Source organism: Balearica regulorum, chromosome 7, assembly GCF_011004875.1.
Source record: "Balearica regulorum gibbericeps isolate bBalReg1 chromosome 7, bBalReg1.pri, whole genome shotgun sequence".
Taxonomy (NCBI): domain Eukaryota; kingdom Metazoa; phylum Chordata; class Aves; order Gruiformes; family Gruidae; genus Balearica; species Balearica regulorum.
In genome coordinates, this window is record NC_046190.1 from 11,302,554 (window position 1) to 11,541,640 (window position 239,087).

General features: G+C 41.1%; 4 protein-coding genes and 1 long non-coding RNA gene across 24 annotated transcripts; 2 read left to right on the forward strand and 3 right to left on the reverse strand.

The window, feature by feature from the left end:
- Nucleotides 1-1,049: 1,049 nt before the first annotated feature.
- SHOC2 (SHOC2 leucine rich repeat scaffold protein) lies at nucleotides 1,050-68,314 on the reverse strand. Of its 3 annotated transcripts, none has more exons than XM_075757924.1 (9): nucleotides 68,185-68,314; nucleotides 40,786-41,723; nucleotides 25,981-26,118; nucleotides 13,141-13,271; nucleotides 9,363-9,551; nucleotides 7,651-7,773; nucleotides 5,410-5,547; nucleotides 5,128-5,245; nucleotides 1,050-3,665 (listed from the first exon to the last, which is right to left on the reverse strand). In XM_075757924.1, exons 2-9 carry the CDS (start codon nucleotides 41,486-41,488, stop codon nucleotides 3,457-3,459), a joined length of 1,749 nt encoding a protein of 582 aa, XP_075614039.1. In that variant the 5' UTR covers nucleotides 41,489-41,723; nucleotides 68,185-68,314; the 3' UTR covers nucleotides 1,050-3,456. The 3 variants fall into 3 exon arrangements, with proteins under 3 accessions (XP_075614039.1, XP_075614038.1, XP_075614040.1); XM_075757923.1 differs by having other exon boundaries at nucleotides 68,103-68,283; XM_075757925.1 differs by lacking the exon at nucleotides 68,185-68,314 and adding an exon at nucleotides 46,258-46,410.
- LOC142602568 (uncharacterized) lies at nucleotides 33,524-51,292 on the forward strand. Its single transcript, XR_012836318.1, has 3 exons — nucleotides 33,524-33,680; nucleotides 37,594-37,728; nucleotides 50,842-51,292. It is a non-coding gene; the product is annotated as an uncharacterized LOC142602568 (long non-coding RNA).
- Nucleotides 68,315-80,750: 12,436 nt separating the features above from the next.
- On the forward strand, nucleotides 80,751-90,906 carry BBIP1 (BBSome interacting protein 1). 2 transcript variants are annotated; one of them, XR_012836316.1, is made up of 3 exons: nucleotides 80,751-80,908; nucleotides 80,987-81,198; nucleotides 89,922-90,906. XR_012836316.1 is itself a non-coding variant. In XM_075757928.1 (2 exons), the coding sequence occupies exons 1-2, from the start codon at nucleotides 80,863-80,865 to the stop codon at nucleotides 81,139-81,141; spliced, it is 201 nt and encodes a 66-aa protein (XP_075614043.1). In that variant the 5' UTR covers nucleotides 80,751-80,862; the 3' UTR covers nucleotides 81,142-81,248. The 2 variants fall into 2 exon arrangements, 1 of the variants encoding a protein (XP_075614043.1); XM_075757928.1 differs by lacking the exon at nucleotides 89,922-90,906 and having other exon boundaries at nucleotides 80,987-81,248.
- PDCD4 (programmed cell death 4) lies at nucleotides 81,816-101,548 on the reverse strand. Of its 2 annotated transcripts, none has more exons than XM_075757926.1 (13): nucleotides 101,380-101,548; nucleotides 96,941-97,090; nucleotides 95,671-95,763; nucleotides 92,022-92,318; nucleotides 91,368-91,462; nucleotides 89,519-89,632; nucleotides 89,025-89,246; nucleotides 88,664-88,761; nucleotides 87,061-87,175; nucleotides 86,159-86,266; nucleotides 84,975-85,085; nucleotides 83,856-83,995; nucleotides 81,816-82,538 (listed from the first exon to the last, which is right to left on the reverse strand). In XM_075757926.1, the coding sequence occupies exons 3-13, from the start codon at nucleotides 95,708-95,710 to the stop codon at nucleotides 82,478-82,480; spliced, it is 1,401 nt and encodes a 466-aa protein (XP_075614041.1). In that variant the 5' UTR covers nucleotides 95,711-95,763; nucleotides 96,941-97,090; nucleotides 101,380-101,548; the 3' UTR covers nucleotides 81,816-82,477. The 2 variants fall into 2 exon arrangements, with proteins under 2 accessions (XP_075614041.1, XP_075614042.1); XM_075757927.1 differs by lacking the exon at nucleotides 101,380-101,548 and adding an exon at nucleotides 98,533-98,690.
- A 10,695-nt stretch (nucleotides 101,549-112,243) lies between these two features.
- Nucleotides 112,244-220,085, reverse strand: RBM20 (RNA binding motif protein 20). Of its 16 annotated transcripts, XM_075757933.1 has the most exons (15): nucleotides 219,685-220,071; nucleotides 139,491-140,679; nucleotides 137,843-137,904; nucleotides 137,595-137,686; nucleotides 137,160-137,257; nucleotides 132,700-132,843; nucleotides 131,209-131,340; nucleotides 129,291-129,370; nucleotides 127,779-128,469; nucleotides 125,810-125,908; nucleotides 123,681-124,350; nucleotides 121,092-121,211; nucleotides 120,220-120,341; nucleotides 116,152-116,290; nucleotides 112,244-115,577 (listed from the first exon to the last, which is right to left on the reverse strand). In XM_075757933.1, exons 1-14 carry the CDS (start codon nucleotides 219,831-219,833, stop codon nucleotides 116,180-116,182), a joined length of 3,759 nt encoding a protein of 1,252 aa, XP_075614048.1. In that variant the 5' UTR covers nucleotides 219,834-220,071; the 3' UTR covers nucleotides 112,244-115,577; nucleotides 116,152-116,179. The 16 variants fall into 16 exon arrangements, with proteins under 16 accessions (XP_075614048.1, XP_075614051.1, XP_075614050.1 ...); XM_075757936.1 differs by having other exon boundaries at nucleotides 112,244-116,290; nucleotides 127,779-128,466; nucleotides 137,166-137,257; nucleotides 219,685-220,085; XM_075757935.1 differs by having other exon boundaries at nucleotides 112,244-116,290; nucleotides 137,166-137,257; nucleotides 219,685-220,072.
- Nucleotides 220,086-239,087: the final 19,002 nt, after the last annotated feature.

The following is a 239,087-nucleotide window of genomic DNA, read 5'->3' on the forward strand; positions in this document are numbered from 1 at the left end:
CCAAAAGAAATAATTTTTGCAAAGAATTACCAAACAACTTTCTGTTTAGTAAATTTAAATGCAATGTGACCAACATAAGTCACAACAGCAATTATTCCTTCTTTTCACTATTTAACAAATCCCTAATCTGCTTTACACCTTACCAGACTTCCATAATACTATATAGTCTATAGTACAGTAATTTAGCTTGTTAAATCAAGGCATGATTCAGGATAGTGTCTTTATGGGGCATGTACATATATATGTACATCTTCTTATGTACATAGGCACAAGACACATACAAAATTGATATTTTGTCTATGGGCAAGCAATCAAGGTCATGATTTTCACCCCAAGTAAAGATTGTCACACTTTTCAATAACCCTTCTAAATTATTTCCCCCAGTATGGCAAGGGGGATAAAGATTTAATCCAAGTATCTGGGAATCACCTGTTTCTCCATCTCGTTTTCAAAGATGCCGTAAAGAATTTCTCCACCTTGTCTATGCTTTCACACATATATAGATACACATATACATATATGTATGGATGTCTACGTACACTTGTTAGGATGAAGTTCTTTGCATTCATACTTTAACTGATAGGCCAAAAAAAGTTCTTTAACATGTATAAGGCCAGCACGTGTGTCCAACTGAATGTCATCAGGATTAAATACAAATTAGAAACTGCAATCCAGCAACCTTGGAAACACAAAAGTCTGTTATGTCAGGAGGTAAGACTGTTTTGAATCATCAAAAGAGCTGGATTTATATGGATCTGTGCATAGACTTGGATATAAATCCATGTATGTACTTATATGGATTTATATGTATCTATTCCCAAGCCATGCCACACATTTAATACTTAAACTTTCGGATAATTTTAAATAACTTTTCAAATTCTTCTGAGTTAATTTCTCCTGTACCAGAACTTCTCTCACATTGCTTTTATTCAAATGTCTCCTGAGACACTGAAAAAATAAGCGTGCACCTCAGAATGTATAAAATTAAACTCCTAGAACAGGGCTCAGGATTATCTAGCGTTGCAACAACCATACTAGTACAAAGATAGTTTGAAAAAATATCCTGTTTTTAATATAGTAATGAATTAAAACATAGCTTTATTTATTCCTGTAAGTGTAATGAAAAGAATAGTTTGTTTTTAAGCGAGTGTAACAAGCACTATTTTTGTAGCCAACTTCTCCACAAAAATTTATGGGAGAGAGGGTCAGCTCCAATCATACAGTCATTAACCATGTACCTTAACAAGGTGAATAATCAACATATTTACAAACTAAACAAATTCAATCCCATCAACGCTTATAAAAGTGGGATCGAGGAGCAGACAGGGAATGAGACCAAGATGCTTGATAACACAAGGGGTCACCACATTTGTTTTAAGGAACCATATTAATCAAACCAGTTTCCCCTATTGACCTGAGGGCACAAATATGGATTTAGCAATATATTCAGAAGTTAGATTACAGTCTTGATACTAAGCATTTCAGCATCTTCATATTTTAACAGCTTAATGCCAAGAAAGATTAACTTCAGGCAGAACTGTAAGGAACTAGCCTTTCACAAACTAAAGTATAAACTGAAAAGCTACAGTAGATTTAAAAAAAAAAAGGGGGGGGGGGGAACAGAGTGTGTGAGAAAGAACAGAACATTACTTAGTAAAATCCAGTGACATCTACAATAGTTTTACAGCATGTTTAAGCCCTCTAAGGTTTTATATCTCCACCTGCCTTCCATTTAAACTTACTCCTTGTTAACGAAAAGACGTACGAGAAAACAGAATGCAAAAAGACCAAGGCAATACATCTAAGTAAGCATGCCTGAAAGCCAGAAATAATATTCCCCAAAGTTCTGCATGTGAAATAGGTTGATTTGATTTGGTTCAAAAGGTACAGTCCTCTAAGTCATACTACCCCAGCAGCAATTCCAATGAGTATAAACTGGACAGTTCTTGAGTAACCGTGGAATGCAACCGCCTTGAGTTCCTACCCTCCTGAAAAAGGACAACTGGCCCTGCAAGTGCAGCAATAGCGTAAATCTCCCTGAAGCATCTTCTGATCTTCTGCCTTTTAAACAACCAGGAAAGTCATGATAAAACTCAACGTCCACTACTTACAGTGTTTCTCCTTGAGCTACCAACATCTATGCACAAATGAAAAAGGTGCCTCTTTTTTAATCGATCGGTTTAATACTGAAACAGATAGGATGAAGTTAAAAAAGAATAATCAAGATACTGAACTGAATTTTTTGAAGCAAGTGCCCCAGCTGTGGGGAAAAGTGCATTTAGTTCAGCAGCAAAACAGCACAGTGTGAAGATATTGTGCTTGGACACAGAAGTTCCATAATGGAAGGAGGTACAAGGCAAGTCAAGATATAAAACCATAGTACATTGTTAACCAACCTTAAAACTTACATATATTGCAGTGTTTAAAAGTAAGACACATTCATTTATTGTACAAGGACTATAAGGAATCCTTAAAATTGCCTGTTGTAGTTTATGACTCAACATTGTAATAAAAATGTACATATATATTATTTCCTTGCCACTTAACTGTACTGTTAGACCTCATGGACTTGTTACTTCACAAAATGAAAACCGCTCTTCACTGAGTATACTCAACGTTTTACCAATCTGAAAAGGTTTACTTGTGCTAGAAAAGACCAACCGCAAAAGGCTCAGTTCAGATATGTTATGCCTGCAACTGATAACTCAGGGAAGCAAGACTTAAAGGAATTCAAGCTTTTTTTTTTTTCTCTTTTCTTTTTCTTTTGTTTTGACTGCATCCTTTTCACCTGCCAGTTGTTCTGATGAGTATAAGTTTTTAGTATACAAACCGGTTGATAAAAATTCATCAGCAGAGGCATATAAACTCTAGATATGATTGATTAAAACAGAGCAAATCAGAATAAAACAAAATCCAGTGATTTACTCTGACTGTAAACAATATAAAAACACCATTTGCTTCAAATCTCAAAATAAGTTAAAAGAAAATCCCAACCTCAGGACACATGACCCTTTCAGGTTTTGACACAAAAAAAAATAAAAAGGAGGGAGGAAAACAGAAAAGTTCATTATATAAAGGTTATACATTTCTCTTAACTGAAAGTAAATCTAAGCAAAACTATTTTTGTCCCTTAAATTTAAACTTTGAGTTCATTGGCAATTGCTTTAAATGAACTGGCATTTCCAGATTATTCAGACAACGTCCATCAAATTCAGCAAAGAAAACTTAGACAAGCATTTTTACAGAATAAAAAAAAATTCTAAATGGCTATGATTCCTCTATTAGCAGAAACACATAATGCAGTCTTAAATTTGCCTTTTTATATTATTTATATATTTTATATATATATATAATATAATATAAACCACATATATTATATTATATATACATATACAGACAATTACAACATTAATGCAGTTTGTATTTTGTACAGTGTATTGGACAATCCGATTAGCATCAGACCATGGCACGATATGGTCCCTGCATTTTTAGGAACTGAATGATGAAGGAGGGTCCTCCTGCAACAATCTGAGGTGGAAGGTGGCTGAGCGGGCAGTTCTCAATACTCATTATTGACAGTTTGCTGCAAAGAGCCAGCTCAAAGGGAAGGCTGTGTAGATTGGGGTTGTCATTCAAATACAGTTCTTCCAGGTTCTCCAGTGTACCTGATTAAAATAAAATAACACAAAGTAGTATTTTTTGATTCATGCAGTTTATAACTTTTAGACAGAAGCTCTAACTCCACTTCAAGATTCTTTCCACTGTAGAATCTAGAGTCAGTGACTCATTTTATCTATTCTCAAGCACCGGAACCTGAGCAAGAACCAATTTGCTTTAGTTTCCCTGTAAAAATATCCACTACTACATCTCCTTTCGATAACAACTGAATTGAGAATACACAGAATAAGAGAACTGAGAGGGACTTCACCATAACTGTTCAGGCAAGGGCTTTGCAATTGCAGGCAACATTGAATAGCTATCTAGTTAGAAGGGCCTAGAAAATATTTATACCATACAGTATGTATTATCTCTATAAAAATATCTATGCCATACCTTTTATTTAATTAGAACCCATACATTAAAGACCTGAAGCTGTAACTGTAATGCACCACAGGAGGAAAGACGGAGAGACCTCTGCACAGCAGTGAATTTATTAAATGGAACAAACCTGTGTGAAAAATTCCTCCTGAATTCAAATTTTACAACCTGCCTCTACTACAGATACTGCAGTATAGATTAACCAGAAGATGGAAAACAGGTTATTTTTTCTTTCTTAAGACTTCCACTTCTCCACAGCAATCAAACATCAAAATTAATCCATTAAACCTAAAAGACTATTTCATCTTTCACAAGAAAGAGCAGTAGCCAGGACTCAAGGGATGGAAAACCAGCAAAAAAGGAAAGGCTAAGTAATAATGGGAAATAGCTGTTAACTTTAGATGAAGCAGTCACATCTAAAAATAGTTAGCTATTCTCTCATCTGTTAAGACAACCAGCTTAACCAAATTGTACTCCTACAATAGTATTTCAAGTTTACTTACTTACTTCCAATTCCACAGCTCATTTCCATAGCATCCAAACTCTCTCCACTAACATATGAACTAAATTACAAAGCTCCAGATTTAGAGTGTTTTAGGCCCTTCTCACACTGAGGCACATACAAGATGAGCAGAAGCTGCAACAGCTCTTCACTAAAGATGCTGGGAGAGACAGACCATGTCCCAGCCTTCTCCATCTGCACATCATTGTTTCTAACCACCAGTGAATTTCCTTTCTGACACAGACCTCTCTCCAAGAATAGGTTTATGAATTTGAGTGACTGATAACACACAACTTGCAGAAGAATTTGGAGAGAACAGGAATCTCACTATTCCAGGTTAGTGTGCACTGGGCAGCTTTCTTCAGAAGAACTGAAAAGCTCTAGACCACTTGTTTCACTTCAGCAAGATAAAGATCATACCCTATAGTGCTGTTCCTGTGGCGCATGCTCACATCAGGTTGCATATATCTCGAAGTTTCACATGAATATTGTGGCCTCTACTTATAAGCACAGTAGATGCTTATCTTCTGTGTCAGTGACTGCTTTGGCTCAGGCAAACTGCATAAATCCAGAAAAAGGGATCTTACCAATTTCCTCAGGAAGGTGTGTGAGAAGATTCTCTCCAAGCCCAAGGTGCGTCAAATTGGTAAGGTGACCGATACCTCTGGGAAGGGTGGTCAACTGATTATTAGTCAGAACCAATTTCTAAGGGAAAAAAAACGTATTTTTTAAAATTAATGATATCTGCTTTGAATGACAGCAAGTAACAAGATATATAGATGATAAATTGATGGATTCTACTCTCCAACATTTGAACAAAAAAATTTCTACCCTTCAACAACATTTCAGATCTCTCATTATTGTTTCACCTGCAGATCCTTGAGGTAAGCTATTTCATTTGGCAAGGATTCCAGTTTGTTTTCCTCTAGATCTAGCTCTCGGAGTTTCCGTAGATTTCCAATTCCATGGGGAAGTTTCTTTAGTAGATTGTTTGACAATATAAGAACCTAAAAAAAACCCAAAACCAAATACACAGAATTTCAGCTACACAATTAGTAAATAACAATTAAGACAGGATCTTCTTATATTTCCAAATAATGAAGTCCAAGATTAGCCTACATTCAAATTATGGAAGCAAACTGAAAAGATTTAAAAAAAAAAAAAAAAATCAGTGATTAACACCACTTCTTTAAAGTCTTTAATGATGCAAATACATAGATTTATGACAGAATTTTTTTCAAATATTATTTTACATAATAATAAATGCAGAACAAACACAAAGAACACCTCATTTCTTCAAATGACCAAAGAAAAACAATTTCTTCCTGGACTTCCTTATCATTTTGTTATCCTTCCTTACAGCTACCTCATAACCATGTTTTACATTATTTGCTGTGCTTGCCAAGTCCTCTTTAAAGAGCTTAATCCTTTCTTTTCTCCCTGTGTCCCTTTGGTTACGAGCAGCACAAAGTAAACATGCAGATCAGAACACCTAAGCAGAACCCTGCAGAGATATACACTGGCTTTTCAACATGGTCTCTTGTCACACACCCACCCCTACTAGAGTCTTATCCTCTTGTTTTTCTCCTCCTTTCTAAGTTGAATTATAAATATCCAAGCTTCAAGAAAAGTATTCTTATTTGCAGCATCATTTAACAGATATTAATACCACAAGCAAGTTAACAGGCATTACACTAGTATACTATTTTTCCTGCGGAGAAGTCTGACAGTCCTTAGAAGTAATCAAGCCTCATAACAACACAGTGAGCAGTAAGGTAATTAATTACGGATTAAACAATTCTATTATCTAGTTATTTAACAAGGCACGTTGAAACACAAAGGATGTGAAAGAGCACGCACAGTGCCCCGCTAAGCCAGCCAAGGCTGCAAATGCCTGGCTTCTACCACTGCCAGCTCTCACCAGCTTCACGTACGTGGAGACAGTGAAGGCAGGAATAGAATAGAAAATAAAGCTAAAAATCAAAGTGAAAATCAAAATGAATAAAAGTCAACATCTGAGCATTAGCACAAGCAGTATTTTGGTGATCTTCCTTTATGCGCTACGATATACACAGAACAACGAGAATAGTAATGTTTTAATCACATATCAAGAAATAAAGGCAGGAACAGAAAATATTACCTACATGCAACACAGCTGACTTAGCACTGCTGTGGGAACCTTCACTTTTGTGTAAACACCACCCAAATAGTTCTTTGTATTTGATTCTTTAATTATAGAGAAAAATAGTGCTAATGGGTCTGCCGACCATGCAGCTGAGACCATGCAGCTCTTCAGCTTCGGCTGCAAGTCCAGTTGTTAGAGGTTACTAACTTCCCAATCACATCGTTCACAGCCTTAACTTAAAGGGGACAGGGCCACTAAATAGCTATTACTCTGCCATATCATTTTTGCCCCAAACTACAGGTATTATTAATTACTGAGAGCAGCGGTCACACTGGAAATCTGCAATTTCAAATATGCAATTTGCTGCTGTACTTTAACAGATTTTTCCCAGCAACTCACAAAGGCTACGAAGTCCCCTCAACTGCCAGAACAAGCACCTCTATCTTTATGTCCCTCCAGGGCAATTACATTTATCTCTGCTGATGGTACCTTCCTGGGAAACAGGGCTAGGGGACACAAAGGTTTAGTTCATGGTTTCAACCTGTAAGTTCTTCCCCCTCAAAGGCTGAGAACTCCCACCAGGCTGCCTGCGACATTTACAGTGCTACATTCATTCAATTCATCTCTGGCTGTAGACCATTCTCATTACATTTTTCTGATCCTTGCTGTTTCCATGCTGGTCTCTCCAGGAATTGAACTGAGTTTGGTGCCATTTCATTTACAACTGTAACTTTCTGTTGAGAAAAATTTTCTTTCTACACAGTTAAAAATATATATGTAGTTAACAGACACTCATCTGGAGCCTAAAGAACAACATTTAAAAAGCTGTTGAAAACAAGCATGAACAGATGCAACACATCTATTTAAATAGCATACACACACATATTTATTTGGCTTTATTCAACCCAAAAGTAATATTACTTAAACCTGAAGTAGAGAATGCCTGTTTGTAGGGATTCACTTAGTTCATTTATACTCTTCTCACCTCAAGAGAAACAAGGCCAGATACATCCTCAGGGATTTTTGTGAGCTGATTAGTCGCTAAGTTCAGTTCTACCATACTAGTCCAAGTCCCGAAGTCCAAGGGAAGAGAGGTCAGCTGATTGTCCTGTGATTTAACATATCAAACATTTAGGGTCTGCACTTGCAAGAAGTTGGCAAGGCATCTGAGAGATTAAACAAACTGCTTACAAAATACTTCATAACAAAATAGTAGATAATTAAATCAGAAGAATAAAATGTTGATAACTGGCCAAATTTTTTTTTTTTTTTTTAAATTCCCCAAAGCATAATAAGCAGCCCCAACCTAGAGTTACAGAATTGACTCTGTGTTACTAATATGAACTGAAGTGGAAAAATTAGAAGTCCTTAATTCTTAAGATTTCATACGTCGCCGTAGTTAAAACATTTTTTGTCCTTTCTTCACTTAATACAATGGAGGAGGGCAGGAAGAACAAAAAAAAAAAACAAAACAAAAAAAAAAAATCACCATAGCTTACAAAGGTGCAATCAGCCACACTGGAATTCTAAAAATATATGGAGTTTGCTACAAAAAAGAAAATACAAAACAAAAAGCTCCAACCTCTCCTCTCCCAACCAGTAAAAAAGGTGACGTAGTTATAAAACAACATAAGCAAAGCCATTACTCAAGATTCTGGCTTCTTGGCTTAGCTGGGACACAGGGAACAGACAGAAATGCTTCATAGCTCAAAGTCTGAAAACAACAGGTACACATGGTTTAGGGGAGGAGAAAACAAACCAAAAAAAAAACCCCCAAAACCAAACACAAACCAGAAAAAGGGGGGAAAAAAACCAAACCACCAAACATACCACAAAGTAAATATACCTTAATGGCTCAGAGTAACAGCAGCTGAAATTAATCTGAACATTTTACTGCTCAAAATGTTGCTACAAAATTTGATCTAGCCCAGACACTGCAAAAATGTAAAAAAGCCTAAAAAACCCAAAAACAAACAAACCAACCAACCCACAAAAAAAAAAAAATAATCCCCACAAGTCATACAAAGTCCTGGTAAACATGCAAAGTTACAAATGGGTACGTGATAAAAAATGGTCTTAATGCAAATTGAGAAACCATTTGTGCCAAAAGATATTCTAAAACAGTGGCTGAGCATAGCTATTGCCTAAACATTTTTTTTAAATAATTTAAGAACTTGAAACAAACCCAGTCATAGAAAAATGTCACCTCTCTTCCCTAGTTCTCTTCATGCTAAGTGTACATAGCACAGACATAAAGGCTCTTTTTCTGTGTGCTCTAGAACTACTGCCAAAAGTCTCCAAACTTAAATTTTGAAAGAATATATTAAAAAAAAGATTTTCTACATAATTTTGTTTTTAATCTAAAGTGTAACAGTAGAGGGGGGAAGAAATAAGGTACTCTACCTGCTCATGTCTCATTTGAAAACTCGAGAACTTTGCAACCAACTTTCTTGTTTTCATTGTTCAAACTCGAGCAAATGTGATAAAAGTTTAACTAACAAAAATAAAGACAACCCAATAACATCTTGATAGTACATTTTTAAACTAATACAGAATTGTTTCTGTATGTAAGAGCAGCAGCATCCGCTTCAGCGTGATAAATTCATGCCTTATATCATTAAGTTTGCCAGAATTCATGGAGCAGCAAACAGTGCTCCTCATTGATTTTACACACAGTAGCATGTTTCTGTGCCTCACCTTCATGTTCAGCTTACTTAATACTTTAGCTCTAGAGAAAATTCCAAAGGGGATTTTATTGATGCGGTTGTGCTCCATATTGAGAGAGTAGATTGTGGAGAACTGGGACGGGCCACCCACGGGATAGGACTGGAAGCAGTTCCTGGCCAGTGTTAAACTAGTCAGTTTGACAAGGCTGGATAAAAGACCCTGTAGAGAGAAGAAAACCACCCAGGAACTTAGGACAGATTTATTTGAATACATCTCCTTTCCCTCATGGGTCTAATTAGAAATGTTTTACACCCCTCAAGTCCATCCCCTGAATAAGTGTTGCAACACACAAACCAGTGTTAAATTTGATAAAACTTCCATCGGCAACAATCTCTGCTCACAGGCGTCAGCCTTTACCTTATTTCCCCCTTTCTCCTTACATCCTACCAGATACAAAACACCCCAAACATATCATACTTAAAAGCAGAAATTTACGAAGTTTTGTCACACTTTTCTCCTCCAAAAGGTATTTTTTTAACAACACATTGCTATGGCTTGGGCAACTCTGAAGAGCGCAGGGGCAGCGGCTGGCAGGCGCAGTCAGCAGCATGTCCATCCTGCAGAGCGGTCCCGGCTTTGGCCAACGCCACCCAACTGCAGCTCAACCAATTTGGACGCCTGCTCACATTTGAGAGTGGAGCCCAAAGAACTATCAACTGCATGCACCATTTTTTCAAACTGGGGTTTGATACTTCCAATACAAAGTTTTGTTAATATAATAAAAATCCATAAGGTGAAGCTTCCTTTTAGGCTGTAACAATTTCAGATAACCAGGCAGGACAGAGAAAAAGAGTGGGAAGGCAAGGTTTTGGAAGTCCCATTTTTTGTCCTCTTTTCAAAATATTCCGAAATAGTTAATATTCCACTTCCCCCCCCCCCCCCTTAAGAAATAAAAATCAAGAAGCCTGGAGTTAAACTGGATAGCAATGGTTGCCCATTGAATCCAAAGTCTCATTTCACTTTGCAATCTAATTAGGTTCTACAATCTCAGCAGCACGGATCTCGGTGTTTATCTGTTAGTTACGTGCCCAGCACGTTGCTGGAACTGTGGGGATGAATAATGAGATCTAAATTACTGCTGAAGTGTCACCTTTGCTTATTACTATGCCAACTTGAATTCAGCCCTATTTGCTTAAGTATTACAGAAATTGGAGATTTATGCGTGGCATTACATACCATAAATAATGCAACATCTCCAATCAGGAATGAGCGGTAAGAAGATAATGATTCCAACTATATTCCTAATGTCAGTACTTCTGGATTGCAATTTCAGTGCTGCACTCACTGTAAAAGCTTTAAGAACATTACTCTGCTCTTTCACCAGGAAAGCTTTGGCTACTTTTCTAAATAGTTTATTACCATTATTGTAAATAAAACAGGATTAAAAAGGAACTTTTCTACATGTCATGGCTAAAACTTTAAGCACTGAAATACAGTTCTGGGGACATCTTGGCAAATATCAGTGAAGCAATTTTCCCCCTGAAAATAAAATAATGGATCTTCAAATCGGTATTAATCTAACCTAATTATTAACTAGTATAATCTTTGCTTAGGAAATACTGCTTCTAGCTATACTTTAATTAACGGATATTCTTTGTCCTAAGGTTAGGCAGTCCCTGAGCTCTGTTACAAACACACTTTTATTGCTTCAAATGGATCTTGGCATTTCAAAAAGCCATTTTTGAAGTCTGCTTCCATACAAAAAAAATATTAAAAATATGTTAGCTAACACACTCTAATAGCCTAGAGTAATTAAACACATTTGAAGGGAAGCAAGAGAGCTTTGGCAGTACAAAGAGAACAATGCTCTTATATCTATGAGAGCTGTGACAGTGCTGCCTTCTCCCAGCCCATCCTTTTAAGATAAAATATTTATTAGGCATTGTGTCAGCAGCTTCAGCTATGCTTTGAAATTCAGAAGTTTCTTCTACAAATACTGTTCTTTGTTTTATAGCACAGAATGTTTTACTTTAAACAGATTACAGTATAAACTATAAATTTCTGCAAGGTAGCAGCTTAAGTGTTAACATACTGTTGGCAAATATACGTGAAGAAGGCAGCACAGTTGCAAAGAGTTTTGTTTTATGACTGAACATATTTTAAAGCAAGTAATAATCCCTCACATTAGCTTTTTGTAATTATACCGTAGTTGCTTTTATAATATGTTTGGGTGGGGTGGGCTAGCTTAGCTCTCATCTTAAAAGCAGCCTGGTGGCTTTCAGTCAGCAGCATTTTCTTAAATGATAGTTTTACCCAAACATTTATTAATTTCTCTGTTTTCAGTCTATCATTGCCAAGTTTAGAAATTTATCTGAAGGACAGTAGTTACTTACTGCACTTTGTTACTATGAATGCTTTGCCTAACTCCAAATGCATTGTGGTTTTTTCTTCTTTTTTTTCTTCTATGTTTAGTTTCCTATATAACTCTTTGGATACATTTGGAATTCTTTTATACTAATATATTTTAAATTATTCTTTTTTTAACAACTTAGGAAAGCGGTTTGGACCGTCATTAAAACAGAACAGAATAAAACTCTATGTTGTGTCCTGAAGCCTTCTTCTCCAAACAGTTCTAAAGCGATAGAAGAAATGTCCAAAATAAGAATCAGTAACATCAGATATTTTTCTGTCATCTGAGCAATTCTGCCCAGGCACTAATGCTTCAAATCAAACATTTTCTCTAGCTGTTTACTAGCACCAGAAGTATGCAGTACGCACCCGAGCATCTCACACTCTGCTACCTTGATAAATCAGTCTCAAGAAACTAAGAAAAGGAAAATCAGGATGAAAGGTATAGCCAACAGTTGAAATAATTTCAAAGTCTGCAGACATCAAAGCTGTATTTAAAAAGTAATTAACTACTGCAGCTATCCAGGATGGTGAAACTGGGCTCCACAGAGGCACCTTTCAGAGAACTCCAGGGAAGAAGTACAGAAGAACATACAGATGCGTGAGTTACTAGGACTTTCTGCTTCTCCACCCCAGAGGTAGCAAAGCATTCTGTTCAGGGAACGCGTTACTTGATGAGACTGACAAGGTGGCTCCAGAACTTCTAACTATGGACATTTTACGTGGTCCTGCACTAAGCTTTAAGCAAGAGAGATCAAGGTAAGGCAATCAAGTGCAGCAACTCTGAAAAGCAAGAAAAGGGATTTCTCTTCCTCCTTCTCTCAGGATCCTCAGTCAGTCACTGGATATTGGAAAATTATGCAAATTTTTATTTTCCATAACTGACAGAAGGTGTGTCAAGGAGTTACCAGATGACAACTCATTGGTGTCAACAGCACACTTTTCCACGTTAAAACAAGAATGTGGAGGCCAAGTAGCTGTGACAAGCTTTACCCACTCACTTAAAGGTCATTCTTGCGTCAATTAGATGGGTAAGAGATATCCCATTTTTCATTTTTCTACTTCTTCCCTACCTCCATGAAACAGAAACACTGAGAAGCTCTTATGTAGCTTGAATGGTGGGAACCTGGACTCCTTATTTAAGATTTTCTAAAGAGACAGGACAACAAACACAATCACATGAATTGGTCCCGCTTTTGACTGAAGTTGTATGACATCAGTTCTTTTATACTAGTTAGACACACCTGATATGTACAGAATTGCAATATTTCACACACATGTAGATTAAAACAAAGGGTGTTCCTCAGAGCTGTGATGCAAGATGAAGTAATTTCATATGTTCCAATCGCTCTACAAAACAACAACATTCCCTCCCAAATCCACTCCCTCTAATTCTCACCTCTGGTAAAGTAGAAATGTTGTTGTTCTCCAGGTTCAGTTCATCAAGTTCACTGCATTTTGCTAAAGACTTCGGAATTGCTGACAGCCTATTGTACCTCAGGCCAAGACGACTTAGACTGGACAGATTTCCTACAGGTAAGAAACAGTTATTAATATATCGTTAGATTAATGCAAAGGCATAGAACAAGGTTTGACTTCTGATTCTTCTGTTGTCTCACACTCTACACTTCAAACTTTTCATGCCAGGAAATGGAGCTATCATCCCAAAACAGGAGATTCACCAATTACAGTGCTTTCCAATGCTGACGTCGACCATTCAGTAGAAGTACACTGTCCATTTTACATATTCTTCTAAAGTTCTGCATGATACCGTAAGCAAGCAAGGCCTATGTCCTATTGTAGCAGTCCTTCTATCCTGACCTTTCTACCAACAAACAACTCTATCATTTACCAGATGTCCCCAAAATGACTTTTTTAAAATTGCAGATAGCATCATTAACGCCATGACACATGTTACCAGAACTTGGGCATACATCACACAGCTCAAGTCCTGGCGAAACAATTTCCTCTACAGGGAAAAAAAGCCACCATCCGTTACCACACTCCAAAAGCAACAAAGTCCTTAAACAGTGATAGGGGAAAAAAAGCAAGCTTCCAACTTTTCTGGATGATATTGAAGGAAAAGTCTGGAGGAAGTCCACAAAAATGTGGACAACAGTGCATGTAAAAATCTTACTGAATATTGCCAAGCCAACAGTCCTGGTTGATATGTATTTCTATCAGGAAAGAAATTCTTGAGAAGCTTGCAACTTGAAAATTTCCCATCTGAAGCTCCCTTTAGCTCCAACCTTCACCATCTAACAAGTACTCAAGACCAAAATCAACTGCTTAAGGATGTCTTTGAACTATACAGTGCTGGGGCTCTCCGACATGTAGTAAGACCTTGAACTTCACTGAAAAGTCAACTGGCAAATAGTACGAAGAAAAGCGTCTGACTCATCCCTATGATCAGCAAACGCGTCTGTGCACATGCGTACATTGCACCAGTGGAGCTTGTGAACAGATTCACACAATCAATCAGTTCCTTGCAAAACATCTGCTATTTTACACTCATTTTTACAGCCACTCATGGCACAAGACATTTGTTCTGCAAATTGAACTACCAGAAAGACATATTAGAAAAGAAATGTCAGATTTAACAAACGGCAGCAAGAATAACCAGAAATAATTTAAAAAGATGAAGGGAGCGTAATACGTATAACTACTCATTAAATGAAGGTTATATTAATGTCTATGCATACCTACTTATACAAAGGTTACTGGAACACAGCAAAGGAAGAAACAAATGTAGTGTATGAAACATGCTTGGAAGCAAAGGATGAAACAAAATAAAAAGAAACGGAGAATGAAAATTAATACAAATGCTACAACAGGATCTGCTAGCCAGAGGAATAGTCTCAACAAAGCAAGTGGCAAAATACCTCTTTCTTGAACTTGGTCAAAATAAATTGTAAGAACTTGGTCAAAATATACTGTAAGAATGATCCTACATCACCGAGTAGCTGGGAATGTAGCTAATAAAAACTAGAAATTGGGAATGCTGTATGATTCACTGTAGTTACTAAAATGGAGATACACGAGAGCAGTGAAAGTAAAAAAAAAAACCCAACACACACACACACATCCCCCCAAAAAAACCAAACCAAACCACCTCACAGAGAAACTTACATAGAAAAAAATTATCCAGGTCTTTAAAATCAAGAAAGAAAAGAGGATGAATTTTCAGTGCATATCTGATATTTAGCTAACAAGCTTAGCAACAAATTTCACTTAGTATTGTCAAAAACGAAACAAAAGTTAAAACAAGAGGTAGTCACTCGGAGCTGCTTAACTAGTAGCATCTCCCATTGGGATTTTTATTTATACTTTTTAAATGCTTTCTTTCTGAGCAAGTATACATTTAGCATTTGCAGAAGCAGCAAAGAAAGCATTTAAAATCGAGGGCTATCAATATTCCTCGCCAGTGCACAAACTTTCATCTTTTGAGGTTAATTATTGTCTTTAGTGCATATGTGCACTATAGGATTTAAGACCTCTTTTGAACCTACAATCCACTAGTGTAAAGATGCACATTGGTACATCATGTAGCTATTTCAAGTTATATTTGGCAAGATGTGGCATTGCTGGCCGTATAGGAAACTGGCCTCACTTCACACGATAGCCATCCTATTGCAAGGCACCAAGATTGTTAGGATTTGCCATTCTAGGGATGAACAAAGCATATCCCAATTGTGTTTCTCTGAATTGTTATTTAATGCTTTACAAACAAAACGAATGACACACTTTACACAAAATAAGGTATCAATCTCCTGTTCTTTTTCACTACTTAAACCTTGAGCTAGATGCTGATCTGGATTTTTCAGGCAAAGAGGACAAACGGGGAACGGCTCTAGCAGACAGCATGATGCCAACTGTTGCTTAGCAATACAACGCTACTATGCCAATTCCCAGATTGTGAGCACAGGTTGTATGTATATGGCTCTCTTCCTACCAGCAACATGGCATTTCAGAAAAACGAAACAAGGCAGCCATTAGAGAGAGTCAAACTGTACCATAATTTTCCAGGAGCGAATGACACACGTTGGCTATCCTCATGGCATTATCAGAAAGGAGGCATAAATAGCAGCTCCCAGTAATTTTTTCTTATCATAAGCAGCATTTTTCAATAGAACTTTATCACTGTTTCTCTACTAGTTATCTTTCTCCTCCATGGGGAAGGCATGCAAAGGCATAATAGAAGACACATCCTGCATATACCACATTCCCTGAGAGTGCTTTTACATACCACAGCACTAAATAGAGTTATTCCTGAGAACTGCCGTAAAAGCAGCATCATTTCAGCTGGAGCTTCACCAGCAGCACCTCTCCCACTGCTCCTGGAAAGGCTGTCCTGCACCCAGCTGATGCAGGCGTATGGGCCACCTTCTCATTTCAAGCCAGTATTTATTTATAGCCAATTTATTGCCATTTAGTCTCGTGTCAACAAGACTCATATCTTTTCATCCTCATCACAGTTCATATTCACACTTCATTGTGAATGTATCACAGTGAAAAAGCCTTATTAGGTTTTATCTTCACATGCTGGAGAAGCCAGATCTTGGTCTCCTCTTCACAAAATAGGGTGATCCTTATAGCTCTTCCCGCTGCTTACTGGGTTTGTCTTTTAAAACTCTGGGCATTGCTTTAAAATTAGGAGGGTCGGATTTAGTGGCCAGTACAATGATGTTAATATTTTCTTCCATGGTCCATGGGGCCAGCCGCTGGGCAGCTGGCTAACATTCTCAGGCCACCTCACTGGCTCTGACCACCAAGTGACCAACTCTGGTTTATAACAGGAATTGTTAACAGTTGCTAAACAGCAGAACTTGTGCATTGCACAAACAAAAATGATCCCACTTACAACTCCCTGAGTTCAGGTTTGCCCAGCTGATACTCATATTCTGAGTCACTTTACAGTGTGTGCACCCATCTCCATCTTCTCCAGTTCAGTTACTGGTTTCTGAGATGGTACCATAATAGGTACACCGCTGATGTGGTTAAGTCTAAGAAATAAGGCGAGGAAGGTAACAACTGGTCACGATCAACTCAGTCATCAGGATCATTTGCGGTTGTACTTTTCTGTACTGAAACCATACCTCAGCGGTTCTTCTAAAACAGCCCCTCGCAGGTAGAGTTACTTAGAAAATACAGCACTAGATGCTCATGAACATGACAGTTTGATAACCACAACTGACGAGCAGATACTAGCAGGCAAAACAACAAGCAAAACCCCTTCCAACTTGTTTTCTTGGGAGCCCATTACAAAAACCCTTGTAAACTCAACTGCCCTGTGTGTTAGTACTTCTAAAACAATACTGAAGCCTGACTAAACCCTAAACTTAAGCCAGACCTAAGAAAGTCAATGCAAAATTGATTCAGTTCAACTTCTGGCATGAACAGTCGCTCTTGGGAATCAGACTTCACACAGTCACCTTGTTTCAGGTTCATTTTCTCACCAGCAAATCATACTAACGCCCACCAGTGTGCTCTACGTTGCCCAGCTCTCAGGTTTGAAGCAATGTACATGCAGAATTCGTAACATCATCACTGGAGTGACTGCATGTCTCTCTCAGGGTTAGATGTTTAATTTACACAGAAAATAATTAAAAATTACTTGGAAGCATGCAAATCCAGAAACATTAAATTAAACTCTGTTACAATAAAAGGGACTCAAAATAGATGGTTTAAATTAAATTCTTTATTAAAGGTACCTCAAAAATATTAGTCAAAGAAAAAATAGGTACTTGCTACTCCCAAAATGAAGCGAAGACTGGAAATAAAGCAGAAAACCATGCTTACAAAAATCACACTTTTTAGAAAGACCATCTGAAGTGGTTCTCCAAGTAGGAAGGAACAATACATCTCTTTCTTGAGTAATTCAAAATCAGGAGAAACAGGATTTGATATGTTGAATAATAGAAAGACATCCAAATTCCTAATTCAAAGTCCTATCAGTGCTTTCTAAAAGGAGTGACAAATGTTCACTTCTTCTGAGACTTATCACACTTCTTGCTTTCCCTCCCTTACTTTAAATAATCCTTTAAATTCCCTGTCCTTAGATGAAGGGTCATTACTTAGTGAGAAATATTACTGCATCATTACTAAAAGATGGAATAATTAGTCTGTTTCATATAACTTAGTTCATGAAGCTAGTTTGCTATCAGGATCAGTTGCTTTCTCCTAAATAAAGCAGAAGCATCAGATCAATTTAAAATTTCTTCACTAGAGAAACTCTTCCGCAGATAATGTTTAACACACAAATTGGACTTACAAGAGCTGTGCACATCAAAAACCCATGAGATTGTAATCAAAAGTATACATGAACCTCAACACACAATAGATAATTGCAACAACTTGCTACAAACATCATGGCACTATGAAGTATTTCTGACGGTCTGACCTCTACAAATATTTTTAGATTTTGATTTGACTGAACTTTGCACACAATGAGTAGCCACCTATTAAAGAACACATTTTATATTACCACACATTTCATAGAGTACAGTTCTCTTGATTTACTAAGGGATCTTCTTCTAAGAAAGATAAATTGCTGGTTTGCATACAAAAAGTACCAGATGTCATTTTTAACAAATAGAAATCAAGAGGTACATCCAAAATGAATAAAAAAGTTTAAAAAAAAAAATTCAAACTTGATGTGACTTAAAAAAACCATAGATGAATTAAGCTTAATACACCACATTGCATTAACCTTGTAGTGAGAATAACAAAGGTGACAAGATGGAAGAAAAAGCCAAAAGAGGTTCAATGTGTATGTTACAAAGCAGGTGGGACCTAAGGGCCTTAGAGTTGAAAACTGTATAGGAGAGACTAGACAAGCTAGAGATGGCCAGCTATGGCTAGAGATTAAACACTGCATTCAAATGTTTCAAGAGTGCTCCTAGCCTAAAAGAGTCAGAAGATGCCTGTATCACACTTTGTACTTAGGATGCATTAGTTTTTCCAGATGTCAGCCATTCTCCATGACAATTGTTGAACAGTTTCACAGATTTTTAGGTGAAAGGAGCTGTTAATATGTTTAATCTAATCTTTTGTCAGGAGGCAAACCATTTCCCCTGATAGCTGTAGAGTAAAACGAAAGGCTTCAGATAAACCCTTTTAACCTTCAGTTGCATTCCACAAGCAAAGACGATGTCCGCCAGCGTCCAGCACTGCAACAGCGTGAAGTGACTGGTCCAGCAAGACATCCTGAAAGTGATCTCAGCGAGCATGTTGCAGAGGAAAGCAGAACTAAATCCCATAGTCATTACTCATGTGATCTGGGAGCAACTCCTTCCTAAACCAAAGCCTATAGATTTGTATGAATGTAAACTAACGTCATCAATCATCTGAGAGAGGTCAAATCCTTTCTACAACCTGCAGGGCTGGAACATCCCTAATGTTTAACATGCTCCAGCTAAAAGCTGATGTTTTAGGAAAATTGGGAACAGGGACAGAAAGGTGATGGGAGTGGGAGAGCAACCACTCAGGAAAACTGTACAAGAGAAGAGAATCCCTCCTGATCATTGCTACCAACTACCAAAAGCAAAGCATGAAATGTAATTTTATTCTTCCAAACACAAAGGTATAGTTGAACACCACACAAAGCTTGTCTTATGAAATCCAGATTTTATTGGCTTAACAGTTAAGTGATTTTTAGTGTATTTTATTTTTTCTTTCCAGCCAGAAATATCTGCTGATATATCAGGCCAGTGTAGGAGGCAGAATCAGACTCACAAACTACAAGGTCAGCAGGATCCATCTTTTCTTGTCCTGGTCAAACCAAAGTGCATTATCCTCCTTCCACAAAGTCTAGGAATTCTTCTAAAATATGTTATCTACTAGAAAACTATTTAACATAAATTTAAAATTAATCTCTACCACCCTTATTACTGGTTTAAATGCCATTTGAAGAGAGCAAAGAGATTCCTATCTATTTTCAGTCTAACAGTATCAACCAAAGGCAGGTTTTCCCTCATTATTTCAAAACTAAGGCTAAGGTGTGACCATGTCAGCAGTTATTTGTTTTTCAACTCTGATTCAAGACCATAATCATTGCCGACTGCATGTGTGTGAAAGATGCATGCAAAATGCTGGCAAAAATTGAGTGACAGAGGCTCGAGTATCTGACGTGCACCACGCACAACATATGCATAAGGCTGGGGAGCACAAACTCTTAGCGACGTGTTTCTGAAACTAAGCTATGAAAAGTCAACTTCATTTAACATGCATTCATCAAAATGCATGTAACTAATAGACCTGCTTGAGTCAATTCTGATGTGTTCCTCTGTATCACTCTTCCCTCGTGCCTGCTTCTTACATAAATAAGATTATGGGCTTTTCCTTTCTGCAGTATACAAATCATTCTGAAAATGCTGAGCTGCAGTTATAATATAGCTGTACTTATTGGTCTCTGCATTTAATTACTGTATAATGGTATGTACATTCACTAAAATAAACTGTCCCTATCCTAGTCTTACCAGGAAGAATATCCAACCAAGATACAAATTTAAAAATATTTTCATAAATACACATCAAATCAATAAACTCAGAATTAATACACCAACAGAAGCTAGCCTAACTTTTACAGAAAAACAGTACATATGTATTTAACTATATCAGGCTTGCACTGGAGATTTATTTATTTAAACAAAAAAAAAAAAGGAAGTTACAATTAGCTGAAAATGATACAAACATACAAAACCACATTGCAGAGTCAAAAGCAACAGTTGGGACTTATTTGGGGCTATCAAAGAAAGTGTTGCATTTTACTCAATTTATACTTCATACAATAACAAAAAGCTCCTGAAATTTATTTAATTTCATTTTTCATTGGTAGTCTTATTTTCCTTTTCAATTGGCTATTTAAAATCTTTCTGTGAAATTAAAGACTTATGTAAATGTAAATCAAATTGTAAGAACAGTTTATACCTAACTGGCAATGCAGAAAAAGCATTAACCTTTCCTAAATGGTAGATGTGTGTAATTTTTTAAGTCTGCCCTACTTCATAGAATAATCATAAAGTGTATAACACATGAATATGCATTTATAATTTTAGCTAATTAAGAAATGTGAGAATTACTGCATTTAGACTAGAGATCCACCTAGTATTTTTTCTCCAGAAAAAAAAATATGCTCAACAGCAGATACCAAGAGAAGAACCCAAGAAAAGAGAAAGCACACCCTGAAACTTCCCCAAGAGCCGGGGGAGATTCAACAGCGTGTAGCTCAACAACTTCCCGAATTTAGCAGCAACTGATAGATTTTTCTTCTGCATAATTGTCACGTTGCTCTGTGAGCTTTCAGCATCTACAGCAACCTGTGCGAACACTGACACCCAAGTGTTCCCTACCCATCGCACGCAGCACAGTCTGTTTTTTACTGGTTTGAGGTTGACACCTCACAGCTTTTTGCTTCATCCCTCCCGCTCTGCCGTTGGAGGAGGCAGTGAGCAGTCACTTCCCACTTACCCTCCCCTGCCACTATTTTCTAGCCAATTTCACTGCTTTATATTTACTAAGTCTAGAATTGAAGCCAACAAGAACCAGAAGCTTCATTCCCTTTATGAGACCACCATGAGAAACAGCGAAGGCTTATGTAAGACCGAAAATGAGAAGAGTGGGAGCCACCGCTTTCCCCCAGATAAAGAAAAGACCGAGCTTATTGCAATTGCCCAATACTAGCAAAAACTAATTTAAAAATGTTTCATAAACCGCGCAGACCAAGAACAAAACCTTAGATAAAGCACCAAACGCTGATCAGATCTCTTAGTGTGAGACTATGGAAATGGGCTTCATCCTGCAAAGTACTGAATGCCCACAGAGCAAAGCACCAGGTCACGTCCTTCAATTTTAAGGATATGAATACTGCCATCAAAGCTGGAGCAGGAGCCTATGCAACTGTGCTCCATCAGAGTGGCGAGTAATTAGTAACATCAAACCCATCGGTCGCCTACGAACATCACCCCTGAGCATCGAGGGAGCTGCAGGTGCTGTGCTGGGTTTCATCAGGACCAGCGCATTTGTCAGATGTTTCAGAATAAGACTTTTCTAGTTTTTGCTAATCCTGCTAAACTGAAAATATCATTTTAAAGTAGTTCCACTTTTCTGCAGAAATATCTTTGGTAGGACATCTAGGGACTTAAAGCTCTCAACCACAGTTTCTATAACCTGAGCTGTACCAATTACATATGCCTGGTTCTGGTCACGATGCTTCATGTTTTATCAACTATATGTTTTAAAAGCACAATATCCTCTCAGATGGACACTGGGGCTAAAGAGGTTAGAAGCCTAGTTGTAGCACAATTTCAACCAGCAAAAATGGCAAAGCTACCCCACATAATATTTGCTTTCACGAGAGTCGCGATTTCAGCTTCTGAGCTAACGCGTCACAGCGAAGGACAGGAGTATAGCGCAGGGCTTTGAATATGCCTCTCATTTTCTTAACCGTCTCTTAGGAACACTGCCATGTCAGACACTGGAAAGTGTGTCCAGTGACAGAATTTTTTGTGCTTTTAAAGCATCCTTTTGGAACATTTACAACTGACTATTCTTTTTCTTATTAAAATGCCTGTTGCCTTAAATGTCCATGAATATGGCACATTTGACTATACTCAAACTGCACACGTAAACACACAAAACTAGAAAATTACAAAACAGATGAAGAATCTGATTTTTTTTTAAAAAAGGCTGTAATTCTGTTTCTGTTAAATTTCCTTCTCAAATAAGTGTTTCTATGCTTTTAAATAAGAAATTGTGAACACATTTGTACAGAATGCTAAAATTAAAAGTTCAAAGAGGGAACACTCACAATGTGGCATTTGCAGCACAAAATTTTCTAAACTAGCTTGTAATCCAAAGAAACACTTTACTCCACCCAGAATTTGCTTTGTCTCAGAAACCCAATTATTATTTTTAATATACATGGTATGTTCTTCATCTTCTTTTATATATCTTTTGGATATATTAGTGTGCCAGCTAAGTATATAGAGATAAGACACTGTGTAAATAGATCATAATTCCCCCACCCCTCACCCCCCCACAAAAAAATCCACAACATGGGGGTTGGGGGAAAAATCTGCAATTAAAATATTAAGTTAAGATCCCACTATGATTTTGATTTTAGACTTCAGACTCTTGGAATGTGCTAAGCCGTTCCACAAAGCTCATTTTTCTTACAGGAAGTGATCTAATGTACAAAGTACTTTACAATTTTCAATCAACAGAAATACAGATATGAATGTATTAAGCCAATATCTATAAAGCAAGACATTAGGTCACTTCCTGACAACTAATATCTAAAATCGACATTTGTTACTGCACGAAAGCATGCTTATACAGCGGTAGTTGAAACAAGAGCTTTGTATTTTTATAGAGCGGGTATATTGGCTCTGCTACCTCTGTAATCATTGCTGATGCATAATCCCTGGCCTGCCACTCCCCTGCATGTCACCCTCCAACATCCCTTCCTCACAGCTCCGGCGCGTTTCAATACGGTACTGTTAGTTAGAAACCAAGACTTTTTTCCCCTCTTTTTTTTTTTAATTAATTAGCAGATTCAGAAATCTTTCTGTGGTAAAACCAAGACTTGGTTAGATAGTCCAGCAGTGAATTTAAGAAGCATTTTGCAAGGTTATTTTTTGGTTTGGGTTTTTTTTAATTTTTGTTTTTGTTTTTTTGGGGGAGGGGAAAGAGGGAAGGGATCCTTTTTGAGAGGAGGGAGAAATAGAAAAGGAAAGGGACTTTTTCTTTTTCAAAGCATCCCTCTCAAGAAAAAATAAACAGGCCTCCATCAAAAGGGTGTTGGTGGGGGAGGAGGGGACAGACCTGGCAGTAATGGAAAGTCTGTTCCGTAACAGGAGGCTCATAGTACATTAAATATTTAAAATGAGCACATGTGCTTGGTCGGTTTTGTACCCAGTCTGCGACCCCCAGCCCAGTTTGACCGAACTGGGGAAACGTTACCAGCACTTACACATTAAGCATACTGAAACCCGGCAGCGTGTAAATGCTGCCAGAAAAGCCCATTGTGCCAAACACCAGGTAGATATCAGCGAGTAGAGAAGAGACAGGAACCGGAGCGAGAGACGGAGAGGCTGGAAAGCCCATCCTGCAGCCACGCCGAGCGAGGCATGCCAGGCGGCCACGCGCCATTTACTCGCTGGGTTTTTTTTCTCTGTACTCAGAGTCTCTCGCTGAACAATCCTAACCACAAAGCAAGCTGTAATCTAAAAATCAAGCCGCAACTTGCTTTAATGTTGAACCAAAACTGCGATGACTAAGAAATAAAGCCAATGTTGCTGAACTGGCTACGGCTGCCTTTTCTGTAACATGCATAAATGTAGGTTGATCATTATCATTTAAGTTGGAGTTTTAAATTTTTCCCTTCGGTATTCAATTCTGTCTGTTTATGAACTGTATGTGGCACAAATACCAATTTCTGATATTAAGTTTTTACTCTAAACAGAAAATCTCAGTTGCTACACCTTGGTCAATACAAACAACAGGTATTTTCCAGTGGAGCAAAAACTGAGCCAGTGTCAGGTTAAAGACACGACAGTGCACTGCTCTCTCTTACCATTATTCATCTGTCTTTAGTGGTTTGTTGAGCTATATAGCATTGATATTCATCTCAGATAAGCATATAGAGACATGCCTTTATACATTTAAAAATAAGTAACTTCAAAAATCTACAAAGACAATACAATGGAAAAACAGAACAAAGAAAAAGGCAGCAATCCAGTCCAACCAGGTCTGAATCTGACTCAATACAAACCACCTAACAATAACTTTCTGAAGAAATAGGTACGTCCAAACTATCTTGATTGCATAGTCAGCAATTTCCTATCACAAATTACTTAACTGCCTAAGTCACTTTGTGCCTCTCCTACCCAAAGACCTTTCCCTGTAAGCACAGTCTTGCACCATATTATAAATAAGATTTTTGTCTGCCAGTCACTAAACAACTCAGTAAATCGTACCGCTATTCTGCACAAGAAATCAAAATAGTGGTCTGTAAGCCCTGACAATGGAAATCTCACGCTTGCTTAGAGAATTTTTCCCATAATTAGCTGCTTACCCAGAGAACTCACTTCCTAAATATGACATGTACATTACACATAAATTTTATTTAAAAGAACTTTCAAGAAGATTTACAAAATAGCTACAACAATAAAGGCTGTGCTTATGAATTGTGTAAGTTAGATGCAAATTCCAGATGGAATGGGATCTCCAGAGTTTAAAAATATCATCAATCCAGGAAGGAAGTTTAGTTCCACTGGATACTTAATCAATGCAAACTCTGTCCAGGTCAAACTTTCTAAACAAAAAGCCACAGTAGCTCCACACTCAACAATTTACTGCTAGAAGAAAAGCTGAAGTGTTGTTAAGTGGTTCCTCACTCTTCTGCTCATTCACTTTACTACGTGTTAAAGTACATTAACAAAATGTTCAATATAAATATTGTTTAAGTGATAGCTTTCATTCTTCCGAGTACGTTCTGGTTACAAATAAGAGCTTAAAATCATGATGGCCTTGTTTTTTGTCTTTTTCAATCACAGCATGCATCTTTCTCTGCCATCTGTTTAAAATTGATTTAATTAACTAGGAAAAGTCATATTTTGTTGTTTCATGCTAGATAAGATTCTAAAACCAATGAAAATCATGTTTATTTCAGTCTTATTCCCAATCTAAGTTGCAAATCCTCTGTATTTTATTGCATTAGAACATGGACTTTGTGGACTTGGAAGGTTTTAGTTGTTCTACGGAAGAGCATAAAATATACAGAAGTTATTAAAAACATTTATCTTTAGTTCTGTATTTCTTCAGCCAAGGACATTAGTTAAAACTGCCTGCTAAAGACTAAGAGTCTTTTAGCCTTTTATTTCTTTATATGCTCAGTTTCATTACAGTATGTACAGATAAGCTGTAGATATTTATTCATAACCACAGAACACCTTAAATCAGAGTTAGAAGTGATGGATTTTTTTCCATATAACTCTCATTCTTAGACGACGCTGCACTCTGCAGCGCAGCTAGATTTAATAATGTAATTCAGCAAGCTAGAAACTACATGTAAGGTAATGCACACACCCTTTGCTTTTGATCTCAAGCGTGAAGCTGTCTTGAGCTGAATACCAGTCACTCTACAGTCACCAACCAAATACTCATTCTTAAATTTGTTCCTCTTACTGAACATTTTGAAAGAGTGATTTATTTTGTCTTCTCCAGCCTCTTCACATACCTATGGTTTCTGGCAGGTCCAAGAGCTCATTGTGCTGCAAGTCAAGGTTGGTGATCTGCGTGCAGCTTCCAATCTCTTCTGGAAGATGTTCAAGCTGATTGTGCGCTACATCCAGCGTTATGAGGTTACACAACTCACCTAAAAGCACACAAGAAAACCAAAACATCAACTTCTTTAATATACAGCTCTAGATAACGAGGTCCACACAGAGGTTAATAGAATCAAACAGATTTTGTGATAATCTGAAAAAAAGCTATTGCTACCATAACATTATACATATAAAATAAGGCATTACAGGATCGTAATTTCATCAGTCAGATCTAAAACCTGATCAACAATTTTGAAAAACTCAGATAAAGCTTTTACAGATTCCCTGAAGAAATCTTATTTATTGGTTGATTTTCTTCTAACAGTTCAAGCTGTGGAATATGAGTACAAAACCTACAACCCATACTTGTTTCAGGCTGACCAGAAGTTTAAGACATCATGGAGTAAGTGGATTGTATTGAATTTTAAGAACTTGAGGTCTGTTTTTATACCATTACTTACTTTCAGGCACAAAATCAACAATTAAGTGACATCAAAATTATTTGGCTGACAACCTAGATAACACTCAAGACTTTGGGTGGATTATTTTTAATCATTTTTAGTCATCACCAAAAAGGCAACATGTAAGTAAACTATAAACCTATTTACACAGAGTATTGTATTTTATATATGCAAGCAGAGCCATAACAAATAAGTTTGAAATAAAAGGCTTATCTGTTAAGCCTTAAAAAAGATTGAACTTCCTTAGAATTTAGAGCTACTTTACACTGAACCGCTTCATTCCTTACACTTACACATTAATTTAACAGTACAGCTACGCACAACTCTCTACATACAGTAGTTTGACCTATTTAAATGGCAAACATACTGTGTTCTGAGCAACAGCTTCTTGGATTTAAAAAAAAACAGGTGTGTGCATGAATACAGGTTTATGCATTCACATTTTTTGCATCTGATGCAGGTGAAATTAATGCAAATAAGCTGAACGGCTTCAGCTCTATCCAGTAAAGATGAGGTCACTGTATTTGTGTTTAAGAGCATGACTCAGTGAGTAACAAATTTGGAAGAGTAGCAAATTCCTTTTGAGCAACAAATGTCTATTTTTAAGCTTCAGTGTTGTATCTTTGACACAATTCTTTAAGGATTTTCCCACAGGCCTGCAGGACTAGCTTGGGCAAGTTCTGACGCGTGGACTGACTACCCATTAGATCAGCAGATAATCACAAATGGTGATGTAAATAATTGTAAAATATTTATGAATTCAGACTCAATATTGAGTTCCAGGTGTCATATAGCCACACTATTTACTACATATCACAAAACAGTTGTGAAAGACCAGAAGGAAAAAAAAAAGATAACCCCAACAGCTTCATTATTCTGTTGTTCTTAGATTGTTAACATAGAACTGATCTTATTTCCTCCATTTATTAACCCAAATTGGGATGATTTTCTAGAAACTAGGCAGACGGACCATCACTGTGCATGTGCCCCCTCTCTTAAGTCAGCATTCAAGTGTATTCCAGGCAACTAGAGTCAACAGTCAAACATGCTGTATTCAGCCCTGCATAAACCACGTTTCAATGCCATTAATATGCAGAAGAATGCAAATTTAAGAAAAAATTGAACAAGAGTTAATGTTCTGTGGTAGGAACGTCTTTCTGTTATTCATGAAAACAAGTGGGCAAAGTGCAGAAGGCAACAGAATGAGGAAGAAAAGCTTGAGGAAGACTTCAAAATCTCTCCCTTTAAACAAACAAATAAAAAAAGAACCCTATAAATCTTTACTAAGGTAACTCAAGAACCTTCACCCACTTTGGGGCAGTAGTTTTCACTTCATGATTGCTGTTTTCATTTGTTTTCACTTCAGACCTAAACCAATGATGTCAAATTTGAAATGTGGCATAAATTTCATTTCATCACACTGATTTCTCATTTACTTGACTCTTCCCACTCTACATATGCTGAAGTCGAAGAAAGACTTGGGGTTTTGCAGCAACATTTGATGCACTTCATTTTTGCACCTGCTGAAAACTTTGACAACAGCAAGCTACACATTTGAAACAAACATCTCACTAGCTAATTCTGGGGAGGGAAAAAAAAGAAAAGAGATGTCCATGTTTATTTAGCCAGGTAACTGTAAACTAACACTGGTTTAATTTGGATAGTCATATTTAATATTGTTATATTAAAGATGCAGGCATTATTTTTAAAAGTGACACTCGTAAACATTTAATAAAAAATTTGAATGTTAAAATAGATTGAGGACTGCCCAACAAATTTTAGACTTTAGAGCTGAAATCAAGCCAAAGTTAAAGCCCTATCATGAAGACAGTGACTTAAGGAAAGCAATTTCAAGAGATATTATAATATTCATCTTTTAGTTCACATCGCTCCGCAAGGAATCTTGCTCTTGGACACAATAATACTTATAGTTTGACAGCATCTCACCAAAATGTTATTTTTTTCCCCTAAGGGCAGGAGGAGAGGGGAGGTGAAGGGCTGTTGGCACTGAAATTCTTTCAATACTTTAATGTGGATTGCTGAGACACAACATAAGAGAGCGTGCAAGTCAACAAAAAGCACTCAAGGTACATTTCTCCTGTTGTTCTCCATGGCATATGGAAAAAATTCTTACATCCAATGGGCTTAACAAGGTGAAAAATGTTTAGGTGATATGGTAGAGGCTCATCTCCACATGCAAAGGCACATGGAGGACCAGCAGTGGACGGGAGAATCCAAATACTTGTTGGACTGTCCCAGGAGAGCCATCAGCCCCACGGCCAGTGTGAGACCCATCATGGGGACTATACGGAAAGGCTCTCCAGAGCACCTCGCAGAATGAAGACTCTTACTGCATACAGGGCTTGAGCAACTACTATGGGGTGCAAGGGAGAGCAACTTGGGATGGTAAGAGTTGCTATGGGATCTTTAGGGAAGGAGAAAGGGAGGAATCCATGTGGTTTGGGAAGGATATAGTATGGGAAAATAGAGAGATAAGGAAATAAAAGGGTCCAGTCCTTTACAAACCAATGCTGGTCATGCCCTGTGGCCAATCAGCACCATCTACCCTGTCTTTTCCTTAAACTCTATTTCTAACTATTTTCCTGGGTGAAAGGCTCTCTGTTCTGCGTGCATGGAGGTCCAAGTACCAGCAACACTGCAGTTAACGTGACCAACACTACTGAAAACATCCCAGTATGTGAGACCAGAACCACTTTGGGCACGGAGAACGTGCCTCTCCCAGGCCAGCACCTAAAGAACAGGGGCAGCTCTTTCACCGGCCGACTGACGGCAGTGATTTACCCAGTGAATGGATGCACTGTCCACTGCACTGCTGCACAACAGCAGCTCTTTCAAAAATGACGCCAGGATAAACACATGGCATAAACAATCGATACAACAAATAATGATCTGCAAGAACAAAGAGTCCAAACTGAAGGCCATCTGCACAATGCTGTTTCTAGGAGTTGATGTAAAGCCAGCTTGTTTCAGTGACTGACAGTGCCCTTCTTATTGTCTGAACAGTGGCAACTGTACTGAAGGAAACGCTTCTCAAAAAAAGGTGAAAATAAGCTTCATCAAGATAGAACTGAAATCTGGCATTTTTGCTTGGCCAGGGTAAGAAGCATATGTCAAAAATCAAAAAAAGTTTTCCTAAAAGAAAGATTCGCTCAGGTACAAAAAGGAAAATGGCTAATGAGTGAGCAGCTCAGGATCTTACTCATATTAAAAGAATCAACGTTTATTCTTTTCTGGTGTACTACATAAACTTTGCTGAAACATGTTTGTATCTTAATCAATTGAACAGAAATACGCCTGCTAGAAATGTGCTGCAGCTCGAAATCAGCCTTACCCAGAAAGCAGTTTACTACAGAAAAACCCATTCCTGTTCACCACATGGGCAACTCCAGCATCACTTCACCAAAGGACTGTTCGAACACCCAGAAACACTGGAGTAAGGCAAACACTACTTTAGGGAAATACTAATCACAGGTAAAATTAATTAACTCTCTTCACCACAAGTAACGTCCAAAATAGACAAATCTTAAGCTCACAGTAATGAATAAAGGATCCGCTATGGACTACGTGCAACTGCATTGAAGGAGAAGGTGCTGAGGTTTGGGGTTGGGTTTTTCTTTTTTTTTTTTTTTTCCTTAAATAATATATTGCACTGTAATTGCAAATGAAAAAAAAAAAGGCAATTAAAGCTCAAGGTCTGCCAAGAAAGCAGACAAAAATTGCATGTACTAGATGGCTTGACAATAAAAGATTTTGAAGTAGAAGTAATGTCCATATGAAATACATAAAGCAGTTTATAAATAACCTTCACAAAAGTTTTTAAAAATTTGTATTTTAAAAGGTTCTACAAGATAAAAATTTCAGACGATTCACACATGTTTTCCAGATAAAATGGTTTGTGAAGACTCCCAATCACTTTCCAGTTCAAAGTATTGTTAAAAATACAGCTAAGTATACATCTCAATATTCCTTAAAAAAGGTGGGGTGAGCAATCACCTCCCTGTTGTTCTCATATGCATGAAGACTAAATGCTATAGTATGACAAAGCTAAATATACCTGCTGAAAAACCCCGGCATTACAAAATGACTAATATTTTCTGCATAATAAGGTAGAATTATAGTCCCATTACACGGCCAACCTTGAAAGCCTGTTATGACAAGAGGACCAAGTTGCATGCCCTGACTTACATAACTCTGAAAATTCTTCTTGGCCATTTAAAAAACAAAATACAGCTTCGTTAAAAAAAAATATATATATATATATATGTAAAAGTACACACAAATTAACAGTCACATACGGAGACAGTATAGGTCAATAGCAAAGAGGCTTCAGTGTCTCCTACTACTAATTCGCTCAGTGGGTAACACTCTTGAACAGCAAGCACAATTTGTAATATAGCCTGTTTTCCACTGGATTAACTCCGTGCCTGCCCATGCTTAAGCAGATTGAAAATTATGAAATGCTTCACAACATGATAAATCCTGGGCCAGATGACACAGCAAGAGGATCAAGACTCTTATGGAAAGTACAAGGAAGAGAAGAATGCAAATATTAGTGGGGCTTCAGGCTGGTGTCAGAACATTGGTTGTAAGCTAATTTGTAAAGAACAATTATCCGAAATCGGCAACGCTAGGAACAAGTTACAAACAGTTCCCATAACTTTAGTAATTATTCTTCTCTCACTAGGTTCTCTGCTGACATAAAAAACACCCTTTTTTAGTTTGTCTATTAAACTCTGTGATGTATCCTGATTTTAGAAAAAAATTAAAAACAATTTCACAGTTTCAGAATCTTTTCCCCTCTGTCTGAGATTTGAGTACATCACTGTAACAGACAGCCTGAACTGTTTGCTGTGCATTACCAACTGCCCAAAAGAACAGTTAAAGTCAGAGCTACTTTGAGTTATTACTGTACAACTATAACTTACACAGAAGACTTACTGAGTAGAAAGAATGCAATTTTAATATGGTCACAAGTGACTTATGTACCAAAGTTAAAATATTCATATAAGTAATAAGCACAGGAAAATACTTAGAAATTGCAGAACACACAACAGAATCTAGTTATGGGAACCACTCAAAAACATAGAAGCTAAGCTCAACTGAAAAGACAGACTCAAAATCTGTCTAAAACAAGCTTCAACAAGACACAACAGCAAAACACTTTTTTTTTTATTGTTTGTAACTGAAAGGAACAAATATAAATAAAATTAAAAACATGTTCAAACAGCATTTTAAACATGGGAAACATGTAGAAGAAACAATCTTAGCAAGGACTCAAGGCAGGATTTGAGATAGGCAGGTAGGATAAACCAACAGGAACCTCACGAAGTGCCAAGAAAAAGGCGAATTCTTGCACCTAGAATGGAGCAACCTTGTAAAGCAGTACAGCCTCGCTCCAGGTGAGGAAACAGCTCTGCAGGGAAGGACCAGGGGGTCCTGGTGAAGCTGAACCTGGGGTCACATCTTGGATCCTGTCCATTGTGAGTGTAGAACAAGTGTGCTTGCTCTCAAATGCTAAAGGCTAACAACCTAACGAGCTGCATTAGCAAGGGCAGCTTGAGGGATGTGGTTATTTCCCACTGTTCAGCACTTATAAAAGTATTAAGCAGTTAAAATAATTGCAGCATTGATATATGTAATAAAAAAAATAAAAAAAAAAAAAAAAGCTGGATTCTAACAAGCTGTCCGAATTACTCTTGGGGCATCATGCCAATACACTCTGCAAGGAGATCAAAAAGACAGGACTACTTAATCACTATCCTAAAAACAGCCTGCAGAAAACATAATCAGGAGGAATTTGACTAGCTGACAAGACAAAACTGCGTCCCCACAAGAGCTTCCACAGGAATCAGAACCAGATACCAAAGCTGAAGCTGGACAAAATCAAGTTCCTCACCATTCCTGCAGCTCAAGAAAGCAACGAGAACTGGATCAAATAAGCAATCATTTTCTGACTTCTAGGGAGCAGCACACACATATCGATGCCTATACTTATTCCACTTCTGTTCACAACTTCATGCATTCATCACATTAGAATACAAAATATAAAAATATTCTCAGCTGCTGTGTTTACAGGAATTAACATGCCAACTAAGCCCAGGAACACAACTTGGTTTCCTTCAAACTGCTGAAACAGAAGAAGGGGCTTTTAGATACAAATAACATGAAGAAATATTTCTGTATATTGTCAGGTCTGTTATAAAAAAGGGGAAATGAAATTCAGAGCATCACTGAAAAGCTTTGCACCTAACAAGTCATTTAGTAAGGAGGCACTATATGCAGCATGGAGTGAGTAGACATGAACTAATGCAGCTGCACACATCTGGGTTGCTGTCTATGCTACTGAAAACCAAACAGGTGCAAGTGTTATGAAAAAGAGTTTCAAAGTAGTGAAGAAACCACACATGATCTAAATATTGGGTAGATGGGGGAAGGGAGGAACATAAGAGAGTCTCAGAGACATTCCAAGTCTGGTGTAGGCAGATTCCTTGAATTACAATCTAAAAATATTTCCCTTGCAGAACAGCCCTGACCAGATTCTCCATAGAATAAGAGTTGCATTCACAGACAGTAAACACAATATTTGGAGTCTTAAGAAACTTGCAGAAGCTATGCAAATGTAATTTCAACCGTGTTAACAGTATTATTTCTATTTGAGCTGTGTGCGCTACGAAGATAAAAATATCCAAAAGTGGTATAAGATGCAACCTTGTCTTTGCAAAGAAAATATCATGAACTTGATTGTGCAAAACAATTCCTTCAACACAACATGGAGGAATGCAATAAAACTCTCAATACAAGAAATGCAAAAGGCTTGCTTAAGTAACAGCCTGCAAATTGAAGCATTTGCTTGGCCTTATCCCAAGACAGTTCCTCTGGTTTTCATCCTTCCCATGCTGACTGTCTGACTCACCAAAGCATTCACATTCTTCCATTCTAATCTTCAATTTTTTGATCTCAGTGGAATGGACAATTTACCAGATATGGCGATGAAGCTGGAGTCCACCTTGTGAACTCATTTCCACAATTATCCCTTCAGATTGTGTTTTGGAAAAGCTTCTACATGGAAACTCTTCCGCTAAGGTTTTATTCCGTGGATGCCACCAGAGATTCAACAGACAAGCAGACAGGTAAGTTCTGCTTTTGCACTCAGTGTGTGTATATATATATGGTCAACATCTGCATAACAGTAACCTTTTAGTCTAGGGCTGAGCAGCAGTAGAAGTTTGCTGATTGATACTAAAATATTCATGACAGTACGGACAAGAGATATCAGAGAAAAACTTCACAAGACTAAGTGCCTGGGCAACAAAACGACAGATAAAATTAAGTATACAAAATGTAAAGCAATACAGGGGACCAGGGAACCATATCTAGCTTCACGTATGAAGTGATGGACTTCAAACAATCCATTAGCACTCAGAAGCAAAAACTGGAGGAATGGTATACAAATCGTGAATGGCAGGGAGATAAGGATAACTGCTGACCACCCCTGTATGTGAGAACTTGAGTTCATCTGTCAAGAACAACATTCAAAGCAAACTTGTGGACCTTGTTAAGGTTGCGAAGTCCAGGATTTTAAAGGAAAGAAAATGGTCGAGCCCTTGGAAGAGGAGCCTACTGAGAATTACTAAAGAGACAAGCTGCACCAGACTCAGGAAATCCCTGATATGAAAACAGCTGGATCTGGGAAAGGAGTCAGGTTAAGCCCCATATGCACACTTACCCTGGTTTTATGCAGATGTTTGCTTAGGGCTACAGTCAGAAGTAGGATTCTGGGCAAGATGCACTCTGAAAATTTATCATCGTTATCAGGTAGGATGCAATTTATAAGACAGACTAGGTTCACAAAGAGCAACATGGTGTAGCTTTGCCATCAAGAAACTTGCATCAATGACTTCTCACCACTACAAAAAAAAAATAACAAAAATTGCTTCAGGAAGGTGGGGCTGAGCTGATGCTACCAGGACTCCACAGGGTTTTGTAGAATAAGACATGGGAAGCAGTGGAAAAAGGAATAAAGAGCGATTCTGAACATATAATCTGATGCATTTTCAAAGACTTTCTAGACAGTAATCCATCCTTCTCTAAACATCTTGCAGTGCATTTCACATACTTCATACACATGTGCAATCCTACCTGTGAGGTTTCACAAGTAAGCTGCAGTGACCCAAGCTGATTTAACAGCTCAGTGCTGGCAAAAGTGGTGGTCCAGCTCTCCCTGCTCCCAGTTCATGCTCTCCCACTCCTCCTTCTACTCCTGTTCCAGTCTTATCTAAAAAAACTTCACTGATTTCAACTAACTAAAGTAACAAGATAACAAAAGTAGTAAAACCATTAATATTTTTCTGTTAGTTTAGTGAGACAAATCAGCTCACCAAGGAACAGCTCACAGGAAGGAGGCAGAAGGACCGAGCAGCTGGGAAGTTGTGAGGAGTAGATACTGCCCCTTTCAGTGTCATGAAGCTGTTACACATCAGCCCAGCTGTTTCATGAAAACTCCTCCTAATTCAGCTACTCTTGAACAGAGTTTCTGGCTAAACATACAAAAAAAATGGATTTTAAAAAAAAAAATCAAGACTTCAGCTTACTATGCAATCCATTAAAATCATTTCAATCACATTAAAAATGTAGAAGCAATATATATGTTGCTGGAAAAGTGTTAAGAGAAGTCCAATAAATGACTAGTAGCAATGATATGCTAGGTACCTAGAGCCGGAATTTGCCAAGGTACTAAAAGACTATCTTCTTCAAAAGTACAGATAACATTTGCTCATTTTTTTGGTTTACAGAGTGAATTCAGTTGTGTAAACTGCTATGTAAAATTAAGAAGCCGCCTGAATATTGAAAAGACGGGAAACATTATTCCCATCATCGTACCTATAATAAAGCAACTAGATGCAAGGAAATGAGAGGTTTTGCATTCTGAGGGGAAAAAAAGACCAGAAACACATCTGGTTAGTAAACACATCTGTTTACTAACGATAGATAATAACACTTCCTCTTTCTCACCAAAACATTTGTTTTAAATGCAAAGCAGCTTTTCCCCCAATGTAGTCAGGTCACTCAAGTTTGTGTTGTTTAACTACTAAAGACAGTTTAAAGCTCAAAATAGAAGCAAACTTTAGATTACTTCCCAGCAGCTCAGTGCTGGTAGCTTCACCTCTTCTAGGTTTTCCTCAAGACAATACACACCGTAACAGGTCAGTTGTTCTCAAGCAGTTTCCAGGACCACTTAAAATCTGATCAATTATGTGTTTTGCAAACACCATTGTCAAGTGTTTTATCTTCACTCAGGCTTTTAAGAAATGTTTCAGGTTTCCCTAAAAGGATTCTATTTCTAGTAAGTATTAATACTGTATGCTTGCACAGCAAGCAGTAGATGTTCTAAATAAGCATTTCTAGAAACTTATTTTGAAATCACATATAGTTTCTACATGTCATCTATCAAACAAGGGACACTACCACAGGATTGGAGGCTATCAATTCAAGATTTAAGATACAAGAAATAAAAAAGGGAGATTCTGATGACCTCACTGCCACGTAAACACTATGCAGACCAACAGAATTTCCAGGAAACATTAACAAAAGGCATGAAAGTAAAACACATGAAGAGAGACAAATAAAAAGTGATTTGAAAAATATTAGTAAAATATTAAATTATTTGGCATAAAGAGTTAACAGTTTTCTACAAAAATATGGAAGACCTAGTCAACCTACAATCCATGAAGATGTCTGATGTAGCATCATGCAGAAAATAACTAAAAGACTCAGGTGACTAGTAGAAGGTGTCAAGATATCTGAGGAATTGGCTACAACTTGCTATGGATATAACAGGACTGAAAATAACATATCAGCTTGGATGGAGGTTACCTCTCCAGGACTCTTAAGAATCCGCCTCAAGACCAGTCTTGTACAGTGTCCTCAGCAATGACTTAAAAAGTCAGGGTTTTCTAGCCAGCTAGAGGCATTAGAAGAAACAGGTAACTAAAAGCAATGGGAACTGGATGAAATTTAGTGGTGTTAAAAAGAGTATGTTTCTGCTAGGATCTCAGGGTTGACCTCTGGCAGACAGCAAGAACAGAGAAGGCAAAGAGTGGAGGTGTCTTAGGTGGTCACGAGCATTTGAGTGGTAAGTCTAACACAGTGACAGTATGATCCAGATGCACAGACAGAACTACCTTGCCCAGAGAGGTTGTGGATGCCCCATCCCTGGAAGTGTTCAAGGCCAGGTTGGATGGGGCTGTGGGCAACCTGGTCTAGTAGAGAATGTCCCTGCCCATGGCAGCGGGGTTGGAACTAGATGGGTTTTAAGGTCCCTTCCAACCCAAACCACGTTATGATTCTATGATTCTCCGATCTTCAGCCCAAAAAGGGAAACTCTCATCTGGAACAGTATATCCAAACTAATCAAGCATGCTCAGGATTCAAAACATAAGACAACACAGAAAATAGATAGTGGGGTGACAGAAGGAATGGAGACTTTATGCAAGACTAAAAACTGTGGTCTAAGTAATGGGTTGGGAGAAGATATGACTGCTCTGTGCACATACAGTGGGAGAGTAGACATAAGCAACAGAGGGAAACTGCTGCATCTAAGAACAGTGAAACATCACTGGCACAAAAATCAATTAGTCCAACATATTAGGTGTTGGAAGAAAGGTCTCAAATATCAGAGCACTTAAGACTACAGGATCTACTTTCAATTTCTTTCAGTAAGAGTAGAAGGAAAATCAACTTTCTTTTATAAGGCTGTAGACGAAAGATTTCTAAAAAAGTAATTAAATGCGATGATTGCTTACAAACCAGGTGACCCTTTATTTTAAAGCAGTAAGGTCCTAAAGTTGGAAAGTCTTTTATAATTATACAAAACAGATATTTTGTGTTCAGTGATAGTGAAAGCCATCATGAGTCTCTAGCACCAGGGTAAGACTTTAATTCCATCGAACTCAAGACTGGCTCTTTGAGGGAATAGTAGCAACATCCCATCTTTCAAGCTGAAGTCTGGAGTTTTAATTTTTATTTTTTTTTTTTTTTGTCCAGGGCAACCTTTTATAGCACATCTACCTCCAAAAGACCACACAAATAAAACCCAGGATTCTTCACACAGTTGTGAACCAGATTAGCAACATGAACGCATCGCAGTCAACTGCTGCAAGACTTTTCCTTGCTGGACAAGTCAGTGGGTTACATAAGCTTTGAATTTTTAAAAATATGAATAAGGACGCTAGCTTACCATCAGATATGTGAGCCTTAGGCCTTAGAACAATGGGGTATTTTTAAAAAGAATTTTAAATGCTCCGCATGATATTGCTTTATAAGAGATAATGACCTCATTTTACTTCCTGCTTTGTGGCAACAAAAATTTCTGTGTTATTTACAAGCTGATAATAAAAGATTGTTTGCTAGTATATAGTATTTAGGAACTATATTATAAACATACACGGGATTAAAATCATTGGGACTTAAAAGGCAATTTTTTTTAAAAGTGCACATGTAAAATGTAGAGAAATAACAAATGCTTAAAGAAACAGAGACATTCCAGTGGAAAGTAAGAAATTTCTCAGCAGTTTCATTTTTCAGCTGTGTTTCCAACTCAAACATTTCATCTTTGTACTAGAACAAAGATACATGAAAGTGAAGGATTAGAAATCAATTACAGAAGTGAAACTATCTTGTCTGGTTTTACTACTTGAGGAAAAAACGGTTTTCAAATGCCTGTTCTGTATGTCTTGGCAGTTAAAATTATTTGTGCTACTCACTTAGAAATCCTTTAATTAATTTATTTTTCAACTATTTCAATTGAACACAACCTAGTCAGAGAAATTTAGTTTGAATAAAAAAAGGCTGTTGTTGAACATAGCAATTTCCCTTCGAAGTTCTTCATAAGGGTGACAATCGTGTTGCATTTGTGCTTCTGAAATGCCTTGCACAATGAGGTGCTGACCCGTAACAAGGAACATGGGCTTTATCACAATACAAATAAAGGCACGACTAACTGCTGGATACAAAGGCAGAAGTAAAGTAGTTAATGTTCTCAAGCTAGGGTTTGATAAAGAACTGAGAACACTACCTGTATGCGTATCAAGACAAGCGTTAAAAAAAATACACAAGAAAGAAGCAAGTCACATATATTCCTTCATGATACATGTATCTACTAAATTTCTCCATGAAACTGTTACACACAACCTCTTCCAAGGCTACTGTGAACAAACACATGCAGAAATTGTATACTTTAATGTAAACTTAACCATAAGAATTCAACAAACAAAATAGTTAAACAAAGAGGTTCCACAGCAGCAACAAAGCCTACAGTATCAAACACACCTACAAAAAATTTCTAAAGGACAACATCAAACACTGGAATGCAACATCTCACAAAAGTTTTTTTCTTCACACACTAGTATTAATTTAAATTTATGCAGTACTATCCCCAGTTGAACCTCAGAAGCTGACTCTTTGCTAGATTACATTTAATAACTGAGCCACAGAGAGACCCAGGTAAAGTACCAACAACTGTGTAATACAGCTCCGTCAGCTAAATCGGCCACAATTTCTTCAACGTATGTAGAAACACGCAGTACGTTGAGGTTTTTTTGCAAACATCAGCCCCATGGTTTCCAGTATGACTCTTTGATTAGTGAAAGATTCAAAGAGGCTGTTGGGACTTAAACTGAAGTGTCAAAATAGGCCAAAACTGTAATTCCTTAGTTCTCCCAGGGGAAATTCCCAGGATTGCAGAGATGCTCATGCCAACTCAAAAATCACATTGATCAGAAAACATACCACATTAACCATTTAATTTTTGCCTAGCAAAAAAAGTGTTTCTGTGGCTTATAGTAGAATCTATTCCAATAGCAGCTACAGGGACCCAAAGGTTGAGACCAACAGCTGACAGCCTCACTACATTTCTTCAGTCCTGTTATCACGTACAGAAGCTGTGTGTACCGGACATTGCTGGTAACATGATTAGCAGTTTCAGACATGCCCAGGAGTTCCTGCCATCAAGAACACGTTATCTTGTGTATCTTACATATCAAGGTGCAGGAGAAAGACGCAAACATGGCTGATTTGAAAAAGATCTACCAGGAATGCAAAACAAGAGTACTTCCCAAGCTTTGCAAAATTAGTGAGCACAGTGGCCACCTGCAGTAACACTTAACATACTCGTAGCACTGGCTTGGTTAACAGGAAAGAGTCCCACACCAGCTTTTAAGAACTGGGCACAGGAATTATTACTCGCAGTGTTACAAGGGCTTCTGCAAGTTTTTTTCCCCACACTTTAAGTCAAAGTGGTTTCTTAACTGCGTGAAGTTTACATTTCCCCTCCCCCTAAAGGGACTAAGCTCTGCTTGCATTTTAAAAACTGGTGATACATAGAAAAAAACACCGATGATAGAATCTCCCTTTTATGAGGTACATACATTGTTCAAATATTGGTTGAGAACAGTGTGATAAAGAGATGTTTTCCATGAATCAGAACCCATTCAGAACAACTTAGGAGTTCTTAATATACAGCTATTCCAGCACATTTTTTTTGTAATAAACTATTTAAATTAATAAGTCACTTTCATACTATTTCACCATCTTTCAAAATTTTGCAACAGTGTTTGGAAAAACAAATATTATTCATTAAAAAGTCATAAGAATCATCAGGCATGCATACAACACTTGGTCACTTTATATTAAGAGTCCACATATTAATATATTCATGACTTATAAGAGGTAGAGGCTTTCACAAATCATTAACCTACATTATTAACTGTTATGGCATCCAACAGCTTGCTCATGGTAATAGCTACCTATTCCACTTTGTATTACCGTCGTCACACCCCTCTAACATGCCCATATTGTGTTTATAACTTGCAACAGTTCATAAATGATTTATAAAGAAATCTTAAAATGAGATTTGCCCCTGTATCTTTTTTTTTTTTTAAACCATCTGGGCTCTGAAGATACGATATGTGAAAGCACAAGGCAACGATGAAAACAAGATACGTCTGATTTTAAGATGATAGATGAAGAAAAAGGGCTTTTGCTACTTAAAAAAAAAAATCCAAGGTATTGATTACTCTTAATGTAAGCTAACATTGCAAGAGCATGATCATGAGCATAATTTTATGAAGTTTTAAATGGAGAAGTGCACCTGGAGAAGTGGCAGTTTATGTATACTTAACTGAATTGCAAAATGAACATAAGCATAGAATTAAACTTTCAATCAGTGTAATCGCTTACCAATTTCAGCAGGTAGTTGCTTGATTTTGTTCTCTCGTATGCTAAGCATGGTGAGTTTTGACAAGTTTTTGATATCCTTTTCCACAGTAGTTATACGATTAAAGCGTAGGTAAAGAGTGGCGAGAGAGCTTAGCCTATACACCACCGAAGGGATTTCTCTAAGTTTGTTATGCCGCAGGTCAAGCATGCGCAGTTTCTTCAAGTTATCAAGAGAGTCAGGCAAACTGGTGAGTGAGTTTTCACTCAGGGCCAGTGTCATCAGGTTCACAAGACAGCCCACCTCTGCCGGTAGGGATTGCAGTTTGTTACTGTATAAATAAAGTTCTGTTAACTGCGTTAGCTCTTTGATAGCTGATGGAAGCATGTGTATAGACCTCTTGGACAAGTCCAAGCGCATTGAATTCTCTTCCCGGCATTTATTTAGCTCTTTGATCACTTCAGCATTGCTGGATTTTTTGCGGGTACCTGTGGCTGGATTGGGTCTTTTTATTGTATTGTCCACTGAAAAAGCTACCCCAGGCTGCGTGCTACTGGAGTCCTTCTTTCCGTCTTTGGCATCTTTCCCTTTGGTCTTAGGCTCCTTTTCTTTGCTCTCCTTCCCAAATCCTCCAGAGGCTTTGGCCTCCTTCTCCCTTTCTTTTGACGACGGGACTTTTGGATCCTTCTCTTTACAGTCCTTTTCTTTTCCTAGATTACTACTCATGGTGACACAACGTTTAGCAAGCACCACATGAAATCCGTTTCTGAAGTTCACAAGAACAATTCACTGCTGAGGCGACAAGGATCCTTAAAACATGCAAGCATTGAACCAAGGGAGGAGCTTCGGAGGTGTAATACCCATTTGCTACATATTGGTTCTGAAGGCACTCTTTCCTAATCCTGATATCAGGAGATTCAGCTGTAGAGATTAGAAGGTCAAATGTTCCGTATTAGTATTTCTGTAACACAGAGAGAAGAGAAGTCAAAGTTAGTGTAAGCATAAAACTTAACTTCCAATTAAATCTTGAATGTTTCTACGTCAAGCCTGTGCTCTCTAACTCAAGTTAATGATTTGTCCTTCTCTTCAAATGTCAATGAAAAACCCAATGCTAAAACAAAAATACTACACATGTTGTTCAGAAGACTCATTGTGGTAGAAGAGCTATACTAATTAGTATACATAAGGAAAGAAAAATTGCAATTCTTAAACATAACACTGCCTTCAGTACTACATTTGAGTCACTGTCTTAAGTCTTAGCTAGCTCTTAGCATAACACCCTGGTCATCAACACGAACATTCTCTCTCCCCTCCATGCTCAATCAATCAATAAAGATCTGCTATAATTTTAAATGCCTGCCTCTTCAAACAAACCTGTGCAGGCTTATTCTTTCAGCACAAAAGAGCATCAATTCGATATACAGTGAAATCTAATATGCTACTGTAACCAAAACACTTCGCCTCGAGATCTCCCTTCCGACCGGCTCTGAACCCCAGGTCTCTGCTTTTAATGTGGAGCAGAATGTTGTCACCAGCTTCACGTGAAGACGCGAACAGGAGGATTTTTAAAATAAACCTATCAAAAAGTCAACTGAAAGCTCAGAAGAAATAATATATTATGCTTCAGGACAAGCAATGTTATGAAGGAATTTCTCATGAGAGTAGGATATAACATATCTTTAAACAATATTCTGAATTTGCCCCCCGTCAATGACTATAATGCAGCCTACTAAGTGAACAGATGTCCGAAACCTGTGGAGCTCCATTTACATTTTTACAAAATCATCGTGCATCAACAGAAAGTAGCTTTGCTTCATGTTTCAATTCGAAACACAAGGCATGCCTGAGAACTGCACCATCTGAATACTCTGGAGAGGCTTTTGAATGTATCTTTGTGGAAGAAAATAAATGGCCAATCGATGACAACAATAATTTCATGTCCCCATGTTAGTCCACCTTTCAGCCTAGAATCAACTTTCCTTTGCTATGCAGCATTCGCTGATGAAGAAAGTTTGTTTGTATTTCAGAAGAGTACCTTGCTTCCTCAGCCGCATGAGCTATGTTAAAACACCCTTACAACCTCCGCAGCAGCTGTGTCGCTGTCCTGGCATTCCATCTTCTGCACAAGTTCATAAAGCTCGTAATCAAAATCAATTAAATAATATTTTGCGTACTTAAGCAATCAGCAAGTACTAGAAATACAAACTTTTTTAGCAAAGCTCAAGTAACGATTTTTAATTGCACAGTTATGCTATGCATGCTTACCTTCAAGTACAAACACGTGCTTGGAGAACACACAGGAGCACACTTTGCTCAATATATTCGTTCATATTAAAAACAAAAAGTAAAGAAAATCTATTTAAGGACAGTAAGAAGGGCAAGCACTTTACCTCAGCTGCAAATCAAGCTGTTTATTAGCAAAGCTCAAAAGAGAACCTCCCGCAGGAGGTGGCTTCCAGTCCTCCACCCTGATTCATTACCACTGCAGTATCACAAAGTGTGTGCCACAAATCCCATAATACCAAAAAACTCTGCTGCCTCCAGTTACTGTGTTCTGGACAGCTCTGTTGTAAAGGACCATGGCCATTTGCTAGCTGCAGCAACAGTTTTTTACTTGGAAACTTTCTCCAACGCAGAGTTCTCTAAAGCAGCACAAGCTGGTTCCTTACTACATCCTTAAGATTTCCACCCAGCTTTTACACCATCCATTAACCTGACCTATTCCCCAAGAATGCCAACCTTACTACATTATATTTTAAAACTTGTTCTCAGCCCTGTATAATCTACGTGCTTGTAAAACTCCGTCAATAGGAAACGTAATGGCTCCAAATGCAAAAATCCAGCTGACTAAAGGGTGGGAGCCTGAAATGCCTGACAACTTGGTTTCAGTATGAAAGGTAACGCAAAGAATTGAGAACTAACATATTCGGTTTCTAAATTCTGAGCTTTTCTGAGAAAAGTCAGCCATGTGGCAGTGCCAGACAGCTACTGCTCCACACCCAGCTCCTACAGTACAAAATACTCAAGGGCTGCTGCTCTGCTAAGCTTGCAATTTAATCAAATTTAGGACCCACCAAGAGATTTGGTTCATGTCTTACATGCAGTGCAGCTGAAGGAGGTTTTGAAGGAGCCTCAGAAAGGAAAGATGGCTGGAGGTTAGTGCTGCTGAAAGCAGCTCAGTAGTGCAAATGCTCCACATAATCTGCATACATTTCACTGCCTTTGTTAGCAATTGTACCTAAAAAAAGGGGGTTGGGGGGGGGATGTCCCTGTTTTAATATGCCAGTTTAACATTTCATTTTCTGGTAAGGAACAAAAATCTTTTGCCTATACAAAAATATAAAAATTGAAAAGTCATTAAAATTATCATCTGAAACATATAAAGAAAATTCAGAGCAATACAAAGGGTCATGACCGGAGACTTCAACCTCTCCACAGTTAAAGCTGTTAGGAGGCAGGCAGCACGCAGGCAAGCCGCAGGCAGCCGTGGTTTTCTAACACATGGAAACCGGAGCCAAGCTCGCAGTGCAGCAGGCCTTCAAAATATACTCCCTGTTCAGAGTGACAAAAGGCTAACAGTTAAACGTACTGCACCTCTCATTTTTATCTCTTTACTGAGGATTGTAATTACTGCCCGAGACTGCAAAATGTATTTAAAATAGCTGGACATGGTTTAGCCTCTATTTCCAAATAAAGTAATTCTCTAATACCTCGAATAACTACAACCAGCACTTCTAACAAGAAAAAGCTCACGATGAGAACTTCTCCAGACAATACACAATAAAAGCCAACGCTGGGGAAGGCGCATTGAAGAAAATGCCTCAACTGGAACAACCTCACCCCTCCAGTGTCTGAGACACCCCTAGGACACCGGTGTCTCCCCCTGTCCGCTCACCGGGGCTGGGATTCCCAGCAGCAGAAGGCTCCTAGAACGACTTCCTAGGCTATCCTTTAAGTACACCGTGATGATCCTGTATCATAAAGCAGAAGCAGCACAGGCCCTAAACAACTATATGAAACTCATCTTATTTCTAGTATTTTATAACTAATACTTGCCATTGCAACTTATCGAAAATTATTTTTAACTTATATGCATGCAATACAAATGAGAATACATATTTGATGCTGTATGCTTTTGGTCAGTAGGACTAAAATCTTGCCATCTTATACATGAATGACTGAGTTTTGACACAAAACTCAACTGCGCGTAGTTGCCCTGAATTCCTTAATCCTGCCAACACATATACAAATGAAATGCTCAACTTCACATAAGCAGCTCTACAGAACTTTTCTATTACAGATCATTCAAGCTGATAGGGTTACTCAAAGTTAAGCACGTATGTAAACTTTCAGAGGACGTGAACGTAATTACATATACTACAGAGGAAGCTGAATATGTTTCAAAAGGTTATTCATATTTTTCAAGCCCTTTTGGTTAAAGGACAAGAGTCACCATCAATTCTAAACTACAGTCAACAAGCATTCATTGTATCTCAAAAGGAGAGCTTCTTTTAGAGATATTTTTAGCAAAAGGAAATTCAGTGAAATTAGCCAGTTCTGCCAACTATTTCCATTTTCCAATGCTGTTCAAACTGTCTTCCTGTCAATATTAATTGACATAAAAACATTTAACTATTATGTGCTGAAGAACTTGGAAAACTGAGTAAGACTTTCACTTGACACAGCATATGAAGGAAAATAAAACTTTTAGAGAAGTTAAGGAAACTAATCTCTTCCCTGTTCCGAATATTATTTTTTTAAAAGTAAAATATTTGCAAAAAGCTATGAATAACCAGCATCAGAGTTTTGATTCATTCCTCCTGATGTCTGGTGAACATAATCCAGATGTATTTATTTTTTATCTGTCAACCATAACTGACGAAACTTCAGAAACACAAACAACTTCAGCCTAAACTGTATCACCTTCCTAGCTGCCTGAAAAAGAATAACACATTGATCGTGTATATTTTACTGATGTTTTTTCATATGTGCGAGTAACTGAAAAGAGATTTCAGTTACTCTGAACAACAGAGCCTAAAACATTTATGCAACAAATGTTTTATAAAAAACATGGTAACTCAGAAGTGCGATTCTAGGAATAACACTACACTAATCACCTGCAACTTGGTACTATAAATACTGATGCTTTCTGGTCCTTATCTAATACAATATGAGACTTGAGATAAAGGATTTCACCCACCTGCTATTCAAAGGCAGCTGTAAAACACTTAACTGTCTCCTATCCACTACTGAAGAGCAATTCTACCGCTCCAGAAGAAAATCCACTGCCAGTATTACTTCACAGCTTTGTAATGACCTCCCCCCAATTACATCTTTTAATTTTGATTTTATATGAACAAGCTTTCGAGTCATTTGCACGCAGCTCCCTAATCCAATGCCGCATCAGGCAACAGGCACCAGGGCTGCACTGGTGCCAGGGTGACCAAACCCCAGGTGCCGGAGGAAGCCAGCCAGCAAGAATGGCCAAAGCTCACCTCGCTGACGCACCAAGGTCCCACCACAAGTCTCGCTGCTCCTGCCCCAGGGCAGTGGGACCGCTCCAGAAGAGGCCATCCCTGCGTGAGTTACTCTCAGCAGTCCCTCAGTTCTCAGAGGATGCACTACATGTCTTGTGACTTGCAAGTATATCAAAGTTTCCTGTATGTTCACAGAGATGGCTTGAAGAAGAAATCGTTAATTGAAATAAAATACTCTCCTGCTGCTGAAATGTTTCTCTCTCAAGTGAGGAGGCTAACCAGCCGCAGTCCTTTCTGCCAAAGGAACATCATCGTGGCACATCATCTTACAAAATGGTCGCTTTACAGCTCCCCTTAAACACTTACTGGTTCCTGTTCTGTGTTTCAGTAGACAAAACAGACACTTTAAATCATAAACATTTCTAATATTCTGAGCGTGTGCTAAGGCCTCATTTTCACTGAAGCATTTCACACATTACACTCAAATGAAACAGAATTTTACTTCTGTAACGTAGCAAGAAATCCACAGGCCTACATTTAAAAGGAAAATTCCTTACTATATGTATAACTTTATATCATGGAATAGGAATGATTTTTCTCTTCGTTCTGTGTAACCCAAACAACACACATCATGGCTTGGGCTTTTCGACCCAAATAACAGAAAAGGATCATTCCAAATATTAAACACATCGAAGAAATAAGGAATCAGCTCATACCTGACACTCCAGAGTAAGCAGATAATGATTCCACTACATAATAAAAAATAAAATGTTTTGAGATCACAGTTCTGATCTAGGAAATTCTGATTAGTCAGACCTAAGTGGCTTTTAACAACAAGGCAGAGTTAAAATGCTATCTAGTAATTGCAGCAACACCTATTCACAAACAAACAAACAGAAAAAAAAATCTACCTTCTTAAAAGCATTTACCTTTTACTTAGAATAGCATGGGATATATCAAAAACATTTCATATCCCACTACACCACAAACATGAATACATCAAAAAGCAATGGATGAAATTTAAAGTTTAGTCCAAGCAGCTACAACAACTTTCCATTCTCAATACCACATACGAAGGAAAAAAAAAAAAAAAAAAAAAGACGATCACTACTTTCATTTCTAAACCTAAATAGCTTAAGCCAACAAGTCACTTGCAAACAAAGCACATTCTCTCCTACAATTTACTAGCTTCAAACATCTGACCTACAGAGTTTTCATCTGCGTAAGTGCATTTCAGCTTCTGCCACCGCAGCCACCACAGACCAGCTGGGAGCAAACTGCTGAATCAGTCACCAGGCAGTTGCACGGCTCCTCTGAACACAAAACCTCATTCAGAGGTATGGAGAAAGCACGGGAATATTCAGAGGTATGGAGACAGCCATTGCACCGCCATAGATCAAAAACTTCGCCTAATCTATCTTGACAAAAGTAGTGTTCCTATGCCAGCTAGACACTTTCTCTTCTTTGGGAAGAAAACTTTCAGAGTACAGGACGGTCAATGGCAGCAGCGTAATACTGTCATGGTTCTTCGTGCCAGCTGCAATGACTGGCTTGTTCAACAGAGAAGGCTGACCATTAAATTCATCTTGGTCCTGTAAGGGAACGGCCAGCAGATTGTAGTTTACAGACTACCAACGTAGCCTGATTTCACTATATCTGGATGCGACCCCGCTTTCCTCCCTAATCCCATCTCACACTGAGGGAGCAGCTTGTTGCCTCCCTGCACATGCAGCCCGAGCCTGGGTCAGCGAGGGGGCCTGGACCCTGAGAGCCCCCTAAGCCCTTTCGGATATATCTTCATCTGCCACAGGACTGCAGCCAAGACCCTTCCCTCCCCGCTTGCTGTTTCCACGGCTGCAAAACAGCTGAGCATAACCCAATCTTGCATTCAAGCAAATCCTGGAGGTCAAGGAAATGAGTGAACAAACATCAGACCAAGGGGGCAACAACTAGACCGTTTCTGAAGGCTTGCTTATGCTTTGCTTGTGGTTTCTTAAATCTGCAGACACATCTGCAACTGTAGGCACCTAATTACAAACCTATGCGCAATTAAAGCTGAAGTTACTATAAATAAGTGAATCAGTTTCAAGAAGTGTTTGGAGGTTGATCGCTCTGTACTTGCAGAAGCGGACATCTCTCCCAGGACATCCCATCCCGGCTTCCGACACAGCCGTGCCCTTCCACAGCAAACACACAGGCACACGGACGTTACTGCCTGTTTCGAGGCTTTCAAATCCATCTTTTCATTCACTGGCCACTAGATTTGCTGCTCTCTGGAAGTACTTCATCGCACTAAATGCCAGGTCACATTCCAAAGTCCAGATCTATCATGACAAAAAGGCTCCACGCTAGCAGACAGAAAGTCACCTACGCCTTTAGTTCCTGGGGGTAGAAATAATCTTTTGTGCCCTGCCTTTGAACTCATCTAGCAAGGACAAAAATATACATACTGTGATTCATTCTATGTACTCCAACATTACTTTTATGAAGAATTTGCTCTTTTTCTCCTCTACAGGAAAAAAAATCCTTTTTTTGGCCCAGTTCTAAAATACCATTTCATGTTTTTGTAGAAATAGACTCCAAGAGCAAGTACAAAGAATTCTACTAACTCCATGTGGCAGCTTATTTTAATATGTAAAAAGGTACTTTCTGCATGTGTGGTCCCCCAGCATGTACCTTTTGGGCCGCATGTCTCAGTTTCCATGGTAACTTGTCATATCAGCAGGCTGTGTAATCCTGCATAATACATGAAATTTAAAAATCGTAACTTGCTAGATGAAACAAATTTCCCGGTCTTAGTACAGGTCCTAATAACTAGATGTGCCTAAAAAAAAAGGTTATTCTAAATGAATATATTAGTTTAGGAAAATCCAGTTATCTCATTTTTGTGACTATACAAATTTTGCATCTATAGTAGTATACAACCTTGCACAAGTGCTCCAATCTACCCAATACCTTCCTTTGAACAAAGATCATCGTGCTGTAGGAAAAACTTACTTTCCACTATAAAAAAAACCCTTCACTATTACCACCACACAACATCCAGGCACTACCATTCAGATCCCTCAACAATTCCAATAAACCAAGGAAGCAGTCTGCCACACACAGTTTTTTTACAAATTTGAAAGAAAGTGACATTGGTCTCACCAAAGGTGATGATGCAAACTATAAGCCAGCATCAAATATTTTTCTTTTATTCATCATTTCCTCTAAGCAATAAAAACAACATATCAAAACAAAACCAACCAAACAGGAGACAAAACAAGAATGATGGGCAGGAGAGAAAGTAAACACACAAGACAACAATAGAGTAATATAGATAATTAGTAGATAATATATTATCAACAACTTAGGTTATGTTTATCCTACAGAAACTGGGACAAACCACATGCTACATCCCATCTCAGGTAAATAAAACATGGCCCTATTACTTCTAGGGTAGCATCCTACACTAGCTTCTACCAGCAACACAATTATCTAGCAACAAAGCAAAAATACTGTTTATTGTAGCATTTCTCTTTGTTTCTTTGTCTCTGAATTTGAAACAGTAAGTTTGCTTGTCTTCAACATGCTTTTATGTAGTAATTATGACCATTTTGCAAAGTTCAGTGCTGGATGACTCTCAGTCCCTTGAATTTTCTGACCATAATTAGTGACTGTGTAAGTCACAAGATCTCCTTGCTAGGAAAAAAGCCTGTCTGAAAATCAACTTAAAATGTGCTTTTAATGCAATTCTGAACATGAAAAGGAGCGATGGCTCTTTACCTTCTATGTTCTAGCAGACAAAGCCACAATAACTGCATATGGCAGCTCATCACTGCACAATACCTGGCCCTGGTTCAATTTTTTTTCTAGCTAAGATCTGAAGTTCTTGATCTTCAGCTAAGATGAGAAAGGCTTGGATATATTTGCTTTATTGAACACCTAGTTGAAATATAACTAATGTATAGAAAAGGACATATGCAAGAACATTTACTTTCCAACTAAAATACATGAGTTTGGAAGATATAAGAGTGTCTGGTAAAGTCCAAAAAAATACATATTTACCCACAAGTTTCCAATTATAAATCTCCTCACTTTTAGATGTCATTAACATATTTTGCATTTAACCTGCTCTCAGAAAATAAATATCACCTTGAACAGATCAGCATTCTTTACAGAGAAAAGATAACAACCATAATCAGAATCAAATTTGTTCCAATTTAAGTGTACGTTTCCATTTCATTACAACTAAATTAAATTAAACAAAATTATTTGAAAACTGCATAATGATCAGCTGGAGTGGTTTTCTTTGGGGTGGCATACTTTTCCAAAATTTTACATTACATGTTTAAAAAATACAGAAACCAAAACAAATGTAGAATACTCTGAATGAAAAATAAAGATCTACACATCTTCCCCCACTACTGCTTAACCAACGTTTTTCCAGGGGCGTGTTTGGTTGGTTTTGTAATCTCACCCTTTCAGATAAATGCATTTTACCTGACGAAAGCAACTGATTCAGGCCAAGTTAGAATATAGATAGAACAAGACTACAAAGAAACCACTAAGTTTCAGATAACTGGATGCAAGTTACAATACTCTCATGTCTTCTTTTTCCAGCAAACATGGTGTGACAGACCACTTCTGCCTTCCGAGTACTCTTATTCAGATGCGAGAGCTACAAACTGCCAAAGAGAAATGATACTTTTCCTGTAGCACGTGTCCACTCCAGCTAGATTCTCCTTATTAACCACTACTTGTATTTCTAAGGTTAATTGCATTCTGCCTACCCAGATTTTCCCTGCAGTTTCGACTGGATTTTGCATTACTCCCTCCATGTCCTTACCCTCCTGTGCCGCAGAGGGTTAAACCTATGCTGCACATGGTTAAAGAGCTTCCATGTTCCACCAGCCAGACCACTGTCCTGCACCGCTGCTTGAAACAATGCTCAACCACAGCCGGAGAACCCAAAGTAACTCAGAAATACCTTGGAGAACTTTGTAAATTAATGGCACCATAGAAATGTAGGCTCATTATACACCCTGATAAGGTGATGAAGAATAAAATTGCTTCCAAGCCTTTTTCAAAGCTTTCAACTCTTTTCCCCCAAGAGCAAAACCGAATTAAACATAATGACATAGAGCAGTGAAATATTATTTAAGCAAATAGGTGCATACTATAGGTGATCCAGTTAGCACTGTATACAGCTATACACAACCAATGCCCTGTGGAAAAAGGCTTCTTCAATCATGTTGAACTTTTTTAGCCCTCACTCCTCAAAGGTGATGTTTACCAGCAGCTGCCTGCCAGCCCTTGGGGGTTTTTGGGGTTGTTTTGGGGTTGGGGAGAGGAGCCTTGAGGGGACATGAGAATAGATGGAAAAGGTAAGATAATTTATTTGGTTTGGCTGAGGGCTGGTAAAAGCACGTTGCTTTGTTCATGTCGAAGGTAATCTTAACACTGATTTCATAACAAATATGGCATTTTTGGTTTAGACTACGGACTTGAAATCTATTCAGATGTTGTCTGATGCCACAGTGAATTTCACCACATACTCACTCCTGGCCACTCTGAAACCTCGAATAAGAAAACTGTGAGGAATTCCTCTGGCAGCAAAGAGCTGAGTATTTCATAAACCCTGAGCCCGTTTCACCTCCGACTCCTACACACCAACTTCTTTCGATATAAGGCATTCCCACAGAGCAAGTCACAGGCACAGTGGCTGAACGGGACTTTCCTATCCGGCTGAGACACCCTCCCACCGTCCTCACCACCTTCCGAGGGGTCACAGCAGCCATGCAGAGGAGAAAAGCTCCTGCCTGGAGCACGGGCAAGCTGAGCAATACGGGGAAGGGAGAAATGGGCAGGAGCTGGAACAAGAACGGGGATAGGAGGCTGGCAAACATGGATGGTGGGCAAGAAACAGCCGGTAAGAAACTCCATGTAAGAAAGTATCACAGATATAAAAATACTGAGACATTAATCAGTCAACAAACACCACTCCTGCTCCTACACACTACATGGAGAAGGCAAAGTATGTAGCAACTGAAGATTTATTAAACACATTCTGACAAGCATGGCCACGAAAGCGCTAGAAGCCATCTCATTCACACCTAATTTTGACTGCTTTATATTGCAAAATTAAATTTTCATAACTTCTTACAGTATTTTTATTTGGTTTTTATGTTTTTTTCCCCAATCAACATTTAATGCATTAGCATTACAAAAAAAAAAAAGTATCAATCCCAGAGATTTCTTTCCCAAGACAGAAGATAAAACTGAAGCGTGGAAGAGAAAGCAAGCTCTGTTCACCTTCCTATGAAGGACCACCTAAAGCCCAGACCTACCACAAATACCCCTCACGCTCATTCCTGCTGTTGAGGAGCCTTAACCACACAACATCTTAAGCTCCAGCCTGACACCCAAGACTCCAAATGGCACTGAATACTATTCAGCTTGTAACTAGAAGCCTGATTAAAAGATTATTTCACATATACTAACAATTCTGGAAAACACATGATAAATTGGGTATCTTCACAGGAACAAGATGTTTTCCTTGAAAAGAAAAAAAAAAAAGAAAAAAGAAAACCACTGTTATCCCTCCCAAGCAGATTCTTCAAAATCTGATCAGATGAGGCATCCTTTTTTTTTTCCTTCTAAAAAAACAAAAGGTCTTCAATGACATTTTTACTAGAAATAGTGAAAAACATGATTTCTGCTTGCCAAAAACCAACTCTTTAGCACACTTGAAAGGCTTGTGTATTGCAAAAGTGGAAAGTAGCAGCAACGTTAATCATCAGAAAAAATTATGGAAAAAAATTTAGACACACAAACTGAATTAAACAACACTGTACAAATATCAGGCAATAATAAGCTTTTTACCTCATCCCTTCCTAATAAATAAGATAACAGGAATCTGAAAAAAATATGAAAACGGAGGCTAGCTTAAAGCTACATCAAAGTTCATACCACCACCCTAGCAAAATTTTTAAAAATTGTACTGTATGCCTATTTATGATGAATTACATTCTTGTACCTTATTGCCCTTCATTTGACACAAAAACCAGACATCATCTACAAATGTCTGAGCAAGGAATCATTCAATCTGTTTGTGAACATTTAAAAGAACAGACCAGAGGACTGCACTAGACGGTGCAAGCTGAGAACAGGCGATTCACAGCACTCAGACTGCCCGTATCAGCTCCTCTGACTTACACAGAGCCTTTTTCAAAACAAGCGTAATCCAAAAAGTATTAGACATATGCAGAAAGCACTCAAAAAAGGTATACAGACTCACGAACCAACTAGAAGAACTGAACAAATCTTAGTATGACAATATGCTCCAGAACAATACGTTCAAAATCAAGGTACTATATTTATACACGAACACTATGCGGATACAAGGAGAATATCTGAGGAAGTGAGAAAAGAGCTCCTGAACAGAAAAGAAGAAACTGAAACACTGGAGAGGTACCTGAGCCTCCAAAAATAAATAAATAAAAATTAGTTTGACAAGGAAGTTGATTAACTAATATTAACAAATTTTTAACAAGGAACATATTTGTTCCTTTTATACTCAATCATTCCCAAAATAGTGGAGGGAAAAAGAAAAAAACCCACAGAATGCCACTTCCAAGGAAAACAGAAAAGACCGGAAAGGGAGCATAAGCACAGGTACAGGTAGAAGACAGAAGACAACCACTAGCATCTCTTTGAAGTGACAGCAGGAGCACTGGGTACAGACTGCAAGGAACTACAAGTATGACAACATATAGGAATAATCACCAGAGAGCAGAAGACGACAGACAGGTAGGACAACAGAACTAGAAAAGACATGGGGAGTAGGACCTAAATTGGTCTGTCCCCTGCAACGGGCCATGGCCAACACCACCACCTCTGCATACACTCCCTTTGCAGCAAGGCACAACATGCCAGTGCTGTATTCCTCCATCCTGTTCCAAGCCTTGCTCCATCCCTCCCTTTGCTGCAAGGCAAGAAACAGACAAATTACATCAAGTCTTTTATTCCTATGCGAGGCTGAAGGATTAGAATGTGTCTGATGAAACCTTCTCCTCCCTACCAGCCTCCAGCTCCTGTGATTCTTGGACATAAGGTTGTACAAATGGGGGCAGCTTCTCTCCCCCGCGATTCCTCCTTCCTCTCGTTCTTCCATTCTCTGACAATAATTCTTCAAACAGAAGGTGGAGAAGAAACTGCAATCTGAAGAGCTGAATATCACTTGTCTGTATCACACAAATTCCTAGCAAACCAAAAGCTTCTCTAATTCTTACATGGACAGTAACATAACTGGTCAGACGACTGTCAGTATTGGCTTAGTATTAAAGTATAATTAAATGCTATAGAGTGCATTTTAAATTTCTTTTTTTTTAAAATGAAGATACACATGAAAACACTTTATTTTAAATCAGTGTGCTATGGGGATCAAATTCAGACATGATGCAAACAAGAAAATTTTAATTTTAAATTATTCTTGCTTGCTAAGGCTAAGCTTGACCTGTGGTTGTGAGGACTACCAGTTGGAAGTGTGACTGAAAGGTTTTAATCACGGCCTCTGCTGTTTGACACACTGTGCGCTGTCTCTAACTCCTAAATTCCTCATGTCAAATCTGTGCAGATGATACTATTTCACTGCTCCCTTCTCTCACAACCAACTTCTAGCTTATTTTACAGAGCAAACAACTTTACCACTAAATCCAGGCCAGATGATCCCTGCCATAGTCGGGCTCATTACTGCAGGCTGCATTCGGCATACTTGATCTTAGGCTGTACCATCTCTTCCCTACTTCTAGCATTTATTAATAAAACTATAATTTTAATTCAAGAGCTCTTCATCTCTCCCCAGAAGAATGTGGTATTTTCAAGGGATGCTTTTGTGTGTCCACTTCCTCTCTCATATTTACAGTAATACCATAATTCTGCAGGAATCTGCTAGAAAATTGCCTATCCCCTCCATCCTTTGGCCATGGTACTAGTATGTCCAGCAAGCTGGATGAGGCTACAAAGCGGGATCTAAGAAAAAGTTCAGTGCTTGAAGTATTTGTGGCCCAAAGAGCCCTTCCACCCCTCCTTCAGAAAAAGGAAGCAAATCATTGCCCTGCAAGGCAATTCTGGCCTGCAGACTGCTACCAAGCTATGCTGCCCTACCTGCTCCAACATAACATTCATGCCTGCAGATATAATATATGAAGCTGCTAATAGTGATACAAAAGCTTGAACATTAAATATAAACAAAAAAATCTATAGAATGCAACAGATATTACCAGCATTCACCAATTAGTAGGTGAATTTTTTCCATGTGAATGAGAACAAGACAAAGAAATGCAAGATATCCATAAAAATAACTTCAGCAGAAATGAAACCGAAAAACTATCAGTTTTAAAACAACTAAGCTTCAAAGGCTTGAGGTTTTGTTTAAAAACAAGCCTCACAGAGTTCATGTGACCATAAATCAGGCTTCGGCTATCTGCACATGGCACCACAAATGCAGTATTTCCAATGTCTGGGAGGGACCAGAAAAAGCCAGAAGGAAATAGCTGTTTCTCTCTCCACACTACATTAGATCAGCAAAACAAAAACCTAGCATCTATAAAACAGAAAAGCATCAGTTAATTAAGAGTTTGATCTGAATTTGGAATTCAGTTATCAACTATCAGCAACTAATTTAAATTCTACCACAAATCCAGTATACTGTAAAATTGGAACTGTTACAGACCCCCAGGGCAAAGGAAGATTCCTACAGGCTGCACCTATTTGGGTTTCCCTCTGGGATCAGAAATAATTGTAAATAGTAATTGCATTTGATATTTGTTATTTTGGGGATCTGTATTCGTATATCAATAAACAGTTCCCAAACACAGGCACAGAACTAGGGAACAACTCACAAAAAACCCCAAACCACCACCAAACAAACAGTAACTCAATCAGCAATGAAATTAGATTATTTTTCAACAAAATCATTATCTAGTGTGGTGTGATAATGTAAAATTTTACTATTTCGGCTGACAGTGCTTTTATCTTTTACAAGAAGATTCAAAAACTTGCATATGACCTTGCACTCAAAAAACAAGCATGAAGCCAACAGAGGACACCTGAATCTTTCCACTAAAGAAACTATGGTAGGAAGACCAGCTGTTCACTGTAGGTATCTCAAGAAAAACAATAAAGTTTGAGACTACCACAAGAAAATATGATCATGGTTGGTTAAGTGGTTTTTCTGAGCCGTTAAAATCTGTGCTTTTACTTAAATTTAACTATTAAGAACCTAGTTCTCCTAAGAAGACATTTTAGTTGCTAACACAAACACTTCAACAAGAACAGCTGTACACCAACATCAATCCAGCATCTCCTTTTAAATAGTTTTTCAAGCACTGAATCAACAGAATACTGCTTAGCTTAAGGGATACATCAAGCCCAAGGAAAATAATTTCCCTAAACACAAGGGGGGGATAAATCAGGTATTTCTAGAGAGCAAGACCATAACAATGAGCACACTTAAGTCTTGAAGTCTTATTTAAAATAAATAAAAAATGAGAGAGATAAAAAAGCAAATCTAAATTGAGCTGAAAAAAATACCATCTGTTCCAGTTAAAATTTCTTCCTCACCTATATTATTATCAGGAGTTCTCAATTTGTTATTTATTATTTCAAATATCAAAAGACTTGCATAAAAGCCACATTACCCACTACATGCCATCAGAAGTACCAAAATAAAGCTGGAAGTGATCCACAAGTGAATTCGGTGAACTTCAAACAGTGCAATGTAATCCTCCTTTTTTTTTATATATATATAATATCACTTATAATGGTACAATTACAATGGTGTCAGCACATCAGAACACCTCATACTGAAAAGTGAACCTTACAGGCAAATGAAAAGCTTGACTTAAAAGAACCAAATTCCTTGCACTGGCTAATTAGTCTGCTCAGTGATCACAGGTTTAAACTTTCATATCAGAAAAACTCGTTTCACTTTGTCACTGTTTTTCAAGCTGGGATATTTTATTTACATTAGGCTGCAAGCACCAGGCAGTGCTAAAAGCTGCATATTAATAATAATCAAAACCAAACAGTACTCTCAGATGTAAAGTGCCCATGGTCACGTTAGATGAAGAAAAAGGACCATACAACCAGTGCCACCCATCTGATTGATAACACAACTCCCAGTGCTCACTAGCTGGTAATTAAGAGTTTTGGCAGCAAGGAAAATCAGAATCCAAATGAATCCCAAATGTTGGAGTTCTGGAATTATCATATCTGTAATAGATATATTAAAGCAGCCACCTGAAAAGTGGTCAAAAGCTGGGTGAAAAGTAACATATCCAGCATTAATTCTATTAATCAAGTTCTGCCCTTTACTTTTGATAGCTGAAAAGCAGCACGTGACTGTACTGGATGAATATATATCTGCAGTACGTACGGAAGAGCCATCGAAGCACAACCCCAAAGATGTAAACTTGTTAACTAGTTCCTTAATCTCTCATTTCGTTCATAAACCAAGTTATACAACACTGAATTTATATAAAAATCATAATTAAAATAGATAGCCAAGGCTGTCACCCATCTCAGCCTCCACTGCTTGAGAAAGTTCCTTAGAGAGGAAAGAAAACTTACTCTTGATAGGGAGACAAGGGTCTGAGCAGTCATTTTGCACTCCACGCTTCAAGAGAACCTGAAATTCAGTCCATGAGCTTTTACAGCCACACACACCCCATGCAGAACTCTTTCTGCAGCTCATCATCCCTTGCTTATCATCTCCAAACATGACAAGTCATGGCTTTGTCATTGGAAAAGTGGAAGAGAAAGGTTCAAACCATTACTAGATCCCTATTTAGAAAAAGCATTAGATAACAATTAGCATTTTTGAAAGTAGCACTCACATGCAAACCTTCCACGCTCCCTCTCTCTACTTTGATTCGAGAACATTGTATCTCTAGATAGATTCACAAACAAAACAACTCTATAGCAAACCAGTTATTTGGCAGTATAACTCACATTACCCTGGGACAAGGGAACACAGACAAGCAGTTGCAATGGGTAGCTTTCATGCTCTACATACCATTTTACTTTGCGCTAACTTGTTTCTGCGTCACAAACCAAGAAATTTACTGCAAAGATTACAGAAACTTATTCTGGAGCATTTCCTTTTGTTGGAAGTCTGTGTGGTGTACTTCCACTGTTAATCAAGGGGCTTCATAGACAAAGGAGGACTAAAAGTGACATTGTAATAATACAAAACAACGGGAAAAATCAGTAGCTGCAGCTCTAGAGCATACTTTTAGATTACCGTGGTATACAACTGATCAGTTTATCTTAAATATTTTTGAAAGACAGCCAACAAGCAGACTCAAAGAATCAACGGTGTGCAAACTGTGAAAGTGTTCCTGCTAACATGAAGCAGGTTTAAGTAGTTTCAGTAGACACTGGAAGTCACAGGAGTGAAAGCTGTGACAAACACAGATTTCTCGTTCCAAGACTTTACACGTTGAGAATAACGCATAAACACTTGCCCGAAGAAAGTTGTATGTCCATGGTTTATATACACCATTAGCTTTGAAACCAAGATGAGAGCAGCCTTCTTTTAGTATTAATAGAGAGCATCATTAAAGCAACAAGAGGTCACATACAGACTACAACCACTTCAGGATCCTTTCAGGCAACATGACTACTTGTTATCACACCGCACGTTCAAAGATCTAACGCGCTGCTCTGCGGGGCTTTCACTGCTGACAAAAAATTCACGGCAGTAACAGTTTCGCATCCATTTGCTTTGCTCTGCCTTTCGCTTGTCTGGAAGGAGTTTGGCGTTGGGATCCACCTTCGCTCCTTACTCGTGGTGAGCTTGGTGTGGGTCACCCAGCCAGGTGGGCTTGCCAAGGCACGTGCTGGAACTGGGTCTCAGCTCCCACCGACTCACAGCAGGGAAGGCAGAGCAATCCCATTGCCATTCACTGCTGTTAAAAACCTTCCCTGTAATTTCTGTGCTTTAGTTTCTCTACACTAATGCAACAGGGATAGCGCATATCATGTAAAAAGGTTAATTCAAAGCTATAACAGGCTACAAGGTCTTTTTGATACTGTAACAGCAAGTTTAGAAATTACTATGATTTTCTCAGGGCTTTTGAAGCAGAACGCGTCACCAAAAGCAAACGTACATCAAGAGGTGCAAGCAGCTGCTCCAGAAGAGGAAAAACTAGTTCCTTATTCTCCTCTCTTTCTCTTTTATTTTTACACAACCTGATTTTGAGAAAAACATTTAGGTTTTCATTACCACAGGAGGGCAGGAGCATGTAATGCTAGTGCCGATTTCTTCTTAGAGAGAGCAGAACAAACAGTGGGAGCTGGAATGCAGAAAGAGCCAAGTCAGAGACCCGGAGCGTGATGAAAATTTAGTCATACCAGCGGAGTTAACTGCTTGTTAATGAAGGCGTATGCATCCCATCTGCTGGCTACAGAAGAGCTGGAATGGTTTCAAAAACATTCCAAGACAGACATACCATCAAATATACGATGCGGACGTGTGATCCATACTCAAAAGTTTACCCCGCTGATTTCAGCAGGACCAAGCACAGACAGACACACACGGGCACCGAGGTTGCAGGATACGAACCGCGTCGTCGTCACACATTAACTGTCGCTGCCCATTGAGAATAAAAATCTTTCCAGTGTTAATTTGTTTATTCATTAATTCTCATTTCGGGAGAAAGTTCTGGCTTGCACCCAACAGCTAATTGGTTCAATAAACAGCATCTCAGTTTAGAAGAAGAAAACATGATACTACAGTGAGAGCATGCAACTGAAACCTCGATATGTGTTTGGGTATGACTTAGGGCTTCTCAAAAGAGCTGGATTGCAAAGAGCCGGTTTTACAAGACAAGTCAGTATGCAGTTTAAATGCAAGAAATAACTACCAACATTTCTCCGAAGACTTCTTTCGGGGAAGGGAGAAGAGAAATTACTACTGTAAAAACGTGCCTCACGATGACCTAACACACAGAAAACATATTTATGGATGAAGTCACGGGGTGGGGGGGGAAATCCAGGTTGCTGTATTTATTATGTAAATTACAACTCATGGCTATAATGTTTAAACTTTTGTTTCCTTCCTAACTAGGCCTGCCACACACAATATGCTATCAAGAAAGCTGCCAAACAATTGTTTGAATATTCCAAAAAGCAAATATGTAGCCCACTATGAAAAATAAGTACGATAGCCTGAAATCTGCCGTCATCTGCACACTGTCCAGGAGTTCAAAAGACACAGAGGGACTTATCAGAACAAAATTTGCTGCACAAATACAAGTTCCCAGGTATCTTAATTCATGTTATTTGCCAGCATAAATTTCCCTTTTCATGAAAAGAAATAATCTAAAAATCTTAAATTCAATATAACTCATATAACTGCCAGTGTTATAAAATTGCCTTTAATAAGAAATGTTTTAGGCTTTACAAGTACTATACAATAGTCATTAGATTTTAAAATCTATTAGAAAAGTAATTGTCACTGATCTAGTGTGCTAACCAGAACGTTTGAACTGAGGCTTCGTTTAACCCATCCATCCCTTCAATAAGAAAATTGTGCAAATCGCTCCAAATTATGCATATTTTATGGGATTTTTCTTGGCTTTAAACCCTTTGATTGTACAATCATTTCTCTACAAGAAACATTTTAAAATAAGTCATGTACTCTAAGTGCTGCATCAGAAGCAACAGCAAAATGGGTTTTCATGATAAGTCCTTCATATTCTGCTATGATCAGCATTTTGCAGGACTACATAGATGGATTCTCTGGTAGCCCTTCACTTCCTTGTTTAGGAGGTCACTTTTTTTGCACTATTTCTTTTTATAAAGATCTATTTTTGACTGCTGTGGACTTTTGTTTACATATTAAGCCACCTGACGCCTTCAGAAGCCATATAGTTTGCTAGTGAAGTCATTTTCTCTCTGCTACACATAGTGACTCCATGTAACTAAATGCTTCTAAACAGGACTTGGCATTTACAGAAATCTGAAGACGACTCCTCTCTGCGCGGTTATCCCTTAGAATTAAAAGAAATGCACAGTTCTGCTTTTCTGCAGTGGCTGACTCAAGGAGGAGGGGGAAGGGGAATATAAAAGAGCACAAAAAACTCTACCATCACAATTTCAGAAATACAACAGATCATCTAATGTAGAGAATAAGGATTACTCAATTATTTCCTTGCCTTGGACAGCTGAGCTTTGATGTGGTTTGTTTTGTTGGTTGTTGGTTTTTTTTTGGGGGGGGGGGTGGTGTTGAGTTGAGGGGGAGACACTAAAAGAGATTATAGGAATTTTTTTTTAATTATATTTCTTTTTTACTGAGGATGGAATAAACTCCAGTATTTTGCTGGATTAGGTACAACATGAAGGAAAAATAAGACTGAAGCTAAGAACCCAAACCCTTCCACAGCACAAAGCACTTTACTCGGCACCTGCAGTTGCACTGTATGTACAGCTTTGGCCAATTATCTACACATTTACTATGACCTTCACTGCTGTGCTACACAAGCTTTAAGTTACAGTGACATACTGAATTGCCTTCTTTTGTTTAAACAAAAAAAAAAAATCTATGCAATAGTTAAAACAGTAAAAAAGAGGGTTTTTTGCTTTAAGTATTGTGACACAACATGAGTATTTCCTCCAAGGACAACTATCAATAAATACGATTAATTCTGTGTATTACAAAACAGATTATAACCCAACTTTCAGCATCAAAAAAATACAGCAGTGAGAAATCTTATTACACAGAAGACTGGATAGTTCACGTGCTACAATGACACAGGTTACCACTACTGCCAGTCACAGGAGAGAAGCCTCAGCCCAAAGAGAGAGCAAAATCCCCTGTTTGCCAAGATTTAGATGACTGGGACACAGGCGAGAGAAAAGGAAAGGGAAAGAGACAAGTCTGACTCCCCACGATCATTGCTGCACCTCGGCTACAAATAAGTATCAGGCCCTGGTCTTTTTGGCTGCCAGTCAGGTATTTCTTCATAAAAGTAATAAATATGTTTATTTTTCTTCCCAGTCAACACAACATGCCAGACCAATGGATCGTTCTGACCATTCAGGCTGTCGTGAAACACTTCTTCAGTTTCTGATTTAATACTAACTCCTATTGAGATGGAAACACCGAAAACATAGATCTAAATACAATAGCAAATCCTAAAGTGGTTTTGCCATATTCTTTGAGGTACTAAACCAACATTATCTGTAATATCTACTGGATAATTAAAATCCAAGTACACATGAAGTATAAATATACTACAGCTTAAGGTTCTCAGGTGTCAGGGTTTCAAGATTATTTTTATTCTTCACTTAACATTATTTAACCTTGTATTTTTATGCCCATCACTAGAAATACTTACGCTAAACTTCTAGTAGACACAAGTTTTTGACAGGATGGGTGTTACAAATACTGTATTACAGTAATATGTATGTTGTTTGCAGCACTATGTAGAATACATATATAAGTGAATTTTCAATCATCATCTAAAGTTCTGAGTAAATTTATTGGTTTCTTGCAATATTATCACTTACACTTTCAGAAAACTGTTTTCATAACTTTAGTTCCAACAACAGGGTCCTTCATATCATTAACCTGAACAACTACTGCTGTTTTAATATGTGCAAACAAGTGAAAGAGTGACAGGCTGCTAACATCAGGTATATAAAACAAAAATGAACATTTGATTTAAACATACCTTTCTTACTGCAGTTTTCACAAACTAAACCATGTAAGACAGAGTGAACCCTACCATTACCATTGATTAGCCAAAAAATATAAATAATAATTTAATATATTACCCTTCCCGAAATTTGACACAGTACATAACAAGGCTGTAGCTACAAGAAATTAATTCAAACCTTTAAAAGATGGTATTCTGTGAAGATTTTTAAAAGTCTCTACACATCTACTAATCCCTGAGAGTAAGCGATACTAATTGCTGTTCTGTTTAACAACTTTGTAAAGCAAACTTTTGACAGATAGGTGATGGCAATCTGCCACCAGTTCCCAAAAAGTGTCTGCTTTCAGTCACATCACTGTATTGACACTTCCAAAGGAAATTCGAGGTGCTTCTGGTAAAGCTAGTCAAAAGTCACCAAAAGTTTCAGCACCAAAACAATGGTGGCACAATATTTCGCACTCCTTATGCATAAAATATTCCCACAGACATCTACAGTATTTCTGGAAATAAATGCAAAACCAAGCCTCAAGCAAACATGTTTTGCAACCCCAAATATAGTGAGTTTAGAAATAGTTGGTGAAAAACTGCTTAAGCTTTAATTTTTTTTTCCTCCAAGTGCCTGTATCAACCTGTGGGCTGAAAGGAGTGGGAGACTAGAACATGGATAAGTTAAAATTGCACCTCATCACAAACAGGCTTCACTATTTAATAAAGATGTGCTTCAGAACCCCACTCCAAAGCAATACCAACCACAAACAAGATCTGTGCTACAGAAAGAACCTATTTTAAACCCCAGCAGTCAAAGCAGTGAGAGAGTGAACTGAGATGTGCTGTAATATTTATGCAGCCATTATAATGCAAATGTGTAAGGTATTAGAAAGGCTATTTGCATTGGTGCACAGGCCCTTCAGTCTATGTACAATGCCAACAGAAAGAACAATTAGGATGCATGCATAACAAAAAGCCTCTGACCACAGGGTAGGCAGGTCCACTGAACCGGATACAATATCTATGGGATCATGAGGGCTCCATTGGAAATACTGTCCGCTGGATCACTCCATACGTCGTGCTCATATGCAGAATACGAAGCATTTTAAGGCACAGAAGCCCACAGAGGATTAGCATGGTGAAAGTAAGAGCAAGCTACAAACAATTTACTGTGAGGACCAGTCGCATGTTTCTCAAGATGAACAACTGGGCTGAGGCACAGCTCACCTCCCCGGGGCTGCTCCTCTCTGCAAAACCCCAACACCACTAACAGACAAGTAGCAAACTTTCAACTATGCTAAAAAAATGAAAAATAAAAATAAAGAAATACCTATATACTTTCCTGTGGCAAAAAATACTCTCCAGCACATTTCTGTAACCAAAAGGGAGGCAGGTGTGCAAATTAACATCTAACGTACATCCACTCTGAGAATACAGACTACGCTTTGGTGGCAAAACCAAAAAGCAAACAAATATGTTCAAGTCTTTCCTTAATTTTTTTTTTTTTAAACATGTCCACCTTTACAGCAAAACAACGCTAAAGGAAACAAGTACATAGGCATGCCAGATTGTTTTAAGGAGTTCTCTGACCAGGCACCCTAGTATTTATCTACACCAATTCACAGCCTCTTAACATATTCTCAGGCTAATCAGCATGTCTACAGTTAGAGGATAGGCTCTGTTCTCATATGTATTTCTCTTGTAGAGCAATACAGATAAAGTACTACTTAAACTGCAACGATCTTAAAACAGTCTAAAATTAACTATGTGGTATAAAATCACTTTTTTTAAAAAGAAATTATAAACATTGCATAATTTCTGGTCAAAATACCACCATTACCTAGAGGTTAATGACAGAAAAAATCTTAGTCATTAAAATTCCCTTTTAATCCAGAGATCATTGTTTTGCTATACTGAAAATGCCTTTATTGAACTAAATTTGGTGTCGGAGAATGCCCAGATTTAATAGTACGTTATGTGCATTTCACAACACAGTCAAGCCCAAGCAATGCAGTAAAAAACAAGCAAATTAAGGTCAACGGCCAATACCGCAAACATTACCTGATTATTATACAACATGTTACATTTTATCCCGGTATGTTTTGTAACATAGCAAGACTACTGTATCAAACAGACTAGACTATGTCAGCCGGTACAATTTTAATGTAAACAAGGGTTCTTTTTATCTCTACAATCTAGTTACAACTGGCTGCTTAATCTTCACTACTTCACTATCTTCACCAGCCCTCTCTCACACACGCAGAGACAGAAATACCTCCTTTGAGATGCAGTTGCATGCAGTATAAATAAATACAAGGTATTACAACGACAGACAGGAAAGCGAGCCGCACTTCAATTAAAAGAGCACCCACAAAGAGGCCGCACAAAAAAAAAAATAAAGTAAAAAGCAACGAGCCTCAAACCATTTTGGGTGGGAAACGCCACTAGAGGAGCGGAGCGAGAGGGTACGGCGGGCTGGATGCGGGTGCACATCACCTGCTGCTACCCTGCACCCAGGCAAAGATCGCAGATTGTGATCCTTCTCCTTCATAACAAGCAGAAGATGCTTTTATAGCCTTAATTCAATTAACATGCACGAGCAGCACGCACACATGCAAGCACATACATCCACCTATTTCACGGTGCTGTATACAGGTCGGCAGCAGCCGGCTCGTGGGGTGACAAGCCAGGACCGCCACACACACCCCGCTTCAGCAGAAACACTCTTTTCTAGAAAGCCACAGCCAAGTAACAATCAATCCCAGGGTTTCCTAAAAGGCAAACGCACAGCAATCTTCGGAGCACTTAATTTCTCTACATAGGCTAAGCGTGCAGCAAGACAGCTGGAAAAAATACTCGTTGTCTAAGGGAATCCCTTCAATCACACAAAATCCTGGAAGAGAATACACCCGTCAGTGCGATTTAAGTGTCAACATAACAAAGGAACGCCCCTCCCAGCACCTCCTGCCTTACAGATATGTCACTCTGGAAAGGAAAAACTAGACCGGGAACAGCAGCTATTCGCAATCAGCACTGTTCATCAACCCTACCCTTGCCATCACCCCTAGGAAAAAATGTTGGGGATTGTTTAATATTTCTAGAAAGAACAGAATAGAGGGATGTGGCAGAAGACAGCCTCCTCTTTGAGGATTCCTTGGTATTCCTCAAAGGAAGGCTGTGGACACAGGGAGTGCTTTGTCTGGAATCATCATTCTGTATTACAAGATTATATATAAAATTAGTTTTGCCTGATGTACAGAAATCCTGATGGCTGACAAACATTAGCCTAAATTAAAAGGAATCCAGCTTCAAAGTACTAAAATAATCTCCCATTTTACTCATCCAGAGCAAAGAATAATTACATAGAAAACCAAAATAGTCAAACTCAAATCATTCAACAGGAATTAAGAGGATAAGAATGTTGCTAAAATTAAAATGCATGCATAACAGTGTAATAACAAATTTATAGGATACAGTAAATCTTTCCCAAAACCAGGCTAGGATTATATCAAGATCACCATACAGCATATGCCTGAAATATGGTTGTAAATAACTGTGACTTAATTTGACCACCACCTCCTTTAAGCCCTTGATTTTATAAATAGAAGCATCCAATAATGACTAGTGATTTAAAACAACACAGTATAGAAGGTAAAAAGAAGAAACAATAAATAGGAAGTCAAACATGCAAACAAGAAACAGTAGAAAATTACGACCCTGAAGGTAATTACTAAAACCATCTTAATTTCTATTTTGATAGTCAGAAAAATCCAGACCAAGTACTGCAGCAATGACAATACACACAATTACAACTCCTTGATGATGAATATCCTGCCTTGAAAGTGTCTGCACATGTGCAGAACTGAATAAAACATATGCTTCCATAATCCCATCTCAAACACATGAGTTAAAAATTACTGGTACTATTTCAGTACTTTGTAATTGTTTTCTCACACATTGTGACTTTCTAGTCCATGTCCATACCTGCTCTTAAACAAGCCGGTAAGGTCAAGCAGCAACACAGTTTCACTGAACCTGAGTTGTGCTGAATTTCTGTGTAGCTCACGCCCAGTCGCAATTTTAGTCAACACACCTTAGGAGGTGTTGGGAGGTTACTACAGTTTTTTAACCGTTTCCTAGAGAAAAATACGTGCAACTCGCAGAAAACACTTTCTACAGCCACAAATACACGCGGGAAGCTGTCACACCGCTTTCTCTCCGACACCTCTCCGTTTTAAACACCGGGAAAAACACCGGGCTAGGCAGGAAGGCGACGACTTTTGAAAGGAGATTCTGCCTCTCCTGCTCCATCAGAACTGGCACAATAAATACGTGGGGTGAAACAGGAAAAGAGCCTCACGCCTGTACGAGAGGGAGGGTGGGGGACAGCACTCACACAGACCGGGGCAGATGTAATCATTACCCTGAACGCCGGTAATCATTACCCTGAGCGTCAGAGCCACTACACACACGCGAAGTGTCTTAAATTTCTCTTCGCCAGCTCTCGGTACCGGGAGCTGGAGGGGAGGAGGAGAGGTGAGGCTGTAAAACGGAGCTTCCTCCTTTCTTTCTTTTTTGTTGTTGTTGTTGTTGTGGCGGTGGCTGCTCGATGCCATCGCCCGGCAGCACGGAGGAGCGGGGCAGCCCTGCCGCCGAGCCCAGCGGGGCGATCGGCCACCCCCGCCCCGCCGCTCGCAGCGGGCGGCCCCCGGCCCGGCCGGCCCCACCTGCCCCGGGCCCCGCGGCTGCCGGGCGGGGCTGCCCCCCGCCGGGGTACGCTCACTCACTCACTCACTCGCTCACACGCACACGCACACACACACACACTCGCACACACACACTCACTCACTCACTCACTCACACACACTCGCCGGGTGCCGGTGCGCAGAGCCCGGGCGGGCTGCCCCGCCGCCTCCCGCCGCCGACCCCCCGCGCTGGGGCGGTACGAGGGGCGCCCCCCGCGCGGTTACCTGCCACCCAGGCCCTCCCCGCCTTTGTGCCCGCGGCCTCCCGCCTCCCCCGCCGCCGCTGCCGCCCCCGGCCGCCGCCAGGCCCACCCCGCCCGCTGTCAGCCGCCGCCTCAGCGTGCCCCGACGCCCCCGGCGGCGGCGAAACCCCGCCGACGCCCCCCCCGGCCCGCCGCGGCCCCGAGCACCGGCCGCCCCGTACCGTGCGGCTCCGCCATCCTCCCGAGGCGCTGCTCGGCCCCCCCCCTCCCCGCCCGCCCCTGCCGGCCACCGTCTCTGCGCACCGAGCCGTCACGGGACTACCCCGCCCACAGACCTCCCGCGGCACCACGGGGGCGGGCGCGCCGAGGCGCGGGGCGACCGACCGCTTCCAGGTTACGGCGCCGCCGCCATCTTGGCGGCGGGCGGAAGTGGCCCGGTTGCCCCTGGCGACGGCGAGGCGGCGGTGGCGGTGGCGGGGCGGGGGGGCGCCTGGGGTGGCTGTACGGGCTCCGCACCGGCGGTGCGGGCTGCACGCCGGCCTCCCGCCGTCTGCATCGGCTTCCCGGGGCGGGAGCGGTAGCAAGGCGCGCTCAGGGCTCGCCGCTGTCTCTGCCGCTTGTCTTGGGGTCCCGTAAGCCCCGCGGGGCCTGGCCGCGGCCCGGGCCGCCCCGCCGCCGCCCCTCAGCGCCCACCGCTGCGGCTGTCGGGCAGCCTGAACAGGTAACCAGCCCTGCGCTGCCTCACACCGGGGCACCCGTGGCCGCACATCCCGGTGAAACCTTCCGTTGCGTCACCGCTGCGACACCGGGGAGAAACTTCTGTCAAGATTTCCTTGAGTGAGGAGGACGGCCCACCGCTCCGTGGATTACTGACCGCAGCTCATTACAGTGTTACAAGAAATAGGAACTATTTTCCCACCAGTCCAACTGTTTAACTGGAAAGTTTGTCCCCCGGGACAGACAGGGTCAGAAACTCTAGCATAATGAGTTCGTACAAAGTAGCTCTTCTCGCTGTTGTACGTGCGTGGCGCAGCTACCGCACTTCTGCTGCGGGTCACCTTTAGCTACTGAGGCGTTACAAAAGAGATGGACCAGGAGACTATGATGTTTCCATGTTTCTTCTACAAAATCGGGACCACCCCCATTTGGCACCTACTATAGCCTCCCACCGACGTGCTGACTACTCTTTCTGTAGGAGAGATCACAAGCTAAGCACAATCAAGCTGCCCTTGCAAGGAATAAGTGGGAGCCACAAGAAATGGCAGTAGCCATTCAGAAGGTGGCAACCGTACCTCTGCGTAGACAAATGCGCAGAAGCGTGACAGAGCACCTGTGATCAGTCAGCATTTGATTTCGGATGGAATTTAAAAGCAAGTTCTTTCACAGCTTGTTATAACAGATCTTTTGGTATTTTGCTGAGAAATGTTTAGCTTCTTTTTAATGCTAAATTCTCAGGCGGTTGCAATCAGTTTCCCTTTCAAGCCTAGATGGATGCTGCACTGCAGTAGTAGCTCAACTTTCTAAAACACATTAAAGCTAGTGGGAGTCTACTATTTGATCTCAGTAGTTGCTGATCTGGACTGGTCCCACTGGCTCACATTCGAAAGGAACAGCAGCCACCTTAGCAGTGTCAAAACCATGAGTAAATTTGGGAGCCATTTCCTACATCAGTTAGATCTAAGTATCTGGTGTTTCCATAATTATTTTTTTTTTTTAAACAACTTTTGACAACCATGGAGGCTAGTTTCAGTGAAACAAGACTATTCATATTCGATTATCTGGGTTCTGCTGGTTTCCTTCGTGTGATTCTGTGGCAAACCAGACAGTTCAATGTGGCTACACACTTTTTTTACTAATAAATGCTGGACAGCGTTAAAAGCAGAATTGGCTTTTCAGCATAATGGCTCACAGGGCAGAAACCAGGTGAAATTTCCTAGTGACAATATTTCTTACAATGACTTGATGTTTATTTGTTGCTATTACTCAGTAAAATGTTCAGTGCGGACAGTGCACCAATCCCCTACAAGACATGGAAATACATTTTGCCTTGAAAAGCTTGGAGTCTGAAAGAATTTTTTCTTATTTGAACACACACAAGTCTACATATAACTACCTCTTCTGTTTTAAAGACTATAGCATCTATTCACCACACATAGGGAGGATCTGAATGTTTTGTTGACTGTGTACTGTACCTTTACATTTCTCAGGCTCTTTGTGTGCAAAGTGCCACTGCCCAGTTGTTTTAGCATTGAAGAAGTATGTACAAAGGATACATGCCACGTGTACTCTGGTCTGTTAGAGATTTTACTTCTGATACTACTCATTTTGCTTTAAAAAATATGATCTGAAATCAAAAAAAAAAAAGTTACTTTATACTAAAAAAAAAATGCTTTGCTCTTTTCATGATGGAACATAACATTGGAAAGCTGATAGAAACCAGAGCAGGACAATTGTCACTAGACAAAGAATCCGCCAAGAAATTTGCACTGATAACTCCACCCTTCTGCTGCAATTCCTTAAATATGTCCTATGAGATTAGAGTGATACTACAGTAATACTTGTGTCAACAATCACAACTAACAGACATTTTTGCAAAGGCAGAATTCATACAAGATTTGGTTTTAATCTGCACAAATGGAGTAGTTAATTGTACACCCTCCTACTAGAGGATGGAGAGCTCAGTTCCAACCTACTCTCAGCCTCCATCAGCACTGTTTGTCCCCAAGTCTTTTTCAACACAGACCTGGCCCACTAGAAGGTGAGTATAAGAGTCACAATCCTTAGGAGTTCAGGGCCTCCGCATCAGGAAACTACACCGACAGGCCCATATTTATAACCTTGTTGTACCTCTCCTTCAGATAGACCCACAGACAGTGAGTTAGAGGTTCATCAGTCTCCATTGCCCCAGAAAACCCGTAGAACTGTGCAAGGATCTTGAATTACTGCCATTCATGCTGAAATGAACAGGAAGGGAAATATAATTAATGACCATTTCATAACCTACATGCGTACAGGTTCTGAATTAAGGTTTCACTGGCAATTTCATTTGGACATCGCCTAACATTTAAACGCTTGGCTTTGCAACCTTCATAATGTTCCTTTAACACCTGTAGCATCTCCTGTGTTCCTGAAAAGGGCAACTGTCAGTCCAGGACCACTGCACCTCCATGGGTCATCAATGGTGCTGGTACCTTTGTAAGCCCAATACACACCTCTGCCCCTTTTACTTAAAGAGAAACAGATAGCAACAGCAGACTGTTACCCTCCATCTAGACCAGCAGCAGAGGGGGGATGAGTGTTGGAATTTGGATTATTCAGTGGATTCGTAAGACCATTCCTAAGGCTATTTAGTATTTACACAGTTGTTTCAAGCATGTTTCTACAATGCAATGTGATTTATTAGGAGCTACCTCTTACACAATGAACTAAAATAAAGCAATTAATTAGTTAAGCTTGCTTAAGCTGACCACAAGATCAATCCAGCAACTTCAGAATCATCTTTGACTGAATTCAGATACCTCTGATATAATAGCCCCACTTGCCTTTTCTTAATTTAGTGGCTGCCAGACTAATGAATTGGCCCTTTCTCTCTTGGTCATGTGGCCTTTTCACTACCTCCTCCCAACTGTAAAATTTTTGTCATCTAACTACAAGAAAGCTCACTCTCCTCCCTCAGGCAGGCAGGCAGCTGCCGCCGCCTCATCCAAGGACACTCAATTCTAGTCATTTCTGTACTGCAGGCTGGGGCAGACAGCACAACAGGCAAATTCTTTGCTGGCTGAGCCAACGTGAAGGCCAGCCTCAGGGAAGCTCTGTTCCACTTCCAGCTCTGGGAGTCAGGATGTTCCAGCGAGCACATCCCGCTGTGCCCCTTTCCACCCGCCTGCCCCCCTGCTCTGCCCTGCGTGGGGCTGCCTCCTGCATCTCTCCCGTGGTACTCCCTTCCCTTCCCCTCTGCCTGTGCCTGACCTCCACTTTCAAGCATGGGGCACCTGTTCCTTCCCCAGGCTGTCTCTCCTTTCTTAACATCCAACAGGGCCTCCAACTTTGGTTCCCCAAGCCAGGTCCTAGTTCAGCCTCTTGACTGGTTCTTCTTCTCACTGCCTATCCCCCTGACATTCCTGTCTCTTTGTACTCATCTCCTTGTACTAGCAAACTGAATTCTGCTGTCTTCTGTCCCTCTCCTGCTGCCAGTTCCTTGCCAGCCAGTCGCAGCATAAAACTCCTCTAACTCCCAGTTTCACTTTCTTTGTGAATCTCAAATCTCCCTCTATCACATCTCAAACCTCCAAATTCCCCATCCTAGGTTTTATCTTCCTCTCATCTACACCTCAGTCTACCCAGACCTTCCTGCCTGTCGTATTCCTTTCCCTTCTCTTGAATCAGTGGTTTACCAGAAGTTTGGCTTCACTCTTAGCCAAGGGTTGCAATAGGCTTAGTTGTTCTGAGGAAGAGAAGCATGCTTAGAAGGCTGATCGCACGACAAAGCCCATTTCATTTTGTGAGCATCATACCGATCACAAAAATAGTGTATGCCTTTGCCATTGCTTTTCTGTCTTCCCCTTGAATGTCACCTTGGCTCCACTGCCTTTATTATGAGTGGCTGACAACAGATCCATCACATTGAAAACAGAGACTGCCCTACCAGAGCGAAAGCTTCTGCTCGGTGCGAGATGCTGTTGCAATACAAAGAAGGATGCAAAGAAGGGGAACCTCAAAATGTGGTTCTCTGTTGAAGGACTACAGTACACTAAGATGTTGCTATTTTTACTGTCTGTTCCTTTTATGTGTTCAGAGTCAGGCCTCCTTACTTGAGTCACAAGAAATTATTTTTGCTTTTTCCTCCAATTGGTTCTACAAAGCAAATGTATGATAAAAGGACAGAGTTTGATTAAAGTATACCTATGTTCTCAAAACCAAGTAGCATGATTTAGGATTGTAAAACTATCATGTAAAAAACAATTCTGGTCCTGCCAGCTTCAACTTTCAATCATTAGGCACCCATCTATGTCTGTCAGGCTGTTACCAATTTTTGGAACAGAATTCCTAGGTCTTCCAGGAGCTCTTCCAGCTGGTAAGGCAGGACATGACAGTGCTGAAACAGCACATCCAGAATGCTGTGCATGAAATTATTTTCTCTTACTTATTTGTATGCACATAAACTTTTTCAAGTATGTGCGGTGTCCTAACTGCCCCAGGGCCAGCAGTTCTTCACTTTAGTGCAAGGGAAAACTGAAAATCTGGCAGGCTACGGAGTAAGCTAATCTTCAGTTATACAAACAGAGAGTCAAACCAGTTCAAACAATTTATCTTTCAAAGTCAACACTACAAACAACAGAAACAAGCAAGAGCTTTTCCATTCACAACAGACAATAAACTGTATGTTTTTAGTGTAGATATTCTAGACAGGATAGTATCAGCTGTTAGAAACTCCTACTTTTCTCTACAGTGAAAGACAGGGCAAATTAAAGGCTTCAGTTGTCTGTATTTTGAAAGGGGAGAAAGGCTGGAATGAAAAACTCAGTTAAACTGAAACACATGCTGATTATTCCAGCTCCAGTCAGGCCATCCCTAAAGAAACCAACCTTTCTTGACTTCATTTCATTCTTCTGGTACTTGCAAATCCATTTCTGACATCCCAGGGTAACTCAGAAGGACAAAGCAGGATCTAACAGGACATCCCGTGCTCTGGTGGACAAGCTTCTCTTAGCTTGGGTCTGCAACACCCGAATTTTGGTAGACTGTGTGCCTACCAAGGACTAACCATGTCCAGAACTAACATAACTCCCACAACTAAGGGGCAAGAGAGGATGGGTATTCACAAAAGTTAGTTTGAATCTACAGAGGTTAAGCTTCCTCTGTAGTCAATAAGATAAGCCTGTGCTTAGGCACTCTGAATCATATTCTGAAGAAATCACTTTTTCCATTGACCTCATGCAGACCCTGGGGAGTTGAGCTTTCCAAGGGAAAAGCCACTTCCTCCCCAGGAAAGTGCATTCAAGCCTAAGTGGCCGTGGATTCACCAGCTTTTTGCAAGCCTCACATTGCTGCTGGACTGATGCTGCATAGATCTGCATGCCTGCCGGTGGTATAAGACATCTCCTACCATTGTACCTGTTTCACTTGGCTTTTGTGTCAGCCTTCTAAAACTAGCTGGCACCAACAATCTAGTATGGTGTGGCTTAGATTTCATTTACACTGCATGTCGTTTCATGCCTTCAAAGGTCCACAAAGATTAGTACAAGGCTGACTGGTATGGCACGGTATGTAGGAATGCAAGTGTGAAAGCAGCCCAAGTTTTTCTCTGCTGAACTTCATACAAGGGCATATCCTGCCTCCATTCTGCATAAAAGAAGGAGCAGGCTTCCACTTCCCCATTGTCCTCTCTGATCTTCCAGTCCTCAACAGCCACAACAGGGTAGCAGTGTAGCCTGTCCTTCAAAGAGAGAGCCTGAAGACAACCAGTTCTGTACTGTTATCACTTTTAGCTGATAAAGGTGTGAAGCCTCTCCCACAGTAGCTAAGAAAGGGGAAAGGTCTCTGGGAGTGGTGGCCCCAGGGAGGCAGAACAATTTTATTACATGTTTTTCTTAAGATTACTGTAAACAACTCAACTGTGTCCTAAAAGTGACTGGGAATGGCAGCACATCCGTAGTGAGTTGTGTAAAAAAGCCAGCTGCCCCATGCCCAGGCAAGTATCATTGCCAGCAGGTTAATCAAGGCCACAGGCAGAAGCAGTTTTACTCAGGATTATACCTTGTCACTGCTGCAAACTCCGCTGTCTGACATGTGGGAGAAGAAGAAGATCAGCTGAACAGGAGAGTCCCCAGGAAAACAAACAGCCAGCCCTCATTCACATTCTCACAAACAGGAAAAAAAATACTTAAAATATTTTAAAATTATTTAAAAGTAATTTGGAAAGGGAAAATTGAGTTGGAATAAAATATTTGCCTGTTGGTCTTAATAGCTGCAGCTCTGCTATCCATTTTCTCTCCCTCTTCCAGACTGTCAGCAAGGATTGAGTGTTCTCCTGGAGCCAGGGATGGATTTCCTGAATAGTGACAAATAGCAGTAAAGCCTGAAGTCAATTCCACAGTGAAATCATTATCTAAATTGCTCTTTCCTGCAGGAAAGAGATGGATGAAAAATAAAATAAATCAGAAAAAAGTATGAAATGAGTAATCTTACAGTTCAGTTACAGGAAGTGAAAAGAACAACCCCAACAATGATGCTGGCTCAGTCAGGGAGCCAGGCGTTATAGGGAGTACACCTGTAAAGAAAAAGTTCAGTTGAGGATTCCGGGGGGGGAGGGGGAAATAAACAACAGCCCCCCAAACCCCCTGAAAACTAGATCAATTCAGGTGTAGAATGATCTTCCAAAAGGACATCATGAAACTTGTGCCCGGAGACATGAAAACTAGAGCAGAGTCAGTGCGAGCAACCCTAATATTTATTATTATTATTGTTGTAGTGCACAGGAGCCTTGATCTTAAACTAGTGTGCGGCACGTTGTACAAAAAGAGTGTTCTGATTCAGAGACTGAAAGCTAAGTGTAAGACTAGAAAAATGACACTCATTTGTCACAGACGCAGGGAGCATGAGGAAAGAAAAGCAGTCAGTGTGCTGCCAAGTTTTTTTACAGGCCATACAGACAAGGAGAGAGCTCTGAAAGATTTTTCAACACACATTAATAAGGGGATGGTTGCAAGCCTGGGAGAATGTGTAGAGGTTTGAAACGGTAACAAGTAGGCAGTGGAACTGGTCATCACAAGCTGATCTCAGGAAAGAGCTGACATCCCAGTAATACTTCAAAACAGATGAACAGGGATGGGCTAGGGAAAGACGCATCTTGAAAAGGAAGGCGTGTGAGACATAAGAAAAAAGAGTGTTGGTGAAAAGAAAGAAGTGACACAGACAGAGCGACTGGCTAAGAACAGTCCTGCATTGTGAGGACAAGGGCTTGGTTATTCAAGAGTTTTCTTTCCCCCTCTTGTTTCTCAGGGGGAGGAGCGCTGTTTCAAGGGATAATAATACAATCATTTGACTGTGTTAAAAGATTTATGGCCTGATTTTACAATGTGTTAAAATATTGATTCTCTTTCTAACATATGCTTTAGATATTGACATTATTTTTTCTATACAGAAGACTGACTTCTGCATACAAAAGCTGGGACTTCATAATAGGATCCAGCGATGCTGGGTAAATACAAAGTGACGTAAGTGAAGCACAAGTCTCAGATTTTTTCCACTCAATTAAATAAAGATAGCAAGAGAGACACTGAGCAGTGCATGGCGGTGAGAAGCTGGAATAATTAAACAATAATTTGACAGACAGTGCATTTACGGGCAATTACAGCATGCCTCTGCTGGCACTTTAAGGCACAAGGCCAAAGACTTAAGCGATTCAAACCACACAAGTAGAGCAGTAACCTTCTAGAAATGCCAGTTTAGAGCATCTGGCTTGGGAGCCCAGAATGGGGCCTATACGTAGCAGTAGGACAGGCAGTCAGGTCTCTGCATTTACCGGACGCTACTACTAGAGATAGAACAGGAAAAGCAGATTGTCAAAAAGCTGTTTCTGCATCCCTTGGATAATATATCTCCAGGCACTTTTACATACGTAGCAGCGAAAGACAAATCTTCGCACTGAATAATGATGTCTCCTTCTTGCCTTGTGCGTGCAGCTTGAGGATACCACTGCATCAGACAACGACAGATTTAAAATAAGTATATTCAGAAAGAATCACTCATCTGTCAACTCCCTTCCAAAAACAAGGACTGGGTTAAACACCAAGCTATCAAGCTTCAGGCTCTGAAGGCATTTCTGATTTCCTCAGGGAGTCACACCAGGCTTTCTGTTCCCCGCCTTACCCCACCCAGTAAACCCAAACCACCTTCCTCCTCCTGTCTCTGAAGAAGATGGGCTCTGTATCCCAATGTACCACTCAGCAGCTCAGGGGGACAATTGCATGAAATCTGCACATGGATTTTTTGAAAGCATCGGTATGCATTATTCAACGCGCCTCACAGTCATGCTGGTACACTACATTTCTGACCTCGTCAGCATATACAGAGGTGAAACAAGCTCTAGAATTTTAGAAAAGAAGAAAAGAGAGAGAGAGAGATCAGCCTGGAAAACAAACACAGATCAGGTGGTGTTAAAAGCTTCTTAAACTGTCAACGAAGTATTTACTTAACCTCAGAACAGAAAATCACTTTCAAGATGGGTAAATCTCATGAAAGTGGCTTTATTTTTAAACACCCCATGTCTGGAGCTACATGATTATACAGGACTCTGAACCAGATTTTTGTTTTTAAAGTAAGGACTTGATTCCAGACTTTCTTGTCATATGAAAAAAATGGAAAACATAAACTTGAAAGGCTCAAAAAGCAGAAGGAAAATAAAAAGCATTTAAAATGTATAAAGACAAAAACCAAGCCTCATAAACAAATGGGACTGGCAACATTGCTTCACCTAAATGCTTATTCTTCTACTTAGGAGATGCTTCTCAAGATTTAAAGTAAATGTTGTTTTGTATCTGCTGGGCTTTCAGCAAGCGGCTGCCACGTTACAAAAGTCTCTGGATTCCAGCAATGCACATCTCCGCTGTCTGCTGCATTTGGAGTATCTGGGAAGAGGAGGAGGAAAACAAGCTTATCATTTATAAAATTATTGCTGGTTTTGTGGTTATGAGGCTTTCTGCAGTGTACGAGAATAACTTGTTTGCGACATCCGTAAAACAAGGATACGCAACCTAGAGCACGTTGTCCTCTCCGTGGATACCACCTTCACACTTTGACAAATAACATTGGGATTTATCCAAAGGTCACATCTCAGGACTTTAGGAAGCTGCATGCCATGGGGACACAACTTGAGACCTGGGCATCATTATGCTGTGCACAGGGACAGTCTTGTTCAGCCGCATGGAGTGGCACCAAGATGATGCACTGACTCAGCACAGTCTCACTGCAAGAGCATGGTGCTTTTCCCAGATTGAAGGGTTTTGGGAAAGTATTTCAGCTTTCTAGCTATTTCTGGCAATTGGAAAGGCCTATGAGAGAAATGAGTGTATGTTTGAGCACATGACCCCAGAGGCAGAAAATGGCAAAAACCAGTATAACTACACTTTCTTTAGTGGAAGAAAAGATACTGCTGCTCATCTGTAATTGGAAAAGTTACATCTTCTCTTGTTGTTCCTCTTCCAACAACACAAGGGAAACTAGGTCCTCTATGCCATGTTTTCCCTTCCTCTCAATTATGACTACCACCACCCTAGTGAATAAATACCAGCCTTACTCAAAGCTAAACCCATTCCTGTTTTTAAGGCGCTTTGAAAAGTATAATATTAAGCTGCAGACAATGCCTGTGCCTCTCTCCTCTCTCTCATCCAGTCCTGAAAGTGGTAACTGTGTTTTTTCCCCAAAGGTAAGAGGTGTCTTTAAAGCAGACTTACTAGAGACTGTCAAAAACAATCTCCACAATCACGCCTGTCCCAGTGCTATCAGCTTTCTAGACAGGCTGCCAAGCTGGCATTTGACTAGCTAAGAAAATGGATTTAGCACACGATGCCAGATTCCACTTCTCAGTGACTAAAATGCTTGAGTAACAAACTGAGTTGACCATTGTTTCTTATCACCAAGCAAACAAACCCCGTTGGCAGGAAAACCGTGTTTGGAAAGTGATTCCCTACATGACTGAGATGGGCTCTTGTTGCTACAAATGCCAATCCTCACATAATGCTGGACTCCAGGTGGTCATTGGCACTGTGAAGGACACTGTCAAAAAACCCAGCCTGCAATTTGATTTCAATGTCTTGCTTTCAGTTCACCTCCTGTTGCTCTGCAGGCCATGTTCATTACCACAGGAATAACTTTTGGTTTCACAGTGCAAGATTTTCAGTCATAACTGACTGTCTTTTGCATTCATCTTTAGTCATAGCCATAGCTGAGATGCTGGATCAGTTTTTAAAATCCAACAACCAACCAACTACCAAATTACTGATCGGCAAATTGCATGTACTATTCAAAATGCCCTGGTCTACAAACATCCACAGTCTTCATAAATCAGTCCCTAGTCCTTTGCCTTCCAATCAGTGCAAAATACTAATTGACACAAGGTGTAGGCACACCAGACAAAAGAGCTTTTCCCATTGAAATCAGTGGGAATGCTTCTGTGCACTTCAAAGGGTAGAGAAGGATGTCCCAAGGGAGCACGTCCATTTTATACCCTCATCAATGCCAACCTTCTGACCTGAAAGTGGAAGATGTGAATCACAACAGAAACAGGCCCACTTCTGTGCTGCCCTGGACCAAACCAGAAGTGTTATCTTTGGCTGACTCCACAACAGGCAGGAAGGACGAGACCAACTCTCACCCTCTGCAGGTTCTCTGCTGGCCTCCAACCCAACAAGCAGGCAAGACTTCAACCGAGGTGGAAGCGGGCTACCTGAGGGACCGTTGGTTTCCTACTCTAGGTTGTCTTAGAGGAAAAAGGAAATAGATCTGGAACAATGCAGAGGCTTTAAATAACTATCAGAGAGGTGCCATTTACTAGAAGTTAAACGTTTTATCACGAGTCTCCCAGCAAACCCAAGAGCACCCTGGATCCCACAGCCGACAGGTTCACAGCGCGATGCCTGAGCTCGCAGAGGGAAGCACGTGGCCAGCTGCATCAAGACAGAATGGAAAAGAATGATTAGCAAAAAATCATTTTCTCCCTCATTTTAGTCATCCACGGCCATTCATCCATCCTGTGCGGCAGAAAAAAGCAAGCCCCCAGTCTTGGAACAACTAGAGGAACTATCACCTGCTAGGTTAGCCCGATTATGACCAACTGTCAATCCCCGCGCCAAAGCCGAGGCAGACAATGTGTGTGGGGCACACAGGCAAGCTTATTAACGAAATATAAAATTACAACACATCCCAGAACTGGGGTGGTGCTGGGGCATCGCACAGACACAGACACGACGAGGTGAGCTCTCTCAGCTCTCCACCGACCCTGAGCACATCACGGCTGGGGATTTCTAAGTGGAGCTGCTACTGAGCAGCAAAGGATCCTCAAGACGCGAACCCAGCGGTGATGGGGATCTCAGGTGCGCTGGCTGGTCAGGTTTGGCGACACTTCAGCCCTCAGCCTTTAGAAAGATACCGGCTTTTACTGCTGTTTACGTTTCAAACAGTAGCACGATTCACATGGCAAATCTTGAGGCACTGCTCGAAAAGCAAAACAAGGAACACGTACACCCTGCCCAAGCCCGTCTGCTGCACGGTATCTGCTGCGGGTTTGATTTAAAAAAAAAAAAAAAAGCCCCAAACCCCGAATTTCCGGGCCAGGAGGAGCGCAGACCCGGCGGGGCGGGGCGGCCCGGCGAGCCCCGGCAGCCAGGGCGGGCGGGCGAGCAGGCAGCGGCACGCCGCAGGGCCGACAGGCCCGCGCAGGTTTAACGGCACCGCCCCGCCGAAGAGCCGCGGCGCGGCGGGCAGCTGGGAGCTGCCGCGGGGGCCCGGGCCCGGCCCGGTCTGCCTCGGCTCGGCTCTGCGCGCTCCCACCGGACCGAGCCAGGCCGCGGCCTCCCCACCGAGCCCCCCCCACCCCCCCACCCCGGAGCAGCCGGGCTCCGCATCCTGCTGCCCGTTGCCCACACAGGACGCCGCCCCGCCCGGCCCCGCGGCGGCTGGCGGGGATCCAGCAGCCCAGCCCCGCTGCCGGGGCGCAGCCACAGGGCTGCCCAGACACAGCAACTACAGTTCCCGGCGTGCAATGCGCCACGGAAAGGACTACACTTCCCACCGCGGAGTTGGCCGTCCATCTCCTGTCGCACCCCAAGGACTACAGTTCCCAGCATGCACCGGGGTACCGGGGACGGCCGCAACGCCGGATGTGCGGGCGCCGCGCCGCGCAGGCAGGGACTTGTAGTTTCTTGGCGGAAGGCGTGCGTTCCTCTCAGCACCGCGCCTGCGCGCCGCCGTGCGGGAGCAGCCATGCCGGAGGGGCAGGCCGCGTTTCGGGAGGTGCTGCCCAAGCAAGGTACCGGCGGCGGGCGCGCCCCCCGGGCAGCCGGCCCGGCCCTGTCGCTGACGCACGGCCTTTTTTCTCCCTTCGCAGGGCAGCTGTCGGTGGAGGACGCGGCCGCCATGGTGCTGTGCAAGCCCAAGGTGCTGCCCCTCAAGTCGGTGTCGCTGGAGAAGCTGGAGAAGCTGCAGCGGGCGGCGCTGGAGGCGGCGCGGCCAGCCGAGGGGACCCCGCCGCCCCGGCCCTAGCCCCGGGGAGGGGCGGAGAGCACCGTGCCCTGCGGTGGCCGCACCCGCGACTCGGAGGTACCCGCTTTGTAAGGGAGCTTGCGGATTAAAGGCTGGCTGAGAACGCAGGACCTGCTGCTGGACTGGGGAGGCGGGAGGCTCCTTTTCTGGCGTTTTCCCGTAAAATTGCCACGAAAGCGGCTTTAGGCGTGGCAAGGCCGGCAGGTAGCAGGGCCCCGGTAGGCGCCGCTCCAGGGCCGGGCAGGAGGCCAGCTACACAACCCCGCCGCTCGAACGGCGGCTCAGCGGGCTGGCGCACCACGTTCCCGGCCCTGTCACAGCTACTACCGGCATTTCTGAACACGCACAACTGAAAAACGCAAGGGAGCAGGAGGGTCTCCACCGTGCTGCTGTGAGGGTCTTCCCCAGACCCGCCTGGGTTCTAGAGAAAGGCCTTGGCAAAGCTGCTGTGCATAGACGCATGCCGAGTATCTCTGAGCCAGCCTGGACCCTCCTACGCAAGTCACTGGTTTTCAAAAACGTGTGGTAAATACTTACCCTGAGTTGAATTACTCAGTGCTCTTCTGCAGATCATAATACAAAAGGGCAGTGTTAGATATACAGCTTAATTGTGCACATTTCAAAGATTTGAACACAAATTTGTTCTGTTAAAAAAAAAAGCCAGAAAGGGGAGCTTCACAAAAAAATATTTTTAATATGGTTTACCAGAACTTTTCCAGTTACATAGAAAAAAAAAAAAAAAAAAGACAAGTTTGGTACATGGGGCTAAAACCAACCAGTGTTCTCCCCGAAACAGATGAATTAATCTTATGACCCAACTCCATTTTCTTGGGCTCTTTAAAACAAAGAAACAGCTGTTTTTCCTCCCAAAGCACAGTATTTCTTCAGCAGCAATGAAAATAGGATCATAGCAGCTTAACTTGACCCTTCTATAAAGCTTTGTATAAACCAGTGATTTTATGATGACAACACTGTCCTTGAAAGAGCGAGCGGCAGTCAGACATCGATGCAAACATGGAATGATTAGGTCATAAACATATGGCACTTAAGATAGCTTATTTGAAGGCACCACCACAGCAGAGTGGCCACTTGTTCTACTATATGCCCAAAGAAAGAAGTTTTCTTTCTGAAATTTATAAAACTATTTAAAAAAAACGATTTGTACCCAAAACATGTGCTTTTAAAAAAATATGAACTGTGCTAAGCAACTCTTAAAATTTTGGTATATGTGTATACATATATACATACACACACCAAAAAAGCATGCGTGTTTGTATATATATAGATCTCTATTTTCCCTTTAAACTTCTAAGGCTTCAGGAGTTGGCTCTCACATTCAGTAGCTTTCTAGCTTAAGACGACCTCCATCTCCTTCGCTCACAAAACGCTTTCTGCCCCTGTAAGAAAGGAGAAAGTATCTTTTCAGTAAGTTCAAAGTAGCATCTATTGTGTTTTATTACCTGTCGCTGAAAAGAATCTTCTCTTGGCCTCAGGAGTCAAATATAAGGTGTGCAAGTTCAGCAAGATTAGCTGACGTTGTTGATCACTGGTAAATTGCTTAAAATGCAGCTGAATCTTACAGCTAGCTTTATTTGCAAAAAGCTTTTAAAAAACTGCATTGTCAAGTGCTTTCTGCTTTGCTCACCTTATAATGTTCACACTTGCAAAAGATGCCGTTTGAAAGCCTAGGAATGGTGGTTTTCTACCCAAAAGTGAAGTACAGAAGCCAAAAATGCCTCTCAGTGTATTAATACTTGATGACTTTCAACCCTCCCATACCCCAAACCTGCAAAACATTTGACACCAAGATACACAAACTCAATTTTACATCTAAAGTCCACAAATAGAGGCTGCTTTTGATAGAGGCACGCACATTTCAAAACCTGAATTTATCGCAAGCTGTCAAGATGGTTTAAGAAGCCTAACAGAACACCCAAACTGGAAAAGATCTAATCTAATAGGATTACCTATATGTAAATTGTGATCAATAGTTTTAACATAATACTTAAAAAATTACACATATTCCCCACAGGAAATAGAACTTAAAATTGTACTGTGACCAGTAAGGACACAACAGAATACTGAATAGCTACAGTTCAAACAGCATTTTTCATGCTATGAGTAAGTAAACAGTAACAAAACAAGAAGCAGTATACAAACCACACAACAGACAGATACGAAGGGATCAGGCATGTAGAATTTATTCCACATAAATGTCCTATTCCCTTTGACACAAACATTAGCATTGGTTGTCTCATCTTAGAACTCTATTCCTGCCATTTGGTATGTTTAAACCATTGCTTAAAAACATTATTTTTTTTTTTTCAGTTCTTTTTCCACTGTAGTTGACAGTTTTCCACTGTCGCTGCATGGATCATTGTGACACCTCAACCTTCCATCTCGGCACTGCACTGATCTCTGCCAAGCAGATCAGCAAAACAGAGGAGAGGCAGGCCTTCATCCTCTGGAGAGCACAGCAGCATGCTGCCTGGGACCCACCAGAGGCTTACTTTCCTCAAGTATTTATCCCAGCCTCCAGGTTTCACATCAGTGCAGCTTCTTAATAAACTTTTTACCACTCCAACCCTCTGTTTCTCCATCCTCCCTAGTTTCCAGTTCCAATCTGTAATACTTTGGTCATGAGATCCTGCTTTCTGTTACCTACAGTGGGGACAAAAAGCAGTGCCTTCAGCTGTCTACAATAAAACAAGTACCTTGAAGGACAGAGGTCTCTCAGTGGTTTGGAGATAATTCCAGCCTGAAAGCATTCCTCTACAAACCGCTCAAGCACAGAATAGGAGTGTGGCACGTCCAGGTTAATATCTGGGATTTCACGGTAAACTCGTTCATAGCCCTGCAGTGTAAGAATTCAATCATGATCTGGTTATTCTATGATTACAAAATTTTAAATTACCCTTTTGCACTCAGAGGATTTATTTCAATATAGCTTCATGTATACTATGGACAGTTTCAACAAACCTAAAGCAAAGAAGCTGTAAGTCAGTGGAAAAGCAAGGTATAGTACCAGCAAATACCATGGTATTGCACAACTACCTATCTACATAAAAACACCAGCTGGGTTTTTAACTTCTTTAGAAGCCAGAAACCCAGACAGTACAGAATGCGTATGTCAGCCTGGCTGCTATTGCATGGGTAGTAACACAAGGAAGAGAAGTTTCTTCCATGTAAATGAATGAAATGGGGCCACAAATCTCGACCACAACAGTTTATGCAGTAAGGGAAACACTGGTGACACACAGAGATGACTTCATCGCTTCCCGCCAGCAGTATGGCTGGGTGAATTTTCACACAGGTCTGTGTGGTACCTAGTTTGCCGTGGGACAGAACAGCTGTCCTATATTCATATCTAGAAGCAAAGCCATGGATGATTCCAAATGTGTAAAATATTAGCTGCTCTAACTGACATTTGTAATTAGGTGGGTCCTTATCGTACTTCAGTTATGAAGCACTACTAGATAAAAAGAAAAAATTATATTTAAGACAAATTAAGCTATATTGCAGCATTTTATATTATTATTTTAATCACTCAATTGCATAAAAGCAGTTGGAAATCTCTGACTGAAGATTCAAATATTCTGAACCTTGCAGTCCTACAGAGACCTACTGCTTGGAATTCATCTGTACTTCTTCCAGTACATGATAAGTATTGTACGTATATCAGTGACAGATTATTTGCATGGCATACAGAATGAACACAGAGAATTTAAAAAAAGTAGCAGTCAGCAATAGACTACAAATAGTACTTAAAAGAAGGTAAAAACCATACAAATTTTGGAAGACCTTACCCAAAATTCTCTAAATGCCACACTTACTCTTTTCATTTGGTCCACAGTAATGACAGAAGACCTCCACAGAGATTTCAACAGATCCAGTATCATTTTAAAGGTCTTTTCTCCAGTTGACTCCAAAACCATCACAATAGCCTAGAACAAATCATGCAGGTGTTTTAACTAAAAAGAAAACAGTGGTCCAAGTACATGTTGTGTAAGCATATGAGGTGTGAAAAGGAGTGAATGCATTATTAGGCATTTTCTGGGGAGACAAGTTACATGCACTCACAATTTCAGTATATTATTATTTGAAAAGAAAAATTGATGAAAAGTTATTAGGATAAAGTTAAAAGGTATGGAAAACCAGAAAAGACTGGAGAGTGAAAAGTATTGCCTTTCTGGCTCAGGTTTGAGAGCTACATGACTATATCCATATGGTTGCTACAGTACAGATGGCAATTAATTTTGTGGAATTAATTTTGGTTCTATGATTATTTTGTATCTGTGATTTTAGAAGAATGTAGAATTTTAAAAATCTACAAATCTCCACACTCCCCATCAACTAAAAGGATTCTGTGTTTATGTCGTGAAGGAATTTTCTAAAAGGAGTCCATTTACTGAAAAGAAAATTTATGGAATTTTGGGTGTTCGCCTTTATTGGTAAACAACCATTTCCCAATTTGGCAGATAAAAGAGAACAAATGGGAACAGCCTCCCAGATACAACAAAGATCCTTCTCTTATATGGTCTGGTTCTGAAATATCTCAGAACTTTTGTAAATGTGCTAGACAGAACAATTCCACCCTGAAAAGGAAGCTCTAGAATTTAACAAAAACAGGTCACATCCATTAGAATACCCAGATATCTGAAACTAAAAGGAAATAAACACCAAAACAAAGTACGACTTTTTGCTGCAATTCCTCAGCAGAAAATAAACTGATCTCTTCTTTTTCAGAAATAATCTGAATTCAAATATTTACCCAACAAACAAAAATTATTTCTGGATCTTTCCAGAGTTAGCAGCAGCTTACTTGTTGAACAATGTGCACGTTAACGAGCACACAAACCATTAACTTTACATGAAATGATTTAGTTATTCAAATAATATCGGAACTTACAACTTGAGCTTCAGATTCCAGTTATATTATTTGCATGCCCACATCAAAATAAAACCAAACCTGTTGGTATTACTGACAATTATTAAAGGGACTTTGATTTCTCCTTACTTCATACACAAGTTCATGGTGAAAATGGGGTACTTCCAGTTCCTGAAGGCTACGTTCAACTTCCAGTACATCTCCAGAAAGTAAATACTCTTTCAGCAACATATCAATCTATTGATTTTTGAAACAAACAAAAAGTCCAAGACTAATTAGATACAAAATTTAAAAGCTGTCAAATGTTTTGATAATCTGCGATCAACCCAGCAGCAAGTTCCTGAAACTTGCTGCTAAAGTTTTTTATAAATGTAATTAAACTGAGACATTATCAGCAACCTGAAACACAGTGTAAGCCAAATACCTATCCACAGCGTTAACAGACACACAAGCACCAAAAACACTGCTTTAAGACGCACCATAAAAGGTTAATATGAGTACGATTAAGTTTTATCTTCTCCCCTGAACTACTCCTTCTCCTATCTTGTTACTCCCACGACTTAGAAATTATAACATGACCTTTTCCTTTAAACCTGCCTACTTCATAGCATGGATCTCCAACCATTCCTGTTTCTTCCTCTCTTTTTGAGTTATTACAGTGCTTTTAATCAGTGATGCCAAAAAAATAGTAATAGTTTATCTAGCTTAGCCAGTTTCATCTTGGCTCTTCTAATTACTTCACCACTTTATATTGTAAGCTTTTAAAAAACTAAGCGCTTAAAATTTTGCTTAAAGCAAAAATAAATGTATACTTGCAGTACAGAATATGTACTAGCATGTTCCCACCACTGACAAATACTACAAAATCAACAAAATTACCTATATCAGTTTTTAAAATACACTTTGTAAAAATAAATTTAAGAAAGAAGCCAAAACACTCAAGACATCATTTTGCTACAGGATGTAGGTATCCCTTTGCTCCATACCAAACAAGATAAGCTCTAAAGAAGAGTTTTGTAGAAATCAGCTACCTCTTTAACAAGGTGTTTCACAGACTGCTGGCCACCTCCTGACCCCCACACGTTGTCTATACGCTTTCCACCCTTTGTCATACTCAGCAACACAGTAGCTCGGTCCAGTGCAGCTCTAGAAAGCAAAGTTGGTGGTTTTTAAAAAGTTTTCTAATAACTACATTAAAAGGCATCTGTAACTTCCCCCAGTGCCATTCCTTTTTGGGGAAAAGGACCAGATCCCTGGGAAGAAGTCAAGGTCAGCAATTCCATGGGGACATCTGGATCAAGAAGCCAACAAGCTAGCTCCCCACATTCTCTTTCTGCCACCTTTACACTGCTGGTTACACCATGCTAAGGACAGGTAACAATCCTGTGATGGTAGCAGATCTGAAACATCTTCACAAGAACGAACTTCGTATTTTCTTACGCAGAGATGGATTGTATCTGGGCTCCTCCAAGAATGCAGCTTGGCATGTATAACTCAAACAAAAGAGGCCTGAGTTGCTTCTGCGCTGAAGAACAGCTTTTCTACTGAAATACTATTTTCTGTTTGGGTCTAAAGAATTATGAAATCTTGAGATTTAAGCCAAAACAGCACTTCAGAAGGCAAACACATAGTTGCAAAAAGATGGCATGAACTAGGGAGGTTTGCCAGTTCATTGAGAGAAGAATGAAAAAGGAAGGTGAAAAAAAGGAATCTCAGATCCATTTAAGCACCATCCAGCTAAAGGAGGAACAGTTATCCCAATCCTCATACTGGGCACTAGCCAATAATAACTCTATTCACTAAGATTTAATGAGCAGAAAAGACTGGCCAAGAAACAGCAAAGGCAGCAAAGCATCCCAGATGTGCAGTATGCAGGCTACAATCCTTCAAATCACAGGACACGTTTGTTTAACTGACAGACAATTTTCACAATTTTAACCATCAAGTTAGGCAGCTCAGCATTTCCCTTCCTGCTAAAAGTACCCAACTATAAAGATTACAAATGGAGCTTTTAGAAGCTTCAAGATTTCAGCACCTCCGTATCAAGCCTGAAATACACTTATGGGGGAAAAATAATAAAACCTGGCTAGTTATTAAAATGTCTCCCTTTGTCAGAGATCGCACCTTCAAACTTCTCACCCTGTCATGGAGAACAATTACATTTCTTAATGAATAAAGCATTACAGAGAAGGTCTGGGAAAGCACTGCACAAGCTTCAAACCTTTATAAGGCAAAATGGTTAATCCCTTGTGTATTTCACAGCATATTTACAGCAGCTGTCCTGATGCTATATTTACTCATTAATCACATTAAAGCTTTTTCTAAAGACAAAACCTTCTATAATCACTTCTTGTTTCAGCTCATTTTTTTTCACCCTCAAACATAAGCTGGAAAACAAACCTGACAAACTGAACTCAAACGTATTAATACATTTTCAGGCATTTTCAGTATTTCTCCTGTGACCTGAGTCATTTTGGATTTTGTTGCTGCTGTTTTTACAGACTTTGTGGGTTTCTTTTTCATTATTTTAAATTAAAAGTTACAGAGAACCATGATTTATCCCGATGCCCTGAATTCCTGATCATCTTCAGCATTTGGAATAGAAAACTGTAGCTAAATAAAACAGAAAGTTACCGAGCTTGGATACAATCCACAGTGCCTTTGTAGCCATCTATGTAGGTATTGCTTAGAACCCCATCTCCAACAGCTCTAGCAATAAACTGGCCCACCAGCTGCAACAAAACAGAAGCATTTTTAATTAAATACTGAATTTCTAAGTAGCTCTAAGTAGACAATTATAATGTGCTTGGTTTTCAGATTTTATTTAAATGAGCCATCTCAATGTAAAAAACCAGCCTGGGAAAGTGGTAGGGGATCAAGACGATCCATAGATATTTTTCAAAATAGAGAGTCTATTTCAGTTTACTTGACCTATTTAAGCCACAATTTAAAAGAAAAAGCTTTTGATTACCAGCATAAAACTTGACAAATATACCTGTGGTGCCCTGGGAGAATCCAACACCAATTCAGGTAGTTCTTTAAGCAGTCTATCAAAGGATTTTTCCACATCATTTTTGCTTACTACTGTCCCACAAAGGTCAGAGATAAGCTTAGATGTCATTTCCCTGTGGCTAGCCTTCCCCTCTAATGCCAAGGAAACAGCCAGCACTGGCACACTGTATTTCATTTCACCAAGGTTTAAATCCTTCAGCATCTCCTAAATAAGATTTGAAAAACAAAACAGATTAAGATTTCGTAATTTTTATTATATCATATAAACACATTACAAATATATAAATATTTATATGCTTATAGTCATATATTTACATATATGCTTCTGCTCATGTAATTTCTATAACTGCTTAGGTATTCTTACTGCACATTTCTTACCAACATCTCTATACACTCATTTATAGCTTGCACCTGGATTCCCTTGTATGCTACAGGTTTGCTCTCTAAAATAAAGAAGTAAAAAGGCATGCGACATACCGAAACTTCATTAGTATCTCCATGTTCAAAATACTCCTGTATGATTGGTGTTAAAGTTTTTTCAAATGCTCTTTCATCCAGAGGTAAAACTACTGTTTCATAGACACAGTTCTCCTATTTTAAAAGACAAACAAAAGCATATACCCTTTTGTAAACAATACTGTCTCTTCTTATATTTTATGCAGTGCTAATTGCATCAAAATATATCTTCTAAATCCTTAATGTTTTAGTCTTGGTAGTCAGTATTCTCCCAGAAAACACCAGATTACATCTCTACCGTTAAAGTGTGGACAATGCTGGCTAAATGTCATACTTCATATACTTGGAATTTACTGTTAGCTGAGTTTCACTGAAAGGCTGAATTTACTGTTAAACAATGGTAAACACTCCAAACTGTTCCTAGGGTTCTGCTGACACCACGTGAACACAGAGATGAAGCGCCCATGTACTGAGGGGATAGCGACAGAAACTCCGGTCCCAGCCCGGCAGTTAGCTGTGCCACAGCACAAGGTTTAACTTTCAGCACCTTTCCCTGCAAGTGGCACTCCAGTCCCTGACAGCAAGCCTGCCTCTTTTCTCTCTTCCTTAGTGACTGCGTGACCAGACAGGTGATAGCACATACGAATCAGAGAAAAGGCATTTTCAGAATATTTGTGAGTGAAGACGTTCCCCAAGGGGGAAGAAGAATCACACAGCAACCGTCTCCTGTATAACCCAGTCTCCAGAGTTCTAGTATGACCAGATCTCCCTGCCATAATTCAGTTCCATACTCCTCACAGACTACAGAAGTAACATTCAGAGCAATACTACAGATCACAGCAATCTGAGCAAAGAAGTTTTCCAACTTATGTGTATTGGAAAGAAGCTTTCCATGATCAAGAAGTGTAGCAGCAGTCCAAAAGCCTATCCTTCCATCACATCAGTCTCCATTACAGTCATAGAAAAGCTAAGCATACAGAAGTTCCACGGAATATTCATTCTTCATTAAACTTTCTTTTATGCACTCATCAGCTATTTAAAATTAAGCTATCTCTCTTAATGTGAAGTGTTGAATTGCAGGGAAAAAATTGATACTGGAAGAAGGTTTTCATACTCCCATATACCATCCTCTCAGCAGCTATGGCTACAGCAAACAGCCTCTGCTCAAAGAACACCACCATTACTCTGCTTATGTTATACAGAATTTACTTGTGGTTTCATGATTGTGTTGATCTCAGAGACTTTAGTAATTTTGTTTGTAATCAGTATTTCCTTTCCTCAGTGATTCAATGTCATAAAGCACCCTCTGCCCAACAAATTTTACTTTTTTCTCCCGATAATATGGCTGTAAGGTACAGTCTTCCACAACATTTTCTAAATAAATACATGTAAACAAAATATCCAGGCTATCAATGTTGCACTAGTTTGAAGTGTTTATACCAAGTAGATACAAGACATTGGGAATACAGGGAAGAGAAAAAAACCATAAAGGATACTGTCCCAGACTAAACTCCCAACCTGAGAAAGCCTGTGTTGCGTTTTTAACATGGTGCCTGTTTGCAATGTAGAGCAGCACTGCAACATTCACCTCCGTGGGAACCAGCAGTGAACACCACCCTGAGAAAAGGGTGCTGTCTAGTCAGGCACAGAAAGAGGGCTCATGGGGTAAGATTTGTGAGTGTTACGCTGTGACACTTCTACACCAGTTGTCTTTAGCTGTTCTTGAACATAAAAATGAGCATTTAGTACAGCTAGGCTGACGTTCGCATAACTCACAAGGTCAAACTTCTATTAATGTAATAAGCATCAAAGCAATTGAAATCAATAAAGGAAGTAAAAAAACAATATTGCAAAGAAATTATTTGCCTACCTGGTCATCATCATAATTAGGATCCTTAATATCTACTTCTTCCACATCATACACTTGACCTGGTGTTCCCCAAACTCCTTTACCACCTGCTCCACCTGGAAAAACATTGGACAGTAAGCAAGGACCACCAGTTTACAAAGAATACTTCTGAGTTCAACCCAACAGTCTTTCACTTGAGAGTGATGTATCACTGCTTGTGCCCGCCTCCTGACTAACAGTATATGCTAAAAGAGTGTGTTTGTATGACATGTTCCCACTTTATCAACCAGTCTTTTCACCACTTTCCAGTAAGATACTAGAAGCAGTTTGAAACTGCACAAGAATTACTGAAGGTTGAAACTGTACTTTCAAATATAGCCATGCTTTAAGTTTGCAATAGTAACAGTCCTGGGAACCACCAACAGTTCAAATTTCTGTATTAAATTTGCTAAGAAAAGGTACTTGCCTTAAAGACAGAATTGACAATATACATATAAAATTTTCTTATAAGAATGCCACCTACTATTAGCTCCTATTGCCACCTACTATCTAACACAAAGAACCAAATGCCTGCACAGAGACTGTGCTTTATGAAAATGATTCCCAGTGGGGAAAAAATACTATGTTTTGGACAGAATCTTTATCATGCTACTCTCTTCACTAAGCTACACCAACCTTTCTTTGGTAGACCTCTTCCCTTTCCAGACCGGGATCGCCTGTCCAGGAGTTTCCCCTTTGGGCTCGTCGGTACAACCCCAATCTTCAGTGTATCTCCATTGTCGCTGACAGAGTCTCCTCTCCCAGAATCTCTAGAAGAATTTTTCCTCAACCGTCTCTTTGCTTTAGCATTTATTTTGGCTTCAGTAATTGAAGTTGCAGGAATCCAATTTCCATTGATTTCAGTCTTCCGTTCCCCAGAGCCACCATTTTCTTCATCACCGGAAAATGGAGCATCACTTAGATTCTCAAGTTCTTAAAAAGGAGACAAACCAAAAAATCTGTTATAGTTTTAAACAGTTTTATGTTAGAATACCAAAACATGTTGCATTTTAAAAGGATTACAACATTAAATAGAACTCTTATTTCCAACACTGTTAGGGCAAATGATGTTGTTTTTAAAATATGCCTACACATCACAGTAATAAGGAGTTCCTTATTCCCCTGCACAAACTATCCACAATCAAAACAGAGCCTATGTCAAGAGTTGGAAAGCAAATGAATAAACCATTTATAAATAGGTAAACCACAGAAAACCCCACCCTTGTTAAACAAAAACTATCAGAACTCCTCAGTGCGTAAGATCTAAGTGCCTAGTTCTCACTCCACCCACTCATCTCTTGACTTAGAAACAAACAAAACTGCCAATACAGTAAATTCTGTAAGAACCCACTAATGTTAACAGACTAGTCACCAAACTGAAATTAATTTCCTAAATCATCAACCAACATTCCCCTCATTCAAGAAATTTCAAACACAGCTCACCAGCTAGAAAAAACAATGATTTAGACTTGCAAGAATAAAAAATAAAAGTAGTGATGTTTTTCTAAGTTGTGGGGGGAAAAAAATGCTGTTTAATACAAAGCCTAGAGAGTTTGGTAACGAAGACTCATAGAATAAATAAAGTCTTTTGAAACAGTGTGATCTCTCATCTTCTCTGTGGATTGCCCCTCACTGTAGCTTCTGGCAAGACTGTTTCTAAAATGGCCATGGCTTATTCCCCAGCACAATCATATGTAACAGGTAACTAGCTTTGTTTCATACCCAGCAAAAAACACTCTCAACTTAAGGATCTGTAAATGCCTCAGAGCACTGAGAAGTGCAGTAATTCCACTCTTCCAGGAAGTTAACGCACATTTAAGATTTGGATCTAAAGTCTTACTTCACAAAGTTAGGATGTCCCCCACCTGAGCTGTATGGTTCAGCAGAATGTCTTATTGAGAGCATTAGGAGCAAAAGCCTTCCTAAGTTCTTCTTCCCATTCTAAACCATCAAGATAAAAAAAAGCACATAGGGACCCATTTACTTTCCATTTAGTACCCTGGGAGTCCTGGCAATTTGGAAAACACACGCACAAAGGGAACAGCCTCAGCTCTCAGTTACACAGCCCCAGCTCTCAGTTACACAGCCCTTCTTAAGGATTCAGTAGAGTCTCAAAGATAGAGCCCATAGTCCCAACCCTAGGAAACGCACACAGAAGCAGCTGCTTTTCCAGCTGTGCCAAGCTTCCCTCACAGAAAAGTTCACTGCCATAAACCCAGATTATGAGGAGTATTTTAATTTGTATTTGAACTTAGCTGAATGCATTACTTCACCATTCCAACACATTCTAATTAGCAATATTCATTTGGCAATACTTCTCAGAACTACATTTATTCAATTCAAAACAGGTTCATGAAAAATTGTTTTGAAAGCAAAGTGCACTAATAAAACATTTCCAACCTCAAAATATTTACCCGTATCAAAGAGGATACTACAGTATAAAATGTAGAAAGTTTGATGCAACTGCCTTCTTTGTGATCAAAGAAATAACATTTAGATAGCTGAACAATAATGCAGCCATTCCCGTCTAAGCTTCATCTTTCCACTCATTACTCCCGCAAAAGCATTCATTTTATGCTTGCAGCAAGCTAAAAAAGAAAAGCATGCATCACATCCAGGAAAAGATTCTCCACAACAAGCTTTCTCAGTTTGTCTAACATTTTAATAAAACAATGAGAGATTTGCATAAAGCTTGCAGAGGGGGAAAAAAATCAAAACCAAACAGAACAGGTTTCCTTCCTCTCATTCCCCAGGGAGACCCCATCAACACAAGCAGCTCATCTCAGACAAATGAATTTAAATTCCTCATTGTCCACTCTCCCATGATTTTCTCCAGTTTAGACCTGCAATCTGGCTGCCCAGGAACTACACTCTTCAAAGACCACTTACTACTTTCTCAGTTTCCAAAGAAAATGGCCAACAGTTAATGCAAGTCGGTCCTGAATCTGATGACTAAGGACAAAAGGGGAGGCTGCGGTCCAACCTCCTCACACAATCCTGATCTCAGGTTCGAGACTAAAGGACATCTTCCACAGGAAACATCCAACCCATAAGACTTGGTATTTCTCACTGCATTACAAAACTTTTTTTTTTTTTTTTTATATAACACTATCGTTTCCAGCTGCAACCTCTGTCTCTATACTATAACCAAATGGCCCTCCACTATTAGTTACCTAGTTAGGCTGAAAAAATAGGTTAAGTAGATGTACTAGTCTTCAACAATTTTCTAAAGTAATTTTATAAAAGTACATACCAAATAATACAGATCTTCCTTTCAGTTTCTCATTTTTACATCATATACATACAGATATATAAGGAATAACAGTGCTCTATAAACTTTAAGACTTTTTAATATATAGGAAGCAAAGTTATCCAAATTTATCTTACTGCCCTGCTATTAAGCCTAGCTGGCACACTTAAAATCTGCGCTTTTATGGTGCTACCTTAATTAACAAAGCATTCAGCAAGTACTTACCTACACACAAATTCATTTGACCAAATTAGGTCAATTTACATATGTAGCAGTTTCCCACCTATTATCCAAATATAATTCTAAAATGCTGAGAAGTAACGTATCTTCTACATTGACCTAATTCTGGTTTAAAATAAGAGGTCATATGGAGCATACTGCCACTAACTGCATTACATACCATCTTAACATATACACAGTTTTTTTTCTGAAAAACGTTTAAAACCTACAAAAGCTCTTTGGTATAAAAAGGTCAGTGCAGATCATCACAACCTTTGGAAGACACAGAAAATAACATGAAATTGTGTCAACTTGACTAAGCATCATAAAACACATTTGTGATACGGACAAAACAGTCAATTTCAGGGCAGTCTCTAACACATGTTCAGTAAATTTTTCCCATGCCAATTCGCTTCCAGTCAAGCCTTTCATCATTTATTTCCTCTAATTTTAAGGTAAACAGCTACATAAAAGCAGAATCTGTACCTTGCAAATGAACCTACACATTTTATTTTTGAGCTTATTCTTTTCTTCACACCAGCACTACTGGAAGTCAGATGATAAGGAGCTCAGAGTCATTATTATTTAATAAGTTAAGATCATGATGTTAACATTTCTTTAACAAATTTTGAAATAAATGTCATCAAGCAGGATACTAAGGTATATAATTGGAAGAACTATTCTGTGAAATTTATTTTTTTTTTTAAAAAACCAGTACTGTTAAAAAATTAACATGTAATACAATTTTTCTACAGAGAACACTTCAGGTCAGCTAAGCAATTTTAATTGAAAAAAAATACTGAATATATTACTTACCTGTTGGGGTAATATAAATGTGCTCCTTTTCTATTTCCATAGTTGCTTAACAGAACTGTGAAATGTAAAGTCTTAATGTTTTCCTTCCAAGGCCTAAACAGAAACAGAGAAGCTTAGGAAATAAAAAGCACTAGACCAGATCTTAAAGAAAAGCTGCAAAGGCTTCACTCACAAAATACAATGCAAAAATAGGGGGTTTTTTAAGTTATAATTAACTATCAGTAACCACTGAAAAGTTCCTGGGAAGGTAAACGGTGTAATGTGAGACAGCACCACCCTCACACACATCTATATAAGCCTTGATGTCTTAGCAGCTGTCATGTCTGTTGCTTATAAAGGAGGCACCAGGATAAAAGCCGTTATTTTAAGGGTAAAAGCCCTCTGTATGAAGCTTTTTTTAGTTGATAAAAGCCACCTCTATCAACTTAGTCTGTCCTGTTTTGCGAAGTGTTTATCTATATGGGCATACAATATCAATGTTATAATTACACCCACAAGAGAAACGTTCTTCAGGTGAACTATACTGATAAAATGGTACCAATTTATCAAGTTCAGACCAGCCCTTAGGAGACAAGCTATTTTTTGTTCCTCCCCTCAAGGACATAGTCTTTATATTTTATTGTGTGTGTACATACAGCTGTCAAGCTTTCACATCTGTGCTTCTGCACCCTTCAAACACTCCTTGTAACCACTATTCAATCTGCAAGGGATAATGTTGAACACTTCTCTTTTTCTGTTTCTCTCTCTCCCTCTTCCCAGCAGCTGCTATTCTACAAACCACCCCATGTCACCACATCTTTCCTTTATGTAGACAAAAAATTAACAAGCTCCAGAATTCCCCATACACTTTTTCACCTGCAAGATTTTCACAAACCACTTCACACAATATCACTGGTATTTGTGTCTGCCCCTTAAGAATTCAGTGGCTCTTTCCTTCCCACCCCCCCCCCCCCCCCATCCTTTGGTGCCCTGAAAACAGCTTACCGTTGAGTGGCAAGATTGTGACACGAAACAACAGCACTCCCTTCCCCTTTTCTTCTCTTTCCTTGTTTTCCCCTCTTATGCCCTCTTGCCTACCACAGGCCTATTAACTGCAAATGATTCATCACCAACCGTTGGCAATAAAGAAACTCTGGGTTAGGGCACAGTATCAAGCTGTCATGATCTTGCATTTCCTAATGTCAACCCAAACAGTTAACAGCTTTGTGTAATAAGAAGTCCTCCCTGCCCCACACCATTTTTTTTTAAATAAACGTTTTTTCTGAGTTACCTCAATCAATCATTCAGGAGTTCTCAAGTGTTCCCAGTCACTGTTGGTTGAGGGTTTTTTTTTTGTACGGATCTCAGTCTAATCTGAGCAAACTACTTTGTAAGAACAGTTTGAATCTTCCTAGTGGAATGTTCCATCAGTTGTCCACCTCTTTGAAAAAAAAACAAGACAAAGGACAAAATCTGTAATAAATAATAATCACGACTTTGTAATCAAGTCCTAAGTTTCAAGTGGAGAAATATTTTTTCCATATAGGACCCCAGTTGAAATTCTCCACCTATGGCAACATAATAAATAACAACACATTTTTCATACACTGTCTTTTTGAGATTCAGCACCCTGCTTTGTTTACAAAAAGGATGATGGAATGACTGAGCTTTACAATTCACACTGTCATACTGATCAGGACACATACTTCCAATTTATCAATGCACCCTCTCATTAACTCAAGCCAACAAGCCTGCTGGAGCTTCAGGATGCTGGTGTTTATCACTGTAGGAAAAAAAATCACTTTATATTTTGCAGACTTATACCACCAGTACTATCAATCAACTACACAACAGAATTTGAAGACCTGCATTAAAAACATCAGAATATATAACCCCAAAATTTTATGTTAGAATAATATAGGAACAAAATGGATAGAAGTAAATTTAAGCATTCTGCAAAACAAGAATGTGAGAGATCTTAAGATTAATCAGTGTTTCAAACAGTACTTTGAAAGTAGTTCAGCAGACAAGGGTATTTCCTAAGTCGCTGAAAACCACCAATAAAGTATTTTCAGGTCTCTGCACTCACTACCACTGCATGTACTCTATCTAAGCAAGCAATTCTATCTCAGCAGGTAAATAGCGGCAAATTAACGTTTAGGAACAACACACACTGTAGAAGAAAGCTTCCAAAACTTATCAAGACCTTACGTCTATGCAAAACATCCCTGAGGAACCTCCACACAGCTTATGCGATTTTTCTTTTCTCCCTTACTTGAAGCAAACACTCCTCATCACCAAGGCTTTGGAGATCTGCAAACACCAGTTGTTGTTCTACAGCCCCACGCAAGAATAACCTGGTAAGATTTAGCCACCCCTATAAAACCCGTGCCGCTGGCAGGAATCAATGGCTGAGCAACTCCGGCCCTTAAGGAAAGGCGTGACCGAGAGCTGACGGCCGGTGGGAGCACGGCTGGCGCAGGGCCCTTGCCGCCACACGCCCGCACGGCGGCACAGGCCTGGCAGCCGTTGACCCGGCCCGGCTGCGCCCGAGAAGCAACCGCACCTCACGGGAGGTGCCCTCAGCAACGCTGCCACCGCCGCAGGCGGCGAAGCGGGGCGCAGCCAAGCCCGCTTGCCACGATCGAGAGACCGGTCGCGCCAGGGCAGCGACAGCGGGGCGAGCTGGCCAGCGGCCCGGGGGTCAGTCAGGGGGACCAGGTCCTCGCGGCGCCAACCGCCCCTCAAGACCGCCCCGCGGCCTGGCCCCCCCCCCCGCACCCAGCAGGGCCGCCTCGCCCCGCCGCGTCGCGTCGCGCCCGCAGGGAGGAGGCAGGGCCGCCCGCGCCGTCTCCCCTCACACGCCGCCCCCAGGACTGTTACCGGCGGCGGCGGTCCCCGGGCCCGACCGCTCCGCTCCCCGCTGCGCTGCCACCGCCGCCGCTCGGCTCGGCTCGGCCCCGCCCCCCTCAGCCGCGCGAGCGCCCCTGCCTGCTTGTTTTTGTTTTCTTCCCCCCAGCGACACGGCCGCCAGCGGCGCCGCGGATTGGCTGGTTCCCGCCTGCCAGCGCAGCCAATCGGCAGGCGGAGATGCCGGTGGGTGGGGTCGGTGAGGTGTGCAGCCCTCAGGAAAAGGAGGGGGGAGAGAGCGGGGTGGGCGAAACCATGTCGGGGGCGTCGGCGGGGGCGGGTGGGAGCGGAAAGGAGCCATTCGTGCGGGGGGGGGGTCGGTTGGGACCGTGAGGAGATGTCCCGTTGTGCGGCGGCTGCGGGCCGCGGCCCGGCCCGCAGCGTTCACGGGGAGAGGTGAAGGAAATGCCACGGTGCGTGAGGGAGTCGGAGAGACCGCTCCGTGCGGCGCTGCCTGCTGCCCCCGCCGGCAGCCGCTCGCCGCCCTCCTGCTCAAGCCCTGTCCTGCAGGCCCTCTGGCGTGTACCGGCCTACCTGGGATAGCTGGCCCGGTGCTACACTACAGCTGGCTCACGCTCTCTGTGTGGGTACGCGAAGAGGAGCCCTGCGGGGCTGTCGCACACACACCAGGCCAGCAACCTCCGTTTCCCAGTCTGCTCACAGAAGTGCACCATGCCGTCATCTCCTGACTTCCTAACGTTCAGGAGGATCATTTAGCGTTAATTAGCAACACCTTTGACCGGTTTGAGGTTCGATTTGAAATGGCAAACCCCGGGACGTGGGAGAACGGTTGTACCCAGAGACCATGGAGGGGCTGGAGGGGTGCTGGCAGGGCCGGTGACAGAACCTGACTGGGGAGACCAGAGCCCTACAAACCTTGACAGCTGTGCCTGGGTGCTCCTCAACATTGTGTCCTATAATTAGAAACCTTTTTTTTTTTTTTTCCTGAAGCAAAACCACCAGGAAAATAATGTATTACCTCTTCTTTGGGTTGCTCTCATGGGATTAAAGACCTTTTGCCCCTGCTCCACACAAGACCCCTCTACCTTCTCTGCAGCATTGGGTGTTGCAGGACAGGGGTTTAGGCAGGGGGACTGGGACACACCACAACTGCCTCACAGCTGGCAGGCAAGAGCCCTACTTGGCAGGCAATCCGACCGGTAAAAGGTGCTGCGGCCACCTTCCACTGCTGAAACTCCTAACACAGTGCACTTTTAGGATTGACAGCTAAACCATGCATATCTATCCACAACCTTCCAAGCTTTCTACCTTATTTTAGTTTACATTTACCCTGTTTATTCTGTACCCACTGCCTGAGGCCAGACACCTAAGTAGGGATGATGGTCCCCTGTCATTGTCATGTATTTCGCCTCCATTCACAGTCTCTCCTAAAAACTCGGCTAGCCCTTTGTTTTCTCTCTCTGACTTGTCCTCCGGAGAGCCTAAGCGACAGCAGACCCGTGCTATGAAGGAAGAAAATACAAATCCTTTCTGCTTCAGTACTTATGCATTGCAGGATTTTTCAGCTCCCAGCAAGAGAATCCTCCTCAATTAATAGATTATGACTTGACTTTTGTAGTATTTTTACATATTTTTCCAGTATAAATCTACTCTGAATCAGTGTACTGAAGTAAGAGCCAAATTTTCCCTCTATAAGAGCCTCTGAATTCATTTACTGGCCCAGCTTTGCATGAATCATCAAAACTAGGTTTAAGAATTAAAACAACAGTGATCTGTTAAAAGACTGTGCAGCACAATTGCTGCATTTTTAATGATAAATACTTTCCCCATCAGACAAATGACAGAAAGAAAATCTCTGGTGTTCACAAAGACACTAAGTTGCAGGCATTTTCAAGTCAGGACAGTTCAACGTGCTCACACAAGACTTTTTTTCACATGCAACCTAGCGGCAGCCTCAAAAGATGATGTTTCCCCATCAATCAAAAAATAATTTCTAGTTTGCTCTTTGCATCTCCACTGACTAGCACGCACCAAGCAAACCACTACAGTGTCATCGAGATTCGGAAAACAAATCCTAGCTATTAACATAGATCGTGGAATTTGGCTTCCCCCTGAAAGAGAGGAGAGGGGCTTTAAAGAGATTTGGCAGTGAGGAGGAAAGAGGTGGCAGCGAAACTGAAACAGTAACCAGAACCTGCATGAGAGAAGATGCCACAAAATCAGTGCATCATGCCAATTACACATTTTAAAGCACCGTGGAAAACTGCTGGAGGATTTTCTGGTAAAATTTAGGACTGGATCACTTCTAAGAGCCCCAAAAGTAATCAAAAGAAGATTAAAACCCCTGAACCATCCCGCACACCTCCAGACAAGAAAATGGTGTGTTCTTTCTTTCTCCTGCTGAATGTCTCTATTACCAGCTGGGTTATCAATCACTGAAAAATCTCATCTAGATTTGACTGCACATACTTTCTGATTTCTAAAACACTGTGACTTGAAAAAGGACTGATGTGCATGAAAGTTTATTTGTATTTTTCCGTTGTATCAACCAGTCTGCTAAAATATAGCACTTCTTGCCTTTCTAACCTCAAAACCGCCTGTAATATTTAAAAGACAGCTGATCACATGCTAATGTCTGAGCTGTAGAGACCTGCTTGCTCCCTCCTGGTCTCCCTCCCCCAGCTATAGTAATAGCAAACATACCACCATAAAAACGAAAGAGCAGAACTCCTCCCGCCATAGAAAAAAAAAAAAAAACAACCCTCTTTAGACCGTTTCTGGCCAGTTTGCAGCTCTAGGCAAGCTGTGCGGGCTGCGCAGCTCAACGCCCGCTCCCCGACACCAGCCTCCCGGGGTTACCTGTGCGCAGGACCTCCGCCGCCCCGACCTGCGCCAAGCAGGGACCAGCCGGCAGCTACCAGGGCCCTCCTGCTCTTCCACCCCTAACACCGCCGATCACCTTGAGCAAAATGTTTGCACGGCGGCGAGCAGGTCACTTTCTAGCTGCCTTCCTTCCTTAGAGCCTGCTGGGTTGTTTTCAAACTCTGCCCTCCCTTTCTCACATGCTGGCCAAGCCCTCCCGTAACACCCAGGGGAGGAATCCATTGGCTGAAGTTCCCCAAAATGCGAGGAGCAGCCCTTCCCCCTGTCCGATGTCTAGTGCACAATAGACACTGCGCGTCTCCAGGCTGCTCTGGCCAGTTTGCTGCCGGTCTTTGCTTTTTCATCATGGTTTATCTGAGCTGTAACTGAGGTGACTCACGTAGGTCGTCAGACCTCCAGCACCAGAGAGAGCAGTGAAAAGCAGAGAGAAGTTGTGTTGGGTTAGAAACATCGCAGAGCATTTTCGTTGCGGTCCCCACTGCAGATTTTTCAAAGTTTTACTTTCTGTTTTAAATATTTTTGAAAGACAGCATCTGTGCTCCTGACACCTCAGCAGTGCTGTTTGATTACAATCGAGTCTGTTACTGTGTCACTTGGAATATAAATTTCCACACATAATGCAGACAGCAAAACTGTATCATATCTGTGAAATCAATCTGCTCTGTTCAGTTGCCTGTCTCTTGGCCTTCTGCTTTCTTTTCCTTTAGCCTGCTTTTATTTTTGCATCTTCTGCAGAGGTGCCTTCATAAAATGAACTGCAAGCACAGCAATCCCGTTCTCCATCAGGCAGCGTCAGCCCCAGGTTGAAAGAATACTAAAACACGCCCTCCCTTTTTTTTAATGCTCAGTAATTACAGTTGCTTTAGAACATCCTCCTGCAGCTCCATCCGTGAGCTGGGAATGGAGCTGTGCTGCAGAGCTGTGTGTGCAGCGCTTGTCAAGGCTGGGAGGTGGAGGGGGATCGGCTCGAGTTTGCCTGAGCGTGGAAACAGAAGCGTCACCCGCTGCGATGGCTTTGGATAAACACCTTCCCGAACCACAGCTTGTCTGTCTCTACCATGGCTTTCCAGGGCTTGCCCTTCACATTGCACAAAAAGCCTTCCCTCTTCACGTTTCTGAGTACGCCCTCCTGGCAGAAGGGGTAGAATTGGGTTTGCTTTGTAAAACTGTTCCAGGCATGTCTCCTCTGTGCTGCAGTTGTCATCTGTTCCTTCTTGCCTTAATAAAAGGCAATCACACATCTGAAAAGACACTTTACTGGAAAGGGCTGAACTTGTGAAATCTGCAGAAAAATGAGGGTACTTGATTTAAGGGTTCCAGACAGTGTGTTCATTTAAAAGCTAACAACCAGAAACACCAAATACCACCTTTACCTCGGAATAATTGTCCTTTTTTTTCTGGTTTACTGTGGGAGAAAATCTTAGGGAGCCATTTATTAAAACAAGGTGTGTTATTGCCTTGTAATTATTATTTGACAAGCTGAGGTCCCGTGATTAATAAATCATGTGCCTGCTTTTTGTGTGTATATAATCACATGCTCCATATTTATATTGACAGAAGGTTACAGAATATTTACCTTTGTACATAGGACTGGCAGGAAATTCTGTGCTACCAGGTCTCCAGGCACAGGCACCATGTGATATAATCCTTTTCACAAACTTATCAAGTTCCGTCCTCAGAGTGAATGAATATTTTGCATGCATGACTGCATTGGGTAGGCTGTTCCTGAACCACATTGTCAAATGGTTAATAACAATCTTCTACCCAAAATGTCTGAAGCCTCTTTTTGATCATTTATTCTGTACCAGCATTGGCCCTTAGCACCATCAGCTCTTCCCTCTCCCTTCCTGGGAGTTTTTATGCAGAGAAAGCCTCCTGCTCTCAGCATCTACTTTGCAAAATTGAAGCGAGATGAAGCCCATCCTCCAGCACACCCCAGCCTTTGCTGCAGCCTGGGCTGCACCTTTCCTCCTGCTTTCCAGGACTGCATTTCTCGCTTCATGTTTCCACCCTGTTGGCGAGTCAGTTATTCGGGGATCAAAGGGAGCTGCCAGCTAGCTTGTAGGAAAGGGCTATGACCGCCACTTTCTGTTGCTGACTACTTTTTTCTGTGTAATATCTCAAGCCTCCTTTGTCCTGAGGTTGCTTCATGTTTTCTGTCATCAGCAATTTCACCAGTTCTCCACTAACATTAGTGCCAAGCTCATTTACAAAAGCACTTTGCCAGATCTCCAGGAGTGATGTTTAACACTCCCCTGGTAACTGCCCTCCAGCCTGACAGCCGTGCAGAGGCTGTCACAGCAGGTCTTTACAGGGTTTATACCTTGTGCTAAATCACTTCTCCCTTTTCTTAAGAACTTTCCACATGGCACCATATGAAATGTGCAATTTAAGTCCAGAGAGGTGAGATCCACCCTATTTCCTTCACTAAGCAAACGGCTTGCAGCTTACCTTGCCCAAGAAAGATAAATGGGTTTGATAAACTCATTTAATCTCATGCCATTTACCTCCCTCTCTTTTGCTAGCCTTTCCTTCACCATTTGTTCTGAAGCTTTCCATGTACTATTAAGCTGAAACCATCATGCCCATTCTTGTTCCAGATCAGTTCACTTCTGTACGGGCTCTCTGTGCTCCTGCCCCTGACTGAGGGACCTGTTAAAGACAACGGACCAGTTCTTCTGGAGCTCTGGCATCTGGATTAGCCCGTTCCTCTGCCTCCAGCGCAGGAAGGAGCCCTGAGATTCACTCCTATTCTGGCCGTGAACATTTCCATACCCCCATCCCATTACCCTTCTCATCTGCAGCTACATGATTAACATCCTCATCCTCAGAGAAGGTTAAGGCAAAGTATGAGTTTGGGTTTTGCACATACCTACTATACATTAACCTCAGTCCCATGTAAGATCTCTTTTTCCTTCGCTGTTTTCTTCAGCTGTATGCAACTGGGGAAAATATATTCCCATTTTTATTAGTATCCTGTAAAAGACAAAATTCCAACTCACTTTTGAGACATAGCTTTTATAACCAATCAGTTCTTTTGCTTTTTAAAATGATTCCTTGTAATGACTGCTCATTCTCAGTATCATTCCTGAGGTTGAAATTCAATTAATTCAAAATTCATTCAAAACCCTTGCCAGGGTTTTATCCCCACTGAAGTTATGCTTAATTAACTGGAGTTTTATCCCCAGTCCTGGAGTCTCATCCCAGTAAAGTTTAGACATGTAAATCCCCGAGCTCCCAAGGAAAGCTGACTATATGGATTAGTTCCTGTGATTTATTTAAATATGCCCCTTGGAAGTCTGAAGCTGTATCAGTCACGCCTGATTTGATCGAAGGGATGTGATATTTTAAGCGGGGTACTGTTTATCATTAAAAAACCTGAAGTATCTCAAGTCTTGAAAAAAAAACTTGATCAAAGTGGATTTTCATCATATTTCTAGGATAAAAATAACCACAAGAGAATGGAAAAGGAGAAGTAGATTAGTGTCTTTTTAGAAATAAATTTTTCACCTTAAAAGTATAACTGAGCAAGTCACCTTTTGTGTTAAACACCAAAAAGGTGTTTTACCTCAGTGGGACCAGGAGACTCAGCCAAGGCCTTCTCCTGGCCAGTGAGGTCTAGAGGTCTACCTGCCTCTCTTCACCGTTTCACGCCTGCTTTTCTTCTCTCTCTCTCTCTCTCTTTTCCTCTTCAGTCCCTCCTTCTAGCTTTCATCCCTGCTGCCACACTGTCCCAAAGTCCCAGCACCAGCCTGAAATCAGAGAAGTGACGGTGCACAAGGGCTTGACGTTTTCATCTCTTGCTGCAAGGCACGGAGGTTTGGCACCCAGTGCATCCTACAGCACAGCCGGCTGAGCCAGCCAAAGAGCGTAACATCTTAGAAATGTATTTCTGATCTCCTGGCAGGTGTCTGCACGTACATTAGGCTCCTTGGCAGGCTTGGACCACCTGGTCTGGAGGGAGTCAGAGCTGCCGCACCTTCGTTGTAGCCAGGGCTCGGCTAGCAGGAGAGTAGCAGCCTGGCTGCAGTGCTGAGAGAAGCAAAACCACTTCTGTCCTCACCAGTTTCTGCATAGCGTGTTCTGGGGTAGCAAGGTTGAAGCGTTTCTTCTGTCAAGGAAGGGCCTCACAGTCTCCCCGTGTGCGTACAGCCAGCAGGCTAGAGGGAGCATGCTGGGGATGGGGGCCGCAGCGGCGATGCTCAGCCCAGGGACACAGCACACCGCACCTTGCCCTCCAGGTCCCGGCTGCCGTGGACTCGGCCACACTGTGCAGTGGCAAGCTGGACTGCAGCCTCAGGCACAAGAGATCCCACGACAGCCCCTCGGCGGTGTGCCTGGGGGAGGGAGCAGGGCTTGGGAAGGGTGGGGGCTGCTCCCAGCCAGGCACCTCCTGAGCACTGCCAGGCTGTGCTGACCCTCCGGGGGGGGGGGGGGGGCGAGCGCTTCCCCCCATCTCCACGCTCCCCAGGGAGCAGCCTGGCACAGGAGAAGGCGAGGTGTGCCCTTGTGTTGGGGCATGAGCCGTAGAGTCAGCACTTCAGGGCCGAGTTCCCACCTCTGACGCCGACTTTCTGCATGACCTAAGGCGAGTCACTTAGCTGCTTTCCTTCGTTTCCTGACGCTGCTAAACGCCAGGGATAATAAGTAACTTTGTGTGAGTGCTACGAAGCTTTGAAATCTTTAGATGAAAAGATGCTGTATAATTGCAAAGCATTTTTAATAATGCTAATCATTCGCTTCACTCTGCATTGCCCGTCAGTCTTGGGCCAGAGCGCCGCAGCAGCCACCGGCATGCAGTCAGGGAGCATCAGGCTCTGCTGAAGTGGAGAGTTTTCCTGAGTTTGTCTCCATTTTGACTTCACGCTGGTCCAAACAGGATTCTGAGCTCAGCCCAGGACCTGACAAAAAGCCGCAAACTCAGACTAGCACCTGGCCCTCGCAGGCAGGAGCTTTCTGGAAAGCAGGGGTATTTGGGGGAAGGGATTTAAGCAGCTGTGTTGACAACACAGACAATGGGGATCTGATTCAAGCTGAGGGGGGCTACGTGAAAGGCAGCACGGAGCTGGAATAAAGCAACAGTGAAGAGGATCGAGGGGAAAGAAAGGAAGATCACTTGGGCTGAAATGCTGCTGGTTTGGAAGCAGCCGCAGCCACGTGTCCCAGGAGGTGCCTGGCTGGCACCAGCCTCCCCTGCATCCCAGGGAGGGCTTTATACTTTTAAATCAACTCTGCCAGGGGTGCAGGGGCCTTCTGAGGCAGAGAGCTTGAGTGTGAACATTAATCCGGAGGATTACAAAGGCAGAGCTTTTGTGAAGCTCTGCAGCCAGAAAGAGATGAGGTTATCTTCTTTAGTTAGGCCTGCAGAGCTGATGTTTAACCACAATGTTATTTTTATTTGACTCACTAACGCAAGAGTAGCTAGTGATGCCTGCAGCTTGCTGCAGTCCAATGCCTCCTCTTCCAAACAGAGGAGACTCTGTGCACTGCTGGCAACTCCTGCGATTTTATCACAACTTTTATGCTTTGGGGAATATATCCTAAAATCCCAGCTCCTTGAAACAAGGGAATTGTAGCTTTGATTTACAAACAAAGTAAGTCCCTAGCCCTCAAGGTTGTGGATGAAAGATTTGAAAACAAGAAACTAGTGCAACCTAAATGCTCAAAAACTGGGAGGTGAATAAAGAGATCCTAAAGTTTGCTGGCTAATAATAAAAAAAGTTGGGAAAATAAATAGTTGGCACACAACTTCTTCTTGGGAAATGGGGCAGGGTTTGGGCTGACTCCTGGCTTTTTGGTACTTGGGGTTGCCAATATGCCTTTGAACTTTGCAGCCATTCATAAATCCTTACATCACAACAGCAGCCGCAACGCACTGGAGCTCTAGAAATGCTGACATGAGGAAAGCAGTGAGAAAAGATGATTTTAGCAACCTATGACAACTCACCTCGAAGCATTAATCTTTAAAGATGGAAGACTTGGAGCCTCAACAACCCATACCCCCTTAGAAAGGAACGTCTTTTTGCTCCAGGAGCTCATTTTGCACTGTAGTAAACCTCTTAGGTAAAGAGGAATTCAAAGGCTCCACAAGATCATAGAAAGGCATTGAATGAGGTTGAATACATGTCTTGGTCCCTGGCATTTCAGGAAAATGATTCTTCTTCCTTTCAGTGGGTGGTCTTTGCAGAAAGCCTCCAGGACCAAATAAGAGCAGATGTGAGCTTCAAAAACCTCATAAGCACCGCTCCGCCTTATACCGTCTGCGTCTTCAGGCGTGTTCACACAATCACAAGCAGTCACGATACCACAGCGGCGCTAGTTATTGTGTATCAGCTGTCCCACACTGACTCCCAGTGCGCACACCTCCCCTGCTCCTCATGAGCTAACATCTACTCGCTTAGACCACCTGCATGGTGGTTTAAGCAAACACAATTTACTTCCCACTTTGCTTGGCTGACAAGAAGTAATTCGTGGAAGTGAGTTCATGGCATTCCTTGCCACGTGAACAAGCCCTGAGTGCACAAAGATGGAGCGGCTCCTAGGGGGAACGTACCCAAACCGTATTTCTGACGGGTTTCTTTCACGTCAGGTTTTCTTTCCTCATTTTACTGGGCTGGCAGAGCCCAGCACTTTCTCACACTGCTAGGCACTGCTTGCATTTGATGCTGTTTTAAACAGGTACTTAACTAACCTTAACGCTCAAGCAGCCCTCGATTCAACCAGACTCTCACCGCTGGTTTTGGGATCAGACGCCACAGAGCGGGTTTGGGAGGTGACGTGCCGATGGCAGAATAGCAGCAGCTCATGAACCAGCATCTGCCTTTGCAGGAAGAGAAAAGCAAAAGAGCAGGTAACACACAGCCTACAAACATGCAGTCACAGGGACATCAGCTTGCTAGTGAGAAATACCAGTGAACACAGTCCTACCAATTTATTTCAGACCTCTTGGGTCCATTTCATACGCAGCCTGGCATCAGTCACACAAGGCACTGCTGGGTCTCCACGTACCCCAGCAGCAGCTGGGCTTCCTTCTGTGCCTGGTGCAGGAAGGGAACATCCAATGGCAAATCCTTACCCTGCCTCACTAAAATACCCTTGTCCCCCACCCTCACCCCCCAACCAGGCTAATTTGTGAGACAAAAAGAAGGAAAAGACTTCTGGGGTCATTTACAGCATCCTGGCTGCCTTGCTGATCTGTTGGCAGACTAATATCTAGCATATCCTGCCTAATTGAGTTAATCTTTCCCAATTGCAATCAGATGGCAACAGGCACGGGAATAGCCCAGTCATAGCAGTGCTGACCCCCATTAGCATCAGGACAGACCTGGGCTGCTCTTCCCGTTGGTCTCAGTAGACTTTCTTTCTACGAAGCCGAATCTGCTATGATCACGCCTGTTTAAGGTCTGCCTTGTTTCCAGAGACCCTGCACTTTGTGGCAAGAACACTGATACCAGTCCCTGTGTGTGTCTCTCCACACCCAGGGGCTCAGCAGGCTCACCACCGCTGCTCGTACCTACAGCGAGAGTGTTATGGGAAGTAACAGTGACCAGGGCGAATAAGGAGGGTAGAGACTCAACTTGGGCACACCCCAAAACGCTATTACTTGTGATTGTAACGACAAAGTATGTCTGACTGCCAGCTGCTTAATGCTAAAGTCCATGCAAGGCAGCACAAGTCTTGCTCATGCACACACACGCACACGCTGCCCTCCAATGTGCCCATGTCTTGGGAGCTGGGACCTCTGCAAAGCACTAATACCACAGCTGTGAAACTGGTTTTAACATCATTTTTCCTAGTTCCCCACCACAGGTGTGCAAAACACAGTGTGGCTACGCCCCCTGAGCTCAAGGTGAAAGTTTGCTGCCAAGAGCACATTGCTATCTGCCAAAGATAAACTAGCTGCAATGAAAACACAGCCCAGCCAGAGAAGAAACCCACAAACAAAACGGGCTTCCTGTGTCCTCTAAAGACACCGAGACTGTGTTTAAGGAAGGTGGAACTAATATGCATGTCCTCAAACAAGGCTCAGGAATAAGGGAAGGACAGCTTATAAACAGGAACCTTCGTTTCTAAGGTACCAGGAAGAAATCAGGCTGGAAGCACTGCCTCTCAGCCCAGGGCTGTGCTGCTGATACTTACTGTCTTACCTTGAGGAATATTGGCCAAGACTCTGCCTGGCAATTATTTAAACGTTTAGTAGGCTCGATTCAGCCTGCCCTGCACAGCTCTCTAGTTCACAAAAAGCTTTTGGACATGCCCACTCATTCAGATCTGACCCAGTTAATTAAAAATTGATGTATGCTCCTATTTCAGTTTAAATGAAGCTACTTCAGGTAGCTAAACACTGCTTCCAACAGACAGCTGTTTAACCAGAATAAGCCTGATGTGAACTGAAAGGAAAGAGCTCACTGGCTTTAATCACCTCAGGTATCTGATTAGAAATCTCACCCTGCAGTAGGCTGATGCAATTGTGTGCTGAGGAGCCCTAGGAAAACTACCTTCACAGCATGGACGATGGTCCTGGTGGCCCCACCACTCCCCTGCCCACTCCCCAGCCCCCAGGATACCCGTCAGGGCTGTCCTGTGCTTCACGTTGGCACTAAAAGGGGACAGCTGGGAACGAAGAGATGGAAACTACCTCTGGTTCTTTCACTTCAGCATCTGGGGAGTCGCGTTTCCATGGTGCTGTAAATGTATTAGGTTAGTACAGGACATTGTGTTTCATAAAGATTGGGGCCAGATTGCCAGTGCTGTACGTACCACACCATAGCTCCACTGAAGGTGAGCAAAGGGGAGGTGTGACATGCCAGGGGAGGTGGAGGGCGTTGCTGGCCACGGGGTCAGTAAGGCTAGCTCGGGCCCTGCGATGAGGTGGCTGATCCTTATGGATATTGCTTTTGTGCAAGGGAAAAGGCTATTTTTTGTTTCACTGCTGCATTACTCAGTTCCACTAAGCTGTTGTAGGAAGAATGCCTGGTCCTTGTCCAGTTCCCCTCTTGTCCACAACAGGGGCAACTTTTTCTCCAGGAATACGTACCACATACTTCCACAGCTTCACTTCGCGGAATTGCATCAGGCAAGCCAAGCACACGAGGAGAGCTCAACATATTGACATAGATAAGTGGAGATTGGCAGAGTCGGATACAGAAAAGTAAGCAAAGGTGAACCTGTTCTCTCGGGCTGCCCTCGCTGCCACCTGCACAAACACAGCAGAGTCCCAGGCTGCATCAGGTGGATGGAAAAGCAGGCGAAGGGAGGCCGCTCTGCGCGACGCCGACACGTGCTGCAGCAAGCTGCCCATCAGCTCGGCCCCGCTTGCGTCAGGGTGGTGCGTCCACTGGCCGAGCCCCACAGCAGCCTGACCCAGAGCAGGCAGCACCGGCCCCGGCTCCCCACACACCCCTGCCCTCCCTCCCGGTCAGCTTCCCGGGGAGGGCTCCTGGTTTTGGACAGCCTTGACCTGGTCTGCTCTGCCGGTCAGGCAGGACGCTGGGTTACAGCCCGGCTGTCCAAGGGAGGTCGGTCACAGCCTTGCGTGAAAAGGCCAAGGTATTTGGGTGCGGGCTGGTGTTCACTTGTGAAGTCTTTCACACCTGAGTTCCCCTTTCCACCAAGAAAATTGAGTGTGACAAAATCTGGACTGGAAACTCATTATGTTTTGAACACCACAGTTTGGATTTTATTTTGTTATGAATATATGATGCCAAGTTAACACAAGATTGATTTGCTTGACTTCTAGAGCGAGAGATTCATAGCTGCGATGAGAGGGTATCAAAATCACACGTATGAAGGTTTCAGTACATCTAGGACAGAAGAACTGAAACCATTTGTGCTTAAAATACATTACACGTGTGCCTCAGCTGCAAAACAGTTACTTAAAAGACGCTAAAGCACTGATTTAACAAACTGGGGATTCAGAAAACCCGAGTGCCAGTCTTTTTGCCCATGACCCGTTTCCCTGGGCATTCGGTGGGGCAGACAGCCCCATTTCCCTCCCTCAGCTCCTGCTGTGACAGTGCTGCGTGCCTTGCCTTGCACAGGGACTGGACATTGCCTTGTCTCAGTTTTCCTCCTAGTGTTTTCTGCCGAGTTAATTCATCAAAGCTGGTGGTGAAGTTTCCCCTCAGCTTTCGTCCTCACTGCATTCTTTAAATATTTAGTACAAGCATGTCTTTACATCACGCTGACTGAAGTTGAGTATTTCCTCCCAGGAGCTCCGGTTGCTGGCAGTGGAGGTGAGGCAGGGAGAAGGCCAGGGAGTGGGAAAGGTCCCCGTGGAGCTGGGAGGGCACCAGGGAGGACAGTCTGCTGAAAAGAAGAAAAATCAGCAAAGGCAGAGGGAGAGCGCAAGAGAAACAGGATAAACAGGCAAAGAGGGGGACTTAGGTTGAGATGAGGTGGAGAAGGTGCTTGGCTGGGGATGGTTTTATACAGTGCTTTCAGAAGGATGAGAAGACAACCTGGATGGAGACAGAAAAGCCAGGGGAGAGACAGCTGGCCCAGTTCATTCGGAAATAAAGAGAAAAAGGGAAGCGAGGACATATCTAGAGGGACAGGAGTAGGTAATAACAATTAATAATAATTACAGAGTGAACTACTGAGATGTGTTCACTTCAACTTCAGCACCAGGCGACAGCAATCACTCACATTCTGTACAGCAGGAGCTACATGGTAAGAATCACAGCTTCTAGAAATTATATTTAAAAGCAAACATTTTGGCCTCCTGCTTCCTTCTTGCCCCTCCCCCCCCCAATTATCTTTTATTCATTTTGATTTTTAATAGATCCCCTGGGAAGCTAGAAATATGTTGTTGCTGGGACAAATTGCCCACCAATGTATATGCTTTATAATTCTCTTTATTAAAATCTTTCTTTTTAAGAAACACAAATTGAAACACTTTGCAATCAGTTACACAGATCAGTTAATATTGGTGACAGTTCCTACATAATTAAATAAGTACTAACAAATTCCAACTGTTTACAAGCCAAAACTTAAATTAACAAGATTATATAAGCTCAATAAATAGTACATCTGGTCCAGTTCAAGTATAATTCAACAAATCACAGCCTGAATCCTTAGAGAATAGAAAAACCCTGAATATAACCAGCCTAACACTAATTTAGTGTTAAAGCCAATATGAAACTTTGTCTAATCTTATGGGGCAAATGTTTAATTCTTTTATTTTTTACTTCAAAGAAAGTAAATCGCAGATTGACATTAAAGACTATTTGAGATCAATACAGATTTCACAAAGATGGAAATCACAGTCCCTATTAAAAAAGTGCAATCTTTGGTTGAGATGTGTTGAAATGGTTTGTATATATTAAGGAAGCTCCTTTTTAAATATCAATATTTGTTTGGCTAGACCTGAGTCTGCTTTGTGCTATATATATATATATGTATTAATAAACAGCGTGGATGATAGTGATGATGAATTATGCCAACTAAAAAAAGTCAAGATTTTCAATATAATAAACCAAACGGAACAACACATTTTTTACACAAGCTGAGAAAGGTAAGCAGCTGCCTACAGTGGCCTTCTTCCTCAGCAGAATAGGTAGTAGAGAGAAGTTGAGTGCCTGTCAGCATTGCATGATGGCCTGTTGGAGAGGGAAGGAGATTATCTCTGAGTTCTCAAAGTGCATCAGGCCGAAAAGTGATCATAGGGATCATTAGGAGCTAGTTGAGACTTGGGATTGCTTTTAACTGCTTTCAAATGTTGAGTTTTAGAGGGAGAAAGGACCTTCTCAGAAGGGGAATCGCCCATTTGGCCGTACCCAGGATTTTGCGGATTGCTGTTGCATCAAGACAGAGCCCAAAGGGATGGGGTGTCCAAACCACCTCTACAAATGTCTGGGTCTGATCACGTCTGCGGGGCTGGGCACTGCACCTGCATCACTCACCTGAGTCATCTACCGCCAGAACAGGAAACTACAGGGCAGAGATGCCATCTGTAGCCTCCTCCTTCCTCATGGCAAGCAAGGGCCTGTCCCCATGACCCAAACAAGGTATCTGGAGCCAGGACAGTTCCTGGTGAGACTTGGTCAAGACTCCAGGTTTTGGAGCCTGGGATGGAGACCGAGACTTAAGCGCTGGGGGACTGAAGGATACACTGAGGCCCACTCTCTCAGGAAGGGATTTTGTGTGTCTGATGCAACTGGCCAGGAAATAAAAAGGAGGTTAAACATGCAGGCTGTGAATAATGGGAGTGAACCTGGTTCAGAATCAGAGGAGGGGGAAAGTAGTTTGAATCATCTCCCGTAAATCCAAAAATAAGCCCCTGGGTAAACACTCACTTTAATTATTCCTCTGCTGCCAGTCAAAATCTCATGGTTACCTACTGCCTTCCCTGCCTGCCTGTATCCACCTGTTGTCTGTTTTCAGAAAGTCTGATTTAAAGCTCTTTGGCCTGGGAAAGTCTTTGTTGTGGATTTGTGCCGTGCCTATAATAAAGGCAGTGGACCTGTAGCTTCTACTGCAATCCAAATAAAGAATAATAACAGTGATACTTTTCTCATTTGAGGTTACCTGGGGATAAAGTTGCTGGAGGCATATGACTTTGATATACAGTCAGCTATGTCTCACATCCAATTAAGCTTAACCACATGGTCTAACAAGCTCCCATTAGGCCGGTGAGAGCCCCAGTTTGATAGCAGGGTTAGCTTCAAAGATTTGATGCTTGCATTTGTAGCGATTTCCTTCCCTTGTGCTGAAGGGCATGAAGGGAGCTTCATATGCAGATGATACATGACCAGCTTGAGAGCTGTGCTTTAGAAGACAATTGCACAATCTTTACTGCCATTTTCGTAATCTTAGAGCTTGCAATAAAAGCTCTTGCCCTAACAGCCCTGTGCTCAAATTTCACTGCAATGTGAAAAACAAACAGTCAAAATAAAACCCAGCCCTTGAAGGAAAAATACCTGGTCTGCAATATTATTATTTTTTTCCATAGGGGAAAAAAAAAAAAAAAAGCGCGCTATTTTAAATGACAGATGGACCCAAGTCTTAATATACTTCAAGTCTGGACAAAGGAGGGTTTAGGCTGTAATGTTTTTCATTTCCCCTTGTCTTTTGGCTAGGCCACGTCTGAATCTGGGATGCAAAGAATCCCTCAACTTGCGAGAAGCAGGAATTCCAAATATGAAATCTGAACCCAGCTCTGGTAGAACTGAGTGGAAAGCACAGGCCATGAAATGGAACAGGGCTTCAGGCAACACCACCAGTCACCTCAGAGACACACTGCCTGGCTACAGGGTACTTCAGAGAACGACCATGGCTGCTGGCACAAGACATAATGGAACAAATACTTTGGTGGAAGCAGTTTTGGCAATTTAGCCACTTTTGTGACATCCGTGTCATTCTTGGGGATGGCTAGAACCTTCTGGGAAACAATTTCCTCTGCACAACATCTAAGCAGGACATGAAGCACCAGCAACTTTTACAGAACATACTGTGATGAATATTAGAGTCAGGCAAAGAATGGAAATACATCTGCAAATCCCCATCTGTCTAGATTGTGTGAGGCATTTTATAAAAGTGTAACTCTGGGATCAATTCTGGCAATGGTTTGCATACGTATTCACTTTACTACACAAAGCCTATTGAAATGAACCAGAAACTTGTACGGTGCGTTTCAAAGGGACTTTGCAAAATACTAAGCAACAACTGTGCAGAAACAATAGCTCGTAATAATGCCAGAGCTGCTGGTGCATCCTGTGTTCTCAGTGCAGCACTCTGTGAGCCATCGGTTTTTGTATTCGCCTTAAAAAATTCAGGGAAATAAAATACAAAAACAATATTAAAAGTCTGGCATCTTTCCATGAAAACCAGGAAAATTCAACATTGCCAAGCTGAGGAAAAGCAAGCTTGAAAGAAAACAAAAAGACCCCAAAAGCAAGGATCTTGAATAAAATGTCTAAAAGAGACATGGTCCGAACATGTGGTGCTTTAAAAAGCCTCTCGTGAGAGTTTCAAGTCTGTAAGACTCAAAGTTGGCACCCTTTAGAATTATCAAAAAGAAGAGTTTTGAACACAACGGTACCTGGAGAGCATCCTGATCACCCCATGGAAGAGGCTGAAAACCAGAGCAGGTTAGCTGTCAGCACGTGCATTCGAATGGCTCTCGCTGTGCTGGGTTCAGGCTATAAGGTCCCTGGGACAGACTGTGGCTCCCTCTGCATTCGTACAACACAATCAGCGTACAGTCAGTGCTTAACAACACAAACATCATTTCACCAAGCTCTAAGACACGTGGAGGTGGATGCTGATGGGGTTTATATTATGCCATCTACTGACTAGTTTTAGCACAATGGCTTTAGATGTCCTATGCAAATCCTACCTTTCACTGGGGCAATGAGTGAAAGGGCTGAAGATATTTTAAGTGACATTAAAGCCTATTTTTAGTCACATCTCCTTTCCTTCCAGAGTCCACTGGAGGATGCTGAGTGCTTCTAAATACTCTGCCTGACCTGATGTGTCACATCAGAATTAAAACTTTAAGAATCCCTGAGAATTCTGATTTAATCTAGGAAACCACTCCCAGCACGCAGAGTGTGAGAAAGAATTGCTCCACTTCTTACAGATATGCCAGCATTGCTTCACCGTGGGAAACAGTTTCAGGCATTTTGGTTTTTAATGGCACTCTGGGCATAGATGCATGGAACATGCTCTTTATTTCCCCTCCTCTGTACAGTGCAAATTGACAGTTATATCATAGAAATAATAATAAAAAAAATTATCAGCATTCACTCATTATAGCTCTTCCAGTTCATCCACATCATAGTTTTTTCTTCGCAAAGTGAGGAACAATGCCAGTGTCATCCTGAGGCAGATGGCTGCCTTCTTCCTTCATTTTCAGACTCTCTTCTGCAAGCTGGGATAGATACTTCTGCAATCACATCAAAAAAACAAAGCATTGTTACCAAACCTGAAAATATTCAACATGGGATGCTTTATGCCTTTTCAGAGCTCTCACACTCTCCCAGCATCTCAAAAGGGAAGGAAACACATAGAAGCCCCATTTTTGTGAACATTCAAGCCAGGAAATATAGTTGTGTCAGGCAAACTACCTTAATACAGGAGTTCAGTGATTTCCTCTGTGCCCTAAGGGGAACTGGTGACAGAACCAGGAGGATTGTGACTCCCATCAGTCTGGGTAACTAGACCTCATCTTTTCTCCTTGAAAACTCTTTACTCCCATGTGCTATAGGGCAGGAACTAACTCCATTGAGTCAACTGAATTACACTGGTGTAAGACTGGTGTGTCAGAAAATAGACGCAGTTTCTGAGTCACAATTTAAAGCATATATGTTACATTTTCAGCATGTCCAGTTCAGAGATGTACCTTGTGGACAAGAACATTTGTTTTTAAGGGAACAATCAAACTTGGTAGTAATTAACACAATTTAGCAGTCTGGCTAGAGTATTGACATTATAGTGTTTCTCTAAGATAAAGTCTTTCAGTGCTTCAAGTAGTCAGTGTGATTTAAAAAAAATATACACGGCCAGTGAGGTTTTCAGCCTTCTGGCAGTGCTTTTAGTTGGCAGAGCTGCACACGAAGTGGACAATGAACTGCTGTGCATCTGAAAATGGTGCTCAAAGTATTTATTCAAGGTCAACAGACCTCGAAATGGATGAAAAGAAGCTTCTTCAGCAGCAGCTCATCTAGAGAGATGCATGGGAAATTCCCACATAATAATGTAGAGATGTTCTTATTAATGACTTAAACCACATGCAAGAATAGCTGACCTACACATTATTAGGACCATAAGACTCTTTGCTAGCTGATTATTCATTCTGATTTGTTTTGAAAAGAGCATCTTACATCACTGCAAAATTTTATCTACTTGCAGGATTCCACCAGAGTACAGTTTACTCTTTGGCATCCATAGGGAGAGGTGAAATGAGAAATGGATGGAAAAAAACTAAAAGGGCTGTGTTGTCTCAAACTGCCAGGTTGTCTCACATAAATACAAGTTTTGGATGTAAGAGGTCCGTCTGAAGGGGACTCAGTAATGGTAATGAACGGGCATACCTGTGACAAAATGACGACTGCACCCTTGTTACTCTGGGTATAGAGATTTGGCTGTGGAAATTACACAACTCTCAGTCTTGATCTCTGGGTACAAAATTCCATTTGGCAGAAAGCCAGAGTAAATGTTACAGTAGTATACAGAGATATAGGGTCCATAAAGACTGGGAGAAGCGATCCATACACCATGAAGTATAATAATTCACTAACGCTTGTCATTGGATCAGCTAACCCGTGCATTTTTGTTTTTTAATGATTACCCACCAAAATAAGACTGAGGTTTACCCACCACCTTTAGCTGCCGTTGTCAGCTATCATGAGTACCACAAACACCAGTTTTAAAGTTCACAGACCAGGCATTCAGATTAATTTATAGCAAAATGTCAGTTAAGGAAAAAACATTTTCTCATTTAAATACAAGTTTTGATGAATACTGCATAAAGCCACTGGAAAACAGGACAAAATGCTGCACTGAGTTGCCAAGGTAGCTTACACCAGATGAATCCGACAGTTTTTTGTGGTAGCAGTGGGAGGGATGGCAAAATGATGGATTTTTTGGACATGGAAAATGCAGTGGATCTGTAAATATAAATACCACCTGGGAAAATCATTTATTAAGCTGAACAGAATGGAAAATTACACAAAGTCTGCAAGGCTGAAAAGAAACAATTGATTTTTTTCCAGTGATTGCTGTTCTTCAAGGGGCACCATACTCAGATGAAGCTGACTATTTTACTTCAAGACAAAATTGTTGTCATCTAAGCAAGGCTTTTGGAAGAAAACTGATGAACAAGCTGTTTAGTTTTGCATGCAAATCCAAACACTGAACATATATTTTGGATGTGACTCCAAGGAGATCACATGAAAGATGACAAGTAGCAAATCAACTATAATGAGAGCATTTGTCATTGTTATTGGACAATGGTATTTGTCATGTAAGCAAGACAACAGAAAATCTGCAGCAGCAGTCCCATAGCTTCCCATACGGTAAACGTTAGAGTCCATAGTTCTTATGTTGGTGGATACGCTCATTAAATTGCATCATCATAAGAGAAGTCTGCCATTTCTTGCAGAGTGCATAAATAAGCATTACTGCAACTAAAAGGGTTCTAATAATACAGAACAAGTATTTAAAATTTGCTGAGTCCCCACTTCAGTGGGCAAAAGTTGGATGAGACATTTACTTCCTCCATTTAGTAAGATAAGAGGTACAGCTTGACAGAACATTTTGTTTTCATTACCATATTGGACAGATTTAATTTTAACAGCTTTTGTGGTCTTTGTTCTTTTATCTCAAGTCAGTGTTAGATATCTACTACAGTGCTCATGGGAAATGTCTTAATGGGGAGACAAAGAGGGTTTTTTTCACTGACTCAGTTTTTCTATGGAAAACTGAGGACCTTTTTTCTATGATTTTAACAAAATAACTTAGAAAATGAAAAATCCTTCTTCTTCCCATGGACCAGTTGCCAGGGGCAGGACTTGCAATCTCTGCTTTAAGCAAGAGTTTCTTTGGGACAGACTTGCGTGGGATACACAGCCTGCACTGAGTGGTGCCACCTTTGGTGAATCCCTCTGGATTTTTTTTTGTATGAAGCAAAAAAAGGCATGCAAACTGGGCACCTGTTTTTCAAGCTTACACTTGGAGGATCCATTATTAGCAAACATTGCAGCTCTGCAGGCACAGCCTTTGAAGGCCAGAGGCCCTGGTATGATTACAGCTATGTAACTTAGGAAAGTCAAGAAGAAAATTCTCCCAGAGAAATTATTTGACTCTGAATGTCACTAGAAAAACCAATGCCTGCTAGCCAGTTAAGGAGAGAGAGCTATTACTTGAAGAGAAGCAGAGCTCCAGCATTTTCTATGGGCAGAGGGAAGGAACAGAGAAAGAAGGAGCAGCCTTGCTCTTTCACACCTTTTGCAAAGGGTAGGCAAACGCCAAGAACTGCTGAGAAAAGTGTCTTCTGCAGTGTAGACACCCTGCACACAGGCAGGGACTCCAGATGAGAGGTAAGGCCACCTCCTCTGAGGATTCCTGAGCACAGGGCAGTTAATGCTTATGCTGTCATGACCGTTACTATCAACTGCATCTGAGAAGTAATAAAGGTAGGGTCTTTTGATTGAACTGCAAGCACCCAGGGTCTCTGTGTGCTCTTATTAAGTGTTGATATGCTTATAGTATATGCTTGTGGAAACCATACAAGTAATTACATGCTTCTGCATATCCTTATAGAAATTATTCAATAGTGGTGTTTTGCGTGGCTGAACTGCCGTGCTGTTCTGTAGCACAGGGAGGTGATTTCAGCGGGTCACAGGAAATACCTCGGAGAGCCTGTGCGTCACAAAGTACTGCGTGCTGAAACACGCTGCAGAAGTTCACGCTAGTGCAAAAATAAGTCTGGCAACATTATCAAGCAAGTGGCATGTTTAATGGTCCTGAAATTAAGAAATAAGAAAGGCTCCTGCTGGGCTGACTCCAGTGATACAAATGTCTGGGACCCTCAAGATCAGGGTTGCAAGCTGTGCTAGTGACAAGGACAAAACAGAGATGAGAAAATAAAATTATCACCTGGCCCCATTTTATTTATGATCCAGAAGTTGATTCCAAGGATCTAGCAGTGAGAAATTAGTGTGCTAACATTTGGAACTACTGAAATGTTTTGCTTATCTAAATTTCACTTTGAATTCTGTCCACAACATAAAACCTATTCTTTATAGCATCATCTATCTTACGCATAGTCCCCCCCATAAACTAGTTGTTAGCTAGCTTCACGTTTGTTTTTACCTGAAGATTTTTGTAGTGAACAGTACTTCTGCAGTGACTTGTCTTTGCTGTCTCTTCATTTGTGTAGAAGAGTCCACAGAGCTTACAGTAAAACCCGGTTCTAGGCACCACAAATTCCACACCTATTGAGAAATTCTGAATTACATTAAAATGTCAGTTGAAACCGTTCCCCTCCACAGTAAACTTGTTTTCAAAGAAAAAAGGTGCTGCAGATATAAAGGCTGAATCCTAGATCCACTTCTCTGATTTCCCTGATTTTGCAATACTGAGCTGCAGTTTAAAATCCTATGCATTGCAAATACACCTTCCACTTCTCTCTTAGATATTATACATATTTAAAAATGTACCTTCCCGTGCATAATATTGACTGGAACCTTCACTGTGTAACCTCAAGGGCTAGAATAGCAATAGTACTTATTAGCAGTAAATTCATGCTGAAGTTGCACAGATTGCTCTTTAGGATGTACTTCTTCCAGGTGTTTTACTCATGATCAGTGTTTACACAATAAAACCAATGCTTCTGCTTGTACTGAAAGTATAATCCATACTTTTATGATAAATACTCTTAAATCACTAAGTATTTTTCATATATATTTCATATATAGTCCAAGGGAACTTCTTTCATCTCATCAGCAACATTAACAGCTATCTTTTGCCATTCATCTGGAGTGAAATTAGCAATGATCTATAATCAAAAGCCTGTTTCTTTCAACAGCTACCCCTCTGTCGTATACCCTGTTCCTTCACTCTCCTCACATCTGTTCTGAAAAATAAATATAGCAAGTAGCCTTAAAGTGACATCTTGTTGTAAGCTCTAGGTATTGCAGTGGGCGGCATCACAGGCTGAGGGCAGCCTGGGCGTCCGAACGTACCCAGGGGAATGCTGAGTTCGGTGAAGACATCCTCTTGTTCCCAGCCTGGTGGAGAGTGCCTTCTTTTAGCCTCTACCTCTGGGTATTCCAGAGATCTCATTTCCAGGTACCTAGAATTTGCTTAACAAATGAATAAATGTATTGAATGAAAACAGTTTATTAGTTTAAAGAGACATTTGTAATCTTCTTGGGAACGCTTTCTGGGTGGATCCATAAATGAAGTAAAATCTGGAAAAAATGCTTTTCCATTCAAATCAGAGGTTTACTCAATGCAACTCCAAAAGCTATACTACACTGTGGAGTCAACTCTAGTTCTCCCAGTAGACCATTTTTCTGTTTCCTATTTCATGTTCATTATGGTTTTTGGTGGGGTTTTTTTTTCATATTTTAATCTCTAAATAGATCTATAACATTATACATGCCTCCGGCACAAGCATGGTCCAACTGCAGCTCTGTAACCACGTATGGCATTGCACGACCAGTGATGGAGCTGGGCTAACACAGGGGCTGCTGAGGAAGGGGCGGGGGGGGGGTGGTGGCAGCAGGACCTGCTGAGAGCAAATCCCCAAACTGCCTAAGGAGCTGTATGGGCAGAGCAAACCTTCCTCTCTTGCACCCCTCCAGCACCACTGTCATCTTCTCCTTGGAGCCACTCTTCTCCCATCCTCAGCTCTCCAAGGGATAGTTTCTGCTTTATGGCTGTTGGCCACTTGAAGATTTTGGTTCCTGGCCGGTAGGGATGGGATGATTGGTCCCTGCTGACCGACATTAATGGACACAGCCAGGAGATTCAGGGTGTGGAAAACAGTGGATTGATTTGCTGAGGCAGATAAAGCCAGTCAAAAGAACAGATGCTCACCCTTCCAAACATATGAATTGCTTTTATTTAAAAAAAAGATAATATGTTATCACAGAGCACCTGAATTACAGACAAACTGGTCTGATTCCTATTCTCCAGTTCTTACATCAAACAAATAGTTCTCTTACCCTGACAAAATTTCTATTGTATTGCAAATTTCACCTAGATAAGGGATATATTTTCTCATAAATTTGTTTTTGCCCAAACCAAACCCTTCCTGACTTTCAAGTCTGTAGAGTTCAAAGATCCGCAATTTCTAGCTATGAGAAAGAATTTTTCTTCATTGTTTTAAATATGTCTATTACATGACTTAAAATGAGATAATACAAAATCCTGACTGGTTGACTTTCAGGTTAACTTTAAGCCCATCCCAGGTTTCCAAATCTGCAGCAGAGATCCTGGAAAACCTGCAAGCTTCAGTTACCTCTTCTTAAGACACAGGGCCTTTGTGGCAACTTATGTCCCCCTTAAGTTGCTTTCTGGGCTTTTGAGCTGGCAGCTGCATTTGCAGAGAGCCTAGAGCCTTGCGCTGCAGATTCCAGATACCAAGTCCATGGCGGAAACCTGGGAAGCACAAGCTCCTCCGGAGCTTCCAGGCTCCCTGCTGGCAAGTTGGAAGCTGAGACGCTGAAAACACCGAAGTAACTATGCTCCTGGGATACCCAACTCTTTCGTCAGCTGGCTGCCCATGAAGTGGGCAGCCCAGGGGAGCCAAGCTTGCTGTTCCCCATCCCAGGGAGTTTGCACGGCAGTGTTATCTCCAAATATGCAAAGCCTGGCAAGGTGTCTTCAGGCCAAACAGGTAAGTACTGAAAAATGAGCGAGTTTCAAATCTGTCCTAGAGGAAGAACTTAGTTCAAAATCAGACATTCACTTTAAATGTTCCAGCATTTCCTGGTGGATAATTGCACCCTCAAAAATCTTCCACCAGCTTCTGCTCACAAACCTTTCTCCATCACACAGACTCCAATAGCAACAAAAAGAACATTCCTGGCCAACATGCTCTATGTTGTTTTCCACTTTCCCTCATTAAACACAGCCCATTTGCTCAAGTTTCATTAGAAAGTGTGACAAGGAACTGAACTCGCTTTCAGACACTCAAGATCTTTTTCTTCCCTGACAGCTAAAATATTAATAGGCAGCTATGATTACATTTATTGGCATTATCTCACAGCATGTCCTATCAGATATATTAAAGGCAGCATGCGGTAGATAACAGGAGATGATAATGCAAGTCCTGACAAAAGGCACGTATTTGCGTGAACAGGAACTGAGAAGTAACAATCTACAGATGATTTCCATGTTACTAACGCTTCAGTACAGTATGTAAGAATACCCACCTTGTCCAGGAGCCAGCCAGACATTACAGATACTTTTCTGTTGACCTTCAGAAACTGTCACTCATTTCATTGACAATTCAAAATAGTTAGCAGAGCACTGAAAGACTTCAGCTAAACTCATGTGAACCTTGACATGACAATTATAGCAGCTTATGCCTTTCAGAAAGCTTGCAAGCTGCTTATCATATTTCCTTTACACTATTCAGCTAAGAGCCTCTAATGGTTTACCTTGGCGAAAGGCACTGGGGTTCTTTTACTGAGCTGCTCCAAGGACAAGTCTTGATACTATTAGCAACATTTATTCTTGTTAGCAATAAATTTCAGTCTACTGTCAGAGAAAACATGCAAGACTCTCAGTGGGCTGGAAAGAAGAAAAAAAACAGTAGTTACCCTTGGCCTCTGGACACTCTTGGCTTCCACGTCGTGTTTCTTCACTAGCATTTTTAACAAGCATTTCCATAACTTCTCTGCTCTCAGCTCCTTGTGATCCCATCTGTTTGTAATCATCTATAAATGTATCAGGGAGCTGGAGAGTCTCTTCTTTCAGATGAACAGAAGGTATATGGTGATCTTCAGGCTCTAAGCAAGTGTCAGAGCTCTTATCAATTTTTCCTTCCTTCTGCTGGGGATCAGACTCCTTAGATGATTGGTCTTCTTGCAATTCCTCTGGTTTCTGCTCAGGGTCCAGATTTAGGCTTGATGCTTCAGTTACAGCATCATCATTATCATCATCCTCATCATCATCCTGACAGCCACTAGAAGCTACACTGACCTTTGCTGATCTGAAGTTTGTTTCTAAAGCTTTATGGGCAAATTTGTCTTCACTCCTAGGTAAGTGGCTGTGATCGTTTTTCAGTTCTAACATGGTTGACATACAGGGACACATTTCTGAAGCAGTTTTATTTTTTTTATCAACTGGTACTATTTCTTCAAGCTCAGTTATATCTGGCTCCATAATTAAATCATCTTCTCCCACTTCATCTACTGTCACTAATTCCTCCATGTTAGCAGGATACCAGGTCTCACCTTCTATCTCACTTCCACTCTCCCACTCTCGGTCCTGTCACAAAAATGTAAAACATTTGAGAGATTAGCAATTATAGATCACCAGTGTTAAAAAGTGGGCTTTGAACATCAGTAACCAGGAAGAACTTTGATCTGGCCATGCCTAACCCCTCTTGTATTTTAGTTTCAAAGAACAATATGCTTTGGTATTGTGATTTTAAACCTTATGCACAAGGACAAGCAATCTCTTTTTAATTATAACATAAACTTCACTTTGTGGAGATCCTGTAACTGCCTTGGGGATTACAGTCTCTCCAGTCTCCTGCTCCTTACTTTTCTGTAAGAACAAGGCACAACCTCTTATACTTTGTTACACAACTGACTCTACTATGTGATCCCCAAGGAAACGAACATCTGCCCTTCCTCAACCTGCATCCCAGTGTGACAGGAAATAGGCAGCACAATGAGAATACACTGACCACCAGTCTAGCCACTGTGGCTTTCCACCTTAGACCTAGTCTAAGGTCCTTTAAATTCCTATGGTGACTGAGAAAACCTGGCTACCTTTTGTAGTCATTTCCTTCCACCAGCAAAAGCCCTTTGCCAGAGACTGTGTTGGCAGACATTGGCCTAGACCTTAAGAAAAATCAGTTTTACAGTTATACTCCAAGGTACATAATCTGAAATACCTCATACGTGCAGGTATAGACTTACAGGGCTCAGACACTAATATTGGACTTCAGAAGTATTAGAATCATAAGATATGTTACTTTTAAGACACACTTGCAGCTTAGATTTCATCTCTCAGACTGATTATGTACACATAATCTATTAATAATCTGTATTCTTCTCCTGTTTGGCCATTCCCACACTTCCCCTCCTAGAATCCTAAAACAGCATGAAAACTCTGGGAGTTGACACTGTTCTTGCCAGGAGATCAGTTTTCTACAGCAACAGATATCAATAGCTTCCATATCTGACCATCAACCCATGACCCTACAGATATGAAGCTGGAGAAATTCCAAGGACATTGCTGTTCCCGACTGCGATGCTGCAGTAGGGGTGCTGTAAAGACATTATTTAATTAAAACCAGAAACAATCAGAAGAGGCTACTATCCATAGTCCATCTAAGGCCAATGTTCTGAAAAGTTTTCATCATTAGTCCCCTCCTTCTCCACCAACTGACCACATCTGCTATTTTTGGGCACGGTTCACAAAGTTACGCAGTTCACTTGGGCATATGTTCCTTACAGTTGCCAGTGCCAAGGGCTACGCATGTGAAGCAATGTACATGGGCAAAGAGCAACTAAAAAAAGAGTTCTGGAGACTTCAGGAAAAGCTATCCTTTAAAGCAGAGGTCAAGATAAGGCAAGTTAATTTAGGCTACTCCCTTCTACAACCCCTTTACATATCTTTCTGTGGGGGTTTAATATTTCAGCTGGGAAAATGTGCTACCAAACTTGAGTTTTCACTCATTTTGTTGTGGAAGCTGTACCAACAACGTGTCACCAACCTTGTCTTTTCTGGTGTTTTCCAGAATCTCTCCAGATTCTTTTCCTTGTTTATTAGCTGAGGGTGAGCTCTTCTCTGGAACTTGCTCCTCTTTTCCAAGCTAAAATAAATACAACATATACATGTATAGCAACACACAGTGGTGCTCTATTATGTTTCTATTCTGGGTTTAGGGAAACAAAGTCACCACAAGGTCACATTCTTTATTTCTAAAGTTTATGCAAGTCAACTGGGCTGTGGGAAAAGACCCAAGAATTGGATACTATTAGCAAAGCCACACAAATAAGAATTAAGAAAAAGAAATTTAAACAAAATTAGAGACATGTAATTTACATCATAGAATTGGCTAGAAGACAGGTGGGGGAGAATGCGAATTCGTTAAAATTTCCAGCCTCCACTCCTCTGTTCTCTACCCACATCTGTTATGTTGGCTCAAACATGGTAAGGAGAGCAGCAGTGTTAAAACTGCAAAAGACCTCAACTGTTTTGTTTATTGCTGTAGGATCAGTTGAGAATGCAACTGCTTGCATAGTTCATACTTTGGGAGAACAAAACCGTAGTACTAGCTGGCATTTGGTAAAAGAGTGAAGTGAAAGTGTGAGTTCAAAATATTCAAACTTATTTCTTCCTTTTTAAATAAATTATTAGCAGTAGTCCCTGGAGAGGTATGCCTTTAATGAAGCAACTTTAAAATAATTTGAAAAACATGCAGAGGCATGTGCAACACCGGTGATTTAGGATGCTGTCTGATATTTCTCTCTGACATCTCCTCCCAAGGAACCATCCATCACAGTGAAATATCAGCCAAAGAAGAAAGATGACAAAAGGTGGTACGGACACACATATCTATGGCATGAGGTAGCGCTGCTACAGAGACTTGCTGAGTTACAAGATCTAGAGATTTCCACCAACTTTGCTCCCACGTGAGAGTAACGAACGCAAGGTCAACTAAAAACAACCAAAGATGGCCCTGGCAGCAAAGTCACAAGCTAGAGATGGACCCCTGGTCAGCAAAGCAGCTCTGCAGTCTCCTGTGCCAGCATCCCCAGGGGTGCACGGTGGCAGTGTATCACTGGGGGAGATTCAGGGAGGCAAGGTGGCCAAGAACCAATAACAAGGTCCCCATAGTGTAGGAATATGAGCGTGGGTTGTACTGGGACTGAGCGAATGAGGCGTCTTCATCTGTTCCCTCTCTGCTTTTTCCCAGTAGAGAATCAAAACTCACAAATGCTGCCACTTTACCAACTGGGAATATTTCTCCAGATCCCACAATTTTACAGGTCAGCTGATGCAGTGGCTGTGTCATGGGAAGAGATTCCTGTTAGCACATTGAAGGGAATGGTGTGAATTATCCCTGCCACAGCTGAGGGTAGGGACATACGATTAATAGAAACCAATTGCTCTGCTGAGGTGACCAAAAAGAAAATGTTCCTCATTAAAAGTTCATTGCCCATTTTAGCAGTATAAAAATCAGTTCCCTGTACTTTCCTACAAATATTGTGCATCCTTGTAAAATACTACTTATTTTCCAAATAATCCACATCAGACAGGGAGGATGTGATGGATGCAGAGAGAGCAGCTGTGGAGTATCCTGCACAGACTTAGAAAAGAGAGCAGTTGGGCACTTGCCCCTGCACACATAACCTGCATGCAAACAGCAGATTGTCACCTGGTTTTGTTGCGAGTTGTCTGTCCCCTTCCCCTCACTGGTTACCCAGAGGTTTTGTGCTTGACACAGAAAGACAATGTCCATGTACCCAACACCTCAACAGTGTAATGGATCTGCATGATCTAGGCAAAGACATGGATAAGATGACCTCCCAAGATCTCTTCTAGGACTGCATTCCCTGATTTTATCATGGCAAAACATTGCATGTCACCAGCACCACACCTACAACAATTATATTTCAGAAAATATATTACTTCAGCATTTACCACGTTTTTACATACAGTTTGAGATCTCTATTTACCTCATTCTCAGAAGGTTTGGTTTCCTTCACATCACTGCCTTCAGCAGCATCAGCATCTTCCTCTTGGTCTTTTTCAGCTTTCTTCACCTTATTCTTATCACTTTGTTTTTGCCTGGAGCTCTCAGATGCTTTGCTATGCTTCTGTTCAGCCGCCTCCTCCCTGGTGGCGTCCTCGCTGTAAGAATGCCTGCGTTCCCTTAACTTTGCCTCTTCCTTTCTCTTAGATCTCCCAGGTAAATCCTGCAGCTGCCTTTGAAACTTGTCAGATTTTGACTTAGAGGTTTTCCGGTAATAGTCATCTTCCCTGCTCTTGTAGCCAGATAAAGGGTGAAGGGAGCCAGGGGAACCACTCCTTAAATATTTTTCTCTGTGCCCTCTGCCTCCTTCAATCCGTTCATCCAAATCAAACTTGTCCAGCTGTCGGGAATAATGTTTCCTCTCGTGTACCCACATGTCAGTCCTGTCCCTTTTCTCGTCCCCGTTCTCTCGCCATTCTCTGCTGTCTCTTTCCTCTTCCCGTCGAGAATACGGGGACTGATCCCATGACTCTCTCCCATTTCCCCAGTCGGTCCTGCCGGTCCCCATCGGGCTGTGGGGTGAACTGCAGGAAGTAAAGCTGGGAGTGTGGGATCGGGGCGACAGGGAGCGGCTTATGGGGCTGCGAGAGCGGGGCCTCTCCGTGCCATACCTGCTGCAGAGGGAAAAGGCAGCTGTAACTGGCTGACCCACTGTGGTCTACCAAGTTCTTGTACACTGGAAACACATGGGGACTGTCCTGGTGCCTGCGAACCTGAGACCCCAGGCCTTTCACAGACATGCACTGCACAGCTGCAAACACAGTGAACAGGAGAAAAGGCAGTGTCATACCCACAGAGCTTAACTAAATCCCCACAGATATGTCAAGAATATATTCATTCATTCTTACAAGTGTCTCACAGGGGTTTAGCATTAAAAGCTTATAATAGGTTAATACCTTTACAATGACCCTAATGTCTGTACCCTTAATACTCACACATCTAGGGCACCTCTGAGACAAAAGTGACAAAGGTCATCTGCTTAACAGAGATGTTTTAGGACTGTGATTCCTCTCCATTTTTCCTGGAAGGTCCAGAAGTCAAGCAGATCAGAAATATACCCAAATACATTTTAACCCGAACTGGCTCCTTCCTACTAGGTCTCGCAGCACCCCCAGCCTTTATGCTTTTCACTCAAGGGGAGGAGAGGGAAACAGCTTCATTTGTGTGTTCTTCACATGCTAGGGGTAGTTTCTGAGCCATTGTCATCAGTAGGAAAGAGTTCTATTTTCATAACATGCACCGTTTCAATCTGATCTCATTGTATAGGCCCTGTACTTACTATTGTACCCACTTGGATTTTTACAGTGATTGGAAGTGAAATCCAAATTAAGAAAGCAAATGAGATAAGAGTGGGAAGCACACAGATAAAGCTTTTTCTACCTGCAGGTTTACAGACTTATCCAGGTCCCAATTCCAAACTATGGAGAAACTTTACCTGTCCACTTCACGCAGCAGGTCCCTCTCCCTCTGCGAGTGGATGTCCTGGATGATAGCAGCCACGTTCTTACCTGGTTTCTAAATAAGACAAAGGCATTATTTAGCATGCTGCACTACTCTTCAAGCTAATATAGGTGATTTGTCCTTCAAGAAACAGCACCCATGCATCATTCCATTACATTACTACTGAGAAATATTTGGTTTCAGTGTTGTGGTTACAGTCTTTTCTGCAGCTGGTATCTCAATAACACGATCAAAGCAGTAAAATGATACAAATGGAAAATTTGCTCCATTACGTTGTAGCACTGTCTCCTCATACTTGGCTGCTGTAACAGGCTTTGAAAACTAGCTTGTCCTTTCCTGTTACACATTCACTACAGAGTATTTTCTAGGAATTGGATGTAAGAGGAAACAAACCAGACAATTTTTCTAATATCTGAATTAAATATGCATGGCAGCCTCTCTCTGGCCCTCTAGGAATGAACTGCCTTCTCTTCATCTCAGAGTTTAGCTCATTCTGGAGTATAGCTCTAAAAGACTACGTTTAGACACAAGAGTTTCAGAAAAGCTAAGTGCAAGAAAGATGCGTACAGGAAGTGTCAATTACTCGAGATTCAAGATCATTTACAAAAGAAGCACTACTCCAGGCTGGAGTGCATGCAATTCGTCAAACACTTGGAGCATGCACAGCTGAGCAACATAATCATGCAGGAACTCAGAGCAGTTTGTAGTGGTAAATAGCTCATGCACATGCCCCCTTCCATGTTGCACTTTTGATTATTTGTTTGCTTTTAACAAAGAGAAAGGGCTTTTGCTCGTGCAGAGAAAAATAATTCCATGACCTGAAAAACTACCATAGGAAATGCTGAAAATCTTCCTGAAATCTAGGCAAACTCCCACACTCTCCTGGGTAATTCCTGTTCCACCTCTGTGTTAAGATGCACAGTCTCCACCACCTTACATCTGAACACCTCACCGTACCACACTAAGAAAGACTGCTCCGGTTTATGGACTTTTGGCAACCCCTTATAAGTCTCCTTAAACTATTATACACGTACAGGAGAGAAAGAGACCTTTCCGAAGGTCAGAGCAAACCATCTGAGTTACTTGTTCTTCCTCAAGGCTCATAAAAGGTCCCTTAACCTCTTAACTTGGAACATTACAGAGTTATTTTATAAAATAGCTTTGTGCTGTGTTCAGCTTTTCAGCTCTGCATTGCCAGTTCCAGTCCAAGTCTCCATGAAAAAAAAATACTCTCTTAGCATTACACATGGCAGTACATAAGCTTCCATAAATATGCTCTCAAGAGCACTGATTTTTGGAATCACATCAAAAGTGTCACACACTCAACAGAAAGTCCAAATGCTATTGCTCTGTTCTGACTCTGTGTAAAAAAACCCAAACAATCTAGCTTTTTAATTTAGTTCATTCACAAGAAAGAAAGAAAGAAAAAAAGAAATCAGTATGATGTTTAGCCCTGCCATCACTGCTTGGTATAGAGATTGTACTATGGCTCAAGCATGCAAGCAGTGAAAAACATTGCTTCAGGCTTAATGCCTGACTAAAAGGATAGGACCATCTTGTTTTTGCTGACATGTTGTATTTTATACATGGTTGTGTTTAACCACTTTGTTAGACCAAGCAATGTGGGGAGCCCACTCAGAAGGAAGCTCAGAAAGGATTTTTGAGATAATGGTATGAGAGGAGTAGAGAAAATAGGATCTCTTCCAAGAGTAAAGGTTTAGAACAAGAGCAAGCAGCTCTTAACATACATTCATTAATTTATCCTTCCTAATTTCTTTTTCCTTAATATTAAAGCATTAATTAGAAACCAGTAATCAGCAAAGATTTTTAGATGTATTCTCCAGGACATGCCATGGAAACTCAGGAAATTTGATCAGGAATAACTATCTTACCTTCAGCTGCAATTCCTTGTATCTTTTAGACATCCTAATAAGTAACTTATCATCATTTATCATAGCAGGTTTTTCTTTGTAGTACTGCACCATGGCTTGTGCTGCTTCGCTGTAAGCCATTTCCAGAAAGGCCTAGCACAAATGGGGAGAGCTTTAAAATCTACTACATAATTAAAAATACAAAGTATAAGAGAGAAAAGGCAGCACAATAATTTTTGTTTGGATTCTTCCCATGCAAAATGTTTTGATAGTACAGACCTTGGTAGCTTTCCAGCCCTGGAGCTGAAATAGTAACATTCAGACTCCTTTTAACTGCAAATAACAGTTTCAACCCAGCTATTAAAGCCGATATGCAACTTTAGAAGCCAGTTTAGTTAAAAACTGAATGACTGGAATCTAATCTTTCTCGATATATGAAAACATCACCTTTCCCTTGCTTCCTCACTGGTGCTTCTACACCATGGTCAGCTGCTGACAGGATGCAGAACTGCAATACTGCACCATGCACTGCTCCCAAGATTGTCAGCTGTGTCTGGCAGAATTGCAAGGGATCCAGATAAAATCAGAACATCAGAGCATGAGCAGCCAGAACAAATCCAAAAAAGGAGTTTTAAAAACCTGAACGATGTTAACTAGCACTTTTATTTACATGAAAATTGCATTTGATGTGAGTGCAGTTTACCTGGTCAAGGAATATACTCACAGCTGTGTAACGACTGCATTTTAAAACATTACAAATCTCAAACATTGCCCAGTGGTGTGGATTCTACATCCATCTGTCCTGTCTGCTGCAGGGATGTGACAGAAGATTTTTCTAGTCTCCCCAGCCTACCACCACTGGTAGACTTAAGCTACCTTGAAGAAGAGCTCTACTGCAATGCGGCACACATGAAAAGGGAGTGAGGTGTCAGTGTCCCCTGCAAGGGCATCGCCTTCCTTGAGCATGTGTGTGCCAGATCCCCCAGCGCAGCCATGGCCTTGGGGCTCTGCCACCAGCCTGTAACTGTAATTACACCATTGCCGGGACCTGTCTCTGCTGTAACAACAGTTCAACGAACAGTGTAGGACAGCCAAACCAGAGTAGAGTGCAAGTCATCTGTCAATGCTCAGTTCAGTTCTATGAGTATGGGTAAGAAAGCAATAAAAACCTCCCAACAGAACCAGAGAAGTCTGAAAGTAACCCTAACAAATGGCTGGGAGAAGGCGACCAAGTTATTAACTTTTTAAAAAATTATTATTAAAGTACAGTTTTATAACCCTTCATTGAGATTTCTGAGGTTTTTTTAACAAGAACTATGAGGCAGTGGTCATGTTTATGCCATCATCTTATTTTGCAAACACCAATTTTATTCTTTTGTACTTTAAAAGCAGGCTTCATATATTTAAGTTTCTATTATTAAAAAAAGAGATTTCCCCCAAAGACTCTGTCTTTATGTCAGTATGTCTTTACGTCAATAGATGTCAATACCGGTGACCCCAAATGCACAGTACCTGATTAGTGGATTTCATGAGGATATAGTTGGTGACCTTCCCAAACGGGAGGCCCAGGTTAATGACATCATTCTCTGTGCAGCTTCCTTCGGGGAGGTTGCAGATGTGAACAACTCGACCAAGCGTGGATTTCCTCTGGGGAAACTGGGGAAAAAAAACAGCTCAAAACGATGTTTTTATCTTAGATATTCCAGCCACTAGATAAGATCTTATATTTCTGCAAAAAATGAAACATTCTTTTCTGTGTACCTGTTATTAAGGACAAACATCCTTCTTTAAAACCTTGTATTTTAACATCCTGGTTTAGAAATACAAATGGGAAGGGAAACATTTAACTGCGGTGCAGCTTGCAATGGAGTTTCCATCCCTGGCCATTACAAAGTCCAGAAAGGATTTCTAGAAGAGATGCTCTCGTTCAAGCAGGTTTAATGACATTGCTGCAAAAGCTAACCTCAAACCCTATGGACTCCAGAGCTTCACATCCCTGGCATGTCACAGCAGAGGAGATGGCTGGGCTGCTATGGGCCCAGGCCACTGGACTGCACCCAGCACCAGTGAGAGTTTGGAGGCCCCTCAATGTTTGGAGATGGAGGGTGCCTCTGCCATGGGGAGGTCTCAGCCCCTCCTGACGAGCTCCCTGTGGGGTTGGTACCCATCTGGTTTGGCAGCACAACACCTACAGCTACCTGCCAAGTCAGACAGCCTTCCCCAGCCCGTCTGCATGTCTGTCCCGCTGGGGGCTCTGTGCCTTCCCTGCACACAAAGGCACCATGCGCTGTTGCTGAGTAAAAAGCCCTTAGTAGATAATTTGCAGGCAATGCACAAAAAATTAGTATTTTCAAGTATTCCATAAACGCCCATTTATGTGGTGCTGGTAGTGCCTGGAAATTGAAACTGATGTTCACTGCAGTTCCTCTGAATTTATGGACATTAGAAATCAGTTTAGGTGACTACAGAGGTGTTAACGATAGCAGGGGCTGAATTTAAATTCTCCTTCTGCCCTGGTGGAACAGACTGGGCCGGGGCTAAAAGCGACCCCATTTAACTTGTGAGAGGACCCCCAGCTGTACCTCAGGTTGGAAAACATACTACTTTCCCCTCCTATTGCAACAACACGCAGTAGGAAGGACGTTTCCCCTGGGGGCATAAGTGACCACTGGCCATGCAGAGAGGCTGAGGTTCCAAACTGGGCTGGCACAGGCACACAGTTGCCAGTGCGGTAATCGCTTCCCAAGGGTGGAAGTCTATTTTGGAGTGCTGGGGCAGTTCCCAAAGGGCCGCCCATCTCCCTGACGTGGAAAGCAGGCTCTACACTCCTTGTGCAAAAAGGCACCAGGGTACATTCAGAGAAGAACATAATTTACCTCAGCTAGTGACACGCAAAACATCACTTACACAGGATTAAGTCTTCCCAGACTACTTCCCTGTTTACGACCTTTGCTGTTAGGATTTTACTGAAGAAGTAACTCTACCTTCAGTTAAAATTGTGCCATTCAAGGAAAGATGCAAATCATGTAATCTTGTGGGATCAAGTTCACCAGAGCCATCACAAATGTTTGGCTTGTCAGCAAGTTCACAAGTTACAGAGCTAATGTTATCTTATTTACACCTTCATCCCATTACCTCCCCTCCAGGCTTCACCACTTAACCATTTGTGTATTTTTGCTGCAGCAAGACCCTGTATTATACAGCAGTCTGCTATTTAGTATGCATCTTTCAGAGCCTGCCCATATGCATAAGATAAGTCAAAGAAGTGCCAATGTCCAGAATTTAAGATATTTTCTCTAGCAGAAAAATAACAAAGACCTGATCCTGAAAAAGATGAAGCAACTCAACTCCACTTGAATAGAAAAGGAGGTGATGGCTACATGCATCTGGCAAGGCAGCATGTAGCATACAACAGAAGAATATCTACATGCTGAATTCCTGTACAGCAAGCAGAGGAAAAGGAAACTTCTCTGACAGCAAACGCAGTCCCAGTATATGAACACCCCAGGACACCTGGCACCTTCTGTTCGTTTTGTTAGATCTGTTAAGAGATAGTATGTTAAGAGTTTATGGGACTAGAAAGACTGAGCTGTTCCCTACGTAGGCTCCAGAGCCTGTGTTCTGACACACATTCAGCAGTACATTAAATCAAATGCCTGTAAGATGTTACCACCTCCCTACAATTGGCAATGGCTTAAATTAAAATGCTACGCCATAAATCTGCTGTAATTCATGATTAAGAAGTGGTCACATACTCATACCAGAAGTCGATGGGCTGTACCAAGCAATAATCTTGTCAGCTGATTGAAGTTAAATTGGATCCATTCATTAAACAGAGCTGTAAATCACGGCCAGAAAAGGAATATACACTTTCCGTACCCACAGTCAGAAAGTTAGAGGAGCTGTTGTGTGTAATTTTCATTAAGACTCTAAGTTAACTTTCTTTGCAACCAATGTCTACAGGGGTTTACCAATGCAGTTGCACAACTACTACAGAAGTAATTTGATGCACAGCAATGAAATGCACCTCATACCATTTGCCATATTATTTCACCAATCCAATTTGGTTATTTTTAATGACAGCTTTTTTTCCCAATTTTTTTTGTTTCTTGCTTTTCAAATTCTTTATCCCTTTCTTGAGCTTCACATGAATCTTTTCTAAAGATAATAAGAAACTGACAGTCCCATCCCTCCAGTACTAATGGCTCTGCATGCCCGAGTGAAAACTTCTCGCACTGCATTTGCCTTTTGAAGAGGGATAGAGTTATTTGCAGATGGATAGCACAGAGCAAGCTCTTCCAGAAATCCGAACACTTTGTTTATGATTACATGCAGGGTCAAGTGTAATCTCCCACTGCTCAGTTAAATGGCAGCAGCTTAGCTGAAAGTGAATACTACCGCGCAAAGGTGTAATAAATTATAAGCCACCTGGGTTGTGGGGTGAATGACAGCTGGAAAACTAAATCTTAACACCTCTAATATAGCTCCCTGTCCACCCAATGAGCTTCTGAAGAAAAAGAGGATTTACTGCATCCAGGAAAATCAAAGTTTTTGTTTCTTTTCTCTCTCATAGTATTTCAGGTCATTCAGAAGGAGGACTTCTGCAGGCTGCTTAAATGATAAATAGTGACAGATTCTAAGGAGAAATGATACTGGCATTAGCAGTAATTTCATTTGTTGCGAGGTTGACAGACATGATGAAAAGGAACATTCCTCCACGCCTGCTGCTACTCCACCTCTGACCTTGGAGGCAGCCATCATGAGCAGCTCTGCTCTTTGCTCCCCTGCACACACAGTGTCTGTGGCACACAAAAGCTAAAACCCCTTCAAATAACCCCTGGCACAGCAAAACTGCACAGTAGAAAATTGGTTGGATTAAACAAATCTGGGTGACATTTCTATAAGCAATGCCTAAACTGGAGAGGCATGGGGATGCAACTCAGCCTGGCTTTCCAGAGTCTGAGACCACATCGGGATATATACACAAAAGCTAACAAGGTGAAAACATGAACCCCTGGATTACTGCTGCTATTCCATGAACACCCTAACATGAGTCTTTGACGTCTCTGGCTTTCATTGTAGCTTTCCAATATATGTTGAGCTTAAGTTTAACCCTAACAACTTTGTATTTCCATTATGTATATGATTTGCTTTTATTTGCCTTTTTTTCTTTTTCTCCCCCCCCCCCCGCCCCCCCCGCCCCATCTTTCTGTTTTGTCAGTGTAAAAGCACCACTTTTAATGTTATCCTTTTTTTCTGGCATTTTTTGATTATTGGGCTAGGAATTCAAGTGTGCAATTAGAGCAATATAAGTGAGGACTTGTGTTGAATGGGGTGGGGGGGAGCACTAATAAACCAAAACCATGGAAGGCTGTACACCAAAGCAAACTTGCTGAAAGGCCACCAGTGGCAGCAGATGGTATAAATAGTACACTAAAACTAAGAAAAAGCTAGTCTAATATAATGAATTGATCTGGGACCCTCAGGTGAGCAACGGTTAGTGAAGCTGCAGCCACTGTCTTTGCCATTATTGCTACCTGGGAGAGGGACCCCAGCATGGGAGAGGCAGAGAGCAATCGCAAATAAATAACTGGAGAGATGGCAGGCTGTTTGCTGAGATCGATACTCAGAGTCAGTAAAAACTAATCCAAATCTTTGTTCCAAGCTGAAGCTGACCTTCCTGGGTCAAAAAGACTCAGAAAATGGGGGAAAAATGTCAATGAGATACACACAAAACCATCCTCCCCAAATCTCTCTAACAAGCAAACAACATTTAGCACTGGAAAAAAAACTACAATCAAGTTCTGATTTGGCCAAAATCAAAAGCATAAAAGAGCTGCAGGGAAGTTGAAATAACAGACTGAATATTCAGATTATTGTCTAACAGGAAGCCTTCATGGTTTTAATACCAGTAAGTAGAAGTGGCTACTACAAGAATCTCTACACAGAGATCAGTTTGCTTAGGTACTCACTCTTACCCCTGATGGAGGAGAAGAAAATGTAGGACCTGGCTGGCCAAAGGATCTTGCTGACGTAGTGATAAAAGATGAGCCGACATTTGGTGGATAATCTAAATAATGGATTACACACATTTAATGAAAATCTTGACTCATATTAATCGCATTAGTGTGCCCAGTAAGCAGTACCACATTTACATAATAATTAATTTCACAGTCTCTACACCAAGTTATACACTGTTTCGTTGACAAGTCATTGTCTGAAAGAAAAATAAATTCATACTTTGAAGGCACTGTATTGGCTTTTAGCCTTTCTGTGCACAACCTCTAAAAAGTTTTCCTTGAAACTTGTATCACAGTTCATTTAAAATGTCCACTTTTCCCCAGAGATTGACTTCCCTTTCAGTTCAAAAGAAAGTGGTTTTAACTATTGCACATACAACAATTCACCTTCAATACTAGACGGATTGAAAACTGCTGCATTATTTGGCGATAAATGCAATGTTCCATCTGCTGAGCTTAACACACATCGGATACCAGTGCTGGAAAAGAAAGAAAAGAACTTTAGGAGCACGCATAATGTGCCATAAACATTGAAGCATAATTATTAGACAGTAAATTCCCGGTCTAAACGCACTGAAGTAAGGGATGGTCTGCTAGAAATTCAGTTGGGAGAGTGTCTCTAAAATAATACTTACTTATCTGAAAAAGCCATACATTTTTGGATGTGAAGACTTCCCTTAACGTGCTGATCCCAGTCCTACATTGAAACAAAGAGATGATGAGCATAGGAAAAATCCCGAGACAAATTTACAAAAGATTGCTTCTCCACTCAATTTACTTTGTTGAAAAACAATACTGAGATGCTGAAGATCAAACTGTGTGATGCTGGAGCCAAGCACACCTTCAACCAATGCATTTACTGACCTGTAATTTGTAGCTTAAATTATTGGTTACTTTACAAAAGGAGAGCTTGTCTGTATTAGCTTTTAAATCCAGTATATTTCTATTAATTCAGCTGAGCACCCTCAACTCCTGTGATGTCCATAACGAAGGTGCTGAGCACACAGGGCAGCCAGGACACTGCTTATTCTTTTCAACAGATTTGCAAAATTGGTCAGAGTACACGTAGCTATTTACACTTCTATGATGCAAATGAGGCAGCGTATTAAACACCAACAAACAGATCAACTGAAACTCACCATAATGACATTTTCCCTGCCCTTTTAAAATGTTTAATGAAAAAAAGAAATGCTCAGCATGCCCTAGACGGAGGATACCTCACACCAGTCCTGTAGCTGCAGTAACCACAGCAAACTCTTTTGCAAGTGGCTGCTCAAAGAGTAAAACGAAAACATGAAAGAGTAAATATATTCAAATATCTCAAAACCCCGGGGTGCGTAAGTATCAGGTACTGTTTCATTTGCCGGCCATCTTCCTTGCTATATACGTGCTGTTGTAACATTTTTGTCAGACTATCATCTGTGTGAAAACAGATGCTTTTGCCATTAGCTGCTGGTCCTGCGATGTGATGGAAAAGGCCATGAGGACTTGTTGAGCTGGGCTCACCAGGGGGCCAGAACAACGCCAGCCAGCACCCACGTACGGCTTGGGGCACAGAGGCTTCACCAGACCCGACCTATATAACACGCCCTAGCACACAGGCTTTCTGGGCAAGCAGGAAGCTTCTTCTCAAGGGTGAGGTTGGATTTGGAGCTCCCTTGGCAGTATGAGCAGAGAAGTGGGAGCGTGGTCTGCACTACACATGCTGAGCAGCTTCTTGCTTCCAGGCGAAAGTCGCTGGGGACTACGAGTCCTAAATTTTCCTTAGAGATACTAGAAGGAGGAAGAGATCCCAACAGAGGAATTATTAAAATCATTTTATCAAAATGCACTGGTTTGTTTAAGCAAGCTGCTTCCACAAGACTGTTAGGGGGAAGCCTTTGGGATCAGAAACGCAAAGAGAAAGGGAGAGGCAGATGAAACCGCAGACGTGTGGTTACCATACTGGCTTGAGAAGCAGGAGATTGGCTTCAAGCTTCTCCTCCCCTCGCTTTGGGCCCGTGACCCCAGCCCAGACCTCATGTTTCGTGCACCAGTGCTGTAATCTCACTGCCTTTCACAGTGAGATGTGAAACAAAACCAGATCTTGAAACCCCAGTAATAGCCATGAAATGGATGTACGACACCCTACGTGAAATTATGGCCCTTTGTTTCCGCTTCTCTCAAGAGGGCACGTCCGTGGTGATGGACACTGGCGGCAAGGGCTGGCAGGAGCTGGTGGCCAGATCAATCATCAGGCAGCGCGTTCAAGGGTCTGGACCATGGCACATTAAAAACACTCACCTTCAGATCGAAGATCTTCTTGTCGCACAGGGCGCAGATGTGGGGGAAGTGAAGGGGGGCCGCGCCGCGGAGGTCGCCCAGCTGGTGTGGCGGCAGGGAGCGGGCAGGCAGGTCAGGCGCGCCGCCGCTCCGCTCCTCCTTCTGCCTCATGCGAGGGCTGCCGAAGCTCTGCTTGCTGTGGTTGGGGCGGCTGAAGGTGGGGGGGGCGGCTGCGCCGAACTTTGTGTCAGGTGTCGGCTCTTCAGGGTTGTAGAGCTCGTTTCTTATTTCATACTGCTGCTGACTTGCTGACGGCCACATGCTGTCGCTGGGCACAAGGTCAGGCTTGTTTTGGCTGGGGAAATTAGGGATGTTTTCCCACTGGTTGCTTGTACCGCTGCCATGCAAGACGGGGCCGGGATCTCCTTTCGGATGGGAGCCGGTGTGGGGGTCGCTGGGGAAGGCCCGCACTGCCCCATGCTGTGCCACTGCCCCATAGGCCTCCTTGGGAAAGGCTGCTGCCGCCTCGTGCTGCAGCTGGCTGGGAGCCCCGAAGTGACTCTCATAACGTGGCCCTGCCGCCGAGGAGGCTGCGTGGGTCCCGCCGGCGAGGAAGCCATGCTGGCTGGGCTGGTCCCCCTCCGAGGCGTACGCCTGAGGGGTGGCAGTGGTGGCGTTTTGCTTGTTGTACTCGTAAAAGCCTCCCATGGCAGCAGCGGCGGTGGAGGTGGAGGCACCCGCCTTGTTGAGACCCACCACCACAGGTTGCTGGCTGGAGGTGGGAGCCATGACGCCTCCGAAGGGACTCATGACGATGGCGTTGGGGGTCTGGCCCTGGACAGGCCCCAGGCCACCCCCTGGCGTGGCTAAGGCCGGGCTCTGGGTGGGAAAGGCAATGCCGCTGGAGGGGAACCTCGCGCCGGTGATGCCAGGCCCCTGCGGCTGCCCTGCAGCGTGGCCCTGCGGGGCGTTCATCACGCTCGGGTGCCTCAGTTGGTTGAAGAGCGGCTGAGACATGGCCACTTTGGAGAGCACCTGGTTGAGAACGGTGGCAGCAGCTGGGTTGTTGGTGACGGTGGTCTGAGCCAACTTCAGCCTGTGGAGCGTGAGCTGTGCCTGGAGTTGAGCCAGCTGCAGACTCGCCGGCGAGGGGAGCAGGGGGGTCGGGGCACCGACGGAGAATGGACTCTTCTCCAGGAGCTTGGCAGCGCTGCAAAGGATCAGGATCTGGGTTAGCCAAATTCACACGACATCTACCTGTGCTTGTTTCCCGCTAAAGCTTGGCATGGGATACACAGCCGCTTCTGGAGATTTAGCTTATCTAAACCCAGGGAAAGCAAGGTGGTGATTGATGATGTCACCATAACCTGTCATCTTCCCTTCAACATCTGCTGCTGCATCCCTTTCAATCAAAAAGTTACTAGGAAGACAACTATGCCAAAGATCTCTCTTTAAAACCCCCAATGCATCCCTCTGGATCAGGCCATCAACTCATTTTAAGCACCCCTAGGACTCATACCTCTAATGCAGACCAGGAACAGTGGCAACACAAGCCCCAAATCTACGATTTTTCTCTCTTTTCTGCATTTTATGCAACCTCCTGCTTCCCTGCTGAGACATCGCTGCTCCTGACTGATTTTGTGATGCTACCATTACTCCCTTTTCCCAGAGCAGGGGATATGAGGAAAAGGACATCAAATGGGACTGTAAAGCCAGCCCTGTAGGCATTTTGCACCTAGCACATCTGGCTGCATAAAGCAAGATGAAATACACCACATGTCTTTATTTTAATTGTTTACAGTTCTCATTTAATTAATCTGCATGGCAGCCTGTTCTGTAACAAAGTGTATAATTTCCCTGTTGTGCAGTTGCAAATATAGAGGGGAAAAAAGTGAATGATTTGCCAGAAGCTGGAGCAACTACGAACAAACTGTCCTGAAGAGTTTTCCCAGTTCAGCTGGAATGTAAGGCAAAATTTCTGCAGTGCCAGCTGGTAAAAATCAAGGTCTTTATACTTTCTAGAAATTAGAGGTGCATTGAGTGTTCTCCTTCAAATCTCGTACATGGGATGAATAAATGATGACTAAACTGCCTGCTTGAATTCCAGAGCTGGGAAAATAGGAGATGATATTTTCAGGCATATGGTGGTTCCTGGCTTTGGGAAGCACCTCTGGGACATCTCACCAGTTCACAGCACCACCACCAACCCTTCCTCCCCCTGCCCCATCAAACCCTGCAAACATAAACCAGGAAAAAAATAAATGAAAATGGGTAAAGTCTAGCAAAGTTAAAAGCAAGAGAAATGTTATAATGGAAAATATTAGGTAGCACAAGCTTCCAGGCAGCTGCACCCACCCCGCTTTTACTGCCTTGCCCGCACCCTTCCAGGATCCCTCCCTGCATCATCCATGGCAGAGTCAGCCTGGTCCACATGAACGTACATCGTGCCGCAGCCACGCTCCCTCCGTATGTCATGCTGCCTACGCTTGGATACCATCAGCCATTTTCATGCCCCTACCAGAAAAATGTTAGCCATCACTTTTTCCACCACCAGGAGCCTCTGCTCCCAGACAGCACAGCCACTCAACACATTACAAATGGCTGTTCATTCTGAAAATCAGAGCAGAGAGCACTGGAATAACAGGGATGTGGTCCAAAGCTCAATTAATTTATATTGTAAAAATATATTGAGTTTCAATTTAGGCCTTTCAAAGCAGCAGGAGCTATGCATCAACTGCTACACAACCCTCACTGTTAATAACTGGCCAATTTGTTAAACTGCATGGATGAAGTTGTAGTTAATGATAAATGTCTTGTCAGCATGCTACATTTGAAAACCACAAATTAAGAAAACATCTGCTTAAATCCAAAGTATGACTAAGAGAAAATGAATGGGTTTCATATTTAATGTTTAACTTCCACTAGCAACTGCAAGGCACATCTGTCTCCCAAAATACAAAACGCCGTTTGGATAAGTGCATCCTTATGTAATGATGAGAGTCCCTGCCAGCACAAGCTGACACCAGTGCGCTTCAGAGCCGAGGTGCCTTTTGTTTTCCCCTGTGGTTTTTGTCACTTACTCTCTGACTTGCACTTACAGCGCAGTTTGCTGTAAATTTGATGATGGATGAGAGTCAGGGTGCAAGTACAGTCAAAACAACATGGAGGCTCTCAGAAACACCAGCCTGGGAGATCCTGAGGACCCATAAAAGCTACCAAGGACCCCTGTGGGGTGTGAGGGGTTCAGCGAGCAGAGGATCCCACACTGGCATGCACACCATTGTCACTGCTGGGGGACGTGGCATGACCCTGTGCCAGGCTGTATTGTGTGACCAGCATCTGGAGTGTTCTGGCTTATGATGTGCTGTGTGGGACTGGCCACAGTCCTGATAATTTTTCATTTTATAGCTGGTTATATCTTTTGTATGCTAAGGAAGCTGTAAAACTCTTTTGAAAAGTTTTATAGAGCATGCAAATAAGAACTGCCTGGAGGTCTTAAAGTAAAAAGAAAAGCCAGCAGCCAGTATATGATGTTTTCAGGCTCAGGAGCCTCAGATGACTTCTGTTCCCAGCAATCTAATTCCACCGTGCTGCAAGCCTGCGCAGCAGCATGCATATCCCAACAGCTGCAGCCGCTTCCCAACTCAGGTGGCTACCTGCTGGATGTGGGCACAGGCTCCCTTTCTCCAGTGAAACCATCTCACTTGATCCTGCTGCAAGCCCTGGAGTTCCCTCAGCCTCCTCCTATTTTGACCAACTTTGGAGCACTGTCTGTCAGAAGCCCCCCAGAACACAAGCAGTGCCCTGCCCGAGCACCCCCCAGCTGGGCATGCCCGAGGCGCTTGCTGCTCCTCAGCTCTGCAATCATTTCTGAGCTCTGCAGCGGGGCATGGGGAAGGCAAAGGCAGGAGGACCCTGCACAGCTGCACAGCGGCTGCCTCCGGCCAGCTCAGGCCAACGGCTTTCGGGCCCTGCTGCGGAGCTGGGCAGCACTCTGCTCCCTCTGCCTGCCGGCTTCGTCCCTGGACTGCAAGCCAGCAGTGGGGCACACTGGGGAGCTGCTGGGAGCCATCTTACCTGCAGAAAAATGAATGCTGTAAGGAGAAGCTGCAGCCTCCAAGCCACTCGCGAGGGGACAGAATTAGTGAGGAGGGTCGCTCCATGCACCAATAGGTTTGGGAATGGCCACAGCTTCAAAATCCAGCTGTCTGTTATAAATTTCCAGATTTCAGGCTGTTTCAGGTTGCATGCTTTATCCTCCCACAGCAGAAACAGAATATTTTATCATCTAATCAAGGCAAAGAAGGAAGGGCATGTTCATGTGTCAGTGGGAAAAGCAGATATGCAGATGGGAGGTTGGGAGAAGAGCTGTGTATAAAGCATCTTTAAAAGCGACACCCAAATTTCTGTTCTGTTATGAAATGCAGGACATAAGAGACACAGAGAGCGTGCACAGCTTTGAAAATTTCTTTCCCTGTGCTCTACAATCATAATATTTACATATTTGATAACATCATTTTGTAAATAATCCTGCTCAGATTTACTAAACTACTGGAAACTGCAAACACAAAGTGAAGATAGCGCTCTGCTAAGGCATTTTGTGGGGGCCATTCACCACTTGTACACACAAACCTCCCACCCCAGCTCGTCCTCAGGTTACCAAACCGCAGCCCCCACCTGCTCGTGGGGGGTCTGTGCTGCAAGATGATTCAAAGCAGCTGAATAAAGCTCTCATTCTCCATTGAGCGCCCAGGGAATTAGCCTGCATCAGCCAAAGTTAGCTCTATGCTGCACAAAACATTCCCGATTATAAAGCCAGCGATGTAAAAAGTAAACAGAAGTTGTCCTCTTCGTTTATTTATTTAACACTAGTTGTACAGCTGGGCTACACCAGCAGTCTCTTTGCAAACTAGGAAAGCCAGAAATGGTCTGTCTTTACCAAAATACCGCCAGGCAGGACCACTGCCATACAGTCTCCATGAAGAAAGCCATAAACCAGAGAAGTCTTTGCACAGCTCTGAAAGATAGGAGTTGAAGATACGCATTGACTATTGCAATACCCACAAAGAGATTGCAAACCCTGGCAAGGCTATATTGCTATAAATCAATTCAGCCCATCTGCTACCCTTGTAATCCTTATTATGCTTTTAGCATCCAAGAACATCGAGCAACACACAGTGTTGGAGGTAAAGTATCTAGATGGCTGGATTATTTGAGTAATCCTGTCTACAACAGTGATGAAAAGGCTGAACACAAAACGTCTTTTAGAACAGGCAGATAACCTGGAGCTTGATTTTTCAAATGACAAAATTAAAGATTTTAAAGTGCTGCCCAGCACCTTTCAAAATTAAGAAATAAATAAAAAAATCTGAACTCATAAAGTTATGATCTTAGCTGCAACTGTTTATTTAGGAAGTATTTATACTCAGAAATATTTGAAATGCTGCATAGGCTCTGAATTTGAATCCGTAAAAGAAAAAAAAGACTAATTCATAGTGGTGCAGAATTTATTTTCTTGCATTTTCCATGAATCTTGCACATCATCTAAGATTTTTGCATTCCCTCTCCCATGACACATTTGCCTTTATACATATTTACTTCTACCTGTCAAAATATTTGAAAGATATTTTTTTAATATTTTTTGTTCCAAAATGTGCACTTTTTTCCAAGCTGTATTACTATGTTTATTTCAGAATTAAAATGGCCAAGGATATTAAGATACCCCAGTATCCTAGATGTACGGCTACTCTGCATTAGCACAGGATTAGATGTGAGACCACATTTGCAATAGCATGCTGTTTTTTTAATCCATTAAAACTGTTTCTGAATCAGTTTTTCTAACAGTTAGTAAACATTAAATTTTTAATTCAGGACTCTTGAACACATCAAAGAGAACCATTTCCTAATTATCGAAGCACAAAATCAATTAAATTCTGTTATGCAGAAGTGTGAACATCCCTTCCCTGTAATGTATCATTTATTCAAAATGCATGGGGCTACCTTCTCTAAACTCATCCAAAACAACTGTCGCGGTACTAAAAGAGAAAAAAAAAATTAAACAAATAAAATTGTTACATAGATGAGGTTGACAAGCTATTAGGGGTAAACCTAGATTTCAAATAAAAATGCACCATTTGACAGTACTTCAGTGAGATTACACGCCTGTATGTGAGGACAGAATTCGTCCTCTTGAGTACAAGGGAACTACAAAGCCGTATTTCAAACACCGGTAGAAGTAAAGACAAAGTTCAGCAAGCTCACCAACATATATTAACTGTTATAATAATTAATTATTTAACAATATTTCATGTTATGCTGTTTTGCTGATCCCATTAAGAGTACAGGGTTTACATTCATTTTTGCTTGTTGAATAAACCCAGCACTTATGTCAATAAAGACTGGTGCATTGATTAAAAAATGAACACAGGAGCTTTTTCCTACACTCTAGACTGCATCTGGCCGATACTAAATGATGGGTTTCTTTCTCTTCAGCTCCACAAGAAGTATTTTCCTAGGGTTTTAATGAAATTACTTTCTTGATCAGAAAAGCTTGGAAAGTCTTCTGAAAGGAGAAAACCCCTCCACCTTTATAATTTAAGCTCTGAAATCATCTGCTGCTGAGCTTTTTTTTTTTTTCTTTTTTGGCTGAGTTCTGGTTAGAATTGGTAAAAAAAAAAAAAAAAGAGATCATGTTTCACAGTAAGTTCAGCTAATGATGGGGAGCACTAAAAACCCTAAGCTACTTTAATACGTTTATAAGCTGCAAGTAAAACCCTTCTTATCCCAAATAACGATTTCTAAAGCCCTCCATTATACTATTGAGGGAGTAAAATAAAAGATCAGCCAATGTACACTTGTGCTTTGCCAAGTGAGTTTTGCATATGTTTGGCAATGGTAAACTCTATTATCTGGACAATCATCCAACCTAACAGTTAGCTGGAAGATGAAATGTAAAATGTCATCACAGAGCTGCTAAACTCAAGGTTTACAAAGCTGATAGGAGTTAAGTGTCTTTCTCCTACCGAGAGTCCTTTTTGCTCATTTGAAACTTTCAGCCAAAATGTTTTCTGCCTTTGTTTATATGCAGAGAAATCAGATAATTTCCACTTGGAAAGGGACAAGATAAAGGGGCAAACACAGTGACTATGTCTTGGATAATGGTTGTGATCACAGAAATAAAATTGGAAGTGATGTTAGGAGGATGGTTAGACCAGCTCCTGAGGTGGGATCAAGCTGAACTCAACCATTCTTGACATATTTATTTAATCTGCTCTTAGGAACCTTCTTTGATGGAGATTGTGCGACCTTCAGGGACAATTAATTGCTTGACTCGCCTTAGTCTTACAAAGCTCCTCCTAAAGCCTATGGTGGCTCTCTGCTAATAGCATAAAACAGTCTTCCCGTGCACAGCGAGAAGGCTTTCTCTTATCTTCCTGCACTTGCTATCAAATCTTCTCTCCAACCATCCCAGCTCCTTTGTCTGCACATTTCGTGTGTTACATTTCTTTGTAACGCCCAGTATGATTGCTTTTCTTCATAAGAGCACAGCCCCATGGTTCCCTGTTAACCCAGCCCCTTTCCTGAAGGGCTATTGCCCAGAGACGCTGGTTGGGAGGGATCTCTGGAGCTCAGCTGGTCTGACTTCCCACACAGGAAAGGCTAGCTCAGTCCTCTCTCCTTTTGACTGTCCAATGGATTTCTCATATCACCATTTCATATTGTCCTCATCAATATTGCAGCCAGGTTGTGTCAGATCCGGTTTGTCAGGATTACTCTGGATTCCCATGCTGCCTCCAGAGCACTTGTAAATCCTCTCCTCTTGGCACTAGCTACAGATTTAATGGATGCTTTGTTCACCCAAGTCATCAATGAAAATGTCAAATAGACAAAAGACTGTTCCCAAGAAGGAAACCATGATGCACCTCTCCATTTTCTGTCCAAACACCAGTAATTCAAGGACATCTTATCCACCTCGCAGCTCTGCTTTGCGTGCTGAAGAGACCACGCTCTTTCCTCCTTGACAGTCACTGCTGCTAAAAAAAAAAAGCAACTGTTCTATTTGCAGTTGCAAGAATAAAAGGGTGGATCATCTCTGGTGAGACTGATTTCTTATTAACAACTCTTGCTCAATAGCTCTTGGAGAGGTGTTTTGGACTGGTGTTTAAAATCAACTATATGTTCTGGTTTCTTTACAGCAACATTTGCTTCTATTTGATGTAGCTGCTTTGAAATGCTGAATGCAGTGCCATAAACAACAATCCTCGCTTACAGCGCGAGAACAACAAAACCAGGTACTACCAAAGTCTGCACTGGCCTTCACACTTCCTCTCCTTGTTATTCAATATATATTTTACCCTGGAAATATGTTTCTTATATTGTGTGGAACTCCAGATTGTATACTGGGCTTTTTTCTGCTTTCCCTCATGCAATGCATTTCTCCATAAATATTTAATTAGGTGAACTTCAACTCCTTTCAAGTAAGGGACGTAGTCTAGTGAATGTACCACCTAAAACCAAGGTTATAGGTAATGATTTTCAGAAGTTGGGAAAGTTATTGTTTTGTTCTGTGACATTTAAATGTTTGGTTTTGATGATGTGCCACAGTATGTCAAGGATATCTCTGATGACTAGTGTACACACGGGAACATTAGTCTACACTTTAAATTTCAATAGGCAGCCATACAAATTCCTTTAGCTATACTGCAACCGTCTATCTGCAACTGCTTCCCAAGGAAACCTAATTCGTTACTTACTGAAGTTAAAAGAAATATATTTTTAAAACTGTATTTTAAATGTATGCTAAAACCTGTCAGAAATAGCTATAGCACCAGACCAGTGCCCTCTGTAACATGTTGCAAAGATCTAAATTAGCACAGGAATCATGTCACAGTTTTACGGAGCTTTCAGGGCATGCCGCGACGGTCTGGCAGTGCCACGCTGCCCGCGCCCGCCTCCCCAGCACCCTTCCTGCAACAGCTCTTCTCACCTAGGCTTCAAATACCCTTTATGGTGCAAAGCCCCCAGGCCAGACTATCTCTGCCAACCAGCATCCCAGCAGGGCTGTAAGAAGCGGTGTTGGGGATCCCCAATAACCTCGTTACCCCGACGGCTGCAGACCCCATGCAGATGGCAGTGCCACCGTGCCCGGAGCCCCCTCCTGCCTCTGCCCCAGGCGGTGAAGGGCACAGCCCCGGGGACTTGCCCGGAGGCAGAGGGGCACAGGAAGCCTTTTGGGAGGGAAACACCAGGGAAAAATGTGGTGTAAATCCATAGGGTGAGGGAAAAGGCCAGGACAGGGATTAGCAGTGGCAGAGCTGGGTAACCGCGGCGGGAACAGAACGAGGGGCTGCAGCAAATGCACCCCTGCTTCGGGGATCGTGTCTGCTGCTCTGCCGCACAGCTCGGTGCTCGCAGCACTGCTGCCAGCACCCCCTCAAAAATAAAAGAAATCAGCAGAGAAATGGTCTGGAAAGCTTATTATAACTTAGGGGGAAAAAAAAGAAAATGCAGCCTTTAAAAAAACCAACAAAACAAAACCAAAAACCAAAACCAAAACTCAAACAAGTCAGAAACGCTTCAAAGGCTTTTTACACAAGCACATAGAGAAATGCCCAACCAAAAAATAATATCTGGCATATAGTACTTACTAGAAAAGATATTACAGTAATATCTCACCGCACCTTCTGTTAATGTGTTTTCCACATGGTATTGTTAACCACTACAAAAATAATAAGTTTGAGTGTATCAATATCTTGCACCGCCTGGAGGCACGGCCGTTTTCATTTATGTGTTGAAAGTAGGAAGCATAATGTGGTAGGCAGATAATTCCTCATTTGAATAAACCATTTCTATTTCACAGTAATATAAGACAATATAAAAGCCCTTTTACAAAGGTAATATCTTCAGTTTGTAGACAGGAAAATGACATATAACTGTGCAAAGGGTAAAGTACAAAGAAGGATTTTTATTTCTAAGTAGCTTCATTTGTGCTCAAAGAAAGGATTGCAATTTGTGGAAAAACCCCAAAATATTAAACTCATCTTTTTTATCCTTTTATTTTTAAATATTAGTCCCAATGATATATTTGAAAAGTTTAATGAAAAAGCATATTAGTAAATTAAGTCTCCAGGAGAGCATTAGTCAGCATTCGTAATGCTAATGGCACAGGCCACAGAAATCGAGCACAAACCTGAGCTCTTCTGTTTGTACCCTAGGTCAGCCGAAAAGCTACGGGTTGAGGCTGAAAGTCACCCAGGTGCATCACAATCATTTCATAATTAAGGCAGTATCCCCACCTCCTCTAAAAGCTGTTTAAATGCTATGTGTTACCAACCACCGTAGCACAAGAGTGCATGAGGAGAAACGCTGGAATAGCTCCAAGTGGCCAACATGATTTGCTTTCTCTTTATTGCTAATAGTTAATAGAAGGCAATTTAAAGTAATAAATTAAAAAAAAAAAAAAGCAAGCTTCACTTTTTTAAAATCAGATTTCTGATGAGAAAACCAGAACCTCTGTGGATTTCCTGATATATATTACATAACTATATACTTAGGCCTATTTTTCAGTTTTCCTTTTATGTATATTTTAAAAGCACATAAATGTTATAAATTCCTATTGTTTACATACCCACACGCATTACTGGTATACATAAATTATACATGAATCTTACAAAGCCCAGGCATAATTCAGCTGTTACTGAAGCATACGGCAAAGCCTTTCCTGATTTCACTATAGCAAGAGCAATGCTCCTGTATCCCTTTTCAGTTATATTTAATTTAAACATAAAACATCAAAGAAGATTGCTCTCTTTTCATGATCTCTTTGAAATCAGCCTTTAATACTAGGCCATAATATTCGTACTGTTAGATGGAAGTAATACACAGTATATTTTGGCCTGGAAGCTTTCATTATCTATTTTGCAACGAATGTTGCTCACTTTTTTCTTTAATGCATCCTAATTTCTATGCTAAAGAAATTTTAATGTGAATCTTGCACAGATACATACCAGGTTTTATTTATTTTTCTTATGTTAAAGGGCAGCAGTTGGTATGAATCAGACCTGACCATGTTCCTTCTGGCAGAAAACAGCCTGTGCCAGAACTGCTAGAACTCTTGGGCTTTGAGAAGTTTAATTTATTGTCTTGAATAATAAACTGCTATTCAATCAACCTTATGAAACAAAACATAAAACAGGTCGGTGCTTAAATCTTGAACAGGGACCAAAAGAGTTTTCCACAAAGGAAACAAAACTGGGAGAGGCATTTTATATTAAATAACATCAATTATTTTATTCTCCCTTTTTGTCTGCCTTCAGTATTAATTAGGAGTAACTGACAGTTAATATGCTCCAAGCTCTGCACGGTAAAATTGATTAGTATACTAAGATGGAAAAGAAGAACCAGTTTTTGATGAAAAATATCAGGTTTCAGAGCACTGCTATGTGGCAGCTGTAAGGAAGGAAAAAGTGTGAAGACATTAACCCATCCAGGACACTCAGCTGGGCATTTGCTGACAAAACTGTCAATGCCACTGCTTTTTGGTTCAGCAGGGCATTACTGCCTCTTCATTTTTGCTTGATGGTTTTTGTCCATTTTTACTATACTGCGGATGCTCCGCTCAGTAGCTGCAGTCTATACATCTAAGTAGCTTACAGGACTAAGGAAAAACAGGTTGCAATTCTTTCTGCTGGCCTGCATGGTAGATGTAACATCTTGTGTTACTGATGTATCTTTTTATCTCAAAACACTCTGGGACTCAGATTCAGTTTTTTGTGTGAAAAGATGTCTAAAAAAGTTGTGACTGCTATTGTTTTTTTTAAAAAATATATATTTTCTTTAAAATTATCTTATTTATTTCCCAGGCTTTACTTCTGAAAATAAAAACCTGTCTTGAAGTATAAAGTTTCAGTTATTAAAAAACCAACCAACCAAACAGGACAAAAAAAAATAATTTAACAGTGTTGCTCTGATTGTTTCTCTTTTTTTATTCCAAGGAACTCTATTCATGGTCTAATGAAAGGATTTCCAAATTCAACCATCTTTGAAATATTTTGGTATTTTGACTTTCTTTCACGTTTTGCAAATAATTCTGTGCCCGCTGGTTGTAAATGACATTAATATAATTCTGCTTTGTGTCTACTCACGCAGACTATGAGGCTTATTACAGGGTGGTTAACCATGGCAAATCAATAGGATACAATTCAGTATGGAATGTCTTTTAAAGTGTAAAATCCCTAGTATTACAAAAAAGCTAAGCGCTATCAGAAGCTACTGCACAAACCAGATCGTATCGTTAATTTGAAATCCCAGTTAGCTGATACCACCAGAGCTGCGCACGCCTGCCTTTTCCCTTCGCTACGGAAAGAGCTGTACTTCAAAATTAAATTTTAACGATCACTAAGATACTGTGCTTGGCAGATTAGTGTCCCTCCTTGCTGGAGACAGGCAAGACAGGTGTTTCAGCGTGACGGTGGGAGGACGCGGGTGGCACGACGCGATCCTACCTTCTTGCAACACATAGGGCTGCCAGGAGCAGCGAGCTGGTGCGGAGGAAGCGCGGCCAGGAGCCGATGTCAGTGTTGCGCACATGCCTCCCGGTAACATCCCGCTGACATTCTACCTGCTCTCCGTGCCCCGACTATTTACAAGCTGCCTTCCAGAAAGTTACAACTTTAGGAATGAAAAAAACCCCCCAAACAGCCCACCCGAAATGGAGGACTGGACGGCGGATCACGTGGCTGCTGGGAGCCAGTCTTGTTGCATTACACGCAGCAAGTGTGGATGGCAAAGAATATCGGTTGATGTTTATGCCATATGTTCTCAGTCTCTTCATGTATCAGCACCAAAATCCTGCTTCTGCACAGTGTAATGCCATGGGATCCTACTGGGGAGAGGGTTACAGTCTAATTAGGCGAACTGTGGAAAAAATGCGGCACGCTAACGAAGACCGAGAGGGACTGACTTTCACAGAGCGAGCCCCTGCTCTGGAAGAAAACAAGCACTACCCCGGCTAAAGTTCTAACAATTTCTTAAAAAAGAAATTGAGTGCGTATAAGTCCTGAGCTATTTGTCTGTGTTCAGACTTGCTGCCTCCCAAGGACAGTTGAGGTTTTGAGGAAAGACACTGATGTTATTTGGGCTAATGTTACTGCTAAAGTCAGCTATCTGCCTTCTCAGAAACAGTCAACAGAAAGGAAATTCATCGTCCAGCGCTAAGTCATTGCCCCAAATGCATATGAACGCTGACCTGTGCCACAGGCTCTGCTGGGACTCTAAGGAAGGACAAGAGGCAACGTAAAACCTGCACATCCTTAACACGGTAATTGATGAGTTATCTCAGCAGGTATCCCTGGTGGATGATCCATCCCTGTTACACCAAGGCTTTTCAAGATCAAGTTTTGCACTCTCCGAGGCCAAAATGTTTTGTACTTTACATCTGGATGTCAAAATTATTGACCTTTTCTGTATGTCACATTACTCAAAAATTAACATAGACACAAAAATTGCTGTTTTCCTGTCCCTGCTTCTAACATACCACAGTGTATACGTCAATTAAGAAATAAATGAGCTGTTCTTCTACATCCAAAGAACAAAATAAGCCAAATATTCCTATTTTTGCCTAGGGTATATTAGCTCCTTCAGCCCATCAGTCCGCTATCCTCACAGCTGTTTAGCTGGGACAGAGCAAGAGCTTCTTGAACTTTCTTTTTGCAATTAACAGCATTAGGCTGGAAATCTTTTGCAGTAGCAGTGGCATTCTACACGTGATATGATCCTTCTGTGGAAGTTGCTGTTTCCAAAATTACTTTGGACTAAGACAAACCACAAACTAAATTGGCCTATGAATACACACCTCTTACCTTTAAAAGAAAAACTGTGATTGTGCAATACTTTACACTTGCTCAAAGTGGAACCCGGAGGGGTCTCTATTCACATTTTCTAATGTTCTTTCTTGCCTTCTTTCTTTCTTTACATGCCACATGACAGCGCTCTCCCCACCTCTCCAAAGGAAAAACCTACTATTCAAGTTTCTGGCTTTTCTCCAAATAAAAAAGCCCCATCTTTAAGAGATGACAAAGACTGTGACTGAAAGGGGAAAGGCGCCTAACAGGTGGTCCGTTCCTTCACACATGCGACTCCCATCAGGAAACAGCGGAAAATTCTGGGGAAGGAGAAGGAATTAGCAAAACCTACGGGGCTTTTCTACAGCCTGTCACTTCTCCCCCCAGCACGGACACCCTCACACTCTCCTCTACATCTGCATTACATTAAACAGGATGAAGAAACACAAACCAATTTTCACTTGAATCTGAAGTCTCCATTTCATGTCACCCTCAGGACAATCATGTGAAACACATATGGCGAGCTCAGCCTGGGAACCGCATTGAGACCTTTCTGGCCAGGAGCAGAGCTAATCCTCACCGCTGCCCGCATATGGCTTGTGACTGAACGCTGCCGGTTCCTCCCTGCCTGCAGCTGCCGGCCCAATCGGCGGCACGGGCAGGGCTGGCCAACTGGACTGTGTCAGCAGATGGACTTACATTTTTTCCACCGAGTTGGAGCAGACCAATGACGAAGGAAAGTGAGGCGAGCAAGACAAGCGATTTGATTTCAGAAAACGCTACCTAGCATGCAGGCTGCGCGCTCGCTGATCTCTCTGGAGAGGAAAAAGATTCACGCTCTCAGCTCTACAGTTTTCCCTAACCTGCATTTTCATCTGTCATCAGATACTCGTGTTTCTCTTCGCAGCCAGGGAAAGAACTTGCCCCAAAACGACAGCGTTCCAGGCAACCTGGCAAATCTCATCCCTGTGGTATGTCCTTACCTCATCTATCTGCTGAGCTGAGGAAAAAAGAGAAAAAAAAAAAACAAACAAAAAACCACCCCAGAAACAATCCAGCAGTTAGTCCTTTTCCTCCCTGAGGAAAGACCTGCCATTCAGAATAAATCAGTTAACATTCACTATAATGCACCTTTCCAGTCTTTTTTTACCACCTTAATTAAAAGCGACCAAAAATAATGTTACTTTTGAAAGTAAATCCACTTGAGAGAGAGACAGTGAAGCCTCTCAACTGGCTAAACTGGTTCAGCTAGGAGCTTCTCCATTGCTTTCAAATAGGAATGATGTGCTAGTCTCAATACCCACCTTGTACGCACATGCAAGGTCTTCCAACCACCTGTTGCCCTCTCCTAAGGTATTATGATGCTTCCAGGGGCTGGTGAGACTAGAAAGACTCATTGGCAGTCTTTGAGTATTGGTTGGGGTAAGGAGAAAACAAACCAAACAAACAACATTCAGACCACTTGTATAATAATAATAATAAAAAAAGCAAATATGAAGTAATGCAGCTGAGAACAAATTTAACTGAGCAAGTGGCACACGTGGAGAGAAAATATTGAGTCAAAGATAATCATGTATCTGATGAGGAGCTGTAAGTCCTGTGGTACAGCTTTTCGAGAAATTTTGCTCTCTAACACTCTGCTTGGGGATTGTTTAGGCATGACTTTCTAATTCAGAGATCAATCTTTTTCATATAAACTGCCTAGCATAATCTCTGGACTCTGATATACCTTAATGCATTAAAAAATCTCTTTTTATTACAGCAAGCACAAAAAATTTCAGATTCTGCCCCTATCTCCAGAGCTTCTGGATCATAGTATTACTGTTACAAAAAACATCAATACGTCATTTGGAAAACATCCTGAAAAGTCAGATGCATCAACTGAAGCCAAGCAGGGATGTGACGGATCAATTTGAATATTTAAACAGCAGAATTTAAAAAAAAAAAAAAAAATGGACAGAGATCTCCAGATAGGGGAGCATCCCCACTTGGAGAAGATTGTTGAATAAATGACACATCCTGATGTCTGGATGGAACATGAGCCTGAAAATCTCCTGGCATAAACCACCATCTACAGGGTGGGGGTTGGAAGAAGCTTATCTCCATATTTCACAAAAATGAGCTTTATAGTCATGCTTTCTATAATACCCTAAGAAATGAGACGCTGGCAGACAGACAGAATTGTGGTTGAATCTGCTATAAGAATTCCTGTATTTCTGTAACAATCAAATAAGTTCTTTTAAAGGAGTTTGCTACATCCACCTCAACTTCTATAATGACATTTGCAGTAAAGCAGAGCAGTGTTTTCTTCCCTCAAGAAAGAAGAGATAAAGAAGCTGTCTTCACAGTTCCTGCAGAAAACTTCACATGTATTTTTTCTTTTACCTGCAGCCAGTCACTCCTCCTGAACTCTCATCCAGCTCCATATAGTAATTTTAAAATAAATGATTAAAAAAATCCAGCTACAATTCTTTTTGCAGCCACCGCTACAGCCTGATTTGGCTAGAAGAGCAAACCAGCTTCCTTACTGTGACTGGAATCAGGCAACTTCATCTACAGCTTCTTTATGACAGACAGGAGAACTGAACATCTGTCTAACATATCTGTATCTCAACTAATAAATACCAGAAATACTCCACAGAACTGTGATTCCAAAAGTTTTGGGTGCCTGGACATCGACATTTTTGGAGCACCACTAGCAAATCCATTCAAAGTTCGTATTTTTTAACATTGCATCAAGAAACAGTGACAAACCTTACCAGTGTCTTCTAGGATTATGGGTGCAACTGTTGGTAGATATTAAAACAGGCCCATATCAGCATTTCTAACTTTTTTTTTTTTTAAGTTGCTCAAGTGTCTGTAGAGAGCAAGGCTTCCGAGGTTGGCAGCATCAAATCTAACTGCCAACATAAAACTATCCAGACCACAGCGTAGTGCTGCTGGCAGGGTCAGAGTCACTCCTGCTCCCTGGCATCAGACCTGCCTGGATGAGATGTTAAACCTGGCTTTGGGAGGCTGAAAGCACCCGCTGAGTGTCACGGGATGAGACGCCTGTGATAGAGCTCAGGTCAGACACGATTGTTTAATGGTCCTTTCTAGTCAAGAAAACCTCTACCGAGCTGAGGTGACAAGCAAGTGCAAACCTCCGAATGCCCAGAAGGAACCACGCAGGACTTGCTCACGTGTTCACCATCCACACTTGCTCTGTAGCTGGTTCAACTACTGTGCTAATCAAATACTTTAACACAAGTATTTTAGCTCCATAGAAAATATGATTTAGCAGAAAAAATAAACATGACCAGTAAATCCCCAGTCACTCATGTGTGCAACGTGGGCTGAAGACCTTTCACTGCAGAGAAATGCTGGCCTCCCGTGCTACTGCCGGATGGTTCCCATCTACAGGCAGAGGACGGTTACTTGCTTTAATGTTGTTTTTTCCTATTTTTCTGTCATTCTTACTGGGTTTTGTATTGTACTGCACAGTGAATGCAGTGGTTCATTATCACACAGGGAAACAATCTGGTGGATGGGACAGCAACTGAAGATAGTGTAAGTGTTAAGCATAATTATAAAGAGATCTTGAGCAGTTTCCAGAGGTGCTTGTTTTTGAATTATCTAATGTATTATCTAAAATCCTCCAGCACAACAGAACAGTCTTGAAGTCTCTTATCAGATTTAGTAAGCCTTCAGTCAGGTCTTCTGGCTGTGACCTGCCCTGTGGTCCCTGTGTCAGCAATACTCTCAGATGCTTTCGCCCCCTGATTTGCCTAGTGAAGGCAAAGCTGTTACCTCCATTTCTGGAGTGGGTTCCTTTGCATCATGGGAGTTAAAAAGAAAATAATTGACACAATAAGCTCTGCCACCCACTCCAGCATTAGGATATGGATAACTTAAAGAGGGCTACCTACATGTCATTGATGAAAACTCAGTATCAAAGCAATTAGTTGTGTTTTGTCCCATTTAGCCATACATCTGGAAGAGAAGGACATGGCCAGTCAGGCTCTCACTAACACAACATGGTGTTTCCTGCGAGACCTCTTGTACCTGCTCAGCTATTTTCACTTAATGCAACACACAGACTTTGTACAAAGAGTAAGTATTGCAGAGCTGTCATTAATTTGTAGCACAGGAAAAATTCATTACTTTTCTAGGAATGAGTGTGGCTGAACACATGGGGCTACAACAGCCCAGCTCTTCAGTAGCATTGTCAGGAGCATGCAGAGGCATGCAAAAAAGCTCTTTCCCTGTCTTGTATGTCAGTCTTGGGGGTACGACAGAGACAGCGAGTCCTAAGTGCCATCTGCCACGCTACATGTGAGCATCACACTCTGCTGCCCCTGTGCATGCCTGGCTGGATTACCCAATGTCAACAAGATAGTTACACCCTTCCCTATATGGGCACACGTGGGGTGTCCAACTCCATACGCACCATAGGGGAGGGACTAGGGGGGACGGGATGGACAAAGCACACGCTCGAGGCCTTGGGAAGCAACGTCAATCAATTTGACTCTTGAAACGGGATCAGAATCCCTGGGAACAGAGCCAGCGGCTTTCCCTGGGGCAGCGTCAGACATACTGAGTAGATTTTGAACTGAATAAAAGACTCCCAACAGCAAGGCGTAAGACAGCCCAGAGCTTCAGGGCTTCCAGCCTTTTTGGTTCCTCATCTCTCATTCTCTCTAGGGTTTTGCACAGCTGGCATGGTGAATACTGTGGCACTTGAGCATCAGAAAGTCATGCTGAGGAGGAAAGGCTCAACGATCTGCCCAGTTTGGAGCATCTCCAGGTGCATTTATCACTGGCACCATGAAGGCAGAAGACAGTAGGGAGCAAAGCCAGATTGCATCGGGTGCTTCCCCTGTCCTGTGCATACCACATTCACTCTGGGGATGGCTGCTGACCCAGAGCATCAGTGAGGACATGCCAACAGCCCTCCTGGCCTCCTGATCTCCAAGGAGAGAAGGGGGACAAGCAACACCAAGTCTATAAACAGATCATGCAGCGGAGAGCATAGAAGTGTTTAAAATTAAGCTAAAGGCAGGCTCAAAGCTGCCCTAAGGTGGTAAGTCTGAGGGCTGAGCAGAAAATGAAAATGTCAACAAGAACCCAAGCAGGGTGGTTAGTTAGAATGTATGTTCTTCCATCTGATACATACACCTTAAGAAAAGAAAGGTACTACAGTATTTTCACATAAAGCAATTGAATTTAAATGTGAAACGCTGCATGAAAATCACAGGAATAAGCCTGAGCTTTAAATATCAATACTGACATATAGGATGAGCCATTTTAATAACATCCCCACTCTGCTTCTCCCCAGGAAAACATGCTGATACAGGCTGGGAAATCTGAGGAGCAGCTCATGTGATGCAGACTTCTGACATTCCCCCAGACGTGACTAAGCTTAAACAAGTGGCATTATCTGGTGCATTTGAAAGCAAGATGTGAACACCATGATCATGGGGCTTTTTTTGGTACCACACAAAGTGTTCCCATTTGGATAGGATTTGTGAAGTAAAGGATATTACGAATGACTTAAAATTTGCCTGCGGCTTTCATAGTCTTGCCAGCCTGAACTTAGAAGAGAGTGCTGAGAGTTAACAACATGAACATAAAGAACAGTAATTCTGTGAAAATGTCTATAATTGAGCTGACACCATATACCATGGCAAAAATATCTACAATTCCTATTACAGAAAACACAACCTTATCTAGAAATAGAGACTAAAGTGAGTACTCTTAGTCATTTTTGCAAGTTTAACATCATTACAAATACATTGATATTTAAAGTCTGCTGCTTCCAAACGTAGAATTAAATAGTGGGTCATCACAAATACTATTTCCCAATCGTGAAGCTGAACACATAAGTGAGCTTTGTATTAACTGAAAAGTGAATAAAAGGAAAATGAAAATAAATGTATAATGTGAAGCCCAGCTGCTGTTACTCTGATGTGTGTGCACAGCTCAGGAACACCAAGCTCCAACAGCACTTAAGCCTCTGTGCAAGCACACCCTAAAAACTCACCATGTACCGCCTGGAGCTCCTGCATGGCAGGTTCTCTTATCCTTAGCATGTGATTTTGTTCTACACTCATAGGGACTTTAAAAAATATATAATTCTTGAGATTACAAATTAAAACTTCTGCTTTTAATGAAATTAGAGCAAAAAGGTCACCATCCTGGTTAAAAACAGAAGGCCAAATCTGAGCTCTGGGCACCAGAATTATTCCTCTACCAACAACAAAGCAATGACACCAGCAAAACCCCTCAACCTCTCCTGGTAGCTATTGCAGAGGTGGTAGCTACCTTCCTATACCTGATGTAATCAGAAAGTTCATTATTTTCTTATTGGTGGGGCTTTTTGGTTGGGTTTTTTGGGATTTCACTGCATTTAGACCATAAAATCAGAAGGAGCCCTCTCGCTTTCTGGTTGAACTTCTGCACAGAAAAGAACAACTTGAGGTTCAAAAGCCTTACCTGCAACTACAAACTTGTTGTAATGCATTATATCTTTTCATTGGTTATAATCGGTTTTTAAAAGATTTTTCAAAATATGTATGGTGTGGAGTTAAACACAGCATCTTCAAATACAAACCGATGCATTTTTTCCATATAAAGAAACTTGTCATTTCTAATCTTTCCTAAGTAGACATTTGCATTTAGCTCAGCAACTAATCGAGATGCTCACTGGCTGATACTGCCACCCAATGGCTTTTTAGTCATTAACAGCTTTTTTAAAAAAAAAACAAAAACAAAAAAACCACCAAAAAACCAAGCAAGCAGATGTAATGTGGAACCAGTTCTGCTTCTGCTATGGGAACAGAAAGAGCCTGTGCAGGACACTTACACTAAAGAGACCTTATGAAAAATGACTATATAAATACATGCTGAAACTACTCATTTGAGGAAGGTGGAAATGGAGCAAGTTCTCAGAATTTCAGCTGAATAGTCTTACTATCATCTCCAGCAAAAAACACATGCGAATGATTCAACTCGCGTGGACACCAGCTCCTGCACCCAGTACTCAGCCAGGCACTTCTGAAGATGTTCCCTCACTGCAGAAAAATAGCTAAACAGCCCCTTTCTCCTTCCCCTTGCACCCCAGTCCCTGATCAGTAACAGGAGCTGCCTCTGGGCAATTTTTTCCCCAGACATTTAAGAACCAACCCAGATTTTCAGATGGAAAAATTCAGTGCTCAGGTTACGCAGCAAGAGAATATTTATTCCCAGGTGCTGTGACAGGTGCTGGGTATTGGACGGGGGAAGCTGTGTGGACAGTACTCCCCAAAACTCTGCAGGTAGCTGTAAGCCTGGCTGCTCGAGAGATTGGCCCTCGAGAGATTTTAATTCAGGGAAGGGAAAAGGATCCAACAAGTTATCTTGTGATCTCTGAATGTGTAGAGAAAGCAAAAAGGCCTTCAAGAAGAGAAGCAAGAGGAATTAAAAGGCCAAGATTGAGGAGAACTAGAAAACTCTGGCTCCATTCCTGCAGTCAAGTCCACGAGAAATTTCTTTGCCCACGGGTGGAGGGGACCCCACGGCAGAAAAAGCACTATAAAGCCTCCTGCGAGGAAGGAGCCAGGGGTTTGTCATCACCCACCTGGCGCACGCCTTGGGTTTGCCTTTGCGTAACAGGGGGGTTCTCTCTCCAGTTCCAAGCAGTCCTAAAAATGTCTCCCCATCTTAGGTCGTGACAGCTTGACCGCGTTTGCGGGCACTATTTCCCTCGCTGCTGGGGAGGGCTGGATGGCTGCACCACAGCCCTCACCAGGACAAATCTCAGAGCAACACCAGCCTTGAACTGCTCCTGCCTCACAGCCGAACACCAACGCCCATCAGCAACATGGGACAAACCCCCGTGAGTTATGGTGAAACCTGTAGGGAGCAGGACTCCAACCAGAAAAACAAGTGATTATGTTTTTCTCCGAAAGGCCGCAAAGGGCTACATGCAACACAGATATGATTCTGCATTATTATACATGCTACAAGGTCCCAATGATTTCACTTCAATATAATAATTCAATTCACAAAGCACTGTACTGCCTAGTAACCAATTCTTTTTGTCATTTTTTTATTAACAAACAAACCTGATCCTGCTTTATTTTCTCACGCGACATATGGTTATGATGACAAACACTTTCACGTGCATTTGCTGTGTCGGAAGCTGTAGCAAAATAATTCCCTTCAATATAGCAGCAAATTATTTTCCACATGCAAATTAGTAGTAGGAAAAAAAATTTCTTTTGGAAAATATTGTAAGTACTCTATTCTGTACTCACAGCAGTTGAAGACATCCACAAGGAAAACACTGAGATAACAGGGGGGCTACAAGTGGTCTTACTCTGTGCATGGATGCAGGGCATCCTTCTCGCCAAACTGGCACTCGGTGAGTGAGGGTGGAACAGCCACTAGATGGGGATGTCTGGCTTCAGAATGTAACAAACCCAAGGGGAACTCAGTCACCCTCTGCGATAAAGCTTTTTCAGACGACGGGGAGAAAGAGGAAGGCGCCCGTGCACTTGCCTTCTCCTTGTCTTTCTCCGGATCGAGTGAAAGACCCATGAATTGTTTCATACTGTGCAAGGGATAGATAAAGATAAACAGTATGAGAGAAAACAGGTAGAAAACAGTGTCAAGTCAGTGTGCGTATTCCCAAACTGACCTGAAAATAGTTTCAACAAATATCCAGATGAGACCGAATTGCTGGTGCATCTCCCCTGATCTCCGGCAGGTTCTCACACTTCTGACCATCTCTCTTCTCTGGCAAGGTACCTTCTGTGGCTTCACCTGCTCTTGGGTTCTCCTCTTGTCTGCTTGCCCTCTCTTCCACCCTGCTAATTTTATGGGTCCTCTCCTCTCCCCTCCAGCATCTAGTGGCCAAATTTTGCTGCTTCTCTAGCCATGTCTTTTTCCTTTCAGGTTACAGCTAGAAAGAACTCCAGCATGCATCTCCTGTCTCAATTAATGGGACACCCACCCCTTCATAACATTTGCACGGCCCCCAGCCCCTTCATCCCATGACAAAGCACCTGCACATACATTCCCCCTCTTCAAATGGTTCTGTAGGTCCCAGGGCATGCAGGCTGCGTTCTTAGTCCTCACCTTCAAACTCTTCACAGCGCTGGCAATGCTCTTTTCCTTCCCACTTTATCAACTTTGGGGCCCACCTGCTCACTTGTCCCTCTTGCTCCTCATGAGCACCACTCCCTCTGCACTGAAATCTAAGGTTCCTTTTCCCTTCATCTTCAAATCCTCTCTTCTAATATCTCCCTTCTCTCCAGTGCCTAAAACCAAGTGGCCAAATAATCACGAACAGAGAAGTAGAGCAGTGAGGAACTACTCAGAGATATGTAAAATATTCACACATTATTTAAGAATTCTAGTATATGTCAAGAGGAGGATGCAGACCAAAGTCAGATGCCTTCTGTGCACTCATCTTTACACATTCTTGGTCTTAGCTTGTAATTGCAGGAGAATCTGATTACACCTTCCCGTAGATGTAGACAATCATATGCAGGAATGACACATATCTGAACATAATTACTTTCTTTGAGAAAGCACATGAGAAGTTCACAACAGCTTTTCATACACTTAAGAACAAACCCACAGAAGACACCTGGGGAACTGTTAGAAACACAGACAGATTTGGGAGTGTTTCAAATAAACTGGATCTTCCTTTTTTCCCAGTTGAACACTATTTACTCACATAGAAACTTTCTAGCTGATATTTGTACGCACTAAAAAACCACATCAAATCTTTTAAACTTTACATGGATTGTTTTCCTTTGTCACAAGGTAAAAGATTACAAACAAAACATCACTGTTTATTGCTCTGAAAGTAGCTGGGCATCTCCTTTTAAAACACTGTTGTGTAAGAGTAAAAAGTGATAAAAAACTAAGAAAAATTGTTATAAAGAAGTTTCCCTCAATGTGCAAAATCTTAGATTTATTTCTAAAGCCACGTTTCAGAGATGACACATATTTGGTCAGGTTTTCAAAACCTGAGAAAACAGAGAAAAAGAAATAGTTCTTATCCAATATGTTTTGTAATGGCTTTCAACTTACTGGAAAGTAAAGGTAAATACAGAAAGCACTGCAGGCTGTATTTGTGATCTGCCATTCTTCTCAGCCAAAGACATAATATTTATTGATCTTGGCAGTACAGACTCAGCCTCCATTGGGAATTTGCTGTAACATATTGAGATCTGAGAAGATGCTGTTAATGTTCACGTGGGAGCCTCAGTCCATTTACAATACAAGATCTAGTCCAAAATTTGCTCATCAACATGTCATACCACAGTGATAGATTTTTCAATATAATTTAAAATATATTTACATAAAGAAAGATCTCATTTTAATCCACTTCTCAAACACATATTCAAAATAAACTGCAAGACAAAGTCACTGTATAAACTGATCAAGACCCAGCTGGGATGCCCTAAATTGCTCCCCTAGCTTGTTTTCAACCACAGGCACTGGCTGCAATTCTACAACTTCCATACATTCGGACTGGTAAATGTTGAGACAGGCTCGTTCCAGACTCGCACACCGTACATCTGACTGTAAAGGGGCATTTCGCCATTTGCAAGGCACAGGGTTGCCCCACGCTCTAGTCCTGCTCAGCGCTCTGTGCAGTCAATTATGCTGTGGAATTCCTTCCCATCAGGCATGAAGAAAATAATTCAGCGCATTATGCTTGAGCATACCAGTATCTGGGTGGGCACTCCGATTTATTAAAAGAATAACTACATGTGAGCATCAGAAAAGACTTTAACTACAGCTCCATGAAAGATCCTGTGCAGAGATCTCTTGAGGAGCTGTGGACAATACTCCCAAAAGGAAACCTGAGACCATCCTCGGAATTACAACATCATCCACTACAGCAAGGAAGCATAAAACAGCTCATTAGCAGCCCTATCGAGTGACAGACCTAAAGCCAGCTCCACAGTTGCCCACACCTGTCTGCCTATAGCGCCTGCCAAAAAGCCAAATACCATTGGGGGAAGAATCCTTGTCCCTCTTCTACATCTGGATGTTGCAACCCCAATATGCTCCAGGGAACTGCAGGTTTTACAGCAGCAGGGTGCACAGCTAGGGAGAAAAGATGAGCAGATGCTGTAAGATCCCTCCCCTCAGATAAATGCATTTCACACTACTGCATTTCAAATGTGAAAACCCAAAATGCCATTAAAAATATCTGTCAGTTTTAAGTAGCACTATTTTAAATAGCACAATTTTAAGTAGTCCAGCAAAAGTTACACACTGGTATTTCTAGCACTTCTTACTCGCTTATAACCTGAAAATGCATGAGCCCTACTATTATCTTAGGAACATATTTACAATAGGCACCCTGCGTAGTTCCTTTGACAGACTAGGAGCAAACTGTATTAATAACATAATAGTTACTGTATAGTTACACACTGAACTCCAATACTGCAGAAAAGAGTCTTAAGTATGATAAAGCTGAGCAGACCTCTTAAAAGTGAGCCAGAAAATCTAGCTTTCCACACCATCCTTCATGATGATCTGAATACTTCATTAGTCTCTCAGGATCTGTTTTCTAGAAACAGTGGGATTTTATTTTTTTTTTAACATGTTTTACATACAGGCCTCAGGAGTGATCTATTGAGAAATTTGATAATGAATTAAGAGAAATTAAACTAACATCTGACATGTGCATGCAAATATCCGTCGCTTTCAGTGACTGATTTTTCCTGGGCTACAAAGAGCGCCCTTACATCATACGACACTCTATAGAAGATGGGAACAGCCTCAGTTAGAAACCGGACACTTTTATCCTTGTGGATATCTTCTCTAATTGTAGCAAACTGCTAGATAAATGATTACACTAGATGGTAGAAAGGGTAAGAGGAGAAAGATGTGATTTTTTTTTTCCAGACAATTTAATAAGAAATTTTACCTCTCTGTAATGGTGTCTTGGAAGTGTGAAAAAGGACTCTCAATGTCGACACTGTGTTTGTTTCCCTTCCCAATATAATCCTTACAGTAAAGGATGTAAAACTAGATGCAGGAGAGCTGTAGTAATACACAGATGTAATAAGACGAGCACTACAAATCCTATACAGCAGAATAATATCAACCAAGGGAAAATTAAGACTCCTCACTCCATCAAAATGCTGCGAGGCACCACACCGAGTCATTTGCAAGCATACATATAAGAATTTTTCAGAAGAAATTACAATATTGCAAGAAGCAAAAAGTGGAAGAACCCTTCCTGATTCTTCCCCTTCCACTGCAAGAATATAAACATATGGGTTTGGTTTTTTCCTATATATTGAACTAGGGTTTAAGTTTTGATCCCAAATAAAGTTGCGCTTAAATAGGTGAAAACATGTGAAAAGAAGGCTCGGGGATTCTGTGCTTGGGAGAGAAAAGGACTTCACAACAGCCTGAGTTCCTTGATCATTTCACTGCTTTTTTCCCCATTGCCTAGAATTGCCTTAAAGCCACCTATGCATGGTCTTGAAGATGCATTAATACTGGAGGACCATTTCACCTCTCTCTTTCGATTACAAGGACTTGTCTAGCAAAAATCTGAAGCACAATAACGATCTCAGAAGGAAATTCTGAATGGCAGCACCCACACCCAAACACCCACTTGCCTCTCTCTGCTGGCCGGCCACTGCAGCGAGCTGGTATGGATTCAGCAGTTGGCACAGGCACCCTAACTGGCCGCTGCATCTTCCAAATTTTGGAACAAGCCTGCACTGACAGGAGGCAGGGCAGTGCCTGAGGCAGGTTTCAGGAGGGAGGCAGCTGGCCTGGGAGCAGCACAGGAATTCAGTAATCCAAAGGGCTGTGTTCCTGGCCCGCGCGAAGGGACCCACAGTCCCAGTTGGAGGATGCAAGCGCTCAGAAGCCTGTTCGGTTACGTACTAAGTAGAGATTCACGTTGCAGTAACAAGTCACGTATCATGGCAAAATGCGTGTGAGAGAAGTTCAAAAGGCTCCTCGTTACACGTAGGAGGGCAGTAACTAAAAAGATTCTACTTTCTAGGTTTCCCCTCCCTGACATGGCATTGGGACACTTTTTAACTGTTTCTCACTCGGTGTTTTGCCTTTTACCTTAACAAACATGCAGAAATTTCAAGGAACCCCTACCTCTGGGAAAGACTCTATTTAGTAAGAAATCTGCTAAAAGATACCACCCATAGTAGGCTTTTTAAGATTAAGTACCTTAAGATTACCTACCTTAGGAAGGTAATAAAAATCAGATCCATTACAAACAGCTGCAGGTTCTTCCAGTGCTTGAAGGACCACATCTTTAAAGAAACCCCCAGAATCTGTAGCTGTAACCCATGTGGGAGAGCCCAGGGTGGTACCCGGCCGCTCTGTCATGCACATGGTCCAAAAGTTAATGCACCGGCTTCTGCACCATCACCCTGCAATCGCTGAAACAGAACTTCAAAACCCCACTGTTTGGGATAATAACTTAAATCCTAACCCATATTCCCCTTCAAAACAACACACGCTAACCCAATTTATTATTTTTTTCTAATATGTGTTAGGCATAACCAGTGTTCAGCTGCACAGTAGATGGCAGTAAATCTTCACTTGTCACAGTTAGAGACCCTCCGGCCTCCCTCCAGAATTGAAAGAATTTGTGAATACATTTATGGCATTCTTCAACATATCATAGAAGTAAGCTCCCGCTTAGCTATACCTCTCTTCAGCTTTCTCATCAACCTTGTCCCTAGGTGCACACATACATGATTCTATTATTTCACACATGGTTCATTCTCAGAGCTCTTTTTTTTGTGGAAAAGCAATGGGATGTACACGCAGTTTAGCACTATCAGATGAAGAATGGTTTATTTCAGTGTAATATAATACAAAAACGTATGAAATGTAAAACAGAGGATTCTTAATGACAGCTGTAAACATGTTGACACACACAGGGTGAGGAAGGGAAAAAAAACATACTTGGTGTTGCTGACAGCATGTCAAATAGCATTACCAGAAAGAGAAGCAAGCTGCAGCATGTGATTTGGATGACACTTCAGGATACAAAATTTTATCTTGATTTAGATTTTTTGCCACAGAAAAGCATCCTCTTCCTGCCAAACCTTTGCAAAGCTTTGAACCTCAGCTAAGTTCTCAAATGCTCATCATTTAACCTCTTCTACCAAAGAGGCTGTTTCAAATTTCAAAATGCTCCATGTCCTAGTTCTCGAAAGGTACATTGCTAAATCATTTTACACCTACAGCTCCTAGTAATTTACAGGACACGTGAAGCCATAAAAATTGAGCTAAGAAAATGGTTTTCATAGAGGGTTTGACCCAGAACACTGATTGGAATAAGTATTTCCAGTTCTCTGCCTGGTCTTTGGATGAGAGCCCAAATGAACAAAGGTTTGCTAGACTAGCTTTTTGATCAAGTTTACTGTCAGTTAAGTGGCCATAATTCCAGTGAAATTGTACCATTCACGCCAGCGAGGAAGTCAGCCTTTTAAGTGCCTTCTCTTCACAGACTATCTAGCGTATGAATGAAGCTCATCTCCAAACATGCTGTTACACCTTGTTGTGTTTCAGAGACTTTCATAAAAACCAGTGAGAAACCACAAAATCATCTCTGTTTACATTGGATGATACTAATTAAACCAGATTAACATTGTACTAACTTGTAACAGCACACAGAAATCTGTTTTATATCACATCATTCTGACGGACTGCATTCCAAAATAATTTTGGTGCCAGCTCTCACATTCCCAAAAGTGCCTTAAAAACCACCTTGCAACCATCTGTAGAAATCTCATAACTTGCATCCATCACTCGAGCACTGGCCCTCTGGGAATTTTGGGCTAGCATTCAAGATCAGTACCCAGGCATCTGCACAGGGCAGTGTGGAAGTGTGAAATCATCGGGACTCGAAACCCAACCAGAAATGTCTTCTGACCACGCTTCATTTATATGAAAGTCAGTCAAACCGCTACCGCAGTTGTTTCTCATGAGCAGCAGTTGAAATGCTTGCAAAAAGCAATTTGCCTGCAGCGTTGCAATTGCCTCTGCATTGCTCCAGGGTGTTGGGGCAGCAAGAACAGAGATTTATGCCAGGACTCACAAACAATACTGCCCTTGTGCTCTCTGTTCCAGCGTGGGACTTAACATGCAGTGACTGAAAATGCTTACAAATACAACAAGTTCTCTTCAACTGAACAATGTTGTAGATTCATTTCTCTTGTAATTTTGAAGTACTTTGTACACATATTTGACCTTTTCTACTTTTTAAAAGAACCATCCGGGAGTTCTAGCAGCCATTTACTGCAGAAACAGAAGGGAAAGAAAAAGCTCTCCATTAACACTAGAATATTAACTGCCATGCAGATGGGCTGGGTGCAACGTAGTCTCTGGTCAAGTTTGATTTGCTTGAACCCAGAAAAAAAAGATAGGAGGAAATTATTAAGGGACTGGGAAAAGCTGTACATTTGGACAACCCACTTGATGCTAGCCAGGGCAACAACTGGTGAAGTTCTCGTAACAAGAAGTCTATCTTTGGAGCAGTGAAAGGGCTGAGCCCACTCAAAGTTGATATCAGTAGTATGCTTGCAGATAAAGTGAACTCTAGAAATGATCTACAGAGACAAAGTTTTAAATACTGGAAGTTACTTTAAGAGATTTTTTTCTTTTTCTTGATACTTTTCAATGCATACAAAAGTGAGCAACTGAAATTAGGACACATACCTCTTAGAAATTGTAGAAATGGAATAGAAATGAAAAGTCTCTGTCATGAAATATGCACATACACATGAATGTCTTTCTGTAAATATAAACAACTACAGATATAATACACACATGAAGAGACACATACACAAAATACTTTAAGAAGGCGACATTCTCAAAACTATGTTTATGTATGTAGAAGACCTGGTGTAGCTGCAGACAATGTAGCACTGGCTACCTTGGTCCTCCTGGGTAGCTTCACCCATTTTGTGATGATCTCTGAAGGTCAGGGGACTTGCACCTTTACCATCTAAGCCTGCCCAACTTATGGTCTAAGCCACTCATCACCACTGTGTTAGATACCCTTGCCGCCTTCTCTTCCTTTAGATGTTCATAGCATTGCCAACACAAGAAAGAGGAAGAGCTTGCTTGAAGCCTACAAGTTAAGGCCTTATGAAGAAATGGGGTGTGCAAAAGACCTCAAAATGTTTTCAAGAACTGTAATGAGAACATGGAAGTCGTACTTGTGAAAGGTCTCAGAGCTCTGAATTAAAACTCTACCTGTTTGGTCTACCAATAGCAAATGCATCACTTTTGAGGCAATTTTAACCCAAGACTCCCGTTCAGCTCAATGTAAACTGCTTTAGGTGAAACACAGAGGAACCTTGCTAACTGTGATCTGATGATTCACAGCTTACAAACACGTATCTCCATTCCCCAACGCTGAATTGAACACCCTACTAGGCCCACAAAATTAAGATTTCATTGTCAAATTTTTATAAAATCCCCTCACAAGACATTCCAGTATCTTCGAAGCAGCATTATCACCCATGGTTAGAGCTGAAAACTGGCCAAAGAGAAAGGTGTAATATACTTTGATTTAAAAAATAAAAAAACCCTTGTGGTTAACTGCTTACTCACTCATTCTTCCAGGCCACTGAAGCATGTGTTTAATGTTCAATGGGCTACTGACAGGTTTAAGCCAGTGGAATAACTCAAATAACTACTTCTGTTGCTTCCAGTATAAGCAATACTGAAATACTTTGGTGGATTTAGGCCCCAGTCACTACAAGTCAATGAAGCTGTGTAGTATGGTATTATATTTAGACATTTACTCCAGAGCAGCATTTGCTCCACCCTTACTGTAGGATAGTGTTCAGGAAAAGAAAGCAAAAATCCTAGCAGTGACATGTACATACTCTCAGTTTAGAGGAGCTAATCTTTCAGTATGAGCAAAATGAGCTAGATAAGTATCTCTTCACACTCCATTAAGTTATGAGCCTCCTCCGTATCAGAGACAACATACGACAGCTGAGTCGTATACAGTATTTATGTGACATCCACTTGTCCGATACAAATGCCCTTACAGAACCTAAAGATCTTCGGCCCAAGAGGAAACTATAGACAAGTCTCCAATACTGTGACAGCGAACACACAAGATTTAGACAGACTCACAGACTTGTGACCTTTATAATTACACCGCATTGCGGGCAGCTTGCTAGCGTGTGGACAACCCTATTTATGGCAACAACAAATCACTGCAAGTTAGCCCCTGTCTGAGAGCCTGGAGACCGGCATACCTGAACCGTCAAATGTCGCAGCATTCCTCACCCGGTGCTTGTTTTGCCCTAGTGAGACAGACAAATCGGGGTCATGCCCAGCCTGTCTTTTTTTTAGTTCAGACACAGGTATGGGCGAGACAAAAGGATATAATGCCACGGCATGAGGAGCCAGTACTTGGGGCTGACTGCTGGTGATCAAGCTGTTCCCATGACTTTAAAAGGAACAGAAACAGCATTTTAGGGAAAAAATCTCTGCTCATGAACCAGAAATCAAGGTAGGGGAGGGAGCAAAGCAGTTGGGGATGATGAGAGATTTATACCACTTTTTACCACTTCTCCCTTGCTAATCCTTTCACTGCCTCCAGGTTGGATAAATGCACTTCAAGTTTCCTGTCCCCACCTGGAAACCGCTTGTTCAAGCTCTTCCTCCTTTTGTAAGTTTTGGTTCAATCCTGACCCTCTGCCTCATCTGCCTTTTCCACTTCTGCCCTCATAACACTGCACAAAAATGACGGTTTTGTAAAGTTCAAGGCTGGACACGCCACTGGGTCGCTCTGCAGTACCCTGTGTGCCACAGCCTGGGATGCTTCACCCAGCTATCCCAGTAACATGTGTTTGCCCAAAAGCAAGATTTCCTGCAAAACACCACAGTCTTATTCAAAATTAGTGAAGAGAGGAAGAACTGATTTGGTTTGTTTCCTTTTGATATGGAATTTTATTCCAATTTAAATACCCCTTTCTGAACTTACTACTTTGGATTTGGCATTAAAACACGTTGTGTTAACAAGTGCCCAGCTTGCTACACAAACTGAGGTTATGGTCCTATTGTTATTTAAAACTGCAGTAATCTTTATTCCTCTAGTGAACAGCATCCAGGTTTACTCCAAACTGTTGGTGAAAATGCTGAATAAGACTGTTTCCAAGTCTCTATGGTATTGGACCGGAAAGATCCTTATTTGAAGGAAATTTACTACTGCCAATGGTTCTCAGACATGGTTCTTTAAGTTTGAATCCAGTTAGGAGTTGCTGTTTCTGATAATGTGGGGTTTTTCCCCTAAAAATCAAAAAGACTGGGAGGTATGAAGCAAAATACCTCGCAAACATGAAATCTTATATTATCTACCTTTATCAAACAAAACTAAAAATCTTAAAGAAAAAATATTTTAATTGAAGATTATGCTGACTGAAAAAAATTATACTTCTACCCTCTAAGCTTTTGTTGTTTTAGTCTTTGTCAATTGTATTCAACTTAAAAATTCCTATAATATTGTCCCTTACTTGTATCAGACTAACTGCACTACAGCTACGCAGACCACTCCAGTCATCATTTTTCAATGGTTATTAGCCCTTCTTCACCAGTCCAGATTTATTCCTGTATTCCATGATTTTTTAAACTCTCAGGATAAAAATCTCAGGGAACTTCCAGATCCAACTCTTCAGCTTCTTCAGTGCAGCTAACCAGAAGGTTGATTTTTAGTGCAGTTCTACAAGGATAAATATTACCATACCTTCATTAAATGTTGACTTCAGAGTACTGTATCATCCTCATTTGATACAACTAGGTTATCCTGTTCCTTTCCAAATAGAAAATGAAGCATTTATTAGAAAGTGAGGTATTTGTTGAATAGTTCTGCCTTTTTTGCATCAATTCTAGCCCTTTTACAGTCTTTATCTGTTACTGATTCTCCCTCCTTCCTAGTGTCATTCTCCTGAAACATTTAAATTCTTCCATCAACCATGGATTTTATTCTTTTATTTCTAATTTCCCAGCCAGAACACGCCTGTTGGTTTTTCGGTTATTGAGTGGGAGGAGTGCAGCAGATATTTTGCAAGTGTTTCTTAACAAAATCTCAATTTAATTTATACAGTTCTAATTTCTTCTTCTCAATCAACTTTGCTCTGAGATTTTCCCCAGAGTGATGAAATTCAACCTTTCCGAAACACCAAATCAGTGTGTTACCCGTACAAGCCAGCATATGCCTCTTCGTTGGGAAGTAGGTCATGCTCACTGGTCCCTAGGCAACCACCAAATCTCACTCCCTTGATCAATTCATCTGCGTCCCTGTTCATGACGTCTGAAATGGATTCAGCTGGTATTGTGTGCCGTGGTTTTTGTATTATGAGATTATTATCTGTTTTTAGCAATGCTAAGTGTGCTACTACTGGTTGCATCAGATCTCTGCTATATTGAATGGCCCATTTTTAAATATTCCATATCCGTTTTCCTTCTCCTCCCACACATTGCCGTACAACGGACTAGTTCCCACCAGTCTCTGGTTTTATTTAATGGATTCTTTTCCAGAACTTGGTTATCGAATTAACCCTTATGCAGTCCAAACTCAGTGGCTATGAGTTACTCATCAATTCTTTAATACTATAACATACAGCATAATTTCTTTTTTTCATGCTTGTCCTTTCTAAGAATATGGATGACCACACAAGCAGAGAGGGAAGTTACAGAGTATATCCCACAGCAAACTGCATTGTACCAGACACACATAAACAAGCAGTGCATTTGAAACTAGGAAAAATGAATGGGCACCATACAGCAAGGCAAAGACTAGAAAGCCCTAGCTTAGGCAGATGTAAATTTGTTTCCATCAGGTCTGGGTGAGCTTCCTTGCAAGAGTTGCATCTAGTGCTCAAAGCCAGTGTTCAGTCAAGATAACCTGCCTTGGCACTGGTTGAACCACTGAAGTATCCCCCAAGAGTTTTATGACCCCAGTCACCCAAATAGTTCCTCAAGGATTCAGCAAAATCACTGAGAATAGCAGTTCCCTCCCGCTTGTCTTCCACAGCCCATCAGAGCTATGTGAGCAATTTCTCACTCACGTATTTTGTAATAAGGGATCAATTTGTTCACAGCAAGCCGAGCTCAGTTTGTACATTTGACTTAGAGATAGCACACAATCTTGTAAATGAAATGTTAATTCAATGCTTTCATATTTGCTTCTTATAATGTCCAGACAGGCTTTGCCTTTCAGTTTGCGGTACAGGCTGCTGCATGCAGAGAGTTCTGCCGCTCCCTGGAACGTGGCCCAGAGTTGTGCCTGGGCTCTACTATCAGGGTGAATTTTGTTGGCTTATAGAGAAGCAGTTTATAAGCTGCTGCATATTTTTTTTCTTCCTTTCTCCTGACAAATACCTTTTGGTTATAGACCAGAACTAAGAAGAACACAGGATTTTTTTCTTAGCTACACCTGGAGACATCTTGTGCAGATAAGAGCAGGAAGCAAAGAAGGTCCAATCTGCAAAGCTAAAATTAGATGATGATGGAGAGACTAAAGCCGACTACCAGAACTAAAGTATGGATGTTAATGTGTAAAGGTAAATAACTTAATTGTATCACACTGTCACGTTCTTCGAATGACTGCATCTGTATGTTAAAAAAAGGAGGCAAATATAAAGAAATTAAATATATATTTTCTTATTGACATTGTTCATATTTTGATTTAAAATCAGTGGAAAGGAAAAAAATCAAAATATGTGAAATTAAAGGAAAATGAGAATAATGTATTTTTTTTTAAATGTTCTTCCCGATGAGAGATGGGTATAAAACAAAATTTTTCCTGTTCTTGGCTGGGGAAAAAAAAAAAATCGTTTCTGGTTATCTGTCTTAAAAGGAAGCTTTCTTCATAATGATTAAAACTGGCACTAAGGTCCCAGTGCCTCAGAAGATACAACCAGGATACACCACCAAATACAACCACTGGCTAACCCTGGCTGTCGCCTGCCCCAGCCCAGCTCACAGGAGGAGGCAACAGTCGTTCCAGACAAGCCATGTCAAGCGACAGCTATTTTTCCTGACACACACTCAGCAAATGCATCAACAACAGCAGTGAAGTAGATGTAGGTTAGATCTTCACTGGGGAAAGAAGAAGAAGATATATCTAGCCTTTGCTCCTCACCTCAATGCGATTGCTGCACTAATTGTGCCTTGTCTTAATATCAGCATCTTACATTAGCTCTGCAGAGCAGCAAGTCAAGAAGCCTAACAATAAAAGGCATTTAGGAAAAGCTGTTTTCATTCCTCCATATCCCACCGGTTCCAGGGACCAGGGGTTTGGGGCCTTGACTTTGCTGTGTGACTGGTGTTCACATAGCTGCAGTCTTAAAACCTGCTGGGCATGACCGCCTGCAGACACAGCAGATTTCCATCTGTCTTCATCATCAAGCTGTGGCTGTCAATCCCACCAGCTTCACGGGAAACCCTGGTGTTACCAATCAGCTTAGCCTACTGTGCACACGCCACACAGCTATAAACCATAAAATTATTGTTTTTACAAGGGCAGTGGATTTAAAATTGCCTGATCCCGCCAATTCAAGCAATGCAAGGCTATTGGACCGAGAGAAATACATACGTAAATGGATAAAACTATGTGCACCACCATCTTGGGATGTATCCGAACCCTGAACCTACAACATACATATAAGCACAAAAGAGATAAGGTATTTTGTATTTCTTACAGCTGATATATAGAAGGACTGTCCTTGGAGGAGCAGTTTGCCACGTGATCTCTAAAGCCAGCAATGGCAGCAGCATCGTCTATGGATACAGGGAGACAACAGGTGGGAGAAGCAGACGAGACAAGTTTTCTTTTAGGTGTATGAAGTTTGTATTTCATTCATGCTATTTGTGAAATGGAATAACATCAGCAAGCAGTCATGAGGCCACAAGTTAGGAAATTACATCATATATTTGGCAATAACTGCAGGATATAAATAACCTGGAACATCAAACCTTTAACAGAAACAGATACAAAAAGGGATTCACTTGCCCCTGGGCAATTCGCAGTGTCTAACACTTACACATGGATGGACAAGCTGGTTTTAGCTTCCCAGGAGTCAAGACAGACCTGGCAGAACTGGATTGCACATTCACACAAGAAGGGCAGCAGGTGATTGTTACAAGCTGCAGAGCATAGCAAAGAAGTTAATTTGGTACACTGAAAAAACATAAATCCAAGAAAGAATGTAAGGAACCTTTTTCTTTTTCTTCATTCCCCTATTCAAAGTAGTTATAGGAAGATAAATTATTCTGAGCACTATAATTTAGTATAAGCAACCCTTATCAAAAATTCTCTGTAGCCAACCTTACAATAGAAACAGTATACCTCCCCTCTTCCCTTTGGGTTATTTTAAAACCATTTGTGAGTAGTTCAACACCTAGAGCTTGATCTCTGCAGAGATAAAAGCACAGGAATAATTTTATTCCCACAACCTGTCTTACAGATCCTTGTTGGAGCAGATGTGCATACATGCTTTCAGAGCGGGGCATAGCGAAGCATATGTGACCCAAATTAAATTAAATTAGCTCTATACAAACTAACATTTATTGTGTCTTCTGCTTTTACAATATGAGGACTTAGCTCTGTGGATAAAGGCAGGCATGGATTACTGAGATCCACGGGGTATCGGACCACACACCTGTCAACAACTATTGGCATTCTATACCATTCATTAAAAGGGACGGCATGGACACACTTCTCCTGGGCACTGGAACGAACACAGTGTCAATCTAGCAGCTACAGAGTCTTCAGAATAAGGAATTGCAAGTAGATAAACCTGTCTGTTAGGCCAAACACTTCAGTAAATCTTAATTGATAACAGAGAATGCAAATAAAACAAAACCACTGTTTGGGAATACTCTCTTCCCCACACTGAGTTTTAGAAACTTTCCTTCTTCCTTCCCACTCCCACCAGGGGACAAGCAACAGCCTCAGTGTGTTGCTGAGGAAAGATGCACCTGAATCCCACCCCTTCCGCAAACATCCCTGCTTCATGGGGATAGTACTTTCTACTGAAATAATAAAACAGATTCCAGGCAAAATACTTCATCCTGCCGTAGTGCCTAGCCACCATGGCAAAATGTAGAAGGTTTGGTAGGTACTATGCAAACTTACACAGAACTAACATCTTGCTGTCCCGCTCTTCTCTGTCTTGCAACATTGTAAGAGGCTGAGTAATCACTTCAATCTGGATTTACCACATTTATGATTTGTATTGCTGGTCTTGCCTCCCCAAAATTAACCTTTGGTATTTCAATCATCTACAAAGTCTTTTCTTTATTCAAGAACTCCAAGGTGCTTTAGCAATTTTGCTTAATTATGTTTTAGAGCTTTGTATAACTATTGAGTGTAATGTACTTTTTGTAGGTGAAAAAGAGAGGGAAGGCAGAGAAATTGAGTGAATCCACCTTAAGCAGGACCATGACACTGGCATTTTCTTAAAGTGGGTTAGCATATATGCTTAACTAGCAGAAGGTGTACCCACACTTCAGTAAGGCTTCCACAAGTTAAATAAATAGTGCTCTCAAGCAAAGATGTTCATTGCTCATTTAAGCTTATCTAGATACTAATTGAAACAATGCACAAGGCAAATAACTGCAACTTCTAGAAACATCCCAGGAAATGAGGACTGCTTGTCTATTCTAAGGCTTGTTGCATTTCTTTGTCTTGCAGCAACAATTAATAACCATATGCAGAACTTCTAAGATTTCTAATAGTTAATTGGAATCATGATCACATAAAAATAACTATCCTGCAGCATAAACATAATCTAAACACTGAGAAACAATTTAAAGCAAATGGCAGTCTTGCTGATTGAAATCTTACAGATGTTGCAGGGAAACTGCTTCCTTGCTTCTAGCACTCCCATAATTTTAAGATATACATATAAACAAATCTTTATAGCATTACCCATCAGCCTTCGCACACGGCTGCTGTTATCACTCCTCTCCTAGACTTTTTTTAATTTCCATAATGATTTTGCCTATTTTGATCTTCCCCTCTTATTCTCTCTTGCAGTGCAGACAGTAAAACACAAATGTTATTTAAGTACCGAAATCCTTAAAGTACATTTTACTGGGGTTAGGGGCTATTTTTAGCCCCGCTAGCACAGAGATGCACTGAAGTGTTTACTAGCTTGAACATAGGTCATAAAGTCTGCATTTGTCATTACCAAAGACCACCTGCAGTTTAGATAATTTATTATCAGTGACAACTGTTTATTACTCCCCAACAGGCAAATAAATTTAACCCTTCTCTATCAGTCATAAAGCTCCTGAGGGAACACTACAGCAGTGACCTTTGTGGCGTCTCTCAAGCATGTCTTTTAATCCTCGTGCCTACAGAAACATAGAGGGGAATTCCGACCTCAGAGCTACAAGCTTTCCATGCTGCTCAGGTCTTCAAGCAGGAAGTGCCAATTAGACACGCAGAGCCAAACCCCCAGGAAACCGCCCAGAGACAGCAGATAACTTATCTGAAAACAAAACAAGCCCATCTGCAGAAGATAGTGGAAAGAAGTGAAGAACCCAGACCTGAGAACTGGATACGTTACTGAATATCCAACACTTCACATTTTATCAATTTCAATATTATTTCACCTCAAATTAACGCAGCAATTAATTGTAAATCCCTGTGAAATATTCAGATATGAAATGTAAAGCCATTTATTTTGCACAGTATTTTCAAATATCTCCTTTACTGCCCTTATTACCTATTATGTTTGCATTAGTTTCCTCTTGCCTGTCATCATCTCTATGTTCCTACTGTGAACTCATGAAGAACTTCCTAAAGAAGTCTCCTGGCCCACCTCTCCCTTGCTGACTGCTTTGGGTAGGAGGTTGAGGGAAGCTGTAAAAAGCAACAAGATCTTAATTCAACAGGTTTGGGAAAACACAAGAATTTGATCATAAGTAATGATTTACAGGATCAGGACTCAATTGGCCTATGGTAGGTCTTTTCTGCTCTATTAAATAGAGACTGCATTTCAGCCCAGAAAAGCTGCTCTATGGTTCAATCCAGTAATAATACAAAAGATGGTAGAAGGAATTGCATGGTTTTTTCAAATCAGGGTAATTCTCCCTGGGAATACTGCTTCATTATATTTGCACACCACACTACAAATATGTTATGTCTAGATTCATAGTTACCCTTGGTTTCCTTTATAGTCAATAGATAAAGTTGATGGTCAACAAATAAAGACATGTGAAGGTTATAATTTGGATTTTGAATCACCTAGATTGGGAACAATGTAACATTTCTCTATGACTAATTACTGCAATAAATAAAAACAAGTTTAGTCTTTTCTTTATAAGCCTAATGAACAGAATTTGAGCTTCTGAAGAAAAAACTGATAGATTCCTGTTTTTCTTCTCTTCATAATGAATTCATATTAAATAAAGCATAGATCATCTTGCACCTAAACCAGGTACACAGCCTCACCTGGAGTCCATTCTCTAAGCACAGAAAACAGACCTGACTTCCAAAACAGAACAGTCACCTCATTCCTCACCAACTCCAGTTCACTATATAAATTATTCTTGATGAATTCTCATCTGTTATTTGGGTGGACACAATTCTTCAGCAATTAATGTCCCAAGAACCCAAGCTTAGTCTGTATCACTTGTCACATTTAGATGAATACTAATGTAAATAATGTTACACAGTGAATTAATATCTACTGTGTAAAGAATTACCATGACCTCAACTTCATTCCTTAGGATACTCAAGTCAATTAAAAACAACTATCCTGGGCATGACCATGCCGGCAGGCTTCCTGGGCTTTCCTGCCAGACTACTATAGTCTGCAGTCTCCAAAGTTAGGCTTCTGGTTCTCTACCACCAAGCAGCAAACCTGGCAAGCCCTGGGAGAGCTGGCTGCAGACAGGGCTTTTGGGGCTGGTCTGCTGAGTCGTCAGCAAAGAGCTGGGCAAGGCACGACTGAGTCTCGCATTTGTGCAGGCAGGAACCTGAAGCACTGGCTGCAGCCAAGGCTCAGCTCCTGGCTCCGTGGCCAGAAGCTGGATGCCCTGGGAACCCACGTGCAGGCTGCTGAAGCCATCAGGAGCTGCAGTGTCTCTGCAGAGAACTCCTCCGCCCTCCTGAGCCAAAGGGCCAAAGTAACTCAAAGATCTCAGCTGCAACGCAGCGACGGATACAGAGGCAGTGTCTCTCTCAAGCAGGGGGCTCCTGCTTGGGTCATTTGCGAGGATAAAATGACCAGTCAGAAATTTTGTATCTTAAATGCTTGCAAGAAACAGCCCATTAATTCAGATCACACAATACAAGCTGCATTTTTCCATAGAGGGACACTGCTTTAAAAAGCAAGCTGACACATTCTGCGCTGGCTTTATCTTCTAAATGAGTTCACATTCTGTGCCAAATCTAGCACATTATTATAATCTCGTCCTTGAATGGCACGTGGGAGAAATTATTACATACATTCACATAAGTATGTACCTCTCAAAATAATGTAATGTTTGCACATATTACTATCTTGGACAATAAATACATTAACAGCTTACTGTTTCTCTCTCCTACGAAGATTATAGTTCTCTACTCCTTGGCAAGCACTTTGGATTCTGCAACAACATAATTACGCATCATTCTCACATACTTTCGTTCTATGGAGGTCTTGTGCCAGGTGTCAAGTTTGTTAAAAAAAAAAAAAAATCTTTTAAGTGAATTAAATTTTAGTCTGTTGCATTCAATTGTTTATTGACACAGTTAAATATCTTCAAAATCCATGTTCCTGTCAACCCAGCTTGAACTGAAGACAACTTTGAAAAATAAGATTTATTCATAATTCTAGAATTAACTTAAACTATTGAGCCACATGGAGCCCAAACTTCAGCCTGGTTGCACAAGTGATTTAGAAAAATAATTAAGGATGAAATTAAGGATGCCAGATTTACTACTGGGATATGCTGCTGCATTTCCACTGATCTCCATAGCATTAGTTAAGAGCGAAGGTCACTTCGCATTCCAGAATGCTTGAACAACCAGATGAAGGGCAATGCCATGGGCTCTGGAGAGCTTCTGAACACTAACAGAGCACAGGAGAGGTGAACAAGGGCAAGATGTCACTGATGCCTTGAGGTACTTCTTTACAAAAAAGCAGAGGAACTCATAAGAAAGAGACTGACCACCAACAGGCTTTCAGAGATCTGATTCATCAAGAGAAAAAATGGGGCACTGGGTGCTAATTTTGTTAGAATTTACTGATTGCTGCAACTACTATTTAATCGGCATAATTAATTTCACTCATTACAATGAATATTCACTTGATGAACAAACCTTCTGTCATATTTGTCAACAACAGTCAGTTCTTCCGAGGAAGGCTAAAAGCCTCACAGCCCTCTGAGCAACATGCTAAATAAAACACATCAAGACAACCGATAGTAAGGAACTGAAGCTGGCTGGTTAAAAACGATGCTCAGCTGGCTGCTGTACGTCTCCTCAGATTATCTAGCTCCCATGATGCCTGAGCGACTAAAAGCCCTTTTGGCAGTAAGGTCTTTGCACATGTAGGATAATCTGTATCTCCTGCACATCAGATTCCTGCCTCTGTTGTCCCCCAAACTAATTTCCAAGCTTTTAGTTTTGCTCTGCTAAAGATGAAGGGGGTCCCACGCTACACAGGTGAACATGCAGAGCTCCTGCTGCTTTTGGGGTGTGATCAGAACAATAGTGCTATTTCCACACGTTTAAAAAAACCCAACAAACACACAGTAAAAATCTGCTGAAAGAGAAGTTTCTATAGTGGAGGGATGCTGTATTTTGGAAACATGACAGCAGAAGATCCCCAAATTCAGAAAGTTTATCCTGTCACGCAGTGAGGCCCCAAATTTCAGGACAACCCAAGAAAAGCTACTGATTTTAGAGTTCTCAGAAAACCAAACACACAGAGGAATGGAGTTCTCCAGCTCAAGTGCAACAAAGCTAGTGCTCTGCTATAATATACAGGGATTAAGCAGTAGACTTAAGATACTCTTTCTGAAGATTAGTATAAGATTTCCTTCTTAGATAATGTAATCATGCCATGAGTCAGTCCCATTTCCTCTAGTCATCAATATCTTTCTGCACTGCCATTAATATATTCCTAATTTTCTGATTCGTAGGGAAGACATCCCCTTAGTTTTTGGTGTAATCCCTTTTCCCCACACAAGGCTTGTTGTATAACTTGCTGGCTAACATATCAATCAGGGAAAGAAATGCGGAGTTTATCTAATGCTCCTACGTTACTGCCCTGGAGCAGATGCTCCATCACAGAAGATTTTCAGATTATCAAGAGGGGGTAAGAAGAATGTCACAACCTCTGCTAGTCTATGTAGGGATGTTTATCAAAAGGACAGCTGGTATAAGATTGCTATGTTTTCTTCCCCTGATGCAACAAAAGGTACTTTAAAAATGTTTTTAAGCAATTAAGTTGAAGCTTATTTTCCAAAATACAACAGAATGAGGATTTCATTCCCCCAGCTGAAGTTGTTCCCTTGATGTTGAAATAGCCTCAGAAACAGTATTATCCTTCCTCTCCCGTGTTCTAGTACTTAAAGGATGGCTACAAAGAAGATGGAGACTCCCTTTTTACAAGGAGTCACGTGGAAAAGACATGGGATAATGGGTGCAAGTTACTCCTGGGGAGATTCCAACTAGACACAAGAGGAAAATTTTTCACAATGAGAACAATCAGCCATTGGAATAATCTCCCCAGGGAAGTGGTGGGTTCCCCAACACGAGACGCTTTTAAGATTCGGCTGGACAGGGTGCTGGCCCATGTTGTTTAGATGGGGCTTTTGTCTAGATGGAGCTTTTGCCAAGAAAGGTTGGACCAGATGATCCTTGAGGTCCCTTCTAAGCTGGTATTCTATGATGCTATGATTCTCTCAGTCTCCACATAGGCCAGCAGATAAGAGGCCAGAATCATGGTTTACTGCCTCAACAAAACATTAGGCTGTTTCTTGAGAGAAACAGGAGTCTGTTCTTGAGGTCAAGAAAACTTCTCCACTGCTCTGGTAGCAGGGAAACATCTGGGGTATCTCACTTTGACGAGCAACAGAACAATTAAACACTTAAGAAGAAAAGTTACCCATCAGCTTGTGGAGAAGAGATTCATGTTTTGTATCTCAAAATGCAACAGGGGCAGAAAGGTGCACAAACATTAATGAAACTGCAGATTGCAGTCCCTTGGTTGTGAACCAGAAATTGCACTTTTTATCTAACAATGAACAAACACAAGTCACTCAAGAAAAAGGAATAAAATCTACATGAGAAAATAAGCAGCAGGGGAAATCAGTCTGTAAAAGCTTCATTCCTAAGATACTTATGTATCTGGCACGGGTCAACCACCAGAAAAGATGCATGAAGGAGAAAGGTTGTGACGGGCATCCATGTCGCCACAGCTCTGGAATGCTGCAGCGTATGTTTAAAGAAAGCCCCCTGAGAATTGCAGGATCCACATGGCATGGTGCACACATGGTGCACAGTACAGCATTATCTGAGGAGCGGATCTGAACAAGGAAAACATCTGTATCTCCTCCTGTTTACATGGCTACAATTTCTCCTTCATGAAGGAATTAGGTACCCCATCCACATTAGAGCTAGCGCTAGCCAGCACACAGTTTTCCTCTGGAAGGGATTTTTCTCTAAGGACAAAAGCTGCTTTGAGAGTTGAACTTGAAGCTACGCTGCTCACAATGTACTTCAGTGACATTAAAAAAAAAAAAATCCGCTCTCCTACAGTTTGCTGAGTGCTAGCTTATTAAGGTAATATTTGCAGTTTTTCAATGTGTTTTCAATGTTGGAAAGCCACCAGAAAGTGAACCAAACTGATCTTGCGTAATGTAAGTACCACAACAGACCTGACAAAAATAACATTTAACCAATGAGCAGGCGCCCGCAGGGCAAATGCATGTGGGTTTACCCATTTCGCTGTGCATGACTTGGCTGTGTAATACATATTTTGCATCAGCTTCTGCCCCGACTTTGTTCACATCAAGCCCTTGTAAGAAGATCAACAAGCTCTTAGGAGGATATGAAATTACTGACACAACAGAACCCTCATAAGCCGTGACTTAATTCAGCCAAGTGTCCTTAGATGGCCACCTTTTCCTAGAGTATTTCCAGCTTCCACAAAATTTCTGGAAAGCAAGAGACAATATTGAAGAGTCAGTAATAGTTTAGCTGGACTTTTAGACTATTTACTTTTATCTTTTTTTTCTATGTGAGGTTCCCATGTGACAGAAGAGCAATTTGCAACTGATACCTCTGAAATACATGACTTTGTATAGATTACCCACTATGGAGCAGCATAGAGATATTTCAAGCTAGCTTAAAATAAACTGGCTTAAGCACAAGAAATGGGTCTAGACACAACAACGCGGAGCTCTGCCATGGCTTCATCTATCCCGACAAGGACTAAAATCAACTGGCACAGCTTGCAGATACGTTAGGCTTGGATCAGTGCCCACCTCTGAGCTCAGCTTTGTATGCAGGCTCTGTCGCTCCTACCCCGTCTTTCAGCAGGCATTTTATTCAATTTTAACAGCACTTCTGCAGAGAAAGTTTAGACGCCTCCTAGCCATGTCCTCAGCACACAGTCACTCGTCGCCAGCCCTTGCAGCAACACCCACATCAACATCAAAAAGATAAATTAGCTGTGCCACATACCCAACAGCAGCTGTGGCATCAGAAGAGAGCAGGAACCTAAACCCCTCCCTTGTAACCCTATGGAGAGCCTAAACAGCTGTATGGAGATGCTGCACTGGAACTGCAGGCATCCCGCATCGCTGCCACACTGAGCGGGGGTCACAGTGTTTTTAAAAGTAAGGAATAAAGATTTCGTGCACCTCAAAGGGGGATTTACAACTAAGGGAGAAGGGGTAATGGGAGAGAAAAATTTAGATTTTTCTCCATATCTGTATGGCACTGGAAATTGCCTTCTTAGGATATCTGGCATTCTAGGATGTAAAAATTATAACAACTGGAAAAACAGCAAAATGATGACATAAGAATCAAACTGAAAATTAGGCATCTAAGAAACAAAAGCATTTTAAAACATATACTAATAGTTTTGAATTTAAAAAACTGTTTTGTAAAATATTCAACATTATCTCCTTTTTGGCCCAAGAAAATATAAGTTAAATGTTCTTAAAACTGCAAAAGTCAAAGAAAGATGATCAGACATGAAAATTCTCATTATGTAGGAAGAAAGTATCTAAAACCCAAAGAGTTTAAAGACCAAATTTTTAGTATACTTTCAAAGAGCAAGCCTGTACTCAATCATTCATCAAGTTTAGCTCTTCCCAGATTCAGGGATCCATCTTTTTTTCTGGCTTTAAAGCTTTCTGCCTTCCTAAACGTCACCTCCACAACACCACCTAAACAAACAATGCACTCGTACACATAGCGCATATTTTATGATCTGCTAGACCAGGATTTCCTGAAGTGTGTTCACGAAAGAGACCATATGGAAGAGGATTTCTTTCTACATGCACAACCTAATTTAATTTTCAGTTGCTTCTGTATTTTAATATTTTTTTATGCTTCAGTTCAATTTCTGTTCCACTCCCTCCCCCACTCAAGAAAGGAATCTAGAAATATAAAGGGTAAGTCCAGGAAAAACTTGCAATTTATTACAGAGGCTTACTTAAAAGAAAAAACAGCCGCAATGGATTAATGTATTTCCTTTCCCACAGCTTTTTCACTTAAACCATAACTGTGCATATTTACTGCAACTCTTCCATCTGCCAGTGGCATTGTGCTGACACATCCAGCACGCAGGCTGTGGGGATTGACAGCGAGGAGACAGGTCCCATCACTGCTCTCAAACTTTGTGATTAATATGGCATGAAGCCTGGTGAAAAGCCACACTTACGGACATTGCTGACTATCAACAGTGACACAAATCCTTGTTATTTCAGCCATTTATCCTAATCGTGAGTCAAGTCTTTAACAACAGAAAATGCTTACGAACAAAAACCAAAACAGATTGTTGTCAAAAGCTTAAGTCAAGGGCTACAATCAGATTTGCTCCTTTTTCTTCCAAGAAGCCCTGCATAGCCTGTGTAGTAGAAGAAGAAATGGCTAATGTAGGCATTTGCTGCTTCTTTTATGAAAAGCAGGAGGTACCTACCTTTTCCCAAGGTCAAACTGAGTCCACATCACTGTCAGAGTTTATCCTTTGAACCCGATCCTTTCAGCAGCCATATATATAAACACACACATTTGACAATACGGGAAGTGTTACTGATTGATAAGTTATGTAAATGATACGACACACTATAATCACTTTTAAACTTATCCTTGGAGTCCAGAGGTTTCTGGAAGGGATCAACCAGCCACATTGTCACTCCAGTGCCCCAAAGTGACAAACCCACTAACTGCAGCGATGTCACAGTAATTCTCCCAACAGCTTGGTGACCTCTTTGCAAACCTCCCTCCAGCCTAACACTGGCCTGAATCAACCTAGCTCCTCCCCACATTGGAAAAAGCGTGTAAAAGCCTGTAAGTTGCTTCCATGTGGTAAACTTCCAGAAAAGGTGATATTTCTCTTCTTGTTTGGGATGACAGGTCCGTTTTGGGGGGGTGGGGGGGTTGGTTATTTCTCAAATATCACTCTTATCACTAATAAGCAAGTTCACTGCAATTCTGATGCTGACTTCAGAAGTCCACTGGTTTCAACAGGGGTTTCATCCCTCTCATATTTCCTTTCTCTCTTAACTACATGACTTATGGAGAACCTCCAATTGTGACTAGCCAAGATGGGCAACCTCAGAACAAAATGTGGTCATTTTAGCACCTTGAGAAGGCCACTGAAACCCACATGTAAATCCTGATTGTCTGGAAAGCTGAAATAGAGAAGTCCTCAGTCTACTGGGAAATACAGCCAGCCTGGCCACCAGGATCCTACTGATGCACCAAACAGCAGCAACACAGGCAGGAATGGATAAAGTAAAACCAAGCAGCTCCCACACAGCAGAAAATATTGACTCCTTCCAGAGGTTGAAGTAACAAAGTCTCCCTTTGCTGAGGCCAATAGCCAGGCTTTGTGATACAGATGCTTATTCACTGGAAATCCAAATCAGACGTATAAGTTTGCTGTGCAGGAGTCACTGAAACCACCCAATCTCAGATACTTCCAACTGGGCTTTACACTCAAAACTATGGCCTGAACACAGACAGCCTTTCCTTATCCCCATGAAGCATCCCGGCAGGTCCCTTTTCCTTAGAGCTGACTATTACCATTAATGACCCACATCAATGTTCTTCATGCTCATTAAAAAAAAAAAAAGGCACAATCCTTCTAAACTCTTTGCCATAAAACTCATTAATTTACATCTTAGCACAAAGAAGATTCCCATGTGCAGCACACTAGTCTCATCTGTCATCAAGCTGTGAAAAAAAATTCTGCTGATCTTGACAGACTAGGAGGTAAGAACATGACTTTTGGTCAAGAGTGTCAGATGATACGGCAATCTCATCAAGGAATCTCATAAGAAATATCACCCATTGCTGTTCATAAACACAAGCCTGGTTTGGCTATATTCAATTACAAGCAAAGAAGGATAATTAAGCAGTTCATGATATGGAATGGCTAAAGCATGCGCAATCTTATTTATGTTCTCTGCACCTGTGTTTTCTATGGTTTAAATTTTAATACTGATCTTTTAAACTGCACTCGGGGAGTATCCCAGTTCATTCACATGAGAGAGAGTAATACGTTCTATTTTTAATCAATATACAAACGAAAAGCATGCAAGATATTGTAGAGCCTTACCGGTAGCCAAATATATATATTGGTAAATTACTATTAAATTATTAACTATTGTCTCAAGGCAACCCAAGTACTCCCAGAACTAGTCTGTGTGCCCAGTTCACTTGTCGGTGTCACTCCTCTCCTTTGTTCTCTCTACGTTTATTATCTTCTCTGTTGTGCTTCAACTCACGTTATTTAATTCACAGTATTACGGGAATCTCTTGTAGCTCATCTTTCAAACCGGACTGTAACCTCTACCCACGTAAGCCACAACTGCATTTTCCAACGCTCGGAGCAACGAAACCACACAATCCTTGCTAAAGCCCTCTAATCTTTAACAAAGTCTTTGAGGTAGAGGCAACCACTCCTGTTAGACGTGCGCAGTGCCTATGGGAATGGCACAGAGACCTCCCAGCCCCCACGCAACCTAAGCCGTAGCGATACCGAGAACGAGAGCTCTGGCTACGAGGCTGTCGGCGCAGCCCCGCGCGTCGTGGGACGCCTGCCCGCCCTGCCGGTAGCCTCACGAGTGGTGCCACCGTGGAGCGAGGGGCGAGCGGCGCTTTCGCCCGGAGTCCCCCTGCCACACGCCTACGGCCAGGTGGGTAATACAGCAGGTTTGCTGCAACTGCGCAATCTTTTCCTAGCACCGACTGACTGCTCCTGCCCTAAATACCGTGGGAAAGATAATGTCTTCACGCTTTTATTTAGTTATTACACTTTTAATTAGTTATTGCAGTATAACGGTAGATTATTGCATTATCTGTAATTTTATTCTCTCTTTAATCCAGTCATTAATCTTCACAGATCTTACAGGAGTTACCAGATATTTCCCAGGTATTTTTGTTTTGCATATCCTTTAAAAGTACTTAAAAAGAAAGCATTGGTAATCAGTTTGGATATAAAAAGCAAAAGGAATCTAATATAAACTCTATTTTTTAAAAAAGCCAGCTAGGCTCAAGACTCCTAAACTCATCTCAAAAGAAAAAAAAAAAAAAATCACCATATACAGAAGAAAGAAGATTGTACGATATGCGTGTGCCTAGACAGAGAATTCATGACATATGTGATGGCTCTGTATTTCCACTCTGTTTTAAAGGGTACGGGTAACACACTATGGTATTTTTGTATGGTGAACACTTTCCCCTAAGCTAGAAGAACAAAAACTCACTCCATAAATAAAAAGTACAGATATACAACTAAGAGAAAATTAAACTTCAAGATATTTAAATGCATATAAAGGAAAGCAATGTTTCTATCCTTTACAATTTTAAAATGCAACATTTAAAACTCTGTAATAAACATACTCATTAGTTGACTTCTGCATTGTAATATGTGGATTAAAGGTAATTAACAATACTAATGTAATATACCTTTTATATACTGCAAAAAAATCTTACGCCAAACACGTTAAAGAATTGTCTGACTGACACGTAAAGCTCGTATTGTTCAACCATTGTAGTATACTAACATTTAATTATAACATCAAAGTGCTTTTGCATTCGGTCCCTGTCCCCTCTGGACAGCAGACAACAGTACTTACTGAGCTCAGGGAGGATTTCAAGAAAATGTACTTCATTGCCAGCGTGAATGCAAATATATTAACTTCAAAGAAACAGAAATTATGTAAGATTTTAACTGCTCTCACACATTGATGAAATGCCTTGTTCAAGTGATTGTTTTCCCTTACCACCATTCAATGGTCCTTCATCTTTGCTACACTTTTGCTATACTGTTGCCTCTTAGAAATATACTTTAAAATTATTTAAACAATTACTTTGAAAATAGGTGACTGAAAAGGATAAAAAGTGTCACTTCAAGCCAGGTGTTACTATGTTTTAAAAACAAGTTTCTAACATAAACAATTTACTTTTAGAGCATTCTCCAGCCAAGGTCTAGGGGAATTTTCCCCGTACTTTTTTCCAGCAAGCCAACAGCGTAGCAGCTTCTAGCTGTATGTGCAACTCAAACCTCTCAGAACAGCAATACAGAAATACAAATTGCTTAAAAGTTGAATAGATTGCCACCAGTACAGTAATGGAAAATTATTCTAAAAGTTATAGCAACTATGATACTTTCTCCCAAGTAATTAGAAAAACCTCTATTATATACAGAGGTTTTTTGGTTTTAACTGTTACTCTTTCTTTTTCTTTTTTTTTTTTTTTTTTTTCCTTCTAGCTGATATTTTATTTCACAGAAAAAGCAGGGCATACCCAGTTTTAGATTATGGAGGATTACACAGCACTAAGACTGTCAGAAGGAAGAGTGAAGGCAAGCTGTGAGCTAGATTAACACAAATGCTCTGTCGCCAGGATTTTCCTCCCACCACCTAATTTCATAAAGAATATTTTAAATGGGAAAACCTATTTCTTAAATTTAAAAGTAATCCTTCAAGCAATCTTATCGTTAGATTTGAACTTAAGAAGTAGATATGCCCAGTGCTATAGTTTCAGTATTTCACAGACTTCTCTGTTAAGAAGGATGTCACCAACCCAGCTGACACATTAACTCTCTTAGTTTGTGGCAATTTAAAGATTTTCTTTCAAGACAACAATTATACAAGAGATGAAACTGAAGGTTCATTCTTAATAATCAAAGCTGACTTCGAAAACAATCAAATTTTAAAACTCTGAGCACACCATTCAGTCTTGTACTTGAGAAAAACAGCAGAAACTCAACTGACCAAAAAAGCTGTGAGTATCCTTAACATTTGGGATTTAACATAAAAATGAAACAATAAGAATGATACATTCAATTGCCTCTCAATCCATACTGCATATCGTCCTTAACAGGCAGGGGTTTTTTCAATATTAAAACCGTCAAACACAAGTTGATGAACTTTTAAGATTACATGCTATCATAAATGATGAGTACTGAATACAAAAAGCAGTCATTATTAACACACTCACCTACTAGTTTCAAGAACACATAATTACGACCGTCAACCTTTCCATTTCAGTTTTCCTGCAAACTTTAAAATTCCAGAAATAAAGACTGTAACCATATTTTTTTTTATTATGACTACTTTTGAAAATATAACATGTATTCTGAACCACTTTATTTTTATATTAAGAAATTCTACACTTATTAGTATGCAGCTACTTAGGCCCCTGATTTAAACAACAATCTTTGAAACAGAAAGTGGAGCTTTTATAAGTTGCGCAGACAAGTTTTGTTATTGCTGTTCCTGAAATCTAGAAGTGCTAGAGCCAGGACATAGTAGTCCATTATTGTTCCATCACTGCAAATGAAACAAACATAATAATAAAAACCCAACAAATCTTTTTTACATGATACTCAGAGACCTCAGACAGCTTTAACCAAATTAAAAATCACTACTTATTTAAAATTGTTGACAGAATTCACCATAAGCATCTTTAGTTGAAAATGGAGACAGATGAATAATTAATATGAAGTCTAGAAACAATTTTCCTTTCACAAATTATCCACCAAAATATTTCTTCTTTTTATTAGCTAGCCAATTATCTGTTGAATTACGTTCTGTTAAAAGCTGACTGATAATACGACGTACTTGGGCCACATTGATCAGAGGAAACACTTTCAGGCTCTACTGAAAATGGACAGGTTGGTTTTGGTTTTTTTTATACTCTTTTGAACACAGAAGGAACTTACACAACCTGGTTATGTGCTTAATGTTCTCTGTTGGCCATTCAAACAAATGAAATCAACTTAAATAGAAAGCAATGAACAAAAATAAAGGCATAAATTTGATGCATTTGCTTATGAAATTGAGTGGATTGTGAAATGCACTAAAATTTCTCAAATTTTTGGGGTTTTTTTTTTTTTTTAATAAGAGCTAAAACCAGGTTAAACAGTCTCCTAGCAGTTATTTGTTGAAATTATTTTACAATTACTAGATTCAGATTTTAGGGTCCAGATCCTCCAGTGGAAAATCTGCACTAACACTAAGCTTCCACGCAAGATGGAAACTCGGCCCCTGAAGGCATTTAGTCCATCAGAAACCAGCTCCAGCGATAAGCTTCAAATGCCGGCTCTAGCAATTCCAGGTGTTCTCAAAGCCGTGTTAGCCTCACAGATGGAGAGGATTTTTACCCTTCCCCACATCCTGTTTTAAAAAGCAGATGCGGGGGCTCCCGGGACCCTGACAGACAACTCTTTGTTCCCACTCGATTGGAGGACGTCCAAGCATTCTCGCTATAGAAAATGGGGTTTCTGTGTCCCAGTTGTGCTACAAAGGGAAAAAAAAATAAAAAAATCACTAATTCCACAGGCTCTTTAGGGGGCACTTTTCAATGAGATTAGCAAAGGTTACCAACACCTCCACAGGTTCATTGGTTGGGTTTTTTTAAGGTCATTTTTGTTTTGTTTTTTCTCTCAAGCCCAAAAATGTAAGTGAACAAATTTCCATGAATGTAACAGCTCTAAGATTTAAGATCCATTGATAAGAATTAATTGGGCCTGGGCTTCAAATTGTCCCACGTCAGTTATTCAGTAAAGAGTATTTGAAATCACTAACTGAACGCAATGAAATTATTTTTCTGCTCAACAAAGCCAAGATTCCCATTCTTTCTTGTAGTCATTTTATTGAGAAATTCAGTATGTATTCATTCTGTGGGGTATTTAACAAATCTCAACACTGGACATTAACATCTATTTTGCTTAGCTATCAGAGAGCATGTGGAGGATTCCCTGGCGTGTTTCCTCAAGCAAAGATTCAGAAAAAGAACTCCTAATTCTAAAAAGGAAATTTTTAAGCTCCAGCAGGACTAACAAAAACCAAACAGAAAACCACAAACCAAACACCTTTGGCAACTTTGCATGCAAGTACAATTCTGAACAGGAGTCTCTAAAATATTAAATTTTGGTATAAGCCCACTGTGATATATGATGAAGAGACAGAAAGGAATATAAAATGTATTCACATGTTCCTGGAAAGAAAGACTTCATGCTCCCTGCTGCTCTTTGGGGCTAATAAGACAGAATATATTTATTGATATAATAGAATTTCTAAAACTGCATTATTTGCTTAGTTATAAGCTTATAGCATATAGGCACTGAGTAAAAAGGTACATGTAAGGAATTGTTCCAGAACTAATTAATCCTAAGGAACATAATTTCTTCCTGATTTTATGTGTATACCTTAACAATGGCTTCATAGTATTTTTAAAAGATGAATAAACCTCATGTCCCATCAAGGTGATATTTGATATATTGTGCAAATGAGTAATTTGCAGCTTAAACTTCCACCGCTGTATGCAGCAGGTCGCGGCCAGCACTGAGAAGTTCAGCTCGTAGTTTAGCAACTCCAGTCTTCGGACATACACTGCTGCGTCAGAAATGAGATTATTAGATTTTCTTTGCCACACCATTTACTGGGAAACTTTATACTCAAACCATATTGAAAATCAGTAGTAAAATCCGCTAAAAAGAAACTTCTATAGCTTTCACTCCAGCTAAAGTAAAAGTAGAAAAACATGGGTCATTGCTTTAGGAAACAAACTCCAAGTGAAAGGACAGCAAAATACCACCAAAGAAATTTATTACATTCAGCACAGTTCTAATACTCTGCTGACCTCTATTACCTGTTTGATACATCAAGAGCCTGAAAGCTGGGGTTTGGGAAATTTAAAAAGTCACCATAACAAATGTTAACATAGAAAATACCGATACAGTGCAGATGTTAAGCCATTTCTACTACCCAAATAGAACATTTTGGCTGTTTAAATCCTTGAAGGTAGGTGGCTTAAAGAAATCCCTACTCTGTAACTGGAGAGGCAGAGAGGATCTGACTGGGACCAAAGCAGCTCATTCTTTACTACAGTTCTTTTTTCTTCTTTTTTTCCCTTCTAAGCTTTTTTGCCTTTTTTTTTTTTTTTGGTGACAGTTTCAAGACAGGTGAATGACACTATAACAAGACACACGCTTCCATAGGGCAACTCTGCAGATCTCTAAGCACAAACCACTGAAAAACAAATTGTACACTCTTTAACAAGTAAACATTTTCGTATCTACTCATCTAGACCTGGGAGGCACTGGGGCTTAATCTACACTAAAAATCCATAGGATTAGAGACTGCAGTCTATGCTGCTAAATTTATAACTTTTATAAGAGCATTTAACAAATCTATATAGCCAGAATTACAAACTCCCAGGACGAGGAGTGACTGAGTTGTGTGATTTGGATTTTTCAGTTAACACAACAACTCGGACTGTATGCAGTTAATACAGGAGTGGCGCTCACGGGGATGACTGCAACAGAAACAATTTATCATAATAGTAATTAGTAAGATACACTGCCAACATTTTTCCTAAAGGATACGAAGATCTTTGTTATTACAGGAAAAATAGGGGCATAATTATTCTATGATTTATTCTGCAGTTTTAAGTTAATTCCTGTTTCTCACCCGAGGCGAACTGAGAAATAATCTGTACTGATAAAGATAAGAAATACGATATTAAGGAAGATCTGTTCAGCTCAGTAATTAAAACTTACTTTTTAATCTTACTCAATACCAACATGTAGCATTTGTTTTCATTCACTACAGAAATATTGAGTCAGGTTATCATTAGTCAGATTTCAAAAAAACTCTTTCCAACTGTTTTAAACCAGTTCAAACACAACTCCATGAGACTAATATTGCAGAAAACGAAAATTCAGACATACAGCAGTTAACACATTGAAGACATCCAGGGAAGATCTCATAAATGAGCTACTGGACTGTGTGAACTACCACTGTGATGACCATGTTTTCTCCAATGAAGAATTTACATTGAAAGACAAAAGAATTTCAGTTTTCCTCTGTTCAAAGCCATATTTCCTCCTCATAACGAGCTTTGCATCCATTGCCTAACAAGATTGTATAGATGCAGGTGTTAAATACTAGCTTCTGCCAGGCTTCACTAATGCAAATCCAAATTCATATTATTTGTCACCTTAATTTTGTTTTTCAGGTATACTTCACCACTATTGCTGATTACACAATGACTGTTCATGTCGGTAGGCATGCTAACAAATACCATAAAAAAACCTTCAGTAATCACTGAACAAAAAGAAAATTCCATCTTTTCCATGAGGAAATTATGCCTGTAATACATTTTCCATGGTATGATTAAGTTGAAGAGACAGAGGCAACTTAATGATTATTAATAATTAGATTTTTCTACAGTCTGAATACACTAAAGAGCATTCATTTTTCTGTTAACACATACGTTCATGCATTTTTTCACTTCCTCCTTCGAAGTCCTGCTTCAATTTATTTTGCAAATGTGTCGTTAGATAGGGAACCATTTACGAGTTAAATGCCTATATTGAATAAATTGTTTCTTCTCTCTCCCTTTGCCCCTTCCCCCCCAGTAAAGGAAGAGTTTTTATGATATGAAAGAGACTGAAAACAGAGGAAAAACTACCAGTTTGCTAAACCCACCAATATCTATCCATAGTGATACTGTAAAATCAAGAAGCTATGCACAACCTCTTACGAGTTTTGTTTTGTTTTTTTTTTTTTTTCTTTTGAGTCTATATTCATCATTTCTTCTGGAAAACTGTGCATTATTTATAGTTGCAGACTTCTTAAATTTTCAGAGTTACAGTTTGTTTACATTATTTTGCTCTAGTTTTGAATCCCAGTATAAATAAAGCCAAATAAAACACACAGTTTCTTAGTTATGTTATTCTTTAGTATTAACCAACAGAGATAGAGTAGTAATAATGCAGTTAAACTGCTTTGTTCTTTCAACACTGCAGGACCCAAGAATTTGGGGCAGGGGAGCAATGTCAAGCCAAGACACTAAATGGTTAAACAAAAAATTCATTTAACATAACGTGAGTGAATTTGGCTACTACCAGGATCCAACGCAGACTGAGCACTCCTTTACGCATTCTAATGGTTTGCATGGAATTTTATGTGCTCCTTCTATTCGCTATTTTCAAACTTCCTTCAATTCGTTACCTTTTTGAAGGCGTACAATTAAGCTTTGTCTGCTTATCTAACAGTAAATATTTTTTAAAAATGCACATAAATAACTTTAACTTAAATAAAACACTATGTAATTGCAGCAGCCCCCCCTTAAAAGCAAACAAAAAATTAACTTTTTAATTAAAAATTTCCCAAATGCACGAGAAAAAATACACTTTTCCTGAAAGTACACCTAATAAATAAAAAACAATAAATAAATAAATGAAGAGGTGCACAAAATATTTAATACTTGCAAATTGTTTATGCTTATGTAACACTAATTTATGCTTTTACTACATCTCTGTTTAACAAAGCACTGTTGAAGGCAGCAAGCTTTTTTATGTCTTCCTGGTCTCACCAGCAGTGTTCTCCCCTAGTCTTGTCCCACAATCCCTGCAGCTCACTGAGCCTTGCTAGCAACTTTAATGAGCATCCTTAAAAATAGAAAAAGTTTGTGACTTCTCCTATCTGGGTGCTTTAAATACCAGCACTATCAAGCAGTCACCCCAGGACCCAGGAAGGATAAGGATACGCTGTCAACAAAGGCAAAAATGAGATAAGGTCTTCGGTGCCCACTCCCTGACCTGACAAAATAAAGGGTTTGATACCGGTCTCCTGGTCAAAAATAGACTGTCTGCATCTGAAAGCAGCAGAGAACATTTCCACAGTTATCTCATCGTTAGTTGTTTTGCAAACCCCATTAAGCACTTCACATAACGGCATCCATATCTGCTGTAACTCATTTGGGAACAACAACTCTGAATCATGTTTGAGAAAAAGAATATCCATCAAGGGTGACAGGAACAATTAAGAAAAAGAAATCCTACGTTGAAGTCCTTTCTCTCGTGTCTGTGCATTATGTTTCAATAGAAATAGATGTCTTCTTCACAGACACCACCACCACCCCATTCGCAATAAGAATTAAAACCAAAACACATAGACTTTCATCTGCCTTTGCTACTCAACACAATAATATTACACACTGGAGGCGCAAATGCTTCTAACAAAAGCTCAAATAGCCGCACACAGCAGTAAGATACCCTATGTTCTCTTCCTTTTTACGGACCTAGGAAAGAAATATCATTAACTATTAATTATTCTAATTATAACAAACTGATATCATCAAGTTAAACGAATACACTACCTTTTCTGATTCATTATCTTTGCTTTTGAGCTTTTCCTCTTACTGATAAAAATTCAGTAATTCCCCATGTTCTTGCTGAGCACTCACACAAGTTAGCAAGGCTCAACTGCGTGCGTTGTCCAAGCCAGGGTAGCTTAAATCTCAGTCAGCCGGGAAGCCGGGCAGATAAGCATTGCCCTATGTAAAGTTTATCTTTTGAAAGGGAATAGGGTGCTTGAAACAGAACTTAAGGCCAGGACAGCCTGTAAGTTAATGTTATGGTATAGTTTGTGGACTGACGATCAGGTAACTGCATTGACAAGAAGATCAGCTCCCAGATTCCACTAGCTGTTACCAATTACTAATCAATTCATTGGATCTATTTTAAGTAGGAAGGTATTTGACCTACACTTTCTCTACCACGGAGTTTTATAATTTCATAACAAAATTAAATAAAAAAGTTTCTGAGATATGCAATTTAATTAATAGAAAGGTGGTGTGCTTTTTAGCCAAGCCACACAGATCTCTCTGCAAAACAGCAGAACAAAGCTTTTTCCATTGCAAGGCTGTCTTGCATAAGAAACCTCTTTTTTTTTTTTTTTTTTTTTTTAAGGAAAACCTTTGGTTTTATTTAAAAATATTTTTTAGAGTCTATAAATTTAGTACTGACAGATTTTTTTTTCAAGACTATACAATAACATAAATTTCTATAATTTTTTTAAAATTCAAGATCAGAAAACAAACTTTAAAAACATCTTCCAAAGTTGTAATAGTTTAGGAATTCTGCATCATGGCTAGATTGCATTGTTGCATAAAGACATTTCACTATAAGAAGAATTGAAGGATAATTTTTTAAAATTGTACAAGAAAAAAAAATCTTCCATTTGCATTTTACTCAAAATTTTTACTAAAAGAAAATTCTGCCAATAACCTTGATATTTAGCAGAAAACTTTAGAAAATAATTAGTATTTGACTTTCAAAACCTTCAGGTACAGTGGGATTCTAAGGTATTGAACAGTTGCAGAGAGAACAAAAATTTCATTAAATCAAGGGTGAAAATCATCTGTATATAGTAACTGAAAGGACAGGTATTATTCGGTAGTACTTAACTACTCACATTTGACAAAGTATCAGTGTATAGAATAGAACAAAAATCCCTACTAAACCAGATGAAATTAGCATCATTCTTCCATGAAATTTGTTCCTGATTGTGCATTCCTTCTTATTTAAACAATTTGTAGTCACAAATTTAAATAAATGAGATCTTTCCAAGACTGATTTTTAAAAAAATTAAAATTATTGAATGTAAAAAAAATTTTTTTTGAGGTTTTTCCCATATATGCTCTGAAAAATAATTCAAAACAGCACCATGGAGGTTCAGACATGTCTAAATAGCTTTCACATTATATATGTTTAGTTTAGAAGTGATAAAGAATTTGACCTGCCAGTCTCCAATCTGGGATTCTAACCCCAAAGGGATTTCTTTTGCTGGCAAAATAAACTCCTGCTTTTGGAAGAGGGTTTTTTCAATGACACACGATCTTCTTGATGGGAACAAAAAACATGTATTTTCCTTCTGCCCTACATATATATACAAGATTGTGAAACAATTTAAAATAAGAATAACCCGGTATCTCTTGGAAAGTAATAGCTTCTTGAGCTAATGATTTAAATTTCTGTGCTCAGCATATCTAGAGAATAAGCACAAAAATGGTATGTTTTCCAGTCACCTTCGAGAGTAGAGATACACTGATATGGTAAGCAAGAATGAGTTCTAATATGAACAAATGTGAAACACTGTTTTGTTTAATGTATCTACACAGAAAATATTTACAATAAAATTGTCTGATGTGCCACAGTGTGTTATTGTTGACTGATGGATAAACATGAGTGATTATCCATTTTGTTTGTCCTATCCAGATTGCAGTGTCCCATCACTCCCCCCCAACCTACCCAAAAAAGTCTCTACGTAGAACAAGATTTCTGGGTGGTTATCAGTTTGATCTTTTCTATTATCAACAGGAAAAAAAATTAGCAATACAGTTTGATGTCCTATTCTGTGCTTTCTGCAAAAAATTATTCTTTTTTCTGTAAGTAGAACAAGACTGAACAGACCATGTCACAGGTCTGCTTCATAAAAACCTCCACCTTTAAACAGAAAAAAGACAAGGTTAATATGTACAACCTGATGTTTAAAGATTAAAATAAGTGATTTGTGCAGAAGTGGTTTATGGTTTGCCCTGTAGCTTTCCTATAAAAGTTATGATTTGACATAGCTGATTTAGATAAACACAGCTCCTAGGAAACAATGACAAAATACAGTCCCACACCACTGATTAACAAAAATTGCCTAATTAATTAGAAATCGGGGAATACGGTGGGAAGAAAAACATAATTAAGCATTTTAAAGGAACATTTGTAACATTAAAAAAAATCTTACTTGTATCTGAATAATTTTTTAACCTATTGCTGCTAAAATGATCTTGTACTACTTCTGCAACTGAAAAGCTACATGTAAGTATTTTAACCATATTATGCACAAAGAATTTTCTTCTAGACAGGCAGCTTTTACATTTACAGATAACTTTTTTCTCTTAAAATTAGAAGGTGACTGTAAATTCACAAAAAGAATAAGAGGAGTAAAACCTTTAAAAACACTGTATTTCAATCAACTGACTTTCCTACTGGCAGTACCACTTTAAACTGTGATGGAATATTAAAAGCTGTTCCAATGTAACAAAATCAAACTAAGAACATCTTAACAAATTTCTCAAGTTTCTATGACTAATAGTGTATCACAGAACTGATAGTTATGGGCTAAATGCAATCCTGACCTTTCGCGCTTACAGCTCTGAGACCTGTGGTCTGTGCTCTGAGCCAACACAAAATCTGCACTTACAGCAGCGCTCTGCACGCCAAAAATCCTTTGAGGTAGGATTTCGATTTGCTTGACAGTCTCTTTAAAATACAGGAAAGGGCTCCCTACTCCTCCCCAGGAACGTAATGTCTTTTACAGTCGCTTGCTCCTTCATCAACAAAGTCAAAATTTTTTGGAGTAGAGACCCTATAGTGCTACAAAGCTGCTGTTAACAGAGCATTTTCAGGCCTTTGATAAATGTTACATTTCCCAAACATAAAGCTTACTCTTTCTATCAACTCTGAAAATCTCTGGCCTCTCTCAGACAAACAAATGCTGAATTTCCGTTCCCACTGCTTTAAACCAAGTCAGTGGGCTAGATTTCTGAGCAAAAACCTTTCCAGGTGTCAAATCCACTGTGATTCTCTATGACATTTCTTGCAAACAAGAAAAAAAACAATGCATATTTCTTCTTTGTGCTTTATACACAAAGTTTAGCTGTTGAGGAGCAAGCAGCCAATTCTTACACAAAAAAAGTTAAAACCAAAGAAATTTTGGTAGAGGACAAACTAGGGATCTTGCAGATTAGGACATGACAGGGCATCAGGAAGATTAGAAAGATTCTGTGTGGAAGAAAACCTGAAGGAAAAGCTCCTGAGGAGTAGGGGAGGAAAGGGAGAAGGCGTGCGGATGAAGGGCATGAAAGCACCATCCTTTCAGGACTCTTTCCTCTCCTCTGTCCCCACTCCCAGCCCTTATTTCACTGGTGAGCCCATTTTCCACACACTCTGCAAAAGATGCAGAGAAAGAGGCTGCGTAAAACTGAGCATCACAGCCCTTCCTCTGGACTCAGAGGAATATTTAATGAAAAATGTAATTAGCTCTCTGCTACTCCTCAATTTCCACTGTCATTAATTTTGTTTCACAGGACAAGCCGTAGAAATCAGAACAGCAAAGCACGTTAATCACCAACAATACCGCAGTGAGCAACGACAGCTTGAGTCAATAAATGAGCCAGGACTGAGTGACTATGAACAACAAATGCTCCTTACAAGCAGCCAAAACTGAAGATCATCAGGAAACTGTAAAATGAGACGTGTGCATCACATAAACCTCTCTTCTTTCCCTCCTCCCTTACAAGGGGATGTTTTGACACTGAACTGTGGAAATCCCTGGAGACATGATAAAGGAAAAACAAAACCAGCTACCAGCCAAGTAATGCCATGCCTGATAAAAAACAGATGAGGAAGTCACTGGGTAAAACAGCAACACAAGCAAACATGGCACAACCATCAAAACGACAGTTATGTTGGAAACTGCTCTTTCCAGTGTTTCTCGGCTCCTGTTCCAACCCTCCACGCCTGAGCGTGTACAGACAGGGTAGAAAGTGCCATGCCAGATCAGATCCACCAACCCAGTGATCTGTGTCCTACCAATGGCAACCTATGGGCAGCTACTCCATGGATGATGACAATCACAAGATACTAAACCCACTTCAGGAAACGTTCTCCTCCTTTCCAGATGCTAGTTAATACCGTGTATTTAGGTCTCTCTTGTTATTCTTCTCTCCATCCCGCTTTCCTGGGCTTAACCAGAGGGTAGGATAGCCTAAAGAAGTGCCTGCAAAACCCACCCACTCCACAGGACAATTGCCAGTAGATTGAAAGCTCCGACCCCAGCCCTAATCTCCCTTGAAGACTTCTTGGACATGGGTTCAAGTGAGAAACCCTGCACAGCTGGATGTCAGGATGCCCAGGAAGCTTTCGTTCCCCATGTACTGCTCAAATGCTGCCTCTGCACAGCAAGACTGCACCTGTCCCAATGCAGTACCCCTGGCGCCTTCAATTAATGTTGAGAAAATCCTGAGCTATGTGCCTACTTAAATTTGATGGGTTTGCCATTCAAATGATGGTCCATCAGCCTAATAAAAGTACCAGTTAGTAAACAACATTATTGCACGAACACTGGCAGAATTATGAGCAACTGCAAGCTGCAATTAATTTGACCTTAGACACCATGCCCACGCAACCAGTGATGCTAGTGCTGCGGCTTTATTTCAGATCAATGCAAACAACAATAAACAAACATTCCCATCACTTCTCTAAAGAGGAGGAATCAGAATTACCCAGTGCTGCTAAAGAAATTTACAATTGAACAGATGTGAACCACTTCAAAGCCCTGAGAAAAATGGAATTCATTCACCAAAGTGTAGCTTGAGCTAAGCTAATCGGAGTTGCATATCTAGTTCTTGCAGAGCTTTGAGTAGCAATCAATCTTCCTGCATTCACCAACAAGTGATTTGTTAATCTGCAGTTTTCATAACGTAATAAAGAACATTTGGTTTAACCAGCAATCATTATAACAGCCTGATGAGCTTCTTAAAGTCTCTTGGTTACTTATTGGGTATGACAGACTATATACAGTGCAGTGAAACAAACTGGGCAGTATGGATTACATTATGTTCTGCCATCTGGAAAATGTTACAAGATAATCACTAATACTGTGAAGCCTCCTGAATCTGTTCTTCATTTATAATGTAAGTGTTTGAGCTCCAGAAAGAGCATCTGAAAAGTGATTTGTAAAATATGTTACTGAAACCCTAACTAGGACAGTGTTTTAAATAAAAAACATATCTAAGTACAAATTTTAATTTCAGCTTATATCCTTAACCAATTATATACCAATGCAAATCTCCACTGATTAATTGTCTTGCTAAATCCATTCTTGCAGTGGATTAGTTAGCTCAGAGCAACCATACTGGGATACAGCTCTCCAGGACCAGCAAGGTGATTTGAAGATTCCCCAGTGACTGGTTAGCAACTTCTATTAGGTATGCAGCGAGATTCAAAAGTGTGATGGCATTTGACAGCAACTCAGAAATTTAAGGTCACTGCCCCAAACAGCTCAGCGAGTGGGTGGGACAGGCTGGCAGTGGACACAGCCACAGCAGTCATGGGGGCTATATGTTATTCCTGTGCTATATGTTATTCCTGTGCTGGTAGGGGCAGAAAAAACTGCTCACGGTCAGCTGCTGACTAGAAATGCTGCCCAAAGAATGCATTAGAGAGCAACTCAGCAACCAAACTTTGTGTTTTGTATAGTCACAGTTGCCTTTAGCATCACCCACTTTTCCCACCAGGAATGCCCAGCATCCTATGTTATTTCTGGCCCATGATGTGCGTGCTGCAGGGATTGCTCTCGCTGCAAGAGAAGCCAGACGTGCTCCTTGCCAGCAAGGGACTAGCACCGCTTCTGACATGTGAAGCAAAGTTTATACAACAGCACTTAGATCCATTTCTGTGAAACTTGCTCCATGGCTGAAAGCCAACAAGGGTCAACCACACGCAGCAGTTTAGTTTCACAGTGGATCCCCTTTACAGATACCCCTGGGCTGACACATCCCACCCTGCTCCTTGAGATATTTTTTTCCAGGAAGACAAAGCCAAGCCCTTGACAGAGCAACCTGCAGAGCTCAGCAAATGCCTCTGGACTGGCTTTCCCAGGCAGCCATTCCCATTTTACTTTCAAGACTTCAGTATCCATAAAGAGATATGCAACAGGGTTATTATCCACAGGTCAAGAAAACATAATTACGTATGTGTATATTTACATAAAGACATATAAATACATACACACACACACACACTCTCTATATGAAGCCATGCTCATGCAACATTCTCAACTCTTCCACATCCTCCAACCCTCCAAACAATCAGGTCAGGCTAACCTCATCACAAATTTATTACAAATGTGGTAAAACCTATAGAAGGGGTACCTTATAGAAGTTGCCGTAAAGGTTAGGTGGTGCCACGGGCCATGCAATAATCTGAAATCTCAACTGACAGAAAAGCCAAAGCGTTCGGGGGGATTTGGAAGAGTTCAGGTCTGTTTGCTTTTAAAATCACACCCTGAAAATATAAAGACAGTTTCCGTCATATCAATGCTTTGACCCAAATGGCCCCAGAAATACGTTAAGAAACCAATGGACCTTTTAGACAATATGGTCTATCATATACATCATCATCCTAACATCATTTTTACTCAATTCCCTGAAGCACAAGTCTTTTTGGAGGACACAACAGCTTTGTGGGAGACCACAATGGAGTATTTCTATGTTGGGAAAGGTTACCAATATTAATAGCTAAAGTTGTGAATGATCTTTAAAATAGGAGTTCATTAAATAATAAAACTGTACATAAGTGCATGCACACACATACCAAAAAAACACACGCACACATAAAAATGCTGATCTGTTACATACATCTTTATTACTAATGTTGAGATAGATGGTTTCTATTCCACCTGCGTGATATGCTAAACAAGAAAGGTATTTCCTCTGGTTTCAATAACAGATCATGTAACAGGAAACTTTGTATTATTTTTGTAGATTTTAGTGAACACCGCTTTACGACCTGGCTCTTCAGTTTTATTACGCATTTAAATAAATACATTTCATGTACCAGTTTTGGAAATAAAACCGAGGATGCTTCAAATTCTTCAAATAAAGTCCACTATTAAAACTATTTAAAGCCACAATATGAATAAAACATAAGAATTTTTATAGTCTAGTTTTAAAACCATATGTTTAGCTCCGCTAATAAACCTGTTCATGTAAACTCTACAGCATTCAAACAAATGTATAAATGCTCAAGCTGCTAAAAACCAGATAGAATTTCTAGTTCTCCAGTTATTTAATCCAATCATTGAAAAGGACATTTAAAGAATTTAAAGGACTTTAAAGAATTTAAAGTATCTGCTTGAAAATGAGACAAAGCTGTTAAGACATTTTTTAACAGGCATAGCAATTACAAAATAGTTCCTTTGGCCACCTTGAGAAATGCACTTTCAAGATTACCTAAAAGTACAATTAGCAATTCTACTAGATTTGCATCATAGCCATAAAATTCTCCCTTCCCTTTCAGTACTCTTCAATTATTTTTAAAGGTAACTGCTGTGCTGATTCCCAGCTTATATTGAACAGATGAGTACTAGTAAATCAAAAGCTGTCCAAATCTCCTACTGTGGATTAACATATACATAATGGCTGCTTGCCCATGACTGGAAATCCTTCTGATAGCTTAATGCTGTCAGGTGCTTCATCTCCAATGGCCAAAACATAATGTAAGATTCCAGAGGACAAATTCTTCAGGCTCCATTTCAAGCACAGAAGTATGCAAACACCATTAAAACCCACTGATTTTGTCAAGATGCTTTTGACAAGCATGTGTTTCACTAATGCACAATAACTACGTTCATTTACAAAAACAAACATGCAAAACCAATCAGTTTTGAAAGCTAAACAGCAGCAGAAGACACAAAGATGACAGCAGCAGAAGTTCTGCGGGTACTTTTAGTGTAGCATTTCTAATATTGCACTACAGTTTCCAGTTGGAGAAAAAAAATCTGTGAAAAACCCCATTGTCTAGGTGAACATCATGTCCATATTTAAGTCTTAAAATGCAACTTTTCATTTCTGAAAGAATAAGGGGTCTGTGGATTTCTTTACGAGGCATAAAATGCTCACATAAATCTCTGTGCTGACAAATCTTCAATCTGAAGTAAAAAACGGGCACCAGGACAGGACAACGTGAACAGAGGGGCAGTGGCCAGTCAAGGCAGGAGGATTTACAGAAAAGATGGTTTGCCAAGGGTTTTCTGGAGAGGGCAGGGAGGGGGTGGAAGCTTGGAACAAATTAATGGGCAAGCTGTTCCAAGCACCAAGATTGGCATGGGAAGAAGTGTCCAAAAGTCTGTGGCTCCAGGTTTGTGTTACTTAACATCACTGTCTAGCTATCTAACCACACTGTCACTACACACCGTGAATAGCAACATGTTTCTCATCAGCAATACAAATGTGCTGTCTTCTAACACCCAAGCCTACGAAATCTCTGGTATTTCTGGTAAGTGGAAGTATACCTGCCGGATGAACAGCACGTGGGATTTGCCTGGGGAGATGTAACCACACTTACTGCCATCCCCAGGTACCAGCCACCCTAAAGACAGTTTGCAGCAGGCAGTTTACTCATTTAGCTGCCATAGGACTACACATAGACTCCCATATGAGTGCTCCAGGAATTCGTGGACGCTGAAGGTAATGCCTCTCAAAACTTACCACCTCACCCAGCTTCAGGTACCTGACAAAACACAAACAACCCAGCAGAGCGGAGCCTGATCACTGCTCGACCGCACACGGGAAAGTGCAGGGAAGACTGTCCCAAAATCTCTGACACCACAGCTGCTCCTACTGACAAAAGCAAAGGAACAAGGAAAACACTGAGAAGGAAAGAGCACGTATCTCCATTTTGTATTATGTTTAGGATCAATAGCCAGTCCCGAAAGAGGATGCAAAGAAACACTGTGTTCTCTCAGGAGCGTCCTTTCCACTGTGAAAGGGGTCAGTTGGGAAGAAGTATCACAGCCTGTACTTCAAACAGCTGATAGTCATAGAAATCAGGGGACAGATGTCACAGGGGACAGAGACAGACAGACGCCTTTTTCCCTTCGCACCTCTGGGTGCAATGTCGGGTTCTCAGTACAGTGTTAATGGGGGACGGTGCGTTACGGGCACCGCGTTGAGAGATGATGGTTTGAAGGAGGAAAGTACACCCTCTGGAGGCTGAAACTGCGAGACTGGAAAATATTATTTCTCTATGCAAGCAAAGAGGGTTCAATTTAATTTCAAAGGTGGTTGACAGGTATTTTTTCATAGATTCAGTGAAATGCAGGAAGAAGAATTCAGTATATCCAAATCAGCAGAAAAAAGGGACAAATCTATGGTTTACATGCAGTTCTGCTGCATCTCCTGTGCTGGGGCCACATCACCCCTTCCACCCAAACAAAAGAAAAGGCATATAAACAAAATAAAATAGGAATAAGCTTGCACAGAATAAAAGATTTGAAGAAATGAAAGTGTTACAAAACTTTTTCAGTTATGTAATTTTCTATTATTAAGGTCAAATAAAAATTATTCGTTTGAATTCTTTCTACTGTTTGTTTGGGGTTTTTTTAAGTGGGCTTCCTTGTAATATTTTCCAGAAGAAAAACATGGAACAGATACACAAAACCATCATCTACTTGCTAATTTTTAACAGAACACTTGCCATGAGGCTTCCATCACTGTAAATAACTACGGAACTACAAATTAAGCATAAAACTAATTAAACAAACATTGTGTGTCCACAGAAAAGATTAATATAATTATAGCGCAGCAATTTGAGAAGAAGATATTTTGAATAAGTAGATAATTAAGTTAAGAGAGGCCTAAAGAAAGATTTCACACTCACATTCATATGCTGTAGCAGTTTAAAAATAGAGAGCAAGAACTGCCTGACTTCACCTTTTAATTTTAGCTGGGTGATGAGCTGGTCCCAAAGACAGAAAGGCACAGCAGGATTTTTTCTCAGCAAAGTGCCCTTCGTATTTTTATGTGAAGGAAATGCAGTATGTTCTATTAATATCCTGCTGTAGTCCTAGATAAGTCTAGGCACCCTTTCAGTCAGGAAAAAGTTCTGGTTTGTTTCTTAATCACTTGTACTCTCAAACACCCATGCACAAGTTGGAGAACCTCCCGACTGCCACGGCCACTTCACGGGTAAATAAAATCCACACGGGAAAAGACATTTCCTTAGTTTTCCCATCAGTCACCTCTTGCAATTACTAAAGCTGTAAGTATGCTTCTTCTTCTCTCATGAGGAGGGAAAAGGAAACAACAGAGTTTGCACCTTGAGAAAAGTTTAACTTCATTCTCACTTTAATTAATAGCTGGAGAAGAAAACGTTGATACCAGCCAGACCAAGACTACACTGCAGAAAGGGAGGCGGGGGGGTGGGGGTGGGAAGAAAAGTTGTTTGACTTAATGCCAGCATAATGGCTAGGCTCCCATGTAAAGAAAGATTGATTCTTCTACTGGGTATGGCTCCCTCACACACCTCCCCTTCCTGAGACACCTCTGATTAACCTAACCCAAGCACAAGTTTCCCCATAGCAGGTCCTGGCTCATTCCACTCTTACTGTCTGGCAAATTCTCACAGCGCGGCAGAGCTGAAACCCTTCCTGGTCAACAGTACCACATGGAGAACTTTTCTGTCCTTCAGGGAATGGTGGAAATGGAGAATAACCAGCATGCAGATTAGTTTTCCAACATATTCTTCCCAAAGTGACAGCTATCCAAGTGAAGGTCAGAGTTTCCCCAAAATCCTCAACCGTCTCAAAAACACCTTTTTTACTAAGACTAATTTTGCTTGATAAATGGTAATGGTTAAAACCTAGGCAGGAGTCTGAGTTAACCCTGTGGTGAAAACAAGCCTGCTAAACTCTCCCCTTGTCTTCCACAGTTGCATTCCCTTGCTTCTATTTTAGAGCAACAATCAGCAGTAAGACCCCAGATTCACCTTCCCCCTCTCTTATGTTTAGCCTTTAATTAAGGATTCATCTTAGGCTCCACCCGTAAACTTGTTCCATGTGTAAATACTGGTCACTGCTTCACTCCAGATACTTCTCTGAATAAGCATTTGCAAATTTTGTTTGCCAGGGAGATGAAACGCAAGTTAGTGGAAGTTTGCATTAACACCCTGCTGGTTAGCAATTGCTAGGTGAGGATGCCCTGCCGTTCTTATCTGTAGCCCACTATCTTAGTGAACTGTTTGCTCAAAAGCGTAGGAGATCCATACTGTCCTCTTAGTGACCTGCTTCCCATCCACTCAGTTCTTGAGGAAATAAAGCAAAGCACAACACTTACGCAGGTGAACCTAGGAAGATGTATGTAGTTTGCTTATACCCATATACCTGGTATCTTTTGGTTTTAATCTTGACGCTGTTTTGCATTTTTAATTACTGTATTTTTCCCACAATCCCACCTCAATCCCAATTCATGTTAGAAGTTCCATATTGTTCTGATAACTTTTTTCTATTATGATCTATAGATGAAGGGCATCGTCTTTTCTTGCAGCTGAAGCATGCTCTGCATTTCGTTTGTACACATGTAACTAGCTCATTTACTCTTATCACTCCTAGCGTTTCTAGTTTAAGTGTCAGATACCGAAACTGGCCCAGGCATCAACAGCACTCTATTTCCACCACAGGAATGACATCTTCCACTTGACTTCTTGCATCAAATGAAGTTAAAGCACTTGAAACTAAGGACTGAAGAGATGACCAATTCCATTTCTTTTACTGAAGATCCCTCTATTTTAATCAGAGATGCCTCCTTGCAAAAAGGTTGTCAGATGATATTTTTACCTTCTCTGCTAAAGTTCAACACAAAGTTTGTAGGGTGAGATCATCACTCACTGTATCACTATTTATAGTTACTTACTCTATCCTTACCTTAACAAGACCCTAATCAACAAAGCTTCTGATCCTCCTAAATTAAAATTTTAACATGAAGGAATTTTCATTTGAAGAAGCTTTTAATATGAACAAAAATTCTGCTTTTCTTGCTCTTAGAAAATAATTGAAAATTCAACTAAAAGACCATGAGCAATTCTTCTTCCTTTTCTTTTCATAAATAGTTCAGATAATGCTTCTCTATCACTCTCCTGTGTAAAGAAATCATTCATGGGTTATAAGTATGAGAGGCTGGGTTTATGTAGCAGAGGATAAAGAGATTCAATTTATCTTTCCTTCTTCTAGAAAGGGAAAAAATATCCCTTTGGAAGAGTTTACCATGCAGACACACCCCTTCCTTCTACACAGTCCCCTTGTCCTTCAGCAAGGTAATACACCAGACTCCACCAAGTGGCAAGTACATCCTTGGCAAAGCAGTTCAGGTTTCAGAAGGAAACGTACAAAAGATTCATTAATTGCTCAAACAAGCAGCCAAGTCTGAGTTTGCTTCCAAAGTCCATCCAGCAGGATCCAAATCCAGGGGAACGATAGGAACCTCTCCTCTGGCTTTATTAGGCTGCCTGGTGGGGCCGTAGTATATAAGAAACATTCTCCAGGGCTTATCAAAGATGCAATATAGTCTTTATAGCACTGGTTTTACTGCATGTGTGTAGAGCAATGAGCCTAAAGGGGAAGTGGTCTCAAAGCCAGGCTTCCAGCTGCTCCAGCAGCATTGTTACCATCAAACCCTGGCACCCGAAAGAAACGCCTGCTGCTCTCACCGCTGCCATCCATGTGGGTCTGTTCTTAAAGTAGTGTAGTGATCACTCCTAAAAGCTGGTCACTCTGCCAACTTCGCTACAGATAAATAAATACAATTACCTCAGGGAATTTAAATTAAGAGCTGCCTCTCTGTCTCACAGAGTTATATACAACTCATGTTTAAGCTTGAAGAAGCATGTTTTTCTGCCTCTCTTGATGATTTTGTTATTTCTTAAGAGCAGAGGATGGAGGTGAGGGGTGAGAAATTACATACTCCAAGTCTCCTCCAGTTACTGAAATATCTAACCCCAGATCTGGGGTCCATTTGTCACAAGTCATACCCCTGGACCGTCTCTGCCTTGTCCACTGGGAGTCAACCATCAAGCCCTCCTCCCACGCTGTGCTATTTGTACAAACTGCCAAGTTGGAGGAAAAAGTAGATACAGAGATGGTTTGCTTCTAGTGAGGTCCCCCTGGCATCCAGCTAAGAGGTGAGAAAACTAAATATAACAAACTTAAAACTACAATTATTGTAGGAGAGCTTGCCAGAGCTGCTCTGAAGCTCCTAATGGTCTGTCAGGGATTTATGGATCAGCTGTGAAAATTTACTCACAGCTAAAACTTGCCAATCAAGTCCTTGGCTTTGGAACACTGCTACCAACTTTTACATAATATAGTTTGAAATCATAGAAGCACCAAAGCAAAACAGTAGGTTTTAATGCTTCAAAGAAGGACAAATAAAAGAAAAATCTATCATATTAAACAGATCAATAAGAAATGTGTGGGGAGCCTCTCTTTTGTGTGTTTGTATCTTTGCATGAAAGGGTCTTACATTCTACAGAGCAGGAGGAGATTACAAAGAGAGCAGTGCCAAGTACTGCCAAAATGCACAGTAAGAGACAGTATGTTCTACAGAAAAGGCTACAAATGGCTGTCTTGCAGTTTAGAGCAGATTCCTCCCGTAAATTATGTCAGCAATCTAGAAAGTAATCTTAGCTGCTGATATTTTATGTCCTTGCCATATAGATAAGGATAAAATGGGATCTTCATAAAATTAATAAAAGCTCCTTTGAATATAGGGAGAAATACCACAACATCATAGCTGTTATTTTCATGTTATTCCATTAAAAAACTGCAGCAAATGTTACACACAAAAAATTCCTGAGAACTTACACAGAAAACAAAGCAAGTCGTCAGCTTAGACAGAAGATGTAAGACCGTGTCTTTTTTCTCCCAAATGCTCAGCAAAATTGGATGACAGCAGTGATGGTCACCCATAAGTGCAGTGCTGTGCAGAGGAGCTGACGGGCTCTTTGTAAACCCCTCTCCACCTTGGACTCTACAAATCCTTTCAGTTAGTGAGGCTTTAACATTTCAGAGTATTGGTTTTAAAACTTATCAGACCATTAATATGCTATTAAGAAGCACAAAGGAACATGGATCCATATTCCTCCCTGCACAGTTTCACGCTCTCTTTTAAAAGAGAAGTTTAAATGCTGGAACACAAGGTAACTTTCTATTATTTTCTTTGGCTTCTACTGTATGAAGTATCTCCTATCAGCAATTACTGTTCTTAATATTTCTGTGCAGGATTCCTGGTGCCCTGGGGGGAAAAAAAAAAAAAACCCACCACCACAAAACACAAAAAAAACCCAAGGAGTAAATAGTCATGAACCCTTGCAGATGTAGATGTTAGGTCTGATCCTCTAAAGCCTTACACACATAAATAACCCTCATGTTTATGAATAGGGCTTTGCAAGATCAGTCTCATAGTATATATACTACATCCAAAGAGGAATTGAAGTCTTATTTACCACTGAAAAGCAAAGTGGCTTGGCCACCTAACATATTTATGTACAATATAAGGTGTGTTGCTTTACTTTGCACAGATATACTTTAACCACCTAAACAAAATGACTAGATCACTTCTAGCCCTTGCAAATTTTCATTTTACTCCTTTTTTTTGGAAGGAAATTCAATCCTTTCATACTTTGCAATGCAGAAAACCTACAAAATCTAGGTTGAACAGTAATGACCGCTTGTCTTTCAGAAGTCTGATCTACCAAAGATACACCAATATGTGATTAACTTAAGTTTCATTGTCAAATTCGTTAGTTAGCACCTTTTTACTTCTCCAGGAGCTGGAAAAGAGAAGGTATATTCAAATAATATCCCAAACTGCAGAAAATACAAGAGTTGACTTGGATTCAAGTACCACAGAACTTCTCTTTGTTTACACCACTTTACCCGTGAACCTCTTTGCCCATGCTGCCAACAGAGGTATCTATAAACACCATCTCACTATTCTTCTGTATTACTTACAAATACGTTCACTTCTAGACACATCAATGACGCTTTCCTAAGCGTAGTGCACGTCAGAGTAACCTGAGGCAAACCTCCTGGGCCATCTCAAAGAGATTCAACACAGAGATGCCAGCAAAAGGATAAGCCCTGCCTGTACCATGAGGAGAAGGTGGTGTTACAGAGTAGAATAGTGACCTTGAATGAAGTGGTAAATAAAGAAAAGAGCCCAATGTTTGGTTGTCAGTTGGCAGGACGGTGGAAAGCTGTAGGTGACCTTACAAGAATGTGCCATGAGTGGGGCACAAATGGATGGCGCAGAGCACATGGATAGCAGGGGTGTGAATGTTAAGATGTGTTAATGGAAGAGTTTGGAAGATAAGAGGAGTCTAGGCCTGAAAAAAAATTATCACCCTAGTTTGCTAATATTTCTCTGTACAGTTTCAGGAGACAAGAGTCATCTTTTCTCCAAATCCCATCCTCAGTCTGAATTGTGCATAAACTCTGACAAAGAAATTTATGTGAGGGAGCAGAGAAAATCTCTGGAGTGGCATCCAGCTGCAAACCACACAAACACACAGAGCTGTGCACAGCTCTGCAGGGACTGGAGCAAACTTCTCTGTTTCTCTAGTTCCAGGCAGAGCAGAAAGCAGGGTGAAAAAGACATTATTAAAGCATTATATGGCATTTTGTTCTCAGTAAGTATTTTGCAACTTTATTTTACAGGTTTTTTTAAAAAACTGAGGCCACAAAGAGAACAATACAAGTTGGTCAGTGTAATGAACTGCATGTGTCATTAATCTAAGAAAATTAATTGGCACATCTTCCCCTAAGAGAAGAACATGTTAATTGGCAGAGACAGAAATAATATTTCTTACTGCAGAAACAGACTGTGGTCAATTTACTGGTGCTTTTCTTCTACACAACATGCAAAAGCCCACAGAACAGTATTTGTTATCTCAGTAAAGGAAACGTCAGCAATCAAGCCAGATGCCGAGGTACTTAAAGTCTATTTCTTAAAACAAAGATTCAAATGTAAGTAAAAATACATGAGCAACTCCTGCACATTTCCAAAGAAGTGGCCCTAGCTCACAGACACCATCAACTCACACATCTCCCTCTCCAGGAAAAAAGCCACAACGCATACAACTATAGCTTATGACGCTAACAAATTCAAGACATTTTACATTGCCTGAATTCTAATACTCTGCAGCCTACTGTACAAAAAAAATCACAAGATTTATGGTAAATTGAGGAAAGCTAAGAAGAGATAACACCAGATGCTTTTGGTATCTCAAAAGCCAGGAAGCTACGGAAGGTACCAAGTGATCAGAAATCAGCCAGGGAACTTGCTCATAACCTGCCCACAATACCATTTTCTCTGTCCATCCCGGCCAGCAGAAGACATTACTCAAGGGAATGGGAGTTAAACACTTCCTTATCCTCTCCCTGTCTTTTCCTAGCAAGAAGTATACCCAGAAGTGATGAAGCAGAATATTGTCCCATCCCTCTTAAAGCAGTCACCATCATTACCACTTGATGTAACATGGGCTTTAGAGTTAAAACCATGCAGAAGGTCGACTACACTTCACAACCAATATAGCTACGAATCCATATCACCCCCAGAGTCAGGCAGGGCTCACGGCATTTCTGGAGCATTCTGCAAAGGCTGGTGAGACACCTGCATGTCTTTAAACAATGGAGATGATGGAGGACAAATCTGAACAGCATCATTTAGTGCAACAGCCACACAGCACCAACTCCACCCCAGTCCTGCTCACTGCCTGTTCAGCTCATCTCCCAATGCGGACATGCAGAAAACTAACAACAAATCCATCTTCCTTGTAGTTCTCCTCAGACGCACGAGATAAATATGCAGCCTGTGGTACAATTAATATCAGTTAAACTCACATTTCACAAGTTCACGTAAAACACACCAAAAAAAATGCAGTAAGCCTGCAGCAAAATAATTGCCTGTGCACTCATAAATGCTGATCCTTTAAGAAAACAAGCCTTTGCCCCCTTCCTGCAACAGAATACCCAATGCTTTTATCTGGCATTTTTTCTAAATAGGCAAGAGGCATTTGTAAAACAGGCTAGGCTTGAGTTGTCAGAATAGGATAGATATTAAACATTTCTAAAACCCGAAGGGGCAGGTTTTCTGATTTCACCCAGTGTGTCAAGTGACAGCTTCACTGTGACGGGTCATTAGTGTGACAAAGAGAAAGCAGCTGGACATAGAGGGGCAGAGGCTAACAGAGCGATTACATCCTTAAATCAACTATAAAATGTTACAAAGGATGAAGGGGGGGGGAAAAAGGGAGGGAGTATATTCAGGGGAATGAAGTCAGTCTGATAAAGTGTCTAGCTGTAAATCGGATCAAAGGAGTTTGTTTAAGTAAAAAAAAAAGACAGCTTACTCTTCAGAAAAAGTAGATTCTATTTGAAGGAGTACTTTAAAATGACTAAAATTATTATTTCATGCAAACATTCCATTTTTTACCATCCCAAATAAATTTCTGCAGTCCTCTATGAAGTATAAATATATCTTTGAAGATCTAGTTCCTCCCATTTTGACAGCCTCCAGAAAGGATCAGAACTAAAAGTTATTGAGGTTTTTACCCATCTCCATTTTCCTTTCCTCCAAATCCGGTCGGAAAGATTTTAGCATCATTAGCGCAGCGTAGCAGTAGCTTAGCAGGACACACGTAACTACTTACTGTTAGGTGCGCACAGCTTTGAATGGACAAGGACTGAATTAAGAGGAAAACCAAAAGAACACATTTTCTGGTCTTCCCCTTCATGGGAACAGTAGTATTACATTTCCAGTAGAAGAGCAACATCCAAGCAACTTAGTTTCAGTAGAGCTGCAGTCCAAAACCCACTTAGTACATTGCTTCTTGTAAAGTACGTATTATTTAACTTTTTACTAAAGTTGATATTACTGCTGTTATCTCTCTCTCTCCCCACTAAAATATGTGAAAGAATTTGACATTTCTGGCAACTAGGAATTGATTGATAACTGATAATACAAGCCAGATTACATGGAAATGTTTGCATGCAAGGCATTCCTTCTAAATTATTTCTTCTAACCCCTTTCCACTTTGTACCTTTGTGCTCTCTCTTCAAGCCTTAAATTCAATTTTATTATGCTTTTCTCCCAATAAGCTGTTGGGTTTTAAATGAGAGTTTAAAAACAAAACAAAAAAACAAGAAAACAACAACAATCAAAACAAAAAGAAAAAAATCCCAAACAAACACAAAAGATTTCAAGACAAAGAAACCCACGTTTTCAGTCATTTTTGTTTAAAACAGAGAACATTCATATAATTAATCTTTAAGCTTTGGGTCACACCCGATATTGGTTTCCATCAAAAAATAAAACAATAAAAAAGTATTTTAAGTGAGAAATGTTAAGAAAAGGAAATTTTAAGAGAAAAGAGAAAATTTAATTACCTGACTTTAAGATAACTAGCATTGCTGATGCTACTTTTCGTAAGCAACTAAACTTAAAAGTGACGCGCCCCCCTGGTATCCCTGTCCGTGCCCCCCTACGCACACACACATTTGGTACACACATTTTAAGTCCTGACTTTAATGTCAGGTGAGGTCTAAGAAGAGTATCAATAATTACACAGCAAGGAGCCAGGCAATTCCAAGAAAACTGAGGTTCTCTCGCTCTGTGTTTCATAGCATACGGAGATGATGAATGGGAAACACAAGGAGGAGTTTAGTAACGTGGGTTTAGTTCCCATATTCTCGGGTGAGTCCCACACCACGCAGTCTACTTTTCCAGCCCCTGGCCCTTGTTTTGGTAAAGCTTCTCAGCTAAGACAACTACAGCACTTTCTGTTTTGTTTTCATCTCCATTCAGGGTGTTACAGTGGTTACAACACAAACTCTATGAGTTTTCAGGGCTCTGTTGGGTAGGGAAGCAACTCAGATTTTGGAGATGTACTTTAAAAGGCAAATAAATATGGAAAGCCTGGATCAGTAACAGTAAGAAGAGAAACAGTAAAACCAGTGTTTCTCCTAATGTCTCCTTGTTAAGTATCAGTTTAGCCTTTGCCATATAAGCCAAACTATTTGCCATGACTAATGTATATAATGGGAGTACATTTCATATTTTAACTCTCCAGAGAGACCTTGAGTTGAGGAAAAAAAGAAAAGAAAGAAAAAAGAAAAAGAAAAGTCCACACTTTACACAAAATAAACACACAAGGAAGCAAATCAAAAAGCACATGCTTAAACATAATGGTTTAAGTTAAAAAAAAAAAAAAGTTGGAGGTTATTTTTCCCAAGTTTCCTCCTCGCTGCTACAAAAAATAAAGGACTCAAAGCATTCAGCACCAGCCTGCTTACTCCTGTCTGCCCCCAGAACTGGCACAAACTGATGACGACTTGGGCGCAGATGTTGGAAATTCCATCTTCCTTCCAGAGGAGCTCAAAATCTCCAGGGCACAACCCCTTAGGAAAAAAAATATTAACTTTGGTTTTCCCCCCATTGTTTTAAGACATCTTTATTCAATTTGTAAAACAAACTTATACGGGGAGTTAAAACTGCTCCATTTCCACTAGACAGATATTACCCATGACAAATCATTAGAACCGAAAGCATGCAACCAGCCATTAAAACATACAAAGAGATTGCATTTCAATACAATTAGGTCTCCTATAATTATGGAATTTACTTGCGGCATGTTTTAAGCAAGAACTTTCACAGAAAGCACTCTTCAGAGTCAGCCCACAGCCACCACACAGTCCCTTTTCTCACTTCTTCCCAGCTAGTTGCTCCATCAGACTGCCATGAATTACACACCTGGAATTATTAATAGGAGTCTCCGCTCTCTCATGCTGCTTAGGCACTCCAGTCAATCTAACAGCAGGTGCTAAAATTTGTTACACGCTGAGCTGTCATCTAAAAATTACGCTTTGGAATACCACCTCCAAATTAAAAACAAAAATCTTCTCATAAGAGCAGACTTACCTGAAGGGAGAAAACAACCCAAAACAAAACAGCAGTTCCAAAAACGTATGAAAACTTCCGTGCAGAACAGGTATTTGAGGTCTCCTCAGAGATTTCCCCTACGTGTTTCACTTGCTGGTGCTACAGGCCCTACCCTGCATTTCCACTCCTTCCCGACAACTGCAGTAGAAACTGGTTATGAACACTAACCAACACCATCACAACTGTCCCTCTCCTTCTCAGTCTTCTGTTTTATTTCATATGCAAGCTTATGGTTTTGTAAGTCATCCTCCGTAGTGGGTAAACTCAGGTTTCCCTTCTCCACCAGCTTTTCATTCTCAGCTCTACAACCTAAGGGCTTTGACTGCAACGAGGCTTTTACTATTGGAAAATAAGAAGCATTTTCCCATCAAACATCGCAACAACCTGTGCAGATTGAAAGCTCTGTAAATCTTACGATTGGACCTTTATTATCAACTGAAATGACGTTGTCACTCAGGGGAAAAATACGACATGTAGACAGCATATTTCAATTTACATCTTATTGTATTTGGGTGCTATCAGCAAAGAATTTCAAACTAGGGATTTGGTTATCGTTTAATATTACAATTCCATTATAAATGTTAAAGCAGAGAGACATTTAAAGAATGTGGTACATGCTACCTGCGTTGCATGAGTTCCGTCAATGTAGCTGCTACCACAAACATTTCAGATCTCTGGTTTTGCTAAATTTTAATCCTTGTTCAATGCTCAGCATTCACAGTGAAAGTTTACCAGCTGCCCACGTAGGAAGAATTTTTTTTAAATTATTTTTGTCTTCACCTAACATCTGTAAAAATTTCTAACAAAAGTACTGGGGGGGGGGGGAATAGGAATCCAGCCTTTTAACTTTAAATGGCATAAAGAAAAATAGAAGTGTTAAAATGGGGAGATCCAGTTAAACACCACACAATATTCTGACCTACACCACTCTGAATTAGCATTCTGTGACTGCATACTTGCTTACTGCAGCTCGCACAGCAAAAATTGTTTAAAAAAATTCAACTGAAAATCAAAATGCTTTGGAAAAGAGGTCAATGTTTTCTTTCCTAGTAATGAAACTGCGACTTCATTTTGTAGAAGAATCACTGCTTTTTTTTTCCATCCTATTTTGCCAGTCATATTACCTGTTCTAGCATATTAGAAACAAATTTAGATGAGCAATTAAAGATATGCCCTAACATCTCACTTCCTAACAATCACTGACTATCCAATTCAGATTACAAAACACCCAAGTTACCATCAGTAAAGCAAAATACAATTTGCCTGCATTTCCGATTAATTAATAAATCTCCACCCTGAATTTATCAGGTAAACACAGGGGCACACACCAAATTATGCTGCACGGTTACAAAACCATATGATCGAGTTGCAGGACCTTAGATGGAGATGTTTGACATTTGCTATTCTGCGTCACATTACCATGACAAAGAACGGTCAGAACATGGCAGCTCTCTCAAACGTTTCCATTAAAGGAAAGGAAACCATTTCAAGTCTTCCTATCTAAAATTTCGTAGCAGGCACGACCGGCAAAAACGCAACGCCTTTGCATATAACATGCGCCGCATTAGAAATACAATCATGAAGCAGTCTCAACAGCTTCACGTATCTGACTCGCAATACGCATCCACACAAATTCTTGATAAACGTAAAAAAATAAGGGTCATCTTTAGAGACCACAGTTTAAAATTAAAGACTGATTTTGAGTAAGTGTAAATTACCTTCTGGTTGCACGATAATTCATATGTAGCACTGCAGCTGCCCAGCAGACTTAGGAGGTGACCATTAATGTTTCAGTTTCAATGCAAAATCCAAAGTCTATACTTCCAATTAGGAATAAACACTTGGGTAACAAGAACCGTTAACGTTTTGATGATTAAGTTACAAAACATGATTTAAAAGCAAACAGACAAAAAGAAAACCAAGCATCAAGAAATTTATGGGCCACACTCCACAGCAACTTTAAAAGTCCAGTTTCATATATATTTATAAAAAGATAACATGATTCCCAACTTAAAATAACATTGATATTCTAAGTTTGCTGTAATGTTAAAGCATACACGCACAGATATATTTATATACATGCACGTATGTATTTTGCAAATACATGTGAGAGAACTGAAAGCATTTCCTCCATTAGTTACATTGTTGGGTTTTGTTGACAAACTGATAAAGGAGATGCCTAAACGAGTGCCTTTCATGAAGAAGCTGCTGCAGGAAAGCAGCGCAAGCCGAGCTGCGAGGCTGCCACAGCTCGACAGTGCTTTGTCATACTCGCATTTTGCTTGATGGCCGAACAGGGGCTCAGTTCAGTTGGTGGCCTGGGACATAATGTCAAAAGCGTTTCTCAACCTACGCCGCTGCGCAGCACCCAGTGTCCTTCTAGTCAACTCAAGCAGCAAATCTTAAAGTAATAGAAGACAATTCTAGTGGCTCCATAACTATGCGTTGGTTAGTAGATTTACTGCTCTGTTAAAAGCCCCTATCTCTTTTTTTAACACGTTACAACTTGGGAAAAATCAGATACAGTGCATGCAACCATCCTGAACCAGCACAGATCAACTTATGCGTTACTCTTGCTTCACGTACTAACTGCAGAGCATTCAGTTTGTCTTCAAGCTTCTCATTTAGCCAGAAAAGTATCGCTCACGTCACCGCATCTGTGTGGCAAAAGTACTTTTTCACTCTCTTTCCGGATGGAAAACGAAACAGCAAAAGGCCATTTGCATCGTTGCCCTCATCAATAAACCTTCCACGCGTGCACAGGCTACTTTTTCTGTGACAGTTTTGCAGAGATGCGATCGCTTCTGGCACAGCCCGAGCCCCCTCGCTCCAGGCCTGACGAGGAGAGGCCCCAGCCCGCTGGCAAAGGCGCGGCGGCGGGGCACGGCACGCAGAGAGGCGAAGAAAACTTTCCCCATCCGGCTCCCTCCCGGAGGAGACGCGGTGCCGGGGCGAACCCTCGGAAAATCGACGCGAGCGGCTCTTGGGGCAGAAAACTTCTGCCGGGAAGCGGGACCGGTGCCGATCATTAAGGGGATACGTGCCCCGCATCAGCGGGGACGGCCCCGCCGCCACCCGCACGGCAGCTGCGCCGGGAGGCGGCAAGCTCAGCCCCACGGGGCACCGCTCGGTCAGGGCCGGTGCCGGGCCGACCCTCCGCCCGCCCGGCTGTCACTCTGGGCGCGGGGGAGGGAAGGGGGGCACCGCCGCCGGGGAGGGAGAGCGACCCGCGCCTGCCCGCCCGCCCTCCCTGCCCGGCGGAACGCGGGGCGGCTCTTACTTGTGGAGGAGCTGGGGCAGGCTGGGCGGCGGCGGCGGCGGCATCCCTCGGCCGGGGCCCCGGCTGGGGGCCTCGCTGCGGGCATCGCTCTCCGGCGGGTCAGCGCCGCGGGGGGCCGGGGCCTGGCTCATGGCAGCGGCACGGACCATGCGGGGAGGCCCCTGCGGCGGGAGGCGCGGATGACCGCGCAGACCTCCGCCGCGGCGGCAGGAGGGAGGGAAGGAAGGACGGGGCAGAGGACCGGCCCTGGAGGTAACCGCGCTCCCCCCTCCGCCCCCCCGCCGAGCTGCGGCCAGGCTGGCGACGGCGGGACAGGCAGCCCCCTGCGGCTGCCGCCGCGTCTGAGCCCGCCCTGCGGGAGGGCTGCCGCTACCGGCCGGGGGCGGCCGGCGCCGCACGGGAGCCTCAGCGGCGCTGGCGGGGCCGGAGGGGCGGGCGGCGCCCCCGGCCCGGCCCGGCCCCCCCCCCCGGGCCGCGCCCGCTCTCGCCGGCCCCACCTGGGCGTCGGGCCCGCTCCCTCCCTCCCTCCCTCCCTCCCTCCGCCGGCACCTGCCCGGCGGGAGGGTTCCCCGCCCCGGGGCAGCCCGGCAGCCGCCACAAGCGGTTTTGTGCCGTATCCCGGCCGGGGCAGGGTGGCCGAGGTGTACCTGGCCGTATCGGGGGGCTCCGCTCGTAAAAGAAAGGGCAGTACGGTAAAGAGCGAGCGGCACCGGCCCATTCACGCTCCGGCAGTAGTTTACAAACATCAAATCTTTCCCCTTCCCAAGGGCTGGGGGAAAAAGCGTGCATATCATTTTAATCCCTCAGCAGTAACACCTCTGCAGAAATGTTATTAGTCATTTATCAGACATAGGCTCTGTCAGCTGATACAAAACGGGAAGAGGAGAGTATGCCCCAGCCAACAATACAAACCTTCTCGAGTAACAGAGTCATCCCTAAAGCAAATCCTGAGTCTGGAACCAACCAAAGAACCTGCTTTTAATACAGGATTGGCAATCTTGGGCTCCCCCCTTCCTAATACATATATTAGCAGGATCAAGACCTACCCAGCAAGGCTGTAATAACACAGGATTAAGGACCGATTGCTGCACGATCATATGGTGTGACAAAAGGGGTTTACCTGCACATATTTTGGGAGGACATTTCAGATGACCAGTGGAGCAGAAATTGTGCTGCTCGTACCAACAAGTAACACTGAAAACATTCCTTCCAGGTCTTCTTGCTTCCTTGGTAACATGCTCTGTCTATTAGAGAGGGCTGAGTCAAAGACCATTTCTATACTTGTTCCTGCACCGCCTCAGTGTGCCATGCACCCTCCCCCCAATACACACAGTCACTTACACACGCATGGAGGAAAGCAGAAACATCCTGGCTTCTTTGAAAAATTAATCCTAGTTCAGGGGAAAGATTAGTTTTGGAGGGGGTCAGATTTTCCTCCTCTCTGCAGCTGGCATCATCATTTACAAGTATGTAGCCTTGTAAATGGGTACAAAATACTACCAGCAGTGACTGGAAAATTTTAAGTTATTTGTATTTATCACGTACTTTACGCTTTGTAGATGGAGAGCACTTAACCAGGTGCAGGGCAGTAGAGAATCAGGCTGTATTTCAGTTGCACTGTTACTTAGTAGTAGTGTAACACCAAATGCACCTTCTAAAAATGAATGGCAATCAGTAGTTTATACACATCGACTTACATACACGATATTCTGAGCTTCACATCCCTTTCCCCAAGGAAAAAAAAAAGCAAGATAATTTGTGTTCTGGTTCAGTGGAGCCAAGGGGTGGTCAGATAGTTGGCTGATCTTCCAGCAAGGAAAGGTAGGATCTGGCAGAGAAGTGAGGCAATGCATGGAAACAAGAAGTTAAGCATATGGTGCTATCTGTGCCTGAGGTTTAAAGTGAGTCTCAGGTGTCCATTGATCATCCTCAGAAAAAGTGGCTTTGAGTGAGTTTCCGTCTTGTTACAGCAGCAGAGAAAGCCCTTGAGAGACCAAGCGACAGCCACTTTCTGCTGCCTGTAATTATTTGAGGAAGTGAAAGATGGTGACTCATGGCTCAGAGGGCAGCAAGAGCACAGCTATGACACTAATGCATGGCCCTGGATTAGAAGGTGGATAGTCACAAGAACGTGTTACTTCGCACAGTTATATTACATCACTTGTAAAAATGGATCAAGTGTGTTTTACTAGGCACTACTATTTCTGCGTTTAATACGTACAGTGTACAAGTTGGCATTCAGGCTCAGCATGGGGTCTTAAAACCCTGCGAAGATTTTCTCCATTGACTCTCTTTAAAGCTGCAGTCCTCATCCCCACATCTGCTTTTTGTCAAGTTTTTTCTTCCCTTTTTCTGTCATACCCCGGTGTTTGCCTTGGCAGGATCCAGTGTGGCAGCAGCACTGCCCCTCGCCCCCACCCCAAGCTGGTCCCAGCCTTACCAGAACACACTAGCACAAGGCTCACCCAAATGCGGAGGTATTTCACTGGTTGTCCTACAGGGAAATAAATGGGTGGGTGTTTTACTGCTTGTGAAAAAGCATGGGCTTACTAAGGTTCATGGACTCTCTTGTTCAAGAAATCAATATAAACAGTTTTCTGTCCAAGCCTTGCAGGATTTCTGGAGCGCTGCCATAAGAAAGAGGAAGAACAGTAGCTGGGCCAAATGACATAGTTTAGGGTCTGGATTTTGCAGTAGAACTGAACAAGTGCAAACTGCTATACAAGATCCTATTCTCCAAATAAGGAACGTGGTTATTTATGCACACAGAGAAATCGTAGCTGTAGATTTTTCCCCTCGACTGGAGTCGCATTCTGTGTTAGTGTAACTGTCAGCTATTGGTAATTTGGGCAATGAACTTGGCAAAACACTGACTTTCCTTTTGCTGATGTCCAATTTATTAAATGTCTATGATTTTAGGTTAAAACTATTGATTTTTTTAAAGTATCTATGCCATGGGTGTTAACGAGTGCTCATGCAAAAAAACACTCCTAGCTAATAATTTCAGCTGAGATTAATATGCTTATTGCATTTCCAGATATGATTTAAAACAATCCCCACCTTTTACAATGTCTTTTGTTTGTTTGTTTGTTTTCCAGTTGTAGTAGTCCGCATGCAAAAACTGAAATCCTGATCTAACTGCTGTTCTAACTTGCACGAGTATAAATCAGAAGCAGCTCTCTGGTATAAATGAACTCACAGCCAGAACATTTAATTTTTAGGAGGGTAGATTAACAAAGAGCACAGGTGGAACCCAGGGAAAAGAAAGAGACCATAAAGTAGAAAAGTGATGGAGCCAGGCACAGGATACTATGTCCCCAAATAGTTCAGCGTCAAATAGCAAAAATAGCTATAACTTCATTGCTTTAAGAGCTTAATTAACCATAGAATTACACGGTAGCAAGGAAACACATCTAAGAATAAAAGATTATATCAAGTCAATGTGCCTATTAGTCCGACTAAGACCTTTCTTTGGTTCGTGACTGAACCTGTCTCTCTGTCACCTGAAATTTAATCTTTTGTGAATTCAATACCCTAAATGTAATCCCCTGTAAAATTAATACATAACCAACCCTCCATTATCAGGGGAAACAGGAGGTTGAAAAAACTGAAAGATGGAAAACTGAGATAATACAAGCACTTCTGAGCCATGGTTGGCCTGTTCACGAGCATTGTGCCCTAGCATAAACGTCCTGCTCAGTTAAGCTGCACAGTGCAGAACCAGTTTAGGTACCACTGTGTGTGTAAGATGGCTTATTCCCAAACTGGGTAAGGCACCCAGAAATAATGGAGAATAAACTCTCTTTTTTACTGTTACTACAGTGCACAGGTATTTGAATTCATATTTATAAAGTATGATCTAGACAGTGTTGTGATGGTTCTGCAAGCAGCAATAAAATAGTTATTAAAATACAAAAATGATTTCATGAAGAATAAAATGTCAGCTCTTAAGTAGGATTGAAGTAGCGTAAGTATCCAGTTGCAGGAATAAAAGACTTCATCTAGGAAGAATGGCAACATCGTACTCCTTAACACACTGTGGAGGGAGGCAGGAAAGCACTCTCTTACTTGACTTCCAAAACTAAAGAAGGAAAATACCTACAAATTCCAGAAAAAGGATGCAATGCACTTCAGGCCTGGCAGATTATGATTTCCCAGTCCACACTGAACCCCGTTTCTGGAACTTGCTGTGCATGTTTGCTTGTTGTTCTCTCGATCGTTGTTTGGATAGAGAAGCTGAAGACTGAAGCAGAAGTTTCCAGTGCCTGGGTATATGAAATCTGCCTCCTGGGTAAGTCTCTATTCGCTTCTATGAGCTGTTGCTATCAGCTTCTCCTGAAAAATATTTCAATCAGCACCACTTCTCACTTGTTCCTTTTTGGTGATTTTATTTTCACTGGATGTGAATGGAAACAGGTGGCCACAACTGGTAGGTTCTTTTGCAGTTACTCTTGCTTTGCTTTGTCTTGCACCTGCGTGGGCTCCCGCTGCCCATGACTGCATGTCAGTGGAATGATGATGTTCAGAAATACTCAGGGTACATTTACGAAGGACCAGGTAAAATTTAGCTCAGAGCCGCAGGTTGCTTTATAAGCAAGCAAACAAAAAAAAAAAAAAAAAAAAAAAATCTGACATTTGAAAGTACCAGGAAGTTTCCTAATGGCTTGAAAGGAAAATACAGAGGAGATGTAGTGCTTTAAAAGTATTTCAGTGTAGAGCTGATGTTTTTATAGGGGAACAGCATCACCTGAAGAATTTGACTAAACATGTTAGGTTGGAAGCAGAATAATCACCCCATGAGAAATCATAAAATGAAGCTTCATAAATGATACACTGAGAAAGACAGCCTTTCTCCAGATCTGCAAAAGGCAAAAGACAAAACTCAGGAACTGGACTGACCGCTGCAGTGATGATCACGTGCCTTCACGATTCAAGCAGATCAAGATGCAAAAGGATAGCCTTTGAAGACAAGCTAGCAGACACTCAACCATGGATAGCTGAGCCTTTCAAATATGTGGGGGCAGCCAGCTAATGAAAGGCAAACACTGCAGAATTTTGGTCCTGATGTGGAACGATGTGGGATAAATCAATGTTGCCCATTTGCATTTACTGTGAAAAGCTGTACACCCCCTCAGCACCTCAAGCCGGTGACAATGTAATCCTCAATTCACATATTGTAAATTTAGAAAAGATTGGAATGTGCAACTGATCATACCTAGGATGTTTACACATGCTGTTTGATCCCAAAATACTGGCTTATGTCATTAATGGCTTGTGTCATGCTCCTTTCTAGTTTCAGAAATGGCAAATGTTTACCATTTTAACTATGTTAGCCAACTGTTTAAAGAAAAGCAAAGAGGAAGCAAAGAAAGCATAATGGGCACAGTAAAAAATGAATGTTAAATTACTCTGAGGAACAACTGTTCTTTTAAAAAAATCCTTGATGTTAATTTCAGCTCTTGAGATAACCAAAACATGCATGTTAATAACCCAACTAATCTTTCCATGCCTTCACTATTACACACTTCAATTCATATCATGGAGTAACTGCTCTGTTTCCAGTCATCCTCACTTCTGGTTCTCATCCTTCATGACCCCAGAAGCACAAGAGAATTTACAATAATTGCTTATTTATTTGTTTACCCACCCCTTTCTAATGTATGTGTGCTCATATTGGGAACTTTTTCCTCTCATCCCCAAAGTTGTGGATAATGACTAGTGCCCCTTTACTATTAATTAATATAGCCATAATTAATATATTTAGTGCAGATTTTACTTCAGTCATTTTTTATTTAAGCATATTAGATTAGAAATAATATCCATCCCTTAAAAAGCTTAATTTTTCAAGCCTTTAAATACTAATTCTTCCTTATGTGCACGCAAGTTCTATGGATTTACGTATAGCTGGAGGCAAAGTCTAAACCTTACGGTTTCTTTCCCCGTGGAAAAACACTGATTTTTGCAAAACTGCTGAGTACCATTTGATAGGGATGAATACTACTGACGCTCAAGGACAAACTGAACATAATTTAGAGTGCAAAGTAAGCTGGTTTTAAATTCTATAAGAAGACAATTCACTTCTAAAAGTATGCCTAAGTAGTTCAGTACCAAATGCTGCATATCTTATATGCCTATAACTGATATTTGGCCATGGTTGTTTTATCATCTTGTAGACTTGGGCCCTTATCAACCAAACAGAATATTAATTTCATCATAAAAGTCCTGCATTAATTTTGCTGCAAGTCATTTTAGTATCAAACCAAACCTCTCTTCACTTAGAGACACACTTGATTATTGATAGTTCTTGTACACTGCTACTGATGCTGAACACCAGCCCAGACTAAGCTGAGCATTTAAAGCATCTGGGTTTTAAAACAAGACAGAAGAGTGGGTAGCTATCAAGAAAACTTTGTGTTTCCTTACGAAGTACAGTCCGTGGGGGGGTTTGTGCTTGGCATGCTGTCTCCAACACAAAATCAGATTTTTTTTTTAATTACTTTTCTGATGAAAATTTTCTCAGATTCACATATTGGAAATATCTGGCAACCGATGGAGTTACCATACCTAAGTTCTGCTTTGGTGTCCTTAGAGCCCAGCACGTGATGAATGGGCAACAGGAAAAGATAAATATCACTGAAAGTAGCCAGGGATGGTCTGGAGTAAAACGACTAATGCACACTGATCTGGTCTATGGCAAACAGATCTGTATCTGGGACCTCTCACTTGCAAAAGACTTTCTGCAGGACTGAGTTTTGACAGGCCACTTGCCCGAGGCCCGTCTGCTGGCGTGACCTGCCTAGGTGCTCTGACGCAGGGAAGGTACAGAGCTGGTGCAGCGGGAACGCCGGAGCTGCAGTGCCTCCTGACGGACCAAGGGAGAGCTCCTTCCCCCTTGTCTGCTGACAAATTGCACAGCTGTGGTGTTACATGTCAGCACTTGCATTGCGGATCTCCAGAGACAAACCAGGAATGTTCTGCATGCCAGACAGTGGCGCTGAGCCATTACATTGAGACAACCTTCTTGAGGGAACCATGGGCCCTGAGTGAACAAGAAGAGCGGGGAATCCACTGACGTTCCGACCCGCAGCCGTGTAACAGGAGGCAGCTTACTGCAGTGAGGCCAGCTGAAAGAGAAGATGCCTTGCAAAAACGTGCTCAATTCATGCACCATTTGCTGCATAGATACTACACTGATTTGAAACAACTCGCATGGCATTTAGATAAGGTAGGTGAGACTGTATGTCCCTGAAGTCTGAGATATGCTTTCATCAACATTCATGGTGAGCCTGAAATTAGTTGATGATGTTTATCATCATCTGGAATGCTTCCAGTGGAAAACATGATCTTGCTGACCTGGAATCTAACTCAGATCCTGCGACCTATATATTCAGCCTAAGAATCAACAGACAAGTTCACACTGACATTTAATGCAAAGAAGCAAAGGACTCTGGAGTTACCTGAAATTATATGCTCACCTGATGAGGTCATCTTCTAAAATTAGCTTTTCAGTTCAGAACCTACAGTTCTTGCTTGTTTCACTGAACTACCACAGCTGCTAACGTTTCATCAGGTCCTTTACCTTTAGAAAAGCTAAAATGGCTTTTAAAATTATATTCCTACTGGGAATCTGAAGAGTCTCCATTGGATTATAGCAATAGATTTGTAAATAATTATCACGGTGACTGAAAAATGACAAAGCAGTCTTGAGAGACAGACAATTATGGAGGGGGAAAAACCCCTCAAAACATTATTGTAGCCCTGGGGGAAAAAAGTGACTATTATTTTCTATGACAACAGATTAGTTTATTGAAACATATGACATCTGGGATAAGGAAATAATAAGAGTAAGAAAACCTTTGACTTCAACTCTGGAGGGCTTCTCCTTTGTTACTTCCCACTTTAGCAGCAAGTTTACCACTTTATCAGCATCTTGTGAGAAAGGACATCATAGAAAAAGAACAGCAAGGACAAATACTGGGATAAAAAGAAACATGAATTGAAGAGCAATATCTCATGGTTACAGGTAACAGCAAAAGCTTCACTGTCTCAGAAAATACTCTTAAATGAAAACTAGTGACACACTGTAGACGAGGCTACAAGAAGATGGATGCACAACTTCTTGGAAAACTTCACTCACAGCTGGTATGAGTAGTTTGCTGTCAGACTAGAAAGGTGTATCATTTGGGAATCTGTAAGGGTTAAGTCCTTCTCCTATATTGTTATTTGTCAGTCTGGGTAACAGAACAGATCACACATTTGAAATCTGCATGTGGGGTTAGGTGCTGTAGGCAAACTGGAGCAGAGAAAGAGTTTTCAGAATGATTTGGAGACATCAGAGAAACAGTCTGAAAAACACAGGATTGAACTGAGCAAGGACAGGTGCTAAGTCCTGTACTTAGGAAGGGAAAATACTGTCTGGGAAAGTACAGGATGGGGCATGACTAGACGGATAACAGTTGTTCTGAATAGGACTTTGGGAGTATTACAGAGGATCAGAGCTGAACATGAGTCAACGATATCATGCTGTCACAAAGGCGGCATCCATCGACCTGAGCTGTACAAATAGGAGTTTCATCTGACATCCTTCCCTTATTTTTCTTGGTGGTAGTAAGGCCTCAGTAAGAACACGATGTCCAGTCTGGCAGTTGCACTTTAAGTAGGAAGTGGATTAAGCAATTCAGAAGAAAGGATAGGACTAATCAAAAGCCTTCAAAAAGAGAGTCACCAAAAAAGGATGATGGAAAGGGTATTGTTCAGTCCAGAAAGGGGAAGACTAAAGGCAAAAAATAACCTTTAAAGAAGAATGGAATTAATTGTTTTTGATACCTAGGATGGAGAAGATGGAAGAAAGCAGACTTAAATTACAGCAACAGAAGTTCAGGTTAAACCTCCCAATGGCAAATGAGAGAGTATGCCAAATTTTGAAACCTCTGAAACTAGAAGTTTTAAAAATAGTTTGCATAAAACATCTATCAGGAATGATTTAAACATGATGCATGTTTGGGGCAGGACAAGGGATGAGATCACTCCTAGGTGTCCCATTTTGCATGATTACAGGAGCGAGCAGATTGGAGCGGCAATGAAATACACAAAATCTTTTGGAAAGCAAGAAGTGCCAGAGTTGATATAACTCATGTAGTTTGCAGTCTCCAGCAATTCTTCACAGTCCTTACAAGTCCACGGTTCAGGAGGAGTTAAAATAGACAACAGTTAGTTAACAAATGGCAAGACCACGCATCTAAAGGGGGTCTTGAAGGTGATGAATAGATATAGTCAAAGTAGGGAAGCAGAAAAGGCCATTTTATTAGGGAGAGAGACCGAAGCAGAGATCACACAAACATTTTAAATATTTGCATTTGTACCTACTGAGAAGGTAAGTCATGGGGTGTCTCTACAAAATGCATCCCTCTGCCAGACACAGAAGCCATTGCAGGCACAGGCCCTTACCAGACAGCAAGATTTCACACATGGAGTATGTCTTAAATACAGCTCTATCCAGAAAGCCCTGAACCAGAGCCTAAGGAAAGCTTAGTTTAACTGACACTTGTTTAAGTCCAAATTATTAAGTATGTTAGCTAATAGGCAGTATCTGTTTAAGCAAGAATCCTGAAGAAGCTATGTCTCCACATACAAAATACAAAATAAATACTGTCATGTCAGGATATTATGCTCTTAAAAAGAATCCTGGCTGAACAGAGTCAGATGCTTTAATCCACTCATAAATCCAGCTCCTTTTCCCTCCACTGTTAAAAAAAGATGTGTGACAAGAATGCGGCATAAACCCCACCTATCAGTCACAGTTCACAAAGCTTTTACTTGGACTGCCCTTGGCTGTGATAACACATCATTAGTAATTTTCCAAACGTTACGCACATACAATCTGGAATGCAAGAACTACCATACAGTCCATAAACAGAGTGAAGCAAAGCCATTGGATTAGTTCAGTCTCAGGATTCAAGGAAAAAAACTGAAAACAAAACCAGAAGCAAAACCACCCTTCAGTTAGGGTGTCCTGGTTTTGGCTGGGACTGGGATAGAGTTAATTTTCTTACTAATAGTGGATATAGTGCTGTGGTTTGGATTTAGGATGAGAATAACATTGATAACACACTGATATTTTAGTTGTTGCTAAATAATGTTTATACTAAGCCAAGGACTTCTCAGCTTCCCATGCCTTGCCAGTGAGGAGGTGCACAAGAAGCTGGGAGGGGGCACAGCCAGGACAGCTGACCCAAACTGTCCAAAGGGTCAGTCTTACTTTCCAGTAAGCAGATCAATTGCCAAAAAAATGCAACCTCAGGCAAACTTACCAATCAGGTCATGTTGAACTCAGCCAATGAGAAAGTGAACACTCCTGAAAGAATGATATCATTCATCTTCATTTTTCTCACACACTTGTGTCCTTACTTTAAGCAGTGTCACAGACATTACAAGTGAGGTCATATGCTTGACAGAAGCAAGGAAACTTCTCAGGACCCCTGTGATATAAACAAAAGACCAGTGATAAGGACAGGCAGAGGGAAGGTAAGAGAGACTCTGAAGGAAAAAAATTAATCCTGAGTAGTTCCAGTTTGATAAAATTGTAAGTAACTAAAAATAGGTTCTTAGTAAAGAGAAATGTCAGGAAAGCTCAAACACCTCGGCCTTTTCAGATCACAAATTTGAACTGCAGATTCCCATCTCTCCAAAGATACCTTAATTACCAGTCTGTTAGGTTTCTAGGGCTGGTGTCTCTCTCTTTTCTTTTTTTTTCTTTTTATTGAATCTAGTTTAGCTAATATAAACATGCTAAAGGCAAAGCAGCAGGAATTCAATTCATATGTGCATCACCTCTCCCTAGATCTGACTTCTGGTGAAGCTTCCACAAGATCAGAGGTCATTTTTCTTTCTCTCTGTTTTGGAATGATTATCTAAGTATAAAAAAAACTTCCTTCGGTTCTCCAATTGTTCTCATAAGAGTTGTTTTTTGGGCCAAGCTGAAACAAAATGGAGTTTGGTCAATGACCGGAAGCAGTTCTTTGGCTGCAGTATTTCCTTCCGGCTGACCTTTTTGAAGGTCTCCAGCTAAAACATCTGTCCTTTCCTAGGACACGATTATGGGACAATATATTATTTGGTTTGCCTTCTAAAAAGCAACTTTCCAAACTTTTTATCAAGAAATTCAACAGCTCCACACTGTGGAGAAGAGACATGAAGAAGGCAGGAGAGCTAACTGCTCTTCTTATATTCGCTTTTCCAGGGCATATTATGAAGTAGGAGAAGCAATCACAGAATCACAGAATAGTTTGGGTTGGAAGGGACCTTGAAGACCTCCTAGTTCCAACCCCCCTGTCATGGGCAGGCACACCCTCCACTAGACCAGGCTGCTCAAAGCCCCATCCAACCTAGCAACGGGGAAGACAAAGTTTGTCAGTATGGAACCGAGCATGCAGCCCTCTTCAATACAAATGGGTGACAGGAGTTTGCCCAGCATGGCTTGTGTTATACACCTCATCTGCCTCAGCATCAACGCCAAGCAGACAAGTGAGCCACAGACCATTCCTAGAAGGTCCTAAGTACAACAGGCATATGGGATTTGTAGGCAGCAGGAACTAATGCTGCTCATCTCACACTGGCTGCAGCACACAAAACTGTAGGCATCTTGTATCGCAGGGAGGTGGGAACAAGATAAGGAGATAAAACCACTCTTAATCTTTTTCCTGGCCCAGCTACCTGAGGTTCAGTGGAGCCATGACCAGAGGCATGCCAGAGTTAGGCAATGAGCTCCCTAGAATTCTGCTTCACTGGCACAGATAATGATGCTCAAGCTGTCTATTAAACATTGCAGTCTGATAGCATATATTTATTTATCCTATCCTCCTCAACTGTATTTTCTAAGAAATGTCTTCCGCTCTGTTCTTGATGTAGGCAGGAAAAGCCAAAAGCCCTAATTAACTTCTGATTGAACTTTCATTAACTTCAATATGTAGGTCTTGCAGCCATTATCACAGCCTGGAAAACATTTGTTAGATATGTTAAAGTAAGCTGGCACCAGCCTCGCTAGGTAGCCTCAGGCAACCCAGGGAAATGTCAGTAAACTTTCACCTAGCAACAAAAGCTTGGAAAAAATTTGCAATCTCTGTGTTGCATTTCCTTGAATTCTTTCTTTTTTCTGGTAATTCTTCTGCTTTATTAGGGATACATAAAACAGTTTTTCTAAGTCATTTGAACAATCTCCTGCTTTTTTCACACAAGGCACAGGGGCTGTGAGCCCATCTCCTGCTGGACCCTCTGAAGAGGAGGAGTGCTGCATTAGGATGGGGGAAGGTGGTGGAAAGGTGCAGCTTTTGCACTTTATTGCCTGGAGTCCTGAAGGAGGAAAGTAGGACTGGGAGCCAGAAACAGCTGAAAAGGGACAGAAGTTAGGAAGTGAAGGGAACCAAGGACTGGATGGACTTCCAGAATGGGGCCTCCTGGGTAACTCTTGGCAAAGCAGTAGCAACCAACCAACCAACCTACCAAAGTGCAGGTAGGGAACCTCAACTCTTTAGATCCTCAAGAGGCATTCAGCGCTCACCCACAAGGCCCCTGGCCTGAGCAGTGACAAAGCATTGCAGCAGAAACACCACCCTGGATCTGGGATTCAGCACAAACAGGCAAATTCCACCAAAAGACCCCAGAGAGACCCAGGGATGTGTGTATATGTTTTTTAAACCAGGTCAGATGGCAAAGGCTCCATCCCACAAAGTACTGCCCAGCTCCTGTAGCTTGCAGAGCCTTCCTGACAGCATCAAAAACACTGCTAGAGCTTATGAGAGGTTAGAGCAGCCAGCAGGATCCAGCCCAGTGGGTATGGGGATGCAGAACTCACCAGGAGCCTCCATCATCTCAATGAAATTGCTCCAGTTACATGAATTACAGAAGGCTCTGCCATTGCCCAGGTAGTGAGAACAGACCCCCTTTCCAAGGGATCATCCACATAAAGGTATGGCTGGATGACAGCACATAATAAATGATACCATAAATTGCTTAACAGTAACATATTGTTCCACTGAGGTATCTGCTTCATTATTCCAGCTGGTGGTGAGTTTATGCTCTGAAACATAAGGATTGGTGGCCCCTGACATTTTATGTAAATTAATCTGACTAGAGATGCTATTCTTATAATCCTAAATGCCTAATCTTAATTTTCAAAATGTTTTTACATTGTCTTGACAGCATCCTACAACTGTAAGCACCACAGGTTAAACAGAAGTTATTATTTGATTTATTATTAGCAGCTCACAAGCCTCTTCTGAAAAGAGCCCTCAAGTGCGAGGCTGCATGGAGAGCCTTTCACACTCTCCTCCCTTTGAGCAATCCCATTACAATATCTGTCTCCCATTCTCAATATGGCCCTGAGCGACTTGCCCTGAGCCATTCAAGAAATTTGTGGTAAATCTGAGTATTGCAACTAGCTGCCCCAAGGGATCATCCAGAGCTTATTTAAGTCAACGGAAGCCTTTCCAATTGATTTCAATTAACTCTTGAGCAGGTTCCGAGTCTCGGGGCACTGCCCTTGCTGTGACAGCATGCTTTTTATACTGCACACTTTATACACCTATCAAATTTCTTCCAACAATTCTTTCCAAATTAAATTGCCTTAGGGTGTAAGGTAACATTTCAGAGAGATGAGGGATTCTCACTGAAAATCAGTGTGGCTTGGATACCTATCCCCAATTTGTGCCATTTTAAATTTTCCCCTTAATGAAGCCAGACTTTTCTGCCATGCCTTTCCCCATTTTTATCTCTTTTCTGTGGATCATTTTTGCTGTCTTTTCTGGTGTATAATGGGAAGATGACAGGAGATCCAAGCATAGCTGGACACTAGACATCACTGAGAGACTGATGCACAAGAAATCTATCTCAGAGTACAGTCCCAGAAAAAGGATTTATTAAAAATGGATTAAATTGGTTACTAGTTTAGTTGAGATGTGCTTCTCCAGTTTTATCCTCTGATTCCAGTAGTACACAAAAAAAGCTGGAGTGCTGCCACGACAAACTAGACCTATCATTTTCCAGTGGCTTTAATATGGGTCAAAACATTTAATCAGCCAATGTTAATTTATTTTAGTATTCCCTGGGGAAACCCAGGGTGACTTTAACACAGGGCTTTTTCTAGCTATTTAAACAAAAAAGAAATGGAAGGACATCCACTGTGATTTATTTTCTCTGGATGATCAGTGGAGAAATTGGATATGCATGACAGACATTCATTTAGCCCTCACTTGCCTTTGATGATTAGGGCTGAATTTTCATTCTGGTGTATAGGGATTTGTGTGTGTCACTCCAAACAAGTGTCATACTTGTAAGTTCCAATAGTGAAGTTCAGAGACACAAAACTCCAGTGTAAGTGGCCAAAATAGAATATTATGATTGCATACAAGCAGTACTTACATTCTAAAGTTGAAGCTTGAGCCTCACAGAGGCTTGGGTGAATTTGTAATTAAGATCCTTTCCCTAGCTTTGGTTAAAAAGCACTATGGCAAGATGTGCAGGCATCAACTTAATTAAATCTATAACAATTGATTAGCCATTTCAAAACATCTGTTACTTGGTCCTTTGTACACTATTGCGAATAACCTCAATAATGAGGTGTGACCAATTGTTTTATTGCGTGAGCATTGCAGCCTCAGCAGAGGAAGGCTGAAGAGGCATAGCTGTAGCTCAGACTGATTGCAGTGAAATGCTAGGTCTGTGTAGCCAAGTGATGGAATTTCATTTGTTTATAACAATCATTTGTTTATTAATATAACCTTTTTACAGATCATGAGAGTCAGACAAATGTGAGCAACTGTTTTTCAGAAACAGTCTCCTTACCCTTCAGGACTACCTGACAGTCACTAGAAGAAAGGAGTTCTTCAAACAAAAGCTAATGGAAGGATGAAAAAAGCTTCATAATAGATTATAAAGCTTTGTAATTGCTGCTGGCAAACCCAGAGGTGTTTTGAAAGGCTGCTACTATGGCGTAATATTTTCCAGTTTTCATGCAGTCCCAATGTCAAGTGATACAAGCAATAAAGCTCTCCCTTCTCCTGTAAGACTATTCCATACATCACATTGTGAGCAAGTTTTATTTTTGGATTGTGATGAACACCTCACAGGATCAGGTCAGTAGCAAGGCACCAAGCACGTGGTAGTGATACATCACATGGATTCAAAACCAACTGCCTTCTAACACTGCAGCACTGGGTGCACTCATTGAAATGACCACAGAATTAAAAACCAGCACAATCGTGCTGCTGTATAAAACTCAAAGAAATATAATCTTGACTAAATAATCACACTGCACTCAGTTACTAAACATCTGGTGGATCTATTTTGAGACATGTACCTCCTGGACAGGTGTCAGCACTAGAGTAGGGACGTGGTCCCAAGGAATCAGATGTGAGCACTCACAACATATGTGCACTGAGAGAAGGGGAAAAGACTGACCTTGAATGTGCCGAGCTGTATCCAGCAGAAGACAGGTGGCAACAGCAACCAACCGAAACTTTGAGGAGGCAACAGCTGCGAAGCTGCCTCTGCTTCGTTTTACAGATAATCATCCTTGACCCAGCTCAGGAGAGGGTGCTAACACACTCAGTGTCTGAAACACCTCAGTCTTCTGTGTATGTATATTTAACGCATAAATCTGGAGAATAGGGAGGGGAAAAAGCAATGGAAATATAACTTTTTGGTATCCAAGCTTTATATCTGGCCATTTAAGAAACAGCAGTTCTACTAAGCTGGAACAACCCTATGACTCTGCTTCAGCTGGGAAGCTTAAAGCAAATTGCTTGAGGGAAGTGAGAGAAGACCAAAGGATTTTAATAGGCATTGTCATGCAGAAAGAGTGAAACAGAGAAAACATTCTCTTCTGTTATTTCTCAGCAGAGTTCGGATTTCCTAATTTCTGGCATTAATATTTCCAAACCTTTGCAGTGGAAACTCCAGAGGACTCCTGTGTCAGCAGGAAGCCTGGGCTGCAACGCAGTGAGAAAACTTAAGTCGGATAATCCTCACACAGAATTTCCGTGCTGGAGCATTTAATATTGTAATTTTCAGCACACATGGATAAACCCTTGCTAGAAGGATAACACAAACCAAACCCATTCCCACTGGACAGGGTGTTTCAGGTCTGATTCCACATAATAGATTGCATAATACACTCAGGGAAGCTGTTTTTTCAGCATCTTCTCTAATATTACAGGAGAATTTCAATGGAAACAACATCCTATGTGCAAAGGCAAGGGGTGTGCAGACCTACAAATTCATGACAAATACACTGTCCAGCTGGAAGTCTTCCCCCAGGCTGCTCTCAGCTCGTATTTGCCCTCCTACCTCCCAGACAGTTTTCCTGACAGGCTAGGCAGCAGGTGAGTGATCTTTTCCTCTGTCATCATCCCAGCTCAAGGACCACAAGACAGGACTCCTTTAAATGAACAAATGAGTAGCCTTAAAACTTTTCATGTATGGCAAGATTTTTTCATTAGGGCACAGTTTCTGGTGCTGTTACAAGGATGTCAATTTTGGTGGAAAGGTTAAAACAAACAGAACACCTAAGTACCAAACCCCTAAGCCATCTCAGATGTAGTCCAACAGGGATCCCATCAATGATCATGATTTATGGACCATGGGTACTGTTAAAGTCTTACTGTAGAGAACTGTTAACCTCCCATGACTTTTATTTGGCTTGAAAAGTATTTTTTAAGGAGCTAGTCTTTTAGATACTAGAATATATGTGAAAATTTGGAAATAGTTTAGCCTTTCAGACTAGTTTTGAGTTTGATTTCTTATTCTCTTTCTCTGCAAATTCTACAATTAGATGGGTAAGACAGCACATTTTGTACGGATTATTACACTGATAGAAGTTGAAAGCACTTGGCCTACAGCCTTGTATCTCACTGCATGCCCAAGGCCTCTGATAATCCTTCAGAAATAGATTGTGCATTGAATCTTGTTGTTTCATTAGAGGCATACTTTCTCAGTCTGCTTTCCAAAAAAAAAAAAAAATCTTTTGAGGCATCCAGTAGTTGTGTGGTAAGCCATTCAAATCACAGGTGGTGGAAGACCAGTAAACCAGACTGAAGTAGACTTACTTTATTGGCAAAACTCATGCATATTTGCCTGCAGCTCATTTTTTACTGCAACTACTTTCCCTCTTTGGGGTTCCTTCCCTAAAAACCTATGACCCAGATCAATATGTAGAAACTATAGAAGGGCTAAGCTTCCCATGGAGCATTTGGACACTTCCATAATGTTTATGGTGTGCTGCTTCACCTTGTGTCCATTCCTGATTCTGTGGGAAGCAATCTCAAAGGCTCATTAACACTTCAGGATTAATAAAAGCATCAGGAAATCAGTTGCATTAAACTTTTTATTAGTCACTCCCCCACCACCCCCTTTTCCTCACATTGAGTTTATGTGCAGTCTATTCATTTTCTCTTCCTCTAGGTCACTTCATAATAAGAAGTCCCAGTAAAGTCACAAAGAGAGATGCTTAAGGGTTTTTTAAGCTAAATCCCAGCAGGAAAAACTGAGGTTATGTCTGTGCTGCCTCTGACGGGACGGTCAAGGCTCCCTCACAGTAGATCTATTCATTTTCTACACTGTGACCCTGCAGATGCTCTGGACCACGTGTGAGGAGGTAGCACAGCATCCAACCCAGTGCAGCCACTTTGTGTGCCAAGGCAGGCAAGTACAAGGATTCACATACCAGTGACCTCTCTAAGGCCAACCTTTTGGTGCAGCATAGGCAGGGCCGCATCTCCGAGCGGCAGTCTCATCTGTCAATGGACAGCCACAGTTGAGTATAGGCAGGTCCTGATCTTTAAAAGAGGCTGTACTCTTCTCAAGGGGTGAGAGCAGCTATTTGTATTTGCAGTTATCATCCTTCAGCACCAACCTCTTCAGCTGCTTCACCTCCAGACAGGACTGCTTGGACTTACAAGACAAACCTCTGAACACTGCAGCCAAAACAGGTGCAAAAACACGTACTTGAAATTAGCCAAGTGAAAAAAAAAAAAAGCACAACTCATAATTTTCCCTTGTCAGAGGTAATCCTGATCTAGAATCACAACAGAGTTACTCTTTTCCAGGCATCCTACATCTGCTCTGTCATCTGATGTTGTGCTTTGACTACTTTCCATGTGCAGCAATTTTCCCTTCTTCCTCATTGTTGGTCAACTGCATTAAATCTTATTCTATCATTCCCTCCACTAGCTCAGTATCACCTCTTCCAAAGATGTTGATGTAAATCTCATGACACTTTGTACCATCTTTTAGCACTATGTGATGGAGTCATATCACTGCATGGGAATTTCATATTTCAATTAAAAAGAAATTCCTGGCCTTCCTGGGTACACACAACTGCTTTGAAGCATGGTTTGCATGCACCTTTAAAGGCCAAAAGAGAAGGATCAAACAAGAACCACCTCCTGCCTTCTATTTAAAAACAAACAAAGCCCCATGATTTCCATACAGTCTCACTTTTTTTTTTTTATACTTGACTCATCGTTTGTAACACTACTGGCAATACTGCAAGTAATACTCCCTCCCCTGTGGAGCTGCACAGGCTCTCATATATATCCCTATGATGACTGCCAACAGCAGTAAATAAGCTTTCCAGTCTTACACTCATGCAAAAGATCTAGCTGTTTACAGAAAAGCTTCCCAAGGATTCCTCAAGTGCTTGCAGAGATCTTTACCACTGCAAGCTGTTATGTAATGTCTTTTGTATCTATGCACTTAATCCAAAGCCCAATAAACTCAGTAGAAAAATTCCCATTAACCTCAGAAAGCTTTGGATCAAGTTCTACGGTTACTAACACTATGGTTACTAACACTACCTTGGTTTAAGTCATATCTGTTTGGCTGCTGCTACTTATGCCACTATGATATATTTTTATTTCAGGCAAGGGGCAAAATGGAATGAGCAAAGACAAATTTGTTTGGCTTTCTATTTCTGTTTCGTCAAGCTTCCATCTGTCTCAGTGATGTCTAAGCGCGTCTGCATTTAACATTTTGAGACCTACGTTCAATTCATTGGATTTCAAGTGTACTCTGCCATTTTTGGTGCAAATCAGCAAGTGTCCCATTTATGTTTTGAAAAATTAGTCCACTCAACTTTAGACCTAAAAAAGTATTCTTCAAGTATTAGCTACATGCGTGAAGGAAGTTCCTATTATCACATTCTTAATGTTACTGTTAATGGATCCCTCCTCCTTGCATGGCATCTCAGACCTGTGGGTGCATAACATACTGGAGAATTACCCTAGGAAATTGAGGGCTGAGACATCGTGGTCTCAGCAGTGAAGGTCACAGACCCTGGCTCCAGACCTTGACCTTGGCTGACTGTGCGACAGTGCCAACATACCAGAAAAGAGGAGAGTGGGGGGAAGGGT

What these genes read in the sequence shown, in the direction of transcription:
- SHOC2 (XM_075757924.1), bottom strand. Translation starts at nt 41,488, where the DNA reads ATGAGTAGTAATCTAGGAAAAGAAAAGGACTGTAAAGAGAAGGATCCA. An exon ending in GGACCTGCCAGAAACCATAG is followed by an intron (nt 13,272 to 25,980) that starts GTATGTGAAGAG and finishes TCTTACCTGTAG; the next exon opens with GAAATCTGTCCAGTCTAAGT. An exon ending in CTTACCTCAAGGATCTGCAG is followed by an intron (nt 5,246 to 5,409) that starts GTGAAACAATAA and finishes TTTTTCCCTTAG; the next exon opens with AAATTGGTTCTGACTAATAA.
- BBIP1 (XM_075757928.1), top strand. Translation starts at nt 80,863, where the DNA reads ATGCCGGAGGGGCAGGCCGCGTTTCGGGAGGTGCTGCCCAAGCAAG. An exon ending in GGAGGTGCTGCCCAAGCAAG is followed by an intron (nt 80,909 to 80,986) that starts GTACCGGCGGCG and finishes CTCCCTTCGCAG; the next exon opens with GGCAGCTGTCGGTGGAGGAC.
- PDCD4 (XM_075757926.1), bottom strand. Translation starts at nt 95,710, where the DNA reads ATGGAAATAGAAAAGGAGCACATTTATATTACCCCAACAG. An exon ending in ATTCTCCCAGGGCACCACAG is followed by an intron (nt 88,762 to 89,024) that starts GTATATTTGTCA and finishes GTTTTGTTGCAG; the next exon opens with CTGGTGGGCCAGTTTATTGC. An exon ending in TGAAACACCTTGTTAAAGAG is followed by an intron (nt 86,267 to 87,060) that starts GTAGCTGATTTC and finishes AAAAATCAATAG; the next exon opens with ATTGATATGTTGCTGAAAGA.
- RBM20 (XM_075757933.1), bottom strand. Translation starts at nt 219,833, where the DNA reads ATGGTCCGTGCCGCTGCCATGAGCCAGGCCCCGGCCCCCCGCGGCGCT. An exon ending in CTGCCCCAGCTCCTCCACAA is followed by an intron (nt 140,680 to 219,684) that starts GTAAGAGCCGCC and finishes GATCCTTTGCAG; the next exon opens with CGCTGCCAAGCTCCTGGAGA. An exon ending in CAATCCGTCTAGTATTGAAG is followed by an intron (nt 137,258 to 137,594) that starts GTGAATTGTTGT and finishes TCCATTATTTAG; the next exon opens with ATTATCCACCAAATGTCGGC.